Below are 246407 nucleotides of genomic sequence, written 5' to 3'. Positions count from 1 at the left end.
TCCCTTTGAATTAGTGTTCTTATATTCTTTGGGTAAACACCCAGTTAGTGGGATTACTGGATTGTAGGGTAGTTCTATTTTTTTTTTTAAACAGTTTTTTTTTAAGATTTATTTATTTATTTATTTATTTGAGAGAGAGAGAATGAGAGATAGAGAGCATGAGAGGGAAGAGGGTCAGAGGGAGAAGCAGACTCCCTGCCGAGCAGGGAACCCGATGCGGGACTCGATCCTGGGACTCCAGGATCATGACCTGAGCCGAAGGCAGTCGCTTAACCAACTGAGCCACCCAGGCGCCCAGGGTAGTTCTATTTTTAACTTTTTTTTTTAAGATTTTATTTTTTTATTTCAGAGAGAGCACAAGCAGGGGGGAACAGCAGGCAGAGGGAAAGGGAGACTCCCTGCTGAGCAAGGAGCCCGATGTGGGACTTGATCCCAGGACCCTGGCATCATGACCTAAGCCGAAGGCAGATGCTTAACTGACTGAGCCACGCAGGTGCCCTATTTTTAACTTTCTGAGGAAATGCCATACTGTTTTCTACAGCGGCTGCACCAGTTTGCATTCCCACCAATGCTGCATGAGGGTTCCCCTTTCTCCACATCCTCACCAACACTTGTTTCTTGTGTTTTTGGTTTTAGCTATTCTGACAGGTGTGATATGATATCTCATTGTGATTTTGATTTGCATTTCCCTGATGAGTGATGTTGAGCATCTTTTCATGTGTCTGTTGGCCATCTGTATGTCTTCTTTGTAGAAATGTCTGTTCATGTCATAAATTTTTAAATAATTATGATTAGTATGTTCAGTAAGATTAAAAATGAAATTTTAATTTGTTGGAAAACTAGAAACTATGTATATATGTAGTAGAAACCATATAAAACTATAAAATTTGAAAAAGCACCACAGAAATTCTAGGGTAGAAAAATAGAATAGTTAAAATTAAGAAGTCAGTGGATAGGTTTACCTGCAGATTAGATATAGCTGGAAAGAATTACTTGAAAGATAGGTCAGAAGAAATTATTCAGAATAAAGCAGAAAAGTCAAAAATATTAAAATACAGGAGACAGGTTAAAACAGATGATACAATGAGAAACTCTGCAGGTGTAATTGGAGTCCTGGAAGGAGGGGAAGATCTAATGGGGCAGAGCAGTTTTGAAGATTTAACAGCAGAGAACTTTATGAAATTGTTGCAACATCAAGCCACAGATTTAAAAAGCTCTATGAACCCTAAGTAGATAAAGAGAATACGTACTGAGGTACATCATAGTAAAAGTGCTAAAAACCAAAGACAAAGTCTTAAAAGTAGCCAGAGGAGGAAAAAAAAAACAAAACATTGCTTTCAAATGAGCAACAACTAGACAGCTAACTTCTCAACAAAAACAACTGAAGACAATGGAGTGCAAATTCTAAAGTTCTGAAAAAAATCTACTAACCTAGAATTCCATACCCAGCATTAATCTATAAAAATGGTGAAATAAAAACGAATGAACAAAAGTTGAGAGATTTCAGCAGGTCATACTGAAAGGAACTTAGTGGGGGCGCCTGGGTGGCTCAGTCAGTTAAGTGTCTGACTCTTGATCTCAGTTCAGGTCTTGATCTCAGGGTGGTGGGTTCAAGCCCCATATTGGGCTCCACACTGGGCATGGCGCCTACTTCAAATAAATATAAATAAAAGGAACTTAATTTACAAAGGCAGTTTTTTTCAGGGAGAAGAAGGAAGGGGAGTCAGAAGAAATTAAGAACAACAAAAAAGGTAAATATGGCATATAAATCAGAATATTTGGGAGTTAAAATATCCTAGGGTGCCTGAGTGGCTCAGTCAGTTAAGCATCCAACTGTTGGTTTTGGCTCAGGTTGTGATCTTAGGGTTGTGAGATCCAGCCCTGGATGGGGCTCCGAGTTCAGGCAGAGTTTGCTTGAGATTCTCTCTCTCCCTCTCCCTCCTCCTCTGCCTCTTCCCCAGCTCATGTGCACACTCACTCTTGCTCTATCTCAGATAAATAGATAGATGATAGATAGATAAATGAATTCTTTTTTTTAAAAGATTTTATTTATTTATTTGAGAGAGAGAGAATGAGAGCACGAGAGGGAAGAAGGTCAGAGGGAGAAGCAGACCCCCCTGCTGAGCAGGGAGCCTGATGCAGGACTCGATCCTGGGACTCCGGGACCATGACCTGAGCCGAAGGCAGTCGCTCAACCAACTAAGCCACCCAGGTGCCCAATAAATGAAATCTTTAAGGAGTATATCCTAAGGTCTTTACATTGGAAAGAGAGTAAAAGTGCCAGCAGTAGATTTTAGCATATTAAAGGATGTGCACTGTGGCTTAAGTATAGCCATTGAAAGAATAGTAAAAGTTTCAAGTTCAGGCAGGAAAAGCATGGAATACCAATATAAATATGTATATATATAAATATATATTTATTTTATATAAATATAAAAGTAAGTAGGGGGGGAAAAATCTAGAATAGGCAAGAAAAAGAGAATGCACATAGCAAGATACAGATTTAAACCCAATATGTCAGTAATTGAATTAAATAGAAATGGACTAAATTAAAACAAAGATTATCAAACTAAATAAAAAACAAAATTCAACTGTTTGCTGCCAACAAGAGCCACATTTAAAACATAAGGATAGATATGTTGAAAATAAAAGGATAGGAAGAGATAAACATGCAAACACAAAAAAGAAGCCGACCTACTTGCATTAATTTTTTTTTTTTAAAGATTTTATTTATTTGACAGAGAGTGAGTGCACAAGCAGGAGGAGTGGCAGGCAGAGGGAGAAACAGACTCCCTGCTGAGCAAGGAGCCCGATGCAGGGCTCGATCCCAGGACCCTGGGATCATGACCTGAGCTAAAGGCAGATGCATAACCAACTGAGCCACCCAGACACCCTAGGTGTATTAATTTTTGACAAAGTCTACTTCAAGGCAAAAAACTTACCAGAGGTAAAGAGGGGCACTTCAAAATAAAAGATTCAGTTCATGAGAAAGATACAGTGCTAAATGTTAATGCACCTCATAACAACCTCAAAGTACATTCAATCAAAATTATGGGCAAAAGATGAAGAGGCACTTTTTTTTTCTATCCATGAAGTTGTTATTTACATTCCTGTTAGTTGACATACAGTATTAATATTAGTTTCAGGTGTACAATGTAGTGATTTAATGCTTCCAAACAACAGGTACTTAAAAAGAAAGGTATTCAAATGGCTTATAAGAGGAGGTAGATATTCAGCGCCATTAGTTATGAGGGAAATAAAAATTTAAACTATACTGACATCCCACCACACACCCATCAGAAGGGCTTCAGAAGACTGACAATGATAGGTGTTGAGTATATGGAACAACTAAAATTGCCATAGAATTGTTGGAAGGAGTGAACAAATGAGCAGTAACTACTAAAGCTAAACCTATGGCCATCCTAGAATCTATCAGTTCCATGAATTGGTATATGCCCCAGAGAAATTAGTGCACGTTCCCACCAAAAGTCATTTACGAAGGATGCTTGTAGCAGGATTTTTCACAATAGCCCCAGATTGGAGACAATTCAGATGTCCATCACTATAGTAGAATGGATAAATGTGCCGAACTTTTACAATACGATTTTACACAGCAATCCAAAGAATGAACTATTGCCATGTTAAACAATGTGAATGAAGTTCATAGACACAATATTAAGCAAAAGGAGCCAGACATATAGGATATATACTGTGATTGCACTTATATGTGTTTCAAGAACAGGTAAAATAATGTTTTCACCCTAAGTCAGAATAGTGGTAATGGGGAGAGGGGTAGCGTATTGACTTGGAAAGTTGTGGGGAAACCTGAGGTGCTGGAAATGTTCTGTAGCTGGATTTGGATTATGTGGGTGTATACATATGAACATTCATTGAACTGTATATGTAAGGTTTCTATATTTTATACCTCAATTTAAAAAACACGACAGAACCACCTACAAGGAGGAATAGACAAGTCTACCATATCACAAGGTATTTTACTCACCTCTCTTAGCAACTGATAAAATAAGTGGATTTTAGAAATCAGGAAGGCTGTAGAATATTTGAATGACACGATCAGCAAACTTGTTCCAGTGGGCACCTATGGAACATTGCGTCTAACTGAAGAACATGCATTCTCTTCAAGCTTACATCGAACATTTACACATCTGGCCGGACGTGGGTCCATAAAGCAAGCCTCAACAAATTTCAAAGGATTAAAATCATTTAGAGTATGTTTGACCGTAAGACAGTTAAGGTGGAGATTGGTTAAAAGTGTTAATTAGAACACTCTATATGTTTGGAAATGAAGAAATACCCCTTAAAATAGCCCACAGGTCAAAGAAGAAACCACATGGGTGGGAAAAATGATTGTAATCAGGTGATCATGAAAATACATGTTGACACTTAGGAGATACAGCTAATGCCGTGCTTAGGGGGAAATTTGTACCCTTAAATGCATAGATTTATGCCCTTAAATGCATAGATTAGAAGAAAGACTGAAGTCAGTGAGCTAGGTACCATCTCAGAAAGCTAGAAAGTGAATTTAATCTCTAGTCTTTACCACTTCTATACCTTTTCAGTGCACATGTGGTAATGTATTATAATTTCAAGTTTACTAGCGATCCCTGGAAACTGCGACCTCGGAGTTCCTGGGGTTCGGGGATCATGTCTTATTCCTTATAACCCCAGTGCCTATATTAAGTGCCTTGCATGTGGTTGATATGTGTTTGAACTGAATTGAGTTCATCCCCAGTGCCTTGGGACTTTTGAAACCCAGGGTCTCAGACTCAAGGGCTTGCAAAAGCCAGACAGGTGACGTGAGGAGCGAGGCGGACCAGATGGGGTACCGGCAACCTGGAGGGCGTGCACTCCCTCTGGAAGGAGGACCGCCACTGCTTGGCCCTGGTTGTCGCAAAGGGAGCATGTTGGCCCGAGAGGACTAGATCTCCCCATCTGTTTATAAGAAAGCACAAATTCAGATTTTGATGTGAAATCTCCATTTTTAAAGTGTTGGAAACTAATTAATTAAAAAAAAAATAGAGCACGTGCCAAAGCAAACTACATGGCCCTAAGGCTGCCAGTTTGCAACCTCTGTTTTATTTCACACCTTACGCGGTGGAAATGTGTTTCATGTCTCAGTAGCCCAGCCAGCAGACTCTTAAGTAGCCTCTTCCATTGAGTATACTTCTGCCTGAAGAGAAGGGTCGTGGCGGCTTCCTAATTGGATTTCTGGGTCCTATCTGTAAGAAGTTTGCAGTGTTCTTTAAAGCCTCCTTTGTAGTTGGCTGTTTACCCCAGCTGAATCAGACATGAATTGCCAAAGATTTGTTTTCCTCCTTTTGTTGTAATATTCTTAATGATGCATTCTGACTTTTTCACTCTGTTTTCTACACATTTGTCACCACTTCTGCTTTTGGATCTTCATGCTGGAAAATCTGAGGCTTACATGGAAGATTGATTTTTAATGCCCCTTGCGTTGTTTTTCAGCTGTAACATTTGCATGCAATTATGACATTTTAAAAATAGGAGACCACGGGGTTTGAAAAAAAAGAATCTTCTGGGCGGATGAGCAAATGGAACGGCCGGCCTTTAATTTTGTTAACATCCCAATTACATCGTGGTAACCCTTGTGACGATTTCTGTCCCTTGTAATGCAACACCTGGTTTTTGTTCCAGGGACAGAGCCCAAGCCTGGCTGACTCAACCCTTGCTCAATTGTGAAAGAGTTGGCTGGAAGGCTCGTGTTTCCCACTGGCCAGCAGAGGTCACTATTTCAAAATTGTTAGTGGAGAAATGTCTTGTCCACACCACTTCTCATTTGTTTGGGGGGAGGTTTTATTCATAGTAATGGCGGGAGATTTATTTTTTTCATACTTTTCTGTATTTTCTAAATGTTATTAAAAATTGTATGTATATATATTATATTTATATATATATTATGTTTAAAATTGCTGATGACTTGAGTGGCCTTCCATAGATAGATGCTTATAGAGTGATCACTGCCACCATTTTTTGAGCACCTGCTAGGTGCTGGACCCTGGACTCTATGCAAATTCTCTTTAATAGCCATTGATCTGCCAGGGTTGTCTTGACGTTTACCTCAGTTTTCCTGGAAGAGGAACCTGAGGCAAGAAGTGAGATGATTTGCTCGAGGACACATAGCTAAAAGAGGAGGGATTCAGATGCAGGAAGATCTGTCTTCAAAGCCAGGCTCTTAGTTTTCTTGGGAGCTGTACTTTTTTTTCCCCAAAGAAGGAATATTTTATCAGCTTGAAGCCAACAATCACCAAGAATGTATGAGAGGAGTATGTTATTTTTGAAGTAAAACCTTAGAAGTAGCTTGCTATTTTTCCTTTGCAAATTTCAGCCTGTGGTTTTCTTGAAGAAACTAGACTTGACTCCTTGTCTTTGAAACTGGGAACCAATGATGTTCTGTCAGGCTCTGCTCCTTTGCCTCGGGAAAACAGAACATTATAATACATTGTCTCCAAAAATGTCTCAAGCTTAAGACTTATTTAGTGAGTCAAGTTTACTAAAAAGATTTCTAACTTCAATTTATAAGTCCAGTGGAAAACTTCCTAACTTTGGAAATACTGCTTGTGAATGAAAAGATAAATCTGTTTTAGTGGACTTTTATTTATTCATGTTTTAAAACATGAATAAGTCACCAGGCTTTTCCACAAAGCTAGAGAGTTATGAGAGGACAGCTGTGTTCATCACCAGATAATGAGTGGTCAGTTTGACCCCCCTGTTCTCACTGAAGAGGTCATGTGAGAACAGCAAGAAAAAGCTTTGTATCTTTTGGGCCGCTATAAAAGGACATTGGGTTCTGGAATCAGTCTTCCAAATTGGCCTGGCATACTGCAGTCCATCATTCTCATTTCAAAAATTTTTAATGTTTTTGTGGTTGCTATTAACTATAATAATAAATAATAACAATTACTATTATTATTAGAACAGAAGACCATATTACCCTTTGAGATATTCCTAATTAAATAATAAGATGGAGCTGGCTTATTTTCTTTGTCAACAAATATTTAACCAGTTTTTACAAGGATAGCAAGTAGCTCAGAGTAGCCAAACTAAGTCTCTAGTTGGGGGAGATAGGTGATGAATATAAACAAATGTCATGTGGTGGTGAGTACTCTGAAAAACAAGTAGGTAGTAGATAGCACAGTGGGATGCTGTTTTAGGTGGGCTGGTCAGGGAAGGCCTTCCTGGTAAAGCGATGTTTGGCCAGAGACCTGAATGAGGTAAGAGACAGAATATGTGGATACCGGGGGAAAGGTCCCAGAGAACAGGACCCCAGTACCAGAGCATGCTTGATAAGTTCAAGAGATAGCAAAGCAGGAAGGGTGGCTGGGCACAGTGGGGGAGAGGATGTGGGGGGAAGGGAGGTCAGAGACAGGAGGGGACCAATCCATGTCAGGCCTGGTAGGCTACAATAAGGACTTTGCTCTTACTCTGAGTCAGAGGCAGCCACTGGAAAGTTCTGAGCAAAGGAGTAAACGGGCCCACTTATGCTTTTAAAAATTCAACCTGGCTGTTCTGTGGAAAGTAGACTGGGGAGAGCAGGTGGCCGGGAAGAATGAAAGCAGGGAGACTACTAGTTAGGAGGCTACTATATTGTCTGGTTCCGTTTCCCTGCAAATACCATGATGTGCTGAAAACCAAAACAAGTTGTTATGAAAGAGCAGTTGCCTAGTAATGAGAGTGAGGAAGGGGTATAACTTAGTGGCCTGGCAATTGCCACACCTTGCTTCCAGAAACCACCATTAAGGATGAGGAATGCCTTGGGTCACCCAGGGGAAGTTCCAAACCTGAAACTGCTACTTCCAGACCCTGGGCCTCTCCCTTCCCTCCCCTCCCTGTCACTCCCAGCTCCCAGGCTTGTCAGGTTTCCTTCCTAAGTAGAGCTGCATTTAGCCACTTCTGTCCATCCCCACTGACCCCACCACCTAAGTCCAGGCTCCCCAGCATTGCTCTCTGGGGCTTCTCCGGACGATTCTAATAGCATCCGCACTTGCCTCTTTCTCCATCCACTTTCCACACAACAGGTAGAATGGTATTTTCAGAACAGATCGGATCATGTCAGTCTCCAGCCTAAAATTCTTCATTAATTTTGGATCCAGCCTTTTCCCTTCCCCAGTCTCATCTGGGGCCTTGCCTCCCCTCACTCCATGGCTTCCATTCCCACTGCCCTTCCTTCACTGCCTGGAAGGGATCGCCGTTCCTCTCATCTCAGGGCTTTGTCGCATACTTGACCATCTGCTGGAAAGCTCTTCCTCAGCTCCACAACCAGAGACTTTGTGTCCTCTGAAATTCCAGTTGAATCATCACCTCCTCAGGGAAGCCTTTTGTGACTTCATCAAGCCTCTGACTCCTCCTCCCACTTCACAGCCTCTCATCACGTGGAGCATTTCTCCTTCAGGGCCTGATCTTTGCTGGTTCGTATGATTCCCAGATGTGCATTCATTTGTATGATTGGCTGACTACTTTGTGTCCACTACCAGTTGGGGAAGCTCTGTGAATCTCTGGCTCCTTAGGACAGCTCCTGGGCACGGTAGGGTCTCAGTCAGTATTGTTGGATCAAGATGGAGGGTCCTCTGGACACACTACTTCAGACCTCTCCGAATGACTTTCCGGAAGGCCCGCACATCCTTTAGTAACTCCTTCACTCACTCTATTAACTTATGCCTAGATTCACCCATAATTCCCTGAGTGTGCACGGATACCAGGCACTGTGCTCGGTACTAGGGCTAGGGTGGCACCTAAAACCATTCCTGCCCCCAGAGAGCGAGGGGCACTCAGAAGGCTTTCAGCGAGGAGAGCAACATGGTTGGATCAGTGATTTAGAAAGACCACTGTGGCTGCTGGGAGGAGACCCAGCTGGGAGGCTGGTCCAGTGATTCAGACTAGAGATGATGAGGCCTGTTGTGTGCTACAGCGTGGGATGGAGAGAAGTACCTGGGAGGTAGGAATCACAGGCCTCAGGGACTGGATGTAGGTGGAGGAGAGAAGGAGGCTGGGAGAACCTCTAGGATCCCAGCTTGGTGGTGTCATCATTCATGTGAGCAAAAACACAGGATGCGTAGAGGAGAAAGGAGGAGAGGGGGAGGAAATGAGTGTAGTAGAACCTGGCTTATTTGTCAGTTTCTATTTCCTGAGAGAGTCTGATTAACCTGAGGCTTCATTTAGAAGAGACTCTACTTTTAGGAATAACCAACTTGACTCTTTGTTTTTAATTTGCATACAGTAAAATTCACAGTGCACAGATCTATGAGTTTTGAAAAATGCATAGAGTCGTGTAAACACTGCCACAGTCAAGATACAGAATAGTTCTCTCATGGCCCCTTCCTCCCCCAAACGGCCTCACTCCAGGTAGTCAAATCTTTTCCAGTCCTTAACTCCTGGCAATTACTGAACTGTTCTCTGTAATTTTGTCTTTTCCAGAATGTTACATCAATGGGGTCATACAGTATGTAGTCTTTTGAGTCTGGCTTCATTTACTTAGCATGATAGCATTTGATTCACTCATGTTATGTATATCAAGGATCAATTTTGGGTTATTGCCGAGTAGTATTCCATTCTGTGGACTTACCACAGTTTATCTGTTCTGCAGTTGAGAAACATTTTGTTTTATATTTTTGAGGATTACAAATAAAGTTCCTAAAAGTCTTCATGTACAGGTTTTTGTGTAAACATAGATTTTCATTTCCTACTGGGAATGGGATTGCTGGCTTGTATGGGTTGTATGCTAAGTATTATCTTTAACTTTATAAGAAAATATCAAATTGTTTTCCAAAGTGGCTGTACATTTTTACATTTCTTTTTATTATTATTATTTTAAATTTTGGAATAGTTTTATTTTTTTAATTAACATATAATGTAATATTGGTTTCAGAGGTACAGGTCTGTGATTCATCAGTCTTATATAATACCCAGTGCTCATTACATCACATGCCCTCCTTAATGTCCATCACCCAGTTACCCCAGGCCCCCAGCCCCCTATCCTCCAACAACCCTCAGTTTGTTTCCTTTGATTAAGAGTCTCTTATGGTTTGTCTCCCTCTCTGATTTCGTCTTCTTTTATTTATTTGAGAGAGAGAGTGAGAGTGAGTACGAGTGGGGGAGGGGAGGAGCAGAGGAAGAGGGACAAGCAGACTCCATGCTGCACACGGGGCTAGATCTCATGACCCTGAGATCATGACCTGAGCCAAAATCAAGAGTGGGTCGTTTAACCGACTGAGCCACCCAGGCACCTCCCCTTTTGCATTTCTACCAGCAATTTATGAGAGTTCCAGTTGCTTCACATCATTACCAACATTTGGTATTTTTCTATTTTTAAATTTTAACCATTCTAATGGGTGGGTAGTGGTAGCTCGGTGTGCTTATAATTTGCGTCCCCTGATGAGTAATGATGATGAACATCTTTTCACATGCTTATTTTCCATCAGCATATTTTCTTTTCTTTCTTTTTTTTTTTAAGTATTTATTTGATAGAGAGAGGCACAGCAAGAGAGGAAACAGAAGCAGGGGAGTGGGAGAGGGAGAAGCAGGCTTCCTGCAGAGCAGGGAGCCGGATCCCAGGACCCTGGGATCATGACCAGACGCTTAACAACTGAGCCACCCAGGCGCCCCTCCATCTGCGTATTTTCTTTGGTGAAGTGTCTCTTCAGATCTTTTGCCCATTTAAAGCCTTTGGTTGTTTTCTTTTTGTTAAGTTATAAGGGTTCTTCGTATACTCTGAATACAATTCATTAGTTGGATATATGATTTGCAAATATTTTCTCCCTGTTTGTGGCTTTTCATTCTCTTATTAATCAGTGGCTTTTGCAGAGCAAAAATTTTAATTTTTTGTCAAGTCCAATTAACACTTTTTTCCTTTATGGATTGTGCTTTTTGGCCTCATATCTAATTACTCTTTACCTAACCTAAAGTCACAAAGATTTTCTTCTATATTTTTTTCTAGAAGTCACAGCTCTGCATTTTGACCCATTTTGAGTTAATTTTTGTATAGCGTCTGAAGTGTAGGTTGAGGTTTGGTTTTCTGTATATGTGTTGCAGCTGTCCCAGCACTCTGTCAAAGGGACTGTCCTTCCTCCACTGAATTGCTTTTGTGCTTCTGACAAAATCTACTGGCCATATGTGTGTCCCATAGAATATGGACTATTCTGTTCCGTTGATCTATGTGTATATCCTTTTGTCAGTATCACACTGTCTTGATTACTGTAGCTTTATAGTGAGTTTTAAAATCCGGTAGTGAGTAAGTCCTCCATCTTTTTCTTTTTCACAATTATATTGGCCATTCGAATTCCTTCGCCTTTCTAAATAAGTTTTAGAAGTTGCTTTCTATTAAAAACTCCTGCTAGGGGGCACCTGGGTGGCTCAGTCGTTAAGCATCTGCCTTTGGCTCAAGTCATGATCCCAGGTCCTGGGTTCGAGCCCCACATCAGTCTCCCTGCTCAGCGGGAAGCCTGCTTCTCCCTCTCTCATTCCCCCTGCTTGTGTTCCCTCTCTCGCTTTGTCTCTTTCTGTCAAATAAATAAAATCTTTAAAAAACAAACTCCTGCTGGGATTTTCACTGAAGTTGTCTTGAATTTATAGATGAATTTGGGGAGAATTGACATCTTAATAGTACTTAATCTTCCAAATGATGAATATACCTCTTCATTTATTTAGATCTACTTTGATTTCGTTCATCAGCGTTTTGTGGCATAGAGATTCTGCACATATTTGTTAGATCTCTATCTAGCTATAGCTTTTTAAGTGCTATTATAAATAGTAAATTTTTTTATTTACTTAATTACTTATATTGTCCATTGAGGCATTTTATTTGCATGTATATATTACATCCCTACAAAAAGAATCCTAGGATTTTCCCTCCTGTCTTTCTTCTTCATGGTTCATGATGCCAGCTGAGGTCATCAGTACAATGAAACCAAACTGTTGGGATGGGAGAAGATTCTTCTGCCACTTTTTTAGATCTTTGAGTTGTACATCAAATCTGGGGCTGATCACTCCACAGTTGTTTAACCTGCCTGTGAGTTTCACAACATTTTCCCAGCTGTGTGGTCATCAGTGATTCCAAATTTGCCAATGTAACCATGCTTCATCATCATAGTTAGAAACTGGACTATGACTCTGGAGGATGACCTAATAAGAACCTGGCATTTGCCTCCCTTTTCAGCATTGTTAATGTTCTTGTGAGCATCTGCTAGTACATTCATGTGCACCATTATGGCAGCACAGAAAGATGGCGAAAAGAGAAATAAAAGAAATTTTATTTCTAATGGTTTATTGCTAGTATATATAAATACAATGGATTTTTCTATATTAACCTTGTATCTTGCAACCTTGATAAACTCATCATTTATCAGTTCTAGGAGCTTTTTTCTTTGGTAGATTCCCTGAGATTTTATACATGATGATAATGTTGCCTGCCAATAGAGAATTTATTTCTTTCCAACCTGTGTGTGTATATTTTTTTCCCCTTGCCTTATTGCACTTGCTTAGGACTTGCAGTGCGATGTCGAATAGGAATAGTGAAATACCCTTTTTTGTTCTTAATTTTATGGGGAAATCATTCAGCCTTTACCACTAAGTATAGTGTAAATGGGTGATGTTAGCTGTAGGTTTTGTTTTGTTTTTGTAGACGCCCTTTATCTAGTTAAGAAGGTTCCTTTTTTATTCCTAGTTTAAGTTGATTCTCACTCTCTCTAATCATATATGAGATTTTACCTAGAACATCTTTATTGGCCCTTTATTACTATGTTCCATATTGGGATTCTTCAGGGGTTTTTCTTTGTTTTATTTTTAAAAGGGCATCTTCAACTTAATAAAATGAAGTCTGGAAGTGGTGGAAGTATGTTGGATGTTTCATTAATCATCATCATCACCTCTCATTTTCTGGTTGATTTGATCTTTTTCCACCTACTCATTGAGTCTCCACAAATGCCTTGGTGGGCCAGGTACTGTCATCTTTATTTGGTAGGTGCTGTATCGAGGAACCTGGGAGAGTGACTTGCTCATGTACCTCAGCTTGATAACACCAGAGCTACAACCACTAAAGAATTAATTTTATGGACTGTCCTCAATGAAAGTCCCAAAGTGCAGGGAAGTAAACCCCGGCTTTGGACTCAGGCAGACAATCTTTAATTTTAATTAAATTAAAATTTTAATTAAATGCAGTAAAATTCATGTAACATAAAATTAACCACTTAAAAGTGAGTTATTCAGTGGCATTTAGTACATTCACAATGTTGTACAATCATCACCTTTATCTAATTCCAAAAAATTTTCATTAGCCTAAAAGAAAACCTATAGCCATTAAGCAGATAATCCCCATTGGTTCCTCCCCTTAGCCCCTGGCTACCACCAATCTGTTTTCTGTCTCTATGGATTTACCTATTAAGGATATATCATATAAGTAGAATCATAAAATATGTGACCTTTTGTGTCTAGCTTCTATCACTTAGCATATGTTCTTGAGGTTCATCCAGGTTGTAGCATGTATCAGTTCTTCATTCCTTTTTATGGCTGAATGATATTCCATTATGTGTATGTGTATGTATATATATGTACGGTTTGTTTATCCATTCATCCACTGATGAACATTTGGATTGTTTCCACAGCAATGTTGTTTTGGGTATATGCCTCCCATATGGCAGACTCCTCAATGAGCAGGAGTGGAATTGCTGGATCATATGGTAATTCTATGTTAAATGTTTTGAGGAATCATCAAACTGTTTTCCACAGTGGCTGAACCATTTTATATTCCTGCCAGCAATGTATGAGGGTTCCAATTTCTCCACATCTTCACCAACACTTGTTATTTTGTTTTGTTTTTTTTAAATTATTATAGCCATCCTAGTGGGTGTGAAGTGATACCGCATGGTAATTTTTTAAAAAAAGATTTTATTTATTTATTTGATAGAGAGAGACACAGCGAGAGAGGGAACACAAGCAGGGGGAGTGGGAGAGGGAGAAGCAGGCTTCCCGCAGAGCAGGGAGCCCGATGCGGTGCTCGATCCCAGGACCCTGGGATCATGACCTGAGCTGAAGGCAGATGCTTAACGACTGAGCCACCTAGGTGCCCCACCTCATGGTAATTTTGATTTGCATTGCCCTAATGACTAATAAGTTTGAGCATCTTTTCATGTACTTGCTGGCCATTGTATATCTTCTTTGGAGAAGTGTCATTTGCCCATTTTTTGACTGGGTTGTCTTTTTGCTGTTGGCTTATATGAGTTATTTATATATTCTGGATGCTAAACACTTATCAAATAAATGATTTGCAAATATTTTCTCCCATTCTGTAGGTTATCTTTTCACTACCTTCATAATGCCCTTTGATGCAAAAAAGTTTTTAATTTTGATGAAGTCCATTTTTAAAATTTTGTTGCTTGTGTTTTTGGTTTCACATCTAAGAATCCATTGCCAAATCCAAGGTCACCAAGATTACCCCTATGTTTTCTCCTAAGTATTTTATGGTTTTTAGTTCTTGCATTTAGGAAGTTGATCCATTTTGAGTTACTTTTTGTAGATGGTATGAGATGGGTTTCAACTTCATTCTTTTGCATGCGGATATCCAGTTGTCCTAGCACCATTTGTTGAAGAGACTATTCTTTCCTCAATGAGTGGTCTTGGCATTCTTATTTTTATTAGTTTATTTATTTTTAAAGATTTTTATTTATTTGAGAGAGAGAGCAAGCAAGAGAGAGAGTGAGAGAGAGACACAACACGAGCGGGGGGGGAGGGGCAGAGGGAGAGGGAGAAGCAGACTCCCCACTGAGCAGAGAGCCAGATGCAGGGCTCGATCCCAGGACCCTGGGATCATGACCTGAGCCGAAGGCAGACACTTAACTGACTGAGCCACCCAGGCGCCTCAGTCTTGGCATTCTTATTGAAAATCAGTTGACCATGGATGTATAGGAGGCAGACACTCTTAATTGAGAACTTTGGCAAATGACTTAATTTGGAACTTTTATTTTCTCACCTATAAGATGGGGAAGATAATCTCTCAGAGTTTTCAGGATAAAATGAGATCACATATGAAGACTGTCGGCCATACTACCTGGCACATACTAGGTTCCCCAGTGAATGTTAATTCTTCTCTTACTGCAAGAAATAGAGGCAGGGTAAACAGTGTAACATCCATCACCTCTATTGCTTCTCCTTTTTCATATTTCCAGGACACAGGAGACCTTTAGATACACAGAAGTGTCTATTTTTGCCTCAACCATTTGCAGAGTATATGTTTACGGCCCTGGATAAAGATGGTGAGTAGAGAGGCCATGATAGGTTGAAGAAGTGCTTAGCTGGAAATGCAGTCAGGCAGATGAAGCAGTGGTCAGTCTTTAATAATTCAATCAGCATTCCATAATCATTTACCTAGTACTGACTTTGTGCCAGAATCTGTTCTAGGTTCCGGAGTTACAAAGGCAAAAGGCTGCCCCTGCTCTCAGAGAGGTCTCAGTCTAGAGGAAGAGACAGACTGTTAAACTGGTAGTTATAAAATGGTATAATAGAAGTTCTGACATAGAATGAAGTAAGACTGCTGAAAGAGTGTGCAAGAAGAAAATAATTCTAGTCAGAGCACTTCAGGAAGGCTTCTGAGAAAAAATGACACTTGAGCTGGGTATCAAACAACTCTTGGAAGGAGTATGAAGGACAAGAGGGAAAAATGTTAGCCTAAGAAACATCATATACAAAACTATGAAGACATGAATATATGTTCTGGGTTCTAGGTGATGAAAAATATTTTAGGGTGCTTGGAACACAGGATAGGGCTCAGTGGTGGAGTGAGAAAATTTTTTGACTTCACTTAGATGGCTGTTGGGATCTATTAATGATCAGTGTCTTCATCGGGGAAGTGACATGGTCAATTCTATGTTTTAGAGACTGAGAGAGAGACCTGTATGGAAAATGGGTGATAGGGAAGAAGAAGATGAGGCTAGAGGCAAGAAGAGTTGGGAAGAAATGGGGGCGGGGGGCGGGGAAGTGTTAGGTGGCTTTATGGTGAATCAAATATGGGAATGTGGGAGAGGAGGGACCTCAGATGACTCAGACTTCTGACATGGGGGACTTGGCCATGGGGCCATTCACTAGGTAAGCACAAGAATGAGGAGCTAAGTCGGAAAAGAAAACATGATGTTTGCTTTTGGAGATGGATCCAGATGGAGATGGAGATATCGAGTAGACAGGCTGTATGTGGGACTAGAAGGGCAACAGCCAGGTTGAGCTGGAACACTCGTTAGTATAAAAAACACACATTACTGTCTGGGTAGGGAGAAGTGGGTTTTATTTGTTTTTCTGTGTTTTGTACATGTCAATTAAAATATTAATGAATTTTATTTTCATATCCAAACTATAAAGAAAAAAAATACAGCTCATAGTCCTACTACTTAAATAATCCCTATTGAAAAAGAGGATAATATATATTTAGAAAAGGAAACAGTTCAGAAAAGTAAAAAATAAAAAAGTACCCCCCAGTCCTCCATTTCCCTTAACCACTGTTAACACTTCCTTGTATTTCCTTGTAGGAAAAAAAAAAATGCATGCACCCACTGGGTTCTGTATATCCCCAAAGGGGTCCTGCAATATACAAGTGTTTAAGAGGTCTATTTTATTGAGCAGATTAACCTTCTCATTGCTTTGTCAGGTTTTACAAACCCATCTGTCCTAGTGGGGTAGAGCTGTGAGCTCACAGGGGGAAGGGCAGGATCTCCATTTCCCTAGCTCAGGCGTGGGGGCTGGCTCAGGGTTGGTGCCCAGTAAAGAATAAGTGAATGAGCTGTTGCTACATCTTGGAAATTTGGAGAGCCTTTGCCTGCAGTTACAGTTGATTAAGTGACTTATTCAGCAAGTGTTTTCAGAGTCCTAAGTGTGCAGTGCTGTGTGTGTGAGAGAGAGAGAGAGAGAGAGAGAGTGTGTGTGTGTGTGTGTGTGTGTGTGTGTGTGTATGGTGAGGGAGGGACAGCAGAGGACTCAGCTCCTGGACTCACTGAAAGGTAGAACTGGAAAGGCCAGTCATCTTCCAACTGGGTCTTGCTTTTTGAGGTGGAAACTGAGGGCCAGAGTGAGATTATGATTTGCTAAAGCCACATGGCCTGTTGGTGGCACAGCCAGCACTGGAACTTCAGAAGGGGTTATGGGGAGGAGCACCTAGTGGTGTGTTGGAGGGGTTGGTAAGCTACCCTTGCTCCTTTCTACCTCTTCTCCTCCTACCATAAAAGTAGCAACAATTCTCAACTCCAAATCCCCAGACACATGGAAGACTTTGAGGTGCCCTATGCAGCTCTTGGCCCTTGACCTGTGTGTAATAGGCAGATTGGAGGATATCCTATACCTATTAGAGGCAGCTGGCTGGTAAAGAAGGGAGAGCACTGGACTGGAAGTCAGGAAGCCTGGATGCTGGTGCCAGCTCTGCCACACCCACCACATTGCTGTGGGCCAGTCACATCCTCTCTCCTTTGAATGTGGGGGTGGGTCTAACTAAATCTCCAAGGACCTTCTTACTATTATTGATCTCTAATTGTAAGATGCTATATTTAACCAATTATAGGAAATCAGATTTTAGAATTTTATGATTCTAAAATCCTGGTTTCCCAAGATTCCAGGGATGCTGCTTGAGGTCTCTTACTCTTTGCAGAATCCTCTATTGTGAGACCTGACCTATTGTGTCATAGGGAGGGGCTCTACATACATTTTTCAACTTGAGGCCAAGGCCAAAGAGACCAGACCCCTACCTTAAGAGAGTGTGAAGCCAGACAGGTCCCTTGGAGTGGCCCAGATCACCAGCAAACAGTGCAGAGGGGGTGGGCTGAGATGAAATGCAGAGACCACCTCAGGAGCCTCCAGGGACCCTTCCAGTAGCCCTGGCAGATTATCCAGCTCAGGTGAACAACCCTGTTTTGTACAGGAGGAAACTGAAGCTCAGAGAAGGGAACCGAGCCACTGCTTCCAGTCGCTCTAAGTCCTGTTCTTTGGGTGGTGTTCTTTCTACACATTGGACAGGGCTCCCTGAGACACTGCTGTCTTGTGAGGGAAGCCCAGAATCCAGGCTCGGAAGGAACTTAGAGGAATGGGTCTCAACCCCCAAGGCTCTAAGATCTCCTGGGAGCTCGCTAACAACCTAGGCGCTGGGGCCCTGCCCCCAGGCAGATTCACAGATACAATTAGAATATTTTCTTTTTTAAAAAATTTTATTTATTTGAGAGAGAGAGAATGAGAGAGAGCACGAGAGGGAAGAGGGTCAGAGGGAGACGCAGACTCCCTGCTGAGCGGGGAGCCCGACGTGGGACTCGATCCCCGGACTCCAGGATCATGACCTGAGCCGAAGGCATTCGCTTAACCAACTGAGCCACCCAGGCGCCCCCAATTAGAATATTTTCTAGTTGGGACCCGGCATCTGGTTTTGTTTGTCTTAATAAACATTTTTATTTTTCGGAAAAAAATTTTTTTGAGTAAGCTCTACGCCCAAGGTGGGACTCGAACTCATGACCCTGAGATCATGAGTTGCATGGTGAGCTGACTGTGCCAGCCAGGCGCCCCTGTTTTTGTCTTTCAACTTTGGAGTTTGAGACCCTCTAGGCTGGACTCGACTCTACATTGAAAAACACCACAAAAACAAAAACGTAAGAAAAGTGGTCTGTGATCCCTGGTTCTCGTAACGTTGCCGCAGACTGGCTGTGAAATGCGTGCAGGTTCTCCAGTGAGCCGCTTGGATCTGCAACAAAACTTTCAAAGCACTTTCATATCTGTTACCTCCGCGGGCAGGTTTCGCCGGTCACATTTGATGAGGAGAAAACTGACCTCAGAGAAGGGAAGGGTCCTTCCTCAGCCGCTGGGACAGGCGGGGACACAGCCTGGCTCCCCTGACGCCCAGTGCGCTCCGCCGCCCAGCCAGCCCAGCTCCAACGACAGATCCCCGCCGCTCCCGCCCGCGGCGCCGCCCTGCCCGGCCAAGCGGCCGGAGGGCAGCGGGCAGCGCAGGGCTCCGGCAGCCGCCGCCTGTCAAACCCTCCGCCCAGCCCCGCGCCCGGCCCTGCCCAGGCCCCCAGGCAAGGAGGCCCCGCCCTCGCGCCGCGATTGGCCTCTGCGCGGCAGCTTCAGCGAGCCAGTGGCTGGAGCTGCTGTCGGGCAGGTCGGGGCCCCGCCCCCGCCCCGGGATGCCGCCCCGCAGGACGCGGCGGCAGCGGCGGCTGCGGGGGCTGCGGCGCCAGTGGAGGCGCGCCGAACCGTGCGACCCGCGAGCTGCAGCCGCAGCGGCGAGGTGAGAGGGGGCGCGGCCCGTGACCCGGGGAGGGGGCGGGCTCCAGGGCCCGAGATCCGAGGCTAGGGTCCCAGCGACGCTCGAATCCCGGGAGTTTTGGAATGGCGCGGGAGCGCCGCGAGGAAAGGAGAGTTTGGGGGCCCCGGGCCCTTGTTCCAGTAGGGGTGTTGGAAGGATCGAGGCTCTGTGGAGGGGGACCCAGAGCGCGTGTTCGTGGAGTGTGAGCCAGTGAGGCTGCTAGTGTTGCTGAGTGTCTGAGCGGGTGAATGAGAGAGCAGTACGTGTGGCAGGCACACCGTGTCCCCAGTGTGCATTTGCGGGGGTGTGTGGTATGCGTGGGAGCCAGCGTCCATGGGCGTTACCGACTTTGTGCGGGTTTGCGCGTGAGATGGGTTCATTTTCTCTGCTGCGCGGGGAGTGTGCGTGTCTCTGTGTGCTCGTGATGGGTTCGTGACGCGGGAGTGAACGCCAATCATCGGACGCCCCCTCTCCCGGCCTCGGTGGTCTGGGGTCAGTCTCGGAGGGTCGGCGCCCCAGACCCGTGGGTGCGCAGTTCACAGTCCTGCGCGCAGCCGGGTCCCCGAAGCGCCCAGGAGGCGCGCAGCCCCTGACCCACCTGGAGTAGTCTCCGTCGCTCCGCCAGAGTCCTGCCCTGGGAATCGTAGTTGCCGCCCGCTCCTGTCTCACTGGGTGACACCGCACAGGCGCTCTCACCTCTCCAGGCCTCAGTTTCCCCATTCTTCCTTTGAAGAAGGCTGGTATCGGTGGAGGCGGATTTGAGCGGGAGGGTGCACGGGCTTCGCGGAATGCGCTGTGGCGGCGGGTGGCCGGGGCCCTCGACACACCAGAGAAGGAAGTGCGAGCCGCTCCTGTGCCAGAAAGGGGCTTTTGCGGGATCAGGTGGGTTTGTCAGGTTAAGGTAAGTGTGGTGGGGCTAGCCCATTTTAGAGACGAGGAATAAACCGAGGAGGTGGTGGTGACCTGCCCAGACTTCCCCCGGAATAGAAAGGGGCTGTTCCGCTCATTCTAACGCGCGGGTGCTGTCTCCCCTCTCCAGGAGCCCGGCGCGACTCCCAGCGGCTCGCCCTGCCCTGGCGCCATGCACTGCGAGGTGGCGGAGGCGCACTCAGACAAGAGGCCGAAGGAGGCCCTCGGCGCTCCGGGTCCAGGCCGCGGGCCCACTGGCCTCGGCGGCACGCACATGGCCTTCAGGGTCACCGTGAGCGGCGGCAGCTGCGTGGATGGGGCCCCGCGTGACCTGCTGCCCCGGCCGCCTGTGCCGCCGTCGTGCGCCCACGACCTCCTCCGGCCACGGAGCCCCCGAGACTACGGGCCGTCCAAGGCCGCCGCCACCGCCGCCGGGAAAGGTAAGTCTGGTCCCGCCAACGTGCCTGGCAGGAGGTGTGGGGAAATCCACGCTGCCTGGCCTGGACACCGCACACCTTTGTGGGAATTCTCTGGAGAATTTGGTGGAGCTTTCTCTAGTGTTCATCAGTTTCTCTCTAGTTGTTTGGGACTCGGTTGTCATTATAAAATGATGCCTGTTTAGGGGGCATCTAATTTAAACTCAATAAACCTATTTTGGAGAAGTGTGTGTATAGAAAGTTCAGGTTACATTATTTTGCTTCTGTGTATTTCTGATAAAAGTTGTGCGAAACTTACAGAAATCTTATAAATTAGGGTGACTAGCAACTCGAGTATCTGAGCTGGCTGCAGGGATATTTGGATGTATTCTGATGGCACTAAATAACAAAAACCAGAGTCCTTCAGCAAGACCTCTGCCCTCTTGGAATCTCAGTTTCCCTTTCTGTCAAGTGAGGAATTAATTACATCAGATGATTTCTGGATTCCTGATGGAAAATTTTATGAATCTGTGATCCAGCTTGAGTCAATTTCTGGCTTAAAAAATGGCCTTTCTGAATTTGAAGTTTCAGGAGCATCATCTTTGGTCAGAAGTTCCTTTGCAGTACCCTTCCTCTACCCAGTGAGGCTGGTTGGTGTAAGGTGCAGGCCCCAGTAGGGTTTATGGGCTCAAAGTCAGCGATGATGCTGGCATTCTCATGAACCTGTTCTCATCACAGTTAATTATTATTGAGCCATTATTTATAAGTTTCATGCTGACAGATAATTAACCAGAAATTGGGGAAACGTTAAGGTGCAGTGTCCTCCCCCGTTCCCACACCTTATTTTCCCCCTGAGAGAAACCACGCCTTGGGGTTTCATTATTTTAGCTTTTAGAACTTCTTGGTTCTATTCCCAGGTGATTCTCAAGGAAGACAAAAAGTTTCTTTTGGCTCTATAGACATCACTCCTTTAGCATCAGCCCCTGCGAAGTCAAAAAGGCAGGATGTCTTGGTTTTAGAAATGAGGGCTTTTTCTGGGTAGAAAATAACCAACTTCCCAATTCAGGCACTGGTAAAATGAAATGAACGTAAACAGTGCTTTTCTTTTTAATGAAAACACCTGACTTTGTAGGAGAGTGCTGTTTCTTGTGTCATTTTCAATGTTAGTCTCTTCTCCAACAGATAGGGATCCTGTTTGAAAGGGTAGACACAGAAAACAATGGCTTTAGAGTATTATTACTGGGATACCCATAGGCGGTGTTCTTTTACTGGGCAGAGAGGAGTGGTGCGCAGCAAGACATGAGTAATATTTGCTGTCCCGCTCCACACATAATCCTCCCTTAAACAGATACCCTCCTGCAATGTTTTAGTTTTAAAAAATCATCGCTGTCACTGAAGATCAAGTTCTCTGCAGACCTGGTGAATGGTTCTCCTAAATGTAGTCTTTGTTTGGAGCCGTGGTTAGAGACCTCTCATCTGGATGCTTTGCATAAGATCTTCCTACTTCCATTCTCCCCGATTATTTTTATCCACACTCCCCCTCCCCCACCGTCTAATATATGAGATGTTTAAGTCAGGGTTGTATTTGGAAAGGGCAGAGGAGGATAAAAGGATGGGAGGAACAGCCTCTTTCTTTGTATCCTAAGATGGTCGTTCTGGTTAAGCTTTTGTGAGAGGCTTCTAAACTGTTTTGTTCACGGCCTCCAGCAAGGCTAGTAGGGTGGAATTTATCATACCCATTTGAAAGATGAGGAAACTGAGGCCTGAGGGTGGGGAAAGTGTCTCCTGTGTAACGGGCTACGCCATGGTCTGGGTGGGAGCTCTCTGGCCAGCCTTTGTTCACTGACCTGGGCTGGAAGAAATTTCCAATGTGGCCTCTGTCCTTCTAAGCAAGTTCTTCCTCACAGTCCAGCCCCTCAGTGATCGGAGACAAAATCCGCTTCCCCACAGAGCTTCAGCAGTCCTCTTAAAAATGCCACAAGGAACGGGCACCTCTTACTGCCCGTGCTCCCACCCAAATATTCCCCAGACCATGTAACCCTTTGAATGTTTGGTATCTAGCTCCAAATCTTAGGTTTATTGGAAACAGATGCAAATACCAATTGAAAAATATTCATTGACTGTGCCCTGCCACCTATGATCTGTGGGAGCTTGGGGGGAAGTTGTTCACTCTCTGAGCCCTAGTTCCCCCATTTGTCAATTTACTGTGAGACGGACTTGGAAGGACTGAAGAGAGCTTTAGTGAAAGGGGCACTTCAGTGCCTGGCTATTGTGGGGATTCCTCTTGGGATGTGTTTAACGCGCTCAGCCTCTGGTTTTTCATTTGCATGAGAGGTAATAATGTCTTCCTCCCAGGGTTAAACCTAACAATGGTTGTAAGCATGCTTTATAAACTAAAAAGGTAGAAGGGGTCACTTTTATTAATTCATGCTGGGCACCATGCTAGGGTAAGTGATACTTGAGATCAAGGGGGCAGGGAAAGGAGGGAGAACCGTTTGATTTTTAAAATGCTGAATGTGAAGCGCACTCTCGGGCGCGCTGGCCATGGGAAGTTGAGAGGAGCCAAGCCTCAGGTCTTTTGTGGCCACAGCTGCCCAGTGACCGGAGAGAAGACAGTATTGCTCGGTCTGGGGTCAGGTTTCAGATGATCTGCCTTCTGCTTCGGGTAGACCCTAAGCCGAGGAAGGGTGCAAGCCCTTGCGTCTAGCAGCTTATCCATACATGCTGGACTTCTCGGCGTTTCCAGATCTGGAGTCAGGAGGCGCTGGGAATGGTGCGACGTCATGGACTAACATTGTCATCATTTACAATAAGAATCACGATCTGTTTATGGCAGAGTCCCGCTTATCCAGATTCCAAGCAGCTGGAAAGGCCAAATTACCAGATGCTGCATTTTTCTTTCTTAGTATTAAAGACCCAACACTATGCTTTTGGAAGTCCTGACAAGGAAAGAAGGTAAACATCTGGGCTTTATGGAGGCAGACAGCTTGTGGCGATGGCCCGATGACTCCTGGTCCCCGTGCACAGTGCTGTACGGTTCTCAGCGTGTGTTCCCACACATTCTCTCATCTGCCCTCGCGCCATCTGCGCTCTGCCTACCTTGTGGGCTGCTCCCAGGGAACAGATGTAGAGTGCTTTGTGGTCTTTAAAGTGCTGGGCAGATCCTGGCTGTCATTACTACTGTTCCCATTTCATAGATGAAGACACCGAGGGGCTCAAGGATGTGCTCAGAGCTACAGACAGAAAGTGGCAGTTTCTAAGCCTCCTTGTTGCAAATACTTGATTCTGGTTCCCCAGCTTGTACCTTCTACATGTGTGTGTTGGCGGTTGAGAGCTGGCCTACTGGATGGCCTCCTGAACATTCCCAGAGAACTTAAAATATTTTTGCTTTTGGTATTTCTTCTGTCCTCTTTGGAAGGAGTACCTATGGCCTAGTTAGAAAACTTCTTAGTTTACCGTTTGTCCAGAGTTGCTATTCCCAGACTGAACCAGATAATGAGCTCACTATTTAATTCACAGCGACTCTCTGGGCCCTTTTCACTGTGTGCTGAGATGGGACACGTCCTAGCAAAAAAAGAGAGGCTGATGATCGTGACACATGTGTGGACACTGCCATTAGTAAACAGCCATCGTAACATGGCCGAAAATGCCAAAAAGTAGTCAATCTTGTAACTTAAAAAAATAGCTAGTATATAGATTTTTTTTTTCCTGAAAAAGGAAAACAAAATGCAATTGTGGTTTGTGTGCATGGGCATCAGAGGCCGGCGATGGTGGAGAGTAAACACGATGGTTTTGGTGGCATTACCTGGTAGAATTTCTTCATCCAAATCAGAAGCCACTGTGATGTCCTGGGGAGGCCTTGGAGGGGCAAGCACATCCCTAATAGAAAGGTATGAGTTATTTTGAAAGCATTTACCCCCTCCGGCTCTGGTGGGCAATTTGCTTGCATTTCATCCATTTTAAAGTGCTGGTCCTGCGATCCGGAAATAATCAGATCCAAATTTTTTCGGTGCTTGAGGTTTCAAAAAAGGGGGAGAAAAACCTGCTGGCCAAATGTCAGGCTCAGTGAGACAAAGAGAAACATGTATGTGTGTGGGTACCCAAACGCGATAGGAACATGTTGCGTCTACAGTCCTAAGAGTTATGTATCCGACAAATCTTTTATAGACGTGTAGCGGAAATATAATTCCCAAAGATGCCCCAAGAATCCTGGGCGGCTAGAATTTCTGTTCCCTTCCTGCCCCCCAAGCTCTCCAGAAGCTGCTAGGACTTGGCGTACAAAAGGAAAGGAAAACCATCACATAAGATCGTGACTTAATTTAGGCCTGGTCGTTTCTGAGCAGTTTACCTGTGGTGCTTCGCTGGGCTGAGGTCAGGACCCCTTTAGCTGTGGCATCATATTGATAGGCTGTGTTGCTCCATCTGTGATTTAAAAACATAAGTTTCTTTATATGCTGTGGTTTTCGTTCACACTTCTGAGGAAAGAAAAAAAAGCCCACCCCGTCTTTGACTTATTCATCTCCCTGCGTTAACATTTGCGTGAGAAGCTAAATGAGCCAGCACACTTATTTTTACAGTGCGTTAAAATCTCATTACAGGCATAAGTGCACAATGAATCATTTAAAAAAATATATTCTTATGTTCTTTGTTCTGGATGTTGCATAATTATCATCATTTTCTTCGGTTTTATTTTGTGGAGTTTGGCCAGCATCCTAGAAAAGGGGAGAAACTAAAGTTTTCAATCCTTTTTTGGATAGGATTAGGAAAAAAAGAAACAAATAAATACCACTTTATTTGTAAATTGACCAGTGACTATTGCTAATTATGGCTTTTGCATAGAGAGGGTAATTGCTCTTCCTTCCCTTAGTTTTCTTGGAAAAGAATTCCCTTTTTTGAAGCCGATATGGTGGTATTTCAACAACTTCACCTTATATATATGATTACATGTAAAGTTAGATTCCGTGGTTTGCTAATTTATTTTGCTAATATAGATTTGAGTTGCAATGAGTTTGGACCTAGAGAGTTGTGTTGTTTCTTTTGGTAGGGGGTAGTTTATTTTTGAGCTTAAAGAAACAAAGACATTCAGTTCAAGGGGAGAGAAGAAATGAAACAAACTTCTGCAGTGGGCTTTGAAAAATTCAACTGCATTAGGCAGAAAGCACAGCTGTAAAACCGGGGCCAGGAAAAAAAGAGCAAACTCCTGAAATATTCGTGCTGCTTGCCTTCACTGTGCTAATGATTCTAGCAGTTTAAAAACGGACTTCTTGTTTATCAACAGTGGCTGCCCGAATTAATAGTTTACAATGAAAAAAAAAATGCTCTCAGCATTAGAAGCAAAGTCCGGGACTGATAGCTGAGTGAGGAAGGAAAGCAGAAAAGGGGGAGGGTGGTTGTAGCTGTTTTGGTCTCTCTAGGCCTTATTTATAAGAAACTGAAAGGAAACAGACCTGGGATGCGGTGGGGGTGGGGAGAATACAACCCTAACCCAGTGGTCTTACAGTTTAAAGTCACTGAAAGCATCTGTTTTCTTCTTTTCCCCATCTTCCCCTAAACTCCAAAGGGTTATTCCTTCAGAGGGTTTCCGGCGGATCGAGGCGGATTGTGTTAGCGTTACAAGCTGTGTTTAAAGTCAGCATTTGAGTCAGATGCACTGAGGAGACCTTCAGTCCGCTAACTGAATAATGCATTTCCTGTATGGCCTGAATTTATTTGGTGGTTATGGTTGGGCCTGTCTGGAGCGAACACATGCACCATTGTGCAGCCTTGATGCATGTGGGCCATGCTCTTGGCTTTGAGTCTCTGTTTCCCCATCTGTAAAATGGGAAGCAGTTGGATGGGATGATCCATAGTCCCTTCCTGCTCTGATGCTCCAGGATTCCACATGAATTGGACTGGGGAGGTCAAGAAGGACCGAGGGTGTGGGAAGAAGCCACCCGTGTCTCAGACTTGACTTCGCCTTTGATCTCCTGACTCCTGAGGCTGACCACCGAAGAAAACAGAAGGCGGAGGTCAGCTAACCTTACTGAGCACCTACCGTGTGCCAGGCTGGGCCCTGTAGCTGTGACTGCATTTAATGAGGCCCAGTAACCCTGTGAGAAAAGCAGGCATTATTCTAGTTCTCCAGATGGGGCAACTGAGGCTTGGAAAGTTTAAGTGATTCGCCCCAGTAATAAGCTGACTATTTAACTCACAGCGACTAGCTGTGTAGGTAGTAAGTGGTAAAGCCCGGGTTTTGAATGCAGCTCTGTCTGACAGCAAAGCCAGTGTTTCCCCCCCTAAAGCACAGCACAGTCAAGGACAGGCTTTACAACCCAGGCAGTGGCGAGGAGTTGCTGTGGCTATGGAGTGTGTCCCCCATGCCGGGGGAAGGTGGCAGAAGGCCACAGGCTGGTCCAGACAGCTGTTCCCTGGAGCAGCCCTTTCTGAGGCTCTGCTAACGGGCCGAGGTGTGACTTTATGGGGAGACTGTCTGTGTCTGTCCGCCTCCCTGCTGTAGAAATGGGGGAAAGATAGCGGTTCCCCATTGTGACATGGGGTCCTCAGGCTAGGACTCTCTCAGGCGGTGGAGAGACCCTCTCGAAGCAGCTCCTTCTCCGAAGCAGAGGCACACACATGTCCCACGGGTTATTGCAGGTTCTAGACCCTTTTTGAGCCTTTCCCACAGTTTGGGGAGATTCCTTACCCAGGCCCTGGTTGCAGTCTCCCTTCCACTGCTTCTGAAGATACCTTCTGATGTTTGAAGAGAATTCCTCCTAAGCCCTACCATACCTAGTGGTAGAATGCGTGCTTCACTGGGCATGGTGGCTTGAGATCTACTAACAATCATTTCCTATTCAATGATGAGATGAAGAAGGGCTTGGGAGGGAGAACAGTCCAGGAATCAGAGTAAACCTGAGCGTTTGTTTGTGGGAAATGGGTCTTTTGTGTTAGATGAAGAACAAACCAGATGACCCCTAGCCTAGAAGGATAAGGTCCTGCTGCTGGTTTGTGTCTGTGGCCTTGCACGAGGGTGCACGCGTTCATGAGACGGTGGACATTCTCAGAGAATCACACTTACCGCAGGAGTCTTTATGGCCCCACGCTTCTTTGCCTTTGGATGTTGACCCTGAGTCTGAAAGGGAGAGTAGGGAGAAGTATCAGGGGGGCGCTGTGGCCCGGGCTCTTCCTACTTGTGTCTTTTTAACAACTAGATTACTCTTTTAGATGTTGTTGCCTTTTTTTTTTTTTTTTTTAAATAACAGGTTTGATGGAAAATAAAGCTTTAGCAAGAAACCAGGGAGAATTATAAACCTGACTTTAAAAATACAGATCCCATTTGCTGTTTTAAGCTCTCCGGAGGGCTGGAGATTGGGTTTGTTTTGGAACGTTGCTGGACTATATGAATTACTTCTCTGAGGCTTGGGTATTTAATACCTAGTAGAAGTTTGTATAAGAGCTGATGATGTATTTTGCCGACTTTCCAACCCTGTAAATAAATTACATGTGCCGGCAGAGGTTGCCAGGATCCACTGTGTCAATTGAAGCTTAATTTTTATCCCAAACCACTTAATACTTTTGTCCTAGTGAGTAGAGAAAGTTACCGGGTCTTGTCCAGCAGCGGGCCCATTCCAAGACAGAGACGGCTTTGCTGAATAGGCCTCCGTGGGTCCATGGATCTTGACACAGTTTTTCGGTGATTAAGTAGCTTCAACGCTCTCAAACCCAACCCTCCAGGCAGAGGATGATAGTATAATTTTAAGTGTATCGTAAAAATGAAACTCAATCGCTTCCACTCCCCAAACCTGCCTCACTCCCCTTCTCTCTGGAGAAAACAGCTGTAATTATGTGTTTAATCTCAAGACTGCCTGTGCATTTTATCTTATTTGAGTGCAAAGCCCAGGTAATAACGTTGGCATTTCCAGTGCGAAACAAAATAGGGTTTCTAATTTGGAGACACTATTAAATATTTCATGCTTCAACCAAACTCAATTCTTTTTTTCCTATAATAAGTTTAAATATTAATTCTCTGGAATGTCAGATGCCTAAAGCTAGGCATTTAGTGATCTGCAGTTTCAAGTATCTCGAAGAAGGTTTATGAAACAGGATATTTCACTGGGAGGGATGAGTTGTGTGTTTCAGAGATATCTGAATTCAAGGCAGCGTCTTCAGATTTACTTTTTAAAGGGAAAAGGTCGTAAAATAAGTTGCTTTATGTGCTGAAGGATTAAGTGGCTTAGGCTGAAATAACAGCAGGGACTTGACTGTTTTTCCCCCTTACATTTTAACAATGCTTTCTGGGGGAGGGGGTGGGTCATTTTCCCGCCTGCTTGTCTCCTCCCCCATCACCCCCCCCCACCCCCAGCAGCCAGATGGCTTTAATTCTAACCAAATCCCACGCCGAGGCCAAATGATTGATCAAACAGTCATTTGTACTTACGTAGCGCTCTTTGTGAGAATATCTCTGCATTGGAGCTTCTCGCCCGGGTTGGCTCTTCTTGGGGCTTTTAGACGGTTGACTTCCAGCAGACTGAGGGGCTCGGAGAGGCGGGGGGGCCCAGGGGTGGGTGGAGAGCAGAAATCCCAGACCTTGCCATCTAAGAACTCCTTGCTTAGAAACTTTCTGTTACTTCCCATCCCTGACAGCAGGGGTATCGGAGTTTTCTGAATACAAGGACAAAAATCTCTCCGTGGTCCACATGACAGCAGTTATATTTTTAGTGTGTGTTGATGGACAAGATGCCTAATGGGGTTATTAGTTTTAAGCCCTCTTTTCAATAGATTGGTATTTTATCATCCACTTACCCATCTGTAGAGACATCCGTTTATTCTCCGGTCTTTGGTACGTGCTTTAAAGGTCGCCTCTGATAACTACAGCTTGGCTTATAGATTGGCAACCGGTTGGCCAGTGGGAAAAATCTGAGCCCTTTGGTGTGATGTTCAAGGCTTTCCCAGCAGTCCAGCTCCATCTCTTGCCGATACCTGCTCTGCTCGTTCTCTAGCAGTGTTAGACTTTTCCTTATGCAGCTTCAGACCTGGGATTTTTCTCTTTACTTGTCCTTCTGTCCTTATAAATCGGGAGCTTCTTCTGATTCATTTCTGTTCCATTGTGTCCAGTACCAAGTCTGGCATGAAGTACGTATCCAAGAAACAGAGGGTGCTGATTGAGGCTGTGGGCGTGGAACTAGGTTACCAGGTTTGAATCCTAGCTCTGGGGACTAACATGGGGGAACTTGGGGCATGTTAATTGAGCTCTCTGGGCCTTGGTGTCCTTATCTACAGAATGGTGATAATGATAGCAATGCTCTCACAAGGCCATTATGAGGATGAAACAAGTTAATACATGTACTGTACGAGTGCTTCAATACAGAGATTGGCCCATGGTATAATGCTCAATAAATGTTGGGATGATTATTATTGTTGTTACTGCTGTCATGTAAATGTTTGGGAAACAACCTCTTGGAAGGGCCTTCCTTCCCTTCTTTGCCACCAGACTGACCCCTACTTATTCTTTAAGACCCAGCTCAAGTGCCACCTCCTCCCCGAAGCCTTCCCTTTCTCCCTAGGCTGGGTTTTGCTAGAGCTCTGGTACATACACACTCCTTATCCTTCCTTCTGCTGTAGCACACTCACTCTGTGGTGACTTTCTGTTGGCTTATGTGTCCTTGAGAACAGGGGCAGAGTTTCATGATCCCTGCACAGCCCAGGGTCTGGCTCAGAGTGGGTGTCTAGGAAGGTTGGGGATGGGATCCAACCCAGGCCCTGTCCTCAGGGAGCTTGTAGCCTATAGAGGAGGAGCCAAGTTGTATGTTCTTGTTTTTCTCACAAGGTTGAACACACAGTAAGCTCTCAGTGTACGTGAGGCTCTGATAAACGCGCAAGGAGTTCCTACATGCACACACAGTCATATTCCCTTTCCAGCACCTACTTGGGGCTCTTCATAATGAAGTCTGCCCCTAGCTGGCTCGGGGACCTTGGGCATGTCCTCTCATCTGTATGGGCCTCCCTATCCTCTCCTTTCTGGGAAAACTTGGCTTCAGTGATCACAGGCCCTTCTGGGTTGTGAGCCTTTGGAGTTGGCAGGCCATGGGCCAGGTGGAGGAGCTTGGGGCATAACTGTCCCAGAGTGACTGGCCCAGGATTGTAGGTGCTCTCTGCCACACACCCTCCCTCCCTCCTAGGCAAAATTTCAGACATTTAAAAATGTGTCTCATCTTGTGGTTTAAAGAGCAGATATTGGTGGTTGTAATACATCTGACCCAAATTTCTCTAAGAGGAAGAAGAATCTTGGACCAGGTGTTGGGACTGAGGACCAGGAGCCAGACAGTGGTTCTCTGCAGCCCTGCTGAGAGCTGGAAATGGACGTACCTACCCTGGATCCCCACTCCAGGTCCGGCTTAGACAGAGCCCCAGGGGCATTGTGTCGGCCTACTGGCTTCTCTCCAGGCACTGTTGTGGTTTCAGGGCTGTAAACTGTAAAGCTCTGCCCAAATCATTACTCTTCGTTCAGTGCCCCCCTTGAACAGATGGGAAGACTAAGGATTCAGAGGGGCCATGTTGTCACTTGTGCAAAAGTGGCCACATGGCATTTGGAGCCAGAACTGGGTTCAGATCCCTTACTACAGCACTTGCTGAACCTTGGGCAAGATCATTGAACGGTGAGCCTCAGTTTTCCTCATTTGTAAAATGGAGGTAATTCCTATCTCCTAGGGTTGATGTGGGGATGAAGAGGAGACATCTGTAGAGCACCTAGCTCAGGGGCTAGCCCCCAGTAGGCATGTAACAAAAATGAGCTGCTGCTGCTGCTGCTGGTCTTACTGAGTGCAGAGCCGGGACATGTCTTTGGGCCTGACTTCATCTGAGGCTTCTCTATGGCATGGTACCCTGTCCCCTCACTCTGGTGCTTGTTTTTCTTTTGTGGTGAAGTTAGAAGAGTAAGGACTCTGGAGTCGGAGAGACTGAGGTTCTGAGCTGAGCTCTGGAGGACACAGATGTGATTGGCTGGCATCTCGGCTTCACCTGGGGCTAGGGGGAGGTGAGGAGCTCTTGTCCCCGCTAAGGCGGGCGTGGGCTGCCTCAGTGTAGTCTCTGACCGGTCCCAGCCCTGGGTCAGTCCAAGACCCTCACTCGGCCTGTGGTGGCTCTGGTGTCCAGCAGGAGGGGGAGGGTGTCTGTGAGAAGAGCCAGGAGGCAGAGCGACCCACCCCCTGTTTATTGGGTTGGGATTTGCCTTCTGACTAATACCCAGCTGGATTGCTTTCATTCTACTTCCCAAACTTGTGATGCCATTACTGTTCTGCCCCCACGTCCCCATGCATGCAGGTGGCTTCCATTTGTTGAACCATGTTGTGAGTAGAGAACCCACAAAGCCATTTAATTCTTTCTACATTTACTCTTTGTGGGGGAGCATCATCACCCTCATTTTACACATGAGAAAAGCTGAGGCCCGGAGAGGCTAAATGACCTGCCCGAAATTCCAGAGCTGGTAGCTGCAAGCCTGGTTCCAGGATCCTGCCCTTCCTCACACCTTGCTCCCTCTCTGGGTCCCCCTTCAGCTCCTCTGGACCTCTGCTGCCTTGGGCCCAGGCTTACCTGTGCATCACTGTTGAGAGACCGCCTTTCCAGGAAGCACTACCATTTCCTTCCTTCATCTGCAGACCGCCCTTTGTCACTTTTCTCTCACTGAACAGTAGGTATTATAGATGCTTGGGTCTGTGTCTTCCTCTGTGTTGAGACCGTGGGCTCCTTGGAGCAGGGTCTGGAGTGAGCACATCTCGGCCTTGCAGAGGGAGTGTGGATCAGAGAACAGAATGAACGCAGGACCCCAGAGGAATTCATCTGTCCCTTTTCCAGTCAAGGGGCACTTTCCTGGGGACATTCCTCAATCAGATTTTCAGGAAAGCAGCCCAGAGTGGATTTCTGTTTCTGAGCCTCAGCTTCCCATTTGTAAAATGGGAGGCAGTGAATCCCTGCCCAGCCAATTGTCAGAAGCCTGTGGGATACAGTGTGTGAAAGTGTCCTGAAAACGGGAGAGCCATTTGGGTTTGCTTGTTGGTTTGTTTATTCATCAAAGTGTATTGAATGGCTTCTGTGTCCCAGGTATTGGGCAGGGCCCGGGGACACTGTGGTGGTCTAACAGAGCCTTCGCTTGCGTGGAGCTTGCAGTCTTGAGGGCAGTGGACAGTGGGTGAGTGTGTGCAGGACCCCCCCGCCCCAGCCTGGCTGGGTCCCCATTCCTCCTCTGTGCAGCTGCACCACCTTATCACCTGGCTTAATGTCCTGAGCAGACTCCTGAGCTCAGCCAGTCTAAGTCTCGTGACCTGGGACCGTGTCTCTGAGCCTGGGTTTGCAGGCATATGCAATGGCAGTGTTTGCCAGCCAGCTCCCCTTGCAAAGCTAGTGAGAGAATCAGGGAGGTCTGTGGGAAAGGGCGGGACGCTGGTGGAGGAGGGTGGTCAGTCCTGGGGAGGGGGACCACCTTTGCCAGCCCCTTCCTTGTACCTGTTGCTTGCTTAAGCTTTCCTCTTGGAGGGAACGCCCTTTTTCATCGTCTCTGGGCATATAGGCCAAGAAGCTTTCCTTTTGCGAAATCTTCAGAGTCTTTCCTGTCCCAGTCTTGCATGCCTCCCTCCCCACTGCTCCCAGTCTCTCCCAGTGGCTCTGGCTGCTCATACAGGAGAGCTTTATGCTAGGGAGACCCAGAGACCAGTGAATTCCTATTGTGTGATACTGGGCACGGAGATGGGGCCGTGGGGCTGTTAGGGACCCTCCTCCTCCCCACCGCCCATTTTCAGTATACTGCCACAATCATTTATCGAGTACTGCCAAACGCTGAATTATCTTTTTTAATTGATGACTTTAAATAAAAATATTTTTCCCATTCTTGCATTCCCACATCTTCACCAACACTTGGTATTGTAATTCTTTTTAAATGTAGCCATTCTGGGTTGGTGGGTGGGTGGTGGAATCTGTTTTAATTTGCATTTCCCCGATGGGCAGTGACGTTGAACGTTTTTCCACATGATGATGGGCCACTCTTTTACCTCTTTTGTGATGTGCCTGTTCAAGGCATTTACCTATTTTTTTATTAAGTGGTCTTGTTTTATTAATGAGTTTTAAGAGTTCTTTTGTGTATTCTGGAGAGAAAGCCTCTGTCAGTTGTATGTATTGTGAATATTTTAACAAGCCTGGGGTTTGCCTTTTCATTTTGGTCTTTGAAGTTTTCTTTCTCCTTCTTTTCTTCTTCTTCTTCTTCTTCTTTTTTTTTTTAAGATTTTATTTTTAAGTAATCTCTTCACCCAGTGTGGGGCTCAAACTCACAACCCCACGATCAAGAGTCCCATGTTCTACCCACTGAGCCAGCTGGGCACCCCTTCTTTTTCTTTCTTTTTTAAAGGATCATCTTGTGTAATCTTTTTTTTTCTTAAAGATTTTTATTTATTTACTGAGAGAGAGAGAAAATGATAGAGAGAGAGCATGAGAGGGAGGAGAGTCAGAGGGAGAAGCAGACTCCCTGCTGAGCAGGGAGCCCAATGCGGGACTCCATCCCAGGACTCCAGGATCATGACCTGAGCCGAAGGCAGACGCTTAACTGAGTGAGCCACCCAGGCGCCCCAGGATCATCTTGTGTAATCTTAAACTATCCTATGATGTAAGTATTTTTATGGGACACTTTTAAAATTGAAATTAATTACAATTAAATAAAATTGAAAATCCAATCCCTCGGTCATACGAGCCACATTTCAAATGCTCAGTAGACACATGTGGCTAGTGGCTGCCCATACTGGATGGAGCAGATGTGGAACATTTCCATCACCACAGAAAGTTCAGTTGGACAGCACTAGTCTAGAATATCATTCTTTAATTTATTCATTTGTTTAGCAAATGCTTCCTGGAGCCCTGTCACATATGCTAGGCTTTATATCCAGCTCAGGATAAGTAGGCGTAACCCAGGCTCAGACTCTCCCTTGGGGAGGGCGGGCAGGTGAACATAGTAGCTTGGAGGTAGGGCCAGCATACTGGTTACCAGGCCTGGCTCCTGTTGGGGATGGGTCGTGAGTCCTAGGGTCTGTCCTGATCTCAAGAGAGCTCACAGGTCAGCACTGACAAGAGAGATATCAGAGCAGACTTTCTTGAGAAGCAGCATTTAGTGGTTCCCCACAGAAGCAGCCCAGAGAGGGCAGATGGTTCATGTAAGGACATCTCTGAAGCCGGAATCATGCTCAAGTCTTCCTCCTGGCTCCCTGCTACAGCCTCTCAGATAGGAGTGCCTTCTTGACTTCTGACAAATTGCTTTCTGATATTTATAATCCTGCTTTGGGAGGTGGATTACCCTTTAAAAGATAATTTGGCTTGTTTTTATTCTTTATTTTTAATTTTTTCTTTATCTTTTTACTTGTGTCAGTAGTATATACTCACTGTAGAAGAGTTGGAAACTATAGAAACATATACAGATGGAAAAAATATTTGCTTATAATCTTACTCCCCCTCTCCCCGCCCCCCCCCCACAATGGCCACCATTTACATTTTGGTATATTTCATTTGTCTTTTTTTCATTTTTATTTTTTATTTTTATTTATTTATTTCTAAAGATTTTATTTATTTATTTGACAGAGAGAGAGATCACAAGTATGCAGACAGGCAGGCAGAGGGAGAGGGAGAAGCAGACTCCCCGCTGAGCAGGGAGCCCGATGCAGAGCTGGATCCCAGGACCCTGAGATCATGACCTGAGCTGGAGGCAGCCGCTTAATCGACTGAGCTACCCAGGCGCCCCTGTCTTTTTTTTTTTTTAAATACTTTATATTAATTATATTTTTTGTATCCTCAAGATCATTCTGAATATAAAATCCTGTGTACTTATTTTTAAACTCCACGCTCTATCATAATAAACCTCTTCCACGTTATTAAAATTCTTTGTAAACATTAAAAAATACACGCATTTTATTAAATTTGTCAAATCATTTTAAATAGGCGGTCCCTTAAAATAGTTTAAAATTCAAAAGACCCAAAAAGGGTTCTTGGGAAAAGCCTTCCTCTTCTTTTTTCCCCTGCCCCGTTCCCACTGCCAGCAACAACCAGCGATGCCTGGCTTCTCAGTGGGAATTAATGCCTATACAAACAAATATGTGTATGCATTAGCTGTACAGTGCATAGTGCTTAGAATTTTTTACCTCTTTCCTTCATATAGACAATGCTGCAGTGAACAACTTTACGTAGTAATCCCTGTTTGCACCTCCGGTTATTTTCTTGGGCTGGATCCCCAGAGATGAAAATGACTGAGTGAAAGGGTAGAGACATTTGACACACATTATCAAATAGCTCTTTAGAGGGTTGCACCAATTTTCCCAACTGCAGACCACGTCCTAGAGAATTTACTTCCCTGCATCTTCACCAGCGTTTCCAGAATAATTTCCTAATTTGAAGGTGGAGATGACATCCGGTTATCATTTTGTTTTACATTTATTTGAATGTTAGTGTAGCGGCACATTATATTGTGTGTTGGTTCACAGTTCATAGCTCCTCTTTTGCAAGTTGGTATTTACATTGGGGTCTGAATATTTTGCTTAAAAATTTAAACATTTCTATTCCATATACGTAGACGGTAAGCTGAGCATGTTAATGCTTTGTTCATCGTATTTGTTGCTAATATTTTCACGAGTCCGCTGTTTAAAGTTTTTAATGGTGATTTTAAAACAAAAATTTGAAATTTTTTTATAGTCATATTTTCCCAAGACTTTCCTTTGTCATTTCCTTCGTTGCTCTTCTTTTTGTCATTCGCCAAGTGCTGTTGTTTGCTGTTGTTACTATTTTCGGAGTTTGTTTTATTAACATTCTAAAAATAAATTTTTATTTTTAGCGAAATAATGCTAACCAGTTTTTTAAATCACCTGATGAAGAGAGTGGGTCCCTGTACCTTCGTGGGTGCCCTCCTGGGGGGCAGCTGCCTTCAGCCAGGGCTGCTCATATCCAGGGGGTGCCACTTATCCCCATCTATAGGAACGATGCTCCCCAGACTTGTGCAACAGGGTGGCCCTGCCTTCAACTTCTTGGTGTCTTTTTCTCGTATTTTCTTCCATGTGTCTAGGTTACAAAAACAAGAGCTAAACATGGTACCGACTATGGTCCAGTCATGCTCTAAGCACGTTACAAATGTAATTCCTGTAATTCTCCCAACAACCCAGTGAAGGCGTTACTCTTATTTTCCCGGATTTGCAGACCAAGAGACAGACCCAGAGGGGGAAAGTGACTTGTCCAGGGCTACACAGCTGGTGAGTGGTGAAGCCCTAACCGCTGTGCTCCATGGTCTCTAAGTAAGGTTTGTGGGGCTGTCTCTGTGTCCCTTGTACCCATTGTTGACCGGTACATGTTATGACCAATGAGGATTCCGATCTCTAAAGTCCCGCCTCTGCCCCGGTTCTTTCCCCGCCTGCACGCTCGCCACTCCATCCTGCCCTGGCATACACTTGGGTTGGTGTGGATTTCTCCAAATTCTCCAAAGAGGGGATTTCTTCTGAGGCAGTTGTTGAAAAAGCTGTGACGTTTTCTTCCCCAGGGAGGGAATGGTTTTCTCCTCTCCACAACTCAAGTGAGGGGGTTCTAAGACCCACTCAGAGAGCTGGGCACAGCCCCTGAAGCTGAGGAATGCCTGTGTCTATCCGTGTCTGATGGTGTCAAAGAGGAAAGCAGCGGCAGAGTGAACAGGGTGGCTGCACCGTAGACACCTGTGACAGGGCAGAAGGTTGTGTTCTGGGGGACCTGCCTGATGGTTGTTCTCAGACCTACCCTCTCTGCCTAAGACGGCTTCTTGCCAGGCAGAGGCGAGAGAGACTGGAAGTGTCCCACAAGATACAGTGGGGTGGGGGGTGTCTGCCAACCAGGGACCTCTCCCACTGAACAGCTGAGTCCACAGAGCTCCCACAGTGGCAGGCAAGGGGAGTCCCTTCCTGCCACTGCAACAGACAAGAGTAAGAGGACCGGAGACGATGCCCCTCACCCTGCCCAGAGTCCCCAGCCTGCGGCCGGCCCGAAGTGTGGGAGGGCTGGAGCTTCACTATAAGTGAAGCTCAGGGTTGAGGTTATTAATCTGGGTGGGACATCTTAATTAGTAAACCGAGACTGTTGGGGGACTGAAGTGTCTGGAAGATGGTTTATGACATAAGAATGATTGAACGAGTTACGGGGACTCCCAGAGACTTCTCAGGGGTGGGGATAGGGGGCAAGTCAGCAGGTTGGGTTTTAAAAGGGACAGTTGTGGGGAAGTGGGACTTGGGAATGGGAAGGTAATGATAAATTGTTTCTATAGCTCTCTCTAGGGTCCACTTTTTCAGCATAGTGGTTACGTTTGGCACAGGAGGTGGAATCAAGTCCTATACTATGGGAACTTTTCCTTTGGAGTGCAATACTTTGTTTTCCTGGGGTTACATATCACCTCTTTCTTCATTTGCTAGTCTTATATTTATGTATCTGTTACCATTTCTCCCTAAATATTCTGTCAGTTTTGTGGCACCCGCCAATCATACTTTCTCAAATGCACAAACAAATCAGGTTGTCTTCGTTCTGTGTCTCCTGCATCTCAACAAAGTAAGAGCTAGTCTACTGCACGGCTGACCTTCTGGGACCCCTCTTTGAAGCTCTCCTATGTAGGACTTCCCATTTCATGGTTCACACCTGTATCAGGCACTGCAACTGGTTTAAGTGGAAAAGAGATTTTTTTTAAAAAGGATGCTGGGTGGCTCTCATAATTGCCTCCTAAGGCTAGAGAACCAGGCTTGGACACTACATAGCCAAGAACCTTATTCCAAAGCCTGCCACTGGGCTGTGCAGTGAAAACAGTGGGTGCCAGACATTGGCAGCAGAGCCACGGTCCCTGGTCATTGGCTATCGCTGACTGCTTGTTTTTATGTGTGCAATTGGAAGCTGCAAAGGGAGGCTGGGAAAACATGTCTTTTCTTCATTCAACTAATTTTTATTGAGCACCTACTATGAGCTAGGCACTCTCCTAGATGCTAGGAAAGTAAGTAAACAGGCAAAAAACTTTCTGCACTCATGAAACTTACATTCTAGAAGGGGGAGAGGCGCAATTATGAAGTGAACAAGTTGAATATAAAGTTTACCAAACGACGGTACATACTATGGAGAAAAAGCAAAAAACAGTGTGGGAGACTGCTGCTTCACAGGGTGCTCATGATAGGGGACACGGAGCAAAGGCAAAGGATGAGAGCGATAAGATATTTTCAGCTTCCGTGTGTATTTTCATTGTGCCCATGTGTGGGTGTGTGTGCGTGTTGAAGTGGAGTCGGGCGGTATGCCTTATAGGGTAATTTTCTCAGTAGAAGAAAGGTATTCAGATGCTGGGTACCCAGAAAGAAAGGCAAATGCCCTTTGCATTGTATTTTCTTGTCTTCTTGATTTAACCCTATAATTTGCTGGAGCGCATCCTCCAATGACTTTGTAAGAGGTCAGTAAAGATGTTTGTCTGAAAAGTGTCTCATTCTTGATGGTTTGGCTGGGGAATTTTGATAATAAAAAGAACTAAAACTTCAGTGCTTATTATTATGTGTTAGGCATAGTTGACTTGGATTCATTCATCCGTACACCAATCCATTAAAGTGGGTGGTAGAGATTATTATTGTGCTTGTTCTACAGATGAGGAAACCAGTGAGGTTAAGTAACTTGGCCAGGGTCACATAGCCAGTGAGTGTCAGGGCCATGATCAGAACTCAGGCATCTGGCTTCTGGGCTGGTCCTGTTAAGAACTGTGACGCTGTCCCCTTGTCTTATGGCCTCCCTCCTTGCTGTGGACAAGTCTGGTGCCATAATTCCGGAGGCTTTACCTGGGTTCCTTCCCCACTGTCCTTCATCTGTTTTCTAGAAGATTTCTGGATATTCTCTCCATCCCTGGTGTTGTGAAAGTTTCCAGTGATGTGCCTTGATGTGGGTTTTTTCCCATTAATTAGACTGGGTGCTTGGTGGGCCCTTTGCATCATGAATCTGGAGATTCAAATTTTTTTCCATACCACATCTTCCTTGTCTTTTTCTGGAAATCCTACTAGTTGCATGTTTGCTTTCTGTATAGATCCTCTAATTCTCTTTCTTTTTTTTTTTAAGATTTTTTTATTTATTTGACAGAGAGAGGCACAGTGAGAGGGGGAACACAAGCAGGGGGAGTGGGAGAGGGAGAAGCAGGCTCCCTGCTGAGCAAGGAGCCCGATGTGGGGCTCGATCCCAGGACGCTGGGATCATGACCTGAGCTGAAGGCAGATGCTTAACTGACTGAGCCACCCAAGTGCCCCATGGATTTTATTTTTTTAATTTTTAATTTATTATGATTATGATTATGATTATTTTGCTTGCTAGGATTTTAAACCATCTTTTCTCCTGTGCCCTGGGTTCCTGTTTTCCATTTGATTGGGCTCCTACTTCCAGGTTACAGGCTGTGACAATTGTCTGGACCTTATAAAGACGTCACATTATACTAACCCTCCTGCTCTTCACTGTCGCCCCTAGCGTCCTCACTGCCCACCTCGCCTACTAAGAGGCGGTCATTACAAGCGCTGTTTCCCAAAACCCATTCTTCTCACCGTCAGGCCCCCCGCCCTGGTTGAGACCGCACCCCCACGCCTGCCTGTTGGATGGTGCTGGAGGAGACCCCCACATGCCCGAGGATCCGCCTGCCTTGTCAGCGCAGAGCTCCAGAGGGCCTCTCCACAGCCCCCCGCCTCACTGGGTGCTCCTGAAGTCCTGCTTTTGTCAAAGGCCAAACCATCCACTCTCATGTCCCTCGGAGACTTGGCCCTGCAGTTTCCTCTCCTGCAGTGCGCATCTCACCTGTTCCTGGCTCCCGGCTCCCTGCCAGTGGCATCCGGGCCAGGCCGTACAGTCTGCAGCCAACATCCCTGCCTCCATGGCTCGCTCCCTCCTGCACCGGCCCCACTGCTGCTTCTGCTGAAGGGAAAGCTTCCTCAGGGAGCTGTGTCGGTGTGCAGCCTCCCTTCCCTCACTTTCACGGCCCTGCCTGCCCCGTCTACACGCTGCTCGTCAAGCTGCCCTGTGGCCTCCGCGTGGCCCGATCTAGCCATCCTGCCCGTCTCCGTGCCAGGCCCCTGCAGCAGCGTTTGGCACGGCGATGGCTCCGGGTTCTCTCTGCCCTGCTGCCCTGCCCTGGCCGCCCCTTCTCCGGGCTTCGGCCAGCTTCTCCACCTGAGGGCCGGAGTTCTGGTGGTACTGGCCTCCAGGCTCCATCCATTCTGCCACGTCTCCGCCACCACCTGCACCATGTCCGTCCCGGGCGCTGCTCTCCTGGTACCTGCCGGAGCCACCCTGTTGGCCTCCCTCACCATCCCTGCCTCCCCGTAGCTTATTCTGTCTGCTGCAGCTGGGCTGAGTAGGATTTCAAATGTAAATCGTACCACGACACTGTGGACACTGTCGAAGGCCCTCCTTTGGTTTTCTGTGCACCTGCCCTGGCCTACCAGGCTGAGGCGACGTCCATCCTCATGGACTGTGCCCCTCACTGCCTCCCTCCTGGCACTTCGGCCCCGCTGACCTTTCTGTCCTCTGAGCACAGTAAGCACAGAGCAAGCCAAGCTTGCATGGCTTGCTCGCTCTGCCCCGTGCGCTTTATCTCGTGGTGGACTCAGGTGTCTCTTTCAACCTCACCCCCCACCCAGCTCCTTTCTGTGATTTTTAACTCCGTTACATTTTCATCAGGGCACTTGTCACTGTTCCAGTCTTCTTGTTCATGGTGGGTCCTTCACTTTCAAGAATGGACACTGTGAGGGCGCCTGGGTGGCTCAGTTGGTTAAGCGACTGCCTTTGGCTCAGGTCATGATCCTGGAGTCCCGGGATCGAGTCCCACATCGGGCTTCCTGCTCGGCAGGGAGTCTGCTTCTCCCTCTGACCCTCTTCCCTTCGTGCTTTCTATCTCTCATTCTCTCTCTCTCTCAAATAAATAAATAAAATCTTTAAAAAAAAAAAAAGAATGGACACTGTGAGAAGGAGGTACCTCGCTGGGGCCTAGGGCGGTGCTTGTAAAGAGTAGGCTTCTGACCCTGGGTGGGTGGAGCGCGCTCCCATTGGCATCGTACATCTCTGGATATTAGTCTCCCTGAGAGGAGGGCCGCTCTTCATCCATCTCCGTGCCCATCTCTGCACAGGGCCTGATGCAGCATCCGTGGAGGCTGGGTCCCTGTTTGTTGGGGGGCAAAAAGGCATTTCTTGTTAATCTTGTGTAGGCCTTAGTTTTGATGCTGACTTCAGCTAGTATAATAGAAAAGGTGGGGGACCGGGGTGCCTGGGTGGCTCAGTTGGTTGAGTGTCCGACTCTTGGTTTTTGCTCAGGTCATAATCTCATGGGTCATGAGATCGAGCCCCATCAGGGGGTTCTCTCCGCCTGCCCCTTCTCCTCACTCTCTCTCTAAAATAAATAAATACATCCTTAAAAAAAAGAAAGAAAGAAAGAAACAGCAGGGGGCCATGGTGGACCTGAATTTCCACATGGCCTTGAGCACTAGGGTTGCCATGTAAAATGTCTCGTTTTCTCCTCTGTAAAATGGGATGGTAGCCCATGCCTGGGCCCCTGTGAATCTCAGGGGAGATACAGGGTAAGAAAGGACCTAAAACAACTAACAAAGAGGGGATTTGTGTAACTTGTTCTGCAGTTCAAACGCAGTGACCATTTATGAGGCACCTACTGGGGCTAGAATAAGCTGCTGTTCTCATGTTTCCATAACTCAGTGAATCTTTCCGACAATCTTGTGAGGCTCCTGGTGATTTTGCTCCCGAAGAAGCTGAGGCTTGGAGGAGATGCGTGACTTGCTGGTACCTCGTGGAGCTTGTCCTGCCTGCCTCTGTTTTCTTAGGCTCACCTCTGTCTCCTACTGGGCTTGGATCTTGTCTGTCTTTAGACCAAATAAATAAATAAATAAACAAAACAAAACAAAACTCCCCAAATCCAAATTGCTGGATTTTTTCTTTGTTTCTTATCTTTATTTAGTAACTTTTTGGGGGGAGGGGAGGATTGGGGAAGGTAGGGGAAGTGGGGACATGAGAGTTCTCATGTCTCCCCGCCCCATCCAAATTTGCCTTTTAAGAAGATTTCCAGGTGATTTCGTGGGCACAACAAAGCTGGAGAAGCAGTGCTGTAGGCAAAGACTTGTGCAAAGGCCAGGTTGCGGGGAGAGCCCGTGTGTTGAGCAGTGGGGAGGAATTTGGTGTTGCAGGAGCAGAGATGTGGCTGAAGGTGGCCGGAATGAGGCAAGAAGGGAGGATTGGACTCAAACTGCTCTGGTCCTTGGATGACCCACTAAGGATGAGAAGGGAGCTGAGTCTATATCTGCTGTTTCCCAGACCTGCCAGACCCATAGACCCACAGGCCGCTGTGTCTGCAAAGACCTTTCAGGATCATCAGATCCTATCTTTGCATGAGGTGAAAGGGGAAACTGAAGTCCAGAGACTCCAGGTGACTTGCTTAAGGTCACACAGCAAATAAGGGGCAGGATGGGACAGCTGGTGCTTGTTGGGGATGTATTTGTTTGTGATAAGAATGATTGCTGCTGGGGTGCCTGGGTGGCTCAGTCGGTTGAGCGTCTGCCTTTGGCTCAGGTCATGATCCTGGGGTCCTGGGGTCTAGCCCCGCATTGGGCTCCCTGCTCAGTGGGGAGCCTGCTTCTCCCTCTGCCTGCTGCTCCCCCTGCCTGAGTGTGCTCTCTCTGGCAAATAAATGAATAAAATCTTAAAAAAAAAAAAAGAATGTTTGCTGCTTAGTAAGGTCGCACTGTAGGATAGGTGTGGAATCAGGTGCTTCCTGATGGGCCAATGAAATAGGTCTTTTCCCTTTTTGTGATCTGAATTTAACACACGGGAACGCTAAGGCTATGAGAGATCAAGTCACCTGCCTAAGGACGAGTGACTGGAGAACAGAGCTGGGCTCTGCATTTATGTGTGGCTGACTCCAGGGCCCATGTGACCTGCCCCCCTGGGAGGATAGGCCAAGAAACTCGAGCATTCTCCTAGAGGCAGTGGGAAGACACAGGAAGCTTTTGAGCAGGTAGGACCTGGTCAGACCCTGGTTTGGGGGAAGATGGCACTAGGGCGGTAAGCACTAAGCTCTTTGGGTGGCCTTGGGTGAGCAAGCTCCTTGGTCTTGGTTTCTCCCCTGTTGGGTTTATACGGCCGGCTGTTCTAGCAGAGAGTCTTGAAGGTCCATTCTGAGTCTGGTTTTGTGTATGTAACGCTGTGATGTGTCACATCAGAGCGGCTGGAGGGTGGCTCGGCCCTGGTCGCCACGAGGGTTTTCCTGCTGGCCTGTAATGGGGTGAGGGCCGTTTCGGTCCTGGGGTGGGACGCAGAGAAACAAGGCTGCGGGACGGCCGGATGCGTGACAGCTGCGTCAGGGGAGGAGCTGACCGGCCCCTCCAACTCGGCCACCATGGCTGACTCCGTCCCACATGTGATTCTGATTAGGCGGCCTGTGTAAAAGTTACCTAAACACCACTCTAATTACTCTGTTTAGGAACATTCACATGCGTGGGAGGGTGCCTGGCACCGGCTCCCCACATGTGCTGGGGGTCTGCGGGGAGCACCACATTTGCACGAGCGTGACACGCACCAGGGACGGGGCTCCTGCAGGACAAGCTCAGGGGGTTCTTCCCAGGGGCCTGGCAGGCGGTCGGGGAGGAGTGTGATGCCTCGGGGCACTTGCTTGTGGCAGAGAGCTTGTTCAGTCTCTCCTCCTCCCTGTGAAGTAGGTGGCACTGTCCCCAAGGGGAATAACGCGGCGTCTGGAAGGCGTGTAGAGCAACAGAGTCGGCCGGACTGGTCCTCTCACTGTCTGACCTCGGGCAGGTCCCGTCACCTCTTTGAGCCTCAGCTCTCCTCTGTCGAAGATGGTCTGTCTCGCAGGCTCGTTGGGAAGATAAAGTGAAAGAAGCGCCCCGTGAGAAGACTTGACGTGTTGTGTGACCGGGGCCGCCGTGTGGGCCGCCATGTGGCGCAGCTCCTCTTGCAGGGGGCATGGCCTCTGCGCTGCGCACGACTCAGGGTGATGTGCACAAGGCCAGGAGGCCTCTTCATTTCATTGACAGTCGTGTGGGGGAGACACCTCGGCTGGGTGTGGTTTGGGGTGCCCCCTGGAGGTGGAGAGGGATGGCTGAGCATCGGGGCAGCACCTGGGACTCTTGGAGCATCAGGAAGGAGCCCCTCTCCGAGCTGCACTGGCAGCCCCGGCTGGGGTCTGCAGCTGGTGGACTGTCGGTGTTTCCCCAGTGCTTGGCTTGGATGAGGGGGTGTGGGCAGCATGCCGTCTTCAGGAAATTGGCGACAGAGGTAAAGGTCTCTGTGCCTTGAACTTCGCCTGCCCAACCTCCCTGTTCTGTCCACAGACTCCACTCTTCTCTATGTCTGTGGATATTCCCATGTGTCTCGGCGCCTGCCTCCAATGATAAGGCGTTCACCCATCCAGTCCCCACAGCCCTCTTCATGCCCGTTTGTACGAACACCCATCGGCATTTTCATACCTCTACTCCCCCGTTGCCCGTCAGCCAGCATTCACCAAGCCCGCCATGTCCCCTGCTCTTGCTGTGCACTAGATTACCCGCTGATGAATCAGAGCCGCCTCTGTGTGAGGGTTCGTTGGAGGGAGTGTGTGGCTGGTTTTGACATCAAGGAAGGCTGTTAACTTCTCGACTCTGCTTCAGAGATGAATCAGATCAGAGAGTGAGTCTGAAGGAGTCTTCCCTTTCCAGCTCTCCTTCCCCTCCTGCCTACTTGTCCGTTTATCCATTCACCCATTTTTCCATTCATGTGTCAATCCACCTAACCATCTCTCCACCCTCCCACCTACCTCCCCACCCATCTTTATAACCAACCATGAAATCCTCTAACAGCCAGAAACCACCCAACCACACTACTACCTATTCTCCTACCCAACTACCTCGCAACTCATTCACCTTCACACCGTCAGCAAATATATTTTTAAGATTCCAACATGGAAGAGGCGCTCTATTAGATTTTGGAATACTAGCCTGATATATGACCTGCATCAGTTGAGTTACTGGAACCTGCTTTTAAAGCTCTGATATTCTATAACATGTGGAAACCCAAGACACGGATCCTACTGTCATTTATTCAACAAACCCATATACACAACAGTTGCTGAGTGCCTACTGTGTACCTGACACTTTTCTAGACACTTGGGATCCTATGGGGAATGAGACAGACAATCCTTGACCTCATGGAGTTTACATTCTAGTAAGGGAGACAGACAGTAAGTAAACAAAAAAATAAAGATTGCTCTATGTGTCTCTGTGTGCTGGGTATGGGCTAGGCTCCCTCAGGGAGTTTCCGGTCTAGTTGGAGGTGAGACAGGTCTGGGCAAAGAGAACATTCGCAAGCTCTGTGAATGTGTGCTGTGCTCCAGACTGGAATGCACTTAAGTAGGAAGGACCACCAGTGGCCAGAGGGGCAGCCAAGGATGACTTCCCAAGGATGGGAGGCCAGAGTTCAGCCTAGGAGGTCACAATACTGGGGAACCTACTAAAACGCGCAGACCAAATGCCATCTGACGCTGAGTGCCATCCCAATGCCCTGGATCCAGTGATGGCCTCCATACCAACTTGCTGGGTGAAGCCAGTCCCTTGCCTACGCTGAGCCCCTGTCCTAGAACTACGAAATGACGGGGTTGGACTAGATAAGCTGTAAAGTCTCCTGGACCATGACTCTGAGATCTATGAATTTAATTAGAAGGGGAGACATATTTATATCATGTTTTATGGTGGCATTCTCGAATATACCATTTTGAGTAATAATCCTTGTAACATTCTTGTGAGGAGAGGAGGTGTTACCCCCATTTCACAGTTGAGAAAACTGAGTCTTCCCACTCTGTCAAGCCACCTGCAGTCTTTGCTTTCCTTTCAAAGATTTGGGAAAAGCTTCAGTGGAGGTGGGTGGATGTGGGTGTCTGAAAGGGTAGGTATTAGGGGTACCTGAGCCCCTCTTTTGTCTAATACCTCATCTAAGATGGCAAATGCTTATTTTCATTTCTGTTTGAGGGAAAAAAAAAAAACAATGGTTTTGGTGTCTTAAATAGCAGGAAAACCGGAACAGAAGGTATTATAATTAACTGCTTTCCTATCAGACAAGCCCTTGGCAGCAGCCACTTAGTCTTAAATGGCAGAGCTAGGACTCAAACTCAGGGCTGTTTGATTCCCCAAACCTCTTCCTGTTTCCCCTGTCTCCATTTCAGGGCTCTCGAAACAGCCTGGGAGAGTTCCAGGGAAGTTGAAAGGGAAAAGGGAAAGCTTTTATCATAACCATCTTCTCCTCCATCCTCCATATGAGAAAAATTGGGGGATGTGCTCTCTTTTTTAAAGAAGAAGCTTCTTGGGCTCTCAGAGTCGTTTTGCAGTGGAAATCGCACGGTTTAGGTCCAGCTAGGAAGGCTCTGTGATTTAGCAGGTGCTGTAGAGGCAGATTCTTTAGTTGAAGGGCTCTGCGTGCACTCACACTATGCAAACGGGCCTAGCTCCAGCCTCCCTATTAATTAGGAACATTTAGAAATGTTCCTGACTATACCCAGAGTTCCCTCTCGTGAAACTCCACAGGTCAGAGGCCACACATGTTTTGATTTTCTTATTTGAGGTATTATGTGTTCAAGGTAGATTTATGCTACAACCTTTGTTTATTGACTTGTACTTTTCCCTGTGAACCTAATGGAACATGACAGATGATATTTACAAGGCACGTGTTTCCGATTAAATCATGTGAGACATTAAAGCCCGATAAATGAAAGCCCCTTTGAAAGGCCAGGTTCAGAGAGAAGGAGGCAGTCCCTGGTGGAGCCTCGACAGTGGAGTTGCCCCCTCAGCTGTGGCTGTAGGAATTGTGGAAGGTGGCAGGCAGTCCCTTTGCGTGGAGGGGACCCATTTGTCACTACTTCCCAGCTAGTGACCAGGGCTGCATAGAGGTCTGAAGAAATGGACACAAGGAGCCCCTCTTTCCCTGAACTGTCTGGCGAAGAGAGAAGGGTAAAGAACACTCCTTTTTAGAGCACCTCCTGTGTGCCAGGCTCTGTCCCATAAGTGCTTTCCTGCAGAGTCTAGCTGAACCTTCTTGAAGGGGCATCAGGATGGCATGGGTTAAGACTGTTGACTCAGCCCACGGGATGGCTTTTAGGTCTGTCTGTGACTCTGGGCAAATTACTTAATCTCACTAAGCCTTGGTCCCTTCGCCTGTAAAATGGGGACAATGATAGTGTCCCTTATTATCTGTGCTCCATAGTACATTAGCCAACATCACTACTGTTATTAAATGGAGGCCCAGAGAGGCTGAGTAACTAGCCAAGGTCACTGCCAGTAGGGAGTTGTGGCTGGAGCCCAGGCCTCAAGTTCCAGAGCCTTTCCCACTGCTGCTCAGGTTGCTGTGGTGGAGGAGCTGGGTCCGGCAGCCTGTGGCCTGGGAGGGCAGCTCGCCTGCCCGGACTCCTGAACCAGGACTTGGGGTATTCCCTTCCCCTTCCCCAGACTTCCCGGGAGCATTAATGGGAAAGCTCGGTAGGCAGGATTAACCTAATAGGGAGTCTTTCCATGGAGGTCAATTAAAGGATTTGGGTAAATGCAAAAAGTGGAAACAGCTTGGGAAGGCTTCCCCCACCCCTCCCTCCTACCTTCCCTCTCCCTCCCTCCCCTCCTTCTCCCTCCTTTACCCTCCTCGACTCCCTCCCTTCTTCTGCCCCCTGTTGTCTCAGAAGGGATCTGGGGGTGGTGCTGACCCATGGGACTGAGCAGAGCCCTTTTTTTCCTTATCTGGCTGGACACCTGGTGGCAGGCGACCTGAGAAGTAGTGAGAGCAGATTGGATTTTTTTATGCTTAACATTTCTTTCTGGGACCTCTAAGTAGCTTAACTGCTTTATAGGAGTAGCGATTGACAAAGCAGAGGAGGGAAGATGCCAACCCCCCTCCACCTGGCATAATGGAAAAGCTTGCTTTTGGAAACACTGACTTCCTCTCTATGGAAGAGCCTTTATTGACCATCACCTGCCATTTCCTGGGAGATGGCACATCTGACTTCCGTCCACTTGCAGTGGTTTGGGAATGATCTGAGGGGTTCTGGGGAATCTGGCTTTGGAGTTGGCTAGCTTGGATTTACCCTCTGGTTTTGCCACTTGCCAGCTGGGTACGGTGGGCAGGTTGCTTTCTCCCCCTGAGCTCAGTGTCCTCATATGATAAATAGTTGCCATAACAGATGTGGAGGTCTGGACTAGGGCCGACACCACGTTAGAATCTGCCAGATCTTCCCAGGAGGCACCACAGGGCCTAGGAAAAGCCCTAAGAAGCCCAAAAACCTCCTTGGCTTCTTGCCCAGTATCCTGTTAGGTGTGTGTCGGCAGCGGGTGTGAGTTCAAGCTCACCCTGCTCATTTTCCCTCCCCTGGCCTCTCTTTACTCATCTGCAGAATGGGGAGGAGAATCCCTTTCCTGTCTTATAGGAGGGAGTGCTTATGAAAGCACTTGAAAAACTGCAGACCATCCAGGTAACAGTGTGGATACTCCACTAGTCTCGTGGAAGGTTACGGAGAGCTTTGCCTCCTTGGAACTCAGAGTTCTCTGCAGTGGGTATCCTCTTTCATTGTCAGGCAGTGCTGGGAGTGGAGGTGATTTGCTCAAGATGTGGGGGCTACCAGGTCCCACAGAGCCGGGAGCTAACGTGAGATCTGTCCCCCTGCAGGCCAGGCCTGCTCTGCCCCCACCCCGATGCCCGCTGTCAGAGAGACCTTGGACTCCGGGAGCTGGCTCCCTGTGTCCTAAATGAACTCTCCTCTCTTCTTACCTCCTGCTCCTTCTTCACCACGGTTCATCTGCTCACCCAGATTTAGGGTGATGTGGCTCAGGGGTGCAAGATGGGGAGCCCATTGAATTAAAAGCTCTGTGAATGAACAAGTGAATGACCTTGCTACTAACTTTGTGTGTCCATGGGCAAGTTATGTTTCCTCTCCGTGCCTTGATTTCTCCATCAGCAAGACAGGATTGGGAATACGTACTTTATTCCTGCCACAAATTTGTTACAACAGGGCAAAAGCAGTGCTGACACTGAGCAGGTGGGACCTGGTTCAAAGGGCTGTTAGGCAAGGTGCTGTAATGAGCACAGGGGATCCTGGGAGAATACCCCATGTTCTGCAGCCTCGGCCGTGAGCAAATGTTTCTTCCAAGTGAGAAGGGTTTTTAAAGGCCACGTACGGTCTTAAATGCACAAGTGGGACTGAGGGAGAGGGTTTTGTTTCTTTAGTGGGTAACACTGATTCTCAGAACAAGTTAAACAAATCCCCCCTTATTGAAGAATGTTGCTTGGGGCTAGGCTTGATTAAAATCGGAAAATCTAAGAGGCTTAAACGTGTGTGGTTTGGGTTGTGGAGGGATCTGGAGTGCTTTGCCCTGCCCTGCGTCTCCCTGGCCATCATTATAGAGTCATGAGGCCACGGAGGGCCTGTGGCGGTGATTGGCCCATCCAGCACCCCATTTTATCAGCAGGGAGCTGGAAAGCCTTCCTGGCTCTAACTGCCTTGGGCCGGGAGGTTTGTGTCGAGGGCTGCGCGGGGCCCAGCTTGCTCTGTGGATTCTTCGGGACAAGGGTTGTCCTGGTACTCTCAGAAACCCCATGCCCTGCTCCCACCTACGCAGGGGAAGGACGACTCCGGCTTTTGAGCAGCTCTGGATGCCACGGCCCGTGCCAGGGGCCCCTGTATATGTTTTCTCCTGTCCCATCTCTGTCTTGTTTCCTTCTCTATAAAATGTGGGTAATAATAGTGTCTGTTTCCTGGGCAACGGTGAAGGTAAAGTGAATTAATACATAGAAAAGAGCTTAGAACATTGCCAGGCACAGGGTAAATGCACAGTAAATAGTAGCTTCCATGTGGAACCTGCCAGGAAGGGAGATGAGAGACTTGATGCCACAATGCTTCCTAGGCAGCAGGAGCATCCCTGGAAGGAGATAAGCTGTGGTCACTTTCCCCTATAAGCCCGGTGGGCAGGCGAGGCTTCTGAGGACGGGATCCTGAGGCTTGTGGGAGGGTTTTAGCAGACTAGTTAGTGCCGAGTCTTTGCTTAGAGTTTTGTGATCATGCAGAGAATGTGGCCGGAATCTTCTGTGGCTCAGGTCTCAAGATAGATTGTCCCTTGCTGACATAGTTGTTCCTCATTAATTGGGCAGGGTCAAGTTTCAGAGCAGACTGCAAAGTGGCAGTAACCCCAGCTCTGGAGAGCATCCCCAGCCTCACACCCCTGCTACCTGGGGATGCCATCAGGGGTGCCCTGGTCCTGGGCAGTGAGTGTGACTGAGGGTGAGAAGGAAGCTCTGACCCACAGCCAGCGGCTCAGGGCCGGCCACCTGATTCTCCGCTAGTCCTTCCCCAGTCAGGAGGCCCTGTCCTCCTCCCCCACAGGCCACAGATCTGTGCTCCCCACACTTTGGCAAGGGGGCAGCTGTAAGGGGAAGGCTCCCTTGTGGGAGCTGACATTTATGGTACATTTATCCTGTGCCTGGTGCTACTCTAAGTGCTTTCTTTATATTAACCCACTTAATCTTCGCCATAACGCTTTGAAGTAGGTACCAATATGATCCCCATTTTACAGGTGAGGAAAGAGCCTTGGTATCCTCCTGGGGAGGGGGAGGTGCACCGATCTTGGAGCCAGGACCGGACTTCTAGCTCGAGCCCCAGCAGCAGCAGCATCCTCTCCTCCTCCTCCTCCTTCTGCTGCTTTTTTTTTTTTTTGTAGTCACATGTGTCACCAAAGTTATTACGCTATTATTGACTATATTCCGTATGCTGTGCTTTTCATCCCCATAACTTACTTATTTCATACCTGGAAGTTTGTACTCTTAATCTCCTTCACATATTTCTCCCATCCTTCCCACCTCCTCCCCGTGGCAACCACCAGTGTGTTCTCTGTAGTTTTGAGAATGCTTCTGTTTTTTTGTTTGTTTGTTCTGTTGCTTAGGTTCCAAATAAGAGCGAAATCATGCAGTATTGGTCTTTCTCCGTGTGACTTGGTCACTTAGCATAATATCCTGTGGGTCCCTCCATGTTGTTGGGAATGGCAGGATCTCATTCTTTTTTTTTTTTTTTGTGGCTGAGTAATATTCCCTTGTAGGTATATACCACATCTTCTTTGTCCATTCACCGATGGGTGGACACTTGCGTTGCTTCCATAGTTTGGCTGTGATAAGTAATGCTGCAAAGAACATAGAAGTGCATGATATCTTTTTAGATTAGTGTTTTCATTTCTTCAGGTAAATACCCACGAGTGGAAATGCTGGATCATATGGTATTTCTGCTTTTAACTTTTTGAGGAAACTCCATACTGTTTTCTATAAGGACTGTACCAATTCACATTCCCACCAACAGTGCATGAGGTTTCCCTTTCTTCCACACCCTCATCTGCACTTATTTCTTGTCTTTCTGATAGTAGCCGTTCTGACAGGTAGAAGGTGATATCTCATTGTGGTTTTGATCTACATTTCCCTGTTGACTGGTGATGTTGAGCTTTTTTCACGTGTCTGTGAACCATCTATATGTCTTCGGCAAAATGTCTTTTCAGGTCCTTTGCCCATTTTTAATCCAATTATTTGGTGGGGTTTTTTTTTTTTGGAGTTGAGTTGTATTCTTTATATGTTTTGGATTTTAATCCTTTGTCATCTATATCATTTGCAAATGATATATAAAGGCAACCATTTAGTAGGTTGCCTTTTTGTCTTGTTGATGGTTTCCTTCACTGTGCAAAAGCTTTTTATTTTGGTGTCGTTCCAGTCGTTTATTTTTGTGTTTGTTTCCCTTGCCTGAGGAGACAGATCCAGAAAAGTATTGCTAAGGCTGATGTATAAGAGATTACTGCCTCTTTTCTCTTTTAGGAGTTTTATTATGATTTCAGGTCTCACATTTAGGTCTCTTTAATCCATTTTGAGTTGATTTTTGTGTATGGTATAAGAAAACAGCCCAGTTTCATTGTTTTGCATGTAGCTGTCCAGTTTTCCCAACACCATTTGTTTTGTTTTGTCTTGTTTTGTTTTTAGAGAGAGAGAGAAAGAAAGAGTGTGCATGTGCCGGGGGAGGGGTGGGGTGAGAGTGGCGGAAGAGGGGCAGAGGCAGAGGGGGAGAGAGAATCTTAAGCAGGCTCCACACCCAGTGTAGAGCCCCATGTGGGGCTTGATCCCACAACCCTGAGATCATGACCTGAGCCGAAATCAAGAGTCAGACACTTAACTGACTGATCCACCCAGGAGTCCCCCCAACATCATTTATTGAAGACACTCTCTTTTTCTTATTGCATACTCTTGCCTCCTTTGTCGAAGATTAATTGATCATATAACTGTGAGTTTATTTCTGGTCTCTGTGTTCTGTTCCATTGATCTCTGTGCCTAGTACCATACGGTTTTGATTACTACAACTTTGTAATATATCTTGAAATCTGGAATTAAGATACCTCCAGCTTTGTTATTTCTCAAGACTGTTTTGGCTTTTCCGGGTCTTTTGTGATTCTGTACAAATTTTAGGATTATTTGTTTTAGTTCTGTGAAAAATGCCATTGGTATTTTGATAATGTATTGAATCTATAGGTTGCTTTGGGTAGTATGGTAGTATGGACATTTAAAAATATTAAGTCTTCTAATCCATCAGCATGGAGTATCTTTCCATTTATTTGGGTCATCTTCAATTTCTTTCATCAGTGTCTTATAGTTTTCAAAATACAGGTCTTTTACCTCTTTGGTTAAGTTCATTCCTGGGTATTTTATTCCTTTCTATGGAAATCTAAGTGGGATTATTTTCTTAATTTCTCTTTCTGCTAGTTTTCCTTGCCCTGCCCCCATCTTGCCCCTGGAGTGAATGGAAGGGTCTACTCAGTGAAGGAGAGCAGAAAAGGGTTGGAAGTAGAAGTCGACTACATGAGCAAATAAATGCAGGGAGGGAGAAATAACATGAAGGCTGTCTGCCTGCCTCCTGTAAACATTTATTAAATGCCTACTGTTTGCTGGGCATTGTTCCAGGGGCTGGGGCACTGGGCCGACTGTGGAGGAGCCTGGGCTTTCTGATAGCAGTATTGCTAACGGTGGTACAATCCTTTAGTTTTCAAACAAAGTGTGTTCCCAGCATTGTCTTTTTTTTTTAACTTGAGAGGCAGAAGATCCTGGTGGTTAAAAGCCAGGGCTCTGGAGCCAGGCTCTTAGGTTTGAATCCCTATTCCACCGCTTACCAGCTTAGGCAATCTTTCTTTCTTTCTTCCCTTTCTTTCTTTCTCTCTCTTTTTCTTTCTTTCTTTCTTTCTTTCTTTCTTTCTTTCTTTCTTTCTTTCTTTCTTTCTTTCTTTCTTTCTTTCTTTCTTTCTTTCTTTCTTTCTCTTTCTTTCTTTCTTTCTTTCTTTCTCTCTCTTTTTCTTTCTTTCTTTCTTTCTTTTTCTTTCTTTCTTCTTTCTTTCGATTTTATTTTATTTGACAGAGAGAGAGAGGGAACACAAGCAGGGGGAGTGAGAGAGGGAGGAGCAGATTCCCTGCTGAGCAGGGAGCCCAATGCAGGGCTCGATCCCAGGACGCTGGGGTTGTGACCTGAGCCGAAGGCAGACACTTAATGACTGAGCCACCCAGGCACCCCAACTTCTTTCTAGGTCTCAGTTTCTGCATCTGTAAAGTGGGGATAAAAATAAGGTTTAGAATAGTACCTGGCACATCATGAGCACTCTTAGTAAGTATTCCTTTGGGCAGGAGAAGAGAGTGTGGGGCAGGAGGGAGATGAGGTGGAGCACGCTCTGGGAGGCTCTGAATCCCAAAGTTCTTCTTTAAGGGAGAAGAGGACTATCCCTGAGTCAGGAGTTTAAAACCCTGCCCAAACCACAGCGAGTTGCCACGGCACACCCACTAGGATGGCTATAATCAAAAAGACAGACAATAACAAGTGTTGGTGAGGATGTGAAAAAACTGGAAGCCTCCTACACTGTTGGTGAGACTATGAAATGGTGCAGCTGCTGTCAGTTTCTCGGAAGGTTAAACATAGAGTTACCACATGACCCATCAATTTCGCTCCTAGCTATATACCTAAGAGATTTGAAGGCGTACATCTATGCAAAGCTTGTACACAAGTGTTAAGAGTAATATTAGTTGTCATACTCAAAGTGTATCAACCCAGATGTCCATCAGCTGATGAATGGATAAACAAAATGGAATTTATCCATGCAGTGGAATGTTGTGTAGCCACAAAAAGGGGTGAACTACTGATAACATGTTACAACATGAGAACCTGGAGAACTGTTGTGCTCAGTGAAAGAAGCTAGATGCGAAGGGCCACATATCACATGATTCCCTTTATATGGAATGCCCCGAGTAGGCAAATGTACGGAGACAGAAAGTAGATTAGTGGTTGCCAGGGGCTGTGAGGGGGGCGGGGAGGGAGGGAAAACAGAGAGTGACCGGGTAACAGGTACGCAGTTTGAGTCTGATGAAAATGTCTGGAAAATTAGGTCATGGTGATGGGGGTACAACTCTGTGAGTATACTAAAATCCATTAAGTAACATTTTAAATGGGCAAGTCTTGTGGTATATGAATTCCACCTTTATTTATTTATTTATTTTTTTAAAAGATTTTATTTATTTATTTGAGAGAGAGAGAGTGAGAGATAGAGAGCGCAAGAAGGAAGAGGGTCAGAGGGAGAAGCAGACTCCCTGCTAAGCAGGGAGCCCGATGCAGGACTCGATCCTGGGACTCCAGGATCATGACCTGAGCTGAAGGCAGTTGCTTAACCAAGAGCCACCCAGCCGCCCTCCACCTTGATTTAAGAAAAACAAATAAGAAAACCAGAAGCCCTGCTGATCTGACCCCCCCCCCCCACCTCCCCTGGGGACACGCATCTCACCCTGCACTCCAGGCAGTGATACCTGGTACAGCCAGATCTGTGCTCATGTGGTTCTCCTTACTGCTCCTCCTTGCTGGCTGTCCGGGGCCAAGAAGTAAACACTTCATAGATAGCACGGGAGGAAACCCTGAGCTTTGGAGTCTCTGTTTCCTTACCTGAAAGTAAAGAGTCTCCTCTGAGTCTCTGTTTCCTTACCTGAAAACATGGCGCAGGACCATTGGGAGGGGAAATCAGGGCAGGCAGCAGCCCGGGATGGGTATCAAGAGCAGGAGCATCTGAGTACTCCATTGTTCATTAGTTCCACCAGGCCAGATACTTTGTGCACTGTAAGTATTCCAGAATGTTTGGGGTCGTGTAGGACAATGGTGGGGCCGAGGCCCCGGTTGAGCAGGTAGCTGGGCTTGGCTATCACCTGGTAGAGGCAGCCCAGCTCAGAGTCCCTTCTCTGGGTCAGGGAGGCCTGGGATGCTCTTCTTCCAGCCGAGTGACTTTTTGCAGCTCACTCAACTTCTCCGTGCTTCAGTGTCCTCTTTGTGGACACAGGTTGTGGTAGGCATTCTATGAACTGTACTGGCTCCCCCACCCCCACCGTCTCCCAGTTCATGTGTTGAAGCCCCACTCCCCAGTGTGATGGTATTTGGAGATGGGGCCTCCTCTAAATTAGGTTTAGGTGAGGTCATGAGGCTAGGGGTCCTTATGATGGGATTAGTGCCCTCATAAGAAGAGACACCAGAGAGCTCTCTCTTTTTTCTCTCTCTCCACCATGTGAGGACACATCAAGAAGGTGGCCATCTCTGCAAGCCAGGAGGAGAGTTCTTACCAGAAGCCAACCGGGTGTCACCCTGATCTTGGACTTGCAGCCTCCAGAACTGTGAGAAATAAATGTCTGTTGTTGAAGCCAGCCAGCCTATGGTGCTTTGTTGCGGCAGCCTGGGCAGACTGAGACAAGCCATTAACAAGAACGGTGGATATAAAATGCAGAGCACAATGTTTAGCATGTAGTAAGTACCCCTGCTCTTTTTAATAGGCAGCTCCATTTAGATCTGTGATGGTCATTCGTAGCTGTGGGACCTTGGGCGAGTCCCTTGCTTCTCTGAGCTGTTTTCTCCTCCATAGAATGAGGTCAAGGTGCTGCCCACGCAGGGCTGTGGCAAGGCTCAGATCAGATAATCTAGGTCGAGGGGCTTGTAAACTGTGCAGTGGCATGCCTGTGGAAGGGGCTTGGTGTTTATGGAGTAGGGACGGTGGGAAAGCCCGGCAGGGCCGTGTGGGAGGACATGTGAGCAGCGGTCATGGCAGCAGGTCTGAAGGACGCTCCTGGCTGGCAGGCTCTCCACATGGGCCTTTGAGGAAGGTACCGTTTGCAGGAGCATCTGTCCATCCGTACCCAGGTGGCAGCACTGAATCGAGGTCCCTGGGCTTGGCCCCACAGGTGGGTGTTCTGAGCAGGGAGCCAGGTGGAGGGGAAGCGGGGCCGGTGCCCAGAGGCAGCCGTGCCTGCTCAGGATGTGGGAGGGGGAGGACAGCCTACAGACAGCTCGTGACCGTGCCACTCGGCGTCGTCAGAACCTCAGTGAGGGAGAACCTTGGGCTACAGAGAAACCTCACAGGCTGTGGCCAAAAGCTGCCTTTGGGGAGACGAATAGACCTAGAAGCACTAGCCGAGTTGGCTCCTGTTTCCTGTTCTGTGACATCAGGGACTCGGAAGTCTTTGGGTGGAAAAGCGCCGTCTGGAGCTCCTTCCGCGTCACCCTCTGGAGCGCGTCCCAAGGGGCCGTTGGCAGTCACATTTATCTTCAGAGCCGTGGGCTGAGTTGTCCCCCAGCTCAGACATCCCAAACTGGAGGGACGGGGAGGGGTGTGTTCCCAGGAACGTTTATGGGATTTTCTGGTTGGTTCTTTAACGGAGGTCCTGTTTGTTTGCTGTCTGGTCTGGGCTGATGGGGTGGGTAGGGTGGGGAGTCCTCGGAATGTTGGCCTGGGCAGCACAGAAGGCCTCTCTGGGGCAGAGGAGGGCAGACGTCAGAAAACAGAGACAGGGAGGTTTTCAAACTTAAAGGGTAAGGTTGCTGGAATAACTGGGCTGGCCCCACCCCGTAGATCCTTGTATTTCAGAGAGGCGCTGGCTGTCGTTCTTAGAACCACTGGCTCTGCGCCCAGTTCTACCTCGGACGGGCTCTGTGACCTCAGCAAGTCTCTTAACCACTCTGTGCCCCCATTCTCTGGTCTGTGAAATAACACTAGTAGCACCTCCCTCCTAGGTGGGTTGTTAGGATGAAGTGAGGCGATGTATACAAAAGCTTTTAGAGCAGTGTCTGGCACAGAATTGGTGCTAAGTAAGTGTGAGCCGGACTGTGCCAGAGGCCTGAGGACGGGTAGGTCCTTCCAGCAGAGCTGTCTCTCCTTCTTCCGAGTTCCTGTTCAGTTCAGCTCCACCAGTGCTCACTGAGCCCGCAGTGGGGCCACGCCCTCCACGGAGAGGGGGACCCATTCTCTGAGCCTGGCGTCCCGGGAGCGCTCATAGCCCCGACAGGGGGAGGCTCAGGGACAGACAGTGCCCCCCCCAAGAGGAGGCAGGGATCAGGGAGGTGCCCGTGGATTGTGTTTTGAAGGATGACTAGGGGTTCCTTGGTGGGGAGCAACTGCATGTGTAAGGTGACTAGATTAGGAAGCAGTGGAGAACCAGGTGGCGAGGCTGGTGACTGGCTCACAAGCTGAGGTAGGGGAGCCACGGAAGGGTGTCAGACGTTGTCTTTCCACTTACTTTCCTTAGAGAGCCAGCCATTGCGTCATTCTTGGGGTCAGATGCTCTGTGACTGTCTCCGCCGCTGCCTGGTTAGTGCCCAGAGGGTCCTTGTCCTGCCTCCCGCCAGCTCCCTTCCCTAGTCTTGACGGAAGTAGGCTCAGTAATTACCGAGGCATTCGTGAGCTCACCCAGCACATCTGGGGGCACCTCCTGTAAAATCCTGATGGCCGTGCTAGGCACAGTCAGGGGGGCAGGCATGGTGTACAAAGACGCACTTGTGGCAATAACCATGTCAGAGGCGTTCTGTTCCTCATCTAAGGTGGCTCTTCCACGAGGCTGTCACCCAAGGTCCAAAGGGGAAGATCTTCACGAGACAGTGCCCCAGGAGTTCCACGAGCAGATGGCCTGTTCCAGCTGGGGGCATCGGGCAAGGCCGGGGGTGGGCCTTGGAGCGTTGGTGGGGAGGGGATGCCAGGCAGCACTGTCAGCGTGGGCAGAGGCTCCGGGAGCGGGCAGGGAGGGTAGAGGGTATGTGTGAAGAGCAGCCATGAGCTCTGCTTGGCTGGAGCGAAGGGTCTGTGGCAGGAACAGAGAGAAATATATTAGCTTCGAGGGTCTTGCATGCCAGGCCAAGTGAGAGGCAGGGGCCAGAGGGAGAGGGGAGTTTTGTTTTCCTGTAGACACAGGGAGCCATGGAGAGCATTTAGCTGTGCTCTGGTTCCCTTATTTGTTACATAGTATGGTTCTTTGGAGAAGGGGAAAGAAGGAGTGAATTAATTGATCAGTCCTTAAGATGGGGATGGGTAGTAGATCCTGTGTTTGCAGAAAGGTAGCTTGTTATGCAACCGTTACAAAAATCCTCAGAAATTTCTGCCTTAATGAAGGAGGCAGTTTTTCTCCCATAGATTCTTGAAAACTTGGGTCTCAAGCAGGGAATAGCAACACATAATTTATTTCTCCTGGTGCTTGATCTGAGATCCCATGGGAAAGAACAGGAAGGAATTAGTGAGCTCTATATTACAATTTAATTGCTTGAAGGAAAAATATTATTTTTTATTGTTAGCCATTAGCTGCTTCTAGTTTTATTAAACTCAACCCTGTGCGGAGCACAGCATTAGCCACTGGAGCTCTCCGGCGCCCCGAGGGAAGGAAAACGTTCAGAATGGTCCCACCTTGTAAAGCAGGGGGTTACTGCTGGGATCTGAGTGGCCTGTGATTCTTGGATTTCTGTCATCTCTATACTTGGAGAGCAGCATTCTGATGGCGGATTCGGTCCCCATTCTGTCCCCTGGCACTGAGGACAGAGGCCGCAGTGGGCCGAGGAAAGGTCCCTGGCCAGTGCCTGGGTCAGGCCTGAGTCTCTCCTAAGAAGTGTGAACTTGGCTGTATTGTTCTGGTTCTATAGGTGGGGTTTCTAGGGGCAGTTGCCAGGGCTAAATAGAATAAAACCGAATACCCTGGTATTCAGTAAGTGCTTGATAAATGCCAGTGAATGGGTCCCAGGACAGAACGCTTCTCCTGGTCATTGCCCTTCTTTTGTTCTGGCTCTAGGCCCCAAGCTCTGGCCTACTGGAACCCTGCTCAGCAGGCCTGCCCCACTGCACTCCCAGTGCGCTAGGTGGGGGGAGAGGCCCCAGCTCAGCCCGACTCTCTGCCGTGTGGCCAGCTTGGTGCTGGCCAGATGTCAGCCCCTGAGAGAGCCACATCTTACTCACGTCTGGGCTCTCAGAGAGCTCCCAGCAGGGTGGACGAAGACAGACGAGTGAACAGTGATGGTGTGGAATGGCTAGCGTGGGGCCTCGTCCTGCCTGGGAGGCTTCTGATGCGTGGGGGGGGGGGGGCGGGGGGGGAAGTGCTGAGGGAGCAGGAAGAATGAGCTCATTTTCAGGGGGCTGCCTTCATTCCCTGTCACACACCTCCTGGTTGGAAGGTCTCTGCTCGTCCAGCCCTGCGGGGTCTCTTTTTGATCTCTACTTCCTCCCTCACTCTGTTCTTCACTCTTCACCTACAGCTTGTGCTTTGCACACATCTTCTTGGTGGACTTGCACCACCACCTTGGAGCCATGACTTTGGCTGCCCTCTGCATCAGAGCTGATGCCTGCACATTTCCTGCTTATCGAGTAGCCCTATGGCCTAGGATTTTTCGCGACTGCCTCAATTTATTATGATAGAATTTATTTCCCATAAGGCAGATAAGGAAGGCAGAAAGGGCCCCTCCAGACCAAGGTCAGCTAGCTTGTAGAAAGGGAGTCCAGAGTTCTGAGCTTGGACCTGCGTCCATGGGGGTGCATGGGGGCGGGAAGACAGTGGCCACGGTCTGCACACCTACCGTGGGCCGTGTGCTATGCTGTCTCTCCTAGTTGCCCCTCTCCCCCAGCACCCAGCTGCACTTACCCCGAAAGCACACACTCCCTCTGTCTCTATGCTTTTCCCCACTTTCTTCTCTCTGCCTAGAGTGCCCTCACCTCTCCTGTATTTGGCTAACTCCTGCTGGTCTTTGAAGACTCATTTTAGGACCGCCCTAAAAGGCCTGCCCTGACTCCCAGGCTGGGTTAGAGCCGCTCCTTGGGCCCTCACAGTCCTCTGAGCATCCCTCCCCACAACACTGACCACCTGTGTGGTGGTCATCTCTTCACTGTCCTGTCTCCCCCACCAGGCAGTAGACCGTGAGGTCCGGGATTGTGTTTATTCTTCTGTGTCCTCAGTGTTCCCCATCAGGCTTGGCTCAATTTGATTAGTAACGATAGAGCCCCCTATATTGTCTTTTCTGAAGCATATTCACATCCGTTGTTACTTTGAGCCTCCCAGCTGTCAGAGTTTGGTAAGGCCATGGTGGTAAGGTAAGGAGACTGAGGCTCAGGAATTCACTCCGTGACTGAGCTCCAAGTCCAGAGCTTACTGGGCTGTCTCCCCCTGCCTGCGCCAGTGTGCTGTAGATGGTGCCTGCTTGTGATGCCTACACCCTTGGCGACCCTGAGGCCAGGACTGCTTGTAATCAGATTGCCTTCCTCCCCACTGAGCTCCTGCTGCTGAGAGAATGGAAATTTGCATCAGTGGGGGGGGGGGTGGTGAGAGGCTGGGGTGGGGGGTGGCTCTGGCTGGGGTGCTGGCAGACCTGGACGGGGTTGGGAGGGGGCTGGGTGAACACACCAGGACCAGGCTTAGTGGTTGTGCCCTCTGGCGCCGGGGGCTGCCGAAAACCATCCCATGTGGGTAGCCAGATGCCTACCCCACATGGCTGAGTGTCCTGAAGGTTTGGGATGGTCAGTAGCAGCAGGGAGATGGATCAGACTACTCTGGCCTTTGAGGTTAAGCTGGCCAGGGTGGTGGCTTCCGGGGATGAACTGCTCCCAGGGAGACCTGGGTTCAAGTTCTGCCTGATCAGTATGCTGCTGAGTTGACACAGGGGGCCATGTTAGTCACTTATCTTCTCTGTGCCTCAGTTTTCTCCCCCGTGAAAGGGGGAGTATGGCATTCTCAGAGGGGCCTGTACAGGGATTGCATTATTAAACAGTGTCTGAAACATACCGAGTACCACAGTTACTTCCTTCTCTGGGAAATGGAGATGGGCGCTACACTGCTTGTCTCCTTGGGTTGATGTGAGGTCTGGATGAAGCTATATGCACACTGTAAAGCGCTGTACAATTGTTTTTTCTCAGAAAGGAGGTAGACGTGGAGGAGAGAGCCTGGCTGTTGAGCTGCTTCCTTGGGAGGCTAGGCCACCTTTCTGGGGAGGCTAGGCCATGGGGAGCCACCCAAGGGGGCCAGCCTGACGAATGGACCAGTCCAGCAAAGACTGAGCATCTTCAGCCAGAGGGCAGGCAGGCAGGAGGTGGGTTCCAGAAATACTGCAGGATCTATCATGGTGGCAGTGCCAGTCCAGAGAACCAGGCCTGAAGGGGGCCTCAGGCCAGTGTGTGGTTTCGGTGCAGTGCAGAGAAAGAAGGCAGAGCTGGGGCGGCCTGGATTTCTCCCAACTTCTCTTCCCAGCCCTTTCCTCACCACAAGCCCTAACTCTAAATCAGGGACAATGGTAGCACCCGCCTTGCAGGTCATTGTGAGGGTTAACATAACTCTGAGATAATGTAAGAAGTATGTGTAAAGTATACAGTAAGTGCTCAATAATTGTTAGATATTTTTATTGTTATTGTTACATTCTTCATATCACTACACCATTCTTTCCACATACATCCCAAGTCATTGGATACGTCTTGCTGTTTTCTGGTTGCACAGAGTACTTTTATCATTTAGGCGATGGGGAGCCATGGAGGGTTCTTGAGCAAGGGTATGGCATGGAACTCAGTTCTGAGATGACTAATCTGGCAATGGGTTTAAGCCTCATTGTGAGGTTTGGTTAGTTCAAAAAGGGGCTTTCTTGTTTTCCGGTATTTTTTAAAAATGACTTCTCAAATCCTCTTTAGTTGGTGGGTAAAGAGAGGCTGGATGAGAAGGAAAAGAAAGGTTGTGTTCAGAAAAAATGAGGCAAGTGCAGGGGGGTAAGAGACTTAGAACTGAGATAGGGGGAAGTGCAGAGTGGGCTGTGGACCAGGCCTGGGGGTGCCAGACAGTGGGCTGCAGACCAGGCCTGGGGGTGTCCACCCACCCAGGATAGGCTGTGTGTGTGGAAAGAGATCCCCCCCACCCCGTCAGTCGCATACGTGTGGGACTGGAGAATAATCATAATTTAAGTGATCTCTTTGCCTGCAGGGATGCAGACATCAGGTGGGTCTGGTTTGCTGTGGAGTTGGTAATGCTGGTGGGTGGAGGAGGGAGGTTGGGATTGACTGTGAAAGGGGTACAGAGGCCGCTTAGAGAAACTGGAGTTCAATAAGGTAAGCTGTCCAGAGTTGCAGGACCATTTCTTAGCAGATCCGGAGCTCAGCCAGTGTAGGATTTGGTGCTGGTGGAGTGGCTGGAGGGAGTGGCCAGTGGAACAGGGGGGAGACAGGAAGGAAGGGGGAACTGGAGAGGCAGGGAGTTCAGGGAGGAGACGGGGGTGTGGGCAAGTAAGGCACCCACCCAGCTCCTCTGATCCTGTGTGCCTTTGGGACCCCAGGCCCAGGGGTCTTCCCAGGCTTCATACCTAGTGATTCTGACTCATGGAATCCTGGGCGGGCCCAGAAATCTGCATTTTAAACAGATTTAAAGGCAAAGTAAGAGGCTCTGAGGGGTACTGATGTAGGTCCACCTCCGGTTCCCGCAGTGGGTAGCGGGGATGATGTGGCAGGCTGCAGGTGGTGGTAAGGGCTGGGCCTGGGCACGGGGGACTCCCTGTGGAGGGACTGAGGGAGGGGTGGGCCTAGCCTAGGGGGGTGGGAGTGAATTTTTGGAAGGCTTTGCTTAAAAGCTGGTTGCAAGAGATGGCCAACTGGAAGGCATATGGGGATCCACGAACTGGGTGGGGACTGGAGAGGGATTGTCCAGGGAATCGGACTGGAGGTCAGAAGCAGGCGTCCACAGCTAGGGAGACAAAGAAGGACCAGAGCAGATGTGACGATGGTGTGGATGCTGAGGGCATGGTGGCCTTGCCCACAGAGGGAAGGCCAAAGTCAGGGCAGGACCAGTGGCCGCCCTGAGTGCCTCACTCTGGGTTCCTTAAAACCCTCCCAGATCTTCCAGCTGGCAGCTGGTTGGGTCCCCCAGCCTGGGTGGGGATGAGTGTCCTCTTCTGTGGGGTGAGTGGTCCCAGCCAGTGGCAAGGACTGCAGATCAGGAAGCTCATATTACAGGTGGGGAGAGATGCTGAGGCTCTCCATTCATTCATCCAGTTGTTTGCCCATCAAATATGAATTAAGGGCCAGGCTCTGAATAGGGTGCTTTCACATGCTCCCTTCCTTTTTGAGAGGCAGCGGTGTCTGGTGATTAGGAAAAACATCGCCCTGGAGCCTGAGTGTGCTTCATCCCTGCTCCTTCACCTGCTGGCTGGGCAACCTGGGGAAGGGTACTTAATCTTTGTGTTTCATGGGCCTCATCTGTAAAAAGAGGGACATACCTGCACCCACCTCCAGGATTAAATGCTTAAATACATGCGAGGTGGCTAGAGTAGCCCCTGGCTTTTCTTCTCGCTCCGGCCACACCCCTGGGCAGTCCACGCACTGTCGCCAGTATGTGTTCCTGCCGATGCCAGTCCCTCTCCCAAAATGCCTTTCCTCCCATCTTTGCCTTCTGAGGCTCAATTCAAATGTGCCGCCTTCTGACTCTCATTTTCTTAGCTGAGAAAAGGGGTTAATTGTTCCTGCCCTGCATGTCTCACTGGGCCACAGAGGGAGAAGAGACAGCCTTAGTGTGCCGAATGGTGCCCGGCAACGTATGCAGCTCTGTGCTCTCGGACTTGTTTCAGGATGGAGGAATTGGGATTGAGAAGCTCTTACTGCGTTAAAGGCTCTTTCCTCCACCTGGGGGCTTGGCAGGTCAGTTCAGGCCGGAGCCCCTTTGTTTGGTCCTGGGGGGAGACCCTGCTGTGTCCCACATGAGACGGGCTGAAGTTGTCCCAGCTGTGCCGTGCAGCCCAGACCTTCCCAGGGCCCAGGACCTTCCTCATCATGGTGCTGATAGGGGGACTGGAGTCTAGGGGTGGGGTGGCAGGAGCGTAGACACAGCCCGTCTCCGCCTGTGGCCCTGAGGATGCTCCACAATGGTGCTGAGCAGGCATCGTCATTATAGTGTGAGGTTCAGGCCTCGGCTGGACCTGTCACTGTTTGGTTCCTGCGCTCTGCTCCTTCTGACCTGCACTGGATTGGGGGCAGGGGGACTCAGAGATAAAATCAGGTCTAAGCCTGTCTTGAGGGGCTCACGGCTGAGGAGTCAGGCAGCTGGGTATGAGATAATGACCACACAGAGTCACTCAGGGTCAGGAGTGCAGAGGGAGCACAGGGCCCAAGGGAGCTTCATTCCTGAGTAGATGGGCTGCCTGAAGATCCAGAACCTTCCTTCTTCCTCCCCTCCCTCCCTCCTGCTGATGTCTGCAGTGCCCTGGCAGGGCCTGCCTCTGATGGGCACTCCCTCTACCCCCTCGCCTTGAGGTGGAGACCCGACCTGGCACGCAGAGCCTGCCTGGGCCACTCAGCCACGTCCGTCTTGCTACCTTTACTCTGGCCACACTGAACCACATGCTCCTTCCTCTGCTTTTCCCTCTGCCTGGGCTGCCCTTCTTGATGTTTTTGCCTGTGTCCTACCTGCTTTGCACAATTCAGCTCAGATGTCACCCCTGTGAGGCCTTCCCGGAGACTGTCTTCGCTCTCGGGGGCTGTGGCCTGCCGTGCTCCACCCCCTTCCTTTTCTCTGTGTTTGTCTTTCTCCTGTCTGTTGAATGCAGTCTGTGACTTTGGGCTGGTCTCAGCCTCCCCTGTCCCGCAGGGGTGGTGTCTATGGAGACCATGGAATAACCTGAGAGGAAGCATTTCAGTTTTCACAAAGGACTATTAAAAGCAGAAGTGGTGTTACCATTTTTAAAATGACGATGGCTGTGTTTTGTGCCCCCATCGATGCCTGGTGTAGAGTGGGCCTCTGAGCTGGGGCATGTGGCTAGTGCAAGGTCTTCCCAGCTCCTGGGCCTCCCAAGTGTCTGCCAGCAGGTGCCTGTGCCCCTAGAGTTCTCAAGGTACTTGCCAAATGAGTTCACCGTTCAGTGAAAACTTGAAGACTTCCCAAGTGATCACACTGACTTAGTCATTTAGCAGATTTTTCTTTAGCACCTACTGTGGTTCGTGACACTTTATAGGTGCTGTGGGCCAGCCCTTGGGGAGCTGATGGTCTAGTGGGGCAAGCGTCAGACAAGGGAGGAAGCGCACACTGTGGCAGCTCAGGGAAGAAAGGCATCCTCCTCTGTAGGGGTAAACCAGGGAAAACTTCCTGGAATGGGGGCCTTTGCTTTGGGCCTTAACGGATGGAAGGGCTTTAGTGGTGGCCATGGGAGGGAGAGCAGAAGTGGTGGGAAAGGCAGGCACGGAGGTGTGGGGGAGGCCTGGGGGATAGCACCGCAGTCCCTAGCGCTCAGCTCACTGGCTTCAGCCGGAGCTTGCCCGTCTGCATGAGGAAGGAAGGAGACCCTCCCCTCCCACCTCTTCCCTCTTCCCCACCTTTCCCTTGCTCAGTGCTCAGAGCACATGTTGTAGGGACTAGTCAAAATAGAGACTCAGACAGATTTATCCCCGTGAGCCCATGGTCGCATTCCTGGGCACAGAAGGGGCGGCGGGCCCTTGGAGATGTTTGCAGAGAAAACAGAGCCTAATGAGAGTCTGACGAGGTGCTCGCCACGAACCAGGGACTGAGCAGGCCTCGCCTGCCACACACAGGGCTGAGCTGGCCATGCAGGAAACCCTGCTTATCTGGCCCCCAGTGGGGCAGCCCCCAGGGAGGGCGGTGAGGCTGGGGTCCCATAGGCTTGACATTGCTGTGTGGCCCCAGGCTGTCTTGTTTACCTGTGTGACTGCTCCTCACCTGAGAAGGCTACCTGGGCTCCCCCAAGTCAGAGTGAGAGTTCGATTCCGGGGCGGGGGGAGCAGCTGCCCCCGAGCCTACACCTGGAAGCCTGCACAGGTGGGGGCAGTTATCGCCATCACCTTGGTAATATGGGGCTGCCAACCCCCGTTAACTGGATCCCCCGTTAGTCAGAGTTCCTGCCTCACTATCCTCACCATGGAGGGGGAGGTGGCTGGAAAGTGTAGGAAAGACCCCTGGGCTGGGTGGTGGGAGACAGGGACTTTGGTCCAGGGCTGACCCATCTTTTGTTGAGCAAATTTTGTGGATTGAGGAAGAGAATAAGCAAACCCTGCTCTCTGGCTGGGTGACTTTGAGGATGTTCCTTGGCCTTTCATCCAGGTAAGGGTAACAGGGATATAACAGTATCCACCATGAGGCGTTATCATGGGGCTTAAACTTAGTGCTTCAGAATTGGCTAAAAGCTGAGTTAGATGGTTGGACCAGGTGGTCATTATGGCCTCACAGTTTTCTTGGAATGGCTGGGAAGAACTAATTTGCAAAAGAACCCCTTGGGAAGCCTTCAGGAGATCCTTATTTTTTTCTTCTTTCCTGTCACCCCTCGCCCAATACCATGTCTGAGAGACCCAGGCAGGCAGCACCCTGAAGGGTGTGAAAGGTGATGGGAGTTGGGCTTGCTTCCCTCCCAGTGTCTGCACCAGAGGTGAGTGGTCCCCTTCCAAGTCTGGTTCTCCTGCCTGGTTCTGGGTCCAGCTTCCGCCTCCCCCTGCTCATCTGCCCTCCAGCCTGTGGAAATCTTCCCTTAACTCTGGTAAAGCTGGCTTCCAGCCCAGGCTCTGCCCCTCCTAGACTGTGTGACCTCAGCAAAGTCACGTGGTCTCTCTCAGCCTCTGTTCTCCCAGCGCAAATCTTGGCATTGGGATAGTTCTCAGAACTCCCTCCACACAGCTCTGGAATCCTCTGCATATTGAGGCAAGGGAAGGTCTCAGACCTGTCAGTAGGCTCAGTCAGGTGGCAGACTCAGTGATGCTGTAGGATGTGGTGTGACCTCCCGAGCATGGTGGACAAGGCCCTTCCTGATCTGGTCCTAATAAACTTGCTTCTCCACCCTTGCTCCCTTTAGGCCACGCTCAGCTTTTTTCATCCTCTGGACACACCATGTGTTCTCATGCTTCTGTGCCTTTGGACGGTTGCTGTTTCCTTGGCTGGAGAGCTCTCATTTATTTCTCAAAACTCAGCTCAGATATCCCCTCTTTGAATTCTTCCATCTCCTGCAAGCAGAGTCCGTTCTCCTGACTAAATGCAAGCACCATTTACCCTGTGTTCTAGTTTTTTGGCCCTGTTCTCTGGTTCTCCGGATAGACTTTGAGCTTTGCAAAGAGAAGGAGAAGGCCTGATTCACCAGTGCCTTTAGTGCCCAGCTCAAGGTCTGGCACAGACCAAGTGAGGACCGCTTTCCTCTGCTCGTGAGGGGTTTTGTCTCCTGCTCTTCTTTTCCTCCTTGGAGGGAGAGACAGTGCTATGGGTGAGAACAAAGCAGTGTCCTCTGTCAGAGAGGCATCAAAGCTGATGGGAAGTGGAATGGGGCTGAGGCAGAGAGGGGACAATTGTGCTTTGTGGAACTGAAAGGTAGGAAGGGGCCGTTATCTGACCAAGCCAGTGTGTTGTCTCCATAGTGGGCTGCAGGGGAATCTCCAGCCAGCCAGCCAGCCAGCCGTCCATTTAGCGAGCATTTAGTGAGCACCAGCTGCATGTCAAGCCCTGTCTAGTCCCCAGGGAAGCAGTGGCAAATAAAAGAGACAGTGCCTGAAGGGGCTCACGGTCTGGTGGGAGAGATGGAGGAAACAGTGCCCATGGGTAGGACTGAGACACTGGAGGGAGGCCCTCAGGACTGTGGGAGCTGAGGGGCCAGCCCAGCGGCATGAGCTTTACAGAGGTGTGAGCTTGTTAAAGGGTCCGGCAGAGGGGAGGGTGTGTTTCTCCCAGAACCTGTGGATGAGAGTTGGCCTGTCCACAGTGGTGATGGAGGGATCCCGGGTCAGGCCGGAGGGGTCGGGGAGCAGCTCCTGAGGCCAGATGGTCGGGGACCGCCTTGGCTCTGATCAGATGTGGACTGGAGCTGAGAGGAGCCCAGTGGCCAGGGCCGAAGCTGGCAGGGAGGGGAGGCGATGAGTTGGGGCCACTATTTGAGACTGGGTGACCGACTGCATGGGGGTGGGGGAGACAGTCATGGGCAAGTAGGGAAGTGACAGTTGTCTTAGGAAATAACTTGTTGGAAGAGAAGGGAAAAACACAAAGAACTCAGCAGGGATCTCTGCAACTCAGGGTAATTTTGGCTTCGGAGAGCTAGCCCTGCTAATCAGATTGTAAAAATCAGGTACCGGGGTTTTTGCAGAAAATGAAGCCGATCAAAGCCAGGGTCGATTAGGCTCTGATTAAACATTGCCGAGGAGGGGCAGACTCATTACCGAGGAATGTACACAGGCCGGCAGCACTGAAGGGAGATAATAATAGCTCGCACCCGGCTGCTCAGACACCACGGCGCTCTGGGGACGCGGTGCTCCACGGCGGGGTGGCCACAAGGAATGGCATGTCTGCGGGCTCCGGCGGGAATGAAGGTGGCAGGGGGCGCATGTGGAAGTCTGGTCCCCCTGTCTGTGGCCTCCCTGGATGGGGACTGCTCCTGCCAGCTGGGCATTGGCAGAGGTCGGCCAGAGCGTGCACCCTCCTGTTTTCCACCTTTGCACGCTTGCTCATGCCGTTCCTGCTGTGTTGAGAGCCTCCTTCACCCTTTTCTATCTGAACCTTTCCCTCCAAGACCTCCTCCAGGAAGCCTTCCCTGACCCTTAGCCTGGGTCAGGTGTCTCCCCAGGGTCCCCACAGCTTCTGTCATTCTGGGTTGTCATCATCTGTTTCTGTGTGTCTCCCAACCGCCTGCTTACTGTGAGTCCCTTGGTGGCCGTGTGCTTCTCCATGACCTGTGTGTCCGACTCAGGGCCAGACGCAGAGCAGGTGTGTGTTCACGGATCTGGGCAGAGCCAAGTCCCTGAAACCACAGGGAAAGAGCAAAGCAGGGTCCAGCACTGCTTACCTGCCTTGGGAGTAGCTCCGGGACTTCTGCTAAGAGGTGCTGCTCATGGAGTGGGGGTGGGGTGTTGGGGGCCTGCCAGCCAGGGTAACGAGTCCCCAGGGGTCTGACTCGCCTGCTTCCCAGCTGAGGAGAGGCAGGTGGCTCCACCAGGCTGGAGTGTGTGCAGATTCACTGGAAGGGGAGATGGGAATGGGTGCCAGGCTGAAGAGCCTGGATTGGACTCTCAGGGCTCGAGGGTGCCACTGAAGGTTTGATAGGGGGCAGTGACAGAAACAGAGCTGTGCTTTGGGAGAGACCTCACTTTCTTCTTCTGTGAGAATGGGATCCCTCTGAACTAGCTGCCCTGGTGGATTGGACTTCTATTAGCTGTTTCACCTTGCAGTGCAAAGTGAGGCACATCTGCACCGGTCCCCATATACGGCTCTGAGGGGCAGGGGCCCGGGCTGGCTTGACCACAGAGAGGCCACATCCACCCAGGAGTGAGAGGGACCACAGCCAGCCTGAAATCAGGCTGAATTTGGTTTACACACTCCATAAACATACACCTACCATGTGTCAGCTCTGGGCTGAGCTCTGGGGGTCCTCTGAGGTTCTAACAGCTTGGCTCCCCCCAGAGACAGGAGGAGGAGCTGAAATACCGAGGTCCGGGAGGGGGCCCCCTATCTGGGGAGACATGGACACTCCCAGGCCTGGCTGGGAACGTTTGGGGTTTAGAAGGAAGGAACACAAAAGCCTGTAACCTCCCAGCTGGAATGTGGACACTTCATCCATCCTGCTCTTCTCTCCCTCCTCCAGCCCCATAAATGTCCAATTTGGGGAAAGGATTCAGCTCTAAGCCCCAGCAGAGTAAGGTTGATTAAGAGACTGAGCTCCATAAAATTGGCCGTGCTCTGGCAGGCTGGTGAGCAGAGAGGGACACCGAGCCTCAGGCCTGGAAGGGGCCGTACAAAGCCCTCGTCCTTCCGGTGCAGGCCCTCCCAGTGCCCCGGTCCCTTCTGCAGCGTCCCCAGCAAGCGACCACCCCGAGTGTGCTTGAGCGTCTCTGCTACCCACCTTCCCTCACCATGCCCTCCCTTCAGCATTTACCGGGCACCTGGCTGGTTCCCTCATTCCGCACACCTGCCCTGTGCCAGGCCTTCTGCCAGCGCGGGGCACACGGATTCGCTAAGGCTGCTACTAGTCATCGTGCTCCCTGGGAGCCAGGCACGTTGCGGACTGATTTGTAGGAGGCTCTCAGTGGATCCACGCAGGAGCTGTCCGCAGTAGGTGGCACCGTCATATCCCCTCTTCGCAGATGGGGCCTTCAGTGTAGGGTAACTCACACAGGGTCCCACAGGAGATAAGAAGCATAGCTGGGGCTTTGAACCCAGGACTCAACCCACAGTCTCTGCTCTTGGTCACTGTGCTCCATGGCTCGGTGAGAGGGGGCCTTTGTATCTTTTTTTAAAATTTTTTATTTACTTGAGAGAGAGCGAGAGAGCACAGAGGGAGAGGGAGAGATAGACTCCCCACTGAGCAGGGAGCCCAACGAGGGGCTCGATCCCAGGACCCCGAGATCATGACCTGAGCCAAAGACAGATGCTTAACTGACAGAGCACCCCAGGTGCCCCAGGGGGGCCCTTTGTGAGGGCCTCAGGCTCTGGAGACGGCCTGCATGGGTTCCTAGTCACATCTACCACTCCTCTTATATGATAAGGGAGTCCTCGGGTGCGGGTGCTCAGAAGAGGGCCTGGCTCTTGGCACATCCTGAAGGTTGGGGAGCGAGGAAGTGGACTGCCAGATTCCACATGCCAGGCCTGAGCTTGTCTGATCCTTGCTCCCTGTCCCTGGCTCGCTGTGGTCCCTGGTGGCAGCTCCCTGACCACTGGCCGTGTCCCGTCCCTCCACAAGCCCTATTATTTTGACCTCCTGGATCTCTCCTGAGCGTGTCCACTTTTGTCCTCCTCTATTGTCACCAGCGTAGTCTAAGCCTGGCCAACGGCGGTGACCTCCCCTCTGGGCTCCCTGTCTCCCCCTAGGCTCTTTCCCACCCTTCTAGTTAGGATGAGCTTTTATAACCTTTTCTTGTCACGTACTCTGACCTTGCTTAAGACTTTGCTAGGTTGCTGTTTTCAGAATAGTGCTCACGTTTTGCACCTTAGTCCACAGGGTCTGGGCGATCCGGCCGGTGACTGCCTCTGTGGCTTCACTCTTCGGTGACCGTGTGCTCACTGTCCACATTCTAGCCACACTAGCCTCCTTTCTTTCCCTTCAGCGCACTGTTACCTCTGCCTCGGGGCCTGTGCACATGTTGCTCCCTTGACTCAGAATGGGTTCCCTTCCTCTGCGGCAGCCTTTGTTCACCTTCGTGTCTCAGTTCAAATGCCACTTCTGCGGTTCACAAGCCTTCCCTGACTTCTCTCCTGGGCTCTCACAGCTCCCGGTGCAGGCCCTCCACGCCATGCGCAGGCTTTGTTTTGCATTTATTTGTGTGATTCTTTGCTTCCTGACTCCCTCACTAGGTGCTAAGCTCAAGGCAGGGACATGCATTTAGCTCATCATTCTGTCCACAGTGCGTGGCCCATAGTAGGCCCATGGCAAAGGCTTCTTGCACGTAAGTTCAAAGGAAAGAAAGGGAAGGTGCCTGCGGGCCCTCAGGAGGAGAGGAAGAGACTCCCGGGGAGTTGGCTCGCGTCTCACAGGTGGTCAGCCTCTCCAGGAACCTTACCTTCTCTGCAACAACTCTCCTTCATTCTGACACTTTGCTGGGGAAGCTCACTGATTATGGATTTCGTGGGGGTGGGCCAACATCCTCCTTCAGCCACTAGGACCTCTCTCTGGGAGGCAGGAGCAGTCTGGACTAACGAAGCCAGCATCGGCCTTTCTGCTGGGCATCACACCTTCCTGGGCAGGTCCTGTTCCTGCCCTTCTGGAGGCCTGGGGCAGCTCCTTCTCTTTTCTGAGCCTCAGTCTCCTCATCTGTAAAATGGCAGGGTTGTCTGAGATCTTCGAGGTCCCTTCCTGCTTCTGCTAGTGTGTCTTAATGAATTACTGCTGCACCTTTTTTTTTTTTTTTTTTTTTTTTTTTTAGTAAAAGACAGATCCTCATAGATTAACCGAAGGCAAAAGGGCCTCTCATTATCCTTTTCCTGCTTGCCAGACCTCCCTGGCTCTGTGGTGATTGCTCACAAAAAATCTGTCCCAACAGGAGCGTGGTGGTATTGTGGAGAGTGATGCCAGATCCACCCAGGTAGAAGGTTCCCAACCTGCAGCACTAGCACATAGGGTCACTGCCAGGGCCCTTGGCATCAGCGTGTGGCCTTGCATTCCTTAGGGGGACACATGTTAAAAGGTAACCCACAGAGGAAGGCCCTGTTCTGATTCCGTTCAGTTGATCTCAGTCACGTGTACAGGGTGAGAGGTGAGTGGCCCTCGGCCTGCCCAGACGGTGAACCCCTCGGCCCAGGATGCTGGGACTTTGCCTGACTCTCCTCATCCCGCGGCCCGGGCCGCCGCCCACCACCAGGTGTCAGCTCTCAGTGACCACTGGGTGGCTGAAGGAGAGAAGGAACTGTTGCCGAGTAAGCCATGGGGTTGGGGGTGTTGAAGGGGTGGAAGAGAGGGAGGGAGGTTCCTCACCTTTACAACAGGAAGCATCTGTGCAAGGCTGGTGCCGAATCTGCCCGGAATGGCCTCGGCTGGCCGGATGCCAAGAGTTTATTGCATGCAACACAGCAATTTCAAATTTCCTTTATTCTCCAAGAGCCGATGAATTAGCTGAAAGATTAAGAACACTTGCAAAGTAGCCGACAAAGTGGTTCAAGTTCATGTGGTATGAACTCAGCACAGGAGTGTACAGGGGTGGAGGTGGGTAGGGACAGCCAGGGAAGGCCCCGAGACAAGGAGCAAGTGGCCGGGTGTGCGTGGCTCTGTGGAAGGAGATGATAGAAGATCAGAAAACGGGTTTGAGTCTCAGCTGCACTGCCTCTCTGCTGTGTGAATTTGAGCACATCGCTTTATCCTCGGAGCTGTTGGGGAGAAGAAGAAACGTCCATCATAATCTCCCTGAGGGCAGGGACCGGGTCTGGGGCTGCTCTGTCCCAGGCCACCACACCTGTCTGTGGGGTGGGTGGTCACCGAGGGGCCCCTTCACCTGCCCTGCCTTAGCAGTCCCTGAAACATCGTCCCCCTCCTGGCGCTGTGGAAGGGACTCCAGTCCCTCACTTCGCCAGCCCAGAGAGAACGTGCATGTTCTCCTTCTTGGCCACCTTTGACTGGAGACATTGGCCCTGGCCAGCAGCATCAATTTCTCTCATTTTGCTCACAGTTTTACATGATTCCTCCCAAATATCTTCTCGGATCCGGGCCCCTCTCCTGGCTCTGACCAGCATATTCCACCCCACTTGGCATCATCCCTCGAGCAGTGAGGCCTGTGGGGCTGTTGCAACAGTCCAGACAAGAGGCAACAGGGCCCCGAAGCCCGGCCCTGATGGTCTCTGCCCACCACGGGCCGCACTCCCCGTTCTGGTGCAGAGCACGCCACGTGTCCCTCACCCTGTCCAGTGACTTAAAGCTGGGCACACATCTTCACGCAGCCCCGGACTCCGAAGAGAACCCTGCTCCTGATGCAGGGGTAGATCTCCGGGCAGCTGTGAGAGTGTGTAGTCTTCCTTTTTGACTTGGTTTAGAAGACGGAGGCTTGCGTGGCCTCAAGCCTGAGAAGAGGGGCCTGCGATGCCTCCCCTGACACCAGTGGATGGTGTCAGCGGGGTTGGGCTTGGGGCCCGGGAAACCTTCCCCCAGCCGTGTCCAGGGTTGAGATCACCTGGCCAATGTCTGCTGCAGGCTGGGAGAGTCAGATGGTGGTGGCTGTGTGTGCCATGTTGGGGGAGGTTCATCTTGGGTTTGATAAGGGGTATAGCTCTTCCCTGTAGTCCATTCCAGGTCTTCAGACGTGTCCCACCCTGCTCACTGGGACAGCAGTGGGTCGGCTGTTTTATTCCTGCTCCTTAGTTATCAAGGTGGATTGGTCTTAGAATGCGTCAGGTGGCCTGAGCAGCTTTGGTTTTGGAATGCCGTTTGTTCATTCATGCACTCATCCATTTGGCAGACATCAGGAGCAACACACACACACACACACACACACACACACACACACACACACACACACGCCGTTTGTTCATTCATGCACTCATCCATTTGGCAGACATCAGGAGACACACACACACACACACACACACACACACACACACACACACACACACACACACACACACACACACACACACACACACACACACACACACACACACACACACACACACACACACACACACACACACCCCTAGACTGAACCCCGCCCCAAGGAGGGCTGTGACTGTAAGAGGATGATACTCCCTCACATTTCCATGTTGTTTGCAGTTCACAGACCAATTTCCTTTCCATGATTTCATTTAATGCTCATGGGGTGAGAGGGTTTTATTGTCTCCATTTTGTAGGAGAAGGAAACTGAGGCTAAGAGAGGGTGAGAATCTTGCCCAAGGTGACACAGCTCTGTCAGTAGCAGAGGTCTGTGGCCATCCACTCTCCCTGCCATATCCCAATCTGGTCCTGGTGCCGCCGGGTGGTGGGCCCCATGCTCATGACGTGGATAGAGCAGGGATTCGTGGCCAGGAGAGTGAGTTTCCTGAATCGGTTTGGGTCTCGGTGTTCCCATCTATGAAATGGGTAGGATGGAAATGTCTCCCCTTGCCTTTCCTTATGAGGACGTCAAGGACAAACACCATATTTGATATGTAGAGGTTTTAAAGCTATTAGTAGCTGGGAAGTGACAGACAGTCAGTGTTGGACCCTTCCTGGAGACCTCCCTCCCTCCCTCCTTCATGCAGCACATAGCTGGAAGCCACTGCTCGGTGGAGAATCCGACCTGGTACCTGACCTTGAGGAGTTCACGGAACTGAAGCACTCTTCGGGCTGCCCAGGGAAGCCTGGGTGTCACTCATTACTAGAGAAGACCCATGAGCCGGAGAGGGACGTGGCGCAGCGGGGCTGGTGTCACTGACACAGAGCCCCCTGCGTGCGGGAGGCCAGCGTGCGCACTCCTGCTTCTACAGGGGAGGAAGAGGCTCAGAGCGGCACGGTCACGTGTCCAGGGCTGTGCAGCTGGCATTTGGATGTTCATCTCTGTGATTCTGCGGCTGAGGAGTCCTTTCTGGAACACCTTGCCTCTGAGCAGCTCTCCACATAAGAGGGAGAAGCTGACAAATGGAGGGGCAATGCTGGCTTTCTGGGCCCCCGACACCTTGAGCACTGGTTTTGGGCAGGGCTCTGGGTCTCTGGGTCTTCATTGTCTCATGCTGCACCCCCCCCCCCGCCCCCCGCCCTGTACGCCGGGACTCCTGCTGGAGCAGCAGATGCTGCAGGTCAGATGTTCAGCCTCACATCTGGTCTCCCTCCCCCTTTCATCTGAAACCCAACTCGGATTCTCAGTAAACAAACAGTAAATTCAACAATACAATCTTCTTGAAATGCCTTGTAGTTATTTTAAGGCTGTTTGGGGGTTTATTTTAATTGTAGGCCCAGCTCCCACAGTCATCCAACTGCTGCTAGGGGCGTTCGCGGCCGCTGCCTCCCCGCCGGCCCTGTGGACCCCGTCCCCTTCCAGCAGAGGCCCAGGGGGGTCCGGAGGTGGTGGAGGGAGATGAAGTGAGGTATGGGGCCACTCCTCCCCCCACCTCCCCGTGGCCACCCGCGTGGTGTCCGAGGCCATTTACAGATCCCGGCCTGGTGGGCGGAAGACGCAGAGGTGAGGGGATGACCTCCCGGGCTGAGGAGCGGCCACTAGGGAGGGAGAGCCAGGCCTGGGTGTAGGTTCACACTCTGGTTACCAGGCTCACACACACCTCACTTTCTAGCTGAAATGGGCTGAAAGTTGGGTCCAGATAAGTCAGATTTTCCTGGCTAGGGAGGGACCGTAGGGGTCTCATCCAGTGTGTTCCCCTTACAGTGAAGGAGACTGAGGCCTAGAGAGGGAGGGGCTTGCTTCCACTCCTCACCTCCCCAGACTCAGAGGCATCACCCTTACTCTGCTCTCAGCTCATCCTGTCTGTGTCCTGGCTGATGGTACTGGGTATGAAGCCCCCACCCCCTACACCCCTTCGGTGATGTTCCACTGAAATTAGTGGCTGTGGAAGTCTGAAGCCTTTAAGTCTAAAGGGAACCGGGCACTTGCTGCGGAGGCTAGTACTTGGACAGGCCATGGGCTGATGGCTCTGTACCATCAGTATGTCCCTGCAGTGGCCTTCCCGTCGTGGCTTGGGGTGGTAGGTACCAGCTTTTGGGAGTCTGGGGACCTGGTTTTCTGCAAGTGGTCTAATCTCTCTGAGCCTTGGTTTCTTCATCCACACAGTGGATGAGTGAAGTGGAAGAGTGAAACAGCTACAGCCCATTACAAGGCAGCATCTCCTGAGCTAAGGCCTGACGGTCGGTCTTTGTGTTTTGAAGACTGCTCTGCTGCAAGGCTCTTGATGACAGGCTCCCTCTGAGGGTATAATGCGCTGGTATGTGGTGTGGATCTCCAGGAAGGGGTGTCCAGGCATCTCTAGGGAGCAGAGTTGGGAATGCTGGGGGTGCTCATGGCCTCAGGAGTGTGGGAGGACTGGACTCAGCCAGTGTTTCCCTGGGAGCCTGACGGTGCCAGGCAACAGTGAAGGAAGCCCACGTTTCGGGGCCATTGCCTCAGTGTCAGGCACTCTGGTGGGGACTTCGGGTATTTTTATTTTCACAGCAGCTCTGGCAGGAAGACACCCCTGATACCCACTTCATATGTGGGGAGACTGAGGCTCAGAGAGGAGAGTCACATGTGAGCCCCTCACAGCAGGGAGGAGGGAGCCAAATGCCAGAGACCTTGCTCCACCCTTGGCCTGAGAGAGAAGGACTGGGGATTCCCTGCCAAGATGGGCAGTTCTTGAGGTGATGACAGAGAAGAGGGAGAGGTGAGGAGGCACAGCGGACCGCAGAAATGGCGTGAGAGCAAGTGGGAAGTGAGGGTACGCCGCACAGCGCCCGGGGCCAGATCCAATCGGAACGGGGCCCAGGCCCTGGGAGACGTCTGGTCTGGGCCTGGCTGAGGCCCCTCTATTTATTTGTACATCACCAGATGTAAACTAATTTGTTTAGCAAGAAAAAACACATTTTTATTGCCCTCCAAACAGAGCTGTTTTTCCTCCGCCCGGCCCATGTGCGTTGAACAGCCAGGCCGAGGAGCAGAACTTTCGGGAACACGCTGAGGTGTTGTTGAGGCAAGGCTGTCACTTGCAGGGTGTTGGGCTCCAGAGCTCATAGACCTGAATCTGTTCTGTCACTGCTGGCTATGCAACTTTGGCAAGTCGCTTGGTTGCTTTGTGCCTTCGTTTTCTTACCTGGAAGATGGGGGTGGCCACGTGTCCTGCCTGGAAGGAGACCATCGGTGCCACCAAGCTTGCTCCTCAGTGAAAAGCAGTTTTGGCAGTTGTTCACTGCCGTAATCACAAACCTACAAACGGCACCCTGTTGATAGAACTGTTAGCCCTAGGATGAAGCTTATTATGCCCCTACCATGCATTTGTAATCATGGGGTGCGGCTAGTGGGGTGCACTTTCTTCATGGGGAGAAACCAAGGAACTGTACCCTGGGAGTGGGGAGGAGAGGAAGGAGACCTTGTTTTCCTGGGGACCTGCTGTGTGCTCGTCGTTTTGCTAGGTGCAACATTAAGCAGTGGCATATTGCTTAATCCTTGAGACCCTCCACAACAGGTAGTACTGATATTCCCCTTTTGTAGATAAGTCTCAGAGAGGCCTTATCAAAGTTGTGTGAGAAGGAGGTGGGTATTGAAGGCATGTTTGTCCAAAGCCCATGCTCCTTCGGGTATGAGGCAAGAATGAGAGAGAATTTTTTTTTTAAGATTTTATTTATTTATTTGACACACAACACAGAGAGAGAGAGAGAGAGAGAGAGAGTGAGAGCACAAGGAGGGGAAGGGCAGAGGGAGAGGGAGAAGCAGGCACCCTGCCAAGCAGGAAACCCCACACAGGGCTTGATCCCACGACCCTGGGATTACAACCCGAGCTGAAGGCAGATGCCCAACTGACTGAGCCACCCAGACGCCCTGAGAGAGAAATTTTAATAACTTCAAGTTAGTAAAGCTCCCAGCCCCTAGATGAAGCCAAGGAGGGGACTGCAGCCGTGGATCGGCCCTAGGCTGCAGAGCGCACTCTGTGGAAGGTTGGGATGGATGGTGCTTCTGGCCCCAGGACACAGATAGCCAAAACTGGAAGGCTCAACCCAAGGGTTGGAGAAGGGATGGCTGCCTTGCTTGTTTCAGCCTGATTTTCCTCAAGGAACATGTGACAGGCCCAGTGGGTGGGTAATTTCAGATTGAGGACTTGCTGTGGACAGGCCTGTGTCTGGCATGGGGACCTGCCTGCAGGGTTCCAGTGTGGAGGAGGTGGAGGGAAGATGGAAGGATCATCAGGAAGACCAGGGTGGGCTGTGGGGGATGGGGTTGGAACTCTTACGCTCAGAGGATCCAAATGGGGTAGCTGTGCCAGGGTGTTTGGGAGGGGGCGACGCTGGGCTCCCTCCTAGCAGGCTGGGGGCTGGTCCAGCACTCAGCCAGGCTGGAGGAGGAGTTAGCGCTGGGCAAGGAGGGATGCTTCTCAATCCAGGCCTGGACCGACTCCTGCCTGAAAGTCTTTTCTTACTCCCTGTTCCTCCAACAAAGCCATTGAGGCTGAAGCCTTGGGGGCCTGCGGAATGAGGTGTCCCCAACTTTTGCTTCCCACAGACTTGGCCAAAACCTCAAACCCCAAACCAGAGCAAATGGTGCTAATTTGCTGAATCCCAAACCAAACCCAAGGATTAATTTTTTCTTTCCTGAGCTGTGAACCAAGTCTACGACTTCTTCCTCAAAATAAAAGGAGGTGCTGTTCTAGAAGTTTCAAATCATAGCTGTGCCTCTTTTTCCCCTTCAGCTTTTGCCTGGGGATTCTTGGACGGGGTCCTGGTGGCTGTTGGCTCTAGGTTGGACGCTCTGGGCCAGGTAGAGAGAGGAGGTGCAAGAGGATGGGGTAGGAGGGGGAGGTTTGGTGAAGGAGGTGGCGGGACCATGAGAGCCCTAATGGGAGGGGCCCCGGCCTAGGAGCCAGAAGACCTGGGTTCAAGTTCAGGCTTTGCTGCTCTGTGCTCTGTGAGATATCTCTGAACCTCCGTTCAAGTGTTGTGTGCGGGGTCAAGAGATGAGCCTTGTGTCTGTGCCTTGCAGCCAGCAGTGAGAGGTGACAGACAGGGACCGCCGCGTGTTTGCGCATCTTCTCGTTTCCGTTTTCTCTTTAGATTTCTCCAGACAGGCCTGGGAACTAGAGGAGATTTTCCCTGCTGGCTTTTGGGAATCTGGGTTCACTCAGAGTGGGGCCGTGACTTACCTAATCTGGGACCTAATTTAGGGGTAAGCCAGGCACAAGCCCGAGCTTCTGATTCAGGGAAGTGACAAGAGCACCGGTGTAGCACGAGTTTCGGTGTCAGGCCACTCGACTCTGCCTCTCTTGAGCTGTGTGACCGCAGGCAGGTCACGCAACCTCTCTGAGCCTCGTCTCTAAAAGTAGAAGAATAACCCCACATGAATGATTTTCTTGTTCCTGGGATTAAAGCCCTCTGAATGAGCCTGGCACACAGGAGGGCACTCAGAGAGTAATTGTCCAATGAGTAAATGGAGGGAGAGAGTTTAAGAGTCAGGACCGGGAAGAGCCTGTTTTGAGGAATTCCAGGTGGCTGCAGCAATCCAGACCCCCACCTCTAATCTCAGTCCAGCAAAACAGGGGGCCCGAGGGAACCAGCCGACGCCAGGGAGACACTGTGGCTCCTCACTTTGAACGTCAGCCCGCGTGAGGCTCCTGGCCAGGAGTGAGCTGGGAGTACTGAGTTGGCCCCTACTGTGTGCAGGCAGCCTGTCTGTCCCCACTGCTCTTGGGCTGAGGTGAGAGGGATCCTGCAGTGGGCACTTCTGCTTGAATCTGCTTGAAATCTCCCTATACCCCCAGCTTGGCTCGTCCACACGGCCTGGGTGACCTCAGGCCAGTCTTGTCCCTCTCTGGCCTCAGTATCCTCCTGTGTGAAATGGAACTTGCAGGTTTCTGTAGGTTCCTAGCCTCCCTTATGAGGACAGCTTCAGCTCAGTCCCAAGGGCCTCTGGGTTGGCGATGAGATTTCACTCCTGTGACCACAGCCACACCATTACGCATGTCACTACACCTCCTCAGGTGTAGTATGCCTTTATCCCGAGCCTAAGCTATGGGGGACAGAACTCTGGAGAACAGAATGGGGCTGTATCTGCTGTGTCTGCCCCCCTCCCAGTCCCTCATGCCTGCTGGGCTCCTGGTGTAGGCATTTAGTACCAACAGCCTGCCTGTGACCCTCCAGAGCACATTTATGTGTATCCATTTTGCAGAGGCGGAAACAGGGCCACAGAGAACGTAAGTAACTTAGACCTGTGATCAGACCCTGTGTTTCTTAAAGTTCCCTGAAAGATCATCTGAGAGGCTTGCTCAAATCCAAATGCCTGGGCCCCAATGCCCAGAGAATCTGTTTTAAGTCGGTCGTGGGTGGGGGCCTGGGAATTTGCATGTCTAGTCTGTTCCCAGAGGTTGCTGATGCCACTGCACTGGGACGCACACTTTGGGTAGCCCCAGACTAAACCACCCTCACACAGATATTTGCAGTTTCCAGCCCCATCTCTGGTGATGCTCAGCACAGCCCTGAGGAACCCGGCTACACCTGCTTCCGTCATTCTTGCCTTCAGTCAGCTGTTAACATTACCTCGCACCAGGTGTTGCGCTTGGCACTACAGTTAGAGCAGAAGGAGGCTTGATTCTTGTTCTAAAGATGGAGAGTAGGCCCCGAGAATGGAACTTTGTCCTTTCGCTTTGCTATCCATCTGTCCCTGTAGCAGATACCCACTCTGTGTCTCTGTCCCAGGCTGAGCTGGGTATCCTTGACTGGGAAGAATTCCCAGTGCAGCAGGAGATGCATGGCAAGCTCGAGAGTAGTGGGTGCCCATAGATAGGAGCCAATGCAGGGGGATCAGGGGATGCTCCCTGGAGGAGGTGAATTGCCCACAACCATGTGGCTGATAAGCATGGAGCCAGGGCTTGAGGCCAGGTCTCCCCTGCACTGCGCTGCCTCTCTGTAAAACCCTTTGGCTCATTTTCTCAACCAGGTATGGATTTACTTTGTTTTTCTGTGTATCTGAGGTTGGGTTTTCCCTAGGCAAAGGGCCCCAGTGCTGATCCAGGTCCTTTCAGAGGTATTTTATCACTGTTACCTCTCTAAACCTTGCCAGCGTTCCACTAATAATAATAAAAAAAAAAAGTTGTGTGGACAGGAGGTTAAAGACATAACACTTATGGTCCCAAACGGAGCATGGGCTCAGGGAGATTGAGGGGGCCTCACGGGGACACAGACTGGAACGAGGCTTCCATGACCACTGGCGCCGCTCTGCCTTTACGGGCATGAGATTGTAGGGAACGTGGCGTGCTTGCCAGCTCGGGGAATAATATACCCAACACTGGAGTGGCCTGGCTGGGCAGAGACCTGGGGACAGTCTGGCCAGACTGGAGCTGGGGGTGGCCCCTGCACAGCCTCAGCCTGGTGGGTGGGGTAAGGAGGGGCTGAGGGCCAGGTAGCACGGCCAGTCCCAGCAGGGAGTAGTAGGCTGGGGCTGCAGCAGCCCCGGGGCGCTCTCCTTGTCCTGTACAGATACACTTGGAGAGGTGTGGTCCTGTTCTGTGCCTAGCCCCGAGCTGGGTACTGTGGGTCATAGGAAGCAGAGAGAAACAGAGGCTTGGAGGGAGAGGCGCGGGGTGAGAGGAACTGGTAGAAAGGCTGTCTCGGAGGCTGTAGGCGGACTTCACAGAGATCAGCAAATGTAAGCCCCTAAAGGCCACGTTTGTTGCAGGTTGGCAGAGAGGCCTCGTTGTCAATCCAGCTCACCAGTCTGTGTGGATGGAGACACATGGAACCTGCTTCAAGATCCACAGTCAAATAAGTAGTCCAAGGATAGGGGGTGTTCTGAGTCCTGGAGAAGCAGAGTAACTCACTCTGGGCCCAGGGGTAGGAGGATCAAGGAAGGCTTCATAGAGTGAGTGATATTGAGGCTGGGCCTCGAGGGATGTGTAGGGGTTCACAGGATGGTGAGAAGACGTTATAAGCAAAACTCCATGCAGCTCTCAGTTGGGCCAGGTGGGTGGAATGGTTCCATTTTGCACAAAGGGAAGCAGGGCTTAGGAAGGGGGAGAGGCTTGCCCGAGATGGGAGCCAGACCTCCTCCTGATTCCTCATCTGGTGTTCTGCCCACTCCCCCACACTGCTCCCTGGATCTACTCTCAGGCATCCGCAGGAGCCTTGGGAAGGCTTAGAATATGCCCTGGACTTCCGTTCCATTTCGGCACATGCACTAGTGGGAATGGCTTGGCAGGGTAGCTTCAGGGCTGCCTGGAGGCAGGACTCGACGCCACTGGCCTTGGCCCTCCCACCCTGCACGTGGGCCTCTGCCGGCTTGGCAGGGGTCCTGCTGCTTTGCCCAGGCCACACTGTAGCTCATGGGTGGAGAAGTTGAGAATTTTCTCACACTGCAGTACGAGGAAGCCTGAATTAGAATTCAGAGTCCCTTCTTGCTAGTGGATGAATATTTGAGTGAAAAGTGGGGGGTGAGGGAAAGGACCTTCGCAGTTGGGCAGATCTCTGTTCAAATTCCTGCTCTGCCTTGGCTAGTTTCAAAAATCTTGAGCGTCTCATTTCACCTTCCTAAGCCTCAGTCTCCTCATCTGTAAAAAATCTAGGAAGATGGGGCACCTGGGTGGCTCAGTCATTGAGCGTCTGCCTTCTCAGCTCAGGTCATGATCCCAGGGTCCTGGGATCGAGCCCCACATCGGTCTCCCTGCTCGGCGGGAAGGCTGCTTCTCCCTCTCCCATTCCCCTTGCTTGTTTCTTTCTCTCGCTGTGTCTCTCTCTGTCAAATAAACAAAATCTTTTTTAAAAAACCTAGGAAGATTTAATGAAATAATATATATTTGAGGAGCATTCCAGTTTGTGTAGATGCTCAGTAAATAGAAATCCCATTTCCCACAGCATACGTGAGATCAGTCTGCCTATCTCCTGAAAATATTCCGAGTGGAAGGTTTCCAGTCTGTCCCTGAACACTCCTGGTGATAGGGAGCTCTCTACTTTGAAGACAGTTCTTCTGTGAGATGAAATCTGGTCCCTTGTGGCTTCCCCCATTGATCCTGGTTCTGCTCCATGACGCCTCACACTGGGGGCCCGCGAGCCTTCTCCTACAGAGGAGCCACTTTCCTGGGCCATCAGTCCTGGGAGCCCTTCTCAGAGAGTAGGCTACCCAAGCTCCTTTCAGAACTGTGCCAGGAGCTGACGGCCTCAGGGTTCTCCCTAGCTGGGCCTGGGAGGAGAGTTTTCACATCTGAACATTTCTAGTGAATTCAGCTTAAGAGTCCAACAGCTTGTTAACTCTGGGTAGACAGACACCTCCGTGCTTCAAAGCCCCTCTTATCCTTTAAAGACATCCTCTGCTAGTAAGACAGGCCCCCCACTTCCTGTTCTTCTGTAAATTATTTTAAAAGAATTCTTCACTGCTACTGCTATAGCAGTAGCTAATTCGAAATGAGATACACTTTTACAAATCCGCCCCCCCCACAAAAAAAATTGCATTTCCCCTGCTCACTGATCCTTTCTGTCCACATGCATGATTTAAAAATACTTTGAATCATTTGTTTATCAGCTGTGCCTCAACAATAAAAAAATACACTAAACAGAGTTTGAATCATGGCATGGATGTTGCTTTTATATTATACTTTGAACTTTTTCTTCATGAGATATATCTTCTCAAAATAATGCCAGTGTAGCGTTTCATTACCCAGGCGCATGGAATGTTTCCTCTGTTGTTGGACGTTTAGGTTGTTTCCTGCTTTCCACTTTCTCTCATTAATAATAACGGGAGGGACATCTTCATTTAACAAAGAGCCGGTCAGCTCCTCCTGCGGGCCTGGGGATGTGCAGGGTGCTGGAGGGCAGAGATGAACGGGGCCCCTTGGAGGAGCATGGTCGGCTGGGGAGATGGAGGTGTGAACAGATGATTAGACCAGAGTGTGGTTAGTTCTCTGCTGGGGGTTGACACAGAAGCTGGAGCTCTGCTCGGAGGACCCAGCATGGAACGTGAACCTCATCATGGGATTGACATGTACTTTAGGTTTTCACTGGCTTGTGTCGGAGAGTTTGAATGGAAAGTGTCTTCCTTTAGAGAATTGCTAAGATGTGGAAACGTACATTTTTATTAAGCACCTGTGTGTACTAGGGTCTGGGGCAGAGAAGAAATGAGTGGGGCTTGTCCTTGTCTTTGAACCGGTAACAGTCTTGTCGGTAAAGCAGTGTGGACATCCCAGAGGACGTGTTCAGAAGAGGGCTGAGAAGGGGGAGGCATCAGGTTGGGGTTGGGGGATGGAGTCTCACTTTTGGGGCATTTGTCGTCTAAAGGGTTGTCACCTCACTTGTAGAACTTCGTGCCTCCCGAGGTACTCTCTCTGCTGGGCCAGCCTGTGTGATTCGGGAAGCCATCTCTGTCACGGGAAATGTGGGTTCAGGCTGGGGGACCACTCCGTTCCTGTCAGCTGAGCCGTTCACGGCCGGAGAGAGATCCAGTCCAGAAATAGGGCTCCTGCGTGGGCCGGGGCTGCTGGGCCACTTTTGTTTTATGCTTTGGGTCACTTAGATAAAAGCAGATAAAAAGCCAGACCAATGATCTCTATTTGTTGTCACGGAGGCTGTCCGGTTTCAGATGTCTGCCACCAGCCTGGCAGAGTGGTGCCGAGCTGCAGGCTGCCGTCAGGAAGCCCTCTCCGACACCTCTCACCCCGAGCCTTCTATGCACCATTTATTTAGTTCGGCCAGTAAATGGTCTGCTCGGGGCCAGGCTCGTGCTGAGTGCTGGGGGTGGGGACACAGGGCAGAGTCAGACCCGGTCTCTGCTTTCAGGGTGCTCTCAGTCTTGCTGGGACAGATGCATAGCAGGCTATGACCATGCAGTGGGAGGGGCTGGGACTGAAGCAGCCGTGGGGGCTGTGGAGCCTGGACATCCCGCCAGCCCATAGGGTACTTGTGGGCTGGGTTATGTCTGGCTTGTTCTCCATACTACCTCCAGCACCTAGCATGCTGCCTCGGACAGAATAGATGCTCGGTAAATATTTGTGAAATGAATGACTGGGTGCTACCTAACCCATCCTGGGTATGTGGCGGGAGAGGGATCAGTCATTACCCAGTCTTACCTGTAGAAAAAAAATTTCCCTCCACTCCCTTCATCTTTCCTTTCTCCCTTTCTCCCATCTGTCCCTTACTGAGCACCTGCCAGGATCCAGGCCCTGTGCTGGTAACTGGGTATACAGAGGGGGCTCTGTTCACACTGACCCCATGCCGGTGGGTCCTCTGTCATAGCGCACGTGAGTCTTCAGTGCACATCTCTGTGTCTTTGCCTCTCACCTAGAGCTCCGCCAGGACGGGGAGGGACCCGAGCACAGGGCCAGGCACAGAGGACATATTCAAGGGCCGTTGTGGAGAGGTGAGAAGCTCAGAGAAGCAGCTCCTGAAGCTCAGAACAAGGGAGGGCTAGTTTTAGCTGAAGACTGTATAGGAGGATATCCGGGCTGAGTCCTGCTTTTCCAAATCCTGACCAGCCATGCGACCTTGCACAGTTCACTTCCCTGATCTGTGCCTCCATTTCCTCATCTAGAATGTGGAGTGCCTCCAAGGGATGTGAGGAGGGTAAAAGGAGATAGTGGGCACAGAAGCACCTTGTATGATGTTGTATGTCTTTTAGAAGTAAGGGGTGCCAAGGGGACCCAGACCCAGTCCTAGCTTCTGTCTGTCTGCCTATCTATCTATCTGTCTATGGTGATGCTTGGTGCTCGCTAACATCCTTGGTGCTGCTAACATCCTACAATGCACAGGACAAACCTCAGGACAAAAAATTCTCTGGCCCCAAATACCTGCAGTTCTGAGGTTGAGGAGCCCAGCTGTGACTGGAGAGAGTTCGAGCTGTGTTTCAGCCTATGCAACACCATGGAGAGGACACTGGTGAGGAGCAGGTCTGGGTAGGGGAGAGGTGGAAGTGGAGCTCGGTGGGGCCACAAGGGCCGTGGTGATGAGTGGGGTTTTACCCAAGGACAGCAGAGAACCACTGAAGGCGTGTCTCTGGAAGAGACAAACAAGAAGGTATTTTGAAACTTTGCTTGGATATCAGGGTTGAGAATGGACCACGGTGCCAGCCTGGGGCCTGAACACAGCAGAGCTCTACCCCACAGTGGCTGGGGGCCCCTGGGGATGCACCGCCCTGATCTGGGCCTCCGTTTCTTCATCTGTAGCATGGGAGTAATGAGGCTGACCTCAGGAGTGGTGGAAACAGCATGCACACTGTAGTGGCCGTGCCAAAGCCAGGGGCGGAGAGATGGTTGGGATGGGAGCTGATGTCAGAGAAGGAGGGTGTGAGTTGATTAGCATCATACCTGGATTGGACCAGGTACTGCTGTGGGTGGGCAGCAGGCCCTGGGCTCTTGGGGGACCATCGGGGTGGCACACATACATACACAGTACTTTATAGTTCCCACAGTGCTTTGAATCACTTTCATCCTCATTCTTGCTTTAAGAAGTGTGCATTATCGGGGCGCCTGGGTGGCTGAGTCGTTAAGCATCTGCCTTCGGCTCAGGTCATGATCCCAGAGTCCTGGGATCGAGCCCGGCATTGGGCTCCCTGCTCAGCGGGGAGCCTGCTTCTCCCTCTCCCACTCACCCTGCTGTGTTCCCTCTCTCGCTGTGTCTCTCTCTGACAAATAAATAAATAAAATCTTAAAAAAAAAAGTGTGCATTATCTGCATTCACTATCCAGCAAGAAATGGAGCCTCAGAGGTTCCCTGGTAGAGAATGGATGGACGAAGCCGTGTAGGGATGAGCAGCACAGGAAGGGTTCATGAAAGGAGGCAACATGCTCTGAGGACAAAGGCCAGACTGAGCTACATCTTGGGAGAGGGCTAGTCTGGGAGAGGGCTAGTCCCTGGCTTTGGGGCAGGATTGCTAGGATGGAGGCATGGGGAGCGAGGCCGAATCTGATTTCATCACTCCTGCCCCGTGGCTCCCCAGCCTGGCTCTAAGCCATCAGAGGGGAAGGGGTTTGGTAAAGTGTTGTAGAAGTTGTTGGGGGCAGGGGTGTGTGTACATGATTATTTCCTCCACCAGGGGTGTGCCTCTCTATGCTGGGCTTCAAGTCTGCCGGACCGGGGTTTGGATCCCCAGGAGTGACTGACTGCAGTGGGGTAGGAGGTGGGCAGAAGATGAGGCTGGAGGGGAGCTGGGCCAGACCCTGCAAGGGCCCAAGAGCTCTCCACGGTGCTTGGGCTCTTTGTCAACGGGTGGGTTTTGGGAACCCCAAGTCAAGGCGTTTGGCCTGGTCCCTGCCTGAACAGAGTGTCTGATCCATTGGGACCTGGGATACCATCCTGGGAGCTGTCAACGAAGGCCACAGGCATCACAGTCATCCTGACCTGGGCCCAAATGCTGGTCTCCCCTCTCGCTAACTCCGAGCCCAGGTTCCTGCATGCTCAAGGTAGAGAAATGACAGAGCTGTAGTAGGTGGAGGGGGTACGGAATGCTGTCGGGTGGTGTTTGTGAAGAGCTGGCCTGGGCACATGGCAGGTGCTCCATAAACAGGTGGCTGTGTTTCCATCACTGTCAGCAACAGCAGTGCAAAGTGCTTGAGACCAGAGGCCCTAGAGCCAGCCTGCCCAGGTTCAAAGCTTGGCTTCATGCCTGTTGGCTGTGCCGCCTCAGGCACTCGGGTTAGCCCTCTCTGTGTTCGTTAACAAGTTTTAAATTTGAAACTATGAAGAAAGTCCTACTGACCTCATAGGATTGTTGTATTACATGAGTGAATACTCACTTTTTGTCTTCCATTGTGTTCTGGATCTCCTCTCACACAGACTCTCACCCCATCATGGGGTCACCGGGGCCTCTGTGTCGCTGGAACCAGGACTGGTTCCTTAGGCCTCATCGTCCTTGGCCCTTTGGGACATCTGACACAATTGTTCACTCCCTCCTTGAAACACGTTCTTCATTTGCTTTGAGGACACCTCTTGGTTCTCTTCTGGCACCCCTGACGGCTCCCTCTTACTTGCCTCTGCTGGTTCTTCTCTCAGTTTCCAGATGTCCGTGAGCCTGGGGGGGGGGGGTCTCCTCTCTGCCTGCATTCACTCTCCTGGTGATCTCCTCCACTTTGTGCCTTTGAATAGCATTGCTGAGTCCCCCATTCCTGCTTCCAGCTTGGCCCTGGTCTCTGAATTCCAGACCACCCTGCTTTGCAGCTGGATGTCTGAGGGGATGCCTCCAGCTTGGCGCATCCACAGCTGAACTGGAAACACCCCTGCAGTGTCACCCCAGGCACCCCCATTGTCCTACTAGTTGCTCAGGTCCAAAGCCTTAGAGTCCCTTTCTCGCTTCTTTCTCCCCCCACATCCTTCAGCAAACCCATTTCCAAATCTCATTGTTGCCCCTTCACCCCAGAGTCCTTCCGCTTTCCATCCTTTCCCTGCTGTCAGCCTGGCCCACTCCCCCATGGTTCTGCCTCGTGTTGTTGCCATTGCCTCCGGTGGGCTCCCCGCTCCCACCCTGGCCTCCCTGCAGCCAGCATCCCGTTCTGACATCACCCCAATGATGTCACTCCATGGCTCGGAAGCCTCCAGTGCCTGTGCACCAGAATCTCTGGTGGGGCTGGGCTCTCTGCAGGACTGGGGGCTGTGCAACCCCATCAGCGTGGTTTCAGACCTTCTTGTGAACGGGTTCAACTTGGTGAAGAGCATATTCTGGGTTGCCCTTCTTTTTCTGAACTGGGTTCCCTGTTGCCTTCCCCATCAGTTGGGCAGGAGAAAGCAAAAGGGAATTGAGTGAGAGGGGAAGGCCAGCCTGGGATGGGGCTGCCTGGGCCAGTCTCGTGCTGCACTCCCAGCCCCTTTAAGAGATGTCTGAAGCCACATCAGAGGAAGCTTTTCCGACAACATGAGCCCATAAATTGTGGCTCCTTGTAAAGGCCAGGGCCTGGGGCCACCCAGCCGTTGGCCCAGAGGAAGCCACAGCTTAGCCTCGGAACGTTTTGTCTTCCTGACCCCTGGCTCCGGCACCGTCCCCTGAGAGAGATGTCCATGGAGCACGGGCAGCCCACAGTTCTCGAACTCTAGCTACACACAGCCAGAGCTAGGCCAGCCCTTCTGTGATATTCACTCCTCTGTCTGCCCCAACGGCCCTGCCAGGAAGGGATAGCTCGTCCCACAGAACAGATGAGGAAACCGAGGCATGGAGCAGTGAAGAGCAGTGAAGTGGGAGCCCAGAGGTCAGCCTCACCTCCCATCTTAAATCATGCCCATCGCTCAGCTCTGCAGTCTAGGGGGAATCTCCAGCTGGAGGAGCAGAAGGAGCCTTGAGCCAGGGAGCGGCACAGTTGTACCCTGAGGGGTCCTGGGGTGGATGAAATGGGATCATGCGTGAGACATGCTCAGCCGGTGCCTGGCACCCAGGGGCCATCCTTCTGCTCCAGCAGCCCTCAGGCCTCCTGAGTGGGTTGGGTTTGGGTCAGTGTATTCAGTGCTCACTGATGCCTGCCTCCTTTGGGCCCAGCCTTGTGCCAGAATTTAGAAGCCTAGAAAGAACCAGACAGGTCCAAGTCCTTGAGTGATGCTTGGTGTGGCAGACAGGTGATAATACAGGTTGAGGGAGGTGTTGGTCGTAGATGTCACAGAGCAGAGTGGAGAAGTGTGAGACGTTTAGCAGATGGAAGAGGTAATACATTGGCTGTAGGTTGTCCAAGTTCAAACTCTGGCCCCAGAATTTACCAGCTGTGTGACCTCAGGCAGGTTACTTACCTTTTCTTTGCCTCAGCTTCCTCATCTATAAAATCAGGGTGTTAACAGTGTTTTCTTTTTTTTAGAGAGAGAGAGAGAGCGCACACACATGCCAAGCACGGGGAGGAGCAGAGGGAGAGGGAGATTCTCAAGCAGACTCCATGCCCAGTGCAGAGCCCGATGAGGGGCTCGATCTGACGACCATGAGATCATGACCTGAGCTGAAATCAAGAGCCAGATACTCAACCGACTGAGCCACCCAGGCACCCCAACAGTGTCTTCTTTATGGGCAAGGGGAAAAAACCTTAAAAGGGTTTAGGACGATCTCAGCGTGTATGGGGGGGTTCAGTAAACATTAGATGTCACTGTTACCATTGGTGACTGGTCAGATGGGGGACTGGCACAGAGGGAGGCCTGGAGGATGATGCCCCAGGGAATCTGGAGGTGGGAAGGGAGGAGCAGGTATGGGGGTAGTGGGGTGGGGGTGGGGGGCTCGGCTGAATCTGGGTACCTGTGAGGCATCCCTTGGAGATGTGGAGGTCCTTCTGGGGTTGACCAGGCCTTTCAGAAACTGCTTCCCAGCTGCCTCCAACCCAGGAGGCTGATGGCCCCACAGGTGACAGGTCTGCCTTCAGGATCTTTAGCTTGATTATATTCTGCCGCTTGGGATCCCCAGGCAGGAGATGGGAGAACAGCAATGGTCATCATCACCATCATCATCATCATGATAATGGCAGTGATAACTACCATTTGTGTGGGGATTTACATTTTACAAAGTGCTTTCTCATCCATTACCTCATTGGGAACACATGGTTCCAATAGAAGGCAAAGGATGCATTTCTCTCGGGTCCTGTGGGGCCCACTCCTCCGAAAGTCTGTTTCAAATGATAATAATGCCGTGCATTTTTATAGTGCTTTGTACTTTGCAGCGTGCCCTTACGTCCATGCTCGCATTTGGCCCTCACTGTGGCTCCTCACAATGCTCGTCAACCAGGAATGAGCTCCCATTTGACAAAGTCTGAGGCCCCTGAGCATGCCAGTGACTTGCTTGGGGTGCCCCAGCTTATGAGCCTGGGACTTGAGTGCGAGAATGGGGGGCTACTGGGATTCTTCCTTTTCCAATTTAGCCTTCCATACAGGGCAGGCCTCCCTTCTGTAGCAGCAGCTCAGCCACTTGATTACATACCCCCAGGGACAGGAAGCTCACTACCTAAGTTGGACAGAGTCTGTCCCCCAATCCATGGCTCTCTGTCCCTTCCACTGGGCCTAGCTGTGTGGTCTGGTAACACACAACTTGGCTGAGGCATCAGGACAAGAGGTTTGTCTCCCTGAGGCACAGCCCTTCGAATTGCCTTTTTCGTGACCTTTCGAATGGCGAGGTACTCGGGGCAGTATCCAGCCCCCGCACCAACTTAGTCCCCATCTCTGCATTGGATCTATGCCGCTATCTTGCCCCCCATTGGGGCAAATCCTGCAGCTTACCAGAGAAGGGGCAGAGTAGAGACCATGTGGGGAGTGATGGTGAGAGGCAGCCTAGGGCTGGGCATCTGGGGGTCTGGGCTGCACTTGACCCTGACGAGTCAGCACCTTCTAGGCCTCCTTGAATCAGAAGGTCTTTAGGTCCCTCAGTAACCCAGAAACTCAGTCGTACCTTTACCAGCCCCTTCGCTTTTTGGTTCTTCCAACCCTGTGGGCCTGTGTGCAGTCTAGGGGAGTTGAGAAGATTAGGCCTTTGGGGGGTTGTCGATGTTGGGGGATTGTTTTTGATGCAAGGAAATTAAGCTTTTTTGGGGGGAATTTTGTTCCAGGACAAGGCTCACATGTGTTGCTGAGCAAACAAGCCATCCATGGTGGGCCTCCTTTTCCTTTGGTGCTCTGCCCCAGACGTGCTGCCTTCAGTCTCCACCGCCCCCCAGTCCTGCTGCCCAGCTCAAATACCCGCTCCTCCAGGAAGCCTTCTCTGAACTTCTTGACTATCTGTCTTTTAGCAAGCATTTGCTTTCCTGTCTTCCCAAAAGGCAGGGACCCCATCCACATCCCTGATTCCAAGGAATTGTTTGTGTTTCCCACTTTGCTCCTCTCCCGATTGTGTCCCAGGAGCTGGGCGGCATTGAAACGTACACACGTGTATATCTGTTTGCTCGGTCCTACAGCCCTGTGGGTGGGCACTGCCCAAGGCCACTCAGTTATAGAGCCACCATTCAAACATGGGTCTGCTAGCACACATTCTACCCACCCGGCCAGTGAATCCCGCCGTGGCTGTCGACCGTGGTCCACTTGTGGACGTGCTTTGATTTGCAGTGACCCGCTGCTCTCTTTGTAGTCCTCCCTCCCCCCCGGAATCCTGGGGGGGCACATTCCTATAAACCTGAGCAGGCAGAGAGCTCCCGCCTCTGTCCAGCCAGATGAGAAGATGAGAGGGTTGAATGTCTAGGCTGGCCTGGGCTTAGGGGTCCTCTGGGGCCGCTTCCCCCCCGCCGGCCCACTCCAGGCTGGCCCAGACTCTCCCCTTTCCCCATCCTAGGCTGGCAGTCAAGTTCAGGGAGACTGGTGCAGGCTCTCTCCCTCTTCCACCCTTCCTCTGCCTCAGGTCCCTGGAAGGCAGCAGCTGAGGGTGGAGTATGTGCTGTCTTTTCTGTCATGTCCCTGTGTGACCAGAGGCCAATCACTGCCCCCCTCTGAGCTAGCTTCCTTGGCACAAGTGGCGTATGCTGTCCCTGGCCCTGAGTTGCTGTGACAATTAGGTGACTTTACCTAAGTGGAGGGCCTGGTGCCCTACCTGGTACATAGTAGGTGCTGAATAAATGTTAGTTTTCTTTACTCCATCTGTGAGAAACTGGTCCCTTCCTTGCTGAGAAGGGAGGATGATTGGGGGAGACAGGTGTGGGGTGGGGTGAAGTGAGCCAAGAAAGACCTTGCCGGAGATCTGGAAGATGGGAGAGGCAGTAGATCCCTGGTCCCTGGAGGAAGGCCCTAGTGCCTCTCAGATGCTCCCCCACCAGAGGTGTCTGGAAAAGGGGCAAATTTTCCTGTATGCTCATGAGAAGGCTCCCCAACACCAGGAATGCCTGGGAAAACCTAAAGTAGATGGGAAGGACTTTTGAGCTGCCCAGGACCTTTGCAGCCATTTAGCCTAATTGCTCACTTTAGAGACAAAGGGACTCAGGAAGCAGAAGAGGCCTTCCCAAGGCCACCCAGCCAGAAGGCAGCAGAGCGGGGTCCCTTTCTGTTTCAGTGCCTCAAATAAATGGTCAAAAAAAAAAAAAAATCAACAACTGACATTTACCAAGCCCTTGCAATGTACCAGGCCTGTTGTGAGTGCTTTTCATCTTTAGTCTCATTAATCCTCACCTAAACCCTTTGAGGGGGGACCTATTATTTACATTTTACAGGTGAGCAAACTGAGGCTCAAAGTAGCTGAACAACTTTCCCAGGGTGGCACAACCTTCCTGGGGCTGCAGGGCCTCGGGGTTAGGATTGAGCATCAGTGGGAGGTGCTGGGAGATGTCTGGGGTGGAGTTTGCCTGTAGGATCCCTCACAGACGCCACTGGCTCTGGATCAGCTGAGGAGGGCCTGTGTAGAGCAGTGTCTTGACTGGGTAGAGCAAGGGTACAAGTCTTGCTCTCTCATCAACTCACCATGTAACCTTGAGCAAGTTCTCTTGCTCCTCTGGGCCTCAGTTTCCCTGTGTGTACAATGAAGAAGCTTGACAAGACCCTCCTGCCCCGATATTCTCTGTTCTAAGAGGTTACCCTGTTACTGGTCACCTCGTGATGGGCAGCTCACTACCTGTCTAGTCAGCCCATCTGTGTGCTGGACAGCTCTCCTCTGCAAGGAGCCAAACTCTCTGAGTGCCCAAGAGTTTCTCTGCCGCCTGTTCTCCTGGTTCCCCTGCTCCAGTGCTCCCTCCTTGAGTGTGGCCATCACGCCCCATGCCTGGCCCTTGGCTGCCACTTTGGAAATGCTTCCTTCCCTTTCCTGGGCCCTCCAGAGGTCTTCCCCGGTGTCAGAACACCAAGAGGCCTTCAGGGCCTGGGGTCATCCCCCAGCAACTCCCTGATGCCTAGATTCCTGCTTACTGGGCATCAGAACACACGCTTCATGCCAGAAACATATGACACTCACCCTGCCACGATCCCCATCTACCGAGGGGAAGCTGTGGGGTCCCACAGCCAGGACAGTGGTGCAGGTGCATGCCCCACAGCTCCTTGGTGATTCTTCAGGCCTCTCTGGGCTTCATCTTGCCCACAGTGCCTCCCTAACCTCCCCCTCATTCATTTCGACAACAGGCCTGTGTGTGTGCTCTCGGTGGGGCTTCTGCTGGTCCCTGTCTCTCAGAGGGAGGAGAGACAACCATGGGAGAGGTCAGCTTGTCTTGGAGCCCCCTGGCTGGGCACTGTGGATGCAGCAGGGAGTGGGGAGTGGGACACGTGAGCAGTCAGGTGAGAGCAGCTAGTGGGAGTGGGAGGAGACTCTAACATCAGTATGCTCCTCTTCGTCCTCCCGTAGGAGGTCCTTCCTGACGACCCAGGCCCTAGTGGCTTCCCCTTTCTCTGACCTTGGGCCAGCAGTCACTGCTATGTTGCTTGTCAGAACTCTTTGTTGGAATTCAGCTTTTCATATTTTCTTTCCCTATTGACAGCATGGAGCCAGGACCTGTACTGGCCTTCTTGCATCATGGACTTGTTATTTTCTTCATTTATTCAATAAAACTCTGTTGGACTCTATGCCAGGTACCACGTTAGCACTGGGCAGATCAAAGTCCAAGCAAGAGCTTTTATGCTTTCCTCCAGCTGCTGCCCAGCATCATATATAATGACAGTGTAGGATGGTGAAGGTTAAAACTGCCCAGAGGAAGGAGCCAACAAATGCCCTGGATTTGAGCTGGGCACTGAAGGATGAGTAAGAGTTTGCCAAGGGCGTTGGGCAGAGGGAACAGCATGCACAATAGCATGGGGCCTTTCAAGATTACTCCATCTGGGGAATGTTGAGCATAGGGGTGGGGAAGGGAGTGGTGGGCAGCGTGGCTGGAGAGGTGGTCAAGACCGCACAGGGCTTTGAGATTGGGTATGGTCAGAGCCTCAGTTTAACAAGGTCACTGGAGACCAGGGAGAGTCTGGCTGGTCGGGGACCTGCTGGGGTGCTGGGGACCCAGGCTGGGGCGGTCCTCCAGGCTGAGGTAATGAGGCTGAAACAGAGGGAACAGGGAGGATGGAGAGGAAGGGGGCAGGACCTACCTAATAGCTACCCTAAAATTCAGTGGCTCAAATCACCAAACATTTCACACTGTGTCTTGGAATTTTGTGGGTCAGGAATTTGGGCAAAGGCTCTTCTGGGTGATCCTTCTGCTCCACGTGACATCAGCTGGGGTGACTTTGGTGGTATACAGTGGGCTGCAGGTCTGACTGATCGTATGCTGGCCCGTGGGTGAGGGTGGCTGCAAGACTGGGCTGAGCTAGGCCCTGCTCCCTCTCAAGTCGTCTCCACGCGCTACCTCCTGTCTCGGAGTCAGACTTCTTCTCTGGCGTCTCAGGGCTCCAGGATCCCAAGAGGGAAGGGGCCAGTCCTTAGAAAGGCAGGCTCATGATCAGGCACGGCATCCCTTCCCCCATGCTCCCCTTGTCAAGGCAGTCACAGGTCAGCTCAGATTCAAAGAGGGGACACAGAGCCACCCCAGTGCGAGGACCATCAGCCCACATGCAACTCCCCACCATCTCCCTTGGAGAGATCTGAGCCCCTCTGAGGCCTGGGAGGTGGAATCTTATAGATACTGGGTCTCAGCCACTTGGTAGAGAAGCTTAACTCTGAAGCACAGATTTGAATCTCTCACCTGTTAGCACACACTTCGGCTGCCACCATTACACACACACACGAGCCTCTAGCTTACTAGTATCCATCGAGGTCATTAGGAGTTTAACATACACCTGCTTCCTTCAGAGCCAGAGCATACCGGTGGCGGCCAGCCCCCAACACACACCCCAAGGCCCCCCAAGGCATGAGCCTAGGGTTAGCAGACATTTCTGCTTTTAGCCCAGCTTTGGCCACTTGCTAGTACTGCCTGGAAAATTGTGTCGAGGATTCTGAACTTAGCAGAAAAGAGATGTTGTGATCTATTAGTGATGTCTGCTTTGTCTAAGGTGTGGGGAGGGACAGTGTCACTGTCCCTTGGCTCACTGATTGGGTTGTCCTTTTTCCCCCTTAGCACCCCCGGGACCACCACCATAAGGGTCCCTCCACTGCTCTAGTCTGGCCATGTATACCCAGGGGATCACCAGATTTGCATATACCTGTCCCTTCAGAACCCTGTCAGCACGCCTCTGCCCCCAACCCTTTGCCACATACTGGCCCTCCAGCCCAATGGCATGGATTCCAGATGCCCCAGCACGCCCAGACCATCCCCTGCCAGCCAGTATCTGAGCCAGGCAGACGCCCAGCTCTCCGGGTGCTAACACCAGCCTTTATCAGCCTCACATCGCATTCCTTAACTTCACCATCTTCCTCTAGCCCCTCCAAGCCCTTTCTCAACCACGGAAGGTTTAATTGTTGCAAATGGAATCCGTGTTCTACAGAAGTCCAATAAATCTGCAGTCTGTCTTCCTGGTAATCAATCACAGATTGCAAATCGCACGAGGAGAAGTCTATAAGATGTGTTCTTCATGTCTAGTATGTTGGGTTATTTTCATGTCTTGTGGTTTGAATTTGGCCACTGTCATTTTAGAGGAATTTCCTGCCATCTGCGTTCAATTGAATTTTCTCACAGATTTGTGCTTGCTTGTAAATACTAGGGGCTGGCAGAAAGGGGAGCTTTGTTCTTGGTGACATTTCAGAAATCCGTTAATGCAGCCTCACCAGCCGATCTGCAGCTTGGCCTGCAGGGAGGCGTGAGGTGAAGGGAAGGTGCAGATTCCCAAGTGGCCATGATGCTTCTCTGGCTCAGGCCAAGCTCAGCTGTGGGGGCTGGGGTGGAGTGGGGTGGGGCTGCCAGGTTAGGGTCTCTGCCCCTCCTGCCTACACCCAGCTCTGTTTCCCTCCGTGCTTCTGCTAATTGTGAGGTGTGTGTGTGTGTGTGTTTGCCCAGCTAATCCTTCCTCTTCTGCTGGCGGCAGGGTGAACAGTCAGGCTGAGGGCCGGACCCTGCCCAGCAAGTAACCAGACCCTGGCAGTATATTCTGGCGGCACCTCAGGTGATGGGGAGAGGTCGCTAGCCATGGGACTAGGGATGCAGACGCCTCAGTGTGGACCCCAGTCTGCTGTAACTTGCTCTACGACCCTGAGCAAATCACTTTACCCCTCAGAGCCTCCGTTTCTCCCATTGAAAAATCAAATACTGATCCCCACCTCAGTGGATGTTGCAAGGATTAAGTGATGGCGGCTGACAATTGGGCCTCAACAAATGGTGGTTCTTTATTCCAGCAACAGTTTATTGGCCACCTGCTTCATGCCAGGCCTGCTGCTAGGCATGGGAAATGGAAGGATGAATATGAAACACGTAGTCCCTGTCCTTGAGGACCACCATCCATGGCTAAGGTGGGGCATCAAGGCCATCTATGAGTGGAGGAGAAATACCAGAATGTGGTGGACATTTATGACACATCTCATTTTTGATAAAGTAATAATGAAGCTGATGGCAGTCCTATGTGTCAGGCAATGTTCTTGAACACTGCATGTGTTTTTAACCCATGCTTCACAACGTGGTGGGCTTCCCAACGACTGTATGAGACAGGTTTTCTTATTACCTCCCATTTTATGGATGGGGAAACTGAGGCACAAAGGTTATTACAGCTTAGCCAAGGCCACACATACCTAGCATGTGGTAGAATAATAGTTTATGTTTATGATTTACAAATGAATACATTTCCTCCTGATAGGGATATGAGATCAAAAATGTTTAGAGATTCTTGGTCTAGAGCAGGGACTGTCAAACTTTAGTGTGCCTGAGAAATATTTAAGGAGCAGGCTGAATGCAGATTCCTTAAACTCCTTAAATGAATGAATGAATGAATGAAGAGAGAGAGAGAGAGAGAAAAAAAGAGAGGGAAAGAAAGTGGGCGCCTGGGTGGTTCAGTTGGTTAAGCGTCTGACTCTTGATTTGAGCTAAGGTCATGATGTCAGGGTGGTGGGATCAAGCCCCATGTTGGGTGTGGAGCCTGCTTAAGATTCTTTCTCTCTCTCTCGCTCTGTCCCCCCGCCCCCACCTCTAAGAAATGAATGAATGAATGAATGAATGAATGAATGCAGACTCCTGCCCCACCTTGGGGGGCCTAGGAGGTTTCTAAGGAGGGGGCAGGTTAGGAAGGAAACTCCCGGGTGACTGTTCTGGAGATGTAGGGTTAGTGGTTTTCAGCCTTGGGGCCCTCATCTGGAAATGAGGGCAGGTGCCCCTGCCTGGCAGCAGGGGTATGGGTCCCCAGAGGGCTGAGCACTAGATGCCTCTCACCTGCTCAAGGACAAGGTCCCGGCAGCCTGGCTTCTGCTCCTGGGCTGCCGCTCTTTCTGCTGAGTCATTCCCATGTCCACATAAGCAAGCTGTTCTTTCTCCCATAGTACAAAACAAAACAAACCTCTCGACCCACTTCCCCCTTCAGATCCCGCCTCGATTCTTTCCTTCCCTTTAGAGCAGGGCTCCTTGACAGTCGGCTGTGCTTTTTTGTCCCGTTTCTCTTGCGTTCTCTTCCGAGCGCACGCTCGGCTTTCACATCCACAGCTGCACTGACACAGCTCCCAGAGGGGTCCCCGTGGCCTCTGTGTTACCCAGGCCACCGTCATCTCTTGGTCTGTCCCCATGCCCAGCTGCAGCGTTAGCCCGGGCTCGCGGGCCTCCTCACGAACTCCGCGCCCCCCAGATCTCGTGGCCCTCTGCTCCTTCCAGCCCCTTCCCTGTCCCCGTCCTCTCACGGAGCTTTTCCCCTCTGTCTGTGTAGGCTGTGGCTTTGAGGAACGTGCATTTGTTGACCCTCACGTGTCTGTGCCCAGCCCAGACCTTCCTGTGGAGCTCAGACTTGTACATGAAGCCGCCTTCCCCGCATCTCCACATGGATGTCTGGGCGGCGTGCCAGATTTCATGTGGTCAAAACCAGGCTGGGGCTCCTCTGGCCTCTATACTCCGTCACAGTGATGGAAGCTCTGTGGGCACTGTCCTCCGCGCTCGGGAGACGTGCACCAGAAGGTCAGCTGCACGTATCCATCTTGTTCCCACCCCATCTAGGTTCAGAAGCTAGACCCATGCCTGGCACAGAGCAGTGCTCGCTAAGTATCTGTTGAACGGATGGATGGGGTGTCAGGACCTTGGAAATTGTGAAGTGCTGGGCCTGCGTGTACATGTGATCCACACTTCCATTGTGCCGAGGTGTCTTGGTTGTCTTGGTCTCAGCCCCAAGCCAGTTGGAATGTGGTGCTACCTCTCCCAGAGAGATCACCTGCTTCTGTCCTGTGGCAGGGGTGGTAGTACTTGGGCTGGGAGACCCTTAGTGAAAACTAAGCCCAGGGGTCTCTTGGCACCTGTTCACTGGGGTCTGGTCCAGGTGGAGACCTCCCTTGTGTGCTCTCCTTCCTTCTTGCCGCTACTGGCAGCCGGAAGGGCTTGGCCGGGGAAGAGCCAGCGGGGGGGAGGACATGTGAGGTACCAGGTGAGGGGGGCATGGCCGGGCTCACCGCTGGGCTTCTCCTTCCAGCAGGATGTCAGCCTCACCCTGATCCTCTCTCACTGCTTACAGTGCCTCCCTGTTTAAAACACCTGCAGGCACACCTGTGCTGGTGGAACTAAGGTTTGCACAGCAGAATTGGGAGGACAGCCTGGTAATCGGGCGAGGGCCCGGAGAAGGAAGAAAGAAGAGAGGCCAAAAAGAGAGGCAAAGACACCAAGAGAGAGAAGGAGACCCATCTACCAGGAAAACCAGAATGGGAGAATGGGACAGAGAAAGTCAGAGACCTAGAGGAAGAGGCTGAAAGACAGAACAGGAAGACACAACAGACAGAGTGGGAGGGCAGAGCACTATTCACAGACATCTCTATTGGGTCATGGCAAGAGTGTGGGTCTGGGTCAGGGTCTGAGTGTTTATGGGCAGGGCACAGCAAAGCACCTCTGGGAGAAAGAAGAACCGAGAACTGGAGGTTTGAGTCTTGCCCACTCTGTTGATCATTCCTTTGTTTCCATCCATATGTCCATCTGGCAATTCAACATTTATTAAGCTTCCATTTGAACGGCACCTTTTCTTTCCCCTCTGCTTCTTCCAGCCTTGCTGATGCTCAGGCCCTGCCCACTCCCCTCCAGACTGACCTCTAGCCGGGGCTCATCCCTGTAGGGCGCAGAGCCTGAGCCATGGCACGTGTGTAGTCTGAATCTGAGAGACAGAGACAGCAGAGAGAGAGAGAGAGAGAGAAATGATGAGCCTCACATGGATGCAGTATTTCTCATTCCCTTGTAATGTTGTTTGATCCTGTGGGCAGAGCTGCGGATGCAGGAGTGGAAGCTTGGGGACACCTCCTCTTCCTTTTTGGTGGCCTTAGGCTGTCCTTGCATCACCCTGTGTGACACTGTGGACCTCATTTTTAAGAGAGGTGACCCAGGAGACTGGGTCTTCCACCCAGGATGACCTTCCTCCTAAACCAGAGGAAACATCTGGAAGATGTGGTTGAGGACTCATTTGCTTGTCAATAACCTTCACCTGAGTTTGGGTCTGTTCCCACCCAGACTGGGCACTGAGGACTCAGAAATGAGTCAGATACTATCCTTGCCCTCAGAGGGCTGATGGCCACAGCACTGGAGGACATGGTCTGGGGCTTTCAGAGAGTCCTTGGGGGCTATGTCATCCCGGTCTGGATTCCTTACCTGTCCCTGTCACCCCCTTTCCTATTCAGCACTGGCCTGAGTGGCCAGCAGCTGAGGATACCCCTTCAGGAACCACACAGATGAGACTCCCCATCCAGCCTCAGATCACAGCCTCCTCTGCCTCCGAGCTCCCACAGCTCCCCGTGCCTCCTGCTCTAATGAGCTGGTTTTCCACTGAAAGGGGTGGCCGACTCGTCTTTGCATCCTGTGCATCCTTTACAGCTCTGTGCACAGAGCTGGCATAGACCAGGAGAAAGGGGCCTGACATCAGATGACCACCCGCTGTATGCCATGCATGTGCTGGAGTCTCTGTGTCCAAGGACATTTGGAATTCAGAGAACAGCGCCACATTATAGATGAGGACACTGAGACCATCCAAGTAGGAAGTGGCGTGTCTGAGATTTGAATCCACATCTCTCTGCCTCCAGTCCTGCAGTCTTTGCCCTTCACCAGCTGCCCCACAATGGAAGTCCCCATCAGCCCTTGCTAACCACCTTTGTCCTGAGAGGCTTGGGGACTTGATTTTGTCTGCTGCACCCCGAGTCCCTCCCTCCCTTCAGTACTTGAGCGGAGCATCTCCCCTGGCCCCAGTCAGCCGATGGTAGGACAAAAGACAAGCACCCCGTGCACCAGCCCTGTGGCACCAGAAGGCAGCCGCCCCACCCAAAGACAGCATCGCAGGGACTTGGGTCTCCGTTTGGGTTGGATCTGCGCACTCCTCCTGGTTACGTGTCTCAGAACAGCAACATTGGGAAAATGTTCTTGGAAATTCTGTAGTTGATTCTGTGTTTTTGTTTAGGCAGGACTGGGAGTGGGAGCCCTTATTAGTATCAGTTTGGAAAAAATACTGAGGCATTCACGGCCAACTGCTTAATAGTTTTCATTGAATTAATTTTAAAATGAGAACCTTGTTTCCCTTATTTAATAGGAGAAAACGACTTCCACATTCTGCCTGGTAACAGCCTCGGTTACAGGCTCTCCACAAACAATGTGCACATTAAAGGCATCGCTCTGCCCATATGTGGAATGAATAATTTTGTGCAAACTATTTATTATAAGCACACGATGCACTTAAGCTTTTTTTTTTTTTTAATTTTTATTTTTTACTGTCGTGGTGACAGATCCAGCCCAGGACTGGACTGTTAAAAAGACTCTGGCTCTTTCAGACTGTGAAAAAATGGACTAACATTTGAGAAACGCCATAGGGCTGAAAGGAAATTGTTAACTTATTTGGCCCAGTGACCAGGGCTCCCTGGGCCAGAGTGCGTTGCCAGAGAGAGGGTGGTAAGGGATTTTAATAAAGGCAGCGCTAATTAGGCCAGCCAGCGCCCGCCAAAAAGAAATGTGAAGCCCTGGGAGAGGATGCTGGTGGATGGACAGGGTGAGATGAGCCTTGGGAGGGCAAGTCCGGCTTCACCTATTCATATGTCCCTCCATCTCTTCATTCCCATTTTATTGAGATATGACTGACATGACAGTGTCTTAATTTAGGGCATACCAGATTTTGATTTGATATATGTATATATTGTGAAATGATCACCACGATCAATTTAGTTAACACCCATCATCTCCTATGGTTACTTTTTGTTTTTCCTTGTGGTGAGAACTTCTCAGATCTACTCTCTTAACAACTGGCATATACGCAACATGGTATGTTTAACTGTAGTCACCATGCTGTACCTTATACCCCCAGGACTGACTTCTCAGAGATCTGCCTTGTTCTGGATGCTGAATACAAATCAAGAAAGTCCTATTTATTTTATTCTACCATTGACAGGGCACTACACCCCTTAACTCATGACCCCATGAGGTAGGTAGGTGGTGGTGTTCTGGTTCCAGTGATTTCTTCCTGGAGCGTGGGTCCTTTTTATGTATTTATGTTTTTAATCTTAAATGCTTAGAATTGGATCAAGCACTGTTCTTTGTGTCCTTGTCTTCTTTGGGACCCCGTTAATGTGCCCACCTCTCTCTGTCCCCCCTTTCTCTCCTCCCTCCCCATTTGAACACTAACTAATAAGAAAATACATTTACCTGACTGTTCTCCCCACTCTGGTCTCTCTGCTTCCAATCTGGAGGTTATCACCTCACTGAATTTCATTCCTGTCGTTCTATTTTAATGACACTTTTTATTGAAGTAAATCTTGTATCTAGAAAAGTACATACATCCTAAGTGTGCAGTTTGGTGAGTATCAGAATGGGAACGTAACTGTGAAATCAATACTCAGGTCAAGAAATAGAATATTACCTTTACCCCAGCAAGCCCTGCTCACACTTCCAGGCTCTTCTCCCTGCCTCTTTCTCTGGGGGCCCACAGGCCTGCCTTCCAGCACAGGTTGGTTTTGCTGGTTTTGGACTTTATATAGCTGGGGTCATACAGTATACACTGCCCATATCTAGCTTCTTTCACTCACCATCATGTTTCTGAAATCTGGACATAATTCTTGTGTAGCTGTGGTCTTTGTTTTGTTTTTTCATTTCAATTGATATGTGGAATTACAGGCTTATTGATCTTTTCCACGGCTGGTGGCCATTTGGATTGTTTCCAGTTTCTGACCATTAGGAGTAATGTTGCTATGAATTCAAATCTGTGTGTCTTATGATGAACATACATTTGCACTTATGCTGGGTGTATCTGAAGGCTCAGGTATGTTCATTTTTCGTGTGTAATGCCATGCGATTTTCCAGTGACTGCCCTGTTCTAGAACACCCACCAGCAGGATAGCAGAATCCCCGCTGCTCGGCATCCTCCCAACACTTGGTGCTGCTTGTTTTTAAGATGTTAGCCTTTCTGAGGGGTGGCTGTCATGGCATCTACTGTGGTTTTGGTTTGCATTTTCCCGTTGACCAGTTTTACTGAGCACTGTTTTATAGGTTTTTGTTTGTTTTTGCCATTTGAATATTCTCTTTTGGGAAGTGCCTATTCAAGTCCTTCAGAAAAATTTTTTGGGGGAATTCTTGGCCTTTGGGTGCATAGAAGATCTTTATTCTGGATCTAAGCGCCCTGTTAGGTGTGCCGCAGGTAGCTTTTCCCACCCTGGCTTGTCCTTTCCCTCTCTTCATGGTGACTTTTGGTGAGTAGAAGCTCTTAATTTTTAAAACCGTCTGTTTTATTAATCTTTATTTTTACGGTTAGTGCATCTTATGTCCTAGTCAAGAAATCACTGCCTACCTCAAATGGTGAACATAGTCTCCGCTATTTTCTTCTTGGAGCTTGGTCATTGTATACCTTCTATTTAGCTCTTGAATCCATCTGGATTTGATTTTTGTGTATGGCGTGTGGTAGGGGTCAGGTTTCATTTTTGTCATATAGAAATCTGATTGAGCCACTGGCTTCCATTGAACATACTGTCCTTTCTCCACTCTCCCTTGCCATAAATCAGTGAAGCAAGAGCGTCCATTTCTGAGTTCTCTATTCTATTCCATTGGTTTATTTGTTTATCTTTGTGCCAATTTCACAACCTGCCGTCATACAGTCAGGCTTGCTATCTGGTTGTGGAGGTTCTGCCCCTTTGTTCTTCAGGATTACCCTGGCCATTGTTGGCTGTTCACATTTTAATATAAATTTTAGAATTAGCTTGGTAATTTGTTCACAACAAAAGAACCTGCTGGGATTTTGAGTTGGATTGCTTTCAAATCTCTGGGTAAATTTGGGAAGATAAATTTGGAATTTCCAAATTCACGTGTGGAATTTTTCAACCCATGAATTTGTATTCTTCTCAATTCATTTAAGTCTTCTTTAATTTCTCCCATAATGTTCTGTAATTTTCTATGTGGAAGTCTTGCACATCTTCTGTTAGATTTATCCCTATGTCTTTGATGTTTTTTGATATTATCATAAATACCTAAAAAACTTCCTGTTCTGTTTATTACAGATAGACATGCAATTGATTTTTGAGTATTCATCCTGTGTGCATATCTTGTCAAATTCAGTTATTAGTGATTATCATTTGTTTCTAGATTTTTTGATTTCTGATTGTCATCAGTGAATGATAACCGTTTTCTTTCTTTAAATCCTTACATATTTTTTCTTTCATCTCTGCCTATGCACTAGAGATAATTTTGTCATTCTATTTCTTTTTAAAAAAACTGTTTTTTAAGTTTTTAATTCCATTTAACATACAGTGTAATTTTAGTTTCAGGTGATTCAACACTTATAGTGATTCAACACTTACATACAACACCCGGTGCTCATCACAAGTGCCCTCCTTGATCCCCACCACCTGTTTAACCCATCCCCCCACCCACCTCCTCTCTGGTAATCATCAGTTCTCTATAGTTAAGAGTCTGTTTCTTGGTTTGCCTTTCTCTTTCTCTTTTTCTCCTTTTGCTTGTTTGTTTTGTTTCTTAAATTCCTCATATGAGTGAAATCATATGGTACTTGTCTTTCTCTGACTGACTGACTTCGCTAATAAGCATTATACTCTCTAGCTCCATCCATGTTGTTGCAAATGGCAAGATTTCATTCTTTTTTATGGCTGAATATTCCTGTGTGTGTGTGTGTGTGTGTGTGTGTGTGTGTGTGCATCTCACACATTCTTTATCCATTCATCAATTGATGGACATTTGGGCTGCTTCCATATCTTGGCTGCTATCAGGGTGCCTGTATTCCTTTGAATTAGTGTTCTTGTATCCTTTGGGTAAATACCTAGTAGTGCGATTGCTGGATCCTAGGGTAGTTCTATTTTTACCTTCGTGAGGAACCTCCATACTGTTTTCCATGGTGGCTACACCAGTTTGCATCCCCACCAACAGTGCACGAGGCTTCTCCTCTCTCCACATCCCCGCCAACACCTGTGTTTCTTGTGTTGTTGATTTTAGCCAGTCTGACAGGTGTGAGGTGGTATCTCATTGTAGTTCTGATTTGCATTTCCCTGATGATGAGTGATGATGAGTATCTTTTCATGTGTCTGTTGGCCATCTGGATGTCTTCTTCGCCATTCTATTTCTTTAAAATGGTTTTTATAAAAAAAAGTTTTTATCGTGTATGTGTGTGTACCTAAACAATATATTGTTTAGTTGTAGTTAATTTAGTAAATTCTGGGACTCCCTTTATAACTTCAGCATTACCTTACTGGTCATTGCAGGTGCCTCGAGTTCGTTTATTTCCACTGCTGGGTAAAATTGCATCCTATGAAGAGAGCAGGGTTATTGTTATCCACTCCAGTTGGTGGATATTTGGATTGTTTCCAGGTTTTTTTTCTTTTTGCTATTATGAATGGGGCTGCTACATGGACTCTCTGTACATATTTTCTGGTGCACATATGCAAAAGTTTTTCTAGGGTGGTAGTTCTTAAGCTTTTTGGTCTGAGGATCCCTTTGTACCATAAAAATTATTGAGGACGCAAAGGATCTTTTGCTTGCATGGGTTCTCTCCAATAGCGTGTTAGTAAATGTGCAACAAATGGCTTTCTGAGTAAAACAAATGCTGATTGCAGTGTTTGCTGATTTCTGTGGTCTGCAGACTCCACCTTGATAACCACTGTTCTTAAGTATCACCGAGGTGTAGAATCCCTGGGCTGAAGGGCATGTGAATTCACCTTCACGAGATGATGCTCAGCTGGTTTGCAGAGTAATGGACCAGCATGCACCCCATGAGCAGAGCAGGAAAGATGCTGTACCCATAGCTTCTCCTACACCTGGTATTGTAAGATTCACTAATTTTTGCCTATCAAAGGTATAAAATGGCACCTCACTGTGGTCTTGACTCACATTTCTTGCCTCACCCTGTGGTGCCAACTTCTTAAGGCATCTCAATGAAGAAGGCCTTCCACGACCTGAATCCTACCTCCCGTTTTGGCCGCCTTACAGCTCTCTGTCCAAACCACACTACTCACCTCCAGGCCTTTGCATGTGCTGTTCCTTCCATGAAATGCTCCTCCTCACCTCAGCCTCTAGCCCCTTGTTCACTGTTGCATTCCCCGGGAGCAAGCACAGGGTCGGGCCTGGCCTGGCAGGTCAGTAGCCTTTAACTAAAAAAAACTAGAAGGAGCCAGATAGACTTGGGTTCCAATCCCAGTGCTGCAGCCTCCTCAATTCTGTGATCTTGGGAAAGTTACTTAGCTTCTCTGAGCTTCAGGTTTTCCTCTTGAGTGAAATGGAAATAATGGTTTGTGTGGTTAGTATGAGATAACTCACCATGAAACAGCCTAGCTTGTGTGGTGAGGCCCTTCCTTCTGCTCTAACCTCTGTATCCAAGTCTGTGGTTTGCAGGGGGTCTTGCTGTTTGTCAGGGAGTCCACAGCCACCCCCTATTGCCATACTGCTCACTGGGGTTGGACAAAACAGCACACAGAAAGAGTGACTCGGTCATTCAGCAAGCATTTACTGGGATCCCGGTATGTGTCAGCAACTGTCTTAGACCCTGGGATTTAATCAGTGAAAAAAAGAGCAAAGTGGATGGAGACCGATAGTAAGAAAGGAAACTATAGAGTATGTCATTTGGTAACAGTGTAACAGAGGAAAAAATGAGCAGGAAGAGAGGGTGGGACATGTTGGAGAGGGATATTTGGCATACGCCTGTTAAATAGCATGTCTAGGAAAGACCTCAGGGCTCATGTGATGTTTGAGTATAAGATCTGAAGTGTGGGAATAAACAATGAAGATATCTGGGGGAAGAGCATTCTGGGCAGAACGCACAGTAAGTGCAAAGGCCCTGGGGCCAGAGTGTGTTTGGCATGTGTGAGAAATAGCCAAGAGCCCGGTGTGGCTGGAGTGCGTGTTTGTTTACTCAGCCAGTCATTTCACAGACATTTCCTGAGCAAGTATGTGCCAAGCCTTGTTGTGGGCACTGAGGAGATAATGTGGATCAACTCATGTTGATCAGTGCTGCCCTCATGGATCTCACAGTTTTGTGGAGGAAACCGACAGTAAACCAACTAACGACTGAGACAGTCTGCTCTGAACACAGCAGCCCAAGTGATCCTTTTATATTGAATCAAACCTGTCACTTCTTTGCCATTAATACTTGCTATTGTGAAATGATACCCATTTCCCTGGGAGCGAGAACCTGGGTCCTCCCAGTGGCCCTACCGTGGCCGGGGGACCCCTCTGCCCACAGCATCATTTATTTCCCTTCTTACTTCCTCCTTCCTCAGGGCCCTTGATTTGTCCGTTCCCTCAGCCTGAATGCCCTTCCCTCAGAGGTCTGCTGGGCTAACTCCCTTTTTCTCTTCGGTGCCCACCTCAACACCCTAATTAAAAATGATGCCCCCTGCCTGACCCTGGCATACCCGATCCCATCACCCTGCTCCATTTTTTTCAAACAACTTTTCACATTCTAACATATAATAGATTGTCCATATATATATGGACACTATATGTATAGTATGTTTATTACTTGGGATTTATCTTCCTTCTGGTATTATGTAAGTTCCAGGAGATCAGGGACTTTCATCTGTTTTGTTCACGGTCATTTCTCAAATGTCTACAACAGCTTCTGGTACATAGCAGGTGCTCAGTTAATATTTAATGAAAAAAATTGGTATTGTATCTGCTGTATGGTATGATATATGGTGATTTAAAGAAAGAAAGAGTGAGAGGCTGGCGGAGTGGGGCTGCTATTTTGGGTGGGCCAGGAGGGACTCTCTGAGGCAGTGGCATCCAGACAGGGGCCTGGTGGAGTGAGGGAGGGGGCCCAGCGCTCTGTGGGGAAGGGGGCCCAGGCTCCTGACCGCAGTGGGAGCTAGTGAATGGGGATGAGGTGAACAGAAAGAAACAGAGGCGAAATGGCTGACCCTAAGTGGCGTCTTTTAGACACGTCTTCTAGTATATGTGAGTTGACCCTAAGATGGATCCCCACACCCCCCTCCACTTTGCTCCTTCTTTTCAAAACAGGTTGGCCTAGAACATCCTCTGTCGGGGAAAGAGCACTGCGCCTGGCGTTGGGAGTCCAGGGCCAGGCTCCCAGCTGGCTGAATTACAGGCAAGATAAAGCCCCTCTCCAAACCTCATTTCTCTCATCTCTAGTGGGGAGGTGATGTCTACCTCCCAGCTTGTCTGAGGGATGAATTTGGACAATGGATTTAGAAGGGCCTTGTTTCCACTTGTCGGCATCTCATGGCTGAGGGTGGTAGGAGAAGACCTGGGAGCAGTGTGGAGAGGGCCTGCTGTGTGCCAAGTGCTCGTCGACACCCATCTCCCGTTTTAACCCCCTCAGTGCTCACACTAGCCCCGGGAGGTAGGCGCCGTCCTGACATAGCTCTGCCATGCTAGCGGTGTACAGAGTGGGGCAGAGCTCCCATAACTTACCCAAGTCACAGCGAGTGAGGTTCAAACCCACAGCTGCTGTGCTGTGCCATGTCCTTGAACATCAGCACTGGATCTGGCTTCACCTCCTTCCCCATGGCGCCATGCAGAGGGGGACACTGAGGCCAAACAGGGGAGTAGCTTGTAAAGCTGTACCAGACTGAACCCGCGTGTCTAGGCCTTCAGCCTCTCGCTGTCTCCAGGCCCCATCCCTTGTCCCTTGTTCAGGTGACTTTGACCCCTAGGGTTTTCCAGAGGGCAGGGGTATCTGGGAGCCCCTTCCCGTCCCCTAGTCATAATGGACAGTTTCCTGTTGCTCGGAAGGTTTGTTCCCAAGGCTTGCTGGGGCAAAGGTAAAGCTTTATAGAGCTTCTGGAAAGAAGAAACCTGAATGTAAATCAGGTTTATGGCCTGGATAATAAAGTGTCTATTCCAACGGATACTTTATTCCTCAGTCCCCTTGATTCCTTCCATATGAAGCCCTCTGCGTTTGGGTCATTGCAGCCCTTGGTGGTTTCATTTGTTCGGTTACTAGAAGCTGGGTGTTCTGGTAGGTCTTAGATGGGATAGAAAGAACTCCAACACAGTCTGTGGGCCTCAGATTGTCATGTCCCTTGGTTCTTTGGTAGGGATTGAACATACTTCTTTAGCACAGAGAATTTAGCTATGTGCCAGGCCTGTGCTGAGCATCAGGGACAGAGAATTTCTAGATTAGAGGAGGACACAAACATGCAAGCTGACACATACAGGGGGGGCAAGTGCAGGGAGCTGGGAGGGATGGGGCAGCATCCAAGGCAACCTGGCGGTAAATCAGGCAGAGCTTCCCAGAGGAGAAGACATCTAATCTGAGATAAGAAAAGTGAGTTGGACTTAGAACTGCAGGGGGAAGGCAGAGGGACTAGCTCTGGGAGGCTGGAGAGAAACCCTCATAGCAGGAGGAAGGAGTACTTTATTGGGTGGGATGCTTGGATGGCTTCCTGAGGGAGGTGGCATTGGAACTGCGTGTGGCAGGATGGCTAGGACTTCATCAGCACATAGAATAACCTTTGCGAAGGCCTGGAAGTGTGAAATGGCACGGTGAGCATGCAGCACGGTAAGCAGTGCCAGCACGCTGTCACCGAGGTGCGGGCTGGAGAGGTCGGTGGGACCCCATGCTGGAAGGCCTTGTGTGTCATGCAGCAACTGGAAAGTCCCTAGCAGTGTGCTGGGGGGGGGGTCTGTGCAAAGGACCCTGGCTCCTCCTGCCTGCAATGTCCCGAATAATCTAAATTGAGTTACTCTGCCACTCATTACCCTGTCACAGCAAGTTGGCTCCCCTGATCCTGGGTTGCCAAGCAGCTGATGTTTATCATTACAGCATCCCGCCATCACAGTCTTTGTTCATCAGACTTCCTAAGCTTGACTTCTTTGACAGGCACTGGTCCTTGCTCGTCATGGGGAACAGAAGCAGGGCAGCATGCTGCCGGGGGATTCATCAGGGTAGCATGCTGCCTGGGGATTCATCAGGGTGGGTATGGCCTGGCCCGAGGGGCTCTTGGGCCTGCTGGGCCACTGAGGGGCCCTGGCCCTGGCCAGCTGGCCCCTGGAGCAGCCTGTGAGGCCCGATGCCTGGCAGTGCCTAAGGGTGGGGTGGACACTGTGAAGGAGAGTTTTGGCCTCAGCCTAGGGTAGGAGGTGTGGAAAGGACAGGCTCTGAGGTGGGGCTGCCCTGAGCATGAGACCTGGGCCAAATCCCTTACCCTTGGCATCTGTGACCACCTTGTGAAAGAGAGGTACTACGCACTCCTCAGGGCAGGGGAATTCACCGAGGGCCCGGCTGTGGCTGTTCTCGGCCCAGAACAAGTGGCTCAGTGATCATGGATTCCTCAGTTTTTTCCCAGCACAGATGGGCAGACTGGCTCTTCCTTCCTGAGAAGCTCGTGGAGAGGTGGCCACCTGTCAGGAAGATGTGTTAGGGAGATCACCCTCACTCCACCAGTGAGGCTGCCTGTCCCCGGCACCCCATTACCATCACCACCCCTCCACGGTCCTTACCAACTTAAAGCTCCATCATTCACGAAGTGCCTCCACACCCTCAGTCTCGTTTGATCTGGGTAACAACTGCATTGGGCAGACTTAGTCACCCACGGTTTTTCGGGTGAGGAGCCCAAGGCCAAGAGAGGTTCTGGAAGTGAGTTCCCCCAAGGTCACATGGTTGGCAAATGGTGGAGTCAGGACTTGCACCCTGAGCTTTTCCAGAGTGCCTCCCTCTCTCTTCCTCCCTCCGCAGACACTTCTGGAGCTCCTACTGTGGGCACCGGGGTGTTGCGCTAGGCAAGCCGTTCCTGATCTAGAGCAGCTCATCCGTGGGAGTCAGCGGATGGGCAGAGTGGCTCTACACTGTGCCAAGCAGGGCACAAGAGAGGACAGCACAGGAGCCCAGAGGGGTGGAGGAGCATGCCCTGGAGGAGGTGAACACTGGAGCAAACCTTGTCAGAGTAGGAGTTCTCCAAGGGGGGGAGCTTTCCAGGCTGAGGGACCCTCATGGGTGCAAAAGCCAGGAGGCCAGCTTTTGTTGAAGGATGCTGGTCCTTTTCATCCGTGGAAGGACAGCTGACATTTCCAGGACTTTCTTGTTTTCCTGATTATAGATCCCTTTTGGGTAATGCTCAGGAAGTGGAGTAAGGCTTTTTGTCCAGATGGATGGGCTCGTTCTAGGGAAAAGGGGGTGGGGCTCACAGTCAGGTTCAGGTTTAGACCCTGCTAACTCTAGGGCTGACCCTGTGTCTTTGGGCAAGTCTCTCAGCCCCTTTGGACCTCTGTGTGAGACATGAGATAGAAGAGCCTCATATAGGAGGGGTGGGGGGTTAATGGTCTGAGCTATCCTCAGGTGAGGCCCCTGGATTTCCCGAGATAGAGCTGGGTTGCTGGGATTCTTGGGCCTTTGGGCTTAGGTGTCTCTAAGTGAAAAGTTGGAGAAGGGGTATTTGTTTCTGAGCTGCCCCAGAGAGAAGCTGTTGGCCAGATCTTCTGAGGTCAGGCAAGGGAAGAGGCAGGAGGATTAATGGGGCTTGATTAGGAGGCATTTCTGACTTTGTTGGGAGGAGAAGAATAGGGAATGTGAGCACTTTCACTGGCTGAGTGGGGAAGGGACACTGGGGGAGTGTGTGTGACAGAGCGGGCACCTAACCCCATACGGATCCAGAGCCCCAGGGAGTGTGTACCACACAGCGGTGGGACACCCACCTGGAGTTCTGTGCTTGAACCTGCTGTGGTTCCCTCCTGCCTCCGAAAGCCACAAGCACCTTGAGAAGCAGGCAGAAAAATGGCAAAATGACAGGCACTGGGGTCAGACACACCTGGGTCCGAGCCTTGGCCTCAACTCTTTCTGTGGAAAGCACTTCACACAGGCTCTGGCTTCAAGTGTTCGTTTTGAGGGTCCCAGTGCCCCATCGTCAGTCCATCTGTTTGTCGGTCCAGAGCTCACACAGCCGGAGCGACCCTCTGGAGCCGGGAGGCCTGGAAGCCGCTGGTTGTCGAGTCCCAGCTGGGCTGCTGATTGTTCAGAAGAGCTGGGGGCTCTTTCAAAGGAAACTGCAGTCAATTAGTGGAGAGTGGAATTTGAAAGGCCCAAATCCCTTTTTTCCCCCCAAACTTCAAATCTGGTTTTCGTCAGTGGCTTTGAAAACAAATACCAAAAGAACTTTTTTTTTATTATTTTTTTTCTCCCCTTTTCCCTTCCCTCCCTTGTGCACCCTTCTTTCTCAGGCTTTTATCTCTTTGCAGAGTCTGCTCTGGCAGCATAGCCTGCCTGGCCTGGCCATGCCATGGTTTGAGCAGGTGGCCGTCGGGACGTCACAGCCCTTCCAGCGCTGGAGCTTGGTGGGGGAACCCGATGGGACGATTTTACCTGTGATTTATAGTCCCTCCTGAGCCCCTCTGGTTCATCCCATGTTCCCTGGGCCCAGCCCAGAGAGGGTATCAGTATGGGTGCCCTAAAGGAGAGGGTGTAAGGGAAGTGGATAAACAAGATGCTTTCGGGGCACAGAGAAGATTTTCAGTGGGGGAGGCACAGAGCTGGGGCTTCCAGGAGGTGTTCTGGCTACCCATCCTTGACTCATCCATCTGTTGAGTTCCCTTTTCATCCATGCCACAAATGTCCACTGAACACCCATTCTGGGCCAGGCCCTTTGCTGGGGACCCCAGGTGAATAGACAGCATTAGCCCTGGACGAGCCCAGAGTCTAGTAGAAAAAGAGTATGTTCTAACTATGTCAACCCAGAGTGAGCAGGATGCAGAGAAGCCAGGAGTGGCCAGAGACAGAAAAGGTACTGTCCTAGCTTGTGGTAGTCAGAAAAGGCTTCTTGGAGGAGGTGGCTGCTGAACCAAGTCCTGAAGGATGAGTAGCAGTTTACAAAGGAAAAGGGGTGAGGAAGGACATTATAGGCAGAGGGATTCAGAGAGTGTAGGCCCCGAGGCAACAAAGAGCCAGATTGCTCTGAAGGATATTGGGTATAGCTGTACCCTGAGAGCAGGTCATGGTGAGAGGTTGGCAGAGGCGAGGCCATGGGGGCCTCAAGGGTCAGGCTGAGACCCTTGCGGTCTACATCTTGTCATTATTCTGTGTTCTTGGCTGTTCCATTAACTCCTAAGGGCAGGGAGGCGGTATCAGGTTGACCTCTGAAACTATGTGTCATCTGGTATAGTTTAATCTCTAGAAGAACCCTCTGAGGTGGGTGTTTTGGTTCCCTTTTTACAGATGAGAATACTGAGGCCCAGAGATAATGAGGTCATAGTCTTACTATGAGGGTCAGCTGAGCCTAGATAGCTCTGAGAGCTACCTAAGCATAGACCTGAGAGAGAGAGTGAGAGAGAGAGAGAGAGAGAGAGTGTGTGTGTGTTTAAGGGAACAGGGTAGGGGTAGGGGCAGCAGAGTGGCTCAGACTGCCTGGGTTTCAAATCCTGCCTTTACATCTTTGATGACTTTGGGCCAGCTGTTTAACATTTCTGCATGATAACTTCCCTCCTCTGTAAAGTGGGCACAGGGATGGTGCTCCCGACCTCCCTGGGCTTCGGGGAGGAGCGGGATAGTCTCCGTGCTCAGCATGGTGCCTACACACAGTACTTGCTCAGTACATGGCTGTGGTGGTTTGAGTCCACACACCCAGCCGACAGGCAGCTTCAGATCCAGGCCCCACCGAAGGGCAGAGTGCTGGGGACCTCGGAAACCCTGCCGTCAGATGAAAAACTGACACCCAGGGAGGGGCAGGTCAGGATTTCCACCAAAAATGGTGTGGAGTAACTGCCCTGTTTTTAAACCAGACTCATGGCCTAAATTTTGTACTCTTCCTATTTGGTTACAACAAAAAGTAGTGGAGTCATTAACTGGTGCTGGATGCAAACTCAGGTATTTTTCCTTCTTTCTGGGCATTCTTCATAAAGGCAGTCTGTGGGACCTTGGAAGGGTGAGTTGGTGTTGCCCAGGACGGGCCGAGCAGCTCTGGGCACGGCCTTTGTCTTCCGGTGTCCCAGCCCTGCCGCTTGGGGTGGCGGTCCAGCACACAGGCACACTCTTCGTGGCCTACTTCCCCTTCCTTTGCTGCTCCTTGACTGGCAGCCCTGGTGCCCCTCTGTGTTGAGGGAGGGACCAGTCAGCCCAGTCGGCTGCAGAGGAAGTTGAGACCGGCCTGGACTCTGGAGCTAGCCGGCTGAACTCCGACTGTGCTGTGACCTTGTCACAGGGCTGGCTGTGTCCCTTGTCTGAGCACTTACCACACTGTTCGTTCCACTGGTGACAACTTATCAAATATCTACAATGTGTTGGACCCCGGGGAAGCTATTCCCATGTGTTCTTTTACTTTGGATCTCACCTCATTACCATTTGTTATGTGTTATTATCCCTGTTTACAAAACAAAACCGTATAAACTGAGGCTCAGCGAAGCGTCAGAGCTGGGGTTAGGACCCAGGACCGTGGGCAGGAAAGCCACAGCTTTTGGCCACGTCCACGCGCCATTGATTTCCTCAGGCAGAGCCTCATGGGTGGCTGTGAGGAAAATGGGAGTCCTGTGGGAGAAGGTGCTCGCTGCTCGCTGTGAAGCCCTGCAGGGAGCTGGCTGTCCTCCTTCCCGCTTCCCCTAGCCCAGGGGGTTTATAAATATGCACTGGGTAAACGTGGGTTTGCCGTCGGTGGCGGCCCAGGAGAGAGGGCTGGAAAAAAAAAAACCCCACCCTGTCTCCGAGGTAAGACAGGAAAGAAAATATTATCGTCACCCTCTGGTGGATCCAGGCCCGGCCCTGTCAAGTTCTGAATCACCTGAGAGAGTCTGGTTTCGCGGCAACCGCAGAGAAGGGCCGGGGTTCCAACCCAAACAACTTGTGCGCATCTGCTTGGAATTTATTGATTGATTTATAAGGCGCCTCCTGCCAGCCCTGAGGAGATGGACAGGCCCTCTCAGAGCTGCCACCCTGTGGGACACGGGAGAGGGGAAGGCCAAGGAAAACTCCTCTGACTGCAGCAGGGAAGGCGGCTGTGGGCCCGAGAGGTTTCCCCAGCAGCCTGGCATGAGGGCCGCCGACTTGGTGCAGCTGGGAGGAGGGGCGGCAGGGGCCTGACGGAGCCCGCCGGCTACCCTGCCCCGGCCTGACCCGGCGCGCTTGCTGTAGTTCTGGAGAGTGCAGTCGCCGTCACACGGACTGCGTTGTGTCTCCTGGTGTGGTTCCATCTCCAGAACAATGCTGTGTGGTGGTGGTATTATACCCAGTTTGCAGATGAGGCAACCGAGGCTCAGAGGGCATAAGGATTTGTTCCAAGCCATATAGTTCCCAGAGGCAGATCCTGATATTGAGGCCTGTGCTGTCAGTAGGAAGCTGAAGGGCCTTGGAAGCATTTGGCCCAACTTGCTCCCTCTGCCCTCTACTCCCTTGCCCCCCCATGTGTGGATGAGGAAGTCCAGGCCCGGGACCCCAGTGGCCCTTTTCCCACTGGTTCTGCTGCCTGTGTTTTCCAGTCACCTGGTCAGGTCCCACTTCCTTCTCCCAGTGACCTCCCTACCACTCCCCTCCAGGGTCACTGCTGGTTTTATGTCCGTTGGCTCCTTCTGCACATCCCTCCTTTGGCCTCTGGGTAAGTGAACTTTTTGGGTTGGGAAGGGGCTTATGGACAGCCGCCTGGCCTGAAGTGGCAGTGAGAGGAGCTGGCCAGGAACACGCAGGGGTGGCAGCTAGGACATGGACAAAGGACTCCCTGCTCCCAGACCCCTGGGGCCTTGCTGTTGCTCCATGCTATCTCAGTGGCCCTGCTCGGGCTGGGGAAAGGGGGAGCTTGGAGCAGGTTCAGGACTGGCTCGGCCACGTCTGTACTGCATGGCGCTGCAGTGCCCTCTGGTTCACCCTCTGCGGGTCTTGGCCTCATCTGTCAGCTGAGGGAGGGACCGGGACTCCTGACCAGCTGGGCCTGAGCTGACCCGGAGGAAGCCTGTCCTTTTAGAGGCCAGTATCTGTTTTGCTCAGTCTTTCCTTCCTATGGCTGACACCCATTATAGTTGCTGTGATGGTAATGAGCCATTGGGCACCCTTGCCTTTGGATTTTTGGTGTCCAGCACCAAGCAGGCCTGTAGTTATTATCGGTCAAAATGAAAAGAAACAGGGAAACCTCCCTTTCCCTAGAGATACCTTTCCTGGTCTCCCCTTGCCCCCTCCATGTGTACTGCCTCTCTCAGGTCGGGCCCTGCCTTGAACATAGCATGGCAGTTACCTCCATCGTGTGGGATCCCTCTTCACACCCAACCAGAGTGATGGCTCTAAGCCCAGATTGGATCCTGGGGGTCTCCTGCCCTCAGGATAGCAGCCAAGCTCTGGGATCTGACCCACAGGCGCCAGCTTCTCCCATGCATGTCTAGTCAGTGTCCTGGCCTCGGATCCTCCAGCCAGTCCCCCCGAAACACCAAGCTCTTTCATGCCCACATCCTCTGCTCACACATGTCCTGTTTCGGAACGCTTCAGGAACATTCTTCTCTCCCCTGCCTGTTGGCATATGCCTGTCCGTGGTAAGTGCCCAGCAACTTTGGTAGCTGCGGTGGTGCGAGGCAGGTAGTGACGTTTGCCTCCCATTGATGGAGTCTCTGCAAGGCCTCTGCTGGACACGCTCTGCCCTGTGCTGTGGGCCAAGGCTTGTAGGACCCTCGAACACTGGAAATAGAGTGTCTATTCCAGCTGGGAGGTCAGCCTTAGTTAGCCTTGGGGGGATTATTTTGGATCCTGGCCAAGGTCATGGGCAAAAGTGGACAGCCAGTGAAGCTCAGTTGTACTTTTCTTCCGTCAGTCTGGAACGGTGATTTTGCCATCCTCAGGATACAGTCTAGATTCTTAGACCCCAGGGGTCCGGGGTGGGCTTCAAAGAATGTACATAATCTTGTGAATGTATTCATGCATTTTTCTGGGCGGGGGGAGATGGTCCACCATTTCATATGTTGTAAGAGTGACCTCTCTGGTTTCAGTGTCCCCCTCATTCCTCATTGACCCTCACAGCACTTTACCCTCAGGGACCCACTTGTAGCTCCCCAGTGCCAGACACCCTCCCACCTCCTCCCTCCTTCAAACGCTAACACCGACTCATCGTCTGTAGCTCAGTTTAGAAGCCTCCTCCTCCTGGAAGCCTCTCCTGACCTTATAGGCTGGGTCAGGCACTTTCTTGTTCCCACCATCCCACGTGGCCACTGTCAGCCCACCGGGGAGGAGCTGCATCTCGGTGTGCCCCTGTGTATCCCTAGCAGCCCCCCAGCATGGGCCACTGACCCCGCCTAGGACTAGCACAGGGCAGTTGCTCAGTGCATAGCAACAGCAATGGCCTCTTAAGCAAGAAAGGCAGAAGCTGATGGACGTGGGTGAAGTAGGAAGGCCCCCGCCCGGGAAACAGAATAACGCTGCTGTCACGGTCCACTTACTCATTCATCGCGCAGCAAGCACTGGCGGGGTCCTGCTGCACGTGCGGGGCTTAGGGGCACAGGGGAAGCAGACCTGGTCCCACCCACAAGGAACTAAAGAAGCTGAGGTCGGGACAGTGAAGCCTGCAGAGCAATGCGAGAGTGGCCCCGGCCCCCAGAATGCAGTCTGTGAGAAAGGGGAGTCTGAACACACCACAGGTACTGCAGGGTACGGAGCAGCGATAGGAAGTACCAGGGGACCAGTGGGTTCGCGGACAACCCAGCGAGCGCTTGCTGAATGACTGAGTGAGGGAGTAGGGGCAGGATTAAAGGCTGGTAAAGCGAAAACAGAAAGTAAATAAAAACAAAGAAAAAAAAAAACAGGTGAAATTTGAGTTGGAATCAGAGGTGGGAGCATTCTGTGGGCTAGAATCAGAAAAGCCTGGGTGTGGATGTCAGCTGTACTCCTATGCTCTGCATCTTTTCATTTCTTTTTCTTGCCTTCCCATTCTGGCGAGGACCTCCTTAATATAACATTTAACATTATTATATAGAATACGACACGAGTGGAGGATGAAGGTTGGAAGACAAAGATGAAGAGTACCCTCGTCTGCTTCCAGCATCAAAGGCAAAGCTTTCAACATTTTACCACTAACTGCAATTTACTGTTGGCTTCTTGTAAATACTCCTTATCATATAAAGAAAGTTCCTTTCTTTTCCAGATTGGCTGGCAGTTTTCTTTTTAAATCGTGAATGGATATTGAGTTTTATCAAATGCTTTTCCTGCAATTATTGGATGCTTATATTATTTTTGTTTTTAAGACTACTGATGTGGCAAGTAACATTAAATGACTTTTTAATGTTAAACCAATTTTGAGTTCCTTGGGTATACAGAATCTGGTAATTATGTATTTTTTCCATTTACCTACTGCTGGATTAAATTTGTTAATATTTTATTTAGAATTTTCCCATTTATGTTCATGAATGAAATTGACTTGTCATTTTCCTTCCTCATTCTGTCTTTTTTGAGGTTCAACAGCAGGGTTTTCTTAGCCAATAAATTGTGGATTATTCCCTCTTCTAGTTTCTTGAAGAGTGAGAGTTAGATTAGAATTATTTCTTCCTTGAGTGTTGCGTAGAAATCACTGGAAAAGCCATCTGGATCTGGAATTTTCTTTGTGGGAAAATTTTAACCAGCTGAGCCACCCAGGTGCCCCATCTTTGTGGGAAGATTTTAGACCATTTAATTACTTAAATGCCTATAGGACGATTCAGGTTTTCTGCTTCTTCTCTCATCAGTTTTGGTAAATTATATTTTCCTGAGAAGTTGTCCATTTTGACATTTCAAAATTATTGACACAAAGATATTCATAATATTCTCTAAACATCTTTATATTCCCTGTAACATCAAGTGTTGACTCATTCTTCATCCTTGATATTATTCATTCCGGCTCCTTCTCTATTGTCATCTGTCTTGTCAGTTGTCGATTTTACTCATCTTTTTGAAGAACCAACTTTAAGACTAATTTATTGATCTCTACTGTGTGTGTGAAAATGTGTGTGTATTTTCTATATTATTAATTTCTGCCCATATCTTTATAATTTCTCTTTCTGCTTCATTTTGTTTTTTAACATCTTGAAATGGATGTTAAAACTCATTAAAATCTCAACACTTCCAACAAACACATTGAAGACCTTAAAAACCATAATTTTTTCTTAAGTACTGCTTTAGTGGCATTGCACGAGTTTTGATATGTAGAAGTTTCGAATCAGTTCAAAATATTTTGTAGTTCCCATTGTATCTTTGAGTCATGGTTAATGGGGCATGTTTCTTAATTTCTAATCATATGAGATTTCTAGTTCTCTCTTACACTGTGGTCAGAAGACATGTTCTGTTCATTTCAGTCCTTTGAAATTTATTGAGAGTTGCTTTGTGGCCCAGTTTTGACTGTGGACCCCCTTCTCACTTTCTCAACGACACCGCCGCTCCGGTGATTCTCCCCTCTTCCCTGCATCAATTTTTTCCTCCTTCCCGGCTCCTTGCCACCAGCGTGCTATCATCTGACATCTTTTAAAAAACAAAAGCAAAATCCTCTCCTGACTGTATATCCACCTCCAGTCTCCTTCTCTTTTCCTTCGCATCTGTCTTAGCCTGGCTTCCCCTGAAGGTGGAGATTTTCATGCTCTGGTACAGGTAGTTTCCTTGGGAGGTGATTCCAGGGAGTCCGAATGAGAGACAGGGGAGTGAAACAGGGCAGGGGGGAGAGCCTCTCAAGAACGCCTTCCACGTGCATCCTGGAGCGCTGTCAAGGGGGAAGTATTTATTCATGGGCGCCCATACCTGCTGGCCAAGGGTGCTCCAGAGCTCCAGAGCCTTCGCCTCTTCCCACGTGAGGGTTGGGTGTGTGAGGTTGCATCGCACACGCTTGTGTTGTAGGAGGTGCCAGCAGCCCGCCCCTGCCTGAGGCCCGCAGCCTGCCAGCACCTGGCCCCTGGAGCAGTGACCACAGTCAGAGGCAGCGGGGAAAATGTGGAAGGATCACGAGAGAAGTCTGAGGATGCATTGTCGCAAACTGAAAGAGCTGTCTGTGCTCAGCATCTCAAGTTTCTCTCCTCCCGTTCCCTCTTGAATGATCTCCAACCAGCCCGTCACACCCCCCAAGCAGCCGTGGTCCAGGTTTCTAGTGGCTTCCATGTGGCCAAATCCAGGGGACAGCTCTCAGTCCTCATTTCAGTTGCCCTCTCAGCAGCCTTGGACATGGTAGATTGCTCTCTGCTCCCTGAAACAGTTCTTTCTCTCAGCATCAGGATGCTGCTCAGACTGGATTTCCTTCTGTGCCTCCGGCCATCTCCCCCTACCCCCCCCCTCCCCATCAGCTCTCCCTGACCTCTAAACACTGGTGTGCCCACGCTGAGCCCTTGGACTGCTTTCTTTGCTGTTTATACTCACTCCCTTGGTGGTCTCATCCTGTATCGCTGCATTTCAGACACCATCGATCTGCTCTTGGTCCAGAGTTCTGTCTCTGGCCCTGATCTGGCCCCTACACTCCAGACCTGTCAATCAAGCTACTCTTCAGCATCTCCATTTGCTGGTCAAAAAAGACCAAGACTGACCTCCTGATAGTCTCCCCCAAACTGGGTCCTTCTGTGTTTCCCATCCCTGTAAATGACAACTCCATCCGCAGAGGTCTTGAGGATATAAAACGGACTCCTCTTTTTCTGCATTCCCTATAGGTGCTCTGTCAATAGAGCCCGATGCCTCTACACTCACCAGGTCACTGCATAGCCCCAGTCCGGCCCCTTCGTCATCTTACTGATTGATTGCAGTGGCCCCTTGGCTGGTTTCTCCGTCTCCACCTTGGCCCCATCAGCACAGCAGCCAGAGTGACCCTGTGAAAGCAGCGCTTCTCAACCAGAGCCACTTTGTCCTGTAGAGAACACTTGGCAGTGTCCGAAGACATTCTTAATGGTCACAGCTGGGTGCTGTGTGTGTGTGTGTGTGCACGTGTGCTACTGAGGATGCTGCTAAACATCCTGCAGTGTAGAGACGGCCCCCAGGACAAAGAATTAACCAGCCCCAAATGTCAGTAGGGCTGGGATTGAAAAACCCTGTGTTAAAACATTAATAATATTGCTCTTCTGCTGAAAACCCACCCAAACAAATCATCTCATCCAGATGTGGAGGTAAAGCAAGATCTGTATAAAGCCCTGTGAGGCCCTACGTGACACACACACACACCCCTCCACACACCTCCCTTACTACTCTGGTCTTGGCTCCTCCTTCGTGCCCTCAGGCTTACTCCTCTCCAGCCACCCTGGTTTGCTGCTGATTCTGGAACATGTTAGGTCTCCTGCTGCCTCAGGGCCTTGGCACTGGCTCTTTCCTCTGTCTGGAATGTCCTCCCCTCCGGGCCACAACATCCCGTGGCTCATCCCTCACCTGCTTCAGGTCTTTACGCAAGGGACATTCTCACTGAGGCCTTCCCTGAACATCCTATGTAGAAGTGCATTTTCCCCTCAAATACCCCCTCCTGTTTTACTTTTCTCCTTTAACACTAACATTCTAAGTTGTTTATTTTATTTCACATCCCCCTTTAGGTGTGCTCCATAAGAGCAGAGGTTGTTACCCGTATTATTCACTGCTGTATTCCTAGCACTTAGAATAGTCCCCAGTGCATAGCAGGCGTTCAACAACAACATGATGAATGAATGATGAATGAATAATGTTTGGTAAAGTGTAAGTACATACATGTGATATCTGTGATTATTATTACACGATGGTGCTACTAAGAGAGATGGTAGAAACTCTGCCATAAGGTCTTGAAAAAAAAAATAACACAGATGGGGACAATTGGTTAACTATTTGGGGAAAAAAATAAAGTTAAATCCTCACCTACATTATCCTGCAAAATACATTCCAGATGGATTAAGGAGTTAAGTGTGAAAAATGAAGCCACACAAAAAATTAGAAGGTATTATAGGGAAATATTTATCTTATGTCTGGTTGGAAAAGGACTAGCTTTACATAAAGCCCGTGGAAATGATCTCAACCAAAGACTGTTACACTGGACCTTGTGAAAATTTAGAACACTTTTACATATAAAAATCTATAAACAACAATAAAAGGCAGTCAAAGTGAGGAGAGCATTTGCTACAGAGAGCAAGCCTGATGTCTTTAATACATAATAAAGCCATCCCAAAATAAGAAAAATGGAGAAAGGACAAAAACAGGTCGTTGACAGAAGAAAAAATACAGTTAGCCAAAAAGTATTTTCAGTTATTTGCCCCCATTGGCATTAAACTCCAAATAAAAATGAAATATCATTTCGGTCTCGCAAGTTAGTAAACACAAAGGAAATCCTGTTTGTCCTTGATACAGCGTGTGATGAAGTTGGCCACCCCCACAGTCACTGGTGTGAGTATAAATTGGGACAGTCTTTCTGGAGGGCAGTCTGACAATATGTTCCACGAACCTGGAAAAAATTCAGTCTCTCTGACTCAGGAATTCCTCCTTTTGGAAGTTATCCTGAGGAAGCACTCAGAGAAGCAGACAGTGATTTATGTTCAGGGGTGCTCATCACAGCATTATTTGTAACAGTAAAAAAATGGGAAACAACCTAAATGTCTAACAACAGGGAATAACTAAATTACAGTGCAATCCCATGATGGAATACTATGCAGCCATTCAGAAGGGAGTTTTTGAAGAATCCTTTGTGACAAGGGGAAAGTGCTCGTGATTTGTGTAACAAATACTAAACAAATGTCGGTATGTAATAAGATGCTAAATATTTGTATATGTATTTGTATATGTGTACATGTGTGTATACATGGGCATGGTCACACACATAGGTGTAATAAAAAAATGAACATATCACAGTCTAATCAGTCTGAGAGATGAGATTATGGAATTATTTTTAATTTTTGAAGATTTTCCTCCAAAAATTCACCATAAATGAACATGTACAGTTAGCCATGAATATATCTCAGAAGGGAAAACCCAAGGCTCACATATTGAATGGTCTGTGATGGCTTTCTCGAGGCTGTGTGTGTGTGCAGGAAAGAACAAGAAGGCTCTCCAGGCTTTCTAGAGTTCACCTGATGTAGCCCTTGATGATGTAGCCAGAGAGACTCCCTGCCCTAACGGAGATTGCATTCAGGTGGGGCAGGCAGACAGCGAGCAGAGAGGTGATATGTAGGTAGTGGCATGTACTAGGAAGAAAATGGAAGCAGGTGAGGGGATAGTGACTGGTGGGGTCTGGGGGAGGGCGGGGGAGGCCTCTTGCGGGGAGGGAGATCTGAGTGACAGGAAGCAGCCATCCCTGACCTGTGTGGGGCCGCGCACATCAGGTGGAGGAAACAGTTAGTGCAAAGGCCCAGAGGAACGAGCTGCCGGTGTGGGATGGGGCCAGCATGTCTGCAGCATGGCAGGGAGAGTGCGACAAGGAGCCCAGGGGTGCTTTTCCTTCTCCTCCTATCTTTGGGGGGAAGACCTGCTCTCCAACGCCATCCCATGACTCATTTGTTTCCAGAGCACCATTCTGAACCAGGCACTGGGCCAGGAAGGGAGGCTAGAGGGAGAACTAGAAAGAGGGCCTCAGGCGCCAGCCTCAGGGGGGCAGCTGGCATCTGGGGTGGCTTATTCATGGAGCTGGGAAGCACAGAGGAGATCTGGGAGGGCTTCAGGGAAGAAACATTTGAGCTGGGCCTTGGAAGATAAGTAGGAATGAGTCGGCCACACTTAAGTGAGTAGAAAGGCATTTCAGGAGAGGGAAGAACATAAAGCAGGGGGTGGGGTAGGGGCGCACGTTCAGGGCATAACAGGGGAATGTGGCAAATCGCTATTAGGCCTGGACTGCATGACTACGTGGGGGTGTGTGAGTGTCTGTGCATGCGGTCCTGGCAGATCAGACGGGAGAGGTGGTTTGGAGCCAAGCAGTTTGAGGGTCCAGGCCAAAGAGGTGAGATTCTCTGCTCTTGAGGATTGGTGGTGGCCAAACTGCAGCAGGATTCTCTGGAACCCTCGTGGAAGTACATCTTCCCAGCCCATATCCCCTGAGATTCCAATCTCATTTATCAAGGGCAGGACCCAGATAGATTTGTCAAATCCTCGGGGTGATTCTACTGTGCCAGAGTTTGGAGCCCACTGCCATGGATGAGGAGTTAACGAGGAGCGTAAACAGGGAGAGTCAGGACTCTGTCCTCTGCCCTGGGAGCCCTCCCTGGTGGTTGCCCCCTCTGGCCTCTCGGGGTGTTGTTTTCTGTTTCTGTATTTGAGCCATTAGTCATGAAGTCCAACCTGTCCCTGCATTTTGCACGGCTGGCCCCCTGATGCTCAGCATGTAGTAGACTGCTCTTAGGCTGGCTCTGTTGGTGAGTGGGGTGGGGCTCTGACAGTGCAAAGTGGGTGGTCTGGGTGCACATCTCACTTGATCATGGCTGAGTTGCTTCACCTTCTGAGCCTCAGGTTCCTTGTCTGGTAGGTGGGGGTAATTATCCCTCCCCCTAGGTTGATAGGGTTAAGTTAATATATAAAGTGGCTGGTATTGAAGCTCTGCGTAAGCTCTCTGTGGGCACTGTGTCTGGTTCATGGTTCTATCCTGGTGCTGGTACAGATTGGGCATCAAAACTGTGTGTTGAGTGAATCAGTGAGGTGCTCTAAGATACTAGCTTCCTTCCCTGGTCATTCCCCTGCCCTTGGTGGATGTGATCCTGGTGTTCAGGTGCTGGGTTATCAGGGAATTCAGTAAAAACAGCATTGATCATCATCTCCTCTGTGGCCATGGGAAGTTGCAGGGGGATGAACAGGGTCATATTTGTTTGAGGCAAGCCCTCTGGGGATCAGTAAGGCAAACACAAAAATGCTGTAATTCAGGGTATGCTCTTGAAGGCAGAGACCCAGGCCAGGCCCGGCATGATTGTGAGCTCGGGGAAGGACCACTGAAAGCACCCTGGTAGAGAACACGGGAAGGCTGAAAGGACCAGTGGTGGGCAAGTACACAGGTCACTTGGGGAGCAGGCGCCTCGGGCTGCTGGAGCTCATGCCCTTGTGGTCTGCCTTCCTCTCTCAGATCTATGCGCTCACCTTGGGCCATCTCTTTTCCTATATCCTGTTGGGTAGAAAGACTGGAGATTTAGAGTCAGGGAGGCTAGGCTATATGGCTTGGAACAAGTTCTCTCAGAGCATCTTAGGGTCGTCTTCCATATCGTGGGGACAATATGGTGTCCTTCACAGGGCTGCATTGTGACTGACATAAGACAAGTCATGCCAAGCCCAGTGCCTGGCACACAGCGAGTACATAATTAATGCCAGTTCTTACATCCCTTCCCTTCCTAACCCACCTCTTTCTGGTTGACAGTCAGCCTTGGGAAGTCCCCAGTGGGTTTTCCAGCCAGGCGCATTGGCCCTGCATTCTGCTATCTCTTCAAGATAATAAATACGAACAAAACCAAAATCCATTATTAGCTTCTTCTAGACTGTCTGCATGATTTATGGCTTCAAAGTGTCTCTAGTTAATCTGTCGAAAGGGATTTTAAATTTCATCCGTCTTCCCTGTTGGCAGCCTCCTCTACCTTGAATTCAGCTTTTGACGTGTCTAGTACCGGGGTCCCATTTTAAAAACATTTACAGTGGGCCGGCAGGAAAAAAAAATCAGAGATGGAGCGGCAAGCAGGAGGCTCAATTTGGCACATCTGCTTTTAATTCTACGCATCTCCAAAAGTGCAAATAACTTGAAAGTTCGCCCAGGGAAGAGGTCCGCTGTGCCCACGAGGGCTGCCTTAGGTGACTTTAAAGGAGAGAGGGATAATTACTGAAAATGAATTGTCACTGAAATAGAACCCTCCCGATCGGCTAGGCTGACCATCTGCTGCTCACATGTGCAGGCGGCTCTTCACGCCTCCCCCCTCCCAGGCCTGCAGAGCACTCAGCGCTGGGGTTTTCTTAACCTCTGCCTCCCAGGCCGCTCAGGTAATTGTTCAAGACTCATGCCAACTGTGGGAGTGGCTGCACAGTTCCAACGTGTGTCTGTGGTTGCGGGACCTGGAGTTAGGGTACAGGAAGAAACTCCCCAGAATTTGGTTCAGCAGATGTATTGTAAGGCCCTGTGACCGGCAGGCCCTGGAAAGTGTGTGTGTGTGTGTGTGTGTGTGTGTGTGTGTGTGTGTGTGTGTGTGTGTGTGTGTGTGTGTGTGTGCATGTGTGTGTGTGTGCGTGTGCGCGTGTGTGTGCGCGCGCGCGCACGCACATGCATACCCATGTGCGTTTGCAGATAGCACTCTACAGTTTACAAAAGCCTTTCCACACATATCATAGATGGTGAAGCTGAATTGCATTCATCTGTTTATTTGGTGAAAATGTATTCAGCTCCTGAATACACAGGCTAGTCCCTGTGTTAAGGTGCTAGATGTGGAGATGAATCAGCCACAGCCCTGCCCTCAGGTACCTGGGGGAGAGATGGCAAGGTCTACACCTCTGAGGGAGGAGAGCAAGGGTGTCCAGATGGGTTTTGCTGGCGAGGCGTCATTTCAGATGGGCCCTTTGGGATTTGTGCTTGTGATAGGTATTTGGAAATTCTTATTGTAAGCCAGGCTGTGTTCTCTAACCTGGGAGGTGATCAAAATAGACAAAGTCCATGCCCTCAGAGAGTAGAAAATCAAAGATGTGAGCAAAGAAACAAGATGCTATTAACACTGAGTGCCATAAAGATGGTCAAAGAGGACAGCATGACCGTAAGGCTTCCAGGACAGCATGACTGTGAGGCTTCCAGGACATCAGGGAAGTCTTCCTGGATGAGGTGACATTCATGTTGAGACTTGAATGGTGACAAGAAACTGCTATACGGACCTGGGAGAAGAGAGGCCGGAAAATACAAAGCTCGTGAGGTGTGTTTGAGGACAAGGCAGGTATATTTGTTGGTTCAGGCTGCTCTAACAAAGATAGAGTGGACATTTCTCTCTCCCAGCTCTGGAAGCTGGAAGTCCCACATGCAGTGTCTGGGGAGGGCCTGGTGTGTCTTGGTTCACTGTCTTCTCACTGTGTGCTGTCGTGGAAGAGAGCAAGAGAAGCAAGCTCCCTGCTGTTGCTTCTTATAAGGGCACTGATCCCATTCATGGGGCCCCACACTCATGGCCTCATGTAGTCCTAACTACCTCCCAAAGGCCCCATCTCCAAATATACCATCACATTGGGAGTAGGGTTTCAACATGTGAATTTTGGGGGGACATAAGCATTCTGCCCATCACAGTGGGTGTACCAGGAGCAGAGCAGTGAGGGAGTAACAAGGAGGCAAGGAACTTCACCTGAACAGCTCACGGGTCCACTGGACTCAGGTGGGGGACCATCAGACCTGGGGAATGGGGGCCACTGAAGAAGGTTTGGAGCAGAGGTGGGGGTTCCTGGGGTGAGGTGGCAATGTGTGCAAAGCCTATAGCTACTGGGTTGTCAAGGTCAGACTTGGCTGGAGCTCTGGAGAGGGATGCAGGGGAGGCTGCCTCCCAGGGGAAGTTATGGGTTATGTCTGTTGTTTGTTTATTTGACCTGCCTATGATTGGATGAATGACCCCACTAGCTGCAGTAATGGGAACTTTGGTATTTGGCCAGGGTCTGGTCACACCAGAGGTGTGGGCTTGGAGTGGAGGAGGCTAGACCTTGACATCATGCCCTGCCCCCTTTGCCATTCCCAAGAGCAGCCCCTACTCTGGGCCTGGTGGTTCCACCAGGAGGCAAAGGGTTAGTGGATCCATTGTTGTGAGCGGCTGGAGCGGGGGGTGCCAGTGGTATTCTCGCTCTAGCTCCAAGGTCACTCAGCTTGGGCATCTGGGTCTCTGTGAGCAAAGGTGGCTCCACTTCTGATGGAAGAGGTGTGAGCCTTTCAAAGGCAGCCTTGTGGTCACCTGTACCCCCAAACTGTCCCCCTGTGCCCTCTGGGCCTGGCCTATAGCCTGCACATTTCTGCACAGATAGATAGAAGGATCAGAATAGTGGTTTGGGAATCAGTTTAAATCAGTTTCTTACCTGAGCTTTTCATTTCCTCATCTACAAAATGGAGAAAACATGGGGATTAAGTAAGATTTTGCTTATATAGCATCAGGCCCAGCTCCTGACACACAGTAGGAGCTTACTGTATAGTGGTTGCATATCACAGAGAAAGAGCAAGGATTGGGAATGGGGGATCCTCCCTAGGCTAGGGAGAGATGACTGTTAACAGTAGGTGCATAGTTAATGTTTGTTGAATAAATACTTGAGTAAATGAAGAATGAATGGATAATATGGCTTGCCTATTGGGATTTGGTCCAGACCTGGGCCAAGGGATAAATCTATGACTCTATCATGATAGAGGATAGAGTCCAAGGTTACTGAAGTGACCCATGAGGCACTGCCTGCCCCAGCCCTGCTCATGTTACTTCCTGGGCTTCTTGGTCCTAGCTCTGAAAACTCAGAACCTCCCAAATACCTGCTGCTGTTGCATGTCTCTGGTTGGATGGCAGCCTGTGCACTTTTGATGCTCTTCTTGTCCTGTCTTTCTGGCAAGTAATCTTTCAAGATTTAGCTTAAGAGTCATCTCTAGGAGGTTTTTTCCAACTCCTTCCTGCTCACAAGCAAGAAAAAAAGCTTAATACAGGTGTGTATCCAGACTTGACGCTGCCAAAAGCTGGACTTGTATTTGTATTCTTTTTAGAACTTGCCAGCAAGAAGACAGTCCTTCAGTGGGTGTCCAGGTACCAACATACCAACAAGCCAGTGTTGCTAGAACTGCCCCTCCCTCTGTTAGATTTTAATTTCCCTGATGACTAAAAATGTAGAGTATCTTTGCATCTTCTCGTGTGCATCTTCTTTCAAGCAGTGTCTATTCCAGTCCTTTGTCCATTTCTCAGTTGCACTGTCTATCCTATTGCTGAATTGTAAGAGTTCTTTATATATTCCAGATACAAGTCTTGTTAGATATATGAGTTGGGAATATTTTCTCCCATTTTGTCTTGCCTTTTCATTTTCTAAATGGTGTTTTTTAAGAACAAAGATTCTTTAATTTTGAAGCAGTCCAGTTTATCAACTTTTTCTCTTACATTTCTTGCTTTTTGTGTTCTAAGAAACCTTAGCCTGTCCCAAGTTGTGCTCTCTTCTAGAAGTTTTATGGTTTTAGCTTTAAGTTTAGATTGATAATGCACTGTGAGTTGATTTTTGTGTATGATATAAGAGTCAAGGTTGTCTTTTCCATACAGTTATTCCATTTTTCCAGAAACATTTGCTGAAAAGACTTCTTTCTCATTGGTTTGTCTTGGCACCTTGGTAAAAAATCAATTGTTCATAGTAGTATGGGTTTATCTGTAGGCTTTCTATTTGTTCCAATGATCTATATGTCTATTTTTATACCACCACCAGACTGTCTTAATGATTACTGTAGTTTTATAAAAAACTTTGAAATCAGATAGTCTAAATCCTCTGACTTTGTTCCTCATTTTTAATATTTTTTGACTATTCTAGGTCCTCAGTATTTTCACACATATTTTAGAATCAACTTGTCAAATTCTGCCAAAAAGCCTGCTGGAATTTTTATTGCGATGGCATTAAATTTGTAGTCAGTTTGGATAGAATTGATGTCTTAACAGTGTTGACTCTTCCATCCATGAACATGGTATCTCTCCCCATTTATTTAGGTCTTTTTTACTTTCTTTTTTAAGATTTTATTTATTTGTCAGAGAGAGAGAGAGAGAGAGCACAAGTAGGGGGAGTGGCAGGCAGAGGGAGAGGGAGGAGAAGCAGGCTCCCCACTGAGCAGGGAGCCCGATGTGGGACTCCATCCCAGGACCCTGGGATTATGACCTGAGCTGAACGCAGTCACTTAACCGACTGAGCCACCTAGGCGCCTAGGTCTTTTTTACTTTCTGTCAGTGGTGTTTAATAATTTTCAGTGTAAAGGGTCTTGCACAACTTTTGCTAACTTTGTTCCTAAGCATTTTATGTTTTTTGATGTTATTATGTTATTGTGTTCCAAGAAACCTTTGCCTGTCCCAAGTCATGCTCTCTTCTGGAAGTTTTATGGCTTTAGCTATAATTGAATTATTCCTTAAATTCCATTTTTGCATTATTTCCTCTAGTATATAGAATTATAATTTATTTTTTGTATGTTGACCTTGTATCCTGTGACATAGCTAAATTAATTTATTCTTTCTAAATTTTTTATTTTGGAGATTGCTTAGGACTTTCCATGTAAACAGTCATGTCATCTGAGAATAAAGAGTTATGCTTTTTCTTTTCTTATTTTCATGCTTTGCCTAATTGCACCAGCTAAGACCTCTAATAAAATGTTGAATAGAAGTGATGAATATGGACATCCTTACTTTGTTCCCAATCTTAGGGAAAAGCATTCAGTTTTTTGCCATAAATATGATGTCAGCTGTAGTTTATCACTGATTTTGCTTCATTGAGGAAATTCTTTTCTATTCCTAGTATGCTGAGAGTTTTTATCATGAATAGGTATTGCTTTTTTTTGCACCTTTTGAGCTGATCATATGACTCTTTAGTGAATTATGTTGATTGATCTGGAACCTTGCATTCTGAGGACCTTACTTGGTCATGATGAATTACCCTTTTTATATATTGCTGGGTTTGAGTCACTAATTTTTTAAGAGAATAGATAACCAATTTGATACACTTTAACCATAAATATGAAATTTTAAATAAAAGAGCAAGGGGTGATTTATAAACCATAAAAAGTCCTAAAAGATGGGTTAAGTAATGAATACACTAAGAAAGATCGCAAACACAGACCTGTCACAGTTGTGTGTTAGTTGCTAGAGATAAACAAACTCAAGTCAATAGGTTTCTTGAGAAATTAGCAAAAGAATCCCTTAAAAAAAGAGTTGGCAAAACTGAAAATGATACAAAATAATGATTTAAAAAAATGCGTATTTGTTTCCTGAGGCTGCTGTAGCAAATCACCACAAACTTGGTAGCTTAAAAACAACAGACATTTATTCTCTTAGAGTTCTGGAAGAGTCTGGCATCAAGGTGCTGGCTTGGGAGGCTCAAGGGAAGAATCCGTTCTTTGCCTCCTCCAGCTTCTGGTGGCTGTTGGCATTCCTTGGCCTGTAGCTGCACTGCTCCAGTCTCTGCCTCTGTGGGTATATTGTCTCCTTTCTGGCTATTGTCTTTCATGAGGATGCTTCTCATTGTCTTTAGGGCCCACCAGGATAATCCAGGAAGATCTCCCCATCTTCATTTCATCTGGAAAGACCCTATTCCCAAAAAGGTTACATTCACACATTCCAGGGATTTGATGTGGACTTCAGGGGTCACTCTTCAACCTATTATACAGTGTAACTTTAAGATTTCCTGTATGAAACAATGATACTTGATCCCTGATAATGAAATAAACTGAATACTCAATAAGAAGACTAAATCAACTATGATCTTTGATTTTGACCAAGTCAATACTTTTAAAAATGCTACTCTGAACACAAAATGAAAACTTAACTAACTCAAACTAAAGGCATCTCCTCCAACACAAATTGTCATCTTTATAAATGTTTAAAATAAACACGTTTGGGCTAACTGTTGTAATTTGGGAATACAGCCATTTGGTGGAGTAATTTGTGGCTAATTGGCTTTCAATGAATTGGTCATTTGACACGTTGATTTTTGGCCAGTTGGCTCTTGGAGAATTGATGTTCATCAAGTTGGACTGTCTCCCACATGGGCCTGGGGCTTGATGTCTGGGGCCAGGCTGTGAGGCCCACATGGGCGCCTGGCAGGCTGAGTGCTTGGTCCAGGATCCAAAGATCATCTTAGATCAGGAGGGGAGAATCCCAGAAGACCTGGCCGTCCCCTAGCCTTGGCCATCACCTCATCCTCAGACCCTGCTCCAGGCAATTTGGGAGCTACAAATAATAACAGAATGAGAGTGACCTTTGATTGACTGTGTGCTGGGCCCTGAGCTAAGTGCCTGTGGGCATTGGACCCTCCCAGCAGGCGTGGGCAGCAAGCATGATCATCTGCATTTTACAGATAAGGGAAGGAAGGCTCAGAGAGTTTAGGTTACCTGGCCATGACCACACTGGCAGTTGAGTGGCAAAGTGAGGATTCCAGACCAGGTAGCTCGGTCCATCTCTAAAGTCCATGCTATTAACCACTTGGTCAGAATGGATCAGATGCAGTCCTTGTCTTCAAGCAATTGACGGTGCAGTCAGCTCATTCAGAAAGAATTTCCATGGGCCTCACTGCAGCCTGCCAGAGGCAGGAAAGCCTGCCTCTTTTTCCAGATGAGGAAACTGAGGCCGGGACAAGGTGTGGGATTTGTGGAAGGTCGCCCAGCTGATCAGCATCAGAGCTGGGATTGGAGCCAGGCGGGGCCTCATTTCTCCTCTCCGGGCCACCTCCACCTCCAGCCGTGCTCCTGGATTTCTCCACTCCTTTGTGTCCTTTATGTCGTCTCTGGAAGTGGGACAGACCCCAGAGGCCTCCCCGCCTTCCATCCCCCAGCCCTCCTTGTTTATGTCCACATTAATGGGCCTTTGCAGGCTGGTCCAGCTGCCGGGTGTGAGCCAGCAAGCCACCTGGAGCTGCGTCTGCCACAGAATGTTTACGGTGCGCGGAGCCGAAACGAAACAACATCCATCTTGTTGACTGCTCCCAAACACTGCACTCATTCATGGCCAGCCTGCTGACAGGGTCCCCGTGCTTGGCAGTGAGCTGCCACAACTCACCCGGCAAGACCTGGCAGTGAGCAGGGTGAGGAGGAAGCAGGCGGACTTTGGGGAACTCGTGTCCTAAGCCCAGGCCCTCTGCCCATTTTCTGTCCACCCTGTTCTCTAGCCAGATGCTCATGTTAGGATGGTACACTGCGACATCAGGGTTGGCCCGAAGAAACGATGCTGGCATCAGAAGCACGGGCCAGTGCTAGGCACAGGCTTCAGGGAGGGCCAGGAGACCATCTATGTAACCGTGAGGTGCCAAACGGTGGAGGCCAGCAGCCTGGCAGCCCAGCAGCCTGGCAGCCCGGCAGCCTGGAGGGAGCCTGGGCTCGACCCCAGGCCGAATCCCCGCATGGTCCTCATCGCCTCCCAGACTCTTCATCTCTCCAGTGGGGTGAAGGATGACCTCTGTCTTGCAGAGCTGATGGGAGAATCTTTGAGATATACTCGTAAATCAAATTGTTCCTATAAATATCTCATGGCTTCCAGGCTGCTAAGGAGAGTGTTAACCCCTCCGGCTGCCTTCAAGAGGTGGAAGGGAGGCGCCATGGAGTGAGTGACTCACGGGGACTCCAGAGAACCGAGTCTGATCCTGATGTGGCCATTGTCTTTTGTGAACTTGGACAAGCCTTGCTCTCTGTGGGCCTCAGGCTCCCTTTTCTGTAAAACAGGAGGCTGAGATTAGATTATCTTTCCAATAGAAATTTTAGTGTGTTTTAGCCCTGACACCTGACCTCAGAATGACTGAGGTATATGCCTCTTAGGATGTGTGTGTGTGTTCCCCCTGGGAATGTCCTCCCTGGCTGGGCCTGTGGCAGTCCTGTGGGTGGGGCATGAGATGGCCATTGTAACCCCATCCAAGGGATTATTCCATGCCCGTAATCACTGGCCCTGGGCCCAAATCCCAGGCAGGCTTGTTTCTAGGTGTGTTAGGAGAAGTCACTTTACCTTCCTGGGCCTTGGTGTCCTCACCTGTAAAATGGACTAGTTGATCTATCTAGCAGGATTGTTGAGAGGCTGACATGAAACATATAGCACAGTGCTCTGCCCGACCAGGTCTGGACATAGCTTACATCACACATTAAGGGCTGTAGGAGAGGGACTCCCGGCCTTCCTGGGAGCAGCCGATCACATGGGAGAGGGTGGCAGGGTCAGGGAATGCTTCATAGAGGCAGTGGCCCTGTTGGAGAAAGGACAAGGGAAGGAAGGTATGCTCCCTTGTCCTTGGGGGTGGGCGGCACTTCAGTCCCAGCACTGATCCATCCTGATGTCCTTTTCCATTTAAAGGTCCAAAGTGCTCCTGAGGGAGCACCAGTGTCTGCCTCCCTTCCTGTGGAGGTGAAATGTAGCCTCATGGGCTGACTTTCTCTTCTGCAGTCCCAGCAGCCACGGGCGTCCTTGAGCAGGCTGCACTCCCCAGAGACGCCTGCAGCCTCCGAGGTCAGGGCGGGGCCCCCCAGAGCAGAGCCCCGGCCAGGCCAGCACTGCGTTCACACACACCTCTACCACCCCACACAGGCTGGCTCCTGTTTGGAATGAAAACACTGCGAGGTGCTGCTTCCCAGTCCCTCAGACATGCTTGGGGAAGTGCTCGTGATGTTTCCATCCCCCACCTCTCGGGGGAATCCATGGGGTTCAGCCAGTAAAGCTGTAATGGTTGGAGTGGGGTCTGCCCCAGGGGCTGCCTCTTAGAGAAAAGGCTGTCTCTCTTGTCTTTCTAGATCTGTCTCTGCGAGCAGCAGAGGTTCACGAGTCATTCAAGGCCTCATTCATGGATGCATTCTCTTCTGCGTTTGTTCTTCAAACTTCCACGACAGAGTGCAAGGGGGAGCTCTGCCAGGGACACAGGACTGTGGGGGGGGGGTTGCAGAGGGGAAGTAGTGAGGGCATGCGTGGTGGGGGGGGCAGACAGCACGGGCACAAGGGGACAAAGCACAGGGCAGGTCCTTGAGCAGATGGGCACAGCCGAGCAGGGAGTGGGTTGGGAACCAGCAGGACAGGGGCTGGAGCAAACAGAAGGTGCACGATCTTGTTTTCTTGGCTTAGAGAGTCAGAAGCCATCTTGTGGGTAATGGGGGCTGAGGAAGGTGAGGAGCAGGGGGAGGCTGGTCAGACTTTTGTGCTTTGGAAAGAGCACCGGGGTGGAAGGATTGCATTCAGGAAGGAGGGAAGACTGTCCTCCAGGTGAAAGACATTGGTGATTTGAACTGAGGCAAGGATGGGGCGGGGGGGCAGACTGAGAGTGGTTAAGTGCAGGAATGGGGGCTGAGGGAGAGAGCTGAGTTGGGGAACATTGCAGGAGAAGGGGAAAGTTTGGGGTGGGGGAGGAAAGGCATGGGGAGGTGAGCCCGGTCGCACGGTCTCAACCCCCCAGCTTCTGCTGATCACCAGTGCCGGGGACTGCACCTGCCCTTTCTGGCCTTTCTCTCCCGGGGCTTCCTGGAATCAGCCTGGCACACCCCACCTTGTGTCCCCAGCCCCCTTCCCTGGAGACCTACATGGAACCATGTTCCTGCCTTCTTGTGGGCCCTTCTGGGCTCAGGGCTGTGTGTCACTGGGTCCAGAAACAGACCCTGGGCTTCAAAGACATCAAGATGGGCCGGCCCTCCGTGTGTCTCAGCACCACAGAGTCAGATGCACTTGCACTTGGCCGCATGGCTCTCCTGTACTCGCCTCACTGTGTGACTCTGGAGACCTCGCTTTCCCCACCTGAAATCTGAGGAGTTGGCCAGGATCAGTGGTGCACATCAGCGCTTCCTTTTTCTAACAGGGCCCTTTTTGTCCTGCCTCCTTCACTCCTCAAATGAAATTCATAGATAATATAATCCGCCTGCACCCTAATTTTTTTAAACTTCATATAATGTTTCAACTGTGTTATAAAAAAGAAACAAGGGGCACCTGGGTGGCTCAGTCAGTTAAGCGTTTGCCTTCGGCTCAGGTCATGATCTCAGGGTCCTGGGATGGAGTCCCACATGGAGCCCCACATCGGGCTCCCTGCTCAGTGGGGAGTCTGCTTTTCCCTCTGCCCCTCCCCCTGCTCATGCTCTCTCTCTCTCTCTTTCTCTAATAAATAAATAAAATCTTAAAAAAAAAAAAAAAACGAAAGGGAAGTAACTCCCTAAGTAACGTGATTTTCCCTATATGAGCCGAGGCACGACTGTGCCGGAGGCGAGATGAGGTCGTCAGTTGCCTGCACCTGTGTGTGGCATCCCTGAACAGGCCAGCTACAGACGCGCAAACATCACAGGCTGAGTGACCGAGGTGACGTGATTCTCTGAAATGGTGAACAAGTCCTGGTCAGGTTCCAAACAAAACACAGTACAATCTTCCCTCAATTTATATGGTAGTTCCATTCCTGGAAAATTCAGTGTACATTAAAACCATGAAAAAAGTTGTTTATATGTAAAATGGGGCTGTGTTCTAGGCATAGCTGACCAGATTGCTCATTTAAAGTTATTTTGGATGTCTGGAAAGGTACTCAAAAGTTAGTGGAGGGCTGACCCTCCCTGTAGGCCGTCCTGCGCTCCTCCCCACTAAATGACAGTGGCTCCCAGTCATTGTGACCAGCAGAAAGTCCCCCAGTGACATTCAGTGTGCCCTCTGGGGTGGAACCCCCCCCCCGGAGAATCTCTTTTGCAGTGATGCCCCTTGTGCCTGCTGGGTGAGGAGGCAGACTGGAACACTGGCTGCAGTTCCTCGGGGAGGGCAGAGGAGGAGAGCAGAAGCCCTGTGGGGTAAGGCTAGTCAGGGAGGACTTCCTGGAGGAGAGGCCCTGGGAGCCATGTGATTTCAGATCTGGGGTCCCAGGGTGGGGGATTTTTCAGAAGCCAAAGCACTTCTGTGACTTCCTCAGTAGGCTTTGCCAGCTTATCTGGCCATACTGTGGAACAAATGATCTTTTTCATATACTCTAAAACTGAGCTCCCCTGAGGGATGAGGAACGGGCCCCTCTGCCTGTTCCGTGCTGTATCCCAAGATGCACCCTTTCCAGGAGGTGAAGGTGTCTTCCTGAAGGATGGTGGTATTTTCTCAGAACAACTGATCTCCCCAGAGAGACGCGAGATGTCCTGAGTTGGAGGAAGGGGATTTTAAGACCTTGGCCTCTCTTATCCCACCCCAGTCCCCCAGCCAGCTGCCTGGCGCTGAGCATTTCTCCCCATCATTATGTCTTCCTTCTTGTTTCATATACTTTTGAGCAGTAAGGGAAAAAAATCAACATGAGCATAGGAGTTAATTAGCTTGATGTAAAGGAAAGAGTTTTTTTTTAAAAGCCAAACATGAAATAATAAATATATGCCTCACATAAACATTTATGGTCCTGTATTTACTGAAAAAAAAAAAAAGACAGATGGAATATGTTTGTCTTTGAGAAGTTTTTATAGATTGAACAGCCATTTCCTCTGGATTTCTTGTCATCCCATTACTCTCAGGCTGTTTGGGGCTTGGATAAAAATAAATGGTTTTTGGTGATTATCACTGTGGCTCCCTGATGATTTGGGGCAGGCAGGGGGCCTATGTGGGCTCAAGGCACTCCAGGTAGTGATAGGACTTCTGATCAGAGTCTGTAGGGGATTTTACAATCTCAGAACCAGAGACTCTCCTTATGGCTCATCTGTGATGTCACAGAAACTTCGAACTGTAGTCATTGAAATGCTTAGCTTTAGAAAAATGCATCATCTCAGAAGGAGAGACTTAAGGAATTTTAGAATCCCGGATGCATGGAAATTTCTCATTTTAAAAATGGAATCTTGATGGCTCAGCATGAGAAAATGTAGAACCTGAGAATTCAGGAGATATCAGAATTTATTAGATCCACCCCTCCCCCCCCAGATACTTACATATGCTAAATACCCACAGTGCTTCCTTCTGCCAGCCCTTGGGCCCGTGCTTTGTGCTGCCCCCTCCTCATTCAACCTGGAATCTTCTGTCACTCCTGGACGGGCACTGTGGGTACAGCCTTTCAGCCTTGCCCAGGGAAGGAACTGGAAGGAGGAGGAGAAGGAAGAACAGCAGCAGGGCAGGCCTGAAGGCTGCAAGACAGCAGGGGGAGGGCAGGGGTTCCTGCAGACTCACCATGACCAGAGGAAGCCCTGAGTCCTGAGGACATGCTGGGCAGCACAGTTCTGTCAGCTGCCTTACCTCATGTGAACGTGCCTGTGCCCTGTAAGGCTGTCCTCTTCTGGAAGCCATTAACAGGAAGGGTACCCAGAGGCCCCCTGGGCACGCTCACAGGCCCCTTGCCCTGCAAGGGCTGGTGGTGGGTTGGGAGGGAAGGGATCCTGTTCACACACCAGTGCACTGGATGAGGGTCTGTAACACGTGGTAGGGGCAGCAGATTAGCCCACTTCTATCTTTGGTCTATGCTCAACGATGGATTTTGGCACAGTTTTTTATTATTAAAACAATAGGGAATATTTCAAAATGTGTAATACAGGGATTTTTTTTAATTATTAAAAAATTTATATAAGGTGAAATTCACATTACATGTGAGCGTGAATAGTTCCGAGAGTTTTGACAACTGCATAGTCATTACATGAGAAGTGCAGACACCATGATAATCAGCAATCAGGACAGTTCCCTTACCCCCAAAAAGAATGATGAGTTTAGAAAACATTCCTATAATGAAGCCACTGCTCTCCCTGCATCTACTCTTTTCCTTCTGAGGTCTTTTTTTTTTTAACACAAAGCTCAGACATAGTCCCACACCGTAAGTCAGGTCTGGTTGCTCCTGCTCTCCCCCTCTGAAGGCTCCCTGCTGCATCAGTGTAAAACCCAGATCCTCACCGGGACCCCCAAGACCCTGCCCATCAGGTCCAACTTCCTCATCACCTGCCTCTTTGACCCCTGCTCAATACAGCGACACCTGGACTTCTTGCTATCCTACCCTGGAGAATGCTCCTACCTCAGGGTCTTTGTGCTTGCTGCTCTCTCTGTGTGAGTGCCCTTCCCCCTGGTTCCACCTGGCTCCTTCCTTCCCTTCCCTCAAGGCACTATACAGACCCCTCCAAACTCCCTTCACCATCCCCAGCTCTCTGCACTCTCTAGCTTCTTACCCTTACTGTAATTCGCAACATTTATCTCTACTTGACATTATGGTATATATTTATCTGTTTACTTTTGACATTGTCTTCTCTCTTATCAACATGTAAACACCGGGAGAGTGGAGACTTACCTTTCTTGTTCATCCCTGCATTCCTGGTGACTGGTACCTAGACCACTTTATTTCTGCTGCCTAGTGCCCGGTCCTGACACATAGTAGGCATTCAGTATACATATGTTAAGGGAATGAATGAATAACATTTGATGTACATTTTACATCTGATATTAAAAGAAAATTTCCATTTTTTTAATGACTCAGGTTATTTTAATGTCTATGCAAGTTTGAATCCTGCTCTTTTCATTCTATATAATTCTTATAAATACTTTTCATTCCAATTAAAACCTTTAATAAATCCAGTAAAACCCCTATAAGATGCCTTGTGATGAGGCAGATTCATATAAAACATCATTGGCCCTGGCCTCTGCCCTCTTTCCAGCCTCTTCACAAATGGGGCAGGGAGAGTACATGTTTCTCTGGGGCTTACAGAGCAGGGCTTACATGTTTCTCTGCTGGCCTTAGGAACTGACTGCCCCATCATAAGAGACCTCTCAGTTCCTGTGTGTTGTGTGTTTTGTGATAATGGGCTGTTTCCAACAGATCTAATAAGTAAAAACTTCCCCCACCCACATTAACTGGAAAAACCCCCAAAAGTATGATTTTTATATTATGTAGTAACACAACTCTGCAACTTAAAGTAATTGGAGTTTGGGGGCTACACTATTGTATTATGGTGGGGTTTTACTGTATTTTGTGTAATGGATGCAATTTCTGAGGACCCTTACTATAGTTTACCTAATCATTCTTCTATTACTGGATATATAGGCTGTCTTCTACTCTTTTCTGTTATAAATGACCCTGAACTGATAAATTACGAGATTTGTTTGTTTTAACAATAATGCCCAGAGTGGTGAGAATGCAGGGAACAGGTGCTTTCCTGTACTGCTGGTGGTATAAATTGATATATTCCTTCTGGAGAGCAGTTCGAACTGCAGGTAGCAAAATTCCTAAAATTTTGCAAGTCTTTTGACTCAGCAGTCCCACATCTGGGGATTTATGTTAAGGCTATAAATATGGATGGACATAAAGACAGGTCTATAAGGATATTAATTACATGATAGTTTCTACTTTTAAACTTTCCTGAACAATCTTAATCCCAACTCTGGAGGAGAGGTTAAATAAAGTGTGTATAACCATATAATGGAAATACTATACAGTCATTAAAATTATTTGCTAGAAGGGGTTTTTTAAATTTGGCTATACCAGATATGCTTGTATCAGACCTTTCCTCTAGAAAAAATATAAAACCAACTGTTTGAAAATATCAAAGGGCTATGAAGACATCCAGGGCTTGGAAAACCAACATTGTAAAGAGAAAAGAAGTGCACTGATGTGGATCTGACACTGTGCCACTACTTCCTTTCAGGTATTTGCCAGTTTCCAAATGGTGTAGAGCCAAGATTCAGAGAGCTACACAGCTTTCTACAGCCTTACTTTGTTGGAGAGACAAAAACTGGAGTTTAGGTTACCAAGATAGGCAGCTCTGGAAGAGCCAAGATTCCACTGAGACAGGAAGTGGCGAAATGCAAGCCTAACATTCAGTATGTTGCTTTGCCTTTCAAAATATTTGCTGCTTCTTAAGTGGCACAGGCTAAGTGGCTGAGAGATCAACTGAGTATAGCAGTTAAGAGGTTGAGAAGCTAGGCAGAGCTTTCAACAGCCTCAAATTCTAGGAAGACAAAACTGAAGTTTATTGTCAACCAAGGAGGAGGAGCCCTGGCATCCCAGGCTTTTAGTTGGGGCCTCTGAAGGGCAGCATCCTAGGAGAAAGGATGAACAAGAAATAGAGCAACTTTTTCAAAGTCTTTTTTTAAAATTCTTTTTTTAATATTTTATTTATTTATTCATGAGAGACAGAGGGAGAGAGAGAGGGAGAGAGAGAGAGAGAGAGAGAAGCAGAGGGAGAAGCAGGCTCCCAAGGAGCAGGGAGCCCGATGCGGGACTCGATCCCAGGACCCTGGGATCATGACCTGAGCCGAAGGCAGACGCCTAACCATCTGAGCCACCCAGGCGCCCAACTTTTTCAAAGTCTTAAACCCAGCTTTGAAACAGCTAAAGCCTAAACTGGATAAAGATGATCTTCCCCTCTTTTAACTTCCTATAAGAAGTGAAAGAAAATCCTGTTTTAGGAAAGTAACATCATCTGGAGCCTGTATAAATTTCACACACAACATTGGGAATTCAGTCAAAAATTAGCAGGGATACAAGAAGGGAGGACCAGAAGGGGGAAAAAAATCATGGTAAAAACAGACTCACAGGTGATCCATATTTTGGAGTTATCAGACATAGGATTTAAAATAACTGTGATGAATATATTCAAGAAAATAGATTACCAAATGGAGAATTTCAACAGCTACCTGAAAGCTATAAGAAATCAATGAGATGGAAAATTTAAAACTAAAATATAGAATAAATTTAAGAACTCAAAAGATGGATTTAATAGATTAGATACAGTTAAAGAGAAGATTAATGAATCAGAAAATAGGTCAGTAGACAATATCTAGACTGAAGCATGAGTTAAAAAAGGATGGACATTACAGAAAAGAGTGTAAGAGATTCATAGAACATGGTGAAAAGGCCTAACATACATTGTTTCCCCAGAAATATAGAGGGAGGAAAATGGGCAGAAGTCATGTCTGAAGTGAAAATGACCAGCAATTTTCCAAAACTGACAGAAAAACATTAAATCACACATTTAAATAGCCCTATGAATCTTAAGCAGGATAAATTAAAAAAAAAAAAAATCACACCTAGGCACATCTTAGTCACAAACTGCTGAGAACTAAACATAAAGAGAAAACCTTAAAAATAGGAGTGAGGGGAGCAATGTAGTATCTTGAAAGACATGGAGATGACTTTTTAATAGCAATGCTGAAATCCAGAAGACAGTGGAATGAATCTGTAATGTACTGAAAGAAGGCAACTGCCAACCTAGAATTCTATACCCAACAAAAACATCCCTCAGAAGTCAAGGTGAAAAAATAATATTTTCAGACAAAAATTGAGAGAACTCCTTGCCAGCAGACTTACAATTTTTTAAATATCTTCATGCAGAAGGAAAATGACTCCCATATAGAAGCAAGAGGAAGAGAAAACGTTTGAATAGATAGAGACTATATAAAACATTGATAATATCTGGTGAGGTTTAAAAATATATTTGAATTAAAATACACAATAAGAATAACCCAGAGAGAGAGGGAGAGAGAGAGAGAGAGAGAGAGTGTGTGTGTGTGTGTGTGTGTGTATAGAGTCCTGAGGTTTTTGCACTTTTTAGGAGGTAGTAAGTATACTTATCTGTATTAGACTGCAATAAGTCGAAGAAGGATGCTATAATTGCTGGAATAACCACTAATAATAAAAGAATGTGTGTTTAGCAAGCTAATAGAGATAGAAAACGTCATGATAAAAAGTATTTGATTAATCTGAAAGAATGTAAAGAAGAAGAGAAAAAGAATATAGAGTAAGTGGTGGGACAAATAAAATACAAGTAGTAAGATTATAGATTTAAAGCCAAATATAAGTTACATTAAATGTGAATGGTATAAATGGACTAAATCCTCAAAAACAAAGATTGTCAGAGTAGGTAAGAATTATTTTTAGAAGAATATTGTATTAATAAGGTTGCTTTTGGTTGTAAGTAATAGAAAACCCATCTGAGATAGGCTTAAAACATTATAGGAACTTGACTCTTCATACAAAAGGTTCTCGGTGCCACCAATGCTGTGACTCAGTGTCTCTTGGTTTATTGCCACTGTCTTCCAACCAGCTTCCCTTGGGATGAAAAGTTGGTCTCCACTAGCTGTCAAGGCCTCATGCCTCCTCATTTGCATGTAGAGGAGGAGAAGCTGCTCTTTCCCCAGTCGTCAAACAGAAGTCCCAAGACTCCTATTAAACCAGCTTGTGTTACGTGCCCAGCTCTGAGCCAGTCACTGTGGCACTGTGGCTGGCAAGAGAACATCATGCTGGCAGGTTCAGGCTTCCACAGCCCCCTCTGGAGTGGGGTTAACAAGAACAACAGGTAGAGCATCTCCTGGGTGCCATGGGTTCTGTTGTAGGCAAGTTACATGTGGTATATGAACCCATTTCAACTTCGTGAACTGGCACAGAGATGTTAAATCGTTTGATTTAGACAAGGGCACAGCTAGCCAGTGGCAAAACCAGGATTCCGATCTAGTCAGTCAGGCCCCAGAATCTACACTCCTACCTGCTGTCTATACTGTGTCTCCTTCTCAAGCCCTGTAGAGAGATACAGGAAATATGGGACCCTCTTAGGGAACAAATACTAGGTGTTATGGACTGGATGTTTTGTGCTTCCCCAATCCATATGTGGAAGCCCTAACCCCCAGTATGACTGTAATTGGACATGGGGCCTCTCTGGAAGGAATTAAGGTTAAATGAAGTCATAAGGGTAGGGCCCTGGTCCAATACAGTTAGTGTCCTTATAAGAAGAGGTTGTATGCATTCCCTCTCTCCTTCTCTCCTTATCTCTCTCTCTCTGCATGCACTGAGGGAAAGCCACGTGGGAGACGTAGTGAGAAGACCACCATCTACAAGCCAGGGAGAGAGCTCTCACCAGCAACCAAATCAGCAGGAATCTTGATCTTGGTCTTCCTGCCTCCAGAACTGTGAGAAAGGAAAGGTCTGTTGTTGAAGCCAGCCAGTCTATGGTGTTTTGTTATGGCAGCCCAAGCAGGTGAATACACTGGGAAAACAATCACTGCATGGACTCTAAATCCCTTAATGATGGGGAACAATGTCAGGCCAGTGCTGCCTTCCAAGTCCGGGGGAGCTGGGCTTGCGTCTTGACTCCATCCTCTCCCAGCTGCATGACCTTGGACAAGTCAGTTACTCTTGCTCTGGAAAATGGCTTTAGTAATTCTGGTAAGGAAGGAGCCTTCTGTTGCTCAGGTTTCATTAGCCTGAGTCCCCATAAATCTAGCTCAGCTTTAAAGGGGGAGTTTATAGAGTTTTTGTGATGTGGGATAAGAGACGATGGGGGCCATAAGCCCAGTGTGAGGCCTTGAGTGTTGGGCTCTGTAGCTCTAGAAGCCTGCCAAGGTTACAGGCCCCCTGATGGCTGTGAATGCCCCAAGGCGGCTCCAAGATGGGGTAGTGGGCCTTGGCCAGCCCATCCCACCCAGGCTGTGGAGATGAGCAAGAACCTGGCCATCTGCCTTCCTGCTTCTCTTCTTTCAGAAGCCCCCACCTTCTGCTGTTCACCAAGTCTTGGGGTCTGCTGAGGAGGGGAGAGGGGGCAAGGCAGCCCTGTGAGGCACAAAGGGGTCCTGCCAGGGTGGTGGTAACACAGGCTCTGCCTCTGCTGTGTGTCGTGAGAGAGCCGCTCGCTCTCCCTGGGCCTGAGAAGTGGAGCCCCTTGTCTCCCACTCTGTGGAACCTGTGGCGTTCCTCCTGCCCTGGCCCGGCCCTGCTCTGCGCTGACGGAGTCTGCAGCACCCAGGCTCAGACTCCAGACCCTGTTAGCCTGAAGTTGCCCTTCTTTGGCCATCGGTGTACACTACCTGGGAGCACACATCTCTGTTCCTGGAGGCACAGACCAGGCCAAGAGCCTATGATTGTGTCTCCTCGGCCTGTCAAGAAAGCAAAACGGAGGGGCCTTTACGGAGATGCTGACTCTGCTCCAGACCCCATGCCTCTACGTACAGGAACTCATTTAATCCTTATAGCCGTGTTTGGGAGCTGGGAGTCTTATCCCTGTTTTACGTATGAAGAAACTGAGGATCAGAAGGGTGAGGTAGCCCATCTAGGGTCAGATGGCCAGAAAGTTAATGGTAGAGCCAAGCCTTCAACCTAGCTGTGTGTGTCACAAAAGCCGGTGTCTGGCATATGGTGGGCATGAAAATTAACTTGGGATAGTCCTCCAGCCACCCACCTGCCCAGTGTTTCCAGATACCTACTGTGGGCCTAGCCGTGTGCTAAGACTGAGGGGGGAGATCCCTGAGGGGGCCCTGGTGTCTACAGAACCTGCTTCCTGGGTGGCCAGGACAAGCCTGTCCCTCATCTGTGTCCCTGTTTTCTGTATGTGAAGTAGGTTGGACAGAATCACGTCTTAGGATGCATCGACAATTAGCAGTTCTGGGGCTCCTTAACCCCTGTCCTGAAGGAGTTTATAGACTTGTGGGGGAGGCAGGGTTTTAACTGCCCTTAACAGCATCGATGTGGTAGTCCAGAGTATTACAGCCTTGATTTTGTGGTGATGTTGTGGAGATTTAGAAATAAAATATTTCAAGTATTTGGCTGTGCTGGGTGAGCATAAGGTGCACCTGGAAGGGCAGCTAGCCCGAAGGGACTTCTGGGAGCTGAGGTGGGGGAGCTCAGGGAGGGCAGGGAAGGTTCCGAAAGGAGATGCACTTCTACCGAGTTCTGCAGGCCCAGAGGAGTTTGGGAGGTGTCAGGCTGTCCTCACTGGACGGGCAAGGATGTGTGCAGCATAGCAGCAAAGCATTGTGGGAGTGCAAGATAAGGCCCAGGGGAAGGGGTGAGCCCACGCTGTGAGGGCCTCCCCCGCAAGCCCCACTGAAGACACTTCATTTATTGAGTGCTTGCCAGGGACCAGCCCCACGTTCAGTGTCTGACAGTAGTTTTCACCTCATCAACTCTACCATCTAAAATTCTCCCCAGTTTGCAGATGCAGGAAGGTATGATAGTTTCGGATTTGGAATTTCTGCCTTTCTAAGTGCAAAAACCCTGTCTCTAAATACTGCACCAGCTCAGGTGTTGGCAAATTACAACCCCAGGATCAATGAGCTGTTTTTCTAGATCGAGTTTTAATTGGAAATAGAGCCCCATTCCTCTGTTTACATGTTGCCTCTGGGTGCTTTTCACTGTTGAGTCGTTGTGGCAGACTCTGTGGCCACAAAGCCTACAATATTTACTGTCTTGCCCTTTATAGAAGAAAGTTTGCCAGATTAAAAATGTCTGCTAGACTAGAGAGCTGAGTCAGAAGATTCAGTGTGAGTCAGAGCCCTCTACTTGCTGTGTGAGCTTAGGTAAATTGCTTGTCCTCTCTAAGCCTGCCCAGCCAACTCTCGGGGGTTGCAGTGAAATTCGTAGGTGATGGCTGCAAGACGTTTTGTAGACTATAAAGTGTTGTACTTATCACCAGTTTGGCACTGGGTGGGCCCTAAAAATCTGCTTGTGGGTGAACAAGGAATAGTCACTGTGCAGGCCTTCCTAGACCCGGCTGCTGCCTGCTCCTGGAACGGCAAGATGGCGGCATCTGGACCCGAAATGCTGAATGCATCATTGTTCTCCTCATGCAGACTTGGCAGGTTTGAGCATAAATTAAAATTCTTGTGGGGAAGTCACCTTATATGTGGTACCTCTTTATAGCCAAGTCATTACGGTAATTTGCAAAAGTCTCTGGTGTGTAACTGGAGTCCTTTGCTTCACATTTGCTGGCTGTGACCTCATTCAGGCTGCCCGGTCCTGCATTTGGTGACCCCTGAGCCTTGGGGACTTGTCCTTCTGAGTCTGGCCGCAGGGTGATCCAGACCTGACCTTCCGGGGATAGAATGTCAGGCCTTGCCTTGCACAGGGATAAATAGGAGAAATCATTATGGTTACCATCCTCATGCCTTTTCAAGTGCTTACTGTGAGCTAGGCACCATGCCAAAGGCATTGTGTCCATAATCTCACGGGTTTGTCCTCACAACCTGAGTAGCTATTAGCACCATTTTATAGATGAGAAAACAGAGACTTCAAGAGAAAAGTAAACCAAACCCTTACCTAGTCCCGGGGGTGCCAGTCAGGCTCTGCTGGGGGTTTGCTGTGTGACCAAGGCAGGTCCTTTCCTTCTCTGAGTCTCGGTTTCTTCATCTATTAATTAAATGGTTGGGCAGTCAGTCCCAGCCCTGACATTCCAGAATTTCTCACTAACTTGTAAAAATGAACATAGGACTCCCCCACCCTCCAGTTCTCCGAAGAAGCTTCACATACATGATAGCTCTTGGCTGCAGTGGCACAGGGGGAGACATGGCCCCTTCCTGGGGCACCCGCAGGCTGCCTCAGGGCAGCAGGGCCAACGTGCCTCTCTCGTTCCTCTGCCTCTGTAGAGAAAGACTCCATCCTTGCTCCCCAGAGATGGAGAGTGAGCAGGGGTGGGTCCTCTGATGCCTCTGGGGACAGAGAGGCAAGACGCCAATAGGCGGGAGGGCAGTGGCAGGTCTTCTGGCTAACTTGGGCCTGTGGTGGGCAGTGGTGATAGTGCCCACATCTTTCTAGTGGTGGCAGCATCTCTGGGGCACATGTTATAGCCTCTGGTTTCATTTCCAGCCTTTGAGAAAGCAGGTGGCCCAAGGAAGGGTCTGGTATGGGCTTTGGGAGCAATTACCATGCAACCTGGGACAGTCCCTTTGCCGGCTCTGATGCTTACATCCTTCTAGAAGTTAGGGAAGCTGATGGATTTTTATCTAGGATGCTGTGAGGACCACGCAAGACAAGGGTCTGAATGAGCTTGGAGCCCCGAGCAGTGTCAAACTGTGACTTGAGGGGCTCTGTCACTCCTCCCTCCAAGAGCTGGCTTGTTTGTTTATTGTAGGAAGACCTCTTACATTATCCAGCGGAGAAGAAGACAATGGGCCTCAACTATTTGCTGGGTAATAACTATTTTTTCCCATGGAGGTGATGGGTTTGCATCTCAGGTGTGTCCCTTGCTCTCTGTGTGACCTTGGGTAAACCACTAGACCTCTCTGAGCCTTCATGTGTTTGTCTGTAGGTGGAGTGGTCTTACCCATCTGGCAGAGCTGTCCTAGAGACTGAGAGGTTTAGGAGTCATTGTAATCGTTGTTTGTACTTTGACCTCCCCAAAAGCTCCCCAGCATGATCTTCATTGGAGTCAAAAGTCGGGATGCTTGTTTGGGGATCCCCAGTTGCTCATCAGTTGCCTGAGAGGCAGCAGGACAAGACTTTGAAGGCTTTGAAGCCTGAGAGATGTGGGTTTGAACTGTGGCCCCACCTCTTATAGACCCCTGAGCCTGGTCAGAGGCACCTAATCTCTCTAACCCTCAATTTTTCTCAACTGAAAAATGGCTAGAATGAGCCCACTGCATAGGGATGGACACTTAGAAGGATCGATGTGCCTGGTGCCTAGGAAGGGCTTGATAAATGCTGGGCTCCCAGTGCCTTTCTGGGGGCCCACCTTCCCTCACTCTACACATCCTCCTTAAGTGAAGGGGGGCGTAAGTAACCCAGAGGCCCCCAGTGGGTCTAGTGGGTTTTTGAAGGATGCTCAGAACCACCTCCCTGACCCAAAGATTCTAGGAGAAAGACCCTGGCAGAACAACCCCATGTGATGATTAAGTTCTCTTTGCTCCAAATGCTATTAATGGTCATAAAATTATCCACAGTTTTCTGAGGCCCAGGCCCAGGGTTTGCCTCAATGGGACAATAAAATCACATGCAGAAACGATTTGGAACAGGGAAAGACCGCCAAGCTGAGACGGAGCTAAACGAGCGGCAGCCTGCTCTCATTAACTCAGGCCGTTCACATTTGTTACCAGGGATTTCTTTTTAATTAAAAAACAACCAAGTTATTAAAAAATAAGCTTGTGAGGGGCTGGCCCAGCAGCAGCCAGGGCCAGGGGGAGTGAGCGTTCCTTGCAGCAGGAATGAGCCCAGGGCTCGGCCTGGGAAGGTGTAAGGGGGGCTTCTGAGCAAATCTTCGTCCGTCCCTTCTGGAGCAGGCTCGCCTATGCCTGGGAACGCAGAGGCTCCTCTGAGCCCCTCCCCTGCCCTGGGCCAGGGCATTTGCATTCCGCTCTGCAAACTGTACTGTGCTCAGCAGGTGGATGCCTGGTGCCTATCAGAGCTGTGGGCACACGGCGAGTGAGCCCTGAGTGTCGGGCCTCCTGGGCAGAAGGGCCTGCCTCTGGGTTGGGCTGGAATTAGGGTTGGTGGAGGTGGATTCCTTGAGGATGGGGTCGGGTTTTTGTCTAAGAGGCCACTTTTTGTTACACAGCAATTCAGAACTGGGGTTTGGGTCTGACAGACCTGAGCCTGAGATCCAGCCCAGATTCTTACTAGTGGTGTGATCTCAGGCGAGTACCCTAAGCTCCCTGAGCCTCTGCCTTGTCTCTACAGTGAGGATGATCTCCCTCAGAGGGCAGAGCGGGGGCTCTAGGGAGACAGTGGTGAAAACCACCAGCCTGCACCCAGCGCCTGCACGTCCTGCTCAGCAAAGGTGCTTCTGCTGTAATTCTCCTCATCCTCGGTCTCGGCGGCTAGTCCCGACCTGGTGTCAGCTCTTTGCTCAGCTTAATGGCTCATCCTGCTCAGAGTGGACGGTACCTGGACAATGCTTGAGCCTATTAATAATGCTTTATGACATCTGTAGGACACTTCATGCTTTCCCAAGTGCTATTTGACAGTGAGAACAAGTTCCATTCTTGGAGCACACCTACGAGTTGCCAGCACTGTGCTGGGGGCTTTGCACCTCAGCTCTCAAAACCTCACGGCATCGGTGGAGACCTGACACGGCTGTCCCCATTGTACACCTGGGAGCAGAGGGTCAGCCTCGGGGAGGGATTTGTTCAAGGCACAGACTTGCTTGGGGGCAGTCCGGGCTCACATCGAGGTCCATCAGGCCCCAAAGCCCATGTCTTCACTCCTTGAGGTTATTGCTGCCAGGTGCCAGGACAGAAAGCCTAAGAAGACCGTGTCCATATTAACCCACCTCACGCTGTAGAAGAGAACACTGAAGCCCAGAGAGGGGAAGTAGCTTATTACAACTATGCCTAACAGTTTTGGTACACTTTATACAGATTTTCTCAGGGTTTTCATTCCCATCTTCTCCCCCAGTTAGTCTTCCTAAAAACCCCGTCACTGGGCAAGGCAGGGCATACGATAGGCTGTCAAAGAACCGTGGTGAATACGGAGCTGTGAATAACTGTGTACTGTGTCTCTGTGGTGTAATGCAATCTGGGAAATAATGCAGATTGAGCTTTGGTAACAAGAGCAGATGGTGTCTAGTGAGAGCCTACTCTGTGACCTACGACGTCCATGCCGCTCACCAGCCTGCTGAGCAGTGCAGCCCCAGCACGTGTCTGTGAGCCTTGTCAAACGAGTATTTGGTGACCAACCTGAGGGTCAGTGTGTGAGGCAGGAGCTTGTCTGCCTGGTTTCGCCAGTGTTTCCTGCCCCGACCAGAGTGTTGGTACGTCGTAAGGGTTCAATGTTTGTGTAACAGTCATTCAGCCACGGGAGCTCAGCATCCGCATCTGAGTATTGGGGATTTTGCTCCTGATCCCGCTGGTGATTGTGGAAATTAAATAATGGATCTTGGTGCCTTGAATGCAGCAGAGGTTCAGTGAGTGTGGGCTCAAGGCTGCTGTGCCCTAATGACTGCCCTCTCCCTGCCCCCCTCTGCAGGCTGTCCCCACTCATGTTCTTTCCTCTTCCTGTCTTTCTTTGCATAGTGAACGGGAGCTACGGCCACTGCACCCCAGGCTCAGAGAAGAGCCTGCTGGACCTGGACCTTGCGGAGGGCCCCGGCCCCACCTGCCGCCAGGGCCTTTTTCTCCCTGCGGGCACCCCACCACCCCGGGGCCAGCCCCCAGCCTGCGAGAGGCTCCTGCATTTCCCCCACCCTAGCAGGTATGTGCTCCATCCTCACCCATCAGCTGCCTTCTGTGGATACTTCCTGAAGGCCAACACCAAGGGCCTCCAGACCTCATCTAGTCTGCCTCATTATGGGATACACAGGGAACCTGAGGCATGCGAGGGCCAGGGACCAGCCAGAGGCCAGTAGCACAATGACGGCTGCCTGGTCTAGGCCTTGAACCCCCCCACATTGCAGTACCTCATGAGAGACAGAGATGGTTTTATTGAGGTATGTTTCCCCGTTGCACAAGCTGAGGTGGCTTTTCACAGAGAATCAGTAATTTCAGAAGAGGAAGATTCAGGGGTGGGATGGGGAAGGAAAACCCAGCTGAGGGAGCATACACATTGTAGTATCAAAGCCTGGACTGTTCAGAGCGTGGAGAGGGGTTCCTCCACCTGGGGCCGTCTCCTGTGCTAGGAAGCCATACCTCCCAGAGCCCTGCTGGGTGACCCTCATTCAATGCCTGCACGTTTCCAGTGATGCCCACTTGTGGACAGAGGTTCTATCGCATTGTCTGTCAGGCTGGAATCTGCCTCCTGTGGCTCTCCCGGGGTCCCAGCTGTGCCTCTGTGCCCTTTGGTCTGCTGACAGGCAGACATCAACCACAGACAGACCTCTGTGCCCCCGGCTCAGCCCCTGCACCTTACTGCTTGGCACAGGAAGCAGGGCTCTCCCCAGTGGAGCTTACTTTCCAGTGAGAGCTTCAGGTGAGAGAGATGAGTACATAGCAGGATGCTGATTCTTCCCACACAGAGCCAATTGCCTTTGAGAATGTAGAATCCCTGTGACCTTCAGTGATATTAGGGAGCCTTCTGACTTACAGGAGTCTTAGTGTGCGTGAGCTGCCTTGACAAAACACCACAGCCCAGGTTGCTGAAACAAGAGAAATGTATTTTCGCACAGTTCTGGAGGCTGGAAGTCCAAGATCATGGTGTCCCCAGATTTGGTCTCTCCTCAGGCCTCTCTCCTTGGCTTACACATGGCCGCCTTCCTGTGGTGGCCTTTCCACTGTTTGCACACTCTTCATCTTGTAAGGACACCAGTCATACTGGATTAGGGCCTCACCCTTACAACCTCATTTAACCTTCATTACCTCCTGAAAGGCCCTATCTCCAAAGACCATCACACGGGGGGTTAGGATTTCAACACACACATTTTGGAGGGACACAATTTAGTACATAACAAGGAGCGAGCCTCTTTTAGTTTCGAGCTGTATGTTCAGTGACAGTCCAGTGCATTTATCTGCTTGATTATTCACTGAGGCTCCGCCAGCAGCATCTGGTTCCTCCACAGAAATTCTTTCTATCTCAGAGCAGAAGCTATGCTAACCTAGGGAAAGCTAAAGCAAGTGGGTTTTTATTTATTTATTTTTTAATGTAAATTCAGTTTAGTTAACACATAATGTATTATTAGTTTCAGAGGTAGAATTTAGTGATTCATCAGTTGCATACAACACCCAGTGTTCATACTTCAAGTTCCCTCCTTAATGCCCATCCCCCAGTTACCCCATTCCCCACCCCCCCTTCCCTCCATCAATCCTCAGTTTGTTTCCTGGAGTTAAGAGTCTCATGGTTTGCCTCCCTATTTTCATCATATTTTATTTTCCCTTCCCCTACATTCATCTGTTTTGTTTCTTAAATTCCACATATGAGTGAAATCCTATACTTGTTTTTCTCTGATTGACTTGTTTCGCTTAGCATAATACCCTCTCGTTCCATCCATGTCCTTGCAACTGGCAAGATTTCATTCCTTTTTATGGCTGCATAATATTCCATTGTGTATATATACCACATCTTCTTTATCCATTCATCTGTCAATGGACATCTGGGCTCTTTGCATATTTTGGCTGTCGTGGACGTTGCTGCTATAAACATTGGGGTGCACGTGCCCCTTCGGATCACTATGTTTTTATCCTTTGGGTAAATACCTAGTAGTGCAATTACTGGGTCATAGGGTAGTTCTGTTTTTTTTTTTAATACAGATGATCAGAAATATGTGTCATTTTGAGTGTCATTTTAAGAATTCAGAGCCTAAGAGAGCCTATACCTAGAACCCATACCTAGAACCCCACGCCAGCACCATCCTGAGCTACTGCCATTTCTGCTGCTGATCTGGCACTGTCACACTCCCTCATTTTCCTAAAGCAAAAGAGGGCTCCAGCCCCTGTACCCCACCCAGTCAGACCCTGTCCCTCCTCCTTCCCACTGGATTGCCTTGTGTTGGGGACTCATCTCCTTGCTGCCCCCCCTCCTATCCTCTAGCCCCCAGATCCACTGCCCGGGTTCCTGGGGGCCTCCTTGCCTCCAGCCCAGCTTTCTAATGCTAATAAAAATCGCTCCCACTTTGCAAGGACCTGCTGCTTGTGCACATCTCTCATTTAATCGTCACCGCCAGTAAGCGACAATCCTGGAGTGCTTGCTACATGCCACACAGGAGGCCAAGCACTTACCATGTTAGTACCTCACTCAACTCCCATCTGCCAGAGGGTGGGGAAACTGAGGCAGAGAGGCCACAAAACTAGCCCGAGGTCACCCAGCAAGTGGTGAGAGTTTCAAGTAACTTCAGCAATACCCTGATTTTGTCATTTCTGTGCTGAAAATGACTACCCACCAGCACTGTTGTCAGTAGAATGTATTTTTTACATGCAGTTTGAGGCCTAGCTCCATCACTGACTTTCTGGGTGACCTTGGGCAAGATGCTGGCCCTTTCTGGGCCTCGTCTTCTGACGTGTAAGATGAGGATAGGAACAGAGTGCACAGGCCACCAGTAGTATGGGAAGGCGCCCTGTGATCTGGCCCCTGCCTACCCACCCGTCATGCTGGCCTTCTGGCCTCGGGCCCAGTGGGCCACACACTTTCACATCTTCATGCCTCAGCCTTCAGAGCCCACACTGCCCACCACCTTGGTCTCTTAGGTTTGCCAGAACTCTGTCCACCCTTCAGCAGAGTTTAAGTGTTCCATGAGAGCCGGTCCTCCGTCTCCCCCCATGAGAAGGGAAGCCTCTCAAGCGCAGGGACCTGGTTTGTGAACCGTCTCATGTCCCTAGCATCACCCAGCACAGAGGGAAAAGCCTGCAGAGGGACCTCTCTGGCCCTTCGCCCAGGCTCGAGCCCCTGAACCAGTGGGTGCACAGACCCCGCGAGATCCGAAGTCACCCTCCTGTCCCTTGAGCCTCTGTTGGAGGAACGCTAGTTTTCCCAAGTTCAGCAGCTCCCTTCGGGGTCCAGGATGACAGACAGAAGAACATTGGAGTCCTTGATACTCGGAATGTTGAGGCTGCCAGGAAACATAATGGTCATCAAGTTCCATCATTTTGCAGAGGAGGAAGCTGGGCCCCTGACAGGACAGTGCTGTGGGAAAATCACAGGCTGTTGGTTCAGACAGATCGGGGTTCCAATTCCTGCTCTAATGCTGCCTGCCTCTGAGGGCTTGGGCAAGCTGCTTCAGTTTTCCTAAGCATGCACCAGATGGTGGGCTCTCCCCCTGAAGAATCTGATTATGCATTCAGCAGATAGCACACACCGTTCTGTTGCGGTGGGGTTGCGTGGGACGGCCCTCGGGAAAGCGCCCGGCCCGCAGGGCTGCTTGGCACTTGTTTGCTCTGTCCAGGGACCCCTGCTCACAGTTTCCAGACGTGTGACGTGTGACGGGAGTCGCCTGGGGAGCCCAGGTCTCAGGCGCGGGGCAGGACGGGAGCCGCCGCAGGCCTGCCGGGGACAGAGGGACCGAGAAGGCGAGCAGGAGGCTGCCTCAGCTGGCATTTGGGGCCAGGAGACACCACAGCCTGAGTTGCCCTCTCCCCACCTGCTGCCATGGGAGGTTCTGTTGTCGTATTCGGATCATTCAGTCACAGGCGCTATGGCTGTTCTCTGCTGCTGGTTCTTCAGCCTGATGCTGTTTTTTAAGGGGATTGGTTCCAAACAGATGCTTACCTGGCATCCCACCTCTGCCAGGCCCAGGATGACGACCATGCAAGGACGGCTATGCTTTTATTTATTTATTTTTTAAGCTTCACCAAGTCACAACTTTCCTATCAGATCTTTAAGCTCCTCAGGGCTTTTCTGCCGGCAGCGGTGGCCCAGTGTCCCCAGGCCCGGGGAAGGGGAATGTGCATTTGCTGTCCACCTTGGAGTCCGTGCTCCTTCTGATTCCACTCAGTGGCTGTGCTCTGGACAGGGAAGAGAGGTCTTTGCTGGGTGAGGCAGAGAATTGGTGAAGTGTGACTGAGAAACAGAAGGGCCCTTTTCACAAGCCTTTATCTGGGGAGCACTTCAGGTTTATCCCGGAGAAATGCATACTTCCAGGAGAAGGGGAGCCTGGCTCCCGGCCCAAGCCCTGTCACTGGCTTGCTGCTCGGGACTGTGGGCAAGCCCTGTGCCCTCTTGGCTCCTTTCCTGTCTGTGCAGTCATGGGGTTGGAGCCCATGCTCTCTGAGCACCTCTGGGCTCTGCCTTTCTCCCCTGTGCCCTCCCCTCCCCTCCCTTCCTCCTCCTGAGTAGTGCTGGGGCTGCCACAGCTGCAGGGAGCCAGAGAGGGAGGCTGGGCTGCAGGGCCACGTGGAAAGCCGGGACAGGTGATGATCCCATAGCCCCTCTGCAGAGAGCTACGGAACACTGGCAGTGATCTGGCAGTAATAAACGCACCATTCACCCTGCCATTGTCTCTCCAGAGGGCTGTCACGGCATCTGCTGTCCCTCTTGATCCTGGCAGCCACTGTCTGAGGCAGTGAGGGCTAGTCCTCGTTTTACAAGTGAGGAAACTGAGGCTCAGACAGGCCCAGGGACACATGGGGTGTCCTGGTCAGGCTTTGAGCACATAAGCAGGCTTCCTGTTGTGCCCAGCCAGCCAAGGTGCTTCTTTGACCCTCCTGGCTGGTGGCTGGGGATCCTGGGGCCTCTGCCTGCACTTACGTGTCCTGCATTTGGGGAGGGCCCACCCCCACCCCCACCCCCGCCCTCCCTCCCTCCCTCCCTCCCTCAGAACACTTCTACCACATGCGTGCTGAAGACACATCACACCATCATCACTCTTGGGAGGAGAATCGTTCCAGTATCGGGATGAGGAGAGAGGCCCAGAGTGCCTTGCCCAGCTTTGTGCAGCGGGGAGTGTCTGAGCCTGGCCTCAAACCCCGGTCTCCTGCCTCCCCTGTGTGGCCCTCCCAGCCTGCCTGCCCACAGCCTCCCCTAGAGTTGTGTTTCATGCAGTCACAATGTCTGGGCTTGAAATCCCGGGACCACCCCACCAGGCTTTTCCTCAGTCATTCTTAGGATGCCGCTCGTCACCATGACTTGTGTTTCAGACCCCCAACCCACTGACATTCACTGTGGAAAACACCGATGGCTTGGGGCAAAATGCCACAGAATTAACATTTCTAGAAATTAAAAAAGATTCCAAAAATTAAGAAAGCTCTAAGGGACAAGTAGGCCGAATTTAAAACTGGACCTGGGTGTCCCTCCAAATGCCAGTCTTAGACTCCTTCCTCCAGAACTCACTAGAAGGTCATGGGGAGGTCAGGGCAGACCCTAGGGAGGCCTCAGCGACAGGGCAGGATGGCAGCCGGGGCTGGAGAGGGCAGGCTGGATTTGGTAAAAGGATGACACGGGGCTCTTTCCGGGCACCCTCTTCAGACCTCCTGCCTTTCTGGAACCTCTCCCCAGCCCCGTGCTCCTTCTCTCCCTCTCCTGTTTGCCCCCATATCCTTCCCTGCTGACCAAACCCCCAGCCTCTGGCTTCTCTCTCCCTCTGCTTCCAGCCCTCCACCTCCGCCCCTGCTTTGGGCTTCCCATCCCTTGGTCCCAGGTTCCTTGCTGGCCCCCGCCGGGGCCTCCCCTCTGTGGAGTACCCCCCGACCTCATGGCCTCTCTGCTCCCTGTCTTCCAGGTCGCCCAGGCCTCAGGCCACGTATGTGAATGGTGGCCTTCCGGCCACGCAGCACATCAAGCAGGAGTCCCTGCCTGACTACCAGGCCATGAGAGAAGCTCGCACACCCTTGTCCGCTCACTGCCGGGCCCCACCAGCCACTGGCCTGCACACAGACCTGGACCTGCCGGGCCGAGGCCTCGCTAACCCTGCACCTTCCTGCTACCTTCTGGGCAGTGAACCCAGCTCTGGCCTGGGCCCCCCGCCTGAGGCCCACCTCCCTGAGGGCAGCCTAAAGCGCTGCTGCCTCCTGGGCCTGCCCCCCACCTCCTCGGCCACCTCCTCGTCCTGCACCTCCTCCGATGTCACCTCCATCATCCGCTCTTCCCAGACAGCTCTGGTCACCTGCGTCAATGGACTCCGGAGCCCCCCGCTGCCAGGAGAGCTGGGGGTGCCTCCCAAGCGGGCCCGGCCTGGCCCTGCGACCACGGAGAGCCACGAGGGCGGTTTGCAGCTGGAAGCCTGCCGGAAGGGGGGCTTCCTGAAGCAGGAGCCTGCGGACGAGTTCTCAGATCTCTTTGGGCCGCCTCCCCAGCAAGGCCTGCCTCCCCCTTACCCCGCGTCTCAGTTGCCGCCGGGCTTGGGCCTTGGAGGCCTGGGGCTGGGCCTGGGCAGGGGGGCGGCGGGCCGGCAGGCCTGCCGGTGGGTGGACTGCTGTGCGGCCTACGAGCAGCAGGAGGAGCTGGTGCGGCACATCGAGAAGAGCCACATTGACCAGCGCAAGGGCGAGGACTTCACCTGCTTCTGGGCAGGCTGCGTGCGCCGCTACAAGCCCTTCAATGCCCGCTACAAGCTGCTCATCCACATGAGGGTGCACTCGGGTGAGAAGCCCAACAAGTGCATGGTGAGTTCCCATGGCCGCCAGGCAGAGCAGAGCAGCCCCCACCTCAGCGCTAGGGATGGCTTCCCCGGGGGGCTCCTGAACTGGGGGCTGGCGGGGGTCCCCTGCGGTCGAGGACGGAAGGACCGATGCGCTGGATGTGGCCCCTGGTCAGGACAGTCCGCGCCCCCGCAACGGGGAGTGTTGGCTCCTCTGCTCACCAGGTGTCCCATCCCCCATCCCGAGGCGTACCACCTGATCAAACACACTTGTTCGGGTGGTGACAGTACACGCTCTGAGGTCAGAGCAGGCCCGGGCAGATGCTCACCGTCTCACCCACCGGGGGTCAGGTGCGTCGTGGACACCTGCTTTCCTCCAGCATGGGGCCTTCATCAGGCAGCCTTCCCAGCGAGGCTCTCTGGGCCTCCAAGGAGGGCTGTGTCCTCACAGGCATCCAGCCTGGGAGCTGTGGCTCCCTTGGGCAGGTTTTGGGGTAAGGCCAGGGTTAACCTATAAGGATCCAGCAGTGACAAGGCTGGGGTTGAGCCTCAGTTTCCCAGGAACACACACACACACACACACGCACACACACACACGAACTGTGGGCACCTAGGCTCCAGCCCTTCTGACTTGTCATTTCTGCGTTGTGCTTTCATGGTGGTGGAAATCCATATCAGAGTCTTTGTCCCTGGTATCCTCAGGCAAGGTGAGCACCTACCCCCAAGGCCCAGCTACCCTGCCGGGAGAGGCACCTGCCCGGGAATGGAAGGGTTGGAGGAGCCGCCCAGTCTTCCAAGGCCCGGCTCTGCCTTCTCAGCCACTGGGGCATTGGTGAGGCAGGGGAAGAAGTAGTGTGTCTGGTCTGCAAGACTGTGTCCTAGCCAACGTCGAGTTCTCCAGCATTTGCATGCTGTCACCAATGCTGGACCCTGCCTCGTGAAGTGTTCAGTCTGGGAAGGAGTGCACTTCTGTTCCTGCTCAAGGCCCAGGGCAGCATTTGTAGGGGCCAGAGGGGAGGCAGAAAGCTTTGGCAACTGGCAGCATAAACTCCCCCTTCCTGGAACCAGGTGGTCACCCTTGGGGCCCTATCTGCTTGTGGAGCTGTGGTCTGGGCATGCAACTGGACCAGCTTATTCAGCTCAAGGGGGCTGGGTCTTGAGGATGAGGAGGAGGTCACTTTATAGACAAGTGAGGGGCTGTGAACAGCCTCTGCAAAAGGAGAGGAACAGGAGGGAGCCCGTGGTTGGTGCGTTGGTGTTGTGGGGAGAGGCTGACCTGGGCAGGCTGGAGAATTTGACTTCATCATGTGTCTTGGGGTTGAGGGCATGGTGGAAGTAGCTCGTGGCTGGGCCAGTCCTGGGGATGCCTCTGTTTTGTCTGGGGTGTTGTGACACATGGCTTGCTGAAAGGCATGTCCCTGCCTGGAAGGAGATGACCGCAGACTTCCAGAAGACAGAGGGCCCCTTCTCTGAAACCCTGGAGCTGATAGCTGCTAAGCAGCAGTGCTTCACATCTCCTCTCCTGTGGGGGATCCTCCTGGTGTCGGCAAGGGGCTGGTGTGGAGGCCCAAGCCCTGGCACAGTGTGGTCAGTGGCCTTCGCCCACCAGGGCCTCCTGTGTGGAATTATAGCATGTGGGAGTGCCCATGTGGACTGCAGGGACTTTGGAGATAATCTAGCCTTCCCTGCCTGTTTTCTGGGAAACAGAGGCCTAGTGAGCAGGTCAGAGAGGCCCAGTTTACCAAGTGCAATGTGGGAATCTCTCTCTATGGTTCTTTCTCCTGGGCCTGCCAGGATCTCACTTGATTCAGCAAACTCAACAGAACACTGGCTTACACCTGACTTGTGCCTGGCTCTGGGGACCCAGACCTGGACTTTCCAAGGTCTTCGCCTGCAGTCACCCATGGTCAGCAAGGGGTGGGAGACGGGTGTGGACAGGGTCTGCATGGAGTTTGTATAGGCCCAGGAATGGGAGGCCCAGAAGGGCTTCATGGAGGAGGTGATGTTCAAGCCATGTCTGTACGCACCCACGGTTGCATTTAATCTTTATAAAAGTCCTGTAAAACCAAGGGTTTACAGATGAAGCAACAAGGCTTCAGTGGAGTCCAGCCGATCTTCTACGTACTACTATGAGAATACCTTATCTTGCCTCTTGAGGGGTCGGTTTAGGCTTATGGTGATAATACTAGCAAGCAGCTTCTCAGTGTTGACTACATGCAAGAGCCATTCTTTTGGCAGGGGGAGGAGCAGAGGCAAAGGGAGAGAGAGAATCTTAAGCAGGTTCTATGCTCAGCATGGAGCCATACGTGGGGCTTGATCTCCCCACCCTCAGATCATGACCTGAGCCAAAATCAAGAGTTGGACGCTTAACCCGCTGAGCCTCCCAGGCGCCCCAGGAGCCATTCTAAGTGATAACTCCTTGCAGTCCTCGCAACAACTCTACGGGGTAGATACTATTAACCCCCATTTTACAGATGAGGAAACTGGGGCTCAGACTCTGCATAATTTGCCCCAGTTCACACAGGTAGTTAGGGGCAAACAATAACCAACAACAGTAATAGAGGCTGATCACCGTCACAGTAACGATAGTAACAACAATAGCAGTAACTTGCCCATGGTTGCACAGCAGTAACCATTAGAGTGAAATCTGAACCCACATCTTCCTAAACTGTGATGCTTTTGTTTGTGTAGATGGTCCTATTACACTCATTGTTCTCTGGGGTCCTGGGCCCAGCCCTGCTGGGTGCCATCATCCAGAGGTGGGGCAGAGACCTCCTCTGAGCTCCTCCCTGCCCGCCATGGGAGCGCGCCCCCTTCCTGCCTCGCTGGCGCAGTAGGTGACCCAGGGGAAGGGGCAGGCCCCAGCCTGCACCCAAATAAATAAAATCTCCCTTCCCTGTAAAATTATTAATTTCTCATGACAGGCCTCTGCTACCATGTGCTGTAATAGACAAAGGAATTTTGGATCCGGATCCTCTGGAGAACAGGAAATAGATGAGACACTTTGATTGAAGAGTAAATGGCCCACTAAAATAGCAGTTAATCCTTTTATTATCTTTCCAGCAGCCGTGTGCACAGTTCTTTCATGAGGTAAGCCTTCCCCGCCCCGTCCAACTGTAACACTCCGGGCCCGGCAGCTGGTTTACATTTAGCCTGCGGAGCCTCCGCTCACGCACCAGGCGGGCTGGGAGGCACGGCGAGGAGCCGGCTGCCCCCTGCCCAGGTTCTCCGCGCTCAGGGCAGCCCGGGATGGGATCGGGCCTCGGCTCACAGGGCCCCCGGGCTAGACCGCGCCGTCCGGCCCCCGCTCTGCCCTCGCCGCGGCCCGTCCACGCCGTCCAGAGGAAGCTCCCTAATCTCTCTGCAATATCCTGTTATGTTTCTTATGTTGTCCGAGTTGTCTTAGCCTTATTAAATGTGGGGTTTCATCTGCATTAGGATAGCGAGGATGCGTCCAAGCCAAATACTGCCGCGACGCCTCCAAGACGTTAACTTTGAAAAGATTAATTTCTTGCTTTCTTAGGTTGGCTCTCCCAGACAGTTGGAATTCTGATTGTCTGAGACTGCAGAAATTAGCAGGCTGTGTAGTTTGCTTTTCTGTACATCAAGAAAAAGGCAGGGCGAAAAAGGAAAACCTTTCATAACCTTGGGTTTTAGAAAACAACAGTAATGATAGCAACAATCCCTGCCTTTGTGAAGAGCTTTCCCAGAGCTGTGAGTGCAGTATGGAAGGTGTGTGTAGACAGTGAAAAGCCCAGGCCTGGAGTCACTCCAACCCGGGTCCCCACCAGGGCCTGCCACGTAGCAGCTGTGTGACCTCAGGCAAGGTGACCTAGCCTTTCTGAACTGTAGCACACTCGGTTGTAAAATGGGACTATAATAGTACTCGCCTTTTAAGGATTGTTGTCATTAGGGTTTGAAGAGATGACTTAGGGTGGTGCATCCCCCATCATGCTCTGTCATATCAACCGGTGACTGAGGTGGGCAGGGCTGTCACCCATGCCGGTGACCTTGTCCGGTGTCTGCCAGCAATGGGGAGCACCTGCTCCGTGGCAGACAGTGTCTGCTCAGGGTGACTGGAGCTAGAAGGGGGAACTGGGACAGAGGCATAGGGAGGAGGCTCTGGTCCCTGCCCTCACAGGCCTGGGAGCCTCGAGGCCAGTCTTATATCCTGCCTGGGTTCCTCTGGTAGCTGCATTTGCACTGATCACTGATCCCCATCCCTTATGCCCCTCTCCCCTGTTTGCCACTCTGTCCCCAGTGCCATTGGACCTGGGACCAGGGAAATACATCCCACTGAAAGCTGAGCATTATTGATTGGTCGTGATCAGCCGAGGAACTCAGAACACCAGCCACCTGGCTGGGCCTTCCCAGCTCCCAGAGGGCCAGCCCGGGCCAAATCTACTCTCATCTCCTCTAATCCTGGGTCTTCTGGCTCTCTCTTTACCTCGGTCCCCCAACCCCTGAGAAATAAACAGCACTGGCTGCTGGGAAAGGTGGGAGAGGCAGAAGGAATTGCTCTTTGTTGAGACTCAGGGAGTCTAACACCCTGGCCCAGTGCTAGCCATGTCCCAGTCCATGGTCAAAACTCTGAGGCCCAGAGAGGCTAAATCAGGTCCCAAGGTCACGCAGTCTGCCAAGTGGCAGGGCACAGCTTCCCGTCAGATTTGCCCACCTGTTCTGCCAGGCTGTGAGTTGGAAGTCAGAGGAAAGCTTGACTGGGACAGGGGTGGGGGGTGTCTGAGATCCTATGTTATGGCAAGTCCTCAGGGAGAAGAGAACAAATATATTCTGAGGTATGTGATGTACAACCATGAGTCATCATTCCCATATTTCGGAAGAAGCTGATGTTCACAGATGAAATGGTTTATTCTGGGTCGCCTGGCTCAGCTGCCTGGACCATTCCACAGGCCACACGGCCTTCCACCCACCTGCCTTTGCTCAGCCTCTTCCTTAGCAGAGTCGAGTCCTTGGTGCTTCTCAAACCACAGTGGGGTGGGGGTGGGGGGGGCTGGGCATCTGCTCCTCCCCCACTCCACGTCCTGAGACTAGCCCTGCGGGTTAGTCATGTTTCTGGGCCAACAGACACCCCTGACTCATGTCAACATCTCCAACTCATTCTTGGGAATTTTCCTAGTGCCCGAAATGTGTGAGCAGGTGGGGCTACCAGTCCATCTTCATGTACAGAGCAGAGACAGGGAAGACAGACCCTGAGAGGGTAGTGAGGGGCCCAGGATCCCACAGCAAATGGGGCAGCTTCAGTGGACAGGGAGATTCCAGAAGGGGCTGGTAACCCAAGGTTAGGAAAGGTTAGACTGTGGGAGAGTGACCTCAGACGAGGGCAGAGTCCTCCCCAGAAACACTTGCCTCACCTGAAGGACAGGCGCCCCTGCGCCCTGCGTGCTGGGCCTCATCCTGGATGCTGAGGGTTCTGAGACAATGATGAGGTGATGTGACTTCTGGCACCATAGGAAGGACACCAATTATCCTTGAATCTTATGCTGTTATTGCTGGATGAGGGAGGGAGGGGAGCCAGGAGCTGAGGATTTGAGGTCTGGCTGCATTACCTTGTCTAAGTCAGTCAAGGGGGCTAGAACATTATTGGGCCTTTTTCAGCCTATATAGAGCTTCCACACATGCACTCCTCAGAGTGGAGAAATAATTCCTGGAGACTGGAATCATTATCCCCATTTTACAGATGGAGAAATCTCATGCCCAAGTTCAGGCCTCAAGTGCATCACAGGGTCATATTTGAACCCAGGTCTCAGCCCGACTCCAGAGATGATGTGCTAACCATGACCCTAAGCCACCTCCCAGGCAGAAAACCATCAGCCTGCTTACAATATCAAGAAAATATCCAGATTTGTGCCAGGCCCTGGTGGACCATGGGGTCATAGAAGGGAATCAAACCCAGCTTTTGGCCTGGAGGAGCCCCGTTAAGCAGAGAAACTGATAGACGTGTGCATTTAGCAGTTTTCCCATGCTAGTCACCGATCACCTTGAGAGCCTGTTGCACGTCCCCTGCCCTGCTCATATGATGAGTCCTTTGTGCTGTTTTGGAAGAGAGGGCACTTGCAGGACGAGCAGTGAGACATTTCACCTTCTCTACAATAAGTAAGTCACCCAAAGATAATCTTCCTTTCTGGAGGCTGGGGTTTCCAGTGAGATAAAAAGCTATAAATTGGAGCATGTTTTCAAACCCCTGCCCTTGAAACTGCTGCTGTAAATGAGCAGAGAGGTCAAGCTGGTCCAGTCAGCTTAGGTGCCAAGTCCCCCGACTTTGGAAATGGGACCTGAGCCTCAACTCCTTGTTCTAAGGTGGGAAGGGTGTGGTAGGAAAACTTTTCTGGGCAAAGGCAGCATCTAAGTTAGCATACAGACACGCTCTTTTTAACAACCCTGACTGGGGTCCCTCTTGGGATCAATCAGTTCTCGTGTCTGCTTATTATCAGATGAGGAAGCCGAAGCCCAAAGAGGGTGCATCAGTGGCTCAGGGTCACCCAGCAAGTTAAAGGTAGCCATGCGATGTCTGCTTTATTTCTCCCAGCCCTGAGGCTTCCTCTTGCTCCCAAACTCTGAGAGAGTCTGCACATTCCAGCTCCTTTCGCTCATTTGGGTCTTGGCTTTTGCTGGTCCCTCTGTCTGGAATGCCTTTCCCAGCCCAACAAACTCCTAACCATCATTCACAACCCAGTCCAATGTCCCTTCCCCTACCCCACCCCCCTCCATGCCTCCTGCTCTCCCCACGCATGTTGCCCCTTATATAACAGTGTTTCCTGGTGTGGCCAAGTGTCTTGGGAACCACATGCCCTTTGATGTCTGGCCTGGCCTTGCAGGCAGAAGAGCTAGGCCTGCTCTCTGGTACAGAGGCCCTGCCCTAACGGCGATCTGACCTTCCCACTCCAAGGCTGCATGAGTTCCCTGTGAAGTCACAAGATTGGCAAGGGCCCTAACGATGGGCATGTCCACCCTCTAACCTGGTGCTTAAAAGTTTTTCTGCAGGAAGGCCTGAACTTGAAACCTGCCTTTGCTCCCTGTCAGCCTGTGACCAGGTGTGAATAACTTGACTTTTGTAGGGCCCCGTGTTCTTACCTGTGAAGTGGAGGCAACAGGACAGTCGGGAAGCTTCCATGACATGCCGTGTATGACGTGCTTATGCGGTGCCTGGTATATAGTAAATGCACAGCAAATGGCCCTGTTTGGGGCAGTTTGCATTAGGAAAAGAGCAAAGGGAGAGTCTGAAATGGATAGTAGTCATGCAGTCATGAACATCCCCAGAGGAACAGAAAGGGCTGGTGTAAGTCCCAGCTTGGTTGTGGACTGGCTCTGTGACCTTGGACAGTTCCCCTCCCGGTGCTGAGCCTCAGTTTCCTGAGCTGGGAAATGGGAGAATGTCCAGCAGTCTGTGTTCGGTGAGGGCCCAACAGATGCCAGTGTCTTCTTCCCTCTTGAACCCAGGGCTCCAGCTCCACAGAGCTTGGCTTATACTGGGATGCCTTCCTCGCTCCTCTAGTTTTTAAAAAATCAGACTCAGGGGGCTTTATGAGGAGAGGCTTCCCAGAAGCTCTGGCCTTGTGACGAGATCAGAGACCTGTACGGAGGGAGAAGGGGAGACCCCAGATGGAAATGACTTGCCCAGGGGAAGGGGAGAGGACCTGGAGACAGATGGAGTGGAGGTTCATTCCAGCTCCACTGCTCACTCGCTCCACAACCTTGGGCAAGTCGCTTCACTCCCCAGTATCTTTGTTGTGTCTGTAAAATGACAGCTGTGATGCTTTCCCCAGAAGAGTCTCTGTGCAGGGTAGCAGGGCCATGCTCCACAACCACACAGTGCCCTGCAGGAGGAAGCAAGTTCAGCTCCCGACTCCCAGTCCAGTGCGCCTGCTCACTACCAGGCTCAGAGGACACAGTCACCATCACAGGCGTGCTCCTGCCATCTTGCATGTCGCAGGGTAGCTGCGTGCTCCCCAAACACAATCCCTAGCCTGCAGCGCTCCCGGGGCCCCCTCCCTCCCTGCTCCACAGCCCACCCTCCCCACTGCCACCACCCGCACCGTCCCATCCGCTTCCCCACCCCCACCCCTGCTTTGTCTCCATCCCTGCCCACCTCTTCCTATCGTATTTAAATTCTGAGTCAGGAACCCATGAGCCAAGGGGGACGCCTAACCAGCCCTGAGACCTCAAACAAGTCACGTGGCCTCTGGGAGCCTCAGGTTCCTGTGTGTATAAAGGGGAGACAGTTGTGAGATTAAATGAGATCATGCACGTGGAGCACTTACCTCATGCCTGGCAAATACTTGGCGCTTGAAAACAGGAGCGCTTGTTTTTTTTTTTTTTTGAGTCATCAAACCCAAGGTCTAGCATGCTTAGGGGCACCAAACTTGAGGGTCCGGGAGGAACGCTGGCCAAGTTTTGTGAACTCAGCACCGCTTTATGGAATATGAAAAAAATTAAGGATAAAAAAAACACAGCTGTCTGAATTGAATTTAAAATAATAAAGGGGAAAAAAAGCTTTTTAATTTAATGTAAATGGAATTGAAATGATTCTCTTATTAGAATGAGAAAGTCAGATAAAATCAACAGTGACTCTAAGAAAGTGTCCAGACCTTGTTTTCTGAGAGGGGCATCCTGGAAACGGTAAACTTCATGATTAAGCATTAATAGGCTCTGTCTCCACCGATGGCAGATGGGTTAGCTGAGCTGACTTTATGTGCCTCACTGGGACTGCTGCAGCAATAGAACTCAGCCTCCTGTCCTCATCTGTTTGGTGGGTGATGGTCACGTGACCCCTATGGCCTCAGCCACCTTGGATGCTCCAAGACCCAGGATGCTCAGGAGTCCTTACCTGTGGCCCTCCCTTGGGAGAGAGCCCGGTGCTCATCCGAATTGCCTCTCTCCTCACCCCTGCCAACTTTTCAACAGCTCTGGTGACACCCGCACTGTGGCAGGTTTGATGCTAGAAGCATGAGGTGCAATGTCAAGTGAGGAATGGTCTGGTGGCAAGGGAATTAACACAGAAGAGGGAGAAGGCTTCCCCTAGGATGTCATGAGAGCTGGACTTTGAAGGGTGAGTAGGAGCTTTCCAGGTGTAGATCTCAAGGAAAGGCTTTTCGGGGAAAGAGAACAAAGCGTGATGAAGTTTTGAGATGTGACCGTCTTGACCCTTGTGGGAAGCCTAAGTGTCTTCTAGTGCTTGGAGTGTTACCTCCATGGGGCCGCGAGCAGCAATGGTAGTTGGAATTGGACCTTAAAGGGCCTCCAAGTTCAGTATAAGGAGCTTGGACTCTACCCTGAGGGAAGTGCAAGGGGTGGTGGAAGGGTTCTGAGCAGGAGAGGGACACAGTGAGTGTTAACATGGAGAACACTGGGCATGTGGCGGTATGTAGTCGTCGGAGGGGGAGTGACAGTGGGCAGATGAGGACACGGAGGCCCAGGGAGGAGGCTTCGTCCCCAGGTCCACCAGAGCAGCCCCCCAGCCAGGGCCTGGGCCAGCAGGGCTTGGCCGTCAGCCAGGGCCTGGACCCCAAGGGCCAGGCCAGCTCAGCCCAGCAAGTCACACTGGGGCACTGTGTCCACAAGGTTGGGTAACTGAGCTCAACCCCCGTTGGAAACGGCGTCCGGCACATTTACCAGTGGGAAACGGGAAAGGCATTTCCCATAATGTGGCTCTGTAAAGTTTGCACAACTGTTCTTTGTTTTCCGTCCATCCCACAATAAATCTTCCTCCACTGCCAGGACGGGGCCTCCGTGGTCTGTAAGTGATTACGGCACCGACTGGTGCCTCGCTGCCTCCTCACGATGCATTCTTCTGACGTGGGGAGCGATGCAACGGGAGCCTGTCCCTGGGACTCTGTGGCTTTGCAAGTGGCCATTTCCAAATAGCGAGGAGGTGGCTGCCTGGAGGGGCGCAGCCCACGCCTGCCCTCCACATGCCCCCGGCCCCCTGGACAAATCTGCAGCGCCAGGGGCACAAGCTTGAGAGGGCAGGCATGCGTGGCAGGACAGGGCTGTGCCTTTCTTGCAGATGGGACAGTGGGACTGGGGTCTCTGCAGGCCTGCATTTTGGGGGGCAACACCTGAAAGTCTCTGCTGGGCCTGGAGCAAGGCGAGCACCCAGTGAGTGTCTGTTCAACTGATGAACCATCCACAGCCTCTTCATTTTATCAGAGTGGAAAATAGGGTTTTGGAGCTGAATAAAACATTTGCACCTTCCCGGAGCCTGGGCGGGGCCCTGGGATGCAGGGTTTTGATGGGGGGTTCCTGTGCTGGGGGAATGCACAGGGCAGTGGCAGGACCCCTGTTTTATAGTGAGGTCACTGAGATCCAGAGCTTCTGCTAGCTGGCCAGGTGTCCCTTCTGGGACTCCACCTCATATCCTTGGCTCCCTGCTCCATGATCTTCCCACTGCGCACGGTTGCCTTTGCACCCCCCATTTAACCGTGAGTCTCTGCTTCCCAGAATCTACTGAACCCAAGTTTTAGGAGTCATTTTGACCCACGGGGTCAAAAACCCTGACCAGGTTTAGTTGCTGCTGACTATGATAGCAATTAGGAGACAAGAGGGTTAGCTCCGGGAAGAAAAATGAGTCTGCTGGGCCTCAGATACTTCCTCAAGATCCCCCTCCCCTTGCACGCCCTACTACCTGCCCCCATTCCTTCTCTCCAGGCATCCAGGACAAGAAGAGGTGGGTCACTGAGGCCATAAATCCGAATGCCTGTTTGTACTTCTGCTGTTTGCCTATGGGGAAACAGGCCCTTAGAGAGGATTTGGTTCATTGAAGATCACAGAACAAAGGAAGGAAAGCTCAGCTCCCTGGCCTCCCAGCCCGGGCCCTTCCCACTATACAGACGCACCACCAGTTGAGGACCTACTAGGTGCTAGGCCCCATGTTGAGGGCTTGGATACATTGTCTTCATCTGTACCGTCACTGCCTCCCCTGTCCTGAGAGAACACAGGCCTGTGTGGTGTCTGCACCGAGGAAGAACCTTCGGGAAATCTCATCTGTTGCTGCTCCCAAGCCCTGCAGCACTCTTTGACAGATGGGGACCTGATGCCCCACTAGAGGTCGCCCAGTAGGGGATGGCATGTGGCTTGTGCAGCCTACATGTGTCAGTGTTGCCTTCCCTCCCGGCAGGGTCTGGTTCAGGAAGCCCTGCCCAGCAGCCTCCGGGGAGACTCTAACCTCACACCTCTACATGCAGTGGAAAAGCACAATGATGGATCACTGCGGGCATTAGGCCCTGAGAAGCCTGGCTTGTGCAGAAGCCCAGTGGCATGCACTTCCCCTGTTTGCCTCTGCCCCTCACTTTCTTCATGCACACAAAGCCACCTGGTCTCAGGATCTCAATTTCTTCATCTGTGTGAGGAGGACTGGACTTAGTTCAAAGCTCTTAGGACTCAGGGCCCTGATTTGGGCAGTACAGGGAGAGACAGCGTGGCCCAGGGGTTCAGAGCTCGGTTCCCTCCCCAGCTCCGCACTCAAACTGCCTTGTGGCTCTGGGAAAGTCCCGGACCCCTTTGGGCCCTCAGTTTCCTCACCTATAAAATGGAAGGTTTGGACTCCAGGATTCCTACGATCCTTTGAACTCAAGACTTTTAGACCCCCATCTTTATCTTTCTGCATTCCTGGCAGGGCCCCAGGGAGGAGGAAGGAGATGGAGGACAAGGAGGGGGCAGGCGTGGGGCCCCCCATGAGCCCTTTGTTATCTCCTTCCATGTTCCTCTTTGTTGCTCTGCTCCAGTCACCTGGCTCTTGGCTGTTCTCCCAACGTGCCAAGTTCATTCCCACCTCAGGCTCTTTGCTTGGTTCTTCCCCTCTGCCCCACGTGCTCTTGCCCCAGCCCCTCCTCCGTCCACGTGGGCCACTGCTCCCACGCCCTGCCACAGCTGTTCATGGGTTCAGTCTCCACCGGTTCTGTTTTTGTGACCGCGGGCCCACAGATGGAGCAAGAGAGCAGTTCTGTATTAATTGATGACCAAAATGCCTGACAGCCATGGAGGCAACAAGGGAAATGATTAAACTACCCGAAAGCAGCTACCTTAAAGTGTGAGGCAGGAAGCAATGTGGTATTTGTTAGGAATGTGCTCTCCTCCAGATCCTGGATTAAGCCCTTTGTTCATGTTCTCTCGGTGAATTTTTGTTGTTGGCGTTACTGCCCCATTCTATGGATGAGCAGACCGAAGCTCAGAGAAGTTAAGTGTTGGGATACCAAACCCTGGCCTCCTCCCACTGCTCCAGGACGCCCCCTGTGTCCACACGATTTTCTGAAATTGTGAGCTGATTACTCCTTGTTTTCACTGAGCTCACCCCAGAGGACCCCTGACGAGGGCACTTTGTTACTGTGTCTTCTCAAAAGCAATCACATGGAATCTGGGCTTTTCATGGATTTGGAGCCAGTCTTTCCAGTTCACCTGTGCTGGGTGGTGGGAAGGGGTTCCTCTATCAGGAATTAGCACCATGAGCCCAGTCCCCATGTCCCACTTTCCTGGCTTCTATGTGCAAGAAGATAGCTGACCTCACAGCTTAGGGGAGACTTACAGCCGTCAGAGGAAAGGAGTGGTTTGGGAGCAGCTGCCTGGAGCTCCAGCCCTGAGAAAGGGTCAGTATGCTCATGACGGCACACCCTGGGGCAGAAGAGAAAATGTGGGGAGGTCCTGTAGCCAGTAAGAGTTGCAGTGGCGACTTGAATCCAAGTAAGCCTGCAGGTATAACCGCTCCTTAGGAAGATCTAGACCCTGCCCTCAAGGTTCCTGGAATCCAGGTTCCATGTCTAAGGTCTTGCCTGATCCCTTCTTTGTCATGACCTAGGCTGGGCAAGTTATTTCCTTATTCTGATCTCAGTTTCCTCATCTGTTTTGTGGGAATGATAATCCTGCCTTCTCTGGGTGGAATTGCTTATGGCTCCTCACCCCATGTCATTCTCATAACAAATTCACGTCTTTGGGAACATTGCCCCATCTTCACAGTGAGGACCCTGGGGCCTGGACAGGCAGGGTGACCAGCAGAGGGTCACACGGTAGGCCCACCGTCATAGCCGGGGTCACACAGTGGGTCATACAGTGGGTCAGCAGCCCTGCTCAGAGTCATACATCGGGTCAGCAGCTATACCCAGGGTCACACAGTGGGTCAGCAGCCCTGCCCAGGGTCCTACATCAATTGGGTCAGCAGCTATACCCAGGGTCACACAGTGGGTCAGCAGCCCTGCCCAGGGCCGCGCAGTGGGTCTGCTTTCATGCCCAGGGCCGCACAGTGGGTCAGCAGCCCTGCCCAGGGCCGCGCAGTGGGTCAGCAGCCCTGCCCAGGGCGTGCTGTTCCCCTGCCACACCTCTCCTTTGAGTTCTGTCGGCTGTTGTGCAGGGCTATGATGGTGTTTCTCAGGCCCGCTCTGCGGCACTGCCCCCACAGTGAGCCTAGCCCAAGGGCTGGAGGAAGACGAGGTGTGGTCCTGAGGCCTGAGGAACAGAGGGTCTGCCGCCTGCAGTCAACACCTCTGTCAGGAAGTTCTCGGCTCGTGCCTTCAAAGCGCCAGCCTTTAATTGTCTCCACATTGTGAACCCAGGAAGGTTTGTCCTGACAACTGGTTGGTGAAATCAGCCAGGAGATCCCCCTCCCACAGCCTTTCAAGAGCTGTCTGAGGTGGTTACCGAAGGGTATAAATTAGATTCACCTGGCAAGACCCCACTTCCCCCTGGAATATTCGTGAAAACGCTCCCATTGGGTCCTGTCAGAGAAGCACGTCTGAGGCCTGGGCCCCCAGGAAGCTGGGCGAGTGAGAAGTAGGAGCTTCCCGTACTCACTGGCGAGGTGGTGAAGTGAACAGGGCCTCATCATGGCATTTGCCGACCCCCATCTAGCTTCGGCTTCTTCCTCCATAAAAATACTAAAAATTAACATTTTATAACGGCATTGGCATAAAGTCACATTCGTATTATTTATGTATTAAAACATTTTTTTTGACCTAGAAGTTCCTTTTTTTCTTCCTATTTTAAATTAAAACATTTTCATGAGTCCCTGAAAATACTGTGGACTCTAGCCACCGTGCCTACATGCCTGGTGGATAAGTCAGCCCAGAAGCTGAGCCTGCAGAGGTTGCAAGTCCACCCCTTCCTTTCTCTGGGCTTGTTTCATCCTCTTTGAAGAGGGTTAGGTGCAGGAAACACCAGAAAATTCTGTTGTGATGTTCTAGTCTGTTCCTTCCTATACTGGTCCATTTTTTCTCCCTTATCCTTTTTTTTTTTTAAAGATTTTATTTATTTATTTGACAGAGTGAGAGACAGTGAGAGAGGGAACACAGGCAGGGGGAGTGGGAGAGGGAGAAGCAGACTTTCCGCTGAGCAGAGAGCCTGATGCTGGGCTCGATCCCAGGATCCCAGGACCCTGGGATCATGACCTGAGCCGAAGGCAGCCGTTTAACCGACTGAGCCACCCAGGCGCCCCTCCCCTTATCCTTGAGTTCTTGGCTTCCATTAAGGATTCATGGGGCGCCTGGGTGGCTCAGTTGGTTGAACGACTGCCTTCGGCTCAGGTCATGATCCTGGAGTCCCGGGATCGAGTCCCACATCGGGCTCCCTGCTCAGCAGGAAGTCTGCTTCTCCCTCTGACCCTCTTCCCTCTCGTGCTCTCTGTCTCTCATTCTCTCTCTCTCAAATAAATAAATAAATAAAATCTTTAAAAAAAAAATTTCTAAAAGAGCAGTTAAATAGGGTGCCTGAGTGGCTCAGTTGGTTAAGCGACTGCCTTCGGCTCAGGTCATGATCCTGGAGTCCCGGGATCGAGTCCCGCATCGGGCTCCCTGCTCAGCAGGGGGTCTGCTTCTCCCTCTGACCTTCCTCTCTCTCATGCTCTCTACCATTCTCTCTCTCTCTCTCAATAAATAAATAAAATCTTTTTTAAAAAAAGGATTCATGGACATTCACAAAAAAAGATCTATATATAGTTGAACTGATGTAGATGAGAGAAAAGGACATAAATGCACAAAAAACCTAAGCCTGTTTAGTTATTATGATTGAACCTGTGTTTTCTTGGAGCTTCCTGGAAGCCACGGCAAAGAAGGCGGCTTGTTGAATTGCAAGTTCTGGGCTGTCTGGGAAAGGAAGAAGAGCAACCAGCTTGTGTTTTGGGGCCAGTTTTGTCTGGATCTCAAACTCTTATGAGGCCATGGTGAGAGTCCCCCAAGCTGATGGCTGGAGGAAGGCGGTTGAATTGATTGTTGATAATACAGAATCACTGAACGAAACAGTAGACTTTATTCTCACCGATAATTTTGCTAATGTTCTTTGAGAAAAGCCAGGGGCAAGTAAAGACTGGCAGTGAAGGTACCTTACCTGTGTCCTCTAGGCTATATGCTGTGCTCTTAGTCTGTCCACCCCCTTTCACAGATGAAGAAACCGAGGCTTAGAGAAGCTAAGTAACTTGACTCTGATCTTCCAGTGGGACCTGACTTCTATGGCAAATGGCCATTCTCTGCAGACTTCACACTTCAGTTTACTACTTGGGGCACATTCGGTCCCTTCTTCAGGGAGCTCGTAACCTAGGGGACTCTATGGATCTTAAAAAGAAGAGGGCAAGGCTGTGTGCTGCGTGCTCTGAGGGAGCCGAGTCCTAGGAGAAGGAGCAGCTCTCAGCCTGGGCATCAGGGAGGGGGAGTCAGCATAGCATCATGGAGGAGGTGAGACAGGGCACCCCAGGAGGCAGTACTAGCCCGGGCCTGGAGGGGAGATGTGACACCTTGGTCAAAGCTGTGGCAGAGTGAAGAGAGGCAGCTGCCTGCCGGGTTTCTGACTTACAAGCAGAAGAAACCAGCTCTGGCTATAATGAGCCCTGTGTCCCCCTCTGTCCACCACCCCCTAGAATTTATTGGCAGGCCCTTGTGCCCACAGACCCATGTAAGGAAAGAGGAGCAGATTTTGAGGACAGGCGGGATCTCACTTTTCCCAGGGGTCTGGAAACAGGGATCCTACACCTGGTTCTCTAAGAGACAACAGAAAGTCCAGACACCTCTGTGCTCTCACTCCAGGGCGAAAGCTGTGGCAGGGCATCCCACTGGCCAGGCCCGTCTCTGGTCTCCCTCAGGCTGACAGGGTGTTGCTTCCTCCTTTGTGGAAGGCATGAAGGTCCTCCCTGTTCACACCATCACTTCCCACACCGAGGGATTCTTCAGTCTGGGGGAAACTGGGCAGCCAGTCAAACCAGCACATCTGTGAGCTACAGAAATGATTGGAGCCGAGAGATACCCAGGAGGGACCGTGGACAGAAGGGGATGGGGAGGCCGTTAAATGAGGGATTGGCACTCCGCTCTGGCCTGGGTTCATTGAGGGGACGCTGGTACAGCCTTGGCAGCGCAGGGGTGGAAGGTGTGAGCTGGTTTGGGGCATGCTGAGTAGGGAGGTGCTGGCCAGAGGACCGCTGGGTTGGGGGGATATGCAAGGAAATGGGGTGTCATCAGCCTGGAGGTGGACCTGGTCAGTGATAGGGAAGAGAGCCTTTATAGGATGGGGGAGGCAGAGGCCAGGGGGAGAGAAGTAAGGGGTTTGGATGGCTAGGTAGAGCAGACTGGTGGGTAGAGTAGGCTGAAGAGTTGAGTGATGAGTTTGGTTTCAAGGGAGAGAACCTTGGACTTGTTGGAATTTGGATAAGACAGGATGGAGGAGAACAAGGAAGTTTGGGAGAGGCTGAGATGGACGGTGGAGGGAAACTGCCTGCACGGTGGGCTGGGTGACTTGGGTAGGGGAGGGCATGGTGCAGGGTGTGTACGTGAGTGTTGTGGTCATTTGCCTTCTCTGCAGCTGGATCGATGCAGGCAGAGCTGATCTGTGGATTTGCCCCAAGAGTGCGGTTGTACTGGGCAATGGCTGAGAACCTGGGGAAGACAGTAAGAGGCATCCGAGCTGGGCAGGGAGGGAAGTGAAGGCCCAAGAAACCCAGTGGATGGGAAGCCAGTGCAGACAGGAGGCCAGTGGGTGAACTAGCTGAAAGGAAAGGTAGGTGTGGTCACTGTGCTTGGGCATTTTACATGTGTTGTCTTGAACTGGGAGATGTGTTATTATCTCTCTTTTGTGGATAAGGAAACTGAGGCACAGAGAGTTTAGGTAACTTACCTGTGGTCACGCAATTAGTGCTGGAACTAAGTTTGTCCCTGCAGTCTGACCTCCTCCTGCTGAGTGCGGAACGGGGAGGTGCCCAGGGAGCACTTCTCTGGAAGCCAGGGAGGAAAGGGGGTGGGTTTTCAGAAGGTGGGAAAGGAACACTGAACATCTGAAATGAAGAAGCAGAGAAAACTGGGCTCTCCCACTGGAAGCGCTTGGTGGAGTCATGGGGGACAGTGAGGGCAGTGTGGGGTGATGGTGATTTGGGTCATCCTTGCCTAGTTGACTGGCTGGATCACATAGTAGGGGATGGTTTGGGGTGTTCGCTCACCTGGGCCCTCTCAGACTCTCGAATCTGTCCCCCACTGACCAGGCTTTCCCATTCTCCAGGAAGAGATAGCAGGCCGGAGGGCTGGGTACCTCTGCATTCTGCCGGGATAAGGGGAGGGCCCTCACTAAGTCCTCTGTGCATCAGCTCCTGCACCGTCCCTAGTGCCCTGGGCTGGTGCACGGGCTAGCTCAGAGCAACTTCTGTGTGTGTGCGGCCACATCTGTGTGGGTCCATTCAGTTCCATGTGCCTGCTCTGGGCCTGCTTTGTGCAGAATGTTGGCCACACAGCAAGGAGTCCTGCCCTGGAGATGCTCATGGTCTAGAGGGGGGACAGACAGGGACCCAAGTTACAAGACCCCATGATGAATCCCCTGGAGGAAAATAAATGGGAACCCAGAGGAGAGGATTTAATCCAGGGTGGAGAGGCTCCTGGAAGGAAGCTGGATAAGAGTCATCCAAAAGCAAAAGGATGGGAAGGGTGTCCCAAGGAGAGGGAGCAGCATAAGAAAAGGCCTGGAGATGAGAGCTGCAAGTGACCCGGAAGACGGCGTGGTGGAGAGGTGAGCAGGGCAGTATCGGAGGACCTCGTGGGTCACATGGAGGAGCCTGGGCTTTGCCTGCAGGGCTGCAGAGACCTCAGAGAGGGTTGAAGCAGGAGGGCCATGCGGTGTGTGTGAACATACGTGTGCATACGCTTCCTGTGCCTCACAAGAGCCAACATGCATGCAGTCATGCCAGGGCACTGACTAAAATCTCTGCCCCACTCTTGGTAATTAACAGGTAATGACTTGATTCTAGAGGCTTTTCCAAGAACGTAGTGTCTTTGGTTTGCAGTTTCTCAGGGTTTAATAACCCCTTTCTCCAAATTTATAGAGGCTGCTGGAGAACACTGCGCTTGCAGGCGGTTTTCCAACTTGGCCCAAGAACCCTCAGTGCCGGGCCAGGGTGTCCACTGAGGACCCCTTGCAAGATGTCAGGGCCAGACGGGGCTGCCTGCTCTGCACCTGGAGTGATTGCGTGGTTTGTTGAGAGGGACCTTCCGAAGGAGCCCAAGCTTTGGGTCAGGTGGGCATCCCCCCCTCTTGTGGGCCTGTGGTCAAACCCTGGCTGAACTCAGTCCTCCTCCTTTTAACCATATTTGTGTCTAGACCCCGCGGCTAGGCAAGGATCACCGTGGCCCTCATTAACGGTACGGCTGGAACCACGAATATGGCTTCGACATGGGGGCAGCATGGGGCTGCTTTCTTTATTAGCGACCCCAGACGTTAGGATCTCATCACCTCCCCGGTCAGATAGGGAGTGGGGAGTTGTCTCCCCAGAACGAATCCCCAGGGGCCGCTGTGCTGTGTGGCACTGGGAAAGTTTCTTTACCTTTCTGAAGCTTCCATTTCGTCCTTCGTAAAGTGGTGCTTAGGGGGCTGTCCCAGGAGCAGACCCTGAGGGAGGCTGTGTGTACAAGTGGTCTCCTAGGGGAGACGGGGAGGGAGGGTCTGCACTGTGATGGTAGTGATACCTGGCTTCCAGGGTGGAGAGGGCTTTATTCTCATTCCACAGTCATCTGCTGAGCCCTTGGAACACAGCCAGCAATGTGTGAAGTGCTGGGGACAAAGCACTGAATGGGACCTAGGACAAAGACAGTCGGGGGGGTGGGGGGAAGTACTTGCAGGGGAAGCTGACCGAAGGCCCAGAGACATCTGGCAAAAGTGAGGCTCAGAGCTGCCCTTGACCAGGGCCTCAGAGAGAGTGACCTTGAAGGAACTTGGAGCAGGACCACAGAAGTGGAGGTCAGAAGTGCGAAAGGCCTGGAGGTGGGTGAGGCCCTGTCCTGGATCGCAGCGTCCTACTGTCAGGAGCTCCGGGAGCAAGGGGGCAGCGGGGCGGGGGCAGCAAGGTCTGTTTGCACAGGCTGACTGCTCTGTGACAATTGTTGCTGTCATTGTCATTGTCTTGTAATTTGTTCAGCAGCTTGCCTGGCATGGAATGCCTGTTTCTGCCATTTCTAAAAAAAGCCCCTCACATGCCAGGCTTGCCGAGTGACCAGAGGGAGACCTGCGGCCTCCGGCATTAGCCTGAGCTGCCCCCAGGGGATGTGTTCAGGGTCACTCACGTCCCTGTCTAGGACAGCATGGAGCCCTCCTCCCCTGAGGAGCTCTGCCCGTGGCTGTCTGGCTTCTGGAGATCCCCCGTGCCTCTGAGGGCCTGCATCTGTATGCATTTGCCTGTCTCTGGGTGCTCATCAGCATGTCTCTAACTGTATGTACTTGTCGGGTGTGTGTGCACGAGCACGCCTGCACATTAGTATCTGCGGCCATGTTTGCGTGGTTGAATGTGTCTCCAGGCGCCAGGGTATCCTGGATGATCCTGTGCGTGCGTTGGTTTGTGACTCTGTGACTGTAAGGGGTGTGTGTCTGTATTTTCCCTGGCCAGAGAGGCCAGGGGAGCACCACTGAGAAGGGCTGGCTGGATTCGGGTCCGAGGGGTGGTAGGTACAAATGCGGAGTGAGGAAGCTTCTCCCCACTGTCCTTGCCCCGTTCTCAAAACTCACGGGAGGAAACTGTCAGGAAGCAAGTTCCGCTGAGCACCAGGAATGACTTTCTCACAGGCAGGACCTTCCCCAGTGGAGGGCAAGGGTGGAGTTCTTATCCCAAAGTGTGGGAGAAGAGGCTGACCTGCCACTTGGCAATCCCATTCTGCACACACTCCGTGCACCTGCTTGTTCTGCACAGCCCTGGCTCCGGGCCCTGAGAATAGTGATAGTGCTACTACCACTACTAGCAATAACAGCTAAGAGAGATGGAGCCCTTACTGGGCTAGGCATTGTTCTAAGCTCGCTAACGCACTTGAGCCAGGTGCTAATTTACAGATGCGAAACAGAGGCCCGACTCATGGAGCAGCTTGCCTGGGGTCCACACAGCAAAGCAGAGGCCCAGCTAGGAGTGCAACCCACGTCCCTGAGTCAAGAGGACTTGAACTGCCAGCCCGCCTCCCTTGCCCCAGCGCCAGGCGGTGGTGCCACCCAGGGCTTGGAAGAGGCTCGCTTCTGTCCCCAGAGTTCATGTGCATCCAAGAGGTGCCCCGGCCGTCCCCCCTGTTCCCTGCCAGCCATCCTCTGAGAGCTCTTAGCGCTAGGGCCAGGTTATTAATCACCAAGGCCCAGAGGCCTCCACAGTGCCGGCTGAGGATTTTAAACCACAGGGAATGTAAAGGGCCGCTGACTGCACAGGGGCTGTTGGCCATGGTGCTTGCTGCCTGACGCAGTTTCTCCTCCGACACGGCCTGAAAACAGCACCCTGCCACAGCCCCCAGGGACCCAGGGGCACGAGACAGAAAGCGCAGCTTGGGAGGAGCGATGTGAGTGGTGTGGGTCCCTGCCCTGAAACTCTCCTTATCGTTATCAATAGCAATACAGGTTTCCCCTGCTATTGGAAAATAGACTGTTCCTATGAAAACTTTCATAAGCCAAAATGCAGGTCTTTCAGAAATGCCAAGTGGCATAACGCGAACTTTCGGAAAGCGGAGGATACCTGGCAGTAAAAAGAGCAAATGCTTCCTTACTGCTTAGTACATGCCAGAGACTATGCTCAGTTAGGATTGGCTCCCAACGCCCCAGGAGGGAGGTGTCACTATCCCTGTTTTACAGATGAAGGAACGGAAGCTTGGGAAAAAGGAGAGAATTGCCAAGGGCACACGCCAGGAGGTAGAGCACCAGGCTTTAAACCCGCACTGATTAGCCCCAGAGTCCTTACTCATGTTTACATTTTTTTAAATTACATCATATTCGATACAGTCAAAAGCATACATGCAAATATGTGTACATAATAAAGCGTAGCAAAATGAACATCCATGAATTTCTGGAACCACTGTTCTTTTTCTGCATAGCATTCTCTGCTTTTCTTGACCTCGTTTCATCACACATATATATCCATAAACAAGGCATTGTTTAGTTTTGCTTGGTTTAAAACTTTATAAAAATAGTATCGGGCTATATGTGGTCTTTGCAAGTGTTTCACATAATATTATGTTTTTAAGATTTTATCCTTTTTATTGTATGTAGCTGTAATTCATTCATTTTCACTACTGTGTAATACTGCATTGTGTGAATAATCCAAGCTTTAATCATTTTCTTGTTGATGGACATTTGGGTTGTTTCGGTTTTTTGCTAGTTCGCAGTGCTGCTGTGAACATTTATCTGTCTTCATGTGTCTTTCTAGGCCAGTGAAAGAGTTTCACTAGAATGTGTGCCTGGAAATGCAATTGCTGGGTCAGGAAACGTAAGATGGTGCCACACTGTTTCCAGAAGTGGTTTTATCAGTTTACACTTCCACTTACAATACAAGTACCCCCTGCTCTTCAGAAGTTCACATTATGCCACTTGACTTTCTTGAAAGTCTTTACAGTAGTACCTGTTTTCGCTAACCAAAAGAGGAAGACGATTTTCACTTTTATAGAAAAAAAAAAAAAGCTGAGGGACGCCTGGGTGGCTCAGTCGGTTGAGCGTCTGCTTTCGGCTCAGGTCATGATCCCAGGGTCCTGGGATTGAGTCCCACATCGGGCTCCCTGCTCAGTGGGGAGCCTGCTTCTCCCTCTGCCCTTCCCCCTGCTTGTGCTCTCTCTCTCTCAAATAAATAAATAAATAAAATCTTAAAAAAAAAAAAACTGAAGCAGTGTTTAGGGTTTGTTTTGCAGCAAGCTATTCTATAATAGCAGCCCCAGCAGCCGGCGGGGCGCCGCCATGCTCCTTCCCTGGGACCCACACACAGAATCTCAGCATCAAGCTGCGGGGCTTTGAACGGTGTCCGTGAGCATCTGTGCTGTATCTCCACGTATTTTGTGCATCTCTTAGCACAAGGTGTCCTAAGGTATCAGAAAAACCTGAGAGAGGTCTCATAGGACGCTCTGTTTTTAGATAGTGGAGGAAACCTGTACATAGAAGTTCTGTTGTTCCACACCCTCAAAAACATTATGTAATTTTGTCAGTCTGGTGGGTGTAAAATGGTGTCTGTCTGCTGTTCTTAATTTTTATTTAGCTGATTACTAATGATTATCAGTACCTTTTCATAATTTGTGGGCCATTCATGTTTCTTCTTCTGCAAAATGCCTTCAGTGTCCTTTGCCCATTTTTCTATTGGTTGTTTGCTTTTTTTCTTATTGGTTTATAGGAATTCTTGATCTTATTTGCCAGTTTGTGACTTAAAATTTCTTTTGTTGATTGTGTTTTTCTTGAGCAGGAGGTCTTAATTTTAATGAGTTGAATTCATGAATCTTTCTTTTTATTGTTTATATCTTTTGGGTTTGTTATAAGAAATCCTTCTCTACCTTGATGTTACAAATAAGTGATCTTGTATCGTAATGGGAGGATTTATTTTAAAGTTTTTAAAGCATTAACATTTTACCCTCATTTAAGGTTTTATTTATTTTTTTTTTCCTACTTGATTTTTTTTATTGTTATGTTAATCACCATATATTACATCATTAGTTTTTGGTGCAGTGTTCCATGATTCATTGTTTGTTCATAACACCCAGTGCTCCATGCAGAACGTGCCCTCCTCAATGCCCATCACCAGGCTAACCCATCCCCCTACCCCCCTCCCCTCTAGAACCCTCAGTTTGTTTTTCAGAGTCCATCATCTCTCATGGTTCCTCTCCCCCTCTGACATACTCCCCTTTTCTTCCTCTCCTGTTATCTTCTTCTTTTTCTTTTTTCTCAAAATATGTTGCATTATTTGTTTCAGAAGTACAGATCTGTGATTCAACAGTCTTGCACAATTCACAGCGCTCACCATAGCACATACCCTCCCCAATGTCTATCACCCAGCCACCCCCTCCCTCCCACCCCCAACCACTCCAGTAACACTCAGTTTCTTTCCTGAGATTAAGAATTCCTCATATCAGTGAGGTCATGTGATACATGTCTTTCTCTGATTGACTTATTTCACTCAGCATAACACCCTCCAGTTCCATCCACGTCGTTGCAAATGGCAAGATCTCATTCCTTTTGATGGCTGCATAATATTCCATTGTGTATATAAACCACATCTTCTTTATCCATTCGTCTGTCGATGGGCATCTTGGCTCTTTCCACAGTTTGGCTATGGTGGACATTGCTGCTATAAACATTGGGGTACATGTACCCCTTCGGGTCCCTACATTTGTATCTTTGTGGTAAATACCCAGTAGTGCAATTGCTGGATCGAACGGTAGCTCTAATTTCAACTGTTTGAGGAACCTCCATACTGTTTTCCAGAGGGGTTGCACCAGCTTGCATTCCCACCAACAGTGTAGGAGGGTTCCCCTTTCTCCACATCCCCGCCAACATCTGTCGTTCCCTGACTTGTTAATTTTAGCCATTCTGACGGGTGTGAGGTGGTATCTCATTGAGGTTTTGATTTGGATTTCCCTGATGCCAAGCGATGTTGAGCACTTTTTCATGTGCCTGTTGGCCATTTGGATGTCTTCTTTGGAGAAATGTCTGTTCATGTCTTCTGCCCATTTCTTGATTGGATTATTTGTTCTTTGGGTGTTGAGTTTGATAAGTTCTTTATAGATTTTGGATACTAGCCCTTTATCTGATATGTCATTTGCAAATATTTTCTCCCATTCTGTCGGTTGTCTTTTGGTTTTGTGGACTGTTTCTTTTGCTGTGCAGAAGCTTTTTATCTTGATGAAATCCCAATAGTTCATTTTTGCCCTGGCTTCCCGTGCCTTTGGCGATGTTTCTAGGAAGAAGTTGCTGCGGCTAAGGTCGAAAAGGTTGCTACCTGTGTTCTCCTTTAGGATTTGGATGGACTCCTGTCTCACGTTTAGGTCTTTCAACCATTTGGAGTCTATTTTTGTGTGTGGTGTAAGGAAATGGTCCAGTTTCATTCTTCTGCATGTGGCTGTCCAATTTTCCCAACACCATTTGTTGAAGAGACTGTCTTTTTGCCATTGGACATTCTTTCCTGCTTTGTCAAAAATAAGTTGACCATAGAGTTGAGGGTCCATTTCTGGGCTCTCAATTCTGTTCCATTGATCTATGTGTCTGTTTTTGTGCCAGTACCATACTGTCTTGATGATGACAGCTTTGTAATAGAGCTGGAAGTCCGGAATTGTGATGCCGCCGGCTTTGCTTTTCTTTTTCAGTATTCCTCTGGCTATTCTGGGTCTCTTCTGGTTCCATACAAATTTTAGGATTATTTGTTCCATTTCTTTGAAAAAAGTGGATGGTATTTTGATGGGGATTGCATTGAATGTGTAGATTGCTCTAGGTAACATTGACATCTTCACAATGTTGATTCTCCCAATCCATGAGCATGGAACGTTTTTCCATTTCTTTGTGTCTTCTTCAATTTCTTTCCTGAGTATTTTATAGTTTTCTGAGTACAGATCCTTTGCCTCTTTGGTTAGATTTATTCCTAGGTATCTAATGGTTTTGGGTGCAATTGTAAATGGGATAGACTCCTTGATTTGTCTCTCTTCTGTCTTGTTGTTGGTGTATAGGAATGCCACTGATTTCTGTGCATTGATTTTATATCCTGCTACTTTACTGAATTCCTGTATGATTTCTAGCAGTTTTGGGGTGGAGTCTTTTGGGTTTTCCACATACAGTATCATATCATCTGCAAAGAGTGAGAGTTTGACTTCCTCTTTGCCGATTTGGATGCCTTTGATTTCTTTTTGTTGTCTGATTGCTGTGGCTAGGACTTCTAATACTATGTTGAATAGCAGTGGTGAGAGTGGACATCCCTGCCGCGTTCCTGACCTTAGGGGAAAAGCTCTCAGCCTTTCCCCATTGAGAATGATATTCGCTGTAGGTTTTTCGTAGATGGCTTTTATGATATTGAGGTATGTACCCTCTATCCCTATACTCTGAAGAGTTTTGATCAAGAAAGGATGTTGTACTTTGTCAAATGCTTTTTCTGCATCTATTGAGAGGATCATATGATTCTTGTTCTTTCTTTTGTTAATGTATTGTATCACGTTGATTGATTTGCGGATGTTGAACCAGCCTTGCAGCCCAGGGATAAATCCCACTTGGTCGTGGTGAATAATCCTTTTAATGTACTGTTGGATCCTATTGGCTAGTATTTTGGTGAGAATTTTTGCATCCATGTTCATCAAGGATATTGGTCTGTAATTCTCTTTTTTGATGGGGTCTTTGTCTGGTTTTGGGATCAAGGTAATGCTGGCCTCATAAAATGAGTTTGGAAGTTTCCCTTCCATTTCTATTTTTTGGAACAGTTTCAGGAGAATAGGTATTAATTCTTCTTGAAATGTCTGATAGAATTCCCCTGGGAAGCCATCTGGCCCTGGGCTTTTGTTTCTTGGGAGATTTTTGATGACTGTTTCAATTTCCTTAGTGGTTATAGGTCTGTTCAGGTTTTCTATTTCTTCCTGGTTCAATTTTGGTAGTTGATACATCTCTAGGAATGCACCCATTTCTTCCAGGTTATCTAATTTGCTGGCATAGAGTTGCTCATAATATGTTCTTATAATTGTTTGTATTTCTTTGGTGTTGCTTGTGATCTCTCCTCTTTCATTCATGATTTTGTTGATTTGGGTCATTTCTCTTTTCTTTTTGATCAGTCTGGCCAGGGGTTTATCAATCTTGTTAATTCTTTCAAAGAACCAGCTCCTAGTTTCGTTGATCTGTTCTACTGTTCTTTTGGTTTCTAGTTCATTGATTTCTGCTCTGATCTTTATGATTTCTCTTCTCCTGCTGGGTTTAGGCTTTCTTTGCTGTTCTTTCTCCAGCTCCTTTAGGTGTAGGGTTAGGTTGTGTATTTGAGACCTTTCTTGTTTCTTGAGAAAGGCTTGTATTGCTATATACTTTTCTCTCAGGACTGCCTTTGCTGTATCCCAAAGATTTTGAACAGTTGTGTTTTCATTTTCATTGGTTTCCAGGAATTTTTTTAATTCTTCTTTAATTTCTTGGTTGACCCATTCATTCTTTAGTAGGATGCTCTTTAGCCTCCATGTATTTGAGTTCTTTCCGACTTTCCTCTTGTGGTTGAGTTCTAGTTTCAAAGCATTGTGGTCTGAAAATATGCAGGGAATGATCCCAATCTTTTGGTACCGATTGAGACCTGATTTGTGACCTAGGATGTGATCAATTCTGGAGAATGTTCCATGGGCACTAGAGAAGAATGTGTATTCCGTTGCTTTGGGATGGAATGTTCTGAATATGTCTGTGAAGTCCATTTGGTCCAGTGTGTCATTTAAAGTCTTTATTTCCTTGTTGATCTTTTGCTTAGATGATCTGTCCATTTCAGTCAGGGGGGTGTTAAAGTCCCCCACTATTATTGTATTGTTGTCAATGTGTTTCTTTGCTTTTGTTATTAATTGCCTTATATAATTGGCTGCTCCCATGTTCGGGGCATAGATATTTACAATTGTTAGATCTTCTTGTTGGATAGACCCTTTAAGTAGGATATAGTGTCCTTCCTCATCTCTTATTACAGTCTTTGTTTTAAAATCTAGTTTGTCTGATATAAGGATTGCCACCCCAGCTTTCTTTTGGTGTCCATTAGCATGGTAAATGGTTTTCCACCCCCTCACTTTCAATCTGGGGGTGTCTTTGGGTCTAAAATGAGTCTCTTGCAGACAGCATATGGATGGGTCTTGTTTTTTAATCCAATCTGATAGCCTGTGTCTTTTGATTGGGGCATTTAGCCCATTTACATTCAGGGTAACTATTGAAAGGTATGAATTTAGTGCCATTGTATTACCTGTAAGGTGACTGTTAACTGTCTGTTGTCTGTGTTCGTTTCTGCTCTTTGCTGCTTTTAGGTTCTCTCTTTGCTTAGAGGACCCCTCTCAATATTTCTTGGAGGGCTGGTTTCGTGTTTGCAAATTCCTTTAGTTTTTGTTTGTTCTGGAAGCTTTTGATCTCTCCTTCTATTTTCAATGATAGCCTAGCTGGATATAGTATTCTTGGCTGCATATTTTTCTCGTTTAGTGCTCTGAAGATATCTTGCCAGTCCTTTCTGGCCTGCCAGGTCTCTGTGGATAGGTCTGTTGCCAATCTAATGTTTCTACCATTGTAGGTTACATATCTCTTCTCCCGAGCTGCTTTCAGGATTTTCTCTTTGTCTCTGAGACTCGTAAGTTTTACTATTAGATGTCGGGGTGTTGACCTATTTTTATTGATTTTGAGAGGGGTTCTCTGTGCCTCCTGGATTTTAATGCCTGTTTCCTTCCTCAGATTAGGGAAGTTCTCTGCTATAATTTGTTCCAATATACCTTCTGCCCCTCTCTCTCTCTCTTCTTCTTCTGGGATCCCAATTATTCTAATGTTGTTTCGTTCATTTAAGGTTTTAATCCAACGGAATTAGTTAGGGGGTATGGTGTGAGGTAGGGACCCAGTTTAGTTTTTTCCAGATGGATAACTATTTATTGAATTGCCCATCCTCCTTTCTCCATTGATATGTGGTGCCATCTGTCAAAAATCAGTTTCAGTACATTTGAGTCTGTTTCTAGGTGCTTTGGTTCTGTTAGTCAATTTTTCTATCCTTATGCCAGTATCATACTATCTTTTCTTTTTAAAGATTTGTTTATTTTAGAGAGAGAGAGGAGGGGCAGAGGGAGTGGGAGAGAGAGAACCTCAAGCAGACTCCCCACTGAGTGGGGAGCCTGATGCGCTGTTCAGTCTCACTACCCTGAGATCATGACCTGAGCTGAAAGAGCTGGATGCCTAACCGACTGAGCCACCCAGGTGCCCCAGTATCAAACTATCTTAATTACCATAGTTTTGTAAGGAGTCTTTGCTAATCTAATGGGAAAGTCCATCCCCCACTCCCACTCCAGTCTCCTTCAGTGTTCCTCGACTGTTCTTGGGATTTTACACTTCCATATATATTTTAGAATCAATTTTAAAATTTCCATGAAGAAAACTGTTGTGATTTAATTGGAATTCCATTTATTATATAGATCAGTTTGGGGAAATGGCCCTCTTTATAATATTAATTTTTTCTATCTATAAACATGGTCTTTGTTAATGATTTTCGACAAGGTTTTATATGTTTCTCCATACATGTTTTGCATATGTTTCTTTTAAATATATATTCATAGGTTTCTTTTGGTTTTTGTTGTTAATTAGATCTTTTTAAATTACCTCTTTTGTTCCTGGTGAATAGATATACAATTGCTTTTTGTATATTTATCTTATACCCAGTCATCTTAACAAATTTTTTTATTATTTCTATTAATCTTAAATGTAGAGTCCTTTGGTATTTCTATACTGGCATTCATATATGTAAGTAGTGATGATTTTATTTCTTCCTCCTCAGTCTTTATACTTTCTTTTTTACCGCTTTGAAAAGAAACAATGATAGTGGTGGACATCCTTGTTTTAGTGCTGATTTTAAATGCTTCTAACATTTTGTCATTAGTATAATGCTTCCTGTAGGATTTTTGTAGATACCTTCTACCAGATGAAAGGTAGTTCTTTTTTTTTAAATAGATCTTCTTTTTTTAGAGAAGTTTTAGGTTCACAGAAAAATTGGTTAAGCGACTGCCTTCGGCTCAGGTCATGATCCTGGAGTCCCGGGATCGAGTCCCACATCGGGCTCCCTGCTCAGCAGGGAGTCTGCTTCTCCCTCTGACCCTCCTCCCTCTTGTGCTCTCTATCTCTCATTCTCTCTCTCTCAAATAAATGAATAAATAAATAAATAAATTGAGTGGATAGTACCAAGAGTTCCCATATATTTTCTGCCGTCCCCAGCCTCCCCAGCTATCAACATTCTGGACTCCAATGTACATTTGTTACAATCAGTGAACCTACATTGACACATTAATATCACTCAAAGTTCAAAGTTTTATATTAGGGGTTTACTCTTTTTTTTTTTTAAGATTTTATTTATTTATTTGACAGAGAGAGAGATAGCGAGAGCAGGAACACAATGATGTAATGTATGGTGATTAACATAATAAAAAAATGGGAAATTTGAAAAAAAAAGATGTATCTGTAAGTACATCTTTCAAAGTACATCTTTTTTTTTTAAGATTGATTGATTGATTGATTGATTTGACAGAGAGAGAGAGAGAGCAGGAGGACAAGCAGGGGGAGTGGGAGAGGGAGAGCAGGCTTCCCGCCGAGGAGGGAGCCCGATGTGGGACTCGATCCCAGGACCCTGGGATCATGACCTGAGCCGAAGGCAGACACTTAACGACTGAGCCACCCAGGCGCCCCAGGGGTTTACTCTTGATGTTGTACATCCACGAGTTTGACAAATGTATAAGGACATGTATCCACCATTATATTATCATACAGAATAGTTTCACTGCCCTAAAAATTCTCTGCACTCTGCCGATTTATCTCTCCCTATCCCTTCACCCCAGGCAACCACTGATCTCCATAGTTTTCCCTTTTCCAGAATGTCATACAGTTGAAATCACAATATGTAGCCTTTTCAGATTGGCTTTTTCACATAGTGATATGCATTTAAGGTTCTTTATGTCTTTTCATGGCTTGATAGCTCATTTCTTTTTGGAACTCAATAATACTCCACTGTCTGGATGTACCACAGTTTATTTATCTACTGAAGGACATCTTGGTTACTTCCAGGTTTGGGCAGTTATGGATAAAGTTTCTATAAACATCCATGTGCAGGTGTTTGTGTGGACCTAAGTTTTCAACTCCTTTGGGTAAGTACCAAGGAGTATAATTTCGGATCATATGGTGAGAGTATGTTTGGTTTTGTAAGAAACTGCCAAAAAGTCTTCCAGAGTGGCTGTACCACTTTGCATTCCCATCAGCAATGAATGAGACTTCCTGTTGCTCCACATTCTCTCCAGCCCTTGGTGTTGTCAGCGTTTGGGATTTTAGCCATTCTAATAGAATGGTGGTGATGTAGTAGTAGTGTAGTAATAGTACTAGTAGTGTAGTGGTCTTAATTTGTAAATCCCTGGAGCCGTGATGTGGAACACCTTTTCATATGCTTATTTGCCATCTGTATATCTTCTCTGGTGAGGTGTCTGTGCAGACTTTCTCCCCATTTTTTATTCAGGTTGTTTGTTTTCTTATTGTTTAGTTTTGAGAGTTCTTTGTATATTTTGGATAATTGTCCTTTATCAGATATGTCTTTTGCAAAAATTCCTCTCAGTCTTGGCTTGTCTTCTTGCTTTCTTGACAATGTCTTTTGCAGAACAGGAGTTTTTCATTTTAATGAAGTCCAGTTTATCAGTCACTTCTTTCATGGATCATGCCTTCGGTGTTGTATCTAACTCAAGGTCACCAAGATTTTCTCCTATGATATATTCTAGGAATTCTGTAGTTCTGCATTTTATACTTAGGTCTGTTATCCATTTGTAGTTAATTTGTATGCAGGACATAAAGTGTGTGTCTAGATTTTTTGTTTGTTTTTGTAGATGTCTACATCTACAAGATTGTAGTTGCTCCAACACCCATTTTTTTAAGACTACCTTTTTACCATTGTATTACCTTTTTTCCTTTGTCAAAGATCAGTTCATTATATTTATGGGAGTCTATTTCTGGGCTCTCTGTTCTGTTCAGTTGATCAACTTGTCTGTTCTTTCACCAATATCACATAGTCTTTTTTTTTAAGATTTTATTTACTTATTTATTTGAGAGAGCGAGAATGAGAGAGAGAGAGAGAGCACATGAGAGGGGGGAGGGTGAGAGGGAGAAGCAGACTCCCTGCTGAGCAGTGAGCCTGATGCGGGACTCGATCCCGGAACTCCAGGATCATGACCCGAGCCGAAGGCAGTCGCTTAACCAACTGAGCCACCCAAGCGCCCAATATCACACAGTCTTGATTACTGTAGTTTATAGAAAGTCTTGAAGTCAGGTAGTGTCAATCTAACATCTCTGTTCTCCTATTATATTGTGTTCACTATTCTGGGTATTTTGCCTCTCTGTATAAACTTTCAGATCAGTTTGTCAATATCCACAAAATAATTTGCTAGGATTTGGATTGGGATTTTGTTCAATCTGTAGGTTAAGTTGGAAAGAATTGGCTTCTTGACAATGTTGAATCTTCCCATACATGAACACAGAATATCTCTCCATTTATGTAGTCCTTTGATTTCTTTCATCACACACACACATGCAAAACAAAAACAAAAACTGTGTAGGTTTCCTCATATAGATCTTGTACATATTTTGTCAGATTTATATGTAAGTATTTCCTTCTCAGGGCATGTGTGTGTGCTAATGTAAGTACTATTGTGTTTTTAACACAAGTTCCATGTGTTCATTGCCAGCATATAAGAAAGTGATTGATATTTGTATATTAATCTTGTATCCTGCAACCTTGTTATAACTGCTCATTAGTTCCAATAGTTTTTTGTTGATTCTTTTGGATTTTCTACATAGACAGTCATGTCACCTGCACAACAAGACAGTCTTATTTCTTCCTTCCAAATCTCTATTCCTTTTCTTTTCTTTTTTGTTTTCTTGCCTTCCTTCATTAGCTGGGACTTTCAGTGTGATGTTGAAAGGAGTGGTGAAAGACGACACCCTTGTCTTGTTCACGGCATTCCTTTTTATTTCTAATTTGCAAAGAATTTTAGAAAATAGGAGCATTGAATTGTATCAGATGGTCTTTCTGAATCCATTGAGGTTATCATACATATGTATATGTATAGTTTAACTACTTCAACTTATAAATATGGTGAGGAAAATTTATACATATTTTATGTCAAATCACTCTTACATTCTCCCAAGTTACATTCTCCAACTTGATTATGGTGCAGTGTTGTTTTTTTAATATATATTACTAAATTCAGGATCTTTACATCTTTATTGTTGAGTGACACTTGCCTATGGTTCTCTTTCCATGTACTTTTCTCATTTGATTTTGGTAGCAGGGTTTTTTTGTTGTTCTTGTTGTTTTGGCTTCATAGAATGAATTAGGGAGTATTCCTTTTTTTCTATTCCTTGAAAAGTTTGTATAAGATTGTAATGATATGTTCTCTGAATATTTGGCAAAACTTGCCTATAAAACTGTCTCAGTCTGGAGTTATCTTTGTGGGAAGATTTTGAACTACTATTCCAATCACCTCAGTTGGCAAAGAACTATTATTAAAGCTTTCTAATTCTTTTGAAGTCAGTGCCCCTCCCCCAGAATTTGCCCATTTTGTGTATGTTTTCAAATTTATTGGCATAAAATTAGTCATAGAGTTCTCTTTTATTTTTCAAATCTTTCCTGGATCAGTGGTTATGTCTCCCTTTTTATTCCTAACATTATTCTTTTTTGGTGCCTTCTCTCTTTTTTTCTTAAATCATTTCACCAGAGGTTTGTCTCTGTTATTAGTCTCTCCAAGAGCTAATTCTTGGCTTCGTCGATTCCTTCTATTGTATCTTTGTTTTCTACTTTATTAATTTCTGCTTTTGTATTTATCTTCTTCCTTTTATATTTTTTAGTTTGTTTTGCTGTCCCTTTTCTGATTTCTGAAATGGGTCGCCTAGCACATTCATTTTTCAGACTTTCTCTTTTTCTAGTATAATCATTTGCAAAATAAATTTCTCTTTTAATGCTTTTACAGCAACTTGGAATTTTTTATATGTACTGTTGGCATTATTGTTCAGTTCTGAGTATTTTTAATATCTATTATGATGCTTTGATTTACCCAATGAGTCTTTAATTTTCCAGACATAGGGAAATATTTGTCCCTATTTGTTATTAACTTCTAATTTAATTTCAGTGTAGCTGAAAAACATTTCTTTATGTGCTATCAACCATTATGATTTATAAGGCAGTTTTTTGTAAATGTTCCATAGGGACTTGAGAAGAATGTGTACATTTTATTTTCATTCAGTAGATCAACAGTCTTGTATTATTCAAAATTTCTATAACCTTACCAATTCTTTCTTTGTTGGACCTATTAATAATTGAGAGAAATTTGTTGAAATCTCCCACCAAGATGGTAGGTTATGCATTTCTCTCAATATTTGCAACATGATTAGTTTCCTAGACGTTAAAATCTTTTATCATTTAGATAACTCTATCCCTAATTATTTTTTATTTAAATTCTACTTCATCTAGTATTAATATGGATATACCAGCTTTGTTCTGGATAAAATTTGCGTGATCTATCTTTTTCTGTCCTTTTAACTTTTAACTTTTTCACATGCTTGTGCTTTAAGCATGTGAGCAAATAGTGGAAGCTATAGTTTGTTTCTTCAGTTCATTCTGATGTGCTCTCTTTTAATTAGAGTTTAGTCCACTCTCAATTCTTGCAATTACTAATATATTTAGACATGTTGCGGGCATCTTACATTTTGCTTCTACCTCTGCTTTTTCTATGCTAACTTGGTTTATTTTGGCTTAATTATTTTGTTTGTTTTATTTTGCTTTTTTGATCGATTAAGAAAGGATTTGTTGGCTTTTTTTTTAATGCATTCTTCACCTAAGGGAGCCTAAAGTTAATACCTTAATTCCCTCCCACAAGGACCTTAGAACATTACCTCTAATTACTTCATCCAAATTTATATCCTACTGTCATCCAGTATTCTATTTCTGTTCTTGTTTCAATGCCACAAATTAGAGAGCATTATTATTTTGTAAATCGATGTAACCCTACCTACGTATTTACACATTTATTTGCCTATGATTAATTCTTGCACATTTTAGACCCTCCTTCTGCAATCATTTTACTTCTTCCTGAAGTTCATCCTTTAGAAGTTCCTTGACTAAGTCTCTCTTTCCCTCTCATTTGTTTATCTGAAAATTCTTTCACCCTCATTTGAAAGATAGTTTTTGAAATACCCAGTTCTGGGTTGACAGTTGTTTTCTGGAATATATGATTCCATTGCCTCTGGCTCCCATTCTGTCATAGAAAAGCCTGTTGATACAACTGCCATTCTTTTTGTGGGTTTATCTATATTTTCTCTCTACTGCTTTTAAGATCTTGTACTTTGTTATTCTGAATTTTCACTACTCTATGAGTGGGTATGAACTTGTCTTACTTTTTTCCCCCAGCTCTGGAAAATCCTTAGCCGTTATCTCTTCAAATATTGCTTCTTTTCTATTCTTTCTTCTTTGCTTTTGAGGCTTTGATTAAAGTATCTTATGCCTTCTTATTCTGGCCCCCACACCTCTTATTTCCCAAGCTGCACATCTCTCTGGTCTGAATTCCTGAAATCTCTTCAGCCCTTCCAGGTCAGCTGTGTCTGATCTGATGTTTCACCCATTTTGGTTTTTAAACATTTATTTCAACAATTATATTTTTAATTTCTCAAACTTCTCCTTGATCCTTTTCAAATCTCGCTGGATGTTTTTGACCATCTCTTATTACTTGTGCATATTTTGTGATTCCATCTTTTTTTTCTTCAAACATTTCACCCATAACAGTTTGTATTCAAAGTCTGATAGTTTTAAACTGTGAAATCCTTGGAGGGAGCATCTGATTTTGTGCTTTAGGTCTTCAGGTTCTCCCTCTGCTTGTCCCTTTGCTGCTGGGTAAGTTTGAGCATGAGGTCATGTCGTTGGTCTTTTGTCTCTGGGCACTATGGAGGCCTGAGTTGACTGTGCTTTCCTCCCTAGAGGATTAGCATTTGCTTTTGCCAGAAACTGGGGAGCACTCAGAATCAGTTCACCCCAAATGCCAGCCAGACCCCAAGCTCAGTCTAGGAGTCAAAGGTCCAGCCCCCCAACCTTGCTGCGGCCCTGATGTTAATGGGGCAACTCCACCCCTCACCTGTCTAGTCTGAGCTCATAGCTTCTTGCTTTTGTTTCTCCCCGAGCTTCTGAGAGTTTCCTTACCTTCTAGGATACAAGCAACTCAACAAAAACTATTTTATGCATAATCTGGTTCTTTTGCCACAGAAGGGCCTAGAAGCCAAACCTCAGTTTCCTCATCAGTAAGACGTTCACCAGCAATAAGAGTAACAGCTACCCCACAGTCGTTGTAGGAATCGTAGGAAATCTTATACAGCAAAGCACTGTAAAAATGTTATTTGAAGTATAACTACCATATGTTGTTGATCTTTTACGGTGCTGAGTGCTTTACATGCATTATTTCATTTACTCCTCCAGCAGATCTGGTTCTGTCATCACCTCCATTTTACAAAGGAGGAAATTGATGTTTTAAGTGGTTAAGGTTCATTTGCATCACTGTTATTATTATCACTGTTATGTTGTTGTTGGAGAAGAAAATGAGAATAGCTGGGTGTCCTAAGGTGTCAGGGAGTGGGGTGAGCGGCCTGCCTGCTGGTTGAGGGGCAGTGTGGTGCAGTGGGGAGCATGGGGGCTGGGGCTCAGGAGAAAGGGTAGGTAGGGGTGTGGCTCTGACAGGTTTCTGCTGGCTGATCTTGAGCCAGCTCAGCTTGCGGTCTGGGGTGCTGGCTCCTCCCTTAGGAGCAGAGGCGTGAGCTGTGGGTGTAGGAGTGTGTCTCTGTACATCGTGAGGCACCGCAGAGGTGCAGCTCCAAATGCTTGCCTGGCGGAGGTGCACTTCTCTGGTGCCCCCACATTCCTTCTGGGTCTCATCTCTGTGGGCAGCGGAAGTCTTGGTGCCCTGGTTTCTGTTCACCCCTTAGCTCCTTGAATGGTAGAGTTCCTTCAAGTCCTTGATTCCTCTTGGCTCTTTGTCACCTGGCAGATGCTGACTCCAGAGTAAACAGTGGATCTTCTCTACGGTATCACGCAGGAACCACGTCTACATCGACTGCATCTTCACGAGCCTCTGCTCGTCCGTCTCTGGGAAGCTCACTCCTTCCCCCAGCATTGTGTTCTCACTTCATCTTACATTCAGACACTCTGTCGTGTCACCCTTGTCATCACCCTCGTACCTGTCATTGCTAGTGGACAGATTTTTAGTTTGGTAAATATCCGTAACCCTTTTGCCCCCAGGCCCTCTCTTCGTGGGAGACATGGAAAAAGGCCCTGGAACTAGGCAGCCCTGCATCCACACTCTGGCTTCTCCACTTGCTGGCTCTGCAGACAGATAACATAACCTCTGTGAGCATCTGTCTCTCTACCTCTAAAATGGGGACAGTGAAGCCAGCCTCCCAGGACTGTGGAGAGATTTGCATGCTGTAGGTTCACCATGAAGGTGAGTTCCCTCCAGTTTCCCTGGCTGACCTCTGGACGTGCTGTTTGCCTGCATGTTCCACCTAACCAGAGCACTCTGCTGGCTCCCATGGGCCTAAGAGCCTTTGGTTCCCCTCCTTAGGATGACTAGGTCTCCGGCCCCCGCCAAGCCAGCATGTTCTGAGGCTTGCCATGCCCGAGCCCATCGCCCACCCCGGGCCCATCGCTCTAGTTCTTGACTGGCTGGGAGGCAGCTGCCAGCCAACTGTTGACCTTGGGAGCGCGAGCGCTTCTCCGGCAGCATTGGCCAGCCGTGGAGCGAGGGCAGATTTATGAACTCGGTCACACACAAACTATTTAAGGCCCTGGTTGGCCAACAATAATGTAAAGACATACAGTCCTTGTTTGCAAAAAGATTGCATGTAGGTGCCCACACTTTGGTCTGATTTACAGCGTAGGCTGAGGATCCAATTAGCAGTCAACAGTCGTCTTTCAGCTGAAATCCAGCGCCTTCCAGGATTATGCAGACTTTCCAGGGTCTGAGCTATGATGAAATTATAGCTGGAGGCTTGTAAAGCTGTGCACCATTTATAAATGCAGTATATTCTTAACTGTTTTGCTGCTCAGCTTACCTGCAAGGCCCCTGTGGCCTAGCTGCTTGTTAAAGTGACCCTAGGAGATTATTAGAAAGAGGGACCTGGTTTCAATCCTGGCTCTCTAGTACTTGCTGTGTGACCTTGGGCAAGTGGTTTAGCCTCTCTGAGCCTTGCTTCATCTATAACTTGACTAATGTGGCAGACTGGGACTCGGGAAGAGTTGAGCAGGTCCCTCTGCCTTGTGGGGATCAAACAAACGCGCAAGGGCAACCGAGCACCCGTCAGTTCTAGTGCATAGTAGGCGCTCAGTGGTGCTGCGCACATTAGGGTTCTTGAAAGGAGCAAAATTCCGGTATGGGGCTGGGGTCTTCTCTGGTGCTCTGCCTGGCCACCTGAGGCCTGGTGGGGCAGGGGCAGGAGCGGAATGGGCAGCAGAGTTTGGTGCACTGCCTGTGGTCCCTCGAGCAGCGGGGCCCAGAGTCCTGGAATCTCGAGCCTGTCAGGGTGGCCTTTGCAGGGGCTGAGATGGGCTGGAGCTGGGCATGCCGGTGGAAGATTAGCAAAGGACCAGGGCCTGATGCCTCATTAAGGCAGTTGGGCTTGACCCTGAGGACAAAGGGAGCCACACAGTGAGAAAATGGACAGGAGGGGTAGGCCCAGCAGCTGGTTATATCAGTCAGAGCCTGTCAGTCATCATCCCAACCAGGAGTGGCTTGGCAGGATCAGGGCAAGGGCCCAGCAGATGGAGGGATGTGAAGAAAGACAATCACCAGGACTGAGGGACTGACAAGCAGTCAAGGGAGAAAACATTGGTGAGGGCAGAGACCCAGAGCCCTTCCATCTCAGAGAGTCCCAAGTTCTGGGCCAATTCTGGGATTGAATGCATGACAAGGCAGCGTTGTGTCTTTGAGGCCCGGAGGTTCTCTCTCCAGTCAGCAGCCCCAGTGCCTATCTACTCTGTGCCACGTTGGGCTCTGAGGAGGGTGGGCACAGCCAAAAAAGGTCTCTGCCCCTAGAGAAGCCAAAGTCTGAAAAGAGGGGGTTTATACAAAATGGCAGGGACCAGTGAAGCCCGCTGCGTTATGAGTTCCTATTTCTCAGTGGGCCCAGGGTTCTAGGGCCTAGAACATTCTCTAGGTTCTTCTAGCTGTGCGTCTGACTCTTCTTTCAGCTACAGCACATACTCACCAATTGGGCTTTGGGCTTTGTGTCTCTCCTGCTTTTTGGTTTCCAGGACAGCACAGACAAGTCCAGTTTTGTGCTCTGTTTACCTAGAGGCCTTATGGCCCTGTGACAAGTTCAAGATGGCCTAGGGATAAAAGCACAAAAAGTACACACTAACGACGCCCTAGATGTATAGGGTCCTGAATGGAGCAAGGTAATCGGCTCACCGCAGGGGAGGGTGGGCATTCATTCATGAACTCACTCAGCCTTTGCCGGGAGCTCCTCTGGACCATGCTCTGGGCTGGTGCTGGGCACCATGACACCAATGGGACACCCTTCTCAACCTTGCCCCGAGTCTGGTGGGAAAGTCAGACACTGCAGCCAGGGGATATGACATGTGGAGTGGCCCAAGGGATGGGAGTTTGTTAGGAAGAGAAGGGGGGACAGTGTGAGCGAAGGACCGTCCTGTTCTGGGACTGACTTAAGAGTCTGCAGGGGCCAGAGTCAAGGTCTGGGATGGAGATGAGAAAGGCCCTGCAGGGCTGGGTCACACAGTGCCTCAAATACACAGAGTGGCTAGGACATCATCTTAGAGTTCCACAGAGGGGTGATATCACCAGCTTTCAAAAGATCATTTTGATAGTGACAGAGCAGTGACTTAACCACAGGGGATGGCACTCAGCATGGGTCATTAAGCTACCCTCGCTACACTGGACCCTTTGAATGTGTCCCCGTGCCCCATTGCCCCACCCACGTGCTGTGGCACTTCCAGGACCCAGACTCCCGGCGCGTTATTTACATATTATGTGCTTCTGACAGTGTGCCCTTCTGCCTGACAAGCACTGCCCACCGCAGGGCCCTGTCCCTTGTCATCCAGAGCCCGGTTCCCGATCTAATTAGTGGCTCCATCCTGCTTTGATTGGGGCTCTCCGAAAGACATTTGATCGGCAGTGACTGGAGTCAAGCATAAGCCCGTGCAGAAGGGCAGATTATTTACGTGTTTTCTGCTGTTCTGTTTAACCACGACTCCAGAGGGGCATATGGAACAGATAAGAGATTATTTAGAAATCAGAAATTTGCAAGAGACTGGAAAGAACTGGATAAAAACCATTTAGGCACTATAATGTGCTTCATTTGAAAAAGATATATATTTACCTAGTCTGTGTGATTTTACAGGAAGTGAATTAGGAGAGGCATTCAGAAACGTAATTGGAGTGACAAGATATTTCATGGTAGCTGCCTGTCGGTACCAGGAGCCCAGGCCATCTGCACTGGGTCTGTTTCAAGGCACAGCTAGTGGGCTCAGAGGCTCCGTACTTCCCCGGCCCGGCCTCGGCCACAGGCTGTGTGGTTCCTTTGTATCTGGACATCCACTGCTGCCCCCAGCCCTTTCCTTCACAACCCCCCAAGAAGCTTTCTGGACGCTTCCTCGCTTCCTAACATCTAGTGGGTCACCAAGTTGCTAATGGCCTGGCCTCCTCGACCTTTCTCTCGAGCCAGATGGCTTGAGTCCAATGCCATCAGCAACCCCTTTCTATGAGCACATTACCAAACGCTCTGTGCTTCACTTTCTTCATCTATGACATGGGCCATGGTAATGCCCACCACCGCTGGAGCCAATCTGAGGACACCAGTGTGGTCACACGGCTACAGTTTGTTTCTGGTCCCAGGCCTGGCCCATGCGATCACCCTGGGCAGTGGGGGAGGACGGGGTGGGGTAGGGAAGTGAGCAGGTGTGCTGTGCACACAGCATGCTGAGCCCCAGGCTGCAGGCTGTCAGGGTGGTCACGCACCCCCAGTGGGGTCTGTGGCTTAGCGTTCTCCTCCCGGGGCTGAGAGTTAATTCTGCTCCTTATTTTGACTACGTGCTGCTCCCCCATGTGCCTGATTTCTAAGCTGAGCCATTTTGTTTCTCTGGCCTCTCTTGAAGCCTGACCCCCTAGCCACAACCCCACAGCCCACATGCACACACACAGCTGCGCAGCCTCCTCTGGTCCCCTTCGGTCCATGCTCTGTGCTGCAGCCAAGGTGGCCATGCCCCGTCTCTTTGAACAGCCTTCGGAGCCACAAACAAGGTCTGGGGTAGAGGATTTACAGAATCAGAGTGGCCCAGGAGACTGTCTTGTCCCAGTACACTGCTTTGTAGGGAAGGGAGTGACTTAGGCACCTGAAGGGAGAGGAGAGGTGGCCAGGCTTTAGATCTGAGAGTCCTCGTGGAACATTTTGGAACATGCCAGCTCTGCAGGTTGCTGAGCCTAGAGAAGCCACCCAGTGGGCAGCGCTTAGGTCTGCCAAGAGAGACAGCTTCAGAGGCCTGGGAACTGCCCGTCCTTCTCAGATCCGCAGGTTCTCTGCCCTTCTTATAAGGTGTTATCCATTCTGCACCCCAGAGAATGTCTCTTCCAAGCCTCACAGGCCTTGATGGAGCCTGGGAAGACGAGAGAGTGTCCTTCATTGGTGGCTTCAGCAGGACCAGAAGGGATGTCAAGGGTGGGGAGCCCTTCTGAGCCCCCAAGGCAGTGGCTCTCAGAGGAGTGTCCTTCAGCTTCACAGAGGTGGCCGCTGGGGCCTGGTGATAGGTCAGAATTGGTGGGGCCTGTGTCACTGCCTCCCTGATGTGACCCCTCCCCCTCTGTACCCACACTCTTCACCCAGTGGCCCTGTTGCCCACGGGCTCAAACCTGAGTCCAAATTGGCATCAAAAGTGGAAATTGGCCTGAACTAACAAGCTGCTTGAAGAGTCCTGTGGTGCCAGATTTGAGTCAAGTCCTGGCTCCTCCTCAGATTTGCTCTGTGACCCTGGGCAGATTACTTCACCCCTCAGAGCCTTGGTTCTCTGCTTTTACAAGTTAACATATATAAATGGCCTGGTACTGCCCATCACTACCTCAGTTGTCCAATCGTTACCCCACAGGGCTGTGGTGGGGTTGATGGGGTCCTCTGGACACCCCAAAGAAAGGGCTTGGGTGCAAGTCCCACTCACTGAGTGAGTGTTCTAGCGCTTGGTGCCTCAGTTTACCTATCTGTCAAAAGGACATTGCATGACTGCCCTCCCTTCCTTGTTTTGGGGATGCTCAGATGGGATTTCAACTGTGAAAGTCCTACAGGACTGTGATAAGGGAAGGTGTGGGTTCAGGAAAGCATGGTGGAGTCTTGTGGTCTTGTGGGCAGAGGAGGGCATTCTCTGCACTGAGAGGTGGCCCTGACAGGGGATCCTGGAGGCAGACTTTGGAGAGGTTCAGTGTCCTCTTTTTTGGTTAGGAATACCCAGGGAAGCTGTCGAGGTGGACACTGCTCTGTTTTAGTGGGCCCTACCTCCCAGAACATTGGCCAGACCCTTGCTCTGGCCAAAAAATAGATCCCCACTTCTCTGGACCCCCTGGCCATCTTCCTCCTTGCCCCCTCTGCTCTAGCCATGCTGGCCTCCTTGCTGTACCTCCTTTCCTGCCTCAGGGCCTTTGCATCGGCTGTTCCCCCTCCCTGGGATCCTTTGTTCCCGGAGCTATGTGTGTGCCTGGCATCTTCTCATTCTTGAGGTCTTAGCTCAGATGCCACCTCTCCAGAGAAGCTTTCCCTGACCATCTCCTCCCTACCACAGCCCTCTCATCATATCACAAGGCAAGTGCTTTTGCCCATAGCACTTACATGGTCTGACATTGTCTTGTTTGCTTATTTGGTTGGTCTCTGTATCACCCCATTAGCATGTGAGCTGCACAAGGGAGGAGGCCATATGGTATCTTGTTCACCACTGTGTCACCAGCAGCTGAAAGGGTAGCCAGCATTTTGTAGGCACTAAACATTGCATGGATGATGGATGGGTGAGGGTGTAGATGGAAGAGTCATGGTGGGACGGAGAGGCGGTGGCTGGGTAGAAAAAGGCTGCCTCAGGTGGGGGATGCCATCTCAGCAGGTGTGTAAGCCAAGGAAATGGTCTCTGGCAAGGAGGCTGTAGAGTGGACGCCTATCCTGGGAGAGGGTCGGATGCGGTAACCCCACAAATCCTTCCAGCCCTGGCTGTGCTTTCCTGGTGTCCTCTAGATCTGAAGCACAACCTGTGTTCACCGAGGCTACCAGGGCTGGGGTCTCCTGCGCATGCCTGACCAGCGACTGTGGGCCAGCTAAGTAGGGCAAAATGTCGCCAAGGCTGAGAAGGTCGGTGGTCCCTTGCTCGGCTGTGGAATCAGCTCAGATACCAGCTCTGTATTGCATTGGCTGAGTCCTGCCGCTAGTTGAGGACCTGAACAAGTTACTTATTACCTCTGAGCTCAGTTTTGTCGTATGTGAAATGGGAATAACACTAGTACCTACCCTCCAGGAGCTACTAATTTTTTGGTTCAAAAAGCTTGATTAAATAAATGGGAGCTTCCCTCTTTTCTGTCACTGAGGTGGTTCATCTCTGCCTGCCCAACTCCCTACTCCAGGGTAGAGGATAAAACCAAAAATAGAAAAAGCCTCATAGAGATAACCTCACATGGGGCTGTGGTCCTGGAGCAGCCAGATCCTCCTCTGGGCCCTCATCTCCAAGTGGGAAGCCATCCCTGGGAATGAGCCGAGCCTGCAGAGGAGAGGAGGGGTGGCGGGGCGGGGGGGGGGGGGGAATGTTTCTACTAGGCCGCGGGAATGTTTGCTTTTCTTCTCCAAGAACTGGTTGTGGTCATGTAAATCACCCTGGAGGAAAATCAGAGGGTCCCCAAACGCATCTGTTGGTTTTTATATTAAAAAAAGAAAGAAGGAAAGACAAAGACAACAATCTTTGTGGTTGGCTTAAAAGTATTTTAATCATCAATGAACAAGGGCAGAATAAACCCCCGGAGCAGGCAGGAATGTGGCCAGGGGACCTGAGGATGGAGGCCTGGTGGGGGGGGAGCTGCCCGCCCCCTGGCACCTGGGCTCCGTCACGCAGAGCTGGCCCATGCATGCGGTTTGTACACAGGCTCACAGGGACCTGCCCGCCCCGTTCCCGTGGGGGCACAGTCTCCATCCATAGAAGTTTAAGGTTGGGGTGTGCGGTGAGGCCTGGGGAGCCAGAAGGGGACAGTCTAGGGGGGTTCCTTCTTTGGGCTTGGACAGGTGGAGTGGGCAGGTGGTCTAGGAAAGTGTGTATGTGTGTGATTGACTATACCTGGGTGCATGTTAAGCATTGTAGGAATTAGGAGAGAGTGGGTATGCGTGTGATTAGATCTGTGGGATGTGTGTGTGCAGGGGGGTTGTTTGCAGTAGGATTGGAATGTGTATGATTTCAGTGTATATGCTTGGGACTGTGATGGGGGTGTGGAGTTTGGTGTGGGATAGGAGTGTTTATGCAGTTAAGTGTGTATATATTGGGGATGTGGTTAGGGGAGTATATGGTGAAAAGAGACATATGCCCATGGCATACCCCATGTCCCCCTACACATCAACACCCAGAGCATATCCAGACACCCCCAATAGCACAGCCAGCCACACGTCCAGCACTTAGTGAACACCCGCACACCAGCATACACTCACAGGACACACTCTCAAACACAGTCCTCCAGTAGATGTGCATCTATGTACCTGTGGTTGGGTTGGATGAAGGTGAGTTTGAATTTGAATTTAGGAGGTGTAGTGCGGTCATGGCACGTGCTCATATTAGGGGAGAGTAGTTTGAGAGTGTGGTTGTGTTCAGGTTGTGTTGGGTGTGTTGATTAGGTGTTGATTCTATGTTGGGTGTGCATGTGTGGTCGAGGCATGCATGTGTTTGGAGGAACGTGTTTGAGAATCTGTTTTCGGCATGGACATGTGTATTGGGTGTGGGAATGTATGCTGATGTTGGGTGTGTGTGTGTGTGTGTGTGTGTGTGTGTGTGTAGTTAGGTGTGTGGTGGGATGTTGGATGTGCACTGGGTGTGTGTGTAGTTAGGTAGAGGGGTGCTGCAGCAGAGCTTGCACTGGCTGGGAGACATGAGTCTGCTGGCCCAGCCCAGCTATGATTTGAACCCAGGAGCTTGGAGCCCCCACTCCTTCCTCCTCAAGTTGAGGACCATGTGAGGTATTGGAGGGGGCATCTGGGCAAGTTTCTTGAAGATGGGCAGAGCCTAGAGTGGTGAAGAGTGCACTGGTGGCCGAGGACATTCCAGGCCAAGGGGCCAGGAGGGAGGAGGTCATACAGTGCATCCAGGGAAGGCAGTGGGTGTGGAGAGCGGGGTACGAGGTGAGGGAGAGCAGAAGGAAGTGGTGCTTGGGCCACGACACGGGGACTCTGAATGTCAGGCCCACAGCAGGGACAGGATTCCGTGGGCAGAGGGAGGAGGAGACGCCCTCGGAGGGGCAGGATTGCCCGCAGCGCAGTGCTTCCTGGAGTGCTCAGGGGGCCCCTGAGAGAGGCAGCCCGCTCACGAGGCTTCCATCGGTCTCCCGGGCTCTGCCCTGCCTGCAGTGGAGTGACTGACCTGGCACCCTCCAGCACCCAGGGAGGCAGTAGGGCAGAAACGGTCACCCTGCTGGACAGATGGGGACACGGGATGGGAGGGAGGAAGCGGCCTGAGGCCTGCGCGTCTCCCACCATCTGTGAGAGGGCCTGCGTCCTGGGCCCAGGGTGCTGAGTGCAGATGGGCCACCACAGTGGCCACAGAGCTCTGGCCACAGAGCGCCACCTCATGACATCCGCAGGCTTCACTGCGGCCCCAACAGGCGGGTGTTTTGAATTTCTTTGTATGAATGTGACATAATCATAGGCTAGAGATTTTGCAAAACCAAAAAGAGAGTGCGGGTGACTCTGGGCCACCACAGTGCAGTGTTTCCTTTGGGCCTGTTCCCGTCTGCGCATGGCTGAGCTCTTAGTACAGTGTCTGACCCGCAAGGGGCGACTTCACATTCATTGCTGGGATCTTGGAGTGAGAAGGGTCCGACTCCCAGTCCAGCCCTCACGTCGGATGAAGTCGTCACCTCTCTGTACCTATGTGAGGATGATTAAGAATCAGCATTGATCAGTTTAGCCTTCTGGCTTAGGAGATTCCCGTGGTTACGCGGCCCATCGAAGCCTGCAGTTTTCATAGCAGTATTAGAGTCCATCATGAGGATGGTGGTATGGTTTACTCCTGTCTGCTGGCACTGTGGGATCTAGGTTGTCCCTGATCTTCCACTGCTCTGATTTCCTAACAAGAGTGTTTTGTTAATTATATTCTTGCATAAAGCTTGTCTGGTCTCCAGCCTGGGTGGGCGCCCAGGACCCAGATGTCAGGGGGCAGTTGGAACCTGGCACGGTGTAAGTCTGTGTTCACCCTATATACAGCCCCATCTAATCCTCCAACCCCCAGGGGCAAGACTTTCTCCCACCTAGGCTTGCTGCTCCCCCAGCACCACCACCCGCCTCCTTCGGGCCCAGGCCTACTACCGAGAAAGGCCACGGGTACTCACTTGCTAATGTGCTAATGGGCTAGCTTCCCTCTGGCATCGACGGCTCAAAACCTCCTCATCCATGATTTGCAGTGAGTTGGTTCCCGAGCAGTAGTCTGAAATCTCCAGGGAGAAAACCCCTTTTCCACCCAATTTGAGCCTGCATGGCTATAAGGAAATTGAAGCCTTCCTCAATAAAATCAAACCCAAGTCTCCCGAGGTTGGCAAAGGAGACGGAAATTCTCATGAGGCGGGCTCCACCTGGCGTCCCTGGCTCCGGTCAGGAGTCTCGTGTCTGCTCTGACAGGTCTCTTGCCACCTCTGCCCCGTAGCAGCCCCAGGAGGAACCACAACCTTCCCTTAATGCCCCAGAGCCTCCACTGTGGCACTTCCTGGATGGGTGACCTGAGCAGGGCACTGCTCTGTGACTCTGTTTACTTATCTGTAATATGGGGATGATGACAATGACAACAATAATCATACCTGCTTCATGGGGTTGTTGCGGGGATTAAAACACTCCTGACTTGTAAGAGTGCTTGCAGCAGGGCCCAGCACAGGGTAAGCACTTGGTACCTGTTAACAGGTGTTCTTTTAGCTTGAAAATGACTTTACTTTTGTAATCACATTTCTGATAAAGGACTTGTCTCCAGAACATATTAAGAACTTTTACAGTTCAATAATAAAAAAGATAAATAACCCAATTCAACAGTGGGCAAAAGGGACACCTGGGTGGCTCAGTCGGTTAAGCGTCTGCCTTCAGCTCAGGACGTGATTCCAGGGTCCTGGGGTTGAGCCCTGTGTCGGGCTCCCTGCTTAGTGGGGAGTCTGCTTCTCCCTCTGCCTCGGCCCCTCCCCGCCTTTCCCCCAACTCCCCGCTCGTGCACTCTTTCTCAAGTACATAAAATCTTAAAAAATAAGTAAAATAAATAAAAAATAAATGTGGGCAAAGGATTTGAATAGACATTTCTCCAAAGAAGACATACACATAGCCAAAAGCACAGGAAAAGTTGCTCAACCTCATTAGCCATCAGGGAAATGCAAATCAGAACCATAATGAGATACTACTTCACACCCGCTAGGATGGCTTCAATAAAAAAGATGGGTAATAATAAGTGTTGGCAAGGACGTAGAGAAATCGGAGCCCTCACACTGATGACAGGAATGTAAAATGGTACAACTGTTTCGGAAAGTCGTCTGGCAGTCCCCCAAACAATTCAATACAGAGTTACCACATGATCTAGCAATGCCACTCCTAGGCATACACCCCAAAACAGATGAAAACATATGTCTATATAAAATGTTGTACATGAATGTTCATAGCAGCATGATTCATAAGAGACAAAAGGTGGGAACAAATTAAATGTTCATCAGCTAATGAATGGACAAATAAAATGTGGTCTCTCCATGCAATGGAACGTTACTTGGCCATAAAAAGCAATGAAGTATTGATCCATGCTATAACACGATGAAATTCGGAATCGTTACGCTAAGTGAAAGAAGCCAGTCACACTAGGTGTGGCATGCCAGCGCCAGAAGGGACCTGTGACAACATCTTCAGCCCTCTCCTCTTTATTTTTACAACTGGGGAAACTGAGGCCCAGAGAGGGGAGGTGCTACCGTAGAAAAGAGGAAGTACTTTGGAGTCAGACAGACTTGCATTCAGGTCTCAGTCAGCCTGGACTCCTGGGGCGGCTTTGGGCAAGAATCGTCTTTAAAATGTGGACTCGTTGGGGCATCTGGCTGGCTCAGTGGCACATAGGACTACGGATCTTGGGGTTGTGAGTTCAAGCCCCATGCTGGGCATGGAGTGTACTTAAAATAAATCGTGGAGTGTTGAGAAGGTAAAGTGAGCAGACTGAGGGTCTAGGTAGAGCTTGGTGACTGGGGGGAGAGGTTCATCCCATGTTTAGCAGAAACTGCCCTCCATGCAAAGAAGCAACAAGGGAGGCAGGCTGGCAGGGGGGCGGTTGGAGAAGCAGGAGGATTCTGTCCTTGAGTTTTTTTTTTTTTTTTAAAGATTTTATTTATTTATTTAAGAGAGAGAGAATGAGAGACAGAGCACAAGAGGGAAGAGGGTCAGAGGGAGAAGCAGACTCCCTGCTGAGCAGGGAGCCTGATGTGGGACTCGATCCCGGGACTCCAGGATCATGACCTGAGCCGAAGGCAGTCGCTTAACCAACTTAGCCACCCAGGCGCCCTGTCCTTGAGTTTTTAAAAATAAATATTTGTAGAAGTTTTATATGCTTATCGCAGACAACGTGGAAAACACAATAGCTTAAATTTATAAGAAAATAAAAGTCCTCCCTGCTGCCCCCTCACACAGAAAGACTCTCAAGTTGGACCTCTTTGGGCTGCTCCTGGCTCCTTGAGTAAAATAGAAATGGACTTTATGAACCATATTTCTAATGAGAAATTACCGCCATTCTGCTCTGGTAATCCCTGGCAGCTCAGGCTTGGCTCGGCACGAAGGGAGAGGCAGGGAAATAGACTTTGTCAGACCTGGTCTGAGCCAAGTTCACCAAGTTTGTGTTCCAGAATGTACAGTCATTCCAGAGATGCTGAAAACCCACTGTGGTGTAGGCACTTAGCAAATATGTCTTAAAGCAGGACCCTTATGGGTCCAGGCTTGAGTGGGCCTGAGGGGCCCACCAGACAGCCCTGGTTCTTGGTGACATTCTGGGGGGCTGGGTATGTCAGGGGGATTTCGCCTGGGTCAGGGCCCGAGACATGGAACATTCCAGAGCTAAGTAACACTGTCCATCCATCAAAGGCAGGAGCAGGTGGTGAAAAGTGGAATAGAGCTCAGGACTCAGCAGTCAAGAGCTAGTTCTGTGAGGGTGCAGGAGGAGATGGCTCTGCTGCCCTTTCTGTGGGTGTGCGGAGAATACCCTTGAGGCCAAAGGTCAGGGAGCACTGGGCTGGGAGTCAGGACCTGGCTCCCTCTCTTGGTATCACCACTGACTGAACGGGCAGCCTTGAGCCAGTTTCTTCTCCTTCCCCAGCCCTGGTCTCCTCATCTGTAAAATGGGGGCAGACTTCCCCTAACACCCCTTCCAACTCAGACCTTCTGGGACTTTGAAAGAACCTTCCTTCTTACACAAGGATGGAAATAGACAAGGGTGACTAACCCCGACTGAGCACATTGTTCCAGTCAGCAAACGTGCCCTGAGTCCACGCTGTGTGCCCTGGCCATTGCTGGGCTGTGGAGTGAGAGGCCGGTCTGTGGGACCAGCATCATCCCCTGTCTGACTCACACTCCCAGCTGACAGGAGGAAAAGACAAAGAAGCCAAGAGTTAAAATCCCGAGTCCTAGGGGCTATGATGAGGGAAGGACAGGACTGTGGGACCCCAGAGGAGCCTAGCCTTAATAGTGGGGGGAATCGAGGAAGGCTCCCTGGAAGAGGCAGCATATGAGCTGAAGCTTGGAGGATGAGCAGGGCTTTGCCAGGCAAAGGGGTGGGAGAAGGGCGCTCTGGGTAGAAAGTGACAGGAGCAGAGGCACAGGCTTCCCGGAGTGTGACACCCATCACTGGCATGTTGTATTGCTGGGTGGAGCCCTGGCCTGACCCCAGAGATGGTGGGTCCTGCCATCTCTTATATCATTTGGCTCTTACGATAAACCCACCAGGAAGGCGTGTTAACTCTTTTCAGAAAACAATTCTGGAGCAGTGAGGCTAAGTAACATGCCTAAGGACACAAGGCAGTACACAGCAGAGCTGGGACTGGAACCTTGGTCTGCCTGAGCCCAAACCCACATCCCATCCAGCTGGCTCAGAATGTCCTCAGACATTCAGCTGAGGCGGTAGAGATGGGTGTGGGAGCAGTCACGCTTCCCTGGTGCTCTGTGCTCTTGGTTGCTGCTGGGAAGTGAGCTGCAGCCTTGCCCTCCCCCATCCAGCCTTGTGGCTTGGATTTGCCTGTGTGTCCTCTGCCCTAGGAGTGAGGCCGTCTGTCACCACTATTTAATTAAACTGGCCACTCTGTCTCCAGAGGCTCTTCGGTCGTCACTGGTCACCACGTGTGGGACAGCTCAGTGATATCACCCTGTGAGGAGGCATCTGTGCCCATCGGGGGGGCGGGAGGCATCCGACGGGGTGGGCCTTGGGTTTCCTGAGGCAGGCACACGGCTGTCATTGTCATGGGCTTCATCCCCAGTCGTTTTGAAAGTTGGTCACATCCATGCTTTCCTTGATCCTCAGATTCCCTTTAGAGGTCATCTTGTGGTCCCCATATATTTATGTGGAAGGAAATTGAGTTCAGAGGGAAGTCCTTTGCCCACGTCACAGAGGACAAGAGCAAATGTCACGTCTAGACCTGACTCAGATCTCTGGCTCCACATCGAGGATGGGAGCATCCTCATTCCTGTTCCCCAGGACAACTCACCCAAAGCCACATGTGGAACTGAGCGGAAATCTAGTTCTGCAACCTCAATCTGTCTGGGAAAGGACTACACTGCCCACCGTGATTTTTTTTTTTAAACTTCAGCAAAACACAGTGGTATAAAATATAGAGTAAAAAAATGTGACATATCAAGAAATAGAAAGTAGGGGTGCCTGGGTGGCTCAGTCAGTTAAGCATCTGCCTTCGGCTCAGGTCATGATCCCAGGGTCCTGGGATTGAGCCCCATATTGGGCTCTCTGCTCAGCGGGAGGCCTGCTTCTCCCTCTGCCTGCCACTTCCCCTGCTTGTGCGCGCTCTCTCTCTCTGTCAAATAAATAAATAAAATCTTAAAAAAAAAAAGAAATAGAAAGTAGACAGTGAACTACAAAGAAAAAAGGAAGTTACTCCTAACTACACCACTCAGTAATACCCACTGTTTACCATTTTAGAGTATTTTTCCAGACTTTTCTCTGTATATATGATAATTATATTCTTTACTAGAATGGAATCATACTATATTTACTGTTTATAACTTGCTCTTTTCACTACATTGTGTCTGGGACATCTGGTTATGTGCATTTAGCTGAGCGAGTGAGTGAATGAGGAAAGAACGGATGGCTAGTGAATGACTGAATGAGCGTCTGTCTTGTGTCACCGGACAAGTCAGGCTTTGTGAACTGTGCTCAGACTGCCTTCCCAGAGACTCCCCATCCTCTGTCCGTTGCCTCGGACCTCAGTTTCTCCATCTGCATGGGGCGGTCACAGGTGGTGATGGTCGGTCTTCAGCAGTGTCTGATCCTGACTCTGCATAGCCCTGGGAGGAGGGCGCCCTGTACGATCGTTACATCCCTATAATGCCGACAAATGCTGAATCCCAGAGAGCTTAGAGGGTTTCTGCCGATCACGGAGTTGGAGGGGAGTTATGACTTGAACTCAGGCCTGGGTGATTCCAGAGCACACTGTACCCCAGAATGAGCATGTAGGAGCAGAAAGAGTCTGCCTGAGAATCCAAGGGGACCAGAGCTGGGGCAGGGGGCCGGGGAAACCTTGTCAGCCCTGCCCTCTCTGGTCTGCCTCGATGTCCCAGTCTGTTACACAAGGGCCTCCAAAAGCCAGCCAGTCCTAACATGGAGTCTTGGGTTCCTACACAGCCTGGCCCAGCCACCCTGCCTTTACCTGAGGGCCAGAGTGGACCCAGAAAGGAATCTGGCCCAGGACCTGCCCCAGAGCCCAGAGCTTCTGCAGGGGAGCTTAGCCCTGATGCCTGAGGGAATTCCAGGCTAAGGGAACAGCATATGCAGAAGCTCCGAAAGTCTGGGAAGTTCCGAAAGCCCAAGTAGGCAGTGTAACTGGAGCCTAGAGAGGAAACAGGAGCTTGGGGAGCCAGTCACAGCTGGAAGGCCTGCAGATTCAGATGTTGGGAGTCTAGAAACACCAGGCCTAAGGGCCTTGGGTCATATGCTGAAGGCAGCAGGGAACAATCACTGGGTTTTGAGCAGTGGCATGGACAGGCTTGCCATCTAGGACTCTGTCTGACTGCAGGGTAAGTGTTGGATTTGGGGGCAGTGGCCAGGGTGGAGGGAGGGAGGGAGGGACCGGTGAGGAGAAAGGCTGCGTACCTGGCCCTTCCGTGGGGAGCGAGCAATTGGAAGGCCTCACGTGAGCCCTGGGCCCCCTGCCCCTCCCAGGCTCCCAACTTGATTGCCCCAGGACAGAGCTGCAGGCTCATCAGCCCTCAGTCGTTGGGCTGGGCCCAAGTGCAAGGCAGAGATTTATATCCTGTAAGTTACTGGTGCCCAAGTCATAGCTGCGCAGCTCAGCACAATGGCATCCTCCTTTTTCTCCTCCTGCATTTTAGAAGCCAAAGCTAAATGTTTTAATTTTGCATTATTCCTGACATAATGCTAATGAGTTCCAGGCGTCCCCCTGGGTCGGGCTCAACTCTGCAGGGCCAGGCTTCTGGGAGGGGCCCTGCTCCCCGGAACGCCCCTCCTGCCACCCCCTTGGTTCTTGGCCAAGTGCCTTGCGGCGCGTTTCTGCTTAAGGACCCCGTCCTGTTTTATCATACAGTCACGCTTTTTTTCAGTTTCCTTGGTCTTCTTTCGTGTGGTGACCAAGGAGGCCTTCCCCTTGTCCGAGGGACAGAAGGCTCCCCTGAGAGCCAGACAGCCCACCGGTCCCCTTCAGACCCCTGGGGCATCCCAGGCACAGGTGAGGGGTGGGGCACCTCCCCCAGACTCTTCCAGAGTTTCCAGCCTGTGCCAGGCCTGAAGAGTGGAGGAATTGGGGTTTTAAGGGAAATCAACGATCTCGGGGAAGCTGAAAGACAGCTCGGTGGCTGTTACTGCTGGTATTGTTCTGTGCTGGCGACGTGGAACATTGGATTCTTTGCTTTTTGTCGTTTCTTTCCCACGGCCTAGTGTTCCCTAACCAATCTGCTTTTTGTTGAATGCAGTGTAAGAACAGGGCCAAGGGCTTTGGCATCAGCCACCCCTGCCTTCAGTCCCTTGACTCCGTGGGCGCCCTGAGCCCAGGCTCTCTGGGACCCTCTGTCTCCTTTTCTATGAAAGACGATCATGTGGCACCTCGTGTCCAGGGTGGCCAGAAGGTCAAAGAAGGCAGTGCACAGAAAGGGTGCGTGGCTGACTTACTTATGTCCGGTTCCAACATGAAGTCCACACGCTCCAGTGAGGGAGAAAGCAATGCAGTGTGGCCGTTTGCCGTGAGCTGCCTTCCCAGTCTGAGCGTCCGCATGCTGGCAATTCAAGAGTACTGCCGTCCTTTCTCTTGGTTGTGTCTAAGTTCCCAGGTGGGGTGCTTACACTGAGCCAAAGGGTCCTCAAGGCTTTTCTCGAGCTGGCACCTGCCAAGCCTTCCAGCGTCCCGCCCCCTCTTTGACCAGAGTCTGCCTGTGTCCCATCCCCCCGAAAGGCTGCCTCAGGGCCTCCCCCACGGCGCTACGCTTGGTCCCTCCTGAGACATCCGGAGCCCTGCCCGTAGGGGGCCTGGTACCCGCCTGGGAAGAGCCCTGCTTCAGGTCACACAAGCTTAGCTGGGGGCGCTGACGGCACCCCCAGAGCGTGGCCCCAGGGGTGAAAGGGCAAAACTCAGAGCCTCCCCACTTTGAGGGACCACAACCATCTACACATGTCTTGCTTCTCCTCCAGTGTCCCAGGAGCGCTGTCTCAGGAGTGGAGACACAAGAAGCTTTGCTCTTTCTCCTGACAAAACCTCTCCTGGCCTCTACTAATTTGGGGTCTCCCCGCCCTGCCCCGCACTTCCCTCAAGGCTCAGTTGTTTGTTACTTGGGTTCTTTCATTCATTAACAGATATTTACGAAAGCCCACTCTGTGCCAGGCCCTGTGTTGGGCACTTTTAGATGGGTTTATGGCAGAAGGATCATTTGAAATATTAGCTGTGCATGAGTCATCTCTGTCTCCAGAGATCTTTCCATTTGGCCCTGGGGCCTGGGATGTTGAAACCCAAAAGCCAGAAGCTCATTCCTGTCTGCTCTGCTTTCTGTTATCTCCTCCCTGAAGCACCTGAGGAGAGGCATAATGCTATTCCACCCATTTGACAGATGAGAACTGAGGCCCAGCAGGTGCCTGGCTTCCAGCTGGATGTCACTGTGCACATTGGGGCAGCTGGGGCCAAGGAGAAGGGGTACTGGCAGCAGTCCCAGCTGTGGAGAGACCCCAGCGTAGGCCTCTGAGTCCAAGGCCTGCCTCTCACAGTGTTGCTGCGATGCTGGTGGGACCAGCGAAAAGAGGTGTTCTGAACACTGAGGCACTTGGCCACCAGAAAGGTTTGCTATGTCTCTTCTGAACTTCTCATCCCCTCTGGGGGTTGGATTTCATTTGGATTTTTTGTTTGTGTAATTTGTTTCTAATGGTAACTGACCTTCCTTCACCAACTCGAGTATGAGTGCAAGACGGTCCCCTTTCCTTCCGTCCACCAGGAATCCAGGCACTGGGTTGGATCGGTGGTGGGAGGGTGTGACATAGGCCCACTTGGCCCCATTCAGGGTGGCTAGCTGGGGGGTGGGGAGTGGCGATGGTGTTGAGGCAGGCCAGCCCAGCCTGTTGATAGCACTGGGCTTCAGGTAGCAGGTCCAACCCAATTTAGAGCTGGTAACTTTCAGAGCCATCTTGCACTGTCCAAGCAGCCCTGATGAACACAAAGTTGCCTGGCTTGGTTCCTGAACAGGGGGAGACAGGTCACCCCCCTCCTCCCTGGTAGGGTTCCTCCCCCAACCAACCTCCATGGTCCCTACTATCCATACCGGTGGTCTGGCCCAACCCTGCCCCTGCCCCTCACAGGCCTGGTTCTGAATGCTGCCCCCTCAAGGTGAGGGCCCAGAACCTCATAGGACATCCTGTCAGATCCAAATCCCAGGGGCACGCTGGGCAGGTCGCTCCCACCCACCCACGATGTTAGATGGGAACTTGGCATGTTGTACATTTATTTGTGATAATGCCCAGTGACCTGACGTGAGGTTTTCTTTCAGGAGATGGGGGGGATGTCTGGGGTCTCTTTCTTCCCCAAGCAGTCCTAGGACGCTGGGTATCACGCAGCTGCCACCTGTACGACCCTGGTGCACGTTCACCCCCTCGCCCCACCCGTCTGGACAGGCAGCCTTGGGGTGATTAAGCCCAGGGGAAGCAAGTGACTGGTCTAAGGTTGCATAGCAACCGGTGACAGAGCCAGGGCAGGCCTTGGGTCTTCAACCCTGATGTTTTCACATATGGACCCGTCCCTGCTGTTTCTGTTTGGAATTTGGAAGAGGAGCCAAAAGGGGGACTGACATTTACTGAGCACCGTCCTGTACCCAGTAGCAGGGGCATGCCGCACTGGTGTCTGTAACGGGCATCTGAGGCCGGGAGTGTCACCCCATTTTACCGTGGGAACACGGAGCCTCGCAGGGGCCAGGAGGAAGAGGAACCAGACCCGAGCCCCAACTCTGCTAGTGGTGGGGAGACATGGTGCCCAGGCCTGGGGGTGAGCTTATCTGGAGGGAGGGGATGCTGAAGCTGGTGGCTGGATAGGACCCTTTTGTTCACCGTGGGCCGTCTCCCTCCTCCTCCTGAAGCAGCACTGGCCAGTCTCGCCGCAGCTCGGGTAGTCACTGCCCCCAGCCACAGAGGGGTCTCCTCCTCCGCGAAGGGGACCGGGCGCTCCTGCTTGGCACTTGGCTGTGGAGATGGGGTAGGCTGCCGGGTGGCTCTCCCGCCTCTGCCTGCCTGCCCCTCCGCCCCGCCCCCCAGGGGCGAGTTCCTGGAGCCCCAGCTGGGCAGCCAGCACGGTTCCAGGGCATGTGCGGTGTCTGCACCAAGGGTGAGCGGTCAGAGGGGGGCAGTCCTGGTGTCGGCACCATGATGGCGGCCGGGCAGCCCTCGGTCCCTGGCACACGGAGGAGAGCAGAACCCAGGAGGATGAGGAAGGCCTGGGGAGAGGAGCGGACACGAGGCCTGAGCCAAGCCTTAGAAGACAGCGAGGACTAGAGAGGCAAATGGAGGACGTAGACACAGGCCTGGAGGCTGGCAGGTGTGGCTTGTGGCTGAGCCGGGGAGGAGGAGGGAGCACTGGAGTAGGGGTCAGCGCGGCCAGAGGCTGTCCTTGGCCTTGCCTTTGGGTTCTCTAAGGCCATGTGTGCCCTCCCCAAAGCCAAGCCCATCCCACGGCCGTGGGCAAGTCAGGGGTACCATGGGCCCCTGAGGGCTGCCTAGAGCCGTGGAGAGAGGTGTGTGAGCGTGTGACTGTCCCCGAGTCTGGCTGGTCGGGTGTTGCGATGGTGTGAGGGCACGTCCCTATCCACTGACCTGTTGCAGGCCATTTCTGGATACTGTCCTGGGTGAGGGTCTTCTCCCCGTGCACACACACACGGTTACGAGGCCGTGCGTGGGGCTATCTGCGTGCACTGTGCTGTGTGTGGGGCTGTCGGTCAGTGTGTCTGGGGCTGGGGAGTTTGTGTGTTTGAGCCTGTGGTGGGGTCTGGGGCTCGGGGGTCCTTGCGTATAAGTGTGAGCGTGTACGTGCTGGCTTCTGTCTCTGTGACTTGAGTCCTGTTGGTGTGAGCATGTGTTTAAATTGGTGCTGTGTGTTGTTGTCCTGGGCTTCTGTGTCTTTGACGCAGGGCTTGGTTGGGAGGGGAGGTGTCAGGCTGTGTGTGTGTGTGGGGGGGGGGGAGGTGTCAGGCTGTGTGTGTGTGTGTGTGTGTGTGTGTGTGTGTGTGTGTGTGTGTCTGCGTCTCCGGGTCTGCGGCTGGGGGCTCGGTGCGTGTATGTGGCAGCCATCCCGTGCCATCCACTCACTGCCGGGCCCTGGCCCCTAGCAGAGCTGCTCTTTGCACCCCGGGGATGTCTAGCCTCCGCTCAGCACCAGGAGCTCCCCCCAGGGCCCACCTGTGTACTCGGTGAACAGACTCTATGCCCCTTTGCTCCTCTTCATTTGGGGGCTCCACACACCCCTGGAGGGGTGGCCTAGCTCCTTTGGCCCTTGCTCGCTGGGAAGAAGAACCTGCTTCTTGCCCAGTGACTTTCTGCTGGAGAGATCCCAGCCAGGAGTCTTCAGTGCAGTCTGGGTGAGGAAGGGACAAGGGGTCTGCTGCCCTCATCCAGCCTTGGAAATCTCCCAAGGGCAGGTACAACCTGACTGGCTCTGGGGGGTGGGGGGAAGGGAGGGCTGTGGTCCCTCTGGCCCATTCTCCCTTTGCCTTCTGCACTTCGCAGCGCCTCCCCGCCACACCCACCACCCCCCCGCCACACCCACCCCCCCCCCCGCCACACCAGCCTCTCTGGATGGTTATGAAGCCACAGAAAACTGAGCAGGTGCTCAGCAGGTGCTGAGCGGGTGTGAAGAGACCCCCACCCTGGCCTGGGATCTTGCTCATGGCTACCCAAGACACTAGTGTGGCCCGAGGCACGGAGTACGGGCACTGGAGGCAAACCCAAGCGCCATCCCTCAGGAGCTCTGGGAATCTGACACCTAGACTCCCTGGGCCTTGCTTCCTGCCTGTGTCGTGAGGGAGGGGTTGGTATACTGTCCTAATGGCACGAAGGAGATCATGTTTAGGAAGAGTTTGGCCCAGCCCCGGGTACAGGGTAAATGTGAGAGCGGCTGTTCTGTCATAGTCTCCCTCCTGCACACATCTGCCTGCTCCTTCATTGATGCAGACAGCATCGCAGGCCCGAAGCGGGACCGGACCCTCGTGGGCTCCCAGAGCCGGGTCCAGGCTGCTACCCTCCGGCCTCACCTCCCAGGACTCTCTCCGTGTCTGTCCCTTCCCTTCTTGCCTGGACCCCCTGAGGACTGGCGAAACAGACTCTGAGGAGACTCCCATGGAAACCCCATAGGGGCTCAGAGTTCGGTAACCTCAGGGTGAGAGTCCCCCTGCCAGGGTACGGGGCAGGGGGGCCGGACCTCAGCTCCCGGCTGGCTGGCCTTTCGAGCTGGCCAAACACAGAATTATTTGACATCTTGGAGAAGGATCTGGCACCATACGTCCAAATCATTGTTATAAAGTAAGTTAAAAGTTTGCACAAAAATGAGAAGTTGATCCCCGAATGGCCTGCCAGACTGTTGTAACCCAATATATTTTACCCTTAAACCAGAAATGTGTTTGTTTAGAAGCAAGTCACTGGCAAATGCCAAAACTAGAGGCATTTCCTCCCCTGCCCCCACCCATGCCCTGTTTCCCCAAACCCCCTCCTTGCCCTTTGTGTCCAGAGTCTTAGCCAAAGCATGAGAAACTGGGCCCTCTCTGCTCTTTGGGCCACAACCGCCACAGGGAGGGAACTTGACATTTATTAGGCACCCACTGTGTGTGCCAGTTCCTCCACTGGGCTTATCCTTTTATTTACTTCTTGCCATCATTAGCAGTGGCCCCATTTTGGAGAGGAGAAAAAATGAGGGCCATGAGGGCACGTGATTTGCCCAAATTTGTGACTGTCGGTGGCGGAAGCCGGCACAGACCTGTCTGCACGATCTCATGGTCTGTGGCTTACAGCACATTGCCCCACACCTCACATGTGAAACAGCATTCTTGCTCTTTCCCCAGGGGCCCGAGGGAGAGAACAGTCCTGCTCAGCACCAGTGGTATGTCTGGCAGCTTGCTTCCCTCAATGGTCTCGCTTAGCCACTCTGCAGACGAAGGCAAGGCTCAGAGAGGGCACACTGCTGAGCCCAGCCCTGCTGGATTCTGACAGCTGACCCAGTGCCCTCCCCCTCCCCCAGCCAGAACTTGAAGGGTCCTTGGGCTCGGCCTGCAGAGGGAAATGGTGGGCCCTCCCCAGCTCCTGGGATGGCTCCCCTTGGTCTTTCATCTCCTGCCCTTGGTTCTGTGAGCAGCACACAGCCGTAATGGATTGCAGTGGACTTTTTTCAATTAATTCTGATTTTCCCCTGCCTGTTACTGTAAAACTCCAGATGGTCTGGGGCTTCACGGTTCCCGGGATATTTTCCCCCGTTATTTTAATTTTCTTTTGTAACACGCCCCACATGTGGAAACTGGGCCTTTCAAGACTGCACTCTGAGCATCAGCCGCAGCTCTTTCTTCTCTGCTGCGCCGCCTTGTTTTTCCTTTTTGTGTGGTGGCATCTCCTCTCTTGGAGGGGCCAGGAGGAAGGGCATCCTCCTCTCCCAGCCTCAGCTCTACATCCTGGGCTGGGACTGGACTTTGCCTAGAAATGGAACCCAGGATGTGGGCCCAGTTGGAAATTATTGGAATAGCTGCTGAGGGCATCCCCGTTTTTGGTGCTTTCTGTCGGGGTCCTGAGGCAGTGGCCAGAGTGGTTAGGGACACAGAGAGACAGATGGGCACAGCAGCCAGGCTCGAGATCAGATCCCAGCTCTGCCAGTCACTAGCTATGTGACCTGGAGCCAGGGGTGTCCCCTTGCTGCGCCTCAGGCTCCTCCTCTGCAGAATGGGGCTATCAGCAGAGCATGTTGTCGTGATTAGTGACACACCACATGAGACGCACACAGCAGCCTGCCCTTGGTAGGTGTCTGAGAGGGCGTCACCCTGCCACTTACATTCTGAATGCACTCCAGGGTTGTCTTAGGATATATTTTAATGTTCATGCATTTTATTTTATTTTTTTAAGATTTTATTTATTTATTCATGAGAGAGAGAGAGAGAGAGACAGAGGGAGAAGCAGGCTCCCAAGGAGCAGGGAGCCCGATGCGGGACTCGATCCCAGGACCCTGGGATCATGACCTGAGCCGAAGGCAGATGCTTAACCATCTGAGCCACCCAGGCACCCAATGTTCATGCATTTTAAAGTAAATAAGAAATATCTAACATCCATGCTTACATTTTTTTTTTCTAGACAGATGCCCCTACTGTTTCTTCTCCTCTCTTTGTGTCCCCCCCCCGCCCCCCGTCCCCAGTCGCTACCCTCTCTGTTGCCCATGGCATGTGAGCCTTTGTTTCTGGCACAGAAACAAAGTTGTGTGTTTGGTTATTTGAGCTCATGTGTTTCAGATTTACCCCAAATGAGACAGAATGCTGCACGCACCCTGGGTCTACAGACAGCACCCACCTGCTGTGTGCCCAGGTGTGCCCACGTGATGCCCCCATTTTTGGTGGAACTCCAACAAATGAACTCGCCCAAGGTCTGACTCCAGTGGGAAGGGTGGATTTGCATCCAGGCTACTCTGATGCTGAGACACAGCAGTGTGGAGGTGGGGGTCGGAGGGGGCAGGCACCACCAAGCCACCACCAGGGGCTGGAGCACAGCCGCCAGGATGCCATAATGAAGATCGGTACTTGCCGGGCACTAGGATACTGTGCAGGATTTAAGCAGGGAGGGACTCAGACCTGTAGGCTTGGGCTTACGTCTTCATTCTAGATACCAGATCTCGTGGGAGAGGAGGGGCAGGAGACCAGACAGCAGCTACTGCCGTCCCAGGGGGATCAATGCCGGGGGTGTGGGCCAGGGCAGCAGGGCAGCAGAGAAGAGAAGAGAGTGCACGGGACAGATGTTTAAGAAGTGGCATTTCCCTGGCTTTGTGGCTGGTTGGATACAGGGGCCGGGGGAGCGGGGAGGGAATGGGTTTCTGGCTCAGGCATCCAGGTGGAAGGTGGGAGATCAAGGGCTGGGGAGTCTAGCCAGCAGAAGTAGTCCAGGTCCCCCAAGTGAATAGCCTCGTGCCACCCCATTTGCTTGGCCACATCAACGGGTGCAAAGGGCTGTTTCTGTGGTGTTTTCTGGGGAAAAAAATCCCCAAACTCACCTGCTCCAGAATGAATCGCTACTCCATGGATTGGAATGAAGGGACCCCCCCCCCCCCCGCCACCAAATTCCCATTTCTACTTCCACCTCTCCTTCCCTGCTTCCCTTCATTCTGGCTTAGCAAATCCTTGGCTGTCTCCAGAACATTCACCACCCCTCCCAATCTCCCTGGGCTTCCCACCCTGTTTGTCCAAACCCTGCGTAGGCATCAAGTCCTGACTCAGAGCGAGAGGGCTTTAGTGAGCCCCCCCGCCTTCCCCAGCTGGACGCCACCTGAGATCAGCCCCTTCTGGGGGCTGAATACATTCTCTTTTGTTTGGACTTACGGTTCTTTTGTGGTCTTTTTGGCCCTGAAGTCCCAGCTCCCAGCACGCTGCCAGGCACACAGGGGCAGCTGAGTGAGGCAGGATATGAATCAGTGTGCACAGAGAGGACGGGCATGAATCCCAGAAGTGAGGAGGTAGAAGGGTGGCAGAGGCAGGACAAGTGATGGGGTGCCGGCAGCAGTGACGAGGGTGTGTGATAAGGTCAGGGGTAGGTGGATGGGGCACGTGGACGCCTTTCAGAATTGTGGGGTTTGTCTGGTCCTGCTGCCTTGTGTTGAAGATTGAGGAGGCAGTTCTTTCTATAAGCAGTGGCAGTTCTGACTGTGGCTTAGCCCTTCGGGACGAGTAGCAGCAATTCCCCCTTTGCCCCGCCTTGCAACAGGGTGGGGGGACATCCCGGAAGGTCTGCCATGAGAGGTTATACCCCTGAACATTGACAGCAGGGAGGAGGGGGGTCTGTCCAGGGCAAAATCTGCCCTAGAGCCTCAAGGGACTGGAGTGTTGGGGGCAGGGGAGTGTCAGGAAGGCCTGTGTGCATACCCCCCCTGGGGTGCAGACCCCATGGAAGCATCATTACACCTTTGGGTCACGGTGGCATTGCCTTAGGGCCCATCCTCCAGCCCCCTCAGGGAAACCAAGGCCCAAAGCCAGGGATGTGCCTGTTGGCTTTATTTCTGCTGCAACACCTATGTCTCCACTCTGGCAGCATATCTAACCCCACAACACAACAGTGAGGGGCACCACTCCGTGCTGCCCTCCCAGCCCCCACATAGCCAATGCGTGGGGCCCCATCAGGCCATTCCCACCCCAAGAGACTGCCTCATTTTCATCAGAGGCTATTTCTGGCGCCCAAGTGGTGCCCCATGGGGTTGACATTGGAAAGGGTTTTAGAGCCAGACCAATGGCAAGCCTGTCAACCAGGGCCCTCTGGTCTTTACTGCTGGGGTCAGTAAAAACCTGACCTACATCGGTGTCTTTTCTGAGGGCAAGATAGGAATCAATCACCACCATGGTGACAGCGATAACAGTGACAGAATGTGTCCTGTGTGCCGTGCAGATATGCACCTTGCCTTGCCCTCACATCACACCAACTCCCTGAGCTGCTTTCTGTCTTCATGTTACAGAGAAAGAAACTGAGGCACGGAGAGGGGCACTGACTTGCCAAGGTCACAGGGCTGTCTGCTTTCCAAGTCTGGACCCTTAACCCCAGGTCGTGCCACACCAGACCCCTGAAGGCCTCGAATGCTAGGGGGGTTGGCTGGATGTCGGAAGGCATGATGAGCTCTGGAGAGTCTCGAGTGGGGTGACCCCGGGGACAGCACAGGCCCAGAGGAGCGTGCCATCCTCCTGGCTCTGCCTCTGTTGGCCATCTGTGCGGTGGGTGGATGGGGAGGACCTGGTGAACCTTGGCAGCAGCCGTGAGCAGGGCCCACACCCTCAAGGTCCCTGGTGTGTCCGGGTGCTGGCCTGCTGGGGGTGTTGCTCGGCAGTGGTCCCTGCAACGTCTTCACCCCAGAGCAGTCCTGATCGGGCAGCACCCCTTCTCCACCTGCTGCTACCTCTGGTTCTACCTTGGGGGATGGGCATCCCATCAGGGCACCCTCAACCGCTGCTTGTTGCACCCTAGCCTATGACTCTGCTCTGGGAGGTTCTGGGGGCATAGGGGTAGGACATGGGCATGGCACAGACCTAGGGCACAGGTATTGGCCTGTACTTAGATGAACGCTGCAGGGAAGAGGGTGCACTCACAAGGGCATATGCACGCCCAGGCCTGGGAATTTCTGTTCTCACCCCCATTGGATCAGGTCTCTAACCCAGCCTTTGTCCCATGAATGAGAAGCCAGCCCTGCCCTCAAGGAGCTCCCAGACCCTCAGCCTAGAGGCCTGGCAAGAAGGCAGTAGGTGTGCAGCAACAAGTCTTCTAACCCACAGGCTCAGGGTGTGACCAGGGAGGGGCCGCGGAGGCTGGGAAGGCTTCTCGTAGGAGGCCGTGCTTGAACACCACGAGCAGATGAGTAGACATCTGCAAAATGAGTGAAGGAGGGAAAGGCAGCGTTCATCTAAGTACTTCCCAAACAGGATTTCCTCCTGGTTTTGATGCATGGAAAAGGCACCTCGTCTGGGAGCAGAGGCGGGACAGTCTCTAAAACCCAGCTGCAGGCTGCCTGCCTTGGATCAGCCCCAGCAGAACATGGCCTGCAGTTGTGGCCGGGCCTTCAAGGGAGAGACGTGGAGGGAGCTCACCCCAGACCAGTCATGGTCCCCGAGTCCCTGTCCTCAGGTCTGTCCTAAGCTGGGGGATGAAACTCATGGCTTGGGCACAGGAGCTGGTTCCTCTGGTCTCTTCCTCCCCAAGTGTCACCTCCCCCTGCCCACCTGCCCTGGGAAGGCAGCGGGCAGAGCAGAACCACCTGGGCTTTGGCGTCAGAGGTGGCCTGCGTCCTGTCTTTGCCGTGTCACTGCCCTGTGATCACCACACGAAGCCTCTATCTCTGAGGCGGGAACTTGGAGGCCGCACACTTCGGGGCTGTGGTGTGGTGAACACTGTGCCCCACGTCTGCATGGACGGAGCAGGGTCGGTTCTGCACGGGGTCCTCCTCCCAGCCCATGGTGTGCCCCACAGGACCCGCCGGACAGTGAGGAGAAGCAGAGAGGAGCGGCCGGCCACACGAGGGGCCCGGGAATGTGCCACGGGGCAGCATTCGAGCTGGACTTTGAAGGCTGAGGGCAGATTGGATGGATGGTTATAAGAGAGAGGATGTCCCTGGCTGAGCGACTGACAGAGCAGGGGCTTGCAGGGGCCTGGTGGGCTCGTGCTGCTGCAAGGGTGTGAGCGGGAGTCGGGAGGGGCGGCACTTCAGGCAGAGCCCCGGGGGCCCATTTCTACGTCAGAGACTCCTCAGGTGGTCGTGTAGGGGGGAGTGCGGGAGGAGTGAGAAGCCCGAGGGTTCTGGGGAGAGCAGACGGTAGGGTACTCGGCAGGGGCTGTGGGACGGGGACGGGGCAGCCTGGGCCGCAGGAGGAGGTGCTGCGTCGGGTGCTCCGTCCATCCCTCCCCGACGAGGGGTTGTGGCCATGTCTGTGCTGCACCTGCTGCCTGCCCACCGCCCGGCACGGGGCCTGGCACACGGTGGGCCCTGGACAGACGGCCAGATGATACATCAAAGACACTGAGTTTTACAAATTGGTGGTTATTCTGACAGCAATCCGGCACTGATGCATGCTCCAGATGGACAGAGCCCCTTGACGGTCAGCATCCCCCCACCTGGAGTCCTCCTATCGGCCCTGAGTGGTGGTCACACAGTCTTAAGTTTGTAGGCGAAGAAATAAGAGGTCAAGGGCACTGCCCAAAGCCTCACTCATATCCAGGCCTCAGGTTCCAAATATAGGGCCGTTTCCACCTGCTCTCCTGTCCCTTCAGGGCAGCACATCATTTCCACATGCCACTGGGGATCTTTCCAGATCCAGAGATGGAAAGCCCACTTTCTTCTCTAGCCCCAGGGGCCACTTCTAAGTCAGGGGAATATTTTTTTCAGCACCCTCCCCAGGGTTTCCCAGAGAGAGTCTGGGTCCCGATCACTTCATGGAGAGCTGAAGTGGGGCACCTGGAGGCCTGGGCAGGACTGGGGGGCAGAGGATGCTGGGGCCGTTTCCAGGCTGAGTAGTGGGTCCTCTGGGGGCTGCAGAGCACCCCTCACCAGCCTCTCCCGCAGTTTGAAGGCTGCAGCAAGGCCTTCTCGCGGCTGGAGAACCTCAAGATCCACCTGCGGAGCCACACGGGCGAGAAGCCATACCTGTGCCAGCACCCAGGCTGTCAGAAGGCCTTCAGCAACTCCAGCGACCGTGCCAAGCACCAGCGCACCCACCTTGACACGGTAGGCCCAAGGGCAGAGGCCGAGGGGGAAGGGGTGGGAGGTGTGCACACTCCCTCATTTGTGTGATGCAGGCGAGCAGCCAGGGCCCACGCAGAAACGTGCCTTCGTCCTGAGCCCTGGACCTTCTGGGTGGGATGACAGTATGCAGGGAGAGGGAAGGCCTGTTATTATAGGATGTTTATCCGATAGATAGGAGCAATTGTCCATCTCCTGGTCATGACAAATGTCTCTCAACATTGCCCAAAAGCCTGGCGAAGAGAAAGTTGAGAACCACTGCTTCAGCCCGCGGCTACTGGCCTGGGCACCAGGGTCCAGGCATATCCCCATGGAGAGAGCGGGCTCCGCCTCCTGCATCCTCTGCCCAGACCCTGCTCTTCCCATCCTCCCCCCCACCCCCGCCCCCCCCGCCATGGAGACAGGCCAGAACCTCTCCAGGGCTGTACTTTATCCCCTGAGCATGGTGGGTGAGGGCTTGAGGTGAGCAGGGCCTCAGACTCTAGATCTGGGCCCCAGACACCTGTGTGTCCACCCCATTTCCCTCGTTTGGGCCTAACGACATGATAACCTGCAACTTTATCACAGCGTCGGTCCCAGCATTCTGTCGCGTGCATCCAGACCTCAGCGGTTAACGGAGCACTTTATAAAACGTCGTCTCCCCCTGACCCTGCCCGTCAGGGGTCGCTGACCCTTCTGACAAGATGAGGGAAGCAGGGTTCCAGGAGGTTCAGTGCCTGCTCAGCGGGGAGGTGGCGGAGCCGACTCGGAGCTGGGCCTTACACCCGTCTAACAGGGCCCGTGAGAGGAGGTACATGCAGCCTGGGAGGACCCCGCCCCAGGTACAGCAGGAGACAGGTCTGCATCCAGAGCATCTGTCTGGGCCCCCTGCCTGTCTCTCTGCTCTTTGGACAAATGTTTGGGGAACTCTGCTGGTGGGGGCCTGGGAGACCTGAGTGACCATCTGGCTCAGCCGGTCTAGGAGACAGATACACCGATGAGGAAACAGGCCCACAGGGGTGACTAACAACAGTGGTCAGAGCTGGAGGCCCTCTGGTCCAAGCCCTTTACTTGGATTGGAATAAGCTGGGAAAGCCAAGACCCAAAATGATGGCTGGTGGGGGAGGAGGGGGCAGAAAACATAGAGAAGTCACGCTGTGGGTGCAGGTTAGTCCCTCGGCAGGATGTTCTATACGTTTCCTTCACAACCAGTATCCCATACACTCTTCCCCAGTTTAATGTTGGCAACAACCCATAAGGTAAGGGCCATGATCCTCATTTTGCAAAGAAACTGAGACTCTGATGACGTCACTGACTGTCACACAGCTGGTACGTGGCAAGGTCCAGGGGCCGGTGTATCAGCCCCCTGGAAAGGTGGAGCTGAGTACAGGGGACAGGGTAGGAAGGAAGAGCCCTGTTCCCAGCTGAACCCAACCCTTTTCTCCACCCTTCCCCCTCTCAGGCTTCACTGTCACAGGCTGTGTTGGGGACACGAAGTGAAGAGGCAGTCTCACCAACCCCTGCCTTCATTACGTTCTCACAAGCCCAGGCTTTGGGGCCCTTGGCCCCTACCCAGGCCCTGAGGGGCACAGTCTGTGCCCAAGCCCCCTAGTTATGTCTCCCAGAGACCACAGGACAGCACCAACAGCACCAGGGCCTCCGCACACCCAACCCCCAGCCTGAGCAATGTCTCTCCAGGCCTCTCAGGGTCACCTACTCTGACTTGCCCCCTTCTTCCCTCCCTCCTTGCTGCATTTCCTGGACCCAGCCCCAAAGCAACAGGCCTCTGTCCCCCACTTGGTATGTGAACAGAGCTGTGAGGCCTAGGTCAGGTCAGGCCCAAAATGAGCCCACAGGGTTATGTCAGGCCTTCATCTCCCCGAAGGTCCTGGTGAAGCCCGCTGCGAGTACAACCACCAAGCCCAGCCCCCACTTGTGCCCATCTGCATGGGAATAGCCCTGGCGATCCTGCACAGCTAGGTTGCCTTCCCAGCCCCCAGAGGCCAGTGGGTCAGCCCATGTGGGCTGGGCCTTGTTTTCCAGAAGGGACCCGGTCATGTTCCCAGCTCCCCTCTGGCGCCAGAGAACGTGGGATTCTCCCCATGGGCAGGCAAGTGGCAGAACAGACTAGAGAGAGCCAGCCAGGTTTTAACTCTGGCCCTCCACCTGGGCCCAGAGCTCCAAGGAATGTCACCTAGCCTCTCTGGGCCTCAGTTGCCTCCAACACCTACGTCATGGGGGAGACATGGGGAAATCAACTCAAACGATGCAAGTACGGGCCTGACACGTGGTCCACACGGCAACTGCGAGTCCTTCCTTTCCCTCCTCTGACTCGCTGACTGAATGCTCACCAAACCCTGCCGTGTCCCCAGGCACTCTGAGTCCTGGCTGCCCCTGCCCTGGGGGTGATCATCTCTCCTGCGCCCAGGCCAGGGGAGGCCTCCTCACAGAATGTCACTGACACGCTCTTGCTGTGAGACCTTGGGCAAAGCGTCAGCCTCTCTCTCCTCCTCTGTGCTTCTCCCACACTGGGTGTGAGGCTGGACGGGCTGCCCAGTGAAGACCTGGGGGGCCCTGTGGGCCGTGGCCCAGCGTCCTTGTTACTAATGAGGCTCCGGAGCCGGGACAGTGACTCCTGCCTGGTACAGCCCCAGGGTTGCCTGAGGGCTCACAGGGGAGCGGGGCCGGAGGAATGCTCGGCACACGTCAGGCCCTGGAAAAACAAACACGGAGCTGGGCCTTGCGCCCTTTCCCGGCGAGTGTGCCTGCACACTCGGAGCTCTGTGTGTTTGCCTTTTGGCAGGAGTGTGTGGATTTGGATCAGCGTCCCCGAGGGACAGGGACAGGGCCTGGGGCAGGACAGGCCGGGGCCCACGAAAGAGAATGTGTATGTGTACATATGTGCGTGTGTTGGGGTGGGAGCAGACCCCTAGGAGAAGTGGTGTGTGTGTGTGTGTGTGTGTGTGTGTGTGTGTACACGCCTGTGTCTCACGCGGCTGGGAGGGGCAGGTCTGAGGTGTGCCCTCCATCCTCCTGCCCCACACCTTCCTTCCAGCGAGGCAAGCCGCTCACTTCTCTGTCTCTTTCTTTTTGCTCTCCTCCGTTTCTTTAACCTGGCAACTGTCCGTGGCAGCACCAAGGTATGGTCGTCTCTTTCTGCTTCTCCCTCCCCACGAAGTCCCTGGGTCTGTGGTTGGACTGGCCTCTCCTCAGGCCAGCAGGGACAGAGCTGCCTTGAGGTTGGGGAGGGGTGGGGGGACAGTTCCACTGGCTGTGTCTGACACGGACATGGCTGTCCCTGGCACTGAATCTGAGAGGGGCCACCTTCTCCCAACACCCTCCAGTCCCCTGCAGTTGCTGGAGGCCAGAGGGTCTGGAGAAATCAGAACCATTAGGTATATTAGGGATGGATGGTTTCAAGCCCCAGTAGCAGCTGGAACCCCAAGCATGGTCCTGCGGGAGCCCCTGTGGGAGAGCTCAGAATTCAGTTAGAGCCCCTCCCTGAGACAGTCCCTGGGACCTGAGATGAATCAGAAGGGACCATCCCCCGAGGAAATGCACTACCTGGTAGAGAAGGACATTGAACAAACCCGCAGTGCTGGGTGCTCGGTGCTGCCCGGGGGAGGGGCGGGGCGGAGGTGGGAAGAAGATTCCCGAAGGGCTGGGCAGATGGGCGCACAGGGACGGGGCAGGAGGAGGGGTGAGAACTTCGGCTCACCCAAGTCCCAGACGACCCTCAGTGCTGGGAGGTGGGCCGTGTCAGAAGGCACGAGGGAGCCATGGAGGGGGTTTCAAAGGTGAGAGCATGGCCAGGGGCCCTCTGGCGGTGGTGGGAGGGGAGACTGGGGCCCAGAGAGCAGCATGAGGCCCAGACAGCGACAGGGGAGGCGGTAAAGGGTACGGACTGGCTCTAGATGAGCAATGGCGGGGGGAGGGGGGCGGCAAGGGGAAGGTGCACAAAGGGCACAGACCTCCAGCTTCCCCAGGCCTTTGTCTGAGATCCGGCTCCCTCCCGGCCTCCTGTGATCCTCAGACTGAGGATCTGGGTTTCTTATGGACCAGAGAGCAATCTGGGGTCTCGGGACCCACTGCAAGGTATGGTTAGTCACTCCCAGCCTGGGGCCCTGCCATACTCCAGCTTGGCCCTGTGCTGTCCCCTCTCTTGCCCCTCCTCAGGGCCACCTCACCGTACTCCTTGTCCACTCGTGCCTTCTCTGCAGCTGTGGGCTCAAAGGGTGTCCTTTCCTCAGGGCCAGTGTCAGAGCTGGGAGAATCCTTAGAATTAAGGTGGCTCCATTTTGCAAGGGGGAAACGTGAGACTCAGAGATGGGGCGACTTATCTGAGGTCCCAGCATGAGGGTAGAATAGAGACACAACCCCTCCTTCACTCTGAGGCCCATGGGCAGCGCTGGCTGAGGCCGACCCCTCCTGGCTGCGGACACTGGGGCGGGACCAGGTGTGAGCCTGTAGCCTACCCGCTCCCCGCTGTGGGTCACACAGTGTGACCGCGGACTGACAGATGGCCCCTGCCTCACCCCGCCTCTGCCCCTCTGATGTTACAGAAGCCCTATGCCTGTCAGATCCCCGGCTGCTCCAAGCGCTACACGGACCCCAGCTCCCTCCGCAAGCACGTGAAGGCCCATTCAGCCAAAGAGCAGCAGGTGCATAAGAAGGTAAGACAGTCTCCATTCCAGGCCCACCTCTGTCGGTGACCCCTGGCCTCGCAGACACCTGTCCGGCAACAAGCCAGGTGCCCGCACTCTTGCCTCCATTCACCCTTCTGCACACCCGAGGATGCTGCTGTGCATCACCCGTGACCTGCCTCCCACCTGAGTTCACTTCCTCACCTCCAGCCGGCCAGACATCCATCCACCCACAGACCACCCACCAGCCTCTCTGTCGTCCATCTGCCCCCTCGCCCTGGCTTGCTTAGTGAACATTTGATGGCAGGCCCTGTGTAGGCATCGAGGATGCAAAAATGGAAAACCATGGTGCCCTCCTCCAGTGGGGACCTGGCAGGGAGAGACAGACCTAAAGAGATCATTCGGTAGAATAAAATAAAGACGACAACAGAGGTCTGCAGAGACTAGTCAGGGGCACAGAGAAGGGGGCCTTAGCCTGTCGGGGTGGGAGCGCAGTTGTGTGTGCTCTGGAACCAGCCTGCCTTGGGCACAGCTCTGGGCCCCTTTGTTCTTCATGCTCCTCAGCTGTCCGATGGGGGCAACAGAGGACTTGCTTTAGAGCATTGTCATGAGGATTATGTGAGTAAATATACATCAAGGGTGTAGAACAGTACTTGGTCCAAAGTAAGGGCCCAGAATAGAAGTTGGTGCATGTTGTCATGAAATCTGGAAGGGGTAAGCGTTGGGCAGGCGAAGCCCCTAAGGAGAGTGTGCCCCAGGGAGTGACTGAAGCTGAAACAGCGGGCACCCTGCCTGCCTTGAGGCCAAGCAGCCCCTGGCAGGGGCAGGTATAACAGGCCCAAAGCTCTACCGAGGAGTTTGGGCTGTCCTGAGGATGGTGGGTACCACTGGGGGGCGGGGGGTGGGTCTTAAGCAGAGAATGTCATCTTGAAAGATGGCGCGTGAGGCTGTGTGGAGAATGCGTTGGGCCGGTTGGAGGGAATCCTGAGGCAGGGGGGCCACGGCTGAGGAGCGGGAGAGGTAGTGGGGGCTGGCCGAGGGGGGAGAAGGGGGGCGCCAGAGGAGCCGCAGAGGTGGACTCTGGGGGGCAGGATGGTGGCGGCCCCCTCGACCAGGACCGAGGATCTAAGAAAGAAGCAGGCTTGCAGGAGAAAGCAGTGAGCTCTGTTTTGGACAAGGAGTGTGGGTGCCGCAGAGGGACCCAGTGCAGTGGGGGGATGGGACTGCTCCTCGGGGCCCAGCCCACCTCTGGGCTCAGCCCACACCTCCAGAAGAGCACCAGGGCCATGGGAGACAGGTACTTGAGTGCAACGGAGGGTGGAGGTGGGGATGAAGAGAAACACCTGGGCCAGTCCGGGGAGAGCCGCGTGACAGTGGAGGGTAGAGCAGGGAGCACTTCTTAGTTTGCTCTGCAAGATTTACGCAGTACCTGCTGTTTTCCAAGCACTGTTTTCAGAACTGTGTCTAGAGCTGTAAGTAAAGCAGAGAAAGGCAGAGAGGCTGGAGAAAGTGGCCTGCTTCAGTCGCGTGGGCTGGGGGTGCACAGAGCTGGGCCTGGGACAAGCAGGCCTCCGCTGGAAAGACACTGGGGTCGAGGGGCAGCCAGGCTTGAGGCTTCAGTCTTCATCCTGCAGGCAGTAGGGAGCCCCTAGGAGCAGGAGAGCAGAAAAGGGACACGGTCAAAGGGTGCACCTGAGCTGGCCAGTGAAAACACCCTGTCTGTCCTCACTCCCGACGGGGGAGGGACGAGCTGAACCCAGTGCAGAGTCATGCAGCGCAGGAGTGACAGAGCCAGGGTCCCACCCCAGACCGGCCTGTCCCCAGGGCCTGAGCTCTCGCCACTGCTCTCAGGTTGAAGGGCCTGAGCAGGGAAAGGGAATGGCTCAGGCTCCATGCCAAGGAGGCTTCTATCCCGAGCAGACTGGTGCCCGAGGACCAGAATCCCGCCCCGGTTTTCCCAGGCCCTGTGCTTGGCTCGCACTGATCCCCAGGGACCTGAGGCCGCAGATCTGCAAACTTCCCAACCATAAGCATCCATTAGGAGCCATCGGGGATGATGTATCTTTCTGGGTAAAGCGACCCTTGTATTATGACAGCTCCTTGGCAGCCCTGCTACGTTTCAGAGAGAATTAGAAATGCTTTTCTTCCTTAATTCTCCTCTCCTGCTGCTCCTAATCCGATCGACATTGCGGTCGGCAAGAACATGCCTTGACCTTCTTTTGCCAGAAACTGAATTTACATGGAAAGCAGCTGCTGGGGCAGGGAGCTGAGGGTCTGTCGGGAGGCTGGGCGTGCCATCCCCAAGCCTGGGTGCCGGCCCTCTGGCCTGGGAGGGTGGGAAAAGCCTGGGTGCTGACTCTCAGCTGCTGTGTAACATGGAACAAGGCTCTCGCCTTCTCTGGGCCGGTTTTGTCCTAGGTAAAACGGGAGTCTGGACAGGTCACTCTTTGGCACTCTGATAGTCAGGCTTTGGGATTTCCCTGGGAGAGGGGGCCCTCCCCATCCAGGTGCAGGCATGCCTCATCGCCCCACGTCCCAAGGGCCTCAACCAGCCATGCCCTGTCTCCATCTGGCCTGTCTGGGGAGGTGAAGAATTTTGGGGATATGGAGCTCAAGTCTGCCTTTAAGACAGCTGAGGGTTATTGGCCAAAGATTTGCCAGCCCAGGCTTGCTCTCAGCCAATGACCTCAAGTCCATATATAGATCCAGCGTGCCCACTGTCACATGACCATGTGGGACTCAGCCAGCTGGGGTCAGCCAGTACCTTCAACAAGCTCATTCGTACCTGTTCCCCCCCTTACTCCACACAGCAGCCTGAGGTGGGGGGCGATTGTCATTGCTTGTTACAGGCCGGGGAGGGCCAGAGAGGTTGAGTTACTTGTCCAGTGTCACACAGGGAGTGAGAAGAGATGGGTTGGAATTTGAACCCAGGTCTTCTCTCTCTAGCCCTAGACTGTTTCCACTATGCCTGTGTCAGGAAGAAAGAAGGAGTGGGAGAAAGGGGGAAGGAAGGAAAGACACTTCCTGTGTACCCCTGTATGTTACTTTACCCACATGAGTTCACTGTGGCAGCCACGAGAATGGGCCACACAGTGGCTACTTGGGGGAGGCCCCAGTTGCTGTACTTGGACGCCTATCTGGGCCCGTGCATGGGAGGCTGTGCCTCCTGCAGGCTACTCCAGCCAAGAACTGAGTGTGGCAGGCCCTGCTGGGGTACTGAGACAAGACCCCTGCCCAGGAGATACGGGAACCCCTGACCTCCAACACAGCACAGCCCCTGAGGACTCCTAGTCTAGGATGCTTCCACCAACTTCCTTCCCTCCCTCCTTCACTCTGGGTCAGACTTGTAACTCCCGCTGACGGCTCTCCCAGCCTGCCCAGCTCTGGTTTTCTCTCGTGCACACACTTCCCCTGTTAAAATCTTTGCCTGTTCACTCTTACGTTAGCATCTGCCTCTCAGCCCTGAACTAACCCAGTGTATACAACTAGCTCCATTTTACAGATGGGGAAGCTGAGGTGCAGTGAGATGAAGGGTCTTACTCTGGAGCCACCATCCTTCCTGCCCTGTCCCCTAAACAGAGGGTTGCCGGTGGGCAGGTGGTCTCGCACAGACACCCTCTCTCCCTCTGCTTGCTCCTCAGCTGCACGCAGGCCCTGACCCCGAGGCCGACGTCCTGACCGAGTGTTTGGCCCTGCAGCAGCTCCATGGGTCCACACAGCTGGCTGCCAGCGACAGGAAGGGGGGCCGCACCCTGGGCCAGGAGCTGCTCCCAGGTACGCGTGCAGGGAGGCAGGGCCAGGGGCACGGCCCTGCAGGAAGACAGCGATGCTCTGTGGGCTCCCAGGGGCCACATGGGCACCCACTCCTCTGGCATACATTCCTTCACCCTCTTCTGTGGCTCCATTGCCCACAGGAGGAAGCCCAGGCTCCTTTCAGCCTGGTCTTCGAGGCCTCACGGGGCCAGGCCCACCCAACCTTGGCATATCAAACCCCAGTTCCCTGAACATCTCATGCTCCCTCTCATCTCCAAGCCACTGTATACGCCTTGCGGCCTCCTCACCCCAGCCCTTTACTGAGGCGGCTCCTGCACTTCCTTCCAGGCCTTCCAGGCTGCACGTCAGGGTTCAGGCCCAGGCCTCAAGCTGAAGTTGCATGTGCCCCACCAGGGCTCCACACCACAACAACCGGCTTCAGAGGAGAAAACCGAGGCTCGGAGAGGGTGGGCCCCTTGGCCATAATCCTTCCAGCTTCTTAAACTCTGCAGCCCAGACATGGAGCCCCTCGACCCCTGGGATGCTGCAGGCCCATCCAGCCGGACACGCAGAGCCTCTGGTCCAACTGAGGTGGCCTGCCTGTCCTCCCTGGCAGCTGCGCGAGTCTTGGGCCCCAGCAGGAAGCCCTCGCTGAGTGGCTGGCGGTGTGGCCTGAGGGGGGATTCCCGCTGACAAGACTGGTGCTCTGCCCTCCACTCCCCCCAGAGAAACCGCAGTATCAGGGCAGAAAGCTCTTCCCACCCTCTGGGATTTCTTGAATTACTCTAACCATTTTAAACATTTTTTATTTTCTAATTTTTAGTACTTTCCCCTCAGTGTTGAAGTAGCAGATTTAAAACTATGTCAAAGCCCTTACCAAACAGCCTCAGGAAGGGAAAGTGTTTACGCTTTCTCTGGGTCGCCCTTCACAGGGATCTGTGCTCACAAAGGTGCACAAGGGCAAGGACACCCCAGGAGGATGGGTCTATGGAGCAGGGATCACACCCTCTTCCATAGGCTGCTTCTCACCAGGTCAGAGTTGCTAAAATAGCAGGCAAGAAGAGACCCCAGGGATAAGGGATGTGTTGAGGATTCCGAGGCCCAGCAGGGAAGAGGGCTGTGACTGGTTAGCAGTGGCTGCCCTGGGGCAGAGGGCCCTGCAGCCCAGCCTCATCATTTTTACCGTGGGAGGACTCAGGATTGGGTAGGAGGGGGACTGACCCAAGGTCATGTGGAGAGGTCAGCAGCAGATCCAGGCTGGACGTCTGTTCTCGCAGACACGAGGCCAGGGCCTATCCCAGGGAGAGGGCCAGACCGCAATAGCCATCTCTTGAGCACCTACACGGGCTGGTCACTAAACGAACATTCCTCTCATTCAGTCCCCCATGAGCCTGTGCTGCAGATGAGAAGCCGAGTCACTGAGGCAGCATCAGGGATGGGAGGGGCGTTAGGCCTGCCCTGACAGCGAGCAAGTGGTGTCTTCCCTGCCTCAAGCCTCGGTTTCTCCCCCAGACCTGCTGTGACAACAAATGTGATTGCGATGTGATCGCTTCTATAAACCCAGTGTGCCAGATAATTTTAGCCTTATTGTTGTTGTTGCTCGTGGTGAATGAGAAGAGTAACTGTTGACTCACCCATCTCGTAATAAGCATGGCCCAACTGTTACGGAATGTGTGCCAGGAGCCATTCTAGGGACTGTACGTGTACGTGTTAACAGAATCCTCACGGCAGCCTCAAAAAGTACATGCTACTATGCTCTTTCTTTTCCAGATGAGGAAATGGAGTCCTCGAGAGGTTAAGTACCATTTTGCTGAGGCTCCACAGCCATTAAATGGCAGAGGCCAGACTTGAACCTGGGGCGTGTGGCCACAGGCCGTGCCCTTAATCCGATAGTCTGCTGCCTCCCTGCTCTTGATGCTGTGCCTCACCATCCTGGCACCTGCTGTGTACCTGGCCCTGTGCTGGTCCCTGTCCTCAAGCTGCTTCCAGCACCGCGGGGAGACCAGGACCAGCCAGGCAGACCCAGAAGTTCTGGACCTCTCTGCGCATCAGCTGCCACATTCTTCCGTAGGCCACAAAGCAAATGCCTGAGGCGCAGTTAGGAACAGATGTTAGGGCCAGAAGTCAAGCACTCGTGGCTAATGATTGATACCGCTGATTTTATAGCTTCCAATGGTGCATTTTGGGGAGAGGCCAGCAGGCTCCATGGCGTCCCCCTCCCGCCACCCCTCACGACACAGTGACACCCTCATCACCATCGCTGTCTGTCCACACGCTCAGCACACCTAGACCACCATGCGTCTCTCTGCACCGGGCTGGACAAGGGAAGGTGGGCAGAGGCAGGGAAGACAGGGCAGGTTCTAGGCGTGTTAGGACAGAGGATTCCAGAACAGAGGGCTGAGGGAGAGAGAGGAGCTCGCCAGGGTGACATCAAATGTTCGTTGTCTAACGATAGGAAAGTCCCAAGAGCTTGTCTCTCATCAGGAAGGCCAGCTCTCTTCCCAGGAAACCCTCAGGAGCTTATCTGGCAGGCTCCTTTAGCAGACCCAGGGTAATACAATGGGCAGTGGGGGTATGAGAAGCACAAGATCAGCAAGGCTGAGGGAGAGAGAGCAGATTTATCGGGATTCTAGGCCTTCCTAGCTGTCAGGCCCCCCAAATTGATTCAAGATGGCAGGTGAAGAGGCGCCAGGAGAGTGGTGAGAGGAGCAAGGCATGAGCAGCACCGAGCCACGCTCTGTCCCCAGAAGCCCCATTCTGGTGCCTTCCTGACCAAGCTGGGGTGGGATGTGTGGTGAGGGACGTGGTGGATGGATGGTCGGGGCTGCCCGTAGGAGCAGAGGTTCCCAAGATGGAAGGGTTAAGGACTGGAGCTGAGAGGCAGGGGGCCCCCAAGAGCCCATGCAGAATCCCGGGGTCTCACAGCCAGCCCACAGTGAAGCCTGGACCATAGGCCCCTACGTGGACGATTTGGGACATAGCTGAGCTGGAGCCCCAGGTCAGTTCTGGGCCTGGCTTTTAAAGGGACTTTCTTTTCATATCACTTGGGAGGCTGATTCGCTGCAGTTGAGGCTTGGAGCTTGCCATCCCTGCCCTGGCCCTACTCAGTTCCTGGTAGTAGCTTCCTGAGTTGCAGGCCTGGACGAAAGGGGGCAACCTGGCTGGCAACCCAACCATGGATGGGCTAGCCTTGGAACCCCAGCCACCGGAGAAAGTCAAAGTTCCTTCTTGACTCCATCCATGGAAAGAGTGTGCTGTGTGCTCAGATGGTCCTCATGGTAAAGAGCATTGGGTCTGAACCCACGATGACCGGGGTGCTGTGCAAACGGTTAGCAGCTGACCCAGGCTAGCCCTAATCAGTGTGAGCCCTGCATCAGAGCTCTGGGTGTGGTCGCCAGGTCTGCAGAGTCGTCCTGGGCCATCAACTGGATGACTTAATTTCTAGCAAAATGATGGCAATTTCTATTAAAACTCAAAATAAGTGTGGCCAGATTTTAAAAGGGGAACAAATTGGCCCCATCTTTTTTTTTCAGATAAAATGGAGAAGAAACTTGCCACCCCTGCTGTGTCCCTCTCAGGCTCTAGTCCAGAGTTGGGGTCTGTTCTCCCCTCTAATTAGGGTTCCTTGGTGAAGGCATTTGGGAAGCACTGGCCTCAGTAACTGCTCCCAGACCCTCACTTAGGCCCCTGGAGCAACACCTGACTATGACCTCATGTCCCCCATTTGATTGATCCTCCACCTGTCTTCTTAACAAGGGTAAGACCCTTGGGAGTAAAAGTGATAGAAGGTGGTATCACCCTGCAGGCGTCTCCTAGAGGTTTGGAATCGTAGATGAGAGTATGGCTGCCTCCTCTCCTCCATCGGGACCCTTGTGTCGTGTACCGCCTATACGACCGTTTGCGGCATCCCTTCTCATAGGTCTCCTGGGCCGGCCTGCCATCCAGCTAGCACAATCATCTGTCCTTGGGACCCCTCACAGTGGACATCCAGGCTGTGTTTGCACGTCTCTGGGTGCGGGTAGTTCATTTACCTCCAAAGGCAGGCCCGTTACCCTACAGCAGCTCTGCGTGTGAGAGTATGGCCAAGCCCTGAGTCTCTCTCAAGCTGTTTCTCCATTCCAGGATCCCTGTCTGCTTCTGGGGCTACACGGAACAGCCCCAGAGACTTGAGGCAGCATGCTCCATACAAGCCCCCCACCCTAAAGAAATGCACACACACCCACACACACACAACCACACACACACACACACACACACACACACACACACACACAGCCTGACCAGCTGATGCCTCTGACAGCTCCTTGTCAGTCCACCTCTGCTTTCAGGGTAGCCTCAGCCCCCACAGCCCTGCAGCCAGGGCATGAACAGCAGAGCGGGGCCGTCCTCCCCTTGTTTGGGCCCCGACCTCCTGTTAATATGACCCCCGCTGGTTTTCCTCCGTGTGTGTCTCTTCTTGCCAATAAGGCACACAGCTCCTGGGTTGTTCACCAACCACCTCTAGGGCGTGGCCCAAGCCCAGTGGTATTTGTTTGCTTCCCTGCAGGCGTGTATCCTGGCTCCATCACCCCCCATAACGGGCTCGCATCGGGCATCCTGCCCCCCATGCACGAGGTCCCTTCCAGGCACCACCCCCTGGACGCCAGCACCAGTTCCCACCACCATCTGTCCCCCTCTGCCCACGGCTGAGAGCACCAGGGACGGGTACGTACAGCAGGCTGGTCCTCTGGGACAGCAAGCAGGCACCTGCACGGGAGGCAGGTGAGGGCAGGCGTCCTGCGCCAATTCGCGGTTGTCACTGATAATGCAAACAGTGGGCATTTATGCAGCACTTGCTGTGTACCGTACCCCGTACCGAACACCTCCCGTGCACAGCTTCTTTGGCACTCGCAGCCACGCACCAGGTAGAGGGTGTTGCACCTGGACTTGCTGACGCCTCGCCTCGTGTCCTCCTCCGCCGTGAGGGCGGCCTCGGAAGGCGCCGTTGCCGCGTCCCGCACCCTGGACCGCCATTGCCAGGCGCCCTCGGGGGCCTCACTCTGGCTTCTCTTTGGCTCACACCGTGTGTTTTGGTGAGCAGACCGCCCCACTGCCACTCCAGGGGTGCTCATCCTGGCCCTCACCCCCGCTTCTGGCCGCGGCAGCTGTGGTCACTGCCCTGCCTTCGGGGACTGTCCAGGGACCCCTCGTGCAGGATCACTGAAAGCAGGAGTGGCCTCTTCCTGTATTCAGTGTGGTTCCCATTGTGGCCACTTAATTGCTGGAAATGGTAAATGTGCTAATTGCTGGCCCCTGGTGCTGCCAAAGTCTGTTTTCCTTGCAAATGGGCAGAGGGCGGTCACACCAGCCTCACGGGCCTGCCCTCCCCGCCCACTTTCACTTATCGCTAGCAGGACTTGATCAACTTGTCCCCCAAAGCCTGGCCTCAGTACCTTCCACCTCTTCTGCCCCTTCCTCCCCAAGGCCACAGCCTTAGCCTTGGCTTGGCCTGCCTGTGCCTGGGGCCAGCCTGGCTTCATCACAAATCTATTGTCCAGGGCTCCTAACTAGGCTCCTTCTGCCACTCACTCATCCGTTCATTCAGCATCCAGTTATTGAGCCCCTGGTGTGGGCGGGCCCTGGACCCCGTGCTGGAGCCACCGATGACCCCAGCCCTGGAGAAGCTCACCGTAAGGAGGGGACATAGATCTGCAGGGATTGACATTGCAGGACAAGGGCTCTGAGGGAAGCAGCAGAAGGGGCTGTAGGAGCCCAGAGGAGAACCCAGTGCGATGGGGGACAATGCAGGGAAGGCTTCCTGGAGGTGATGCTAGGCCGAGCCTCCACAGTTAAGTAGCAGTTGACTGAGTGGAGGGATAGGAGCAGTGAGAATGTAGGCGTGGTGAGAGCTCGGCGTGTTCTGGGGAACAGGCACCTTCCTTTGAGGTGAGCTCAGGAAGGAGGTTGCCGGGGCCAGATCACCCGGCCTGTGGCGGGACTGTATCTGAAGGGTGCCAAGTGGTGATGTGGTCAGTTTGGGGAGGATGGCGTGGCTCGCCGCATGGGGCTGTTTGCCAGGGGCAGCATCGAATGTGGGTGGGTGGCAGCCTGAGCCAGGGCTGGTGGGTGGGGAGGAGGGCCACCAGGGGGCATTAGTGACAGAGAATCAGTGGGCCTCGAGGAAACGCTGGCTGGGCGGGGAGAGGGGGAGCCACCAGGGATGAGCCCCTGGGGAGGCAGAAGTGCTGTTCATGGAGCAGGGGAAGACTGGTGAGCGGGTGGAGAGCCATGAAGAAGCAGCCTGATAGGGTGCAAAAGGGGACCCAGAGAACCAGGCCTCCCTGAGCCTCAGTTTCCTCCTCTGTAAAATGGGTATTAAGATGTCCTCCTCTAGGAAGGTGGTGAGGGTCAGCCATGCCTGACATACACATGCCTGGTACTGTACGTGTCATCTGGGGCAGGTTCCACAGACACCGAGCCCCAGGACCCCCACCCACCCACCCACCCACCGGCTCAAGCCACCTGCTCACTCACCAGCCAGTCCCCAAATATCTCCAACCAAACTAAAATAAACCACAGAGGCCTTTCCCCGCTCAGGCCTGCGCACTCTGCTCTGCCTCATTCATCACCTGCCTGCCGCCTGCATAAGGGCCCGTCAGGAATTCCTGCAGCGAGAGGCAGAGTGATGACAAGACCAGGACGGCCCAGCCCGCCGTCCAACCGCCTGTGTCTGTGGGAGCGAGGGCTTGAGTCCTCCCAACCGGCCAGGCGCCCAGGCTCCGTCGGCTGGGCTGCGAGAGAGGAGAGCCCTCAAGCCTGACACCAGGCCCAGGCCCAGCTTGAACGGGTCTCTTTTTTCAGCCCCTCAGAAGAGAGGCAAGGCGGGGAGGAAAGGCCTTCAGCCTCCCCTTCCTGCCAAAGTCAACAGGGAAGGCCACTCGCGGCTCCCCGGTGGTTTGCTGGGACGTTTAAATAGCTTGACAGAATTATCTGATTCACTCAAAAATATGCTAAGAGGGCCTGACTTCATGACCAAATTTATTTACCCTGGCTCAGGGAAGACGCCGAAAGGGCGGTTTTTTTCCCTAGCCCCATACGAGGTATGAAGCCCTCAGTGTGCCAAGCCAGTGAGGTTTTATATTAATTTTTATAGGTGCCAATTGAAGCAAAAATATTTGATTTAGGAATCATTTGCATGACTCAGAAGAGGAGCTCCAGATGCTCTTTTTTCCTTTTAAAGAGTTCAGGTAGAGCAGCGTAACCTCAGCCTTCATGTCTGCTGCCGAGAGAGTCGTGTTCTGTTTAATTTCACTGGCTGTGAAGGTGGCAAATGTGAATTTATGGCAGGTTTGAGACAGGAAAAACAAACTTTGAGAATGCATGTTTTTTTTTCCGCCTTCAGATCTGGTTCTCCTTAATTCTGCAGCGCTGTTAATCTCTGGGTTTTGTAGCTGAGCGATTCAGAAACCCGTTTGTTAGCATTTATCAGCTGTTTGCTGTGTGCCAGGCCCAGGGCTGAGCACGGAGCCCCTGAGAGGTGAGGCCTGGCCCTCCCGCAGGAGCTCCCAGGGGAGGGCACCGACCGGAAGTCAGGGAAGAACGGCGTGGGGTGGGCATAAGGCAGGCGGGCATCACGCAGTAGGCCTGAAGGAGGAGGATCCACCCTTCTGGCCACCGCAGCCCAGCCTCAGCCAGAGAGGTGGCTGTGAGGACACACGGCTTATACACAGCCACACACACACCCCAATTTGATGGCCCTGTGAGAGAAGCCTAAAAATAATCCTGAGGATGATAATGAGAAGTCGTGGAGCCTTAATGAATTCAGTTCATTAACTTGAGGCTGCGTGTGCAAGATGTTGGGCTGGGGACCAGGGCCCCAGCACAGAGGCCTCCGTGTCTGCCTGCAGTGCACTCACAGTGGTGGGGTTCCAGACATTGAATGACGGCAGTGCAGCAGAGGGTGCCCAAGCTGGAGGGAGCAGATGGGGGCACCCAGCAGAGCTACAGACGTAGGCCCACTGGCCTCTCCCCAAATCTTTCTCTGTTTCAGGATAGTCTTGCTTCCCTCAGAGAAAGGCACTGATCTGTCCCCTTAACGCCTCATGTTTTAGAGGGTAGGCAAGGGTAGTATTCCTGGCCTGAAAAGATCACTTTAGCTGTGACATTGAATTTGTACTATATTTTAATGTGGATCGTCCAACAGACCTACAAAGGCAAATAAGAGAGTGGACACTCTGAGCTCCCCCTGCCTCTTTCTGCAATGCACATAAGGGCTTTACAGGCAATGAGCCTTCAGCCTGATCCCCAGAGCCCCCAAGTCCATCTGACCCCAGGGCCAGGTTTGTTCCTGTGAGCAGACCCCAGAGGCGTAGGTGGCAGCATGAGGAAGGAACCTGGGCTGCAGTGACGTGCAGTCCAATTAGATGACCCGCACGGGCTCAGCTGCGTTCAGGGTGACGGCACAGCTCTCAGCTGCTTCGGCCTCATTCCAGATTGTGAGCTTCCAGAAACACAGGCTCAGGCCTGCACCACCTCAGGCTCTGTATGAAGGGAGGTGGTGAGCCCCCCCATCACAGGATGTATGCAAGTGAAGGGATGGAGACAAAAGATCTCTGAAAGCACACTGTGCAGGGGAAGAAAGCCCAACTTAGACATCAGAACTATCTGCTAGTTTTCTTTCCCTGCGTCTTTATAATAACGATGATGACTCACGGAGTGGCTAAGAATACATCTGACATCATATTGGGTGCTTTGTCCACTTTGATTTATTTAATTTTACCCTCATCCTAACCTGTGAGGTCAGTGCTGTGTGGCCAGGACTAACTTGGCGAGCCACGTTTCTGAACCTTGGTGTTTTGATCTGTGAGGCGGAAACAAGGACTTCTCTCACGGGCCTGAGAGGAGGCGGGGCTCAGCAGGTGGTGACTGTTAGTGTTCTGCTCCGGAGCTGCCGGGGGTTCAGCGCAGCTCTTCCTGGGCTTGTCCTCCAGGTGGCCAGAGCGCAAGCGCAGACAGAGCAGGACAATCCAGCGGGGGGGCGGGGCGGGGGTGCTGGTACTTCGCCCAGGTCACGAGAGTCCCAGTGTACCAGCTGGAGAACACAGCCACCCTGGGGGCAATGCAGGGCTCAGAGACATTAAGCATCTTGCCCGAAGTCATGCAGCCAGTGAGAGCAGATGGGGATTAAAACACGGTTCTGTCGACTCCAAAGGTCATGCTGATAACCAGTGTGCCTTGCCGATTGCCAGTCCTAAATACCAGATAGAAGCTCTTCTTTACTGATTCCTTTGGACTCTCAAGCTTGGAGGACTTTCAAATTTAATTCCAGTTTGAACATAATCTGTAGTAAAAGCTTGCTCTTCTAACTGCACTGTCTTAAGAGCAGATCAGGTAGTGAGCTCAGCATGGCTGGAGGGAAGCAAACAGCAGCAGCCATGCCTCTGGCCCCCACAGCCCCCAGAGCCTATCCTGCTGATGACTGTCTCTGTTCTCTCCAGGTTGGGACCCGGCCTCCTCTCCCCTATGGTCAGCCCACTGAAGGGGCTCGGGCCACCACCACTGCCACCATCCTCTCAGAGCCATTCTCCGGGGGGCCAGCCCTTCCCCACACTCCCCAGCAAGCCACCCTACCCGCCTTTCCAGAGCCCTCCACCCCCACCTCTGCCCAGTCCACAAGGTAAGCTCTGGCCGGGGGCCTCTCTCCACAGACACCCACTGACTCCTGCTCGGGGTGCCCGAGGGGAACGGGGCACTGACCTGGGGGAGACAGTGGGTCATCAGAATGAGGGAGGGCCCTGAGGGCCACGGTGGTCAGCCAGGAGTCAGGTGACCCAACATGCCTCGTCCGGGGCACTTCCTGGAGGAAATTCCATTGGAGGGGTGAGGAAGAGTTTGTCCCATTGACAAGGCATTGAAGGGAACAGCGTTGGCGCTGGCAGGGGGTGGGAACGGCCTGCTGCTTGGAGGGAGGTGAGTGAGCAGGCATCCCAGGAGGTGGGGATGGAGGACCGACAGTCCCTTCCCTCAGAGCACTGCATCAGCCACAGATGACTCAAGTCAGGTGCCACCACGTGAGGCCACCTTACCCTCCCCGCCCCCCGTGGCAGGCAGAGAGCTGGGAAAGGGGCCCGGGACCCCTGGCACCTTCTCCCCACTGGAGCCCTCTTCTCTCCCTCACACCCAGCATGGCTAGACAGGATGATGTGGGAGGCTGAAGAGCGCAGCAGGGACAGTCCCCTCTTGGCCCCCGGCTCTCTTCCTTTGCTAATGCAGCCCCTGATGCTGCCTCCCTCTGCAGGGTACCAGGGCACTTTCCACTCCATCCAGAATTGTTTCCCCTATGGCGACTGCTACCGGACGGCTGAGCCCACAGCCGGTGGGGACGGTCTGGCCGGGGAAGCCCACGGTTTCAACCCCCTGCGGCCCAATGGCTACCACGGCCTCAGCGCACCTTTACCTGCCACTGGTAAGCCCCACCTGCATGCCTCCCTTCCCTGACCACCTACCATGGCCCAACCCTGTGCTGGGTGCTTATGCACATTGTCCTGAAGCCCTGGGACGGCCGAAAGAGGTAGAGTCATCGCCACTTGACAGAAGGAGAAATTGAGGCTCACAGAGGTCCCAGGACCCCACAGAATTGGCATTGACATCCTGCCTGCCTCCAAAGTCAGTGTTGCTTCCACATCGTCACAAGGCTGATACGTGTCTGCTCTCTGGCAGGTTTCTGAAGACAGAGAAGAATCAGACTTGAGAGCTTGCAGTCTAGTTGATGTTTCACTTTAACTATTTACTGAGCACCTACTGTGTGCCAGGCACAGTTGTAGACCGTGGGGAAACAGCAGAGAAAGAGACAAGTACGGATCTTTATTCAACAGATAAAATGAGACTGGAGCGGCCACACTACTAGGAAAGGACGGAGCCTAGAGGTTGTGCTTGTCCCTTGTGGGGCATCCGTGTCCCCTCCAGGGCCCTGGGCCTTCCACAAGTAATGCCCCTGCCGCGGGGGAGAAAGGCAGTGACAGGGCCAGGGTGGAAGGGCTCAGACCAGCAGGGCTGGTGCTGATCAGAGCAGGGGCATCAGAGGGGTGGGGCCGGACCCTCCCGGAGTAACCCAAGCCACACCCCACCCCAAGTCAGTCTCCAGGCCCACGTCAGGGGGAAGCTACGAGGCCTGGGGCAGGATGGGGGCCCCAGACAAAGGAGAGCCTGAGACCCTGTGCCAGAGGCCCCTTGGGCAGCTCTGGGGGTGTGCAGCTGGGGGTAGAAGATTAAGGACATAGGGACAACCACGAGGCCACAGGTGATGAGATGCAGAAACCTTGGATCTATCTGCACGCGGGTCCATGGGTTCATGCCCGCACACATGCTCTCACGTCTGTGTATGTCTTCTTTCTTCACACATTTGTGGTGCACGTCTGTGGTGCCTGTGTGTGATTTAAGGCCCGCACAAGTGGGCTCCAAGCAGTGCAAGCCCCCCTGGGTATTTAAAGAGCGCACAGGGCACAGGTGCTCATGTCTCACACGTGTGCAGACATCACACTTGGGCCTATGTTCATGCCCTGTGTACACACGCGCATGCTCCCTACCCCCGTATTCCCACCTGTACGCACACTGTGTTTCCCTGTGCCCATCCCACGACTCCTGTGTGCACAGACTGCATTCGAGCGTGCTGTGAGTGTGTCTGTGGATGGCGGCGGGTCACATCCGTGCATCGTCAGCAGACGTGTAACCCATCCCAGGGTGCGTGCGGGCGGGGGTGCGTGTTTCCTGTTTGCACACACGCGGGTCGGTGTGTGATGAGGACTGGCCAGCCATTCCCAGCACTGCTGGCTCTCCCCCCACCTCATCCTCCCCCTGCTCCATCCGGCCCATGGCGGGATTTCTGGGTTTAGCGGCAGGAATAAATAACTCGGACAGGCAAGAGGCAGCTTCCATGCCCCCACACCAGCGTAGTGGATTCTTCTGGCCCCCTTCCTCCCCTGCTATCTGGGTGGCAGCCCAGCGTTCAGGGCCCATTCCAGGACCCGTGAAGCTGCCTACACCTTCTGCCAAGCTGAGCACAGATGTGCAGGATTGATCCAAACTGACAGGGTGGGGCTGTGGGGCCTCAGGAGTAGTTGGCTTAATCCCACTGCACAGATGGAAAGACTGAGGCCTGCCTGTCTTAGGCTACAGAAATTTGTGACAGCAGCTCAGGGACAGAGCCCTTAGGGCAGGGACTGGATAAGACCCTCCATGTTGAAGGCCTTTGAGCAGTGACCCCACCCAGAGACAGCATGTCCTGTGGAAGAACCAGGTGTCTTGGGGCCAGATGGATCTGGGTTCAAATCCCAGTTCCCCCACTTACAAGCAAGTGACCTTAGGCAAGTGTCGTGGCCTCTCTGAGCCTGCCTTCTCAGCTATAAAATGGGATAATGACTTCCCACCTCACAGGATTGTTGAGAAGCTTAAGTGAGATGGCTTCAAGAACCCTCAGTAAGAGCCCAGTGAGTGCTCATCTCCTTCTTTGGGTTTCTTGTGTCTGGTTGGGTGAAGGAACCTGAAAGGGTGGGGATGGGCTGGGTTCCCTCTGCCAGGAGGGGACCAGCCCCCGAGGGCAAGAACTGTGATAGCCCACCTCTCCCTTGGGGAAGCAATGGGCGACGGACTGCCCCAAGCCCGCCGTCTGTCCAGCTGCCCTGGGCCCCTTAAGGGGCGTGCAAGGCCTAGAGCGCCTCCTCCCACCCACCGTCACCCCTCTCTGGAAGAGCAGAGTCTCAGGGCAGGCCCGGCCGGAGGGACAACCATGAGAAGGGACCCTGGGCAGGAGGATGGGGTCAGGGGGCTGGGAAAAGATAATGAGGCAGAGCCCCTGCGTTCTCCAGCCCGACCCCTGTTCCCCACCGTACCCACAGGCTACGAGGCCCTGGCCGAAGCCCCCTGCCCCACAGCACTGCCACCACAGCCACCCGAAGACATGGTGTCCAGTGGCCCCGAGGACTGCAGCTTCTTCCCCAACGGGCCCTTTGACCACTGCCTGAGTCACATCCCGTCCATCTACACGGACACCTGAAGGAAGGCCCCGGCCGCACCTGCCCCCCTCCACCGCAGGCACTACCTTGCCCGCTAGCCGTCCGTCCCCACCCTCCGTGCACCCAGCCTGAGCCACCAGGCCCCAGCTCCCCACAGACTCGGGGTGGCCTGCACTGGCCAGGGACGATCCCCTGTTCGGACGTGCCCATCAGGACCCGTGACCTGCGACGTTCCCCTGACTGTGTTTTCCTTTTCTCTCCCCAATGGTTTTGAAATCACAGACCTCGTGTATATAAAATGTACAGAACTTGTTTTCCATTCCCCTTCCAGTTTTATATTTTGGGTTTTTACAAGAAAAACATTAAAAACTGGAAACGAGACGTGGGGGCCTGGTTCTGCCCGCGAGCCGGTGTCGAGACCAGCAGTACGGTGGAGGGGTATGCAAGGGAGCCAGGGCAGGGGGCCTGGGAGGTGCGGGGAGGGGGGCCCGCCTCACATGGCCCGCACTGCCTGCTGGTCCCAGGACCGGGGCGCAAGGCAGGTGAGCCGACCAAGGCTCGGGCTCACACTGGAACCCAAATCGCCTGGCCTAGACCGTTGCTCTCTGCACGGACTTCGCAGCCGGTAGAAGAACAGGCTTCCAGGCTGGCGCTGGCTTCAGGTCAACAGGGAAGGCCGTGGGGCTGCAGGGCAGGCCTTTTGGAGACAGAGCCTCCCGAAGGCGGGCGTCAGGCTACAGACAGCGTCCCTGGGACACAGATCCCCATCCCACCCCAAGGCCTCTGGGAGGGGAGAAGGAAACCAGTTCTGAGGGCACCGAGGCTCCCTCAGGGTTGCTGTCCTCCCCTGCCCGGCTCCCTCCCCATCATCCAGACCTGGGCAGATGGCCTGGACAGTGTCCTGCATCTCACCATGTCACCGTGAAGGTCATCTGGTCAAAAAAAAAGTCCTCCAGGAAAATTCCTACCTCAGCATTGCCGAAGTGAAATGAATTAAGGGAAGTCGCGTGTACTGCAGACCTACTGTGTGCCGGGCTCTCCTCGGGCGGCTCTGTGGAGGAGCCTCCAGTCCCCCTTTAGGTGAGGCAGAGCAGTCAGGATTCAAGCCCAGCTCAAAGGAACGCCTCTTTGTCCCACATGGCTGGGGCAGGGAGGCAAAGCAAGATGGAAAGATCTAGTCAATCCCTTCTTCTTCTTCTTCTTCTTCTGTTTTTTTAATGGTTATTTGTTTTAGAGAGCGCAGGGTCGGGGAGGGGCAGAGAGAGTCTTAGACTCCACACCAAGCATGGAGCCCGATGCAGGACTCGATCCCACAATCCCAAGATCAGGACCTGAGCCAAAACCAAGAGTCGGACGCTTAACCAACTACACCACCCAGGTGCCCCCCAATCCCTTCTTTATAGAGAGGTTCAGGGTTCAGAGAAGCCACCCAGCCAAGCGGTGACAGAACTAAGGCTGCCACCTGTGTACATGCCCAGTCTCTCCCTACAACCTAGGGAGCCCGTGTGTGCTGCTCTGTGTCCAGGGCCGACCTGTCGGGACTGTGCCTGGGTTCCCTTCCCTCTGGCTCCCAGCTGGCTCCAGCCAGTGAGGAGCCCCGCATGGGAAGGGAGGGGGAGAGCAAGGGTCCCTGGGCGGGCTCTGTCCTCACTTAAGACCCCAGCTGCAGCCACGTGGGCCCCCCCACACTGTGGCGGTCATGGCAGGGCCCCCTGTCCTCCCTCTTCAGGCATGGACTGGGGGCTGGAACTGCCCCCACTCAGGAAAGTCTGTCCCTCGTTTGCCTGCCACCCGTCCATGCTGTTGTACATAACTAACCCTTGCCTTCAACCCTCCTCACCTGCCCCGGTCAGACGCCCATTTGCTTCCTGCCGGAGCCTGACAGTGACCCCATTTTACAGATGCAGAGCCTGAGGGACCGGGAAAGCACAGCCAGCGGGTGGTAAGCAGGAATTTCAACACAAAAAACCTGGGGATGGGGCTCCAGAGCACGTGCCTCTCACCCAATGCACTTCCAGCCCTTAAGGACTCGGGGCAACCTGGCTCCCACCTCCTGCTCCCAGAGCAGGCCCCGTCCAGGCCCCCAGCAGGGAGATTCCGACCGAATGCCACACAGCACGTGGGCAGCTTGGATGAGGACCCAGGGCTCCTGACTCCCAGGCGCCCCTGGTCCCGTAGTCCCATCCTCCACTGGTTTTATGGAACTAATTAGGTCGTGGCAAAATTCCTTTAAAAGAGATGCTCAGGAATCAATACTGCATGTCATTGTAAGCACTTAATCCGCTCCAGATAAGCAGAATTAAGCCGTACAATGAGGACA

The 246407-nt window shown here is 50.8% G+C and overlaps 1 protein-coding gene across 1 annotated transcript; it reads left to right on the top strand.

Moving 5' to 3' along the window:
• Nucleotides 1-19165: 19165 nt before the first annotated feature.
• Nucleotides 19166-244433, top strand: GLIS1 (GLIS family zinc finger 1). Its single transcript, XM_027615467.1, is given in 12 exon segments — nt 19166-19276; nt 20334-20643; nt 151467-151644; nt 157532-158414; nt 222547-222708; nt 227265-227375; nt 230987-231119; nt 235645-235769; nt 235771-235802; nt 240575-240753; nt 241375-241542; nt 243971-244433. Coding segments are annotated over 11 exon segments (2397 nt in total). The 5' UTR covers nt 19166-19276; nt 20334-20375; the 3' UTR covers nt 244129-244433.
• Nucleotides 244434-246407: the final 1974 nt, after the last annotated feature.

The sequence above is a fragment of the Zalophus californianus genome, chromosome 4 (genome assembly GCF_009762305.2).
Source record: "Zalophus californianus isolate mZalCal1 chromosome 4, mZalCal1.pri.v2, whole genome shotgun sequence".
NCBI lineage: Eukaryota > Metazoa > Chordata > Mammalia > Carnivora > Otariidae > Zalophus > Zalophus californianus.
Note: the sequence above shows the minus strand (reverse complement) of the source record. Positions and strands in the feature narration are given on the sequence as shown.